General features: G+C 37.0%; 1 pseudogene; it reads left to right on the top strand.

Annotated features, from left to right (window-relative positions):
- Positions 1–283195: 283195 nt before the first annotated feature.
- LOC118581291 lies at positions 283196–284254 on the top strand (annotated as a pseudogene).
- The last annotated feature ends 4104 nt before the right edge of the window (positions 284255–288358 follow it).

Here is a 288358-nt window from a genome sequence, read left to right as displayed (position 1 = left end):
TGGTTGAATAAGAAATCCCAGTGCCATGACCAGGCCCTTTGTAGCACTCAATGTGGGTAGCGTTACCTGCTCTAGCCTTACGTTCATGCTTCTAAATGTCCCGCTTTATCTGTTTTAGACTCTGAGTTGTCCTCCAGTTTGCTGACTCACAGGCAATACTCAGTTCTGGCTGCTTCATGATCCTGAGCTCCCAGGGGCTAAGGCTGATTTTGAATGCAGGAAACACCCTGTGCATAGCTTAAGCTTTGTGTGTATACTGCATTTTCATTGCCTGGTGGTCCCGAAAATGTTTAAAATGTGTTTGTAGCCACATATCTTCTTCTTTTACATTCTATCACATTGTTATCTCTGCTCAGAAAACTTGGGTGTCTTACAAACCACACTTTTAATTCCTACTGAGTTGTCATTTCCTACTTTGTTACCTAGATGGATGGCAGAAGTCCAAAGTGAGATGATAACAGCTCAGATACCAGGGGTGAGAGTAGAGAACTCTATCAATTTGATCTGTTTTCAAGCAGCATGTTTGTGATTAAATGTGGGTAGGAAGATGCCTAAGAGGTAAAAATACCAGAATACATCCCTCTGCCTTCTAGTTTGAGGATGTTGATGCACTCGTTACTGTTGATTCAAACAGGATGAAAGAGAAGAGAAACGCATGTTGTCCTTCAGAGGTTAGCCTGAACATGTTCAGATGAAGAGTTAGTGTGACAAACAGACATCCAAAAGGTTGTTAAGTACACAAGACTCAGTAGAAAAACTTGCAACAAGGATGAAGTCAGGTATTATCAGCATAATATTTACAGCATAATAACAGTGTCACAATGCGTATTCTCATTTGGAGGATTTACTCTAAGCTCTAGTCACTCACCCAGCCAGTTATATCTACTTACTAGTCTTGACCCTGGTAACTCACCTCCCCGTCCTTGGTACACAAGTCTTACAATGCAGCCTCCTTTTGTATTTCACTTGTTCCAAAGCTTTTTGTTTGTTTTCCTTAGTCATCTAATTTTTAAACATCTTCATGGAAAGGAAACAAGAGTCACTCATAAGGCATCTCAGTGGGCACTAGTTGAGATATTACTAAAATAGTAGTGTGAGATAGAGCAGGGGCTTCCTCAAAGCCATGGGCTGGATCTGTCCATCTCACTGCTTGGGATTTTTATAAACAAACCACACATGCATTGCCCCACTTTTATATACAAATTCATAACTTATGCAAACTCTTCTTTCATAATTAAAAGCCTTTCTAGGGAGCAGACCTATGATAAATATGAGCAGCCATACCTCCAAGAATGTAATAATTGACTTGAATTGTGACAATGAATAAAATGAAACCTTAATATATAGATTATAAAACCGACCATGAAATGCACCCTGCTGCACTTCCTTACACTTACATCTTCACTACAGGAAACTAACATTTATTGAATCAATAGGTTGCTTTCCATAGCAATGTTTAATAAATATAGGATGTACTCAGGAGCTTAGAACTAGAGTGAAGAGGTAGTATTAATTTGAATCCCAAAATTATTAGTGCAACTTTATTCTTGGTGTGTGAGTGAAAATGGTATGGGATTCTAAAGCTGTATGTAAGTATAATGACACTTTCAGGAGCCCTTTCCAAAGAAATGGAAAAGACAGAATGTGTTTGTACAGAAATAGAAACACAAGTGTCAGTGGAGAAAAAATGCATCTGATCCCCTGAGGTTGAACACAATGTCTCTCTTCTAACCACTAAAATACCACATACAGCTAGCACATGGCTTCAAAGCTAGACTACATCTCTCTGTACTGTAAGTTAATGCAATCATTCAATAGGTAAGAATCAGAAAAATTGGAACTGAGGCTTTGTCTGTCTTCCTAACAGGAGACTGCTCTGAGGCTGGTTCCCTGCGATGCTTTCCATTTCCAATATGCAGAGGAGATGCTCAGCTGGCTAGTGCTGGCCTCCATCTCTCTTCTGCTGACTCTCTCCCTCCAAAATGAAAGTAGTCAAAGCAGTTTAATAAGTGCCATTAGAATGAGCATGAAGTCTCCAGGCCCCATGCTTTGAAAAGTCCAATAAGCTAATTTTGACTACACTGTTTTAATTCTCAAGTAATTAAAGCAAGCACCATTTGAGGAGGATGAGGAGAAGATGATGAATTAAACAATAAGTAAGTGTAGATCTGTGTTCATTCCTTTCTCCAGCACCAACTTTCATGAGGGACAGATAGGCCACAGTTATAATAAGAACAGGTATCATTTAATACATGTTTGATTATATTTAGGTATGTTCACTTATCCTGCAAGTTATTGTCAACCAGTTAATGGAACAGTAATTGAAAAGTGCATTCACTAATACATGGCATATTTTCAAATGTAAAGATTCCACCTGCTGTTGGTGGTGAGATGGAGGACCTCAGCTAATCAGCATCATTTCCCAGAGGCAAATGTTTTTGTCTTTCAAAAGGCAATGTTCATTTCATGGTAGCAGCAGAATGTATGAAGAAGCCACAGGGTAAAGCTACAAACCAAACTGGTTTTTTTTTTTACTGGAAATAAAGAAAGAAGGAGGTTAATGTAGGGTTAAAAGCCTTAAATGAAAGAGAAAATGCCCAACTCTTCTTGGTAAGGCCTTTAGAGACACTAAATGAAATTGGCATTTGTGTGGTAGAATAATTCGTCTTACTTTGCATTCTTTTTCTAAAAGATCCTGTTTTTCTCTGTCATTTCAGAAAGTCAACCAAATTCATATATATATATATATATATATATATATATATATATATATATGGGCAAAATGTTGAAATAATAATAAATTTGAGTTGTTTTTACATATTTTGGATGTCCTACAAGAGAAGGTCACTGTACTAGGGCCTAATGGCTTAAATTATAATTTTAATTTTGCCCATTAAATCATGGAGTTTGTTTATTGCAGAATTAGGATGAGGTCCTAGTAGGGTCTTAAAATTGATATTTCAGGAAAATATATACATTACACAGATGTACTAAATATGTAGCTTTTTTAAAACTAAAATTAGATTCTTCTCTCATACAATATATCCATCCCTACTACAGTTTCTTCTCCCTCCACTTCTCCCAACCCCTGCCACTACCACCTCTCTCCCCCAGATAAGCTGCCCCTCTGCTTCCTCTTCAGAAAAGAGCAGGCCTCTAAGAGAAGACAGCCAAACAGGACAAAACAAGATCAAATAAGACAAAGTGAAAACCCTCATATTGAGACTGAGCAATGCAACCCAATAGGAGGAAAAGAGTCTTAGGAGTAGACAAGAGTTGGAGCTAGACCTGCTCCCACTGTGAGGAGTCCTGCAAAACCACCAAGCTAACAGCTATTCACTTATAAAGGAAATTTAATTTTACTAGCACGTTCCTATTTGAAACATCATATATTTTAATGAGGGTTAGTAATAATGATAATAATAAATGCTAAAATTTAGCCATTCATAATATGCATCAGAAATTCTCCTATGATTCATATACACTGGGTCTTTTTCAATGCTATGCTATCATTGCCTCATTTGGTCTTCAAAATGTTCCCATTTTACCAATTTAACAATTGAAGACCAGAGAAAATGCTGGTCCAAGGCAACAAAGTGGTACATGTCACAGCCTTGATTCAAGTCTTTGTTCCCAGTCTTTTGTTCTCATCATGTGCTCTGACCCTCTATGTTGCACTGCTTTAAGAAAAAAGGAAAATTATAAGGTATATTTCATAACAACAATCCAATCAGTACCTGTTGTTTTCTTTATTCCAAAAAGGATGAAAGATATTTTATAAGACAGTTTGATAATTTGAGACGCAAGTGTTAAAAGAAGAAGAACATCAGATTCTGAAGTCTCTGTTGGGTTGTCAAGTTGGGATACAAGCTTTGAAATAGAGAAGAATGTGAGGAAAACAAACTCTAAAAACTCAGTCGATAGTACTTTGAATACAACCCAGTGACACAAACTTTTGCACATGTACACTAGAGTGTAGGACATAAGCTCATGACATTATTAGAAGTTCCTGAGCTCCATATATTCCTAGTTGGGCCGCTCTTCTTCCTGGCTTTCATCACCTTTCATTTACCTTGACAATATGAGGGCAGATAACATCCTGCCCTTCATTCTTTGCAGCACCAGAGACTGTGATGTCATTTCAGACCCCTACACTCAGGTTCCTCTGTTTCATCTCCATCATACTCCTTTATATAAGTTCAACATTGCTTGCAGAAACATTGTCTGGTGGCTTGTTTCTGAAACCCACTAGCAGGAATCTTATGAATCATTAAGCACCATTGTGACTACTTTCTGCTATAATGAGGATCTGATACTCAGCTAAAGATACCAATTTCTTTTCTTTTTTTAAAGATATGACTATTGGTCTGACATACTGTCTGGAGACTGTATATGTGTCCTTTGGGTCCTTGTTGGTATTTAAGATCTGTCACTCTTCTTCCTCCTCAATTCCTTTAACTCTAAATCTTAAAATTTTACATCCTAAATATTATCAGCTCACACCTTACTTACTACAGTCTTCTCTGGTCCTTTGGATTGTTCTTGTATATGCTTCAGAGATTCAGGACCTAAGCTTGCTGGTACTTCTTTAATAGGTTTCCAATATTACTTCAAGTGACTTCAATACCCTTGCGGCTGATCTTCCCATTGCCCTCCCTGCCTCACCAGTTAATTAACTTTCTTTCCTATCCAAAAACCGTATCATTTGTCATTGACCATACTTCCTCTGGAATTTCCATTCAAAACACATGTCAAGCCTCTGAGGCCATCTGCTTATCCATTCAACTCTTTCAAGGATCCTAACTCTCCCATGTCTTCAAATGAGCCAGAATTTGCAATCCATGATAGCTAGTGCTTTTCATTTTTCCTCCCCCTTGGAACCTTCATTTTGAATCCAGCTCACATCCCACACTCAGTCATTATCATCATCACACTGCTTCCCTCTCAGTGTTCATCATGAATACCTGGAAAACGTCGGCCCTAATGAAAACCCCACTCATTTGCACCTGTACTCACGCAGCTCATTTTTGCAGAGAGGACATGCTGACACATTTCATTATAGATGTACAATGCTGACAGGAAATTGTTTTTGAGTACTGGCTTGTGTTCTCCTGCCTCAAGCCTGTAAATCTTCACATACTTTCCGTGTTAAAGATGTGTTTTTCTTTTAAATTTCACTTAAAAGATCTGTGTCCACACCTGTTCCTTTCCCTTCTCCGGTGCTAAAATCCTTGTAGGCAGAGGCTTTGGGTTCTTGAATAGTCAAGTTTGTTTTTTGTTTGAAGTAGAAAGGTTCTAAACCTCTCTCTCTCTCTCTCTCTCTCTCTCTCTCAATCCCTAGACACAGCTACAATACTATAACTATACATTACTTACACACCATTCTGCTTTCAAACAAAGCACAATTGAACATAGTTATTGTGTCCAATTTTTATTTTTTTTATCTTTATTTTGTCATGAATCCACTCCTATCAAGTTTTTGCCACTCCCATTTCATCAAGACTGTTCATGTCAATACAGTCAGTGAGTTCACAGTTATGGGATACAGGGCTTGTTTACAACATCCACCACAGCAGGGCACGCCCTCCTTTGATGCACCTTCTCCATATAGGTGCAAATCTATTATAATTCCCTTTGCTATTCTTAACCACCAACTCTCTAGTCTCCATCATTAAACCCTTATCAAATTTGTTCTCTTGACATTGTCCTTTCTCATACAGTATTATGGTTTTTAAATATCATGTTTGCTTTCTGAAATAAGTATTTTTCAGCTTAAATTCTTATTAAACTGTAGATGTGAGCATTAATTAAGTTTCCTGCAATAGTTCCATTTAGCATTGAATTACTGCTCATATTTAATACTAGAAGATGGGAGCAATGAAAACAGAGCCAAGTAGAAAGTCCCAACAGTAGAGAAACATAAAAAGAAAAAGAAATTTCCTCTTTTAATGAATTTGCTTTGCACCCTCAGTATTTCCCATAGAAAACTGCATTTGAAAATGCTTCCAGGGACAGTTTCACGGCACAAGCCAAGGACTTCACAGTTTATAAGCTTGAGAGTTACTACAGTGTGGACATCTGAACAGGCCGCTCACGGAAGTACTTTTAAAGTCCTTCAAAAATTAAAATTTATGTTATTTTAAAATTTCAAAAAGCTTACATATTGTTTTCTAAGTTTGAATGAAAAGCATGATTTCCTAAGTCTCCTTATAGAATTCCATTAAATAATCCATGGTCCATTGTCTAGAGTCTTGCATCACTCTGTTCAGGAGCTAACTGGGGTACTGGGGTATAAAATGATGCCGGTAATATCACAAGTCAATATTTATGCATAACTAACAGATTTATTCATTTAATTAGCTGTGTTCATTTAACACCTACTCAAGGACTTATTTTCGATAATATAAACACAGAACAACAAATTCTCAGTTCTTATAAAGACTATGTGTTGGTTCCAAATAACAAAACAAAGGAAGTATAATAGATACAAAGCCTTGAATAATGTAAACTATTTGTCAAATATATGCAAATGTGTGTTTGTGCTTTACTTATTATAATACAGCAATAGTAATTTTACTATCATAGAATAATAATGAAAACTGTAATGACCTCTCAGATTTTTCATATGATGTAGTATTTCGTATTGTAACTTTTCAACTTATTTTCCCCATTACACAGAACACAGAACAACAAACTAAATGGTAGTAAATTTGAATTATAATTCTGAGACATGAATGCATTCAACTCAGTACTCCTAGGCAAGTCAATAAATATTTCTAAATTTTAGAGGTTTTTTTTCTCTCTCAATTTTTTCTTTTTTTCTTTTTTTTCCTTTAAAGAAAGGATCTTCCCATATACTTCAGGCTGGTCTTGATTAACTTTGTCTTGCCTCAGCCTCATAAAAGCACTGAGAGTTTAAGCATGTGTGACATACTCCTATGAATACTAGGCTTTTTAGTTTTATCTGAAGGAAAAAATACATTATCAAATATCTTCCCCATAAAAGAGTAATTCTATTTTTCATGCATAGAATGATCATATTAGTTTCTGTATTCATGCTAGTATCTAAGTAAACAGACACATTACTTGATATGTATACCATACAGATAGTTCTTTCTCTTAATACTGTTATAGGTCACAGAATGTGTCACTCTTTCTATTCTTGAAGCCTATATGTTAATACTTAAATCCACCCAGTAATGAACATGCTGACATACAGAACATATTCTATGAATGATTCTGAGTTAGGAAAAGGCAATCTTCCACAGAGAGCATGGGAGATCATTAACTCAATATATATTCTTTCCTCTTGTAAGCTCTTCCCTGTGAAATCTTTCCCTGTAAGAGAATGATACTTCCATGAGAGCATGATAGGAGTGAAAAATGATGTGTTTCACTTTCCAGAAGCTAGGCTAACATCTTACAGTTCCACACCTCTGTTTTCTTCCATGAGACCAATGTTTGCCAAAGAACACATTCTCTTTCAATGGTGCTATTAGGAAAAGAGCCAAAGCTCACCCACAACTGATCTGTAACAGTCACAAATGAACACAAAATAGTTCATGCTATATATCTTTGTTATAATTACATTTATGATCACAGGAGTAAGGCCTAAGTAGATACATGAGATTTATCCTTTTTTAAAAATATTTTACATTTTAGATTTACATTTTAGGGTAGATTTACATATTAGATGAAGTATAATGTGTAAGTCATTTACCAAATGGTGCTATAGTGAATAAAAACAGCTCAAATTCTAGGTAGAGAATTCAACTATACAATAATCTACAAAAGGAAACCAAAGGGATAATTTTGATGATTTGTGAACATTTTACTATATCAAAATTTTGTTTTATACACATATAGAATAAAGATGTTTTTGGAAAGGTTGTTTGGAATATATCATGGTCATTTTAGACAGGACAATGAGGTCTGCATTTCAAGCAGGGGTGGAGTGGCAAGCATGTCTTAAGACCCATTCTAGTTGCAGCTTTGAGTGATGGGTAGGGGCCCAGATGGAGAGAGACTATGTTAGAGATACTTAGATGCATTCAGCAGGCACACACTACGTTGAGGTTCTGAAACTGAGAGCAACAGGAAGAAGTGGACACACAGAAAGAGGCAGGGGTTGGTTGCGTGCTGAAGGGGTTGGGAAGTTTGTCTCTCTGTTCATAAGTCTGATGGCTCATATTACAAGATGAAATATGGAGTGGGTAGAGGAGAAATGGGAATCTAAGTTTTCCATAGATAAGATGACTTGAGCAGAGAGAGACCTGTAGTATAGTGGCAGAGTGCCAGGTTTTTCTACCTAGAGTTCTCTGATTCATTTTACCTGTTGTCAGCAACTACCTAGAACACCAATACATACATTAAACTGAGCCTAAGAGCACTCTCTGTCCAGGATTATGTGCACTCTTACCAATTGTTTGGTTCAACTCACCTTCATCATCCAGAAAATACATTTCTGCACACATCTGGAAACGATAACAGTTTATTCCATTCAGGCCTCTACAGCACAATAATATTAGCTTATGTGGATTTTTTTATTGTTATTTCTGTGTGTGAAAGAGACAGGGAGGGTGGTGGGGAGTGGGAATAGGAAAGAATAGTAAATTTGGTGCCTTTCTCTATAACTCCCTGCAGCATTCCTTTGAAACAGGTTCTCATGGAATCTGGAGCTAGAGTGATGAGTACAAAGCCTTGGTAATCTTTATGTCTCTGGCCCTGACAGCACTGAGGTTACAGGTAAACACCCCACATTTTATGTTGGCTCTGTGCTCTAGTACACAAAATGCTCTTATCCATCAAATCATCTTATTATGCATCACTCCAGATGCTTTTAAATAATAGGAATATGCTTTTCACACTTAGAGTCACAATAAGTCTCTAGATAAGGTCTGACATATTTGGCACCTCCAAAGGCTCATTTTCTGATTCTTTGGTGTTGACTTCTCCTCATAGGGTAGAGTAGACATATTCCTCTGAATTACTTTATAAGACAACTAGACTCATCAGGCCTCACGCCTTAATAATTTACTCACAGCCAAATTCTGCCTCTTACTACTACATTGGGAACTATATTTTAACCAATAAATACTGAGATACACAAAGGTTCAGACTATAGCAAATAAAGATAGGGAAAGTATAACATTGTTATAGTGGAATCCACACTAGTGAAATTGTTGGCTGCCTTCATGATTTAAATTGTTTCAAGCATATTTTCATAATACATTGGCCTTGAATTAAATGTATTTTTAATATTTGTGGAAAAAAACTTTAGGAGAAAAATGTCAATAAATAAATGGTATAGACTCATCCCAATCATTGTTTTTAAGACATTGCAATGAGGCTTTTTTTTTCTAGAGAATATACAATTGTTTTTCTCTGTATTTTCAAACATTAGGTGAGTCAATCATATCTCTGGATCTCATTCAACAACTGCCACAATTGTGAGCAATAGAAAAAAAAGTAAGTTCCTACAGGGAAAACCTAAAAGAGTAGTTGCACACTATATTATAGGAACATAATTGAATTAATGGTGTTCATGGTTGTTTGTTTAAATAAAATGACCGATACATATTTGAATGCCTGGTCCCCAGTTGGTGGAACTGTTTAGGAAGGATTAGGAGGTGTGGCCCTATTGGAGAAGTGCCACTGGTGGTGGGCTCTGAGGTTTCAAAAGCTCCTGCCATTCTAATCTATCTCTCTCTGCCTCAAGCTTATGGGTCAGGATGTAAGCTCTCAGCTAGCACTATATCTTGCCTACTGTCCTGCTCCTTGCCTCTAGGGTCATGGACTTTAATTCTCTGAAACTGTAAGCTCCAAATAACTCTTCTATAATCATCTTGGTCATGCTGTCTCATTCAAGTAGTAGAAAGGTAACTAAGACAATCATAAAAATGTTAAATGTTTTATATATGAGATGTATGTGTTGGAATTAACTTTCATGTTTATGGACAGAATGATTTGGAAGAATAAATCCACAGAAATGGAAGATTTCTGAGGAAAGATGTAATTTACTGTAAATTTGAACAGCATGAAAAGAAATTGTCAGGCAAAGAGGAGAAGTTCAGAACTTCTTGCCTTTTCCTCCTGAATAATTTTAAATTGGAGATCCTGGGAGACATTTAATGAGCTAACTGAAGGAGCTATCCTTGGCCTCTTTGATAAGTAAGGAGTGCTTTTATAGTTAACATGGTGTATGCAAAGGAGCTATCTAAATGGTCACAGTGAGCTGTGAGGGTAGTTCCTCATCTTTACTAGTTAGAGTAAAGAAAGGATAAGAGAGTTCTAAGACAATTTCATTTAGCGTTTAACCTTTAACAAGGATCTTACTAACCCAGGACTTGCAGGAGAGACACAGGTAAGAAGGTTGGGAGTATCTGGTGAATTTTGGAGAAAAGACTGTATTAATTGACAGCTTTACAAATGCAGGGGAAATGGAGGGACAATTGGGAAGAAAATAATGATGAGTCTGGGTATTAAAGTGAGGATTTCTTCCTTCTGTGCACCTAGAGAAAGATCCCTGGACAGGCAGTCAGATACCTTGGTCAGTGTCATGCAATTCTCACTTCATTCCTTCAGTAATCCTCTTTTCCTTTTGGGCTTTTGGGCTCTATGTTTAAGAGTGAGCATTTTTCATCCTAGCTAGCCCTTCCATCATCAGCCAATACTTTATTATTGCTTTTTCAGATGGAGTTTGTTCCTTTTTTAAATTTTTATCTCTGACCTAAATTTATCTGGTAAGTCTCCTTTCTGAGGCAGTTTCACAGAAATTTTCTATCCCCATAATTTATTCTTACAAAAGTACTCATATGAGTTTAGGAATTAATTCAGGGAAGGACATTCCCATAAGATAAGTGCCGTGTTTATACCCTTATTCTTCAGCTACCTCCTGTGAGAATTGTATCAGATTGGAGAGCTGTCTCTGTGCAGTAGATTCTAGAACTCTTTCTATACTTTTGTATCCCTCTGGGTGTAGGTCAGATTCTCCACTTAATTATCTGGATGTGGTTTCTGTGGTTTAAACTATCTGATGTGTTAGTTTAAGCAGCAGGGATAATCAATGGTTTAATCAGTCAGTCTGTCTCTAATTCTGTTCTTGTGACTTACATTATTCATTGCATGTTCAATAATGCTTTCTTATTTTTTCCTGGCTCTTGCTAAAGTCAAAATCAGGTCAAGTTCAGCAATATGAACAGACTAATAAAAGTCAAAATGTATGTCTTACACTTCTTAATTCAGACTGAGAGGCTACAGCACAAAGCCAGTGTAAAAAGTGCAGGGAAGTTCACTATAATGGAACTACCTGGCTTTGGTATGTGCAAACAGGACTCATTAACTTGTTCATAATGAAAAATAGAACAAAACAAGGTAAAGTTATTCTTGGAAACTATTCTGCATTTGAAATGTATGAGAATAAGACTATCAATATCATATTATTTTGGCTGTTAAATGATGGTTTCTGGAATAAAATGCTTTCTCATCAAGAGACCCTAAAACAAATTCAGTCTGAAAACTAATGTATTAATTAGCTGGCTACATGAATCTTGGTAAACAATATTATTTTTATTATAGATTATTTTTGACTTTGTTCTGGTTATAGATACTAATATTGTACAATTGCTCATTTACTTATCCTATTTTAACTAAAGGATGCTATTTCTTGTCTTCATTTTTATACACTACAGACTGTAGAAAAACCACAACTTCTTCTGCCTATTTGGTCCAAGGAATTAATGTTTAATCCTTCATACAAGAGTGATAGACACAGAAATCAAAGAAACTGTGTAAGCATAAGATTAGTTTTAGAAAGGACTTTTTGAAAACTGGAAATAAAAGAATGCTTTTAGCCCTGAGGTAGTGCCAAGAATTACCATGGCAAAAGAGAGTGTTTCTTTCCTGGGTTATTAGCTGTGGTGGCCAACTCAGCAGAACCCTAGGAGACAAACAGAGCAACTCAGTAAGCAGAGAGATGCCTGGTGGGCACAGCAGGTTTCCACTGGAGTTAGCAAAATGGCCCAGTACCCAGATGGTGCAGATTCTTCATGGCCACATCTGCAGCATCCCCTGGGGACTAAACACAGTGCTTTAGAGCAGAGAATCCTTTTGAAAGCAGGAATTTGGGGTGGAAAGATGAGGGTCAGAACAAAGCCAGGGTGATTCACAATGTCTTTTTAGCTAGAAAGTCACCTGTAGTGAGGAGGATTAATCTTTTCTTGTTTATTTTACCCAAAGGCCATCATTAAAAATAATCAGCAAGGAGTGCCACCTTAGACTTTCTCTACAAAGTCTAGTGAATAGTTAAAACCATGTTTACACAAATGTCTAAGATCATAGGGAGCTAAGATTTTCTCTTTCTCTTTGTTTTTCAAACTCCACATTTTGAGATGTAGAAGAAATAGAAAAAAACCCTTATATAATCCAGGACAGTTGATTTTCATGTGTCTTCATTCTGAACTGTTTGGTATAGAGGATTTTCTATTCAATATACATTTTGTGAGTGCATGTGTAAAAACAAGCATGAATACAATAGAGTGCTTTTCTTAGAAATTATTTTGCTTACTATATCCCTGTACACACATTGCATGATGCTTCTTTGAATGTATAACTAGGTAGGAGTGACATGATGATTAGAGGAGCAAAGATAAAAAGAAAGTGAAAATGGGAAACATGTTTGCAAGTGTAAGGTTTTTTTCCCAAATACATATTCATTCATTTATTTTCTTCTTTTTTAGTTCTTAACATTTTTAGTTATTTGTATCTTTCACATCATGCATCTTGATCCCATTCATTTTCTTTCCCTTCATTATATGCCCCCTGCCCTTGTAACATCCCCTGCAAAGTAAAATAAAATAAAATTCAAGATAAAAAAAGAAGAAAAAAATCTCATCTTGGAATAGTGTGACACAGTGACTCACACAGTAAACCCTTTTACCCATATATCTTTACTTGCAAGCGTTCATTGCCAAGAGTCATTGGTCTGGTTGAGGCCCCTGGGTTTAGCTGTACTATTCATGCTGGGCCTTCACTGGGACTCCTCTTGGATATTCTGTTGTTGCACTGTGTTGGGAAATCCTGTAACTTTGGGGCCAAAAGACCTATCCCTTCATGTGTTCCAGCAGATAATAGCTGGGGTGGATGTTGGGGTGGGCCAACTCATAGTCATGGGTAACGGCAGGATTGGTTAAGTTCCCTTCTTTCCCCTCATCTTCAACACCAAGGTGAGCTCTCCAACTTTTCCCAGGCTAGGTCAACCCTTGTAATGAAGAGTAAGGGGCAGAGAGAGTTCTGCTTTTACATCTTCAGAGTTGGCTCTCCCATATCCATACCTTCAGGATCAGCTCTATTGTGCTGCTCAGGCAAGAAGGAAGGCCCACTTTCCTAAGTGCTGCAGCTGGTAAGAGGAAGGGTCAGCTTCCTAGTCTGTCACAGGTGGTGAGGCCAGGCGTCATTGTGGGACATCCACTCTCCCCTGTCCACACCCCTGCATGACAGACAAGTAGTGAGGACAGCTCTCCCACACTCACAACTTCAGGATTGGCTCACCCACATGTCTGCCAACAGGGTTTGCTGCCTAGGTGAGATGCAGGACATGCTCTCCAGAGTGCTGAAGCTGATGAGGGGAAGGGGCTGTTCTCCCACTCTTCAGACCTCAGAGCCAGCTCTCCCACCCACATCAGGTATAGAACTGCTGCAGGGAGAGGAGAGCATCCCTCACTCGTTCATGCTGCCATATGGCAGATTAGGGGCATGACCAGTTTTTTCACACTCAACTTCTTGGCCACTGACCTAAGCCCCAGTTAACAGGGTCAGCTCTGCTATGCTGCCCAGAGAAGGTGTTGAGCCCACTTTTCTAGTTGTTACTGCTGGTAAAGGGGAGGGTCAGTGCCCTTTCCAGCTGGAGGTGGTAGGGAAAAGAGAAGAGGGCATCTTAACCTCATCCCCACCACCACACTACAGACTAGGGAGGTGGTACCAGCTGTGCTTCTCTCATGCCCTTAGAGCTAGCTCACCAGTTCCTCTGACTATGCTGCCCAGGCAAGGGACAGGCCCATTATTTTGAGTGCTGCAGTTGGTGAGGGGTTGTGTCAAGTCCCCCACCTTCTTCAAGTGTACAGGAGTGAGGAAAGGAGGGCATCTTTCCCTCACCCATGCCAGCGCATGGCAGATGAATAGGGAGTGACCTGTTCTCCCATATTCATGTCTTTGGGGCTAATTTACCCATGCCTCTGCAAAGAAGATCAGTTCTATTGTGCTGCCCAGGTGAGGTGAGGACCCTCCTTCCTGAATTCTTCAGCTCCTGATGGGCAGGACCAGTTCTCTCCAGTTTTTAGCCAGTGAGAGGCAGGGTCAACTCTGTATAGCCTTATCCTTTCAACCTTCAGTGATATCAGGGGCCATGGACATCAAAACAGACCATGGCTGCATCAGGGCCATGAACCTAGACATGGGCCCCAGCAGCAGCTCAGGGCCAGACATCACCATAGGCTCCCTGGGTGGCAATCAAGCCACCTACTTCAGCCAACTCCTCATTGCTTTTACCTCTTCAGATATGCATCTGTCCTAAGAAAATGAACTATTCTCTCCTCTCTCTCTCTCTCTCTCTCTCTCTCTCTCTCTCTCTCTCTCTCTCTCCTATCACACCACGCATTTGCTCACCATAATAGTGCCCCTTTTCCTTGGAGCCCAGGGCAGACTTCCCCTGTGTGTGGGTCTCTTTGTCTTTTTCAGTCTGTCCTGGCACTGGGCAGGATCATACTTCCTTTTCTGAGCCCCCTATTTTCTTCTTTTAAAAATCTTAACCTCCCAGCCATGCATTCTTGGCCAGTTTTAGAGTAGGAGCCATGAGTTGCCCAATGTTCAAGAAATAAAACCAAGGATCAATAAGTAGGACCTTATGAAATAAAAAAGCTACTGTGCTGCAAAGAAAACTCTTACATTGATTGAAGTAGCACACCATGGAAGGTAAGGAACCCTTGCTAGCTATACATCTGACAGAGAATTAGTGTCTAAAATATATAAGAAACTAAAAACAAAACAGAACAAAGCAAAAAAACAAAAAACATAAAACAACAACTAATCCAAACCTAAAAATCAAGTAAACAAACAACCCAATTAAAAATTGTCCAGAGAATTGAGCAGAAATTTCTTAAAATAAAGAATACAAAGAGCCAGAGAGATGCTTCCCCTGTCAAGAGCACTGGATATTCTTCCAGAGTACCGATGTTCAATTCCCTGCACCCACATGGTGGCCCATAACTGTCATTCCAGTTCCAAGATATCTGACACCATCTTCTGTAGGCAGACCTTTTTGTCCTGCTAGCCAATTCTCAAATAACCACACAGAGACTTAATATTAATTATAAATGCTCTGTTGATAGCTTAGGCTTGTCTCCAGCCAGCTCTTACAACTTAAATTAACTAATTTCCATTAATCTATGTGCTTTCCAGAGGCTTGCTTACATCATCTATGAACTTCTCATTTTACTTTTTCCAAGTTTGGCTCTACCCTTCTTATTCCCAGCATTCTTTCTACCTGGAAAACCCTGCCTAGCTATGGGCCAATCATCTTTTTATTAACAATGAGAGCAACACATTTTCACAGTGGTCAGAAGGATTATGCCATAGCACTCTTCTGGTGTCCAAAGGTGCTGCATACATTTGGTGTACATAGATATATGTAGGCTAAACTTCCATATACATGCAATAAAGTCTTTTTGAAAAGTCTTTTAAAAAAGTAAAAGAAGTAGAAACATGAACAACTAAGAAACATCTGGGAGAAACAACCATCAGTCATCTTTCCCAGCACTGGACCCTTAGTGCTATAACTCAACATTTCAGGGAAATGTGCCAATTGATGTAATAATAGCATGACTGTTATGAGTAACCAATTGCTTTATGTTGAAGGGAATTTATCCCTTATACTACAAACTTGAACAGAATCCAGAGTTAGGGAAGAACATATTGGTGTTGTTTTGCTTAATGGTAATGTAAAACTGTCTTCTAAGTATTTATGCTTAGATCATCAGACATTTGCTGTTATCACAATTGGTCAAGGGAAGTTTTTTCTTCAGTAGGCTATGTATTAATATACAGAGACTCATTACTGGTCAAATTATGAGAATAAGTGGCGACTGAGGGCTCATAATCATGTAGCATATTTAACAGGTATCTCACCCCAAGGTTCAGAAAGCAACACGGAAGAGAAGGTGGAAAGAATGCTGGACCTGGAGGATTGGGAAGAATGTCATAAAATGCTACCTTCTGAACAGGACATAGTTGCTGTGCTCAAGAATTCACAGCAGCTCTGCTTTCCTGCATAAAATAGGCACACGATTGTAGTTAGAGTTTTCCTGCCTGGCCCACAGTCAGGACAAATCTCTCTTACCCGCCAGGCCCATAGACGCTCAGAACCAACCAAGTAAACACACAGAAACTTACATTGTTTAGAAACTGTATGGCTGTGGCAGGCTTCTTGTTATCTACTTCTTCTATCTTAAATTAACCCATTTCTGTTAGTCTATAATTTGCCACATGGCTCGTGGCTTACCAGTGTCTTTACATGTTGCTTCTCATGGCGGCAGCTGGCGGTGTCTCCCCCCAACCTTCTACTTCCCAGAATTCTCTTCTCTCTTGTCCCGCCTATACTTCCTGCCTGGCCACTGGCCAATCAGAACTTTATTTGTACAGAGCTATATCCACAGCACATGATCAAGAGAGTACAATCCTAGCATTGATGAGATGAGCAAGGGGCTAATGAGGCTCCATCTCTATCTGATGCATGGAGAGGAGATTTGCTTTTTGGGGGATATATTGATACTTGTAGGTTATGTCTTAGTTAAGGTTTCTATTGCTCTGATAAAACACCATGCCAAAGTATGGGGGAGGAAAGAATTCATTTCAGTTTACAACATTCAGGTCACACTCCATCATCTAGGGAAGGTTAGGCTAGTAGCAGGAACTAATGCAGAGGCACCGCTTATTGGCTTGTTCCCCCATGGCTTTCTCAGCCTGCTTTTTTACAGCACCCAGAACCACCAGTCCAGAGGTGTCATTGTCCACAGTGAACTAGACCCTCCTACATCAATAATCAATACTAAAAGATGACCCACAGACTTTTCCATCGGCCAATCTTTTGCAAGCATTTTCTTAACTGAGGTTTTATCTTTCCAAATGATTCTAGCTTGTATCAAGTTACATAAAACTAGCCAGCACGTCCATGCTCTGGTGACTGATGCTGCACCCTTGAGCATATGGGCCCCACTAATTAGACTCAGTGTGATATTTTTAAAAAGAAGAGGAAATGAATTTGGAAAGAGGATGTGTTAGGTGGGGTTGTTTGTTGGGAAGGATTGCATTGGGTGAATTGCAAAGGATACAACCACAATACATTTATATATGTTTGAGTAAATGAGTACATAAATACAAAAGGGTACAATGTTCTTTGTTATCAGGAAAATGTAAATTAAAACTACTTTGATATTTCATCTTACTCAAACAAGGAATATTTTGAGTAAAAAGACACATTTACAAACATGAAAATAAATGAACAGTAAATTGGGGTTACACTATTAGAGACCTGAGGTCTGTCAGAACAACCTGTGTCCATGCTGAGAAGGATGCAGACAGTGAATGCTGGGCTCTGGGAGAAATGCCCCAGAAACTAAGAGGATCTCCCCTGGAAAATGTAGGAGGGTAGGGAAAGTAATGGTGTGTATGATTGTAACCTTGATTAATTGATTGCTCACTTCTCACTGCCTTGTGGTCCCTGGGTGACTTTGTGGGAGGAATCAGGCTTTTAATCCTTGGTTGAATCTGTCTCCCACATTTCACCACTAAAGGAATCGAGTATTGGAGTCTATGAATAACTTCAGAAATCCTACAGTAGAACATTCTTGGGTTTTTGCTCCATAGTCATCAACTCTAGGTTGATGTCTGAACACTGCTCAAGCTATCATTTTCTTTTCTAGTTCACTCCATATATTGCTGAACTGTTTTTGTTCCTGGATACACTTTCAGTTATTCATGACTTTATTAGTTTCTTAGAGATATCATAGTTTGTAGGTAAAAACACATCTAGGTTTTTTGCTTCATATATACATATATATATATATATATGTATGTGTATATACATACATACATATATACATACACACACACACACACACACACACACACACACATATATATATATATATATATATATATATATATATATATATATATATATGTAAATTCCTGGTCATTTCTGTATGGATTGTATCTTGCTTTTCCAGACTCATAAACTGTCTAAGTAGTTAATTTACTTTTTATGAAAATGAGATTGGATGTGTATGGCTAGCAAACCTTTGAATTTTGACAATTTTTGGAAGGAAGTCTATAATATTATTTCTAAGATGAGTAGGTGCAGCTTAATGTACATGTTGAATTCATTCTCATCTTGAAGATCACAGAGGCATACAATTTCTTCTTCACTGATAACTAACCCAGAAAACAAGAATGACCTTCCAATTTCTCTGGTCCTGCCAGTGAAACTAGACGCCCCTTGACTCAGGTGGGTATTGCTTGTAGAAGGATGTCATAGCCAGCAATGTTTGGGTGTTTGTTGGCGATTGTTTCCTTTCACTTTTTGAATTTTCTTGTTCCCACATTGGAAGATGAATGAAAGGAGCATTTCTTGTGGTTACTTGGGAAGGTAGTAGATGCCCCTTTACTCCCAAGAAACCTTAAAAGGCTTGTTAGAAGCAAAGGAGTCAATACTGGACAGTACTGGTGAGGAGTAAACAAAAGCTATTCTTAAGTTCATTGTAATTGTATTTGGAAAGAATGTAAACTCATAAGTCACTTATTGTGTGGGTAAATAATATAGGTGATTATTAAATCATCTTCAAATTCTATTCCTTTTGAATTGTTTTGGCTCACAACTAGCCCTGTTTTCCTTCCCTTTATTTTGCTGGCCCTGTTTTTTTAATCTAGAAACTTACTTAAGCTTACTTGTCAATGTAGCTTCTCTCTTGGCTAAGAAGGCATGCTTAGACAATTAAATGAATGTTATACCCATAGAAATATCATGTAAGAAGAATACTTATAATGTAAACATAGAGAATCAATGTCTAAAATGCTTTCACATCTCCATGGAATCATTTCTACAGAGGCACTTGGGGTCCCATGTAGGAGGAAGAAAGAGATTGTACTGCGGGACCTTATATGGTATGCCCCATTCTCTACTTCTAGAAGGTTAATTTCACAGCAGGGAATGAGACTGAAACACAGTTTCTTTTTGATGCCTCATTACATATTTTTTCCCATCAGGCTGAGTCTTCAATTTTATGTAGAGCCAGGTGTTGTGGAGTGGATTGAAGTAACAAATCAACCCATTTGAGCTTTTTGAAGACACTTATTTGCCTTCAGATATCTTTAATCTGACTGTATATATACCCTTGCAAAGCATTTCTGAACTGAAATCCTATCCAAAACAACATGGGCCAGTATCCCTAATTACTTATGATTAAGAAAAAAGCAAAGTCAGACCCTGAAGGCATCTACTCTGCCACTTTACTGGAGAAATGAATGCCACCAGCAAGGCAGCTTGGAAATTAATGCACAGCACGACATGAGACAGCGGTTGAAGATTATGTTTCCTTCTTTTGCTGCATTTCAAAATGTTTTACACAACAGGAAAGTGGAGGGGCGGGTGGAGCAGATGGTTTGAGCTATAAAAGCCTTTGAAAGCAATGTTGCAAATACGTTCCTGTGTGGCCAAAAAAAAAAAAAAAAAAAAAAGTATCTCCAAACTGACTGTCACCGTGTCTATAGGGAAGCTAAGAAGAGAGTACAAGGAAAGGCACAAGCGGTGAGTACAGAAGCTGAAGAAATGAGAAGAATGTGTCGTGATACAGTGTGACCTGTCTTCTCAACTTCATTTATCCCTATTTTGGAAGGATAGTATGATATTTCCCTTGTATTTTTAAAATTAGGTCGTAATTTATTCTTCTCTTTGATGAGAAATTTATTCAAAATAGGTCTGGAGAAAATTCTCCTATTTGGTGGTTAAAAGTTATTCTATTTCTCAGGAACTAAAGTAGTTGAGTTAATGCAAAATTTCACCTAACAGCTGACCCAAATGTAAAACAGAACAAGAGGCTTAAAGTGGATAATTAGTTTTACCACCTCTGCAATGAAGACTTCTGATTACAATGTTTGACTAGATTATTCCTCTCTGCTCAGCCAGGTTGTGCTTAAGCCCAACAATTGTCCAGACTGGGCAGCAATTTCACGAGGGTTTCCAGTCTGTCCCACTTCCAGTTCTTGCCCTGTGCTTCCTGTGCTCGCCACTGAGATGGGATTTCTCGGCTTCCTTCTCCTGTTGTCTTTCCTCCATGCCATGATATACTTTTCTCCTTCTAGAGCCAAAAGCCAAAATAAATGCTTTCTTCTATAAACTCTTTTGATCATGGTGTTTTATCACAGCAATAGAAAAGTAGGCGATACTCACCTTAGGTGACAGCATTTTAACATGAGTTTGGCGGTGGTACATCATCAGAGGGGAACTGTACACTTGGAAGCTCTTTTCCATTGCACCTTTCATGTGTCACTTAAAATATTCACATCATTATGAATGAATGGGCCAGAACCTTTTGCCATTCTGGCATTTCAGATGATCAAAGGAAATAAAAGGTAATACACACAGGGATAAGGAGGAACTCTTAAGAGAGGCAGTGAGAGAGCACATTTGGATGGATTACTCATGACTCACAATGGTTCTCACAACTCTGTTCAGTACATATGTCTTTTCTTTATTTTCTGAATATGGTGGTTAGTGTACAAAATGAGATAACTATAGGACATGAGTGGGTAGATCATTCAGCCCAGTATCAAAAACTGTTGACTGCAAAAGAGGGACCTGAGGCAATATGCAAATATTGGTGAAAATTAAGTCCATATGAAGTCAAAATTGTGATTATTGTGTAACAAAGTGGAAAGGTCAAGAAAAGGTCACGGAATTCTGAAAGAAACTAAATGTCATAGCATTTAAAGGGTACTTATGCCAATGCAATTGTGAAGGTTCAACTTTCTGTATGTGGAATAGTCCTCTGAAATGAAAGTGACTAAGCCCAGAATTAATATCATAGGACTCTAGAATAACATGGGAACGTTTTGTATGTGTAGATGGATAATAATCAAGATTGGGATTCTAGGGAGAATAGACACCTGGATAATGAGGATTCACAAGGAACTAGTTTTATTTTTTTTCCCTTCACCATCCTCATGTGCTGTTAGCTTTATTTATTTGAGATGAATAGTTTTTAAAAGCATCTTATAACTCCAAATATCCCTAAATTAAATAATTCATGAAAGTGTGATTATATCTGATTAAAAACAAATTGGCACCACAAATTTATATCATTCTTATATGGTTTCATTTCTTTTAAATTTTTAATGTGTGTGTGTGTGTGCGCGCGCGCGTGCGCGCGCGCCTGCACGCGTGCGCTGTATATAAGCACCTATGCATGCAATTCTATGCCTGTTGAGGTAAAAGAAACACTTTATGAAATCTTTTTCTCCTTTTTCCTTATCCTGGATTCCAGGAATTGATCTCGGGTTTCCAAGTTAACACAGCAAGTACCTTTACCTAATCAGCCTTCTTGTGGACACCAGAAGGCATCCCTTCAGATTCCAGAAAAATCGAAGCATGTTTAGTGGAAGGAATTCCTTCCGAATTGTATAGTTAGCAAGCAGCACAACATAATCTGAGCCCAGACAGTAGCTGCTAGGGTTTATGGTTTTCCTGTCTTTGCAGCAGTGTCTCTCAGGTGTGTAGAGTTCTGAAAACAGACACTCTCATACTCACTCCAATGTGCCTGCTGGATAAAACTGAATAAAGATTATTTCAAATCTATTTTCCACTGTAATGCCATTAAGGATATTTACCAATCCTTGTGTGTGTGTGTGTGTGTGTCTGTGTGTCTGTGTGTGTGTGTGTGTGTGTGTGTATGTTTGACAATTCAGATAAAAATACAATGTCACTGGGTGGTGGTGGCAGCAGCTCACACCTTTAATCCCAGCACTCAGGAAGCAGAGCCAGCCTGGGCTACCAAGTGAGTTCCAGGAAAAAGGCACAAAGCTACACAGAGGAACCCTGTCTCAAAAAAAAAAAAAAGTACAATATCAGTTTGGGGATGTGTACTGTCCTGGCCACAGCCTCAAAAACAAACAAACAAACAAGCAAACAAACAAACAAAGAAGTAAACATTTAAAAAATAAGCTGGAGAGTGTGGAAAAACCTTGAAGGTATCAACAGTCATCATTCTTACATAACAAAGGAGAGAAACAAAATGAAGCTACTGTGAGCAGAGGTGAACTAGATGTGGCAGCCTCCTGTCATGAACTCCAACAAGTTGGAGTTCACAGATGGACAGGGGAGAAAACAAGAAAAGTGCCTTTTTGTGCCTGCTTGCTGTGGCTGCCTCGGACCAAGCCTAACTGGGGATTAAAGGACAGGTATGTCTGTTGGTGAATTATAAAGAGCAAGGACCTGGGCAATGTGGATACAGAAAGGTAGACCAAGGATCTGCAAGAGTCCATGGAAGACAGATTGCAGCATTGGAGGCTTGGTAGCTAGCTCTCTTCTGCTTCGGTACCTAGTATGCCAGACGCTTGTTTCATTTGCAGGCAGGCATCCGGACTGATGAAATAATTCCAACAGTCCATTGGCATTTCTTTACGTATTTTCATTTAAAATCTAAATGGCCTTTAACTTCTAGCCAAAACGTTAGCTTCCTACATGCATCATTTCTGTAACAACTCTAACAAAGTGCCATTTTTGACCCTTCTTGACCTGTTACACATGTTTTTAACTTCTCTTAAATGACTGCTTCTCCTCCTCCTATAGCAAAGAGCCTGGCCCTTCCCCACTATTCTTCATATTCATGGTCTTTTATTTTTCCCACTGATTATTACTGCATTCATGTGTCTGTATATGCATATAGTCTTAAATATTGCCCATTCACTTTTTATAGTGCTACCAGTAAGTATGTTTTCAGAGCTGACAGTTTGGCATGGGATAACCAGTTGTTGTGCCGTTCCCTGGGGTAACTCTTACATTACGTTGAAGATGTGTTCAATAACTGCTGTAAGCCTTTTAGTTGTATCAAAATTTAATATTTAATACAATCTTGAAGGATGTGCTTCATGATAGTATCCACCCTGAAGATAAACAAAAGTGATACATGGATGATTATATGAATTGATCAAGGTCACAAGATGTGAAAGGGCCAAGTTTAGAATATAAATTCTAATCAAACTCTAGCTTTATATTGTTTTATTCTCTCTCTTTTGATTCACATATAAATTCATTTCCAGTATTGATTTCTTCTTATCATAATTCAAAAATTACTTTGTGTGTTTATATTTGACAACATATAAGAGGTATCGAGATTATATTGACAGTCCTCTCCATTATCATCTCTTATCCTTCTACTCCTGCTCACTCTTTTCAAAATATTCCTCCTCTTTCCCTGTGTATGAGTATGTGCATGCATGTCTGTGTGGATGTGTGTGTATGCATGTATGTGTGCACATGTGTGTATGTGCCCCTGTATAGGTCTTGTGTAGGTCGCCACAGGGATAGGATTGTTGTGGCTGTGTTATATGCAGAAGACAGCACTTCACAGTACCACTCTCATCTCTGACTTTCAATTCTCCTGCCCTGCCTTCTCTGACGATCTGAAGTTTGGAGGAGTATTTTAATAACCTTTAACCACCAGGGAATACAGTTATTGACTTGGTAAGTAAGGAATACTCAGGAACATCTAAGGAGGTGATTTAAGGGGATGACTTGAATTGCAGAGGGCATCCAGAGAGCCTGGGAGGGTCCTTCAGTGTAGAGATGGTTCTCATATGTGACTTTCTTCTGCCAGGATCACTGGGGAAGACATTTTCCAGATCTCCTAAGTCTTAACTTGAGTAATAAATCTCACCTTAAAAAAAAAAATATTTCTCAGGAGATAGGTGGCAGAACAGTCTTCTCTTTATTACATAGTCTGGCCATGCAACACATACTAATTTCAAACTGAACTTCTCCAGAATAACTGAGGTTGCAGGTGTGTCCTGATTTCCATAGCTTCTTTGAAACCTTTAACCTTTTCAACTACATACGCATTTTAGGGTGACTATTTCCCAAAAGCACACAAGATTTAAGACAGCTGTCACAGAAGTACTTAGAAGGGTTAAACAATTGTGCCATGAAATTAAGGAGGTAAGTATAAAATCATTTAATATTTTAGAAATAAAAAGAGTAGCAGCCAGGCTGTGGTGGCGCATGCCTTTAATCCCAGCACTCAGGCACTGGAGGCAGAGCCAGGCAGATTTCTGTGATTTCAAGGCCAGCCTGGGCTACCAAGTGAGTCCCGGGAAAGGCTCAAAGCTACACAGAGAAACCCTGTCTCAAAAAACAAACAAACAAAAACAAAACAAAACAAAACAAAAGAGTAGCAAAAACTATGATTTTAGTAAAGAAATAAAAAAAAAAAATCCCTGTAATGGGAGTGGAGAAAATAACCATACATTTTGGAAGATTCTACCCTTCTCTCTCTCAGTTTCTTTAACAGAAGACCAAGGTATGTTGTCAGCACAGAGGTTATGTCTGGAAACATGAGCCTCTCAAGTTTAATTCTCTGTCATGTTCAAGGTGGGTTACTAGAGGCCTCTGGGCATTGAATTTACTCCTAACCCAGGGTGCCTCACACATCTCATTTTAAAGGGGTCAGGGAATAAGGGGTTGGAATCATACATATCATTTGCCAACAGGTAACACAGCAGATAACATTGTTGAATAGCACTAATTACTGCCTCAGGGGATAATGATAGTATCTATTCCACAAAGTATCTATATCACTTAGCAAGTATTAGCTGTTAATGATAATAATAAGCAGCCCTATTTTCTCACAAGGTTTCATTTTTTTGCAAAGAGGAACAACATAATAGAACATTTTACACACAGCATGTCAAATTGCAGCCCGAGTAGATCAAATTTAATTTATAACTATAAGTATTATATCCAACTCTATTAACAGCATCACAAAATGAATCCTGGCAACCATTGAGGAAGTTAAAATAATATGAAGAATATCAAAATGTAACATTGTATTTCCCTGATATAATATTTCAAGCCTATATCATATAGCCAATTGTATATTATAGGATACACAGTTTCTCATTTAAAAATATTATATATTAAAAGGTGCTAATAAGTGACTGGCATGTTCTAAAACTTTCAGTGTTCTAATTATGAAAAAAAGTAAATGAGTAATAGAATGTGAAAAAGCTTTCATTGGAATGAATCTCATGAACAAAAAAGCTGCATAGGCTTATGACTTCAGATCTGTAGTTGTTGATACTCAGACCCTCTTCTTCTTGGTACTGTACCAATTTTCTTTGTCTGCTTCATACAAAATGCTAATAAAGTTATTTTTGCTACACTCAGAAATGTCTCCTGGTGGAATGTTTTTTAAAGGTAACTCTTTTGTTCTGAATCATTACCTGATTGCAATAAAACTCAGAGTGTAGCAGCGAGCAAACAGCTTCCCCTCGCTGTCTGTGCAAAGAGGAAACAGCAGGGACTTCCATATGCAGTGTCAGTCTAGGTAAATGACATCTGTTATGGAACTGTGTCTGTGCCCAAGACATCCATTAATGGATTCAGGCACACCTTAACCACAGAAGGCAGCTGCTGTACATAGCAGCAGGTTTTACCAGCAACAACAGAATCAATAGCAGTAGCAATTTATAAATCACATCCAATTAAGTCTACAGTCCAGGTGACTGATGTGGAAGCACGTTCATTCTTCCTTAGTCTAAGTCATATGAATGCTACGTGACTGAAAAAACAGTGGACTGTCATGCCCCAAGACAATCCAAATGCATAACAATGTATTGTGCTCTGACATCCTTCACTCTGCCTTGAAATGTCCCAAACAGCTGACCAATTAGTTATGTGACTCACACAGAACTCAGGGAACTATAGCCCTTGGCAGGTCATTGAGTTGGGAGACACTGAGCAGCATCCCTGCTCTGTGATTGCTACTGCCTCACTGGGAAACATTTTTCCAGACTTTTTAAAGCTTAACTAGGATAATGAATCTCTCTTCCTTTTCAAACAAAATTACCCTAGGGGATTTGCTCCATTTCCTAGGTCCTACCCGAGAGCATTTTAATTTATAGATACTAAAATTGAATCTCATAAAGATAGTAAGTGGACCTCCCTGCAATGAATATTGCCCATGCCTAATTTATTGCTTCTTAAAGGTGAAATCAACCATAGTGTGTACTGAAATTACACTGGTTTTACTCACTTTTGCATTCACAAGACTTGGTGTATGTATATGCATCTCTGTATAAAAAAAGTGAAAAGATTACTGTTGTACAGTTATATCCCCTGAATTGAAATATTTCTTCTGAGAAGTAGAGGGAGAGTTTATAAAACTCAGGAAACCAAGGAAGCTTAGGAGACCCAGGAATTTCACACAACTTAAACAACTCAGGGAGCTCAGAAAGTTGCAAAACATACATTGTTGCTCCCGAAGGTTTTACAAGTAGGAAAAAAAAAAAAAAGCTAGGGAAGAAAGGACTCTCCCTGTTGGTAAAGCAGTGGACCTCAGAGATAAAGTTTTCATGATGGATTATGCAGCTGTTTTGAGTCATCTATGCTCCTACAATCAACCCCAACCAATTAATTTGTTCAGTAATTTAGACGTGGGTAGAATTAAGTATACCATCAGTTTCCTATTTGTAATGTATTGAAGCTTATTCATGTTTCTCTGGAAAAAATGTATTAAACAATGACTGAGGCATACCTTATAAGAAATTGTTGCAAATTAAAAACACACACTGTATGTAGAATTGTATAATTATTTAGTGAAGAATTATGAAAACTGTACATTATAGGATATAGATGATGGTAGGAAAAATCAGGAGACTAATCAATGCTATTGAGAACTTACTCTTGCCTATCTGCTGGATGTCTTTGTAGTGCCATTATTAAGAGCTCCAGGTGGAGATTCAGAATGACTAGGGTTTAAATTCTGGCCCTGTTACTTTCTAGCTACATGACAACAGAGTAGGGGACCTCTCTCTGCTTTACTTCCCTCATGTGTCAGATTGGTAACAGACAGTCATCCTGAGTATTAAGAGCTTTAACCAGGAGAAGTAATTAAGCCATATCTGTCACAGAGCAGATGTTTCTTAATTGTAAGCTTTTAGTATAATTGTGAGTGAAGCACTTGAGAACCTCATTGAAGTCTCCCAATTCCTTGAGTTGGAAATTATTATCACCTGTAAACAGATGAGGACACTGAAACAAAATGATTTGAGGCTGCCATTCCAAATCCACAGTTCATAGCACTCTGGAGTTTATCCACTCAGCCATTGTACTCATGGCAAAGCTAAAGGAACTTGTTCCTAAACCTGTCCAAATTAAAAATCCCTATTTTTCCTTCATCCTTCTCAGTGTCCTCTGGTGAACTGGCAGCAGGATAGACAGTGGTAATGTTGTCCAGGGTTACCTGGGGGTCAGGAATAATACAAGTGCCCCCTTTCATCAAACTGTAGTATGCTTGACCTCTGTACAAGGCATTCATCCCTCTGAGACTTTGTATTTAAAAAAACAAAAATATTAATATGGCAATACTCCATAAGCATTTTCTTATAGATTAAGTGAAAGTATGCAGATTATCTAATAGTGTCTCAGTCAGTCTTCATGGACTCTTAATTCTGCTTAATTGGATTAGTAAAAAAAATAACAACTCATTATCTACATAGTTCAATATTTAGTGAACTAGATATTGTAGAGCAATATTGTGAGAGATTGTTTACAAAACATGGTATAAATGGAATTTCTGGTTGTAAATTCACCATTTTGCACAATCAAATTTTAGGTTTGATGCCTAGCCACATTTCTTCACATGAGGTTATATTCCTTGAGTAACCCATTGCAACAATACTAGGAATGTGGCCCCAACAAGAAGCAGTCAGATTGTCTTCCTTGGAATGTGGACTTAAAGCCTATTTGCAGATTTTTAAGGGAAATTAATTATAAAATTCAGGTCACCCACATATACTTAATAGTATATAGACCATATCTGTCTGTAGAAAAGTAAGCACAACAGGCTTGAGAAGCTATTTGGAAACACACACAGAGAAATTAACCATTTTTCATAGATGACCAACTGATGGCTTGCTGCTAACTTACCCTTGTCTGTTTCCTGATCTGATAAATAATGTTTCACTGAGGTTTTCTGTGTTTACAGAATGTCTTCCTAATAACTTTAAACTGTTTTTCTTAAGCTGCATGAAGTGAAGGTCTGTATTTTGAGAAAAATAACCATGATGAAGATACTGGCATGGGAAGAAGAGGAGGAAACTAATATTTCATTTAACTGCAAACAGCCTTGAAACAGCAGTGTTGCCTATATACCAGGAATAATGAAGTAGAGGTTGGGAACATGTCATAAGACTTTCGTAGGTGATAGAAAGTCTCCTTTGTAACACAAAACTCATCTCATTACCTCCGTATCTCACAGGATAGCATCATTTAAGACACGAATAGCCATGGTCACTTAGAATGAAGAGATCTCAATACGGGTAGTAACAATACAATAAACTTAGGCAATAAAACAGAATCTTATGATATGTTTCTGATGTTCAATCTACAAATAAAGTTATTAATCATGTATAGGAAGCAAGTGTGGAGATATATACACATGAGTATATGTAAAGATATATGTATATATGTGTATATACCTATAGTATATTTATGTATTGTTTTTCATATATAAGATATTTTAGACATATGAGAACTATTTATATATATATATATCAAAAATATATATATACACACAAATACATATATATATATCTCATACTGTAGCCTAGAATATCTTGAAATTCACTATGTAGCCAAGGCTGGCCTTAAAATCAAAGCTCATGCTATTCTTTCTTTTTGCCTTCTGAGTGTTGGGATTATAGGCATGATTTACCACATTCAGCTTACGTTTATTTATAAAACAAGCTGCTTCATGTACTGCACTTGTGGGTGGCGTCCATATTAATTAGCTGTAATTGTTATTAGCATTTTAGCAGGAGGACAAACAGCTCTTCCTGTGTGAGAGAGAATGCACAGTACTCATTGCTGGATATGGTGGATTGGGCATTCTGGACTCTTAGGAAGAGAGTTTAGGATCAGAAATGGACCTGGGTTGGCCGATATCTTCCTTCTCCTAAAGAAAAACCTGTAGGTTGCAAAGAAGTCTGTATCTTTTAGTTTTTATTTGTATGATACAGATATAACAGAATTAAGAATTATTCTTTTCTCACAAGAGGTAGATGATTCACTAGATAAAACAATGGTGAATCATACAGGGGTTCCGACCAGCATGAGGGGATACAAGCCTTATCTTCCCTTATTCATTAAAAATGTGATTTTTTTTCTATAATTCTGAATTATAGGTTTATTTTGAGGATTAAATGATAAAAAATACATTGCACAATAACTAGATTATCCTAAATACTCAATATGTAAAAGCCATTTTATTGAAGCAACATATTTGCAGTCTTCACTGTAAATACAGTTCAGTACATATCAAATGCCCATATTGGGGCCTAGAAATACAAGATTACTTCTTTGTGAAATAATAATCATAGGAACTATAGTTGGGTGGGGACACAGAAGTGGGAAAGCATGTATAAAGATAAAAAACATAGGTTTACCCAACTTGTGTGTGTGTGTGTGTGTGTGTGTGTGTGTGTGTGTGTGTAGGCTAACCCCTGTAAGCTATAGGCAAGAAATTAAAAGAATAGTTAGCATGATAAAACCTTTTGTTGATACTGAGCTTCTGTGAGGGTGAATACAGTTTGTAGAATTAGTGTTGCTTAGTTAATCACAGTGAACGACCTCTGTCTGATGCCCTGGTAACTTCTTAGAATATAAAGAAAAAAGAGTTGACAGGTCAAGCAAACTGTAAATACCACAATTTCTAATTATGTTAATGACATGAAGTGGAATGCATTTTGAAAAATTTGAATGTGAAATGTGGTAAATCATATAATATTATTTAACCCATTTCTCTTAAAATAGGTCACATTTCTGAAACAGTGAGAAAATGATTCCATTTTCTACAAGGTAAAGGGAAGTTAAAAATAGAGGGGCTTCTACTACATAAAACAAAATGCAAATTACTATGAAAAATTTATTTGTTCATTGTGAGGTGGAATAATCAGAAATCATAAACTGAATCCAGATAGCAGTAGGTGTAGTTTATGAGCAGTATTAGAACAATTAATTCAGTTTCTGATCTGTTGATGTGGTCTATAATACACATATACATACACACATACACACTGCATACATACATACATAGACATAAACAGACACATAACAAACATACATACAGCCACATGAATACACACTACACACATACACACACATATCCACACCCACCCTCCCATACATACACACACTACCATACACACGTAAACACATACACGCATAAACAAATACACATATACACATACACTGTCAAGCAAACATATTCACACAGATACACACGCATAGACATACATATACACACATGCATATATCTGTGTATATATATATATATACACACAAATGCACATATGTTAAGTGAATAACTATATTATTTCATACATTAACAATAAAAATAAAAAATGTCTAATGTCAGAAACATATAGGTCTCAATACTCTCATTCCTGTCAAGTGCTTTAGATATTGTTATTTCAACTCAAGGCAAAGACACAGCCATTCTACTTGGATGGGTAAAAAAACCATCTCTCTCTGGTCGTGCTGATGCCTTCCCCTTGACACCATGAAGCTGGTATGCACAACGCTTTAGTTTATGTTGGAGGAAGAGGTGGTGTCCTGTGTGCTATTTGGTTATGGTAATACTTCCAGAAACTTGGACAATCACTGTCTCTGTCAGCTCTGATCTTGAAGCCAGAAACCTTTCCTTTTGACTTGGGCTCATCTTAATCCATTTGTCATGGAAGAGCTCTCCTCCTTTTCACAGTTGGACTACAGGCTTATTTGCTTTTTGCTTGTTTGCTACTCACATTTCCACGACGTTGGAAAATCACAAACGACAGAAAGATTTTGATGTAGGACCAAATGTGTATGGTAATCTCAAATGACATTTGCATAGTAACATGACACTGCTGTTGATAAATAATGCATAATCTCCCATTTTATACATTGAGGCAAAGGAATTAGAAGTGGAGAAAGCAAAAGAAGACAACAATATTCAGTTATTTACATTCTAACTGTTATTTCCTATGAAGCATTGCTGAGGGATGGATATGCTTTAAAAATACACAAAGTACCAGAACTTTGTATGTCTATCAGATTTTTGAATAAATATATTCATAAAAATTCCAAGATAGATTGTAGGGTACAACTTGATGCACAGATGTAGGGCAACATAATGATGAAGACAGTTACTAGACAGTACATCTGCTTATCTTTGCATATGAATGACAGATACACAAAATATGTCATCACATTTTCAGTTCAACATCTGTAACAGCATCATTAATTGACCATTACATGTTTTTATACTGATTCCAGAGTCAGATGGAGTAGAAGAATGCCCTCTTAATGCTGGGCCAAGAGGTAGCTACCAAATGTTACAGGCGAAGTTAAACTTTTCTATGCTGAATCCAAAAGGTTGCATGATATGGAGAAGGGGTGCTTTAGGGCAGGCAGCAACATGTCTCTAGAGTGAAAATTCTTCAGGATGAAAATGTTATACAGAAATTTGAAATCTAGTAAATTAAACTTTATGTTTCTTCATTGTGGTCAATTAGTTGTCTGTCATCAATTAGTCAGTTTACTGCCATCAATTAGTTGCCTAAGAGCCCATTATATTTATTTAATCTAATTGAGTTCCTACTCAATTAGTATCACATACACCTAACATATACATCTGTAAAACAACTACCATACTAACCTTTCAGTATAAACATGCTAATTTAGTTTATTTCTTTATCTAATTATTCAGTGGACATACTTTTCTGTTTGGGACATCACATCAAATATGCCAAACTACTGGGATATGATGTATTGATATGTTTATCTACATTCATCTTCAAGTAATTTACTGTATATTAACTTCAAATTTCAAAACTGAGTTTTACATTGCATCATACTCTAGAATCCAAAGAGAAATAAACCTACATAGAAAGATGGAGTCCAAGGTATCAAGGACAGTAGCAACAAAGAGATAGTTCTTAACCACCTTGTAATAGACTTTTATAGTATATCACAGGCTGTGCTAAATAATACCACCTTCGGGATATATATATATATTAACCCAAGCCAACTATTTGGTTACAAAAAAGAAAGAGTGCCTGGTATCCAGGGGCTTTGTGTCTGGAATAGTGATTTGTTTTTTTAGCCCCATTGAAAGTTGATCCTGAAACACAGTGGCAAGAGAAATTCTTTCAATGGCACAGCTTAAGGATAGTACACTTGATCTATCTACTGTGTGAAAAGCACCTCAGTCTGGGATGAGAATGCAGGCTTATGTGGAATTGAAAAGAGATTGGCTGCCTGATAAGGGTAGTAATGAAAGACCGTGGACAATAGTGTTAGAAGACAAAAGAGAGAAGCATGTGAATGTGATCCATGGAAGTAGCAGAAGGAATTCCAGTCTTTGCAATTTCATGTACACTCAAGAGATCATATAGTCCTGACAAGGAGTTAAATTCACAAGTAATCAAGATAACCATGGTCATATAGTATCAGCAAACTTCTTTCACTGGTTTCTTAAGAGTTGCTACAACTAGTACTTGGAGGAAGTAGCCATGAGTCCATGAATGGTTGCTGTGCATAGGTCCTCTGTCATGGGATCCAAGTCTGAGACAGCTATGGGTCTAACAGAAGCACAGCTTCAAGAAACAGAAGCCTCTGCCGAGTTACAAGATGGCTGTTTAATTGCTCTGAATGAATGCCTTCTGGACTGGGGTTTCTTTCTTCTTTATAGTGCCTTATCCATTATCTTCTGAATATTTTCAGATGGTTTGTGTATCAGTTATTTTTGCATTACTTCTACCAAAATGCTCAGCAGGACCTACTTGAAGGAGGAAAGGGCTATTTGGGCTCAGGATTTCAGATCTATTATCATGGTGAAGAAGATGTTGTAGTGTGGCTCTGTCTGTGGCAGGAGCATGAGACTGAACTGTCCATATGGAAACACTTTAGGGAGTGAAGAGTAAGATTTGAAGAAGGACTGACCATCAGTTAGGCCCCAACCTGAAAACACCCCACAACCTCCCAAATAGCAAAGGAACTGGGAAACAAGTAATCAAAACATGAGCTGGGAGAACTATTTTAGGTTCAAATTATGAGAGTTCAGTTCACATGTGTTTTACAATTACAGTAAATGATACTAAGTGTGGAGGTTAATATCAACTGGTAACCTTATGGGTTTTACATACATCACATCTACAGGCACAACTATGGGAGCTTTTCTGATTTGGTTAGTTGAAGTGAGAAAACCCACCCTAAGCATAGCTTGTATCACTCCATGTGTTGTAAGGATGGGCTGAAGAAGAAGGAAGTGGGCTGAGCACTAACATGTATCTCTTTGTTCTCAGGTTGTAGAGGCAGTATAACTAGTGACCTCCACTTCCTGCAGTGTTTACTTCCTCATTGTTATGGACTGTACCCTCAACTGTGAGCCTAAATAAATCATTTCTTAAATTGTGTTTGTCATTTATTTTGTATCCGCGGGGGTAAAATAAATGATAGATATTACAACATTGTCTATTATAACATGCAAGAATGTCCCAAAATTCAAACACTCTAAACAGAAAACATTTATTGTCTTATATAGATCCTTTGAGTCAGGAAGGAGGAGAGGCTTATTTGAATAATTTTATCATATGAATTTATTCAACACGTTAGCCAGGGCCAAAGTCATTGAAAGAATTGATGGCTTTTGCCAAAGCAATTTCAACTGTCATAAAGCCATCTAATAGACTTAAAGCTACAGGAGGGAAGTCAAGCCTGGTAATAGAAACTTAGCCAAAAACCACAGGGCTAGTGAGGGTATACTCTCAGAGGAGACTATGTTACCACTACTTTATTAGAACATAGAACATTAGAATAAATATATATCCTAGTACTCACAAATAAGTGTAGCTTATTTTACCCTTAGTCAAAGAAGCTTCTCATTGCAAGAGAGATAATCACAGAAAAGCACATCTTGTTAAAACACAGACAGAAACCTATCACAGGCTGTGCAGCCTAATGAATATTCCTTACAGCTCAAGGAACAAGTGTTAAGTAGGAGTAGAAGGATTCTAAGAATCAGAGGACCAGGGGGGCTGCTATGAGATTGTGTTTCCTAGAGATGTATGGGAAGTGTCACCCATGATAATGAAGCAGTATGATTATCTAAACAAGACTTCCACAAAGACAATACCAGTAGACATACTAATGTGGAAGGGGAGAAGCTCACAGGGCCCCACCCATAGGCCAACAACTATAGGCAACTAAGGAATGCTGAGAGCTGGGGAATTAGTCACCAAGGTTGAACCTACTAATTGGTTATCCAATCCCAAACAGTAAGCTCTAAAATCATACATATATACACTAAATGGAGTCCTTGGGTTTTATTTACATATCTTTCCCTGCATAACAATTAAAGAAAATAGATTGTTTTGAGTGGGAGTTAGAATGGGTATGGAAGCTATTGGAGGCAGTAAATGGAATGAGGGAAATTATGTAATTATAGTTGAGTTTATTTTTTCAATGTCTTACAAAACTACAAATATATGTTTTTATTTCAAGGTCTTAATTAATAAATCAGAGTAACAGTGATATGGAGGTTTGGGCTTCATTATAATGTGATACCTGGCTTCTTTCATGGAAAATAATCAAGTAGGGAACAGGTAAAAAGTGATCTTTTTATTCAATAGCATCTCAAGTTACACAGTCATTTCCACCGTCTATTCTTAATTACACAGATTAGTACTACTTAATGTGAGGGGAGGTTGCATAGGGCAAACATAAAACAAGAATAGAAATCAGTTGGCATAGCCTTGCAGACTCCCCTATGTGAGAATTAAGATAGTGTGTCCAACTAGGGGCCCACTCTGTTCTGTCACCCAATACTCACAAAGTTTAGAACCAGTTGAATAAAATGAAGGAATTGTCTTTAGAAAGTAAAGCCAAAGCTCTAGCTTGGAGATCTTATGTTCAAAGAGTATTATTCTAACTAACCAGGACCCAGTGTGTACCCATCCAACTGTGGTGCTTTACAAATGCCTAGAATACATGTGTCACCAGGCAAAGATGAACAATAGCAGTTCCATCGTGAACTCTGGGGAGATGTGCACTTCACATTTCTACAAATCTATTGACTCAGTGTCTAGACATTTACTGTTGAAAAGACTCCTTTTCTCTTTGAACTGTGTTGGTCAAAGATCAGTTCATTCTTCCTGTGTTCTATTTCTAGGCTTTTAGTTCTGTTCAGTTGATCTCTGTGTCTATCTGCACCAATACCACCTTGTCTTGATTACTATGGCTGTTAGATTAATACTTGAAATAATCATACAGAGTAATTTCTCCAGGTTTTTCTTCCTTAAATGGGCTGCTTTAGAGCTTAAACATTTCATACAAAACTTTAGAGTTGATAAATCAGTCTTAATGAAAAGTAACTTTGCATTGTACTTGGATTGCTGTGAGTCATGAATTAACTGGGAGAAAATGAACAGCTATCTTAAGTCAATGTGACAGATAATCTTCATTGTTAACTTGACTGGATTTAGAATCACCATGGAAACATCTCTGGGTGTGTCTATGAAGGTGTTTTCAAAAAGGCTTAACTGAGCAGGGAAGATTGAATCTAAATATGGAAAACTCCATTTCTTAGGCTGTGGCCCCTGGTTAAATAAAAAGGAGATATGGTGCTATGCAGACAAATTTCTAAATAGTCTTATTAAATAAGAAACATGGACCCAAATACAGGGGTAATAGCTGAAGAGATCAGAGAAATAGTGAATAGCCATGACTAGCCTTAACTTACCACCATGCAGCAGCTTCCCCAGAGAGAGCTTCTTCCTGTCTAACCTGTGCTTTTATTTCCTTTCTGTTCTGCCTCCTCATTGGCTCTAAGCCCAGCCACATCACTTGCTTGTCACTGCCTGTCTATACAGACCTCCAGGTCTCTATGGTTGGTACTGGGACTAAAGGCATGTATCACCATGCTTGGCTGTGTCTTTGACCACACAGGAACTCTGCCTGCCATGTGATCGGATTAAGGGTGTGTGCTACCACCACCTGACTTCTGTTTATGGTTCGCTATAGCCTCTGATCTTCAGGAAAACTTTATTTATTAACATACAAATAAGATATCATATTTCAGCACAAATAAAATATCACCACAGCACTGTATAAGGGAATTTATCATTCTCTGCTTCCTCCATGCAGAGCAAACCAGGAACCTACACTCCTGTTACCCTGTCTTCCCTGTCATAGTTGGCTATATGCCCTATTCCTGGAAGCCAACACAAATTCCTCTTTTCTGAAGTTGCCTTTGTCAGTATTTGGTCACAGTTGTGAGAAAAGCATACAATGGAGTTGGTTTCTCTAATACAACATGATACTAAAATGTGCAGCGAAAAGATTTAATTGGGAGTGCTCTTAAGAATAAGATTTTAGTGTGAGATGAGAACAAGGGAGGGTAATGAGAGAGTGAATAAGATCAAAATATAGACATATAAGAAAAATCATAATGAAACCCATTCTTATGTATAATCAATGTATTTATGTTGAATATCTATATATCTATATATCTATATCTATATCTATCTATCTATCTATCTATCTATCTATCTATCTATCTATAATCAACATGTCCTGGGGAACATGGAAGGGTCAAATGGGAGTGGATATGGTAATTTTTTTGTGTGTTCAATTACAAAATCCTCATTTAAAAGAATGGAAAAGAGGAATAAAAGTTTTAGCTGTGGGTGTGGCTTGAACTTGTAATGCCAACATTTCGGTGACAGAGAGAAGAGGGTTTATAGCTTGGACCATATAGTAAGTTCTAGGTCGTCTTGAGTTACAGTGTGAAACCCTGTCACAAATTTCATAAATAAGAACAATAGTTCACCATGGTATAAATACAAGTACAGGTAAAGAATCAACTGACCAGTGGTGTATTTATCAGAAAGCAGGTTTCTAGACATGCAGAATTTGCCTTAAATAAGTACCTCAATATGCTAGGACCACATGGTTGTCTCAGATCATTGATTACTCTGTCATAGCCATAAATTGAAAACATAATGTGAATAAGAATTAATAAAAGTGAAAGTCATTTGCAATCATTTTAGCAACCTTTACTTTTAAATTGGTGTGAAAATAAATTGCCTTACTATCAAGTAATAAACATGCTTTACCCAAGTCCATGATCTGCATACTTTTAAAACAACTATTTTGGCCAGTGCTGGTGGTGCACACCGTTAATCCCAGCACTCAGGAGGCAGAGGCAGGCGAGGCCAGCCTGGTCTACAAACTAGATTCTAGGACAGCTACGGCTGTTACATGGAAAAATCCTGTCTCAAAAATGCAAAACAAAAACCCCAAGATAATAAAACAAAACAAAACAAAAAACCTCTTTTGTGCTGTTTTCAGTTTAAGCAAAGAACTGACTAGTGACACCCAAGTTTTGCTACTCTTGGATGAATAGGTGTCTTCATTTTTAAAAGTCTCTTCATTTTTTAAAAGGTAAATTTTCTTACTCTATTTCCCTGAAGAGGTGAGGAGAATAAAACATACTTTGGTGTGCCAAACTAGATAGAAATATGTTGAGTTCAAAAGGTTTAGGAGGGATTGATTGGGTAGATAATCACACTGTTTTATGATTTGCTGTAAATTTTGTGGTTATAGCATAGCAGGATCAAGTGCTAACTCAGCATGATTGAAGTTGAATGTTGTCACTTTGCTCTTTATTACAGAATATGGTCGAGAGAATGATATTACCCAGAGGGAACCCTAACCTAAAAACGGTCCTTGCTGCTTTATTTCAATATACAATGGTGTTCCATCTACTCAGGGCTACTCATCCTAATTGGACGAACTCTCCTTGCTGCTCCCTGAAGTAAGAACACAGCTTACTACCCATTGAGTGGCTCTTAACTATCTTAAGGCTGTGACCCTTTAATACAGTTCCTAATGTTTAAGTGCCCCTCAGACATAAATTATTTCACTGCTACTTTATAACTGTAATTTGCTACTGCTATGAATCATAAGGCAAATAACTGATATGTGACCCTCCCCCAGAGGTGTTGAGACCTAGAGGTTGAGAACCACTGCCTCAGAGCATTGAAAGCCTGGTTCTGTGGCAATATTTTGTTTGTGATCTAACAAATGAAGCTTGCCTGAAGATCAGAGTGTGGAGCTAAGCCATTAGTTAGCCATAGAGGCCAGGCAGTGATGGCTCATACCTTTAATCCCAGCACTTAGGAGGGGTAAGCAGAAAGATCAGGAATTCAAGGCCACCCTGGGTTACACAAGGTTGATCCTGATCCCGTCTAAAAGAGAAATAACGCCAGACAGTGGTGGCATACTTCATTGTTCCCAGTCCTTGGGATCTCACACCTTTAATCCCAGCACCAGGGAGTTGGGGACAGGGAGTGATATGGCTGGGAGGAGAGAGGAATATAAGGAAGGAGGAGACAGGAGCTCAGCCCCATTTCTGCCCGAGAATTGAGTAAAGGTAAGTCTTTCTCATGGCTGGCTGCTCTGCTTCTCTGGTATATCAGCATTTACCCTGATATCTGGCTCCAGGTTTTTATTATTAAGAACAACTAGGATTTGTGCCACATGCCTCTTTAACACTGAGCTCAAATCCCATACATTTTGTGACAGCATGAAATGACCTCTTTTCCTTCAGTTTTTCTGTCTTTTGGACTCTGAGATGTTTGATGAAACATGATTTTATTTCTCATAAACTAGTCAGATGTATTGAATGTTCTTTTATTGTTTATTTTTTAAATGCTACATGTAGTAGTAGTAGTAGGAGGAGTAGTAGTGGTGGTGGTGGTGGTGGTGGTGGTGGTGGTGATGGTTTTTCGAGACAGGATTTCTCTATGTAGTTTTGGTCCCTGTCCTGGATCTCACTCTGTTCAGGCTTGCCTCGAACTCACAGAATTCCAGCCTCCAGAAGCACTGGGATTAAAGATGTGCACCACCGCTGCCTGGCGAATTCTGTTCTTTTAATTAGCATCCTTAATGATGGCCAGAAATTTTTATATTTGTATGGAAATACATCTGAAAAAGGTACTGGATAATTCCATGGATTAATCTGACCCAAGGTAGTTCAATAGAAGCATATAAGAAGAAAAACAAATGTATAAAAGTAGTAGAATGTAGTTTATATTTCCTTTCTAAACAATGTATTAGTGTTTTAGGGTTAATATTATTAAATTAAATCAATTATTGTATTAAACTGGCTATAAGAATGTTTCTCAATTCTAGACAATTTTTTTATAACTGAACATTGTAAAAGGAAACATGAGTATGTTATTAAAGAATAACCTGGGTTATATTTTAACATAGACAACGTTAAACTAAATGTATATTTATCATAATATGTTTAAATAACCTCAAATTAAGATGAAGTTAATCAGACTAAGATATTTTTAGATATACATAAATATACAATTATAAGCTAACATTTAATTGTTTTATTCTTTGGTAATTTCATATATGAATATATTTAAATCACATGCCTCTCCTCTAATCACATACATTTTTGTGTCTAGATTTTAAATGGTTTTCTTTATTCTCAGATAGATTTTAAAGGATCTATTTTTGTAGATATATAATATTTTATTTGGTAAATAAAGTATAATTTGCCTAAGGACTCAAATACTTTAGTAGTGTAAGTAGCATTAGTATAGCCAGCTTTCTATATAAAGCTGTTTTTAGATTACCATCTTTCAGATAAATATCTAGTTTTTATTAAGTAAATGAGAACTGGGAAATATCAGATTACCAATGCTTTGCTGTTTAAAGGTTTGGATGTGTAGTATTAGGGATGTATTATCAGTGATTGATGCTCTAGATTGTGAGCTTCCTTTGCAGATTAAGGGACACTGGGCTCCAGGAATCCTTCTCACTTCTTGCCCCTTCAGGATATAGAAGCAGCCTCCTGAGTTTGCTACATTTGTCTGTCATGTTTTGCCAATCTTTTCTCATGTCCCATAACATCCCTTAAGTAAATGTCTTTTCAATTAATGCTTCATGCTTCTTCTGGAACCCTAAAGCAGAAATAATTTTCACTCACATTTCTAGACTATTTTTTTTAATGGTAAATGGCTACCTAATTTCTAGTAAGAGATTGTTATCTCTAACATTTTTCTTGAAGACATTAGCCTAGAAACTAATTTTTATCTTATTGTATTGCTTATACAGAAGAACATATAGGGTAGAATTTGGCTCAGCAACCAACAATATAAGAGTGTAAATGCAATATGTGACTAAAATGAAAGGTGTGCCAAAGATATTAAACTGCAATGAAATTAATATTACACACCCATGTGAAAAAACTAATGAATAAGTGAAATTCATGAAACCTCAGTGGAGGCTAGCCCATCATTAGATGCCTCTACATCTTTGCAAAGAATTCATGTCTTATGCAAACACCATTGACTGACTTAGTGTTTATTACTGTCAATACTGATTTTTGAAACACAAAATTATCCACTAACTATGTGATTAATGAGAATCAAAAGTATGATGAGTAAATATGATATCTAACTTTAGTGAAGCATTTTAGAACCTCAATATCTGCTTCCTCCTGATGCATCAAGATCTGCCTCTCACATAGCCCCATCTCCACTCATGACTTTTTCAAAGCCATTTAAAGCCTTTCTGCGGAGCTGTGGGTATTTCCTCATTGGCATGCGTTTGTTATTGTCATTCTTCTTTCTTGAATGTATGCCTCACTCTGTCTCCCATGAACTCCATTTCTATCCTATCCTTTCCACTGAAACCCTGTCCACTGCTTATTCTCTCATGCTGTTTTATTCTTTCTACTAGAAAGCTATGGATATTCTCCATTAGTCTCCTCTCTTGGCTTAAGCTGTAACCTCATGGAGATGGTTCTCAAATAAATATCCACTAATGCTAATTCTTCAGGCTCTGCTTCCTGTCCTGTATTGGCTACTTCCATAATTCCCTGTAATTATCTCAGCCTTATTCTTAAAGTATATTATCTTATTCCCTCACCTCAACATTGAAATTTTAGATTTTAATAGTTTTATTCAGGATTTTATATCTTATTTTATGTGCATAAATGTTTACCTGCACATATATATGTACACCATGTGCATGTCCATGGTGTGCTTGGGGTTGAGAAGAAAGCAGTGGATTTCCTGGACCTAGAGTTATAGATGGCTGTGAACTGCCATATGAGTGTTGGGTCCTGAACCCACGTCTTCTACAAGGGCATCCAGCACTCTTAGTAGCTGAGTTACTTCTTCAGCTTCACTGAACACTATCTTCTTGAAGTGGCCATGCTTGTGTGTTTACATGTCCTGTGGGGCCCTTTCATCCTGTAATAAAGTTGAATATTTGAAGCAAGGCCACAAGCTCAAAACATTAAATATGTGTCTCCTTAGAGTAAAGTCCAAGGTTTCAGAGAGAGAAAGCCAGCACTAAGGAATTCCCAACTTCTCATCTCTTAAAGAGCAACTCCAGCACCCAAGTCTGTAAAAAGTTACTTCATCTCAACTCATACATGAGTGTGCAGATTAGGAGTTACCTTTACACTTGTTTCTTTCAAATAGATTTAGTAAAATAACATAGGGCAAATTTATTACATTTTTATCAGCTATAAAATATTTCATAATACTCTTGCTCTTTAAGTCAGTTTCAGATTCAACTAAAAGCCACTCAGTTTGTGTTGTTTTACTAAATATTGTATTATACAACTGCATATTACTTCAGTGCTTGAAAATATAAATGCTTCCAAATATGATTTATAATGAATTCTGTTGGGACATAGTAAGTTATACAAATGTTATGGTGAAGTTACTCTTTGAAAGTCATATTAAAGAAATTGCAGTGCTAACTTATTCTAATTAGAAAGCAACTCTAATTTATCTAAAGTTCTAAACATGGAAGGTGCAGCACATGCAGTCATAGAACAAACATAGCAGTGTCTGTAACACCCATTCTCATTGGCTCATGAAACAATTCTAACTCTGCCATTTTACCCACAGCATCAGTATTTGTCAATGTAAGAGCACATTTGAAAGCTCTAACCATAAAATCCAGGGCACTGTAATTTGCTTCATAACAATTGCTTTAAATAAAGCATTAAAAATATTTTTCCTTAAGGCTTACATATCTACTTATCTAGCCTGATAAAAAACACTTTAATCCATACTGTAGTTTATTTTGTATTCTCTTATAACTCAGATATTTCCTGATTCATTTTGTTGCTTTTTCTTTCTCTTCCTTTTTCTCTTTTTCTCTTGTCCTCCCATCCCTATTTTTTTTTTTTTTTTGGTGTGTGTCAAATATTTTACTAGTGGCCTAAATCTGTAGCACCCCAACCAATTATTTCTGAAAATAATACAACAATGGGGTTTGTCTCTTGGAGTGACTTTTCTTCTCACATAGGATTTCTATTTAGCATGCAACATTGTCTTGCAGCATTTTACCAGAGAGGGTTGTGTCATCAAAATTGCAGCCAATTATCTCAGACTCTGTCACTGTCTTAATAACTAACTTTGTACTTTATTCTAAATATATCACTATTTCCAAAATATCACAACATCCTTACTAGGAATAAATTCCATCTAAAGAAACTAGAACTGTGTTTATTCTAGAAATCAATTTCTGGTCTGTTAACATTTCAGTACCAGATTATAGCAGCGCGGATGCCTCCGTGAAATCCGCCTTTGACTGTCATTTTCTTGCTACCTCCATCACTGCTCCATGGTTTTCTGCTCTCAAATCCTAAACTTCTCAAAGTGAAATGGAGTCCATGGCTACCATACCTATGAATGTTGATATTTTGAGCATCTCTCAGAAATGAGAAATGTTTTTATGGCATCTAGAATTGCAAGCCCTTTCCAGAAAGTTTCCCATGTACTCTGGTGATGTCAACCCCTGTGTCTGTAATAGCTTTATGAAATGTGTTTCTTAAACAAAATGAAAATGAGCACCACTCTTGATCCAGGGATGTTGTATGAGCACATGTGAAAGTAGCATCAATCTTTTTGTAAATCTTTTGAATCCTTGAGTCACAGGCAGGTTGCAATAAACATTAATATTTGAAAGAAATCTTTATTTCAGAATAGTACATATCAAGATTGGGCTTACATATTCAGCACACTTTGTTATAAATAGATGTACTGCCACGTAGGCATTGTGGTTCTCTGTACGAGCACAACCAGAGCTGATTTAGCTTTGCTCCTAAGAGTGATAAATGAGCATTGGCTTTGACTCACAATCACTGGCTGCAACAGCTCCTAGCAAAGGAGGCATGTTGTGGCAGGCTGTCTCGTAATATTCTGAAGCCAGACATTGACTTCTCTTTGGCTATTACATCCTCAATATTATCTTCTACTATAATGCTTAGAGCTTCATATTAGGAGCATGTTGTACAGCATAGTCAACTTCATCAATGAGATGAGTTATATCTTTGTCCACTGTAGTACTTTCTCTTTTATATTTTACATTATGATAATGCTTCTTTAAGCCTCATTAACCAGCTTTCTTAGTTTCTAGCTTGTCTTTCACTAATTCTTTATGTATCACAAGACTCATAGAATTGAAAACAATTAGAGAAATTACATGGATTAGACCTTGATTCAGATGTTCCAATCTGTGGCATCTGGATCGCTTGAAGCCATGGATAGCGATGAATGCAGACCAACAGTTAATCATAAACATAAAATAGTATGTGATTTTATTGAAACTCAATTACATTGTTCTTGAGAAAGAATTTTGCAGACGGGAACAGCACAGTGTCACAATGTCAAAAGGTTAGCACTGTCTTGGGGAATGGGCCACATCTGATTTTTCTACCCAACTCCAAAGCATTCTCCAGACATCACTCATGCCTTTATTGGTGCAGCACTTCAGATGCTTTTAGGAACTTGTCCTTTGCATCCATAACTTGCCTTCCTGACACAAGAAGAGCTTTTAGGCTATTGTGGGTTTTGACATGCCCTTCATGCTATGCATGATTATTTCCAGATGAGGATTTAAAGTGAGAGACATGTGACTTTCCTTTCCTGTTAAAACTTAGAGCCCATTGTAGGGCTATTAATCAACCTAAATTCAATAATATTGAATGAGAAGGAATAAGGAAGTCCAAGGAGAGTATAAGAGATGACATGACCGAGCAGCTGATCAGCATAGGCACCAGAACCCACATTTTCCAATCAAGATTGCTACCTTGTGGGCATGGTCTGTACAAACCCAGTAATCACAATCCCAATAGCAAAGATCACTAATCACAAATCATAATTAATATGACAATACATATAAGGAGCACTGTACTCTGGGTCTCAACAAAAAGACTATTTGCTTCATTTATTTTATAAACTTTCCATGGATTTTATAAAAATAAATATTGCTGCATGATAGCTGGTTTGCATGGAACTTAAGAGATCAGGTAGATAATTTTTATAGTTTTAGGTTGTGAGTTAATGTTCAATTAGTCATCATTTTATTAATGTAACAAAACCCAAAACATTTATGAGTGTACCCAAGCATGAGCATGTTTGTCAGCTTCTCTCTTTCCCTCTCTTCCTCCCCCTCTCTCCCTCCCTCACCTCTCTTTCTCTGTGTAGGTAGGGCATTTTTCATGGTGCAAATGTGCAAGTCAGGAGATAATATTTTAGACTAATTTCTCTCCTTCCACTCTGAAGCGAGTTGGAGAGTAAAACAAATTTTGACAGGTTATTGTGTAGTAAGTGTCTTCCCCCACTGATCCATCTTGCTGGCTCTATCAATTCAATTTCAGACAAAGTTGATGCTTCCTTGTTTATTACTGATGAAGAATGGAGCTTTGAAGTGGGGAATAATATAATGGGGCTGAAGGAAAATGTTATTAAATCTTCCTTCAAATTAGGCTCATTTTATATTCATATATTACTTAGGATTTTCATTAGTATACTTTAAAAATATATTCTTGTAAGACATAAATACCTCCCCCAAAAGGTTATTTTTCTTTCCTCTGGAGCATTATTGACTTATCTCAACCTTATATGATTTGCATGCATTTTGAAAATGTGTTTTATTCAACAATTTCAAAGGAGTGATTTAGAGATGTAGACTGCACTGAAATATGTGTGAAGGAGTATTTGTATGAAAAAGAATGATTTTTGTATTTTGAGCTCCTTTCATTATGCTAAAATTCAGGAGCCAGTATTAAAATCAAATAGAAAAAGAACATATTTTTCTCGGTGGTCATAATATATGGAACCTATGGACTTTTGGTGGCTAGATATGATCATGTATTGTTGCAATACAATACATCAGAAAAACTTGAAGAAATTCATGTGAAATAAAATGGGTAAGTATAATTAAAGATAAGATTCAACCATGATGTTTTTGGCTTTCTTGATACCTGCCATGTTTTAGATATGTTGTAAATAAAATGAAAAATGTGATCAGTTAAAGAATGATTCAGTGCTTCAGAGTACTAACCCTGATCCAGCCCACAGTATTCTGCTAACTTTATACACAAAAGTGCCATGATGATAAATGAGGAACTTCTCACAGTAAACTGCTGGGTATGAGTGAGCTACCCCTCCACTTTGCAGTTCTCCCTCACTTGTACTTAATAATTTTACATTCATCCTGTTAACTCCTTGTTGGAGTTTCCTTTTTTTTTTTTTTTGGTGGTGGTTGACTACCTTGTACCTAGTACCTCAGGGTAAATTCACTAAGAGCCAGAGAAGTTTCCATTGTATGATAAGGTCCTGTGTCTTCAGAATAATAACAAATTAGCTAGAAGCCAAAGTATGAAGAGCTGGTGTAGATGCTGGAATTGGCTCAGCAAACCTTTCCCATCCAAGACTCAGTGCTTTGCACTGGAAGTGGTTGCTGTATTACTGTTTACTGCTTAAGATTTTCGTGATGGAAAAAAGTTCATTTAAATCATATATGTAGCATGAGTCTTAAAAGTTCTTATTAATAAAAACAAACCTGGAGCAAGGTATTGGGGTTAAAGCTGGAAGATCAAAGAAGTAGAACCAGCCACAGCTACCTCACCTTACCAATTCCTCAGCTGATCCTGTTTTCTCAGACTGGAAGCCTCTGAGTCCTCATCCAAATGGATCTCAGCTGAACTGTTGCTCAAAAGCCTAAAAGCTTAACCAGCTCTAGTTCCTGGTCCTCATGCCTTATATACCTTTTTGCTTTCTACCATCACTTCCTGGGATTAAAGTTGTGAGTCACCATTCCTGGCTGTTTCCAGTGTGGCCTTGAACTCACAGAGATCCAAGTGATAGGATTAACGGCGTATGTGCCTGTGTATCTAGTGGTTGTTTTGTTCTCTGACCCCAGATAAGTTTATTCAGGTGCACAATATTTTGAAGAACACAATATCACCACATTTATACTTGACAGTTTCAAATTTTAGAAATAATTTGACATACATTTTAACTAATGCTAAATTAACAAATCTAAACATGATCAAAATGTAAAAAGTACAATGAGTAATAGACTTTGTGTTTGTCTTCTTCTATTTTAGTACAAAATAGGTATTTATATTCTAAAAGACAATAAATATGTGTTGTTTCAACACTATGTCTTTGGAGTATATGTATTTTGCTGTGTTTTCCTGTGTAAAATGAATTAGGGCATGGATTTGACTCTAATAGTAGAGTCTATTTTCACTTTTAAAGGGTTATTTTGTATGCACTTATCTCCAGTCTCTGTGGAAGTTGAGGCTAGTATTGTCTGTATTCTCATTCCCACGTTAAACTTTCTTGCGTATATGTATAAATAAATTAGACTCACCAGAGCCATCAGACCAAAACATTCCTTGCCTTTGATTACTTCCCCCTTCTCTCCTGGTACTTGGTCTGCATCCATCTCGTACAGATAACTACAGCTGCCATAAGTTCATGAACACAGCATTTCACAGGTCTGCTCCTCACCCCCGGTCTCTTTGGTAACTCTTTATGCTTTATTTTATTTCATGCCTCACTGTTTTGCCTGCCTTTATGTCTGTGCACCACATTCTGGCCAACTCTGCCTCTTGAAAATTTTTTTCCATCTCCTCCACAGGTGAATTTCCTGAGCCTTAACAAGGGGAGAGGAGGCATTGAAAAGAAGTCCCATCTTTTGGCTGAGTATTCACAGTTACTATATCAATGCCTAGGTGAACTGAATTAAGCAAAAGCAATTCCAGTGTTATGGCAGTGCATTATGATATTTGTAAATGTAATATTTGAAATACAGTCATGAGGGAGAATATAATGAGCTCTCTCTTTTTAAAGAGAGGTATGGGAGGTATGTATCTCTGTGGGATTTCTTGGTGTGTGTGTGTTTGTGTGTGTGTGTGTGTGTGTGTGTGTGTGTGTGTGCGAGAGAGAGAGAGAGAGAGAGAGAGAGAGAGAGAGAGAGAGAGACAGAGACAGAGACAGAGAGAGAGACAGAGAGAGAAAGAGAGAAACACACACACACACACAGAGAGAGAGAGAGAGAGAGAGAGAGAGAGAGAGAGAGAGCGAGCGAGCGAGCTATGAGGCAATGAGTCCTTTCCACCTTAAAGCAAAGGAGGAATGCTCCTAATACAAGCTTTGCAAGCAGATAGTAAGAGTGTCTTGCGTTGAACCTTTGGGGAGTTCTTTCTATAATGTACTTTCTATAATTGTCTGCAAGTAGCACAATGGGCTGTTTTTGAGTACTGTAAAGGATACAGGTGTCAAGTTTAGGCAACAAGTCACCTCCCTAGAGAGAGTCAATAGGAATGACTCCATTCCTGGGAGTTTCAGATTAAGTTATGATTGATATATAGGTAACATCTTTGTGGGTGTCTAAAGCAACTACATACTGTTGACAGTCACACATTCAGTATGTCTCATGTTGAATATTATTCTAGGTCAAGGCTTAGTACACTGAATTACCCTATTATGTTATTATAAATTATTATAAAGCAAATCAGACTTTTTAATAATTATTATTTAACCACATTATCCAAAAGATAAGCTCTGTAAAAGAGGACTGTACCTGTCTTCTAATTTATTCCTAACATTTCCATATTGTCAGATTCATGGAAGATGTATAATAAATATGAAAATGATGTAGATTTCATGATTTTGCTTAAATCTTTCAAAAGTCTTGAGAATCCAATTAATTAGGTAAGTTATCAGGGTAATTATTTATTAATGCAATAATAAAAATAGTTGAAATCATATCACTTTCTAAGAAAACTTCCTATACAATAGATGAGATTTGACCATTTGTTCCCATGTAAGAAACAAAAAATGTTATATGACATTCCAGGACAAGAGATTTTGCTTTCTTCAAAAACTAAGTCTTCTTTAAACAACAAAAACAAATAAAATCTTCACTGGAGAAATGAAGATGCCACAAAATCTTATTTTATTGCTAGTATACTATGGCTATGCTTTTCAATACCATCTAAATTATAAACTATATGATAAGCTGATGACTTATCAAGCCTCCCATTCCTATGAGATAGTGCACTATCTGTCTATCACAGAGAATACTGTTATTATTGAAATTTAACCACCTGCTATTTGGGTTTATATACCAGTCTTTTATGGACTTCACTTTACTGTCCTAAGGGACAGCACAAATCTTGGCTTGAAATGTACTGATGCACCTATGCTTGAGAACATAAGATAAACACTATAAGATTAATAAAAAAGATACTGAGACAGTAATGAATATAACAGTGAGGATAAGTATGAGAATTATGGTAGAGTTAAAATCATAATTTACTATTTGCTTATGTGAAGATACATGTTAATCTAATTTATTCTTTATAATTACACTGTATGGCACTATATAATCTCATATCTCATGAAAAGATCAAGGCTTACTGAATTGCAAGAAATCATGGACAATAAATATCAAAGCCACAATCCAGTTTTGTGGTGGTTACAGTCTAGAGCACAAGCTTTTTCTCCTATGGTATATCTTCTCATAGATCACTTTTTACAGTTTCCTTAGACATATTTCTACCTGATTGAACATGAAGCTTACTTCATTGTTTTTATTTAATTCAATACAGTTTTTAATGAAAAATATACAACATAAGTGATACCATGCTTGAATCATTTCAATCAATTGTCAAGTCAGGTAAATGCTTCTTTGAGCATCACAGTTTTGAAACAATTAGATACATTATTAATTAGTAAAATTATTAATTAGTAAAATAGTGCCAATGGATTGTGGTTGTATTTTTTTTTCTGCTACCAGGCTATGTAGCCTGGGTTTTTCTTGAGCTTATATCCTTCCTGCTCCAGAGTCCGAGGGACTTGGACTACATGTGTGCAACACTCAGCCCAGTTTCACTCTTCATTTCCATTAAATTCCTCTAGTAACTCATCTGGTTTAAATAGATAAAAGGAATTTCGTTTTTATAGTGCATCCATCTGTAAACCTTCACACAAGCATTGGGTTACTGCCCTGTGTCAAGCCATTATTCAGGCTCATATCCTTTATTTTTAACACCAAACATTCACATTTATCCAGCAGCACAACAGCAGGGATGGATTCCCAGACAGAGGAAGAGAATTCACTCTTGCAATCTATTTTTGAGTTAATAATATCCAGTCTGCATAGGCTGGGGTGTGACAGATATTTCATCAAGAATAAGTAAATTTTGGAGCAAGAAACAACCCACGGGACAGATTCATCCCTTACATTTTATGGGCAATGAGACACAAGCCCGCATGGGAGAAGTGGGGATTCATTCCTTGACGTTTTGTTTTGATCTTTCTCCTTTTATGTGCACTAGCATACAGTGTTGTTATTCTTGGATAACCTTCCTGACCTTAATCCTCTATGTGAGATAGTCTGCATCTAGGGACTTGACATGTCCTTTAGTGCTTTATTTAGACAACTATTAAGAATACTTTTACACTGTTGTGAGCTTTTTATTTTTAATTGTACCTTTCTATCACTGTTTAGATAAGAAGCACTTGCTAGGAGGAGGTGAAATGACCAATTTAGAGACACAATTAACTCATTTAAAGTCTTTAAAAATTTTTTAATATGCCTCTACAAAAATTAATTAGGTTGAAAATGATTTAAACAAAATCTGATTATGCTATAAGATATCATTTCCTTAGTGATTGTTTCTCATCCAGATATTAAAAAAAAATAATGTTCCTTAAGGACAGATGTGAGGCAATATAAAGAGGTAGGAGGGCAAAAGCCAAGATGGGTGGGACCAAGAAGCTCCCCTGAAAACTCCCAGAATACCACAAGCCAATTCTTCCTGTATAGGACCAATAAAAAATGACAACAGAATTTTCAGGAAATTATTTCTACAGGGACTAGAATTTTCATCATAGCCATGCAATCCATGAGCCCTCATTAAATGTCTCCAAAATTTGCAAGTTGTAAACCCTGTATCTAGAAGCAGAATCCCTATAAACTGGGGTTGGAGGTGTCATGTTTCTTTAGCCTTTTCATTGACTTTGCAATTATGCTTCCAAAACACTTGGTCAGATAAAATATTGAGTCATACATCATTTTATTAGATGGTTTTACTGTAGTTACAAAGCAAATACGAAACATAATACACAATTCAGTACACAAATAGATAAATTACAGAATAAATCAATTTTTAAAGAAATAGATAAATGGCATTGGGAAGACAAGATTTGCAAAGCATTTCCAGAATACATGATTAATTGTGTATAGAGATTTTTTTTTTTTTTTTTTTTTAGTGAGAGCAGTGTTATGTGCAGAGATCTCAAGTACCCATGAGATTCCTTATAGGAGATAAATTAGAGAAAGTTTAGGTTTGAAACAGAAATAGAAAATAGTAAATCAATAAGAAGTATAGTTAGAAAAATGCTGAATTCTTTTAATTTAATATTCAAATGAATACATTGTAGTGTGTAAATGTTGGATAGTTTTAGTGGAAAGATTTGTTTTTGTTGAATTTAGCTTTGTTTTAATTTTTATGTGGTCATCAAAAGGTCACAGTATTTAATTTATTTCCTTGGCTTCAGTTAGGAAATCTACTGCCAATCTTAGTTTATACTTTTAACTAGTATTGGTTTAGAACACCTAGGTTCTTGCTCAGTTATAGTGGTGGTGGTGGACACCTGTAATCCCAGCACTCGGGATGCAGAGGCAGGTGGATCTCTGTGAGTTCGAGGCCAGCCTGGTCTACTGAGTGAGTTCCAGGAAAAAGCGCAAAGCTACACAGGGAAACCCTGTCTCGAAAAAAACCAAAAAAAATAAGTAAATAAATAAATAAAATAATAAAAAATAATGTTGCTTAATATATCAGGAGAATGTTATTTCTCAATTCATTTTCCCCCTTCTTTTGAATAAGTAAGTTTTAGAGCAAGAAATTACTCCATGGGATAAAGTCATCCCTCACAGTTTATAGTCATGAGATCAACCCACATTGGAGAAATGGGAATAATTTTTAAAACTTGTATTTACAGGACATTCCTTTAAGTTCTTGGATAAATAATGATGGAATAGGTACAAAAAACTAATTCACTATGGCTATGATCTAATTTAAAATATATGAATAGTATTTTTTATATTTGTTCATTTGGTTTTTTTGATTCATAACATATCCCACAGAAATTAGTGAAGTCTGAGTTATATTTATATATGGCTGTTCATATTTCTTTTAAAAATACACACATACATATATGCATGTATGATTTCTCTCTATCTGATAAGTTTAATGGAGACACTTATGACTTCTGTAGATAAATACATGGGTCATTGAGGAGTGTGCCCAAAGCTTAAGTGATGTACAGTCTGCATTATGAGACCTGCTCGGTGTTTTGAGCCCAGTTTTACAGTAGTTCTCATCTCTCATGCATGCATCATCAGACTTACACTTGTTTCCTAACCACATGGTCTAAACTAGTACTTTTATAATGTTTACCTTCTTGCCTCACCCACCTCTAAGAAATGACATCCATTATCCTCAATGTTGGACATATGTCTCACTGATAACTAAAAGCAAATTTTTTATGTTGGATGCAGATAATTCATTATTTGCTGTATTTGTCCTGGCAAAAGACTACTAAGCTTGGAGGGAGGAAGAAAGCAGCCTATGTGGGCCCACATGCCAAAATGTTCACTGTTCCATACTGATGCTGAGTACTCCTCCTCTTCATCCTCCTCCTTCTTTTACTTCTTCTCCTCTTCTTACTTCTTCTTATCAATGCTGCCGCTGCCACCACCACCACCACCACCACCACCACCACCACCACCACCACCACCACCAGCAGCAGCAACAACAACAACAACATCTTTTTGTGCGTGTTTGATGTGTATGTGTTCTTCTGTATAGGTGAGGATATGCATGTGTGACTGCCTACCTGTGGTTTTCATAGGGTAATCTAAAAATACTGACCCTGACCTTCTAGTTTGTTTGAGATAGTACATTTTATACTCCATTTTGTACTGCGGATCAGTTGGACCAGGAATTTTCAGGAATTTTCCTGTCTCCACCTCACATTTCCACACAGGAGCACTGGGGATACACGTGCACACTGTCGTGCTATCTTTATATGGATTCTGGGAATTCAAACAAGGGCTCTAAATTTATCCATTGAGACATCTTCTCAGGCCCAAGAAGTTTTTAAAGCACAAATATTTTTTTAGAGTGTTGTTTGGCTTTATTTGACTTTTATATTACCAAACATACTTTCTTATTTTGTTTTGGTGTTTGTCTATTGGTTTGGCTTTGAAATATATAGCAGACAGAGATGTGCCTATATTTTTTTGTATATCAATTTTCTTAATTTTTGATGTGATTTATAGAAAACAAAACAAATCCTTATTTTGAACAATGAATGAACTGATTTAGGTTTTTCCTTTGGATATCACAAGGTTTCTCAGAGCTTGATTTCTTATTTTTTTTTTCTTTTACATCAAAAGTATCAAATATCCAGGGAGCTTTCTTTTTAAATGTTCTTCTGAGTGGAAGAGGTATCTAGTAGGCCAATTTTCATCGTATGGCTGACTTCTCTCAAAAATCTTTGTACAAGTGGATTGTAAAACATATTAAATAAAAACTGTAAGCCTCTCACTGCACACGGAAGAATCACAGATTCTCAGGAAATTTGCTATCAGGATATTTTGTTTTCAAAGCACACTAGGTTAAGAAGTCACTTAATATGCTTTGTGCTTTATTTTCTTCCTTTTTGCAGGAAAAGTGCTTCATGCCAGTGCAAATTGCACCCTCAGCTTCTCAAAATGTGTTCTGTTATCCTGCCTTCCTATCAGGGGTTATCATTAACTAAAGCAATTCAATTATCATACTCCTTACTCAAACCCTGCAAGAACTTAGATGTGAGTTAAATTGGGACAATATCCTAGAGATAATCATTTCATTTCAACAAAATGCGTTTTTATTTTAATGGGGTAGGATAAAACTAACATGCATTTAAATGTCCTCACCTGCTGCACTAATTGCATCTTAAGTTGCTTAAACAGAACCATTGAAACAACTCTGGTTGGCAAAAATATTCCACTAAATTTCCCTCTACAACTAGAGTATTATAATTATGAAGTAGTCACAACTACCAAGAAAAAAAACATTACTGTCTGAATGTTTAAATTTTAATAGAAACATGAGAGTAAGTAATTATATCTTTAAAATATTTGCAGTCACAGCTTTAATTGTATTTAGTCATAAAGGAACACTTTTTTGTGGGTTCCCATCACAGACAGTGGTATTATATATATATATATATATATAACTCAATTGCCATTCTTCTCTCTTTCCTTTTAATATTATAAAGAATCATTTTGGTCTCACCAAAGTTTGTACCTACCCAGACAGTGGGGGCATTGCTCTATCAATGTGAATATCCTACTGTCCATCACTGTAAGCCCTGGAGATGTTAACTCACTTTCACTCTGTAACTTCTCATGGAACTAGAGTATTCAACCTCTTCTGAAATAATTGGTGTTAAAGTTATATTTTCAAAAATCTTTTGACATTAGCTTACACTTGAAACTATGACTTTTTTTAGATATCAATGTCATTATTCATTGATTCTACTTTCCATTGTTTTTTTCCTACATACATATGAACACAATAAAAACTGAATTCAATAAATTGCATATTTTCATACACCTTTGAAATATATCCATTTCCAGATAATTTGATCATAGCCTATAATTAGAAAAAGAATACTTGCTGTTCAAAAGGTCATAGAATTTTCATAAATGTTAATACAACATCTCATAAAATGGACAATGGCTCAAATTCAATGCTACAGACTAGACTCAATATTAGACATACATAAGGCCAGCAGCATAGTTCTTCAGTTTTATCCAGAACTAAGAAAATGTGAATGTGTTAATAGCCTTCTGATTAACATCCAGAGAAGTGTTGATTTTAGGTTACAATTGGCTTATTAGAAATCCAGTATTTAGGATCAGTAAGTAAGGCAGAATTTTTTTCTTTCAAAGTAATTTGACATTTTGTTACTTATTGTGAGCCCAGGTTTATTAAGTTATCCTATAGTCTCTGCATTTATTAGAATGAAGGAAACTTCTGACCAGTTGACCAGTTTTTGCCTCAGTTAGCTCAAATCTCACCTAAATTATAAAATGGAAATAGCTTCATATTTCCTTAATTTTAAGTTTCACATTTTAATGTTTTAAAATCTTAAATTGAGACATATATGACATTAAGTAGCAGAATGTTTCTTTCTTATTTTTATTTAAAACTATGGTACATTCTTAAGGTGGAAGTATATCTTTGATGTTGCAATCTCAAGATTTGTAGAGGAAAAATTTGAAATGAACTAAAAGTAGGACAGAATTTGAAGACAGCATCAGAGATACAGAAGTAAAACTAGATTAGCCTACTAAGATACTCAACCAATCTGTGAAATTCATGATTCCAAACACATATGTGGAATCTCTTAGAAATACAGATTGACATATTGATTTCCAGAAACTAAGGAGAATTGAGACAGGGAAAGGTAGGGAAAAGTGTTACTTGGTGCTATGTTACAGTCAGATGCAAAGAACAGGTTATAGGATACTATTGCCCAACTGGTCACTAGAGATAACAAATTGTGTTGTATTACACAAAGCTAGAATGAAAGATTTTATAAACTTTCAGAGTAAATGATAAATATTTGATTATTATGTAGAATGTGGTTAGCTTGATTTAAACATTATGAAATGTATATACATTAGAAACTCACATTAGAAACCCAGTCATACAAAGTTTTTATGTTTTATGTTGTATTTAAAGGGTAAGTTTAGGGGATAGAGAAACAGATTAATCATTATGAACACTTATTTCTCTTTCATAGGACTGGACTTTGGTTGCCAACATTCTTCCCCTTGTAAATCCTGTTTAGGGATTCTGACTTTCTCTTTTGTCTTCTGTGAGCACCTCAACATATTTGTTTGCATACCTACACTTACTTTCCACACACAAAGACACACATACATGCACACCCAGGTCACACACAAAGACATCATTCATACACACACTCACACATACACACATTCACACACTCACAGAGTCTCACACATGCATGCATACACTAAAAGTACTAAAAATAACATGCACTTAAACAACAATAAAAGTGCCAGGGCATTCACTTCACAGAGGAAGAACTACATTTTTGAAACAAAAGCTTGAATCTTATTTGCAAATGGACCAATATTTCATTATTGAATGGTGTGTAAATAAAATGTAAGATCAATGAATTCTCAATTGGAGATGCTGATATTCAAGAACCAAAGAATAAATTCCATATCTAAGAAGAAAAAGCAAATCAACCAAAGAGAAATATTAAATTTTCTTCCAGGATGATATTCAGAAACTGTGGGTCAAAATTTATCTTTTGAATAAAATAAAATACTATGAATAATTTACATCCAGTCACATTGCTTAGTTTTGTAGTATAGTAAATAAAAGTAAATCTTCATAATGAAAACTAACTTGCATAAGAACAAGTGGAAAATAAAGGAGAACTGAATATATGTGAAAAGGACTGTCAATGATTATGTAGTCAAATTTAAACAAATTGTATGTAATGATTACAGAAGATAATGTAAAAACAAGGCAATTTAAAACTTCAAAATGTGAAGGAAGATAATAATTCTCCTCACTTTTAATACTAAGATAAATTGATATGGTCATAATGTGCTTAAACCTGACCTGTTCACATAATATGAAGTTAAAAACCAATTATTTCTAAATCAATATCATTATTTTTGACCCCAATTTGTTGAAATATTTTCATAATAATTTTGTTGTTAAACATTTTATAACTTTTGCAACCACTTTAATTTAATCAGAACTCTATTATATATGCTAATTGTAATGGAAATTAATCTCAATAACACATGGGGACTACAATGAGCTTGTGTTTATACGGCCATGATGGCTTGAAACTGTAGCTCAGTGGTTGGGTTCTGATTAACATGTGAGAGAGTCAGGGTTTCATTGAAGTGCTGCAATGAAAAATATGACCTACCAACTATTAATATATTTATAAATAGTGACTTTAAACATCAATCTTTAAATGTGTGTATTTAGGATGGTGATACGTTTGTGTGTGTGTGTGTGTGTGTGTGTGTGTGTGTGTGTGTACACATGTGGGTATGTTTGCTGTTTGTTAACTTTCATTGTCTTGGTTTCAGATGATTTGCTAGCTTCTTTATGCTTTAGTTAATTTTAAAACTGTAAATTTAAATATAGTTAGAGACATATGATGGAAAAATATCAATACAATGATTCTTAATGATATTCTGCTATACTCATAAACAGTGCCTAGCCCAATAGTCATCACAGAGGCTTCTTCGGGTGGCTGATGGGAGCAGATGCAGAGATCCACAACCAGATATTAAGAGCAGAGAGAGCCCAAATTGGAGTTCTTTGTCGGATCCCTCCTCTGCATGCTCAGAGAACCCCAATGGAAGAGGGAGAGGAAGAATTGCAGAAGCCAAAGTGGTCTAGGACAGCAGTGGAACACAGCCCATAGAATCAACTAAACAGGGCTCATAGGGGCTCATAGATACTGAAACTCCAGTCACAGAGCCTGCATGGGTCTGTGCCTGGTCCTATGCACATATGTTATGGTTATGTAACTTGGCCTTTTTACGGAATTCCTAGTAGTGAGATTGGGGGTGTCTCTGGCTCTTTCACCTGATATTGGGTGTTGTATGATATTTTGTTTATATTCTGACAGATAGAGCTTGTCTGGAGGGCAGAGGGCAGACCTACTACTAGCTAGCCATAGAGGCCAAGCAGTGGTAGCATACACCTTTAATCCCAGCACATGGGAGGAGGAAGGAGGAAGATCAGGAGTTCAAGACCACTCTGGGCTACAGGAGATTGAACAGTCTAAAAGGGAAACAGGTGGTTGGTGGTAGTTTACACCTTTAATCTTAGCACTAGAAAGGTGGTGGGTGGAGACAGGATCTTGTGCCATTCAGTCTGATAAAGACAGGAGGACCATTCAGTCTGAAGATTTCTAGAGACAGGAGGCCCATTTGGACTGAGATTTCTTAGAGACCAATTAGCATCGATCTTCACTTGGGACCTTTCTCTCCTACTGGGTTGCATCATCCAGCCCTGATGTGAAGGTTTGTGCCTAGTCTTGTTGCATCCTATAACGCTGTGTTGGGTTGCTATCCCTGGGAGGCCTGCTCTGAAGAGAAATGGAGAAGGAATGGATCTGGGGGAGAGTGGAGGGACTGAGAGGAGTGAAGGATTGTATGAGTGAAGAATTAAAAATCTAGACATTTCTATAAAATTAAAGTTTATATGTTTTAACATCTGACTAGACAATAAATTGTAGTTGTGTATATATTTTACTATAGGTTGTCTTCAAAAATAGAAAATGAAATGTATCTATTGCACAGGTGCTATCAAATTGCTGTCATAGAGTAAAAGGTCAAGACCGTTTCTGTAAATATAGATATTTCATGTAATTTACTGTAAGCTTTTGGAATGTCTCCAACATCGCATCTACTATGTAATTCTCATTTTTCCACCTCACACCTCTAAAAAAGAGTGATAACTGAAGTCATTTACAGATCTAAACTTTGTAGGATGATTTTTGTAATCTGCTGGTCTTTCTGTTTCCTGTTAGTCAGGCACTTTTTTAAAAAATATTTTCAAAACAGCTAACTTAGTTTTCATAGAATTATTGATCATTTTTCTAATATTTTATCAGTCTAAATCTATGTATTTAGCATTTGGTTATAGCAAGAAAAACTGCAGTTATCTACTTTATATTTTGTTTTAGACAACTTACAATAAAGAAATCCATATAATTTTAATGTGAAGTTTGTATATATTTATGTATTGTGTTTATTTGTTAGTTTTTTTGTGTGTGTGCATGCTTGTGGTTTAATTAAAATACAATTTAGTTTATTTTTATTGTTCTGGGATACAGAACAATTGTTTGGAGAGTGTAACCATTAAGAACCAGGAAAATCATCTGAAAATTGATGGATCCATAATGTAATAGCTATGGAATAGTAAATTCCTTCCTCTTCAGTTATCTATTTTAAGTTGGCCTGCATCAATCTTGAACTTTTTCTTTAATGTGGCAGAATGTCAATTGCTGTACTTCAAGTTCCAAAAAGAATTCACTGGCAACTCTGTCTGGAGACTGTAAGAATGGGTTTACCTCAAGGAGACCTAATTGTCTGTGATCACACATTGTTACTGGGACAGCTTCTGCCTTTCAATTTGACTTTTTCCTATGATGACTTTCTTTTTTTTTAACCAGCCCTTCAAAAGATATATTTTAAATTTGTACTATATAAATAGGTAATTTAAGTTTATGTAGCTAAAAATTCAGTGTGGGAAATGAAAAGCATTTACAAAAAGAAAAAGCAATGAGAAAAAAGAAATCAATGACATTTTGAATTTCTTAAGCAACAAAAATTTTCTACTAGAACTTTTAATTGGAAAGAGAACTCTTTATGCCACTTGGAAAAATGAATACAAAATACTACCATTATTCAACTGAGAGCACCTAACATATTAACACCATTACGCCACTTCTATGACATTCACAGATGAAGTTAGGGAGGTAAAGTGCTTGCCTAGGTTCCTGTAAGGCCCTGGGTTCCACCTCCACAAAAAAAAAAAAAAAATGTTGAGCTACTAAGCAGGCTGTTTTAGTAATATCTTCACTTATCATTGTTAAACCTTAATCCTCTATCACGTTCCAATTCTTGATGTCGGTATTCAAAGAAACTTAAGTTATTTTCCAGAATTGGTTCTCTTCTAAATGTTAAAATCATCCGCGCTAAATCTGGTGGAGCTCCACCAACTGTGCTTTGGTTTCCTTTGTTTGTTTGTTTGTTTTTGTTTTTTGATGATTTGTGGGGGATTTTTGGGCGTGATCCCAGCATCGCGCTATGCTCAGATAGGTTAACCCTTCCTTCCCTCTAGATTGATGAGATCAGGCATCACTCAAAAATGGCACCAAAAGCAATGAGGCTCCTCACTCCGACTTTTTTTTATTCAGGCTAGTGTCATCATCCCACATCTGTTTAGTTAGTCCTCCATAGCTGTAGTTTCTACCTCTGGGGACTCAGTCAACAGCAACAAAATTACATCCATACTGATCACATACAGGTATTTTTTGTCATTATTATTTAATCACACAGTATAGCAAGTATTTATAGAAAATTCATGTGTGAACATATATTGTGTGTGCATATTTATAATCTTGAACAATTTGAAGTACACAGAGGATTTGCACGAGACAATGCAAAGCTATACCATTTTAGAAAAGGGACTTGAACATCTAGGACTTTGGTAATCTATAGCAACTATTCAGTGTAAATCTATTCAGGTAGTTTTTATACTCCACTGTTGTAAGGAATAACAAATTTTTCAGAGAATCTGAATGTATTTGAATAGTCTTGATTTTCTGCTCAGACCCAACCAATTAAACACACAGAGGCTTATATTACTTATAAATTCTATGGCCATGGCAGGCTTGTTATCTAGTTCTTCTATCTTAAATTAATCCATTTCTATAAATCTATACCTTGCCACATGGCTTGTGGCTTACCAGTATCTAAACATCTGCTTCTCATCATGGCGGCTGGCAGTGTCTCTCTGACTGCACCTTCCACTTCCCAGAATTCTCCTCTCTCCTTGTCCCGCCTATAATTCCTGCCTGGTTACTGGCCAATCAATGTTTTATTTATTAACCAATCAGAACAACACATTTAACATACAGAACATCCCACAGCACTTCCCCTTTACTGCTTTTCAAAAAGGAAGGTTTTAAATTTCACATAGTAAAATTACATATAACAAAACAATTATCAAGCAAGAATTACAGTTACAATACCTAGTCTATTTATAATAACTAGTTTATTTGTATTTGGCAAAATTAAAGAAGATATTCTATCTATCTTATATTTATGAGTCTAAGGTTTCATATCTAACTTATCTTTTACCATAACTAAGGAAAATTATAACTATCTAGTCTTCAACTACATCAAAGACCTCAGAAGGATGTAATATTACCTGAGAAACAGAAGATGGACACAAGCAACTTCCAGGAGTCTTGTAAGACAGAGAGAGCTGGCAGCCTAGACAGTCATTCAAAGTTCCTTTGTAAAGTTGGGGAATCTGTCTTCAGCCCACAGTCCTAGAGTTTTTCAGTCACTTTTGTCAGTGTCCTGTAGAATGTCTGGCCATTTCCTCTGCAAAGCAGAAACCTGAAGGACCACTTCCCCAAGCAAAGTTCAGTGGTCACCTTCCCATAGGTCCTGCATGTCCAGTCAAACAAGCAGTCCAGGCAAGAACAGTTTCTTGTTCAAACTGCTATTTTTGTCAAGAAGATAAACTCATATGGAGTGTCTTCAATGCCCATCCTCCTCTCTAAAGTAAATTGTTGCTGCTAGGAGCAGACATATCTCACTGTCCAGAAAGTGTAAAATTTTAAAAATATTTTAAATGCCATGTTCTGTAGGTCTTTGAAGTATTTGAAGATTACCTACCTAATTGAATTATATCTATGCATACCTAGAAAACAACATGACTATAAATTTTACTATCATAGAAAACTAATTATTAATCTGTATTTCTTAATTATCAATTACAATTTAAATGAGTTACATAAACATAATACCTCAAATGAGAATAGAAAAAAATATATATATAATAACAAAATTAAGTTTAAATTTGTATCAATAAACTAAAATCCATAGCAATGTAAAACATTTTAAACAAGTTTCTCTTTAAAAGTAGATTCAATAATCTACCTTTTCATCCTATCATATCTATATCATATCTCCTTTTCTTCTTTAGAAGAGATTATGGAGTAGTCCATTAGGGTATATCGTCTGAGCCAGCTGCCTTGAAACTGTTCTGGATGTTGGATCATCTGTGCCATGGTATCATCAGAGACCTTTCAGGAGGTCTTGGCTGGTCAACCCTGATGTATCTTAATCTGGAACAAATCCATAGCCTCTGGCTTTCTGTGGAAGCAAAAGCAGAGCCTCCTTTCCAAAGCAACATAACCTTAGATCCAAATTTTGAAGTCAAGATACCTTTAAAATATACATATTGGCTTAATTCAACAGCTTTTACAATCAAATGTCTTTCTGCAGTTAAGAATATCAAAGACAACATCATCCAGATTCTCTGTGTGATATCTATCTTTAAGTTGCTTATTTTTGTATTACCTTTACTGTCTCTTTAAAGACTTTATTTTTTAAAAATTATGTATTTTTTATATTACTGCATATATTCCTTTTTCTCTGTCTTTCAAGCCTATGTACATTTTTACACATATTATAAACTATTCCATCTGAATCTGTCTTATTTTGAACCTATTGCTTTAAACTGTAGCATTCTAAGGCTGAAATAGTGCTGTGGCTGCTGGCTCTGCCCATGTCAGCTTCCGAACATGGAGGTGGTACATTTACCACTAGCTCTGGGAGCCACCATCAACTCTTAGAAACAGTGGGTTTATGCTTTTATCAGAGCGTGTGTAGCCCAGAAACCTCTTTTTTTTTTTTTTTTAAACTAGCAAAAACTGTATCTAATACACAGCATAGTACACAGCTTTGAGACACCTCTGTGTAACATAGTGTACGTTAAGCCTGCACGCAGGCCACAAACATGCCATAGAGTAGCTCAAACCTGCAGGCTGCCAGTAACTTGAGGGAGACAACTAGGAAGCTGTTTTTAGCTCCATTTTAGAATCTTCTTTTTCAGGTTTTAGGTGGAAACTATTGCTAACCTGTTGGGTACCATTTGTAGCTGGAGAGTTTGTCTCCAGCTCCCACCAAACCCCGCCAGTCCCAGAGCCCACTTATAAGATAAACGCACAGACTCTTATATTATTTAAACTGTTTGGCCTAATGGCTCATGCTTCTTGTTATCTAGTTCTTTGATCTTAAATTAACCCATTTCTATAAATCTATACCTTGCCACATGGCTTGTGGCTTACAAGTATCTTAATATCTGCATCTCATCATGGCAACTGGCAGTGTCTCTTTGACTCAGCCTTCCACTTCCCTTAATTCTCCTCTCTCCTTGTCCCACCTATACTTCCAGCCTGGCTACTGGCCAGTCAATGTTTTATTTATTAACCAATGAGAACAACACATTTAACATACAGAACAGCCCACAGCATAGCAATTTGTGTTACAGCGTCTATTTGTGTTGCTTGTGCTTTTTCTTTTTCCATTTTCCTTCAGTTTGTTTGTTCATATTCTAATCTGATAGGTTTTATTGTATTACTATCCTTTAGAAGCATGTTTGTTTTCTAACCAGAGACAGAATGGGGATGGCTCCACATGGTAGGGGAGATGGGGAGAAACTGGGAAGTGTCATGTGAGGGGAAACAGTAATTAAAATATATTGCATTAAAATCAACTTTCAATAAAATAAAATAATAAATTAAAATCAAATTTTTATCTAAAATAGAAAAGACTTTTACTAAACTTGTGTCTGTCTATTTCCATCCATCTTTTCTTGCCTCAAGTGTGTTGGAGGCACCACTTCAAGATGATATTTTCTCATTCCAATTTTGTCTCCTTTCATGTTCTTTGTCCTTCAAACTGGAAAATAATTTAAGGCTTTATTTCATTGTTCTATATTAGGGCCTGATAAAGTATTTGGACAAATTTTTACCCCCAAAATACTGAACAGTTGTGTTTCATTTTCACACATTATCAAATGATTATTGACACATACATAAGACACAATTTGACAAGCTTATGCATATCCACTCATCCATGTCACTATCACCAAAATCAAGATAGTAAATACATCAACAGTTCCGAAAGATTCTCAGTAGCCTTTTTTATTACTTCCTCTTGCCTCTCTCTTCAAACTCTGATCTTACTCCTTCATTGTAGATCACTTTGTACTCTCTAGGGTATATAAATGAGATTATCCAATATATTTCCAATTCTTCTACTTTCCAACTCAGACATTATATGTTGTGTTGGAGCTATTTCAATATGGTTTTTGCATTAATAGATTGTTTAGTTTTTGTTGCTGGGATATTCAAATATAAAAGCACACTGGTATAGCATATAATTTAGTTGTTTTTATTTTGCTTGTAAGTGGTCATCACCACTAACAAGTTCAGAATAATTCCACATCTCTCCAAAGAAATGCCAAGCACACTAACAGTCATTCTCATTTTCTTTTCAAAGTCACCATGAAATATTATCTTTTTTTTTCTATATATGTTGATTTCTTTAATCTGCACTTTTGATATAGTTGCATGTAATATATGGCTCCTTATGTGTGGTTTTTATTGACTGTTTTCAAGGTTCATCAATGCTATATTCCATGTCTTTGTTTATGGATGAATAATATTGTTTTACATCATTTTATGTAGTTATCAGTCCATGGGAACTAGGGTTGTTTATACCTGCAGGCTATTATGACTAATGCTTTTGTGAACATCTCTGTACAAGTTTTTGTGTATATATTGAAGAATGAAATTGCCAGGACTTACAATAATTCCATTTTTGTGTTTTTGATAAACTGCCAAACTGGTCATGATGCAGGTGGTTGCTTTACTTCATATTCCTACCAGCAAGACAGAAAATTCCATTTTTTCCACATTTTTTCCAGAACTTGTCATTGTATGCTTTATTTCTAATTATTCTTGCTTTAATCATGTGACATGGCATTTACACATGAACTTTTTCTTTTGGTTTTCGAGACAGGGTTTTTCTGTGAAGCTTTGCACCTTTCCTGGAACTCACTCTGTAGTCTAGGCCAGCCTCAAACTCACAGAGATCCACCTGCCTCTGCCTCCTGAGTGCTGAAATTAAAGGCCTGTGCCACCACCCCCTGGCCCACATGTACATTTTTATTAGCATCTTTCTAACTACTATTGATTTTGAGTATTTTTTATGTGCACACACACAGGTATAGTTATTTCACTTTTATTTTAAGAGTGTAAAATGGTTTTCTTTTGTATTTTAGACACTAATTTTTTATCAGATAACCATTTTAGAGTATTTTCTCCCATTTTGTAGGTCATCATTTCTCTCTCCTTTGTACTGTACTGTCATATAATCTGCGGAAATTTTGAAGACTATATTTTTCATAATTTTTTTTAGATAGCCATTGTGTCCTTGTAAGAGCTTTCAAAGTATGACTGTTCCAGTGCTGGGGATCAGTTCTAGAGCATCACTAAGGTTGAGTCAAGTGATGTCTTTCACATTCAGGACTTACATGCATTTGGAGTTTGGAAAGTGGAGATTGCTCTTAATCTATTTCCTGTTTTATTTCCACTTGTCTTAGTACTGTTTGTTCCAATGACAATCCTTTCTCCATTAAATTGTTTTGCCACATTTGTCAAATCGAGGCACAAAGAGTAGATCATTGTTAGTTAAACTGTGCCCCTTTTGGTATGTTGAACCCTAATCGCTGTTGTCTAAGGAAGAAAAGGTATTTAGAGATAGAACCTTTAAGCATATGACTACGGAAAAAAAATGAGTCTGTTTGGGTGGATCTTAGTCTATTCTGGTGCCCTTGTCAGAAAAGAGAATTCTGGCATACAGAGATAAACCAGGAACTCACCCAGAGATGAGGAACAAAGGTAATGTTCTGACACAGGGAGACTGACTTTTGATGAGTTACAAAGAAATTACGGCTAACCTGCATGCAAATAAAGAATCTTAGGTTTTAATTTCTAGCTAAAAATCCAATGGGTCCAACCATTATACTTTATTAAGGTTCTTTAAGTATTTTTAGACCTGAAAAAAATATGGACATAGTAATACACAACAGAAATTTCACCAGCCATTTGAAGGTGGAGAGACGGGATCAGTAGTTGAGAACCTTTAGTTACACAGCAAGTGTGAGGCCAACCTGGCCTACATAATACCCTGTCTGAAATATACATAATAGTCTAAGTAAAATTAATACAGTTGTGCAGTTAAAGACAAGACTTTATACAAGAAAAGAGTTATAGTCAGAGGATTAAAAAATAGTGGCCAAAATAGCTTAAAAATGGATTGTTGGTGCTGTGAGTGAACTAAATATAGCAATGTGCCAAGAACAATGATATCATATTTAGCTTGGATTGCATGGCATCCCCATCATACTTCAACTTCATTTCAGTTGAATAATATGGTTTGTATTAAATGAGGTTTTCCTCTGGGTTGTTGAGAAGCTATAAAGTTTCACCAATCTGACCATCCATAATGAGCTGAACACTGAGGACACCAGTGAGCATGCCAATCTACACAGGGCAAAGCCTGTGAGGCCTCAACCCTACACAAAGAACTAAAGGGTAAAGATGGGAGAGGAGGAAGAGCATAAAAATCGGTTTCCAATGCCAAAAAGTCAGCTCTGAAAACCTACATGTAAGAAATATTATATGAAGTCAACATATTTAAAAATATGTAAGTAATTACAAATACATGAGTGCATGCAATATAAATTGATAAAATGTGGACTATGAATTTTAAGCAGATGGGGAAAATGTATATGGGAGCATTTGAAATTAACGAAGTAAAGGGAGAAATGTTGTAGGTAAATTATAATCTTAAAAATAAATGAGAACTGTGGATGTCTGCATCTGCTTCCATCAGGTACTAGATGAAGGTTCTATGATGACAATTAGGGTAGTCATTGATCTGATTATAGGGGAAGGCAGTAAAGAGTCTCTCTCTACCTTTGCTTGGAATCTTAGCTGGGATAATCTTTATGGGTTCCTGGGAATTTCCCTAGTAACAGGTTTCTCCCTAACTCCATAATGCTTCCTTCTACCAAGATATCTCTTTCTTTGCTCTCCCTCCCTGCCCCTCTCCCAACTTGAAAATTCTGTTCCCTTATGTTATCTTGCAACCTCCCCCTAATCCTTCTCCTCCACACTCCATGCTCCCAATTTACTCAGAAGATATTTATTTCCCATTCCTAGGGGAATCTATGCATGTCTCTCTCAGAGTCCTTGTTACCTAGCTTCTCTGGGACTGAGGATTGCATCTAATATCCACTTATGAATAAGTACATACTGTGTTTTTCTTTCTGGGGTCTGGGTTACTTTACACAGGATGTTTTTTTTCTAGTTCCATCCATTTGCCTGCAAATTTTATGATGTCATTTTTTTGACAGCTTAGTAATACTCCATTGTGTAAATGTACCACATTTTCTTTATCCATTCTTTGGTTGAGGGGCATCTAAGTCATTTCTAGGTTCTGGCTATTATGAATAATGCTGCTATGTGTCCTTGTGGTATGATTGAGCATCCTTTGGATATATGCCCAAAAGTGGTATTACTGGGTATTGAGGTAGGTTGATTGCCAGTTTTCTGAGTATCTTCCATACTGATTTCCAATACAGCTGTACAAGTTTGCACTGCACTCTCAGAGTGGAGGAATGTTCCCCTTACTCCACATCCTCTTTAGTATAGGCTGCCATCAGTGTTTTTAATTTTAGCCCTTCTGACAGGTGTAAGATGGTATCTCAGAGTTGTTTTGATTTGCATTTCCCTTATGGCTACAGATATTGAACAATTCTTTAACTGTCTCTCAGTCATTTGAGATTCTTCTGTTGAGAATTCTGTTTATATCTGTACCCCATTTTTTAATTGGATTATTTGCACTAGGTGGAGCTCCTGGAGTCCAGTCAAAGAGAGGGAGGAGGGATTGTATGAACAAAGGGGTCAAGATCACGATGGGAAAACCCAAAGAAAAAGCTGACTCAAACTAGTTGGAGCTCACTGACTCTGGACTGACAGATGGGGAACCTGCATGGGACCAAACTAGGCCCTCTGAATGTGGGTGACAGTTGTGTGGCTTGGGCAGTTTATGGGGCCAGAGGCAGAGTGACCAAGATTTGTCTCTAGTGCATGAACTGGCTTTTTGAAGCCCATTTTCCTGTGGAGGGATACCTTGGTCAGCCTCAATACAGAGGGAAAGGGCTTTGTCCTGCCTCAATTGGATATGCCAGACTTTGTGACTCCCCATGAGAGGCCTTACTCTCTCTGAGGAATGGATGAGGGGGAAAGGTGAGGAGTGAGCTGGAGGAGAGGAGGGTGTGGGAACTTTGGTTGATATGTAAAATGGAAAAATAACTTCTAAATAAAAAAATAAATGAGAACATAAAAACCTATAAAGCAGTTCTAAAAAGATATATAACACTTTCAAACAATTCTTTGGGTTTAAAAAGTTCAAATTCATCTATGACCTTTCATATAGAGTTATCAAATGTCAAACACAGTTTCTAAATATTCACATAGATATAGGTAATATATAAGTATAGTTTAACATACTAAGATAGAATTTTATGTAATTTTCTAGAAAAAAGTGTCAAGCATGACGAGGACGATGATATTTTATCCCTAAGTATCATAAAACTTTATACACTGATGATCTTAAAATTTTGCATCAATGTAATAAGTTATTCTATATAAAACATCTTCCCAAATACCTCAACAATATATTATTTTTTGTCTTGGACCAATCATTAAATAAAAATTGAATTGTCTATCTAACTAAAAGAAAAGAAAAAAAAAGTGCCAATCTTCCCATTATGTTCTTTTTCAAAGTCACTTTGGCCATTGTGAGAATTCATTCACATTTGTCAATAGGTAGCTTTTTGCTTATGGATAACCTGAAGTTTACATTTGAATTAGTTCAAATACAGATCACCTTAGAGCTGAGTGTAAGGTTAGGATAGAAATACATTTTATTTCTTTGGCAAATATCGAAGAGTTACATTTATTTTCAAATTTGAAGATTACTTAAACATTATATATCTATTTCTAGGACTCTAGCACATAGATACATATAGTAAATCTGTGTCAAAGTGGTTGGTAGAATGAATAGGGGTTACAGAAAAAAAATGGATTGCAATTGAAACATATTTTACTTTAAGGGAATAAAACATCTTTGGTTGACACTGAGTAAAGGGTATGTTGTAAGAATATGTTTCCAGTCTCATTATAGTTACAATTTTCTTTTTATTATAATGTTTGCCTTTTGATGTCTAAGTATAATATATTGAAAAATGGTAGTTTTCAAGCTCATTTGTGGTTCCTTAGCTTGTCCAAGGATTATAGCTCAAGCTTTGCAGTCTTTATCTGATGGGCAGAGATGTTTTGGGAACTAGAATTAATCATTGTATCAAATATAATGAGTTGTATTGCATTTCCTCATCCCATAGATCAGAACACAGTTAAGATTTAGAAACACCAACTTTTATTCTGGCCATGTTTTGTTAGGGAGAATGTTATAGGTGCTAGGTGCAAGGAGGATCATCTGAGGTTTTATGCATCTTCTCCTCAACTCTTTTGCTTTGGAATTTTGAAATAAAGCATGATAATTAAGTTCATGAGAGCTCGTGAAGATTGGGCAGAAAATTCACAGGTGTGGCAAACATCTGAGTCAACCTTTTCCAAGGTTGAGATGCCAGCACAAACACCTGGCTGTGCATAAAAGCTGCTTTGTCTGCCAAAGTCAATGTTATGAGATGAGTGGAAGAAGGGGTAGAAATCCAAACCCTAGTGCTACTGAACACTGTGAAAAGAGGAACCCAAGAATGAGATAACCAATTCTGCAGTTATAGGTTGAGCAAATGTGATTAGAAGGTGCAAGAAAATAACTTTTTAAACTTTTTTTTTTTTTATTAGAGACCCCTATTCTTGTTCTCCTCTTGGTAACATGATATTTTGTGATTTTTGAATATTTGGGTGAAAAATAATGTTAAAGATAGTTTGTCTTATATCTGGACATTGCTGCAACTAGGAATTAGACCACATATCTGTATGCATGGCAGTAAACATGTCTTCACAGATTGAAGTTCTGATAAAACATTGATTCTTATGGATTTTCTAGTAAACTACAAGGATAAATGTATTACAATCAAGCATATGTTCTGCTATAAGAGGCTAATATTATGTAGAATACAATGTTGACCTTAGGAGACAAGGAATAGCTAAGCAAACTTAACAAAGGATAATACGGCATAGGGCAGAATTTCATGAGCTGCATAGGGAGACAGCACAATCATGCTCAATAAAGTGACTATTCAGAATAGTTCACGTACGGGCTAATCTTCGTTGTTTTTAAAATCTTTATTATTTTCTACTAGTGTATCTGTATGGCCTGGAAAGAGTCAAATTTCTAGAGGTTTCATTATGTAACTGTATTTTAGCCCCTCCAAAATATTATGGTACATAACGCATAAACTTATATTAGGCAACACTGGTTAATTACATTATATTGTATTGTGTTATTATTATTATTATTATTATTATCATCATCATCATCATCATCATCATCATTATATTTGTGTTTTAATTTTACACATCAGTCATGGTTTCCCCTGTCCTCCCCACTCCCGCCCCCCCCCCCACTTTCCCTGATCCCCTCCCCTCAATTCCCAGCTCTTCCAGGGCCAAGACTCCCTGGGGATTCCTTTAAACCTGGTGGATTCAGTACACGCAGGTCCATTCCCCTGCTTCCAGGCTGAGCAAAGTGTCCCTGTGTAAGCCCAAGGTTCCAAACAGCCAGCTCATGCACTAAGGATAGGTCCTGGTCCCACAACCTGAATGCCTCCCAAACAGTTCAAGCTATTCAGTTGTCTCACTTATCCAGAGGGCCTGATCCAGCTGGGGGCTCCACAGCCATTGGTTCATAATTCATGTCCTATCATTCCTCTGGCTATTTGTCCCTGTGCCTCTCCAATCTTAGAATCAACAATTCACACTCTTACAGTCCCTCCTCTTTCTCAACAATTGGATACCTGGAGCTCCACCTAGGGCCTGGCTGAGGATCTCTGTATCCACTTCCATCAGTTATTGGATGAGAGTTCCAGCACGACAGTTAGGGTGTTTGGCCATCTGATTACCAGACTAGGTCAGATCAGGCTTAATCTCAACCATTGCCAGCAGTCTACAGAGGATATGTCATTCTGGATTTTGGTGGACCTCTCCAGCACTCTGCCTATTACTGTTGTCATGTGGTCTTCATTTATCATGGTCTGTTATTCCTTGTTCTCCCTTTCTGTTCTTATTCTAGCTGGGATCTCCTGCTCCCCTAAGCTGTATTTTCCCTCAAATCTTGCTCTTCATTACTCCCACTGTCGACCAGGATGTTCATGTAGATCTCATCCATTTCTCTGTCTTTGGGTAATTCCTGTGTCTTTCCTAGGGTCCCATTTTCTAGGTAGCCTCCCTGGAGTTGTATAGCAGTCTAGTCATCTTTGTTTTACATCTAGTATACTCCTACGAGTGAACACATACCATATTTGTCCTTCTGAGTCTGGGTTACCTCACTCAGGATGAATTTTTATAGATCCATCCACTTGCCTGTAAACCTCATGATGTCCTTGTTTTTCTCTGTGGAGTAGTACTCCATTGTTTATATGTACCATATTTTCTTTATCCATTCTTCAGTTGAAGGGCATCTAGGTTGTTTCCAGGTTCTGGCTATTATAAACAATGCTGATATGAACATAGCTGAGCAAATGCCCTTGTGGTATGATTGAGCATTCCTTGGGTATATGCCCAAGAGTTCCACAGCTGGGTCTTGGGGGAGATAGATTCCCAATTTTCTAAGGAAGCACCATATTGACTTCCAAAGTGGCTATACAAGGTTGCATTCCCACCAGCAGTGGAGGAGAGTTCCCCTTGCTCCACATCCTCTCCAGCATAAGCTGTCTTCTGTGTTTTGGATCTTATCCATTCTGACAGATGTAAGATGGTATCTCAGAGTCATTTTGATTTGCATTTCCCAGATAATTAGAGATGTTGAGCAATTCCTTAAATGTCTTTCAGCCATATGAAATTCCTCTGTTGAGAATTCTCTGATTAGTTCTATAGCCCATTTCTCAATTGCAATGTTGGGCATTTTGATGTCTAATTTCTTGAGTTTTTTATATATTCTGGATATCAGCCCTCTGTCAGATGTGGGGTTGGTGAAGACCTTTTCCCATGCTATAGGCTGTTGCTTTGTCTTGTTGACCGTGTCCTTTGCTTTACAAAAGCTTCTTAGTTTCAACAGGTCCCATTGATTGATTGTTTCTCTCAGTGTCTGTGCTACTGGTCATATATTTGGAAATTGATCTCCAGTGCCAATGCGTTCAAGAGTACTTCCTACTTTCTCTTCTGTCAGGTTCACTGTAACTGGACTAATGTTGAGTTCTTTGATCAATTTGGACTTAAATTTTGTGCACAGTGACAGCTATGGTTCTATTTGCAGCCTTTTACACATTGACATCCAGTTATGCCAGCACCATTTGTTGAAGATGCTTTCTTTTTTCCATTGTACATTTTTTGCCTTCTTTGTCAAAAATTATATGTTCATAGGTGTGTGGGTTAATGTCAGGGTCTTCAATTCGATTCTGTTGGTCCACATGTTGGCTTGTATACCAGTACCAAGCTGTTTTTATTATGGTAGCTGTATAGTAGAGCTTAAGGTCAGGGATCTTGATATCTCCAGAGGTTGTTTTATTGTACAGGATTCTTTTTTTTTTTTTTGAGTATTATTCTTTCCAGATCTGTGAAGAATTGTGTTGGTAATTTGATGGGAATTGCATTGAATCTGTAGATTGTTTTTGGTAAGATTGCCATTTTTACTATGTTAATCCTGCCTATTCATGAGCATGGGAGATCTTTCCATTTTCTGACATCTCTTTCAATTTCTTTTTTCAGGGACTTAAAGTTCTTGTCATATAGGTCCTTCCCATGCTTAGTTAGAGTAACCCCAAGGTATTTTATATCATTTGTGGCTATTGTAAAGGGTGATGTATCTCTGATTTCCTTCTCAGCCTGTTAGTCTATTGTATATAGGAGGGCTACTGATTTTTTTGAGTTGATCTTGTATCCTGCTATGTTGCTGAAGGTTTTTATTAACTGTATCATTTCCTTCCTTGAATTTTTGGGGTCACTCATGTATACTATCATGTCATCTGCAAATAGGGAAAGCTTGACTTCTTCCTTTCCAATTTGTATCCCCTTATATTGTCTTATAGCTCTGGCTAGAACTTCAAGTACTATATTGAATAAGTATGGGGAGAGGGGGCAGCCTTGCCTTGTTCCTGATTTTAGTGGTGTTGCTTTGAGTTTCTCTCCATTTAATTTGATGTTGGCTATTGGCTTGCTATAGATTGTCTTTATTATGTTTAGGTATGTTCCCTGTATTCCTGATCGCTTCATGACCTTTATCATGAAGGGGTGTTGGATTTTGTCAAATGCCTTTTCTGCTTCTAATGAGATGATCGTGTGTGTTTTTTTTTTCCTTTGAGTTTGTTTATATGGTGTATTACATTGACTATCTTTTGTATGTTGAACCACCCTTGCATCCCTGGGACGAAGCCTACTTGATCATGGTAGATAATTGTTTTGATGTGTTCTTGGAGTCTGTTTGCCAGTATTTTATTGAGTACTTTTGCATCAATGTTCATGAGGAAGATTGGTCTTAGTTCTCTTTCTTTGTTGCATCTTTGTTTGGTTTAGGAATAAGGGTATTTGTAGCCTCATAGAAGGAGTTTGGTAATATACCTTCTGCTTCTATTGTGTGGAACAAGTTAAAAAGTATTGGTATTAATTCTTCTTTGAATATCTGGTATAATTCTGCAGTGAATCCATCTGGTTCTGGGCTTTTTTTGGTTGGGAGACTTTTAATGACTTATGCTATTTCCTTAGGGGTTATTGGACTATTTAAATGGTTTATCTGGTCTTGATTTAACTTAGGTATGTGGTACCTATCCAGAAAATTATCCATTTCTTTTAGATTTTCCAGTTTTGTGGTGTAGAGGTTTTTGAAGTATGACCTGATGATTCCCTGGATTTCCTCATTGTCTGTTCTTATGTCCCCCTTCTCATTTCTGATTTTGTTAATTTGGATGCTCTCTCTCTGTCTTTTGGTTAGTTTGGATAAGGGCTTGTGTATCTTGTATATCTTATCAAAGAACCAACTCTTTATTTTATTAATCCTTTATATTGTTCTCTTTATTTCTATTTTATTGATTTCAGCTCTCAATTTGATAATTTCCTGGCATCTGTTCCTCCTGGGAGACTTTGCTTCTTCCTGTTCAAGGGCTGCCAGGTGTGCTGTCAAGTCACTAGCATGAGATTTTTCCAGCTTCTTTATGTGGGCATTTAGTGCTATGAATTTCCCTCTTAGCACTGCTTTCATAGTGTCCTATAAGTTTGGGTATGTGATGTATTCAATTTCATTGATCTGTAGGAAGTCTTTAATTTCTTACTTTATTTCTTCCTTAACCCATTTGTGATTCAGTTGAGCATTATTCAGTTTCCATGAGATTGTAGGATTTCTGTAGGTTTTTTTTTTTTGTTGTTGTTGTTGTTGTTGTTGTTGAAATCTAACTTCAAACCTTGGTGGTCAGATAGAGCACAGGAGGTTATTCCAATTGTTTTGTATTTGTTGAGATTTGCTTTGTGGCCAAGTATGTGGTAAATTTTAGAGAAGGTTCCATGGGGTGCTGAAAAGAAGATATATTCTTTTTTGTTTGGGTGGAATGTTCTGTAGATATCGATTAAGTCCATTTTAGCTATAACATCAGTAAAGACAATTATGTCTCTGTTAATTTTCAATTTGGCCGATCTGTCCAGAGGTGAAAGTGGGGTTTTGAAGTCTCCCACTATTAATGTTTGGGGTTTTATATGTGATTTAAACTTTAGTAATGTTTCTTTTACATATGTGGGTGCCCTTGTGTTTGGGGCATAAATATTCAGAATTGAGACTTCATCTTGCTTGATCTTTCCTGTGATGAGTATGTAATGTCCTTCATCATCTCTTTTGATTGATTTTAGTTTTAAGTCTATTTTGCTGGATATTAGGATGGCTATACCAGCTAGCTTCTAAAGACCATTTGATTGGAAAGTCTTTTCCCAGCCTTTTATTCTTAGGAGGTGTCTGTCATTGAATTTGAGGTGTGTTTCTTGTATGCAGCAGAAAGATGGGTCCTGTTTTCATATCCATTCTGTTAGTGTCTTTTTATAGGTGAATTAACTCCATTGATATTAAGGGATATTAATGACCAGTGATTGTTCATTCCTGTTATTATTTTTATTTTTTGGTGGTAGTGTGTGTGTACTTCTCTTCTTTGGGGTTTACTGCTGTGGTGTTATCTATTGCCTGTGTTTTCATGGGTGTATCTGCCTTCCTTAGGTTGGAATTTTCCTTCTAGTGCTTTCTATAGGGCTGGATTTGTGGATAAGTATTGTTTAAATCTGGTTTTGTCTTGGAAGGTCTTGTTCACTCCATCTATGAGGATTGAAAGTTTTGCTGGGTATATTAGTCTAGGCTGGCATCCATGGTCTCTTAGTGTCTACATTATATCTGTCCAGGTCCTTCTGGCTTTCAAAGTCTCCATTGAGAAATCGGCTGTTATTCTGATGGGTTTGCCTTTATAAGTCACTTGGCCTTTTCCCTTTGTTCCCCTTAATATTCTTTCTTTATTCTGTACATTTAGTTTTTTAATTATTATGTGGCAAGGGGACTTTTTTGGGGGTCTAGTCTGTTTGGTGTTCTATATGCTTCTTGTATCTTCATAGGCATTTCGTTCTTTAAGGTGGGAAATTTTCTTCTATGATCTTGTTAAATATATTTTCTGTGCCTTTGAATTGGTATTCTTCTCCTTCCTCTATCCCTATTATTTGTAGGTTTGGTCTTTTCATGGCATCCCAAATTTCTTGGACATTTTTGGTCATGACTTTGTTGGTTTTATTGTTTTCTTTGACTGATGAATCTATTTCTTCTAGTGTATCTTCAACACCAGATATCCTCTCTTCCATCTCTTGCATTCTGTTGGTTATACTTGCATCTGAAGTTCTTGTTTGTTTACTCAGATTTTCTATTTCCAGCATTCCTTCTGCTAGTGTCTTCTTAATTTTTTCTATTTCCCTCTTCAGGTCTTGGACTGTTTCACTTGCTTTTTCATGATTTTCTTTCAGGGACATATTGTTTTTTTCTGCTTTAATTGTTCTTTCCTCTAATTTTTTATAGCATTCTTCCCATTTTTTGTTTGTCTGTTCCTCCACTTTATTTTTTCTTTCTTCTATATAAGACTTTAGCCTCTTCATGATGTTACTTATAAGGTTGTTTTCTTCTTCTTCTTCTTCCATTCAGTGATGTTCAGGTCTAGCTGTTGGAGAAGGGCTAGGTTCTGGTGATGTTGTATTGCTCTTTATTTTGTTGTATGTACTTCTGCCTTGAAGTCTGCCCATCTCCTTTTGGGTTCGTTCTTGGTCTTATCAGTGTACTTGGTCCAGACAGAGCTGACAGATTTAGGGAGCCTCTCTCTGGTCCAGATGGAAGCTCTGGGCCAGATGGGATCTCTGGTCCAGATGAGAGTACTGGCCGGATAGGTGCTGGGTGGCTGGACTCTGAGTCTCAGAGAGTCCCTGTGTTCTCCTTATCTTGTCCAGATGGGAGTTCCTCTTGTCCAGATGGGATTTCCGGGACAGGATGGAAGCTCTGGTCCAGATGGGAGTTCTGGGGCAGATGGTAGCTGGTGGCTCTCTGGTCCAGATGGGAGTTTTGGGGCAGGATGGGAGCTGGGAAGTAGTTTCTGAGTCTCAGGAAGTGGCTGGCGTTGGGCAAATGGGTGTGTGTGCAGGGTGTAGACTGCAGGTTCTGCCTGCAGTCTTGGAAAAGGGGAGCCTTCCCGCAGTGGCTGAGGAATTGCCGGAAACTGGGGCCAAGTTGGGCAGGTTCTCCCGGGATGGCTGCTGCCCAGGGGTGGGACCCAGAGGTGACTGCCTTTCTGACTATATCCCCAGCCACTCACCTCTGGTCCAGATGGGAGTTCCGGGGCAGGATGGAAGCTGGGGGCTGGTTTCTAAGTCTCTGGAAGTGGCTGGGGTCTCTGGCAGATGGGTGTGGAGGTTGTAGGGTTCACTAGAGGGTCTTTGAGAGGGGGAACCTTCCCGTTGGTGATGGGGTTACTGCCCTATGGCCAGTACCTGAGCCCCAGTTGGGCAGGTCTTCCCCAAGTGGCTGGTGCCCTGGGCTGTGACCCAGATGTGGGCCTCTCTGGGTATGACCCCAGGCACTCACCTCTGTTCCAGGTGGGAATTCCAGGGCAGGATGGAAGCTGGGGGCTAGTCTCTGATTTTCAGGAAGTGGCTGGGGTCTAGGCCAAATGTGTGTTGGGGCAGGGTGTGGAGACTGCAGGGTCTTCCTGCAGTCTTGGAAAAGGGTAGCCTTCCTGCAGGCCCGCCCATTAGCCTGAAACTGGGACCAAGTTGGGCAGGTCCTCCCTCCCTGGATGGCTGGTGTCCAGAGGTGGGTGTATTGTATTATAATTTATTGAGGCAATGATTCAATCTCTATTTTGCTAAGCTTGCTATTGTTGATTCCACTGACCAATGAATTTTTGCAAGAAATGAAACATTCTCAGTTCTTGGTCCTGACTCTTACGTTCCATCAAGAACTGAAAAATCTGTTAACCTGTGAGTGTGCAATACCAGTTTGTTGTTGTAAGGCTCTTAGATTTGGTGCTTTACAAGTAAAGGAATTTTACAGCAGTAAAGTGTACTGTGCCAGAAGTTAATGTAATAATCATGAATGTTTTGGGGATATATTGTAAACTATTACCATGACTTAAAACGAAGAGTCTGAATTTAAGTGTTTGGAGCTACCTAAAATAGATGCATACCTGTGTGTGTGTGTGTGTGTGTGTGTGTGTGTGTGTGTGTGTGTGTGTGTACTTTGGGGCTAGAAAGGTGTTTCATTGGTACAAGCCCATTCCTCTTCCAGAGAATGTGAATTCAGATTCCAGCACACACATCTGGCAACTCAAAATTATTTGTAACTCCAGCTCCAAGTGTTCCAGTGTTCCCTTGTCTCTGCTCGTATTCCACTTACATGTACAAACATACACAGAGACTCACATACAGACACACAATCAAATATCAAAAAGAAATTAAAGCAAATTAAAAGAGAAAATAGAAAAACAAAGTGGAATGAATTCTTATGTTTTAAGTGTCAGAATAGAATTTTCAATGGAAATATAATGGGGATGTGTGACATTTAAATTAGAAAGGAATCATGCAACAAAAATGATGGTGAAATCACCTTACATGGAATTTGCCAATAAAAGACTATATTGGGTTGTAAGTCAGAAGCCTAATTCAAAATAATTTTGCTAGCTATGTTCTTAAACTCATAGTCTCCTTATTCCCAACACCATCAATATTTCTGCCCCATTTAGTTTCCTTAACACATAGCAGTACTCAACCAATTTTAAATAATTCTTTATGTAGCTTGCTTATGATCTGTCTCTTCATAAGAATATGATTCACAGGAAATAGGTTGATCAGTTTGTTGGTAGCACTTTTATCACCTGAAAGGACAACTTGACAACTTGTTCACATTTTCATGCTGCCTGAGAAAATAAAGTCTTAGAAAACAAATGAACCAATATCTTAATGCCTCCACCCCCAACCAAAAAGTAGAAAGTAGTTCACTAGAGAATGTACTGGGTGCTTTTTAACTAAATAGAAATAATTATTCCAGAAATAATGACAAAGAAATCAATTTTGCTGCAGCAGGAACTGAATAATTCCTAATGCCTACAGAATACCTTCTCTTTGTTTTTCCTTCTTGCCTATTCATGATAATTGTTCTGTATGCTTGTCTGTGTGTGTGCACATTCATACCACTGACATGGTTTACTATGCTGGGTATGCTTTTCCTTTTGTAAGAAAGATGGCTACTAACAGCTTCAGAAAATAGATCATTTCTTAGCAACTTTGGGTGGGGGGTGTTTCTTCCTGCATAGTATTCAAATCATTCCTTAGAAAGTACTGTACTTTTCTCACTTGCTTACCCATTATAAAAGTCACTACAGTGGGTGGACAGGCAAAGTGGTAGGAAAAACTGGGACATATTCACACATGGACTAGAGGGAAAAATGTATAAGAGTTATGTTTAGTAGCATGAACATTTATCCTGGGCTGGGAAGATGGCTGAGTGAGTAATAACATGTCTTGTAAGCATGGGACCTGAGTTTAAATTCCCACCACTTATGTAAAGTTCCTGGCAAGGCTATGCATACCTTTAACTCCAGCTTTAGTCGAAGAGTGAACAGAGACATTCAGTTTCTCACTACTCATGGCCCAGCCTAAATGAGAATCTTCTGATTCAAGCAGAGTCTCTGTTTCAAAGCAACAGTGAAGAAGATAAAAGAGAAACACACCTGATAAGCTACTCTGGCCTTCACATGCATTTACATGCGAGGTATACACCAACAAATGAATGCACATGAAACACACACACACACACACACACACACACACACACACACACACACACACACACACACTAAATGAATGCCCTGGCAGCAAATTAAAAGGAAAGGGAAGATCCTCCAAGTGTAAAATAGTGGAACAAAAAATATGTTCCACATGTACTAGTTGTTCAAAACTACAGGTTATGAAATATTCTGCATCTGTTTTCATGGTTAACTGTATTACTTCATGAATATTTTGAACCACATTGTAATTTGTTGTGGTGTTAAATGTGTCTCATCAAGTTTTTGTAGGGCCTGAAAAATCTATTGACTGACTGACTAAATTTGAATCTTATGACGCTTGTTAGCCTTAGATACAAAAAAAGTTTTCTATGATGAGGAAAGGTTTACAACAGAAAGTAGTGTGCCATCTCAGTGCAGTGTCCCCTTTTTTCAGGTTAAACACCACATAGTAGGTGCTAATGATTGGGTAAAATTGAGCTGCATCAGTTATTCAGCAACTATAATTAATTTCTTCAAAGTAAAATATTTTCATTGTTACATTCTACTGAGAAATGAGACTTTTCTCTGTTTCTCAAATTTGGGTTCACAGTAATTATCTCATTGTTGTTCGAAAATCAAAGGTTCTTTACTCTGCAAGCAAGAGAAGTTGAATTAAACTTGGTTGTCTGACACTAAGGTCATGTGAAACTTGAATTACTCGGCCCAAATCCTTTCCCTAATGTAACTAACATGGATTCTGTGGCCATTTGAAAGTTCTACTTGGCTAGTTCTACAATAAGGCTGTGTCTCGTAAACAGCGTTGTTAACAATTGTTAACATCAACTAAAGGTGTAAAAGTAGTAGGTTGAGTGTGCCAGTACTCTGAGCTCAAGCATTCCCCAGACTTACGTTAATGATGTAGCTGGATAACATTCAGTAATTGCTGGAAATGTAAATACTTTAGAAATATTTGGCAGTATAATTGCAACAACTCTTCACAATTCACTCTCCTAATCTAGGATCTAGGCTGAGAAGATCCTACAAGTTCTGAGTTTCTCCTGCTCTTTCTTTAGACTTATAGAAAGAGAACTCTGTAAATAACAAGTGGCTCAAACTTGTTTTGGAAGTTAGGATTGGAAACTCATCCTGCTTCTACAGCATGGTGCTAGCTGACAAGAGTATGTTATAAGGAAGTGACTCTAATGAGGTAAAGTAGTTATTTATGACCTGACTTACTGGATCAGAGAACAGGGAGGGACTTGTCTTTTTCTCTTTAAGTCTCAGTTATGGATGAATGCAAAACTTTGTTGATTGACTCATTGAATTGGAGGACAGATTCTGAAAAACCTGTGTTGTTCAGGCTCTATTCATGGAGACTGTGCACAGCATTCCTGAAAAGTGGGTGCAAAAGAACTGAGCTGGCTGAGAGCCAAGCATGGCAGGGAGGACCAGAGACAGCATGCTGTACTAAGCATCAAGGGCAGCTACAGCTACAGCCTGTCCTCAGGGAAGATGCAGCTGTTTGATTTAGTTGTTCCTGTACGAGTAGAAAAATTAGGAAATTGTTAAAAATAAAAACAACTACATTTTTCAACAAAGAACTATCATGCCACAATTAGACATTTCCTAAATTCTCAGAAAACTGCCATACTGTGATAAGTCAGTTGACTGACATATAAGTATGGTCTAGTGTAAGAGTCAGTAACCACCTGTGGTGCCACAAATCTTTAATCCCAGCACTGGGGAGGAAGAGGAAGGCAGATCTCTGAGATTCAAGGCCAGCGTGGTCCACATAGAGTTCCAGTCCAGCCAGAACTACAAAGTGAGACCCTGCATCAAACAACAAGAAGCAACACACAAAAGACTCAGTACAAATAAAATGTGTGACTGAAAATGAAGATTGGTTATGTCTGCCTAAAAGTAAAATCTGTAATATTGGTTATAGATATTTTTAGTATCCACTGGTTTTAATCCATTTAAACTAATATCCTTGCCTTATTGATGTTATTAATCAGTACAACATACATGTACATGAAAAACCTCTTTACAATCCTTAACCTGAATTAGAAGTCCTTTCTCTTTACTGTAAATCAGAGAAAACACATTTTAGATTTAATGTCTTTTTCCTATTTATGCCATTATTAAATTCAGCTGAAAAGTAAGAGCTAAAACTATTTCTCTTAGTGTAGCGCTTTTCAACCACCCCATTTCTTCACTGAAAAACACATTTTTGGGCTGAGAAACAGCTCAAGAAACAAATATAGCAGGAATTTACTTTGATATAAAGTGAGATTGCATATCCAAAGGATCTGGTGACCATTCTGGACTCTTTCCCAAGGTAAATATGCATTACAGTCATGTAGAGAATTTAGAATTGATTACACTGGGTTTGTTTATAATCCAAGGGCTCAGTCATATTTACAAATTTGGACTCAACAATTAGAGATGGATCAGCACTATGTGAGTTATGTGAATGGTTATAGCATCAAAGCATAATTAAGCATTTTATTAAGTTTTTGCTTGCCTTTGCTTTCTTCTACATGATATATTTCAGGAAACAGAAAGAATTATGTCCCAGAATAATTGTGGCTGGGGGTGGAAAGAGAGAGAGAGAGAGAGAGAGAGAGAGGTATAAAAGATAGATGCCTGAATCTACATATTTAAAATCTTTCTATATACTTCTCCAAACATAAAACAATAATGCTGACTTTTATTCCCAGACATGGGAATTCTTTTACATTCTTCTCTACAGCAATGAGGAAGAACTTCATCGGCATTTCTCTCAACAGTATCACAAAACTTTACATGCATGTACATAGAATGACAGAATGGCACGTGGTGCACCAGGTATTCTATTTCCTCCGCTTTTCCACAGCTTAGCTCACACACTTTCTATTTACATCTTTTCTAAAAGGTCTCAAAATTCATTTAGAGGTATGACTGTTATCAGACCATAAGATGTGTGTGTCCTCTGTCCTGTTATAGCCCTTTCACATAGAGGTAAGCTTTGCATCAGGCTGAGAGAGAAGTGACCTCAAGAAGCTGGAAAGCTATCCTTGACAAAGATATCCTTGACATCCTTTCCTCTCTTTCCTCTTCCCCGTCTCTCTCCCTTTCTTCTTTTTCATTCTTACTTTCTTCCATGATTTAGCTGGCTAGTTAATTTTGAGGCAGGATCTCACCATTTAGTCCATGGACTCCTGATCTTTTTGCTTCAACCTTCTGAGTGCTTGGATTACAGACATAGGCTTACTTTATTTTTATCTTACATGTTGGTTTATGGGGAATAAAATCATCTCTTGCTGTTTTTCCCTCAAGTATATTTACTAATGATTTTTTTTTTAAATTATTTTCTTAGCTGAACTGATTCAAATCAAAACTTTGCGTTTTTTGTTTTGAGTAATAGCCTTAATGGATCTAACTGTCTATATTTTGAACTTTGCTTTGACACACAGATGCTCAGAGATGAGCCAACACTATATTATCTCCCCATTATATGTTAAATTCTGGTTTTAATATAATCCTGAACATTTGTAGATGAGGAGTAAAAATTAATTTTAACCTTCAGTACATTTGTACTTTAATTATGCCTATGTTAGGCACTATAGAAGGTGTTTCAGATATGACTTTTCTTAATCTTTAACATATCCCTACAGATTGTACAGGTGCAGTAGTTTAGAGATCAGAAAACTGAAGTCTAGAAGGGTAACGCATATTTTCAAGGTTATACTTTAGACCCTTCCTGCCTCAAAATCAATGCCCAGAGGACTCAGTCAAGGCCATATGGCTGTTAGTTTGATGCAACCTTGGCTCTGGTTTTGTAGTTGGGGTATTCTTGAAGGCAAAATAAAACAAAATATCTCATGTGGTGACATGAGTACTAGACCTCTAATCAGCAATGCACAAGGTGTTTTATAAACCTTATCTTTCCCCGAGAATTTCTTTTTCTTAGGCACTTAGTCAGAAATGTACAATTTGTCCACTTTTCTTATTGCTTTAGATCTTTTAAAGATTGCTCGTGCCAGAACACCAGAGTATCTCTTGTTTCATCTTCTCTGTTTCAATAAGGTTAGCATAGTGCATATTGTTACTCATAGGATTTTGTAGTACCATCATATTCCCAAAAGTCTAACTATGCCAACATGTACCAATGATTAGGTATTTCTTGTCAAAGAAAATCAGGTGGAGTCCATATGAGGTATTGGAACATCAGAAAAACAAATAAGCAAAAACAAAGTCCTTTGCATTCCCTCCACTACTGAGATGATAAATTTTAAGTGTTTACAGTTCTACCTATATTTTTGCCTTTGTTTCTTTATTGCTTTTAGCTTTTTAAAATATTATTATCTAAATCACAAATAGCTTGATGGTTCTATACAAAGCAAATATAACATTTCTTTGGGGGCCTATGCCCGTGCAATGGCTCACTGGATAAAAGTGTTTGATGCCACATCTGAGTACCAGAGTTCAGTCTCTGGGATCTACATGGCGGAAGGAGAGTAACTCTGCAATGTGTCGTCTAACTTTCACAGATGTGGTAAGTTATCTAGGTATGTGTGACATACATACACACACACACACACACACACACACACACACACAAACACACACACAAAATATACATCAGAATTGCTTTTGAAAAAAATCTTGATATATCTCTGTGTGCTTTGCTGTATATTACTAGAAACAATTACTAAAAGCAACGTGTTTTTTTTTTTTTTTTAGTTTTCTTTGTTTCCTTGGGAACTGTAAAATATCACATCTTCTTTGGTGACTTAGATTTTATTTAAATTTTAGGACTTTACTCACTAATAACAGAGAGATTTATTGTAACAAATTTAATGAATGTGATGCATTTAACAGACTTTAAGCACTCAGTAATTGTGGCTTTTATTGGTGAACAAGTAGAGGATATGTGTGAGACAAGCCACATGTGTAGAGTTGCCTATAAGATAAAAGGAGACTTGAATAGATGTATACAATGAAGTATTGCTTATACAAACTATTTTAGGTATTTACATGTTAGGTTATTTTGTGAATGAAGCCAGTGAGACCAAATCCTACTTCATCATGTAAGTCATTTTCTAAAGGTTTTTAACCAAGCTTTTTATGTAGCAGTTCCATATTGATTCCTTCCTTCCACACTGTCTCTGGAGAGTTCTCTGCTAGGCACACAGAACACACCAACTGAATTCACCATAATAAATTTTTAAGGAAATCCTTATTGCCTGCAAATGTCTAAGAAGGGAGCTAAGTTTGGAGTTGCTACTGTCAATAGCACAGAGTTAGAAAGTGACTTCAGATTGATTTATTTGAGCTCAAATCTTGGATTCCTGATCCTAGACACTATTATGTTAGAGCTTGTCTGGTGAGGCAACCCTGCCTAAGCTGATTAATAAAATTGATACACATAAAATTACTGTGGAACAAACCACGCCAGAGCATAGCGATTTTGTTAAAAGTTCAAAATACTGATTCTGCTATAACATTCTCATTGACAACAATTAATGTCTTTATTATTGGTATAAGTCTATCAGAACCTGTTGCAAGAATTCAGCTGTTTGATTTGAGGTCCATAAGTAAGTAAAGGGATTGAGCACCAAATAATTAAACTTTTTGCTTTAATAACACCTCACATAAATAAAAAAAGAAAGCTAACTTAAAATACCCACACTAAACAATCACATAGTAGTATGAAGAAACAAAATATAATAAACATAAACAGGAAATAATTTTGGAAAAATCATAACTTGTAATTTGTGGTAAAATGGTCTCTCCATCTCACAAATAGGAGTTAATATACTATATATTGCAAATCAATGAATTTTAGTTAATCCAAATGTACATGTATAAGAATAGATCTCATTATTTAAATTTAAATGTATCCTGCTCTGTTTGTAGGTATGTAGATGTAGGTCTATGCATACATTTCCATACTAGCTTTCTGCCTTAAAACCTACCCCTCCCCCTAGTTTTACAGTGAGGCAATTGCATTGATTAATTTATTTATTTGGGTACATTTCATTCATTCTGGGGAGAATTCATCTACGATGAAGAACAACAATCATAATTATGCAAGCAGCTTTGAAGAACCAATGCTTTGGGATTAGAAACTGAAAAAGTTAAGAGAGCCTTAATAATTGTAACTGGAAGGAATGGAGCTATCAGCAGATGTTTCATTGTAGGATTCACACCAGTCTCATTATTGGCAGCATGTCACACCTGCGAGGAAGCCGCCCAGCTCATTGCAAGAGAGTTGGAAAGCTCGCAGTCTATCTGTTAAGTACTTGGCTTTTGTGGGATGAATGTTAGGTTGGAAAAGCTGATGCTCCACATATGGAAGACACCATTTTTCCCAGTTATAGGTAATCTATCCCAATGGGCATATACTTAATAACTTATCTAAGACAAGTTTGGATTATATAGCTAGTTATTATCAGGGGAAACTGTCATGACAAGTTCTAGTTTATCAAGTGGTTAAACACAGGTCTCCTCACATATTTTAACACCACCATTTCTTTTTGTTTGTTTGTTTGTTTGTTTGTTTGTTTGAGACAGGGTTTCTCTGTATAGCTTTGTGCCTTTTCTGGAACTCACTTGGTAGCCCAGGCTGGCCTCGAACTCATAGAGATCTGCCTGCCTCTGCCTCCCAAGTGCTGGGATTACAGGTGTGTGCCACCACCGCCTGGCTGCACCACCATTTCTTTAAATGAACTGAGTAATTGGCAGTGATAATTTATAGTCTCACTCACTGTCTTCTCTGCAGTGCTGACTTACCTCTAGAGACATTGTTGCTGAATGTAAGCCCAATGTGTGTGCAAATACAAATAATAGTTAAAATTATTTGCTTTCATATACTTCATGTGCAATATCTCATTTGATATTTACCACTCCAAGCAGTGACTATTTTATTAAACTACATTCAGATAAAGACATTGAAGCTTATGGATCTGGAAAGATGGCTCAGAGTGCTGGCTGATCCTTCAGAGGACAAATGTTTAATTCCTGGCACCCACAAGGAAACTCACAACTGCCTGCAACTACAGTCCCAGGGGATCCAACATTATCTTCTAGCCTCTGCAGGCACCAGGTAAACATGTGGTGCACAGGCTGACATACAGGTGAAATACTTGGCCCAGCCATCTCCGAGGGGAATGGTGAAAGTCATGAGGCCAGCATAGCTGCTTGACAAAGTTCCAGCAATGCTGAGCCACATGCTACAATCCTTGACCTGATGTCCTTTACTTTCAATTTGAATCTCTGCATGTTACACTCTTGGAGGGCTATCACCTTAATGATTCACCCATGTCTTTTCCAAGAAAAATTATTTCTGCATCCCCCTGAAGAAGTCCTGAACATACTACTCCTTGATTTCAGGGAAGTAACCTTAGTTGACCATACTTGGGAGTCTTCACTGTGCCTAGGAGATTGCTATCTACCCCACGCAAACTCAAGAACAAAATAGTTAGAACCATATGAATTCTGAAGAGGCTGACAAGGTTCAGAAGAATAGGAGAATTGGCAGCAGATCAGAACACAGAACTCCTTTTACAGTTTACTCAGAATTTCTTAGAAAAATAACCTACAAGATAGAGGAATATATATATATAAAGCCTCTGAAAAGAATTCAGCAGTAAGAGGTAGAATGACATATTAAATTTCCTGATGAGACTAAGGGCACTAACAAGCATATATATGCTAGAGTTGTTTAACTCAACTGGCATTCATTGGGTCTCTGGGGTACGTGAGGCACAAGGACAACACAGGATGAGATGGTTTAGAGCTATTCTTGTCCTTCAAAGAAATAGAGTATTGTAGGATACATAAGATGCATGAAAATGTAATCAGAGCCTACAATGCCAAGTGTGAGACACATAAAACAGTAAGATCTGCGGAGAAGTAATGCTGTTAAGTATAGCCTGTAATACTGCTTTATGTGCATATGTGTGTGTGTGCATATACATGTCACAATTAAATGCAGATAGTCAGTCATATTAAGCAATTACTTAGATTTTGGCTTCTGTTCTTCAGAAACATGTCTGACCCATTGTTGATATTTGACATGTTGTTTTGAGACAGGACATTTGTTTTCCCTCCTAGACATTGGCAGGGCTAGCTGCTCTCATTACCAAATATATTGATTAACTTGCTTAAAGGATACCTGTCTATGAATGTCTTTCAGTTAGCACATGAAGGCTGAAAACTTTGGTAATTTTTCATGAGAGAGAGGAAAATACATTACTTTCAATTTTTTCTTTCTCTCTCTCTTTCTCTCTCTCTCTCTCTTTTTTTTTTTCTCGAGACAGGGTTTCTCTGTAGCTTTGCGCCTTTCCTGGATCTCTCTCTGTAGACCAGGCTGGCCTCGAACTCACAGAGATCCGCCTGACTCTGCCTCCTGAGTGCTGGGATTAAAGGCATGTGCCACCACTACTCGACAGCATTTTTTCTTTAAAATGTAGTTTCAGCAGAATTGTTTGTTGTATGGATGTACAAAATCTTGGGAATAGACTAAATATTCTGATGCTTTCACAGATCATGCTTTTGTACACTAGGTTGATTTTCCTGCTGTTACCTTCATTTGATTTTCACTTATTAGAACAGCAGTTCTCAACCGGTCACGACCCCCTGGGTGTCAATGATCTTTTCACAGGAGTCATCTAAGATCACCAGAAAGCATGGATATTTGCATTAATGTTTATAACAGTAGAAAAATTACAGTTATAAAATAGCAATGAAAATAGTTTTCTGAGCGGGGCAAACACAACACGAGGAACTGTGTTAAAAAGTCACAGCATTAGGAAGGTTGAGAACCACTGGACTAGAAGCTATTGGAAAAAATATACACTTTTAGCTAATATTTTGACCTTCTTGTGTACGTAAGAGGTCTTTAGATCCTTTGAAGCTGAGTTAATGGAATTTTCAGTATAATTAATGTCTCACAATTTTATCATTTTGCTATAAATTTCATATGATGTAATTCCATGCTTGAAGTCTCACACAATCAGAATTTATCTTTGAAACATATTTTTCCTCTGCAATAATTCAATGATAGATGACTGTAGGAAGTGCTAATTAGAGGGTCATTATTGATTTGACATTTGCCTTAAAATATTGTATTTTGAAAATTCTTTCCTCACTTGAGATTTTAGAGTTAGGAAACAAGTTAATGAAGCATCTTGGAAAGTGCTGCCCTGCTTTCCCATGTACATATATATTTTTTAATTTTCTTGTCTAGAAATGTTGTTGCTTCATTTCAAAATGTTATTTATTATGTCCCTGTTATGTCTTTGAACTTATCATAGATGACAATTATGGTAGTTGCTTTCCATGGTCTATTTTGAGCAGCATTTCTTTCTTTTTTTTCTTCATTCTTTTGTATTCTTTTTTTTAAAATTATATTTGTGTTTTAATTTTACACATCAGCCATGGGTTCCCCTGTCCTCCCCCCTCCCGCTCCCACCCCACCTTCCTCCCAGGCCCTCCCCTCCATTCCCATCTCCTCCAGGGCCAAGACTCCCCTGGGGATTCATTTAAACCTGGTGGATTCAGGACAGGCAGGTCCAGTCCCCTCCATCCAGGCTGAGCAAAGTGTCCCTGTGTAAGCCCAAAGTTCCAAACAGCCAGCTCATGCACTAAGGATAGGTCCTGGTCCCACAACCTGAGTGGCTCCCAAACAGTTCAAGCTATTCAGTTGTCTCACTTATCCAGAGGGACTGATCCAGCTGGGGGCTCCACAACCTTTGGTTCATAATTCATGTGCTTCCATTCGTTTGGCTATTTGGCCCTGTGCCTCTCCAATCTTAGTCTCAACAATTCAAGCTCTTACAGTCCATCCTCTTTCTCCACAATTGGACTTCTGGAGCTCCACCTGGGGCCTGGCTGAGGATCTCTGCATCCACTTCCATCAGTTACTGGATGAGAGTTCCAGCACGACAGTTAGGGTGTTTGGCCATCTGATCACCAGACTAGGTCAGATCAGGCTTTCTCTGGACCATTGCTAGCAGTCTACAGAGGATGTATCATTGTGGGTTTCTGGGGACCTCTCCAGCACTCTGCCTATTCCTGTTCTCATGTGGTCTTCATTTATCATGGTCTGTTATTCCTTGTTCTCCCTTTCTGTTCTTGATCCAGCTGGGATCTCCTGCTCCCCTAAGCTGTATTTCCCTCAAATATTGCCCTTCATTACTCCCACTGTCATCCAGGTTGTTCATGTAGATCTCATCCATTTCTCTGTCATTGGGCGATCCCCTTGTCTTTCCTAGGGTCCCGTTTTCTGGGTAGCCTCCTTGGAGTTGTGTAGCAGTCTAGTCAACTTTGTTTTATATCAGGTATCCTCCTATGAGTGAGTACATACCATGTTTTTCCTTCTGAGTCTGGGTTACCTCACTCAGGATTTCTTAGTGAATCTCCAGTCCTTGTTCAGTGCTTATTCTCAAAGTGCATTAAGTATATTGGCTTTATTGTTATGGTCCTAGTCGGTGGCCAGGTGGCTCAAAATATTATAAATCTTCATGTCTAAGTCAAACACTTGGATGAAAATAGTTTAGTAGTGCTCACAAGTCCATAAGTGACACAGGGCTGGCTTTTCTGATCATTTCTACTGATCTTCATCTTGTACTCTCTTATATGCTCTAAGATTTTTCTTTAATACTGAGTGATGTGTAATACTCTTCCAAGTTTAGATTCCTCAGTCAAGGGCTTTAAACCTCAAGTTGTTAGATGTGAGTGTAATCTTTGTGCTCAAAGACTGAAGAAAATTGTGTAAACACTACTTTTAAACTTTTGCCAATATCACTCTGAGCCCACTGTATAAAGAAAATCACTCATTAAAATGTTAGGTAGGATTACAGACCAAATATAAGCTAAATAAATGTGGGGAAGCTGACCACTGATAGCATGTGACCATTTTATGTATGGGTAATAGAGAACACAAATCAATAAACAATGCATATCTGAGGTTCTTCTGGTCTGAGCTATTAAGTATGTATCTATATTGAAGAGATGAGAACATAACAAAGAAGTTGAAACAGATGATCAATGTGATACATTTAATTTTCAGAAGCTATCTAAAGCATCATGTAACAGATTATAAATGGCTTAAAAGTAGGGACACAAGTTATAAGAATATTGTTTTTTTTTTCCAGATTATAGATCGTGTCTGATAAGTTAATAGCAAAATATATAGAGAAAACACTACCATGTATCTGGAAGAAGGAGAGAATAATTCAGATTTGGAACAGTTCTTTTCATTTTCAACTTAAGATGACTGAAAAGGAAGTATAAGAATATGCCTCATTCAAAGCAAAAGCTAAGGCTGATATTTTCAAAACCTAAGAACACTCCTATCTCTGTTCTTCATGAACTTGTGATTCATATTTCAAAAGTGTGAGGTTTCTTCCAAACTTACAGCAATAGCCTTAGGTAATTTAGTATAATGAATATGGTCTTACCAGTAGATTTCATCATTTTTAATTATGCATTTGAGTGTTCTGTCTGCATTGTGTATATGTGCACCACATTCATACTATTACCATGGTGGCCAGAACAGGACAAACACAACTTTTGGAATTTGGAGATAAAAGTGTTAGGACTGGTTTGAGCTGTCCTGTGGGCTCTGGAGAAGGAATCCAGATCCTTTGCAAGAGGAGCAAGTGCTCTTAACTGCTTAACCATCTCTTCAGCGTTTTTTCTCACTTAAGTAAATGGCATTGTTCCCATTTAGGTTGTTAATTCAGGTGTTTTCTGTTTGGCTTTGATTGTTAATTTTCATTTCTCCCCATTATATAATTTTTTAAGATTGGGAAGAATGGCTAGCATACAGGAACTCCTTGATAACAACCTGAATTGCTTCTTCTGTTGTTACATGTGCTCTCTATAGCTGACACAAAATGAGAAGCATTTTACAGATACTAGTGAAATGGTGATTGCTCTCATTGAAGTTGATAGGACTAGTCTGATGTTATTTTCTTCTCCATGGTCAGTTACTTAATGGACACTTTGCCAAACTGTAAAAACATAATACTTAAGAGAAGGAATATCACAGGGCATTTGCTTTTGTTTATGAAATAATTCATGAAAGAGAACACACATGTATGTGCACACAGTTCATCTTTTTATTAGAATTCCTATCAACACGTTTATAGCTATACTAGAAACCAGTGTGAAGGCTAGAGGAAGAAAAACTAGACTCCTTTGACATAACTGTTGTAGCAAAGTATTTGTTGAAAAGCAAAGCCTGTGTCATGTCAATATAAGGAGAAGAATCATTTTTAAATTATGTGTATGAAAAACTTTTTTACAAAAGCAAAGACAGTTCCTTTTGAATTATTAAAGAAAAACTTACTGTAGATAGCTCAAGAGCACATCAAAAGTCACCAACTGTAAGATGCTTTATAGTCTATTTGGGGAAATCTTGCCAGAATTAGTAAAAATTGGCCTATTGTTACAAATTTAGACCTCCATACAAGAAACTGTGTGTCCGTGTCTATGTCTGAGTCTGTGTGTGTGTATGTGTGTGTGTGTGTGTGTGTGTGTGTGTGTGTGTATGTGTGTGTGTGTGTATGTCTGTATGTGTGTGTGTGTGTATGCAGGAGCATATGCCTGTATTAGTGCTTGTGCAGTCCAGAAGACAGCATTAGGATGTCATCCTCAAATGGTTTTTACCTTATTTTTTTAATGAAAAGAAAAACATAACTTTTATTCAAGTGTTTATTTCATCAAGTTGAATGTGATCATTAAATAACAAATCCAGACTTGATGAAGACAATTCTTAAAGGTGACTCTTTCTGTCTAGTTTAAATACGTAACTATATTCATAGATTTTCATTTTTTGAGCAAATATCATCTTCGTGACTGGTGCAAATATTACTTTCTTTTCAGACTAAAGCTTTTCTAGCATTACATCAAATGGAGCTGCTGTATGCCAATTTCATGGAAGTTGTAATAATTCCTTTAGTAGATTCTATTTATATATCAAATGTCTGAATAAATACATTTTTAAAAAGAATACAACTGCTTGAATACTAGGAGAGCTAAAGAAAATATAATTTATCAATTACCACACAGAAACTGTGATAATTAAGCAGCTTTAAATCTGAAGAGAAAACTGTCTTCAACAAGGACATTATGATGAAATAAAAGCTGAGGTGTGTATTTTTTTTTATTTTCTCAAAACAAATACAGACAATCATTCGTTTAAAAAACAGCCGTGTTTTCAAAGGAAACAACTGTGAATGCCCATTCCTTGCAAGCTCTCCTTTCTTTGTTTTAAATTCCATCTCAATTACTCTGAGTGTACTGCTTTTATCAGATTTAACCAAACTAATTATATTTAGTCCACTTTACTTTTTAAGACTGAGGCTCTGAATATGCTGAACCTGGCGCTCACCGTTTCGATGAGGATGGCTGGTTAGTGAGCTCAAGGGATCCACTTGTGTATGCCTCACTGCACTAGAATATAGATGCTAGAGGCCACAACATGTTCTTAAGTAATCTGCTGGGGATCCAGATGCAGGTCCTCACAAGCGTAAGGTAAGCACTTTACCCAACTAAGCCATCTCACTACACCATCCAAAAACACATGTTTAAGTGGCTTGGGAGATGGCTCAGCAGTAAAATATTTTAGGACAAGAGTTTGGATCCTCACAATTCACATAGAAGTCAAGTGGCCCTACTTGCCTACCTATAATCCCAGCGCACTGGAGGCAGAAACTAGATACCCAGAGTGAGTTGAGTAGGCAGAGTAGACAAAACAGCATATTCTAGGTCGAAGAAGCATCATTGTCTGAATAAAGAAGGTGGAGAACTGTCAAGGAAGACATCTAATATCTACTGTGGGCTCTAACGTGTGCATGTGTTCCTGAATACACATACATACCAACACACATGTGAACATGCATATAGACACATGCACATCATGTACACATGCATATTCAGACAAAGACAAAAGCCTCTCCACCAGAATGGAGAGGCATCCTTAATCTTCATGTCTAGTAATTGGATTGGTATTTGAATATTTATTTATTAATTGATTGACTCAGTCAAATCAACAGCATTGACATTTAAATTAAGCAGTATTTATCATAATTATCAAATTATTTACATAAATTCTTTTTGCATTCCTTTCTTTTTATGTTTGTTTTTTATTTTACATTTTCTTTGTTTCTAGCTACTGTCATTGGGAATAAAACCCAGTAGGAATTCTCCTAATCTCCAAGGAGAAGCTTGAGCAGGTGGACTGTGGTCTTTGCTACCTGCAATATAAAACTGGCCAGCTAGGCAAAAAGAGTCAGTCTCTGTTAAACTCTTTTTGGAAGGAGAAGCCAAAAATAACAGAAAGGGATTCTTTATCTTCTCACACCTCACTACCATTTTTAGTATTAGTTGTATTTATTGGAAAATATAGAACCTCACCTCTAGAAAAGTACAACTTCTTGATTCTTGTCTCTGTAGAGTATGACATAGAGACATACCCCCTGTGACTATTCCAAACTCAACTTTGTGAATTAAGAGGCCCCAGACAGGGTCTTGTTAGACCCACTGAAGAAGAATCTAAGAAAAAGAGATGACCTTTCAAGCTTTCATTTGTCCTACTACCTTTAAAATAAATATTGAAAAAAATAAAATAGAGCACTAGTAATTGAGAGGTGGAAACCAGAGTCTGTCCAGTTTTAGGCAACTGTTCAATACTTACCTTGAACTAGGTGTCTTAAACCCAAAACACTTGTTTCTAGCTATTTTGAAAATCAGATCTAAGATCAGGATGCCCACATTGCCAGTTCCTGTGAGGCTTTTTTTTTTTTTTTTTAACCAGGTTCTCCCTAACCCTTTACTCCAGGGTGTCTGTCTGTTTGGATGACAGAAAGACGCTGAGCTGTCTCTCTGCTCTCACCTTCTAAGGGCACTATAACACATGTTGGAGAACCAATTTTAACTGGTTACCTCTCTAAAGCCCCATCACTAAATGCCTTAACACTGAGGACTAGATTTTGAAACATGAATCTGGATACACCACCATGTTCTGTCTACAACACCATCATTAATCAATGGTCAGGTGTATTCAGAATGGCCACAGATACTTTGCATTGTCTGGCTTCTAAAGTCCAGTTTTTCAAAATTCTCATAGATTGGGAACCAGAGGTAAGAATATCACTCACTGATAAATGCCAGCATGTTACATAGTGAGTTTCAGACAAGTTGAAGGTGTATTAAACCCAATTTCATAAAACAAAAAAATAAAACCAAACAAAAAAGACTCCCCTAGCATCTAAACTGGTATTATACTTTGCTTTAACCAATAAATGAAGCAGAAAGATGACGTCTAATGGATTTTTTTTTGTACAAAGTAGTCCTATATAGCCCAGGCTATCCTCTAACCTCCCATCATTCTGCTTTAGCTAAATTCTAGGATTGCAGGTTGTGCCATTCCTAGTAGGTTCCAAAGTGAGATTTTAGGAACACCTTTGTTTTCTTTTTATTGGAATTCTGCTTCAGTACAAGTAAATCCAGGCAGAACTGTTAGAGTCCAGTGGTTCCCCTCACAACCTGCACTAGCCTGAAATCCATCACGTTAGACACTCTTACCCATTCCATCCCAAGTGAGCCACCAGAGAAGAGTGGCATGGCCCACTCAAGAACAGCCTACAACTAAGTCAAAAGTTTGTCTCAAAGAAGAGTGAGCTTTATTTTAAGTAGTAAACTCAGAGCTACTTGGTAGTGTATCAGTGAGCCTTGAATACAAGTAGGCTTTAGCCAATTGATTTTAGTGTAAAGAGCAGAAGAGGAGAAAAGCAATGTAACATCTTCAGGCAAGTAGCATGTATGATCATATCTGCTACATGAACACCTCACAACACTTGTTCTCTGGACTGATGATGGAAAAAGATAAAGCAAATTCAAAGACAGTAAGAGCCTCCAGCCACGGTCATCAGATTTTATACCCTGCTCTAGACTATCTCCTTAAGATCAAGGCATTTTCTTTTTCTGTTAATGTTTTAATTTAATTTAATGCAGACTCCTGGGGGTTTTACAAAATAGATCCTAAAATCTATTCCAGGACTAATTTTATTTATTATCCTATAGCTTGAAAGTTCAAAGAATAATTTTCTTTTTTGCTTTCATTCACATTTAAATTGTCAATGGACTTGACTGGGAACACATGACTAGTGACTGGCAGAGGCAAACTTGTAACACCCTGTAGATTACTTGGTTAGTGCAGTGGGTTAACCTGATATATGCCTTGAATCTAAATATCTGAGTCAGAAATCATGCACATTGCCATCACTTGGTGACTAAGCTAATACATTTCATATGAGAATTTGCCAACCACTTGTCAGTGTTCCTGGCTGATAATGCTAATGTAGTAAAGAGAAGCAGATCTCCACTCACTGATATTCTTATAAAAACCCAGCTTTGCATATTATATATGTGTTATTTTAGAGTAATAATTTCTGTCTGGGACTCACTTTTCCCACTTACATATATCGGTGAAAATAACAATAACAGAGCCATAAAATAATAAGGAATAAGTGAGATAGAATGTGAAATATTTCACACACTAACAAAAATAACAAATACATATTTAATGATTCCTGGGTGCCACACTGATCCAACATTTTACCTGAATTTGTAAACAAAGAAAGAGGACTTTTCTTTTCTTTCTTTCTTTCTTTCTTTTTTTTTTTCCAGATAGGATCTGATGTTATAGCCCAAGGTCATCCTCATCTGGAACTTATGATGTAGTTACATTGTCATTGGACTCACAGCAATCTTCCTGCCTTAGCTTCTTCTGTACTAGGTTCCTAAGTAGTAATTTAAACCACATGAGGTATGCTCTTACCACATGTACAATCATGAGCAAGAATAAACATGAATGTAAACACACACATTTATGTAAATACACAGACAAATATGCATATATATATATATATACATATACATATATGTGTATTTGTATCCCATGATTAAATGAAAAAAAAATAGTACCTTGTGCACTATCTATCTATTGGAAATAAAATCTACAAATGTATTTTGCAAACCTTGTGAAAGGAAGCTTGGCATTGTGAGTATAACAGTCCCCATGAATTTTAAAGCTGGGCTGAAACTCCCAGCCATTACAATAAGAGAGAAAAGAGATATGCCTAAGTGGTTGACAAAAACTGTAGATGTGACTAGATGTTCAAGTTTGATAACAAGGGTCTTTGCCTGACCTGCGCTCTCTTGCAGAGATTTTGAGCACCATTCTTTGGACTGTGCCTTTTGACTCAGTACTACATCCAGTTGATTGCTGCCACGTGTTGAGCCTGCATGGAATTAAAAAAAAGAAAAGAAAGATAAAAGAAACCCACGGATGAGGTGGGAGCTGAGCTCAGGTTTCCAGACACAGAGACATCTAACTATGCTTGTATGGGCATGACAAGGTAGACTCCTGCTGGGCACACATTCTTCAGCAGCCTCTCAGACGCACAGTTGACAGCCTCCAGATTTTCCAGTTTAACACTTACAGTGGCCTCAAACAGGCAATAGGTGGGAGGTGGATCAGAGCATCTATCTTCAAGCTAGTTTTTACTTAGTTTAAATTTTATTATGTTTCCTAGGAAATGTATTTTTTATTTCTTCCTCCATGCCCCTTTCAGGCATTTCTTTTTGGCTTGATATTCTGTGGTCTGTGAATCTTCCATTTGTTATTCACCTTTTACTCTGTGGTCCCTTGTGTGGGTTAAATACATTAGAGACAGCCTCAGAGGTAACCAAATTCATAGGTGTTGCATTGAAATTGAAAATTCAGTGCTTCCCCTCAGATTGATTCGACCAAAAGTAAGCCCAAGTTCGAATTCTCAACTTCTCTCCTTGTGTCTTCTGCTTGTCTGTACTTTGTCATTTGGGGTTTAAATGATGTGTTTTATCTGTCTCTATTTTGCACATGTGCATGTCTGTACATGTGTGTATGCATGTGTGTGTGTCTCCTGAAATAAAGGGCTATGGTGATATATTGTATACCCCAATATATTGTGTACCCTAATAAACTTATCTGGGGATCAAAGGACAGAGCCAGCCCCTAGATTAGACATAGAGACAAGACAGTGGTGGCGTACACCCTTAAGCCTATCACACAGAAGACAGTGATCCTTTTGGATCTCTGTGAGTTCAAGGCCACATTGGAAACAGAGCCAGGCATGATAACACACACCTTTAATCCCAGCATTTGAGATCTCATGCCTTTGCTACCAAGTATTTGGGAAGCACACATGCCTTTAATCCCAGCACTAGGAAATTAAGTAAGATGGCAGGGCACAGAAAGGTGTGAGTAAACAGGAAGTCTTACTTTGAAGGCTGAGGAGTTGGTAAGGTGAGATTGGCTGTAGCTTATTCTGTTTCTCTGATCTTTCAGCTTTCACCCCAATATATGGCACCAGGTTTGTTATTAATGAGATATTCTAAGATTCGTGTTACAAAGGGCTTCTGCTCTGTGTTTACTGAAAAGCACATAGAGAATTACTTAGGCAAGGAATGAGGGCTACCTTAATTTTTTTCACTAGAAGAAAATTAACGATTTTTTCAAGGGATTATATTATGTACTCTAATTGACCCCCAAACACCCAGGACTGCAAAAATGAATACCTTACTGAACAATACCTCCATGTTGTTTTCAACATATATGGCTTGTATTTGTCACAGAGGCCAATTTAATATGATTTCTGTTTTCAATCAATGGTTATCATAACACACATACAGGTACACACACTGCTTTCTGAGTCAGGGGAATGAAAGAGTACATTATTAACATTTACAACTATTCATTAGCTTGAGTTTTAAAAGCTGGTTACATGGGAAGCCCAAGGCAAGTAAGATTGGTTGTTCTATTATTCTCTAAAATACTGGTAAAACAAATAGACTGAGTGCACAGCAGGATATCTGGTTATGTCTTAAATGACCTCAAGGTATATTATTAACTCAACTGTGAGGTCCAGCAAAAGTTCCAGTCTCTTAGAAAGGAAGACACTTTCATAAAATTGCATCACAACAGTTCCTTCGTTTCTTATTTTCAAAACATACACTTAATACAAAAGGAAAAACATAGACTGCATTTCCATGTTGTTTACTTCAGGGGGGTCTCAACAAGTGGAATTCAGGAAAGAAATCTTTCCAACTTAGGGTAAAATTAATATCACATCAAAACTGGTTTATCAATGCCTACGAGAAGATTCTACCTCCATACTCTAACATATTATACTATACTGCCTTTTACCAAGATGGTTCAACCTTTTTAGAAAGATTAGTTTCCCTATCTGGAAAGCCTTTGAAAATGCCATGCAGAAACAAGTGATCCAAAGTAGAATTTGCTACCTTATAGCCACTTTGCCTATGAGAATAAACTAGCAAAATAATCCCCTTTTTAATTCTATAGCACTACAATCTTGTTTAGACTCAAACTCATAAATTTTGAGGGTTCCTACAATATGTAGATCTGGACCTCTCAATCAGTGATATTTCTTAATATGTTACAAACTGATTCTTCTCCACGTTATTTCAATCATAAAATAATTGACATCCCACCATGATATCTGGTAGTATATGGTTAAGGTTGAATGGAAGGCAGTTTTAAAAACAACTAAAATATATCACAAATGTCAATTAATAGACTCTAAATTGTGACCTGTAGATTCTTATTGAGCTTTATGACTTTTGTTTGTTCATTCACCACAGGGAGTCCATTCAAAATGAAATTAACAATGTTCCACCTTATTAAATGACACTGAGACACTATGGATATTAAATGTTACATTAACTCTACTTGCAACTAAAATTCACAATTTCCTTTGTAGTTTTCTTATAATCCCAGCCTGAATTAATTTAGACAGTTATTTGAGGTGGTCATTTTAATGTTTTTATTTTCCTCCTACCATGAATTGAAAGACATTCTGTCATAGGTTTTCAAACTACAATTTGGATCCCCAGGTAGTTTAGGTTAATGAATTAGTTTTATGTTTTCATAAGATGCAGGTCAAAAGAGAAAAATGAAAAGCAAATTTGCTGTTGTTGTATTCTAGTCCTAAGTGTGTATAGTTGTATCAGGATTTATCAGGGAAGATTGTGTTTACTGAATCTCTCGTTCCAAAATCACAGAATAATGACAAAAAGTCTTTTGAGGATGAATTTGGAATTCAACATGATAGTCTACCTTTTGAGTACATATAAAGGTAAAGTTGTAATACAACAGTGAACACTCACTAAGTGTTTTCTATTTACCTCAGCCACTGACATTCTCTCTCTCTCTCTCTCTCTCTCTCTCTCTCTCTCTCTCTCTCTCTCTTTTTCTCTCTTTCTGAGACAGGGTTTCTCTGTGTAGCTTTTGAGCAGACCAGGCTAGCCTGTAACTCACAGAGATCCGCCTGGCTCTGCCTCCCGAGTTCTGGGATTAAAGGCATGCACCACCTGCATTCTTCAGTGCCTTTGACATATGTTATATAAACTAGTTTTTCAGAGAAGGAAAGAGTGTATGGAAGCTTGTTAAAATCTACAGGAGAACTTTACCTTGGTATTTCCTGTCTACTCACTATTCTGAATAAGGAAAAGGACAAGGAATAGGAGAGGGAAAGGAGACAAAGGTGGTATATAGATGACTCTGCTCCTAGTATCTAATGCAGGTGAAGGAAAATGTCGTTTTAGGAGCTGGCGACATGGTTCAAATGGTTAGGAGAACAGTGTTTTTGAAGAGGATCTGAGTTTTATTTCCAGCACTCACATCAGGCATCTCACAATCTCCTGTAGTTACAACTACAAGGGGTCTGAAGAACTCTTCTTGCCACTGTGGGCACCTGGACTCATGTGCTCATAACACACACACACACACACACACACACACACACACACACACACACACTTAACCCAAAAATAAAACACAAGATTGAAATTTCAAGAACATAATTAGATCAACAAATATATGCCAAAAAATATTGTGATCCAATCTTCAGTACACCAGATTGTCTTGAGCAGAGATATTTATATTTAAATATTGTGTGTTCACATCAATATTTTTGAATTCATTGAGAACCTTTCTAAGATGTCATAGTTGTTAAAGAAAACATACACCCGTGGTAATAGTGAGATGATGAAGAAAATTTTATATATATTAAGATATTTAAGTGGTTGGACAGACAGTTCAGTGGAAAAGAGCACTTGCTGCTCTTGGGGACAATCTGTGTTCTGTTCCCAGCACCAATGTGGTAGCTCAGAATCATCTGTGACTCCTGCTCCAGAGGATTCCACTCACTCTTCTGAATTCCACAGACTGTGAGTGCACTTAGTAAAGTTACATATGTACAGACGAAATACACCAAAACTACAGATAATTAAATTAAAAAAAAAAAACTGTTTAAAAATTTTGAAATGCTATTTATGTGTAAAGATGGTTTGCAGGACTGTAAAAGCTTGTACATAACACAGAGAAGGATTGAAGAACATCAGAATGCTTGTGAAGTGTTAGAACACTGAGATAGTTAATCTCACCAAGGATCTATTTGAAAAACAATTTTTTTCTTAATTATAAAGTACAGTTAGTCTGATTGTTCTTTGCTTTATATCTAGAATCCACTTATGAGAGAGTACATACCATGTTTGTCCTTCTGGATTTGGGTTACCTCAGTCAGGATGATCTTTTCTAGTTCAATCCATTTGCCTGCAAATTTCATGCTGTCATTGTTTTTCTCTGCTGAGTGGTACTCCATTGTGTATACAAACCACATTTTCTTAAGCCATTCTTCAGTTGACGGGCATCTAGGTTGTTTCCAGGTTTGGGATACTACAAATAGTACTGCTATGAACATAGTTGAGCATGTATCTTTGTGGTATGATTGAGCATTCCTTGGGTATATACCCAAGAGCAAAGAACAATCAGACTGCAACCCACAGAACCAGGGAGGCTATATGGGTGGGGGGGGGCACCTAGAATGACTGTGGCTCATAATAAGTTTTGGTTTTACTCAATTGCTGGACAAGCCTCAATGAAACATTTCACTACTAGGATAAGAATTTATACTGTATTAAGCTGATAATAGTAAAATTAATTAATTAATTTTAAAAAGTACAGTTAAGTTTTAAAGGTAATATTTTAGAAGTTACTGTATTTCCATGTCTGCTCAGCAAGCAAAAGACAAATGGCAAATTTCACTAAACTGTACACAACAGTTCTAAACACTTCTAATGTGTTATCTATCATAACCTATCTTGTCAAGCACCTTAGGAGGTTGGGATTTGTGGGTCTACAGCAAATGTTTCAGAACGTGTTCTGATTTAAGGAAAGCCTTCATCATCTGAGGCACAACATAAGTAGAGATCCTTTATTCCCCAAGAAAGCCTCTGGTCTGAATTACCCCGGGGTATAGATACAGTAGATCTGAATTCCTAGTCAATCCCAAACTGTCCAGCTTACATTTACAGCAGTCTCAGGTGGAACTTATAATTGTATGATTATAGGTCCAAGGAAGTCAGCCACCACAGATCAATATGCTGGCACAAGTATGAGTTAAAACCTTTTTAATAATTCTTAATTTATTGGATTTCATTAAAAACTTTCATACATTCTGTTTACATAATATTTCTACCATTCCTCAACCTCTAGAGTCTCCCCATCATCCTATTCACACAACTCATGTACTTCTCTCTCTTTCTCTCAAAATGTAAAAACAACAACAAAGTAATTGAAACAAAAGACAACAAAACAAAAACATTAAAAATTCAGGAATTCTCTTGGTGCTGACAACCTGAGTACTCTGAACTTGGGAGTCAGCTCTAGAGTTTGTTTTATATACACTGTGTCATTCCATTGGAGAATACAATTTTCCCTTTCCCAGTAGATAACAATTACCAGCAGCTTCTTGATTGGATGTGGAATTTTGCACCAATTTCTTATTCTTCATGTTGGGATGTTGTCTGACTTGAACATGTATAGCTTTTGTGAATGTTGTCACAGTGAGTTCAATATCAACATTGTCTAGAAGATGCCATAATTCATCATTTCTGGCTGTTACACTTTCTCTGCCTCCTGGTCTGCATATATCTCTGAGCCTTGAGGAAAAGGTTTTGAGAAAGACATCCCATTCAGGGCTAAATGCTCCAAAGACTCTCTCTTGTTGCATGTTGTCCATTGTGGGTCTCTGTGCTAATTATCATCTACTGCAATAAACTTCTGTGGTAAGGATTGGCTGATCTATGCATATAGCAATATGCCATTAATAGCTATTTTATATCAATGTTTATTTAGCAGAATAATAGTAGCAATTTTCCACCTAGAGCTCATGACCTATCTAGTCTCTGGTTCTTGGTCACTTTAACAGTGTCAGGTATGGGTTCCATCTCATGGGGTAAGCTTTAAATCCAATCAAAAAGTGGTTTGATACTCTCATAAATGTTAAAAAAATAAGTAAGACAAAGAAAATATTACCTCCAGCTCAGCTGTTCAAAAATCACCTTAAGGAGTGGCTCAATTTCTAAGTTAAATATATATAAAATTTTAGCAGAAATTTTCATAGTACTCTTTTGTTGTTTCATCACTTCCTTTTAAGCAGATCATAATGTAAATTTTATAAATAAAGTGAAAAAGAATTCCCTGAAGTAAGAGGGATGCAAAAAGAGCAATATCACTTTAGTTTTGTTCTATTCCCAAACAATGATTTATTCAAACATAAATTTGACAAAAAGGTGATTCTTTTGCTTATTGAATAATTAACACAATTAACTAAATAATTCATTAGTACACAAATATTCATTTCTTATACGTCAGTGTTCCATTTCTTGATTATAGCAAAAAAAAAATACTAAAAAAGAAGGAAAAATAACTGATATGTAGCCATTCACAATATCCTTATTCTCTTTAGGGCTATGGAAAAGACTTGTCCAGAAGAAGATGAAACACACAAAATGCATACCAATCAGATGATAATTGGGTGATGCTAAACTCCCTGTAGAAAACATAAGACTTAAGGCTGGGCTTGGTAATATATTTCAGTTAAATATTTTCGAGTCTGAAGACTATCTTGACAGAGAAGGGATGTACTGGGTATTGTTCAGGAGAGATAGGATGAATGACTTCCAGAGAACAAAACCTACTGCATTGTCAGGCTTTTCACAGTATCTAAAAAAATGGCTTTTATAGAAAATTTTTGTTATGGGACTCACATATTACTTTGAGGACTCTGATTAAGAACCCCAAGCTAAGGCCTGGCGGCAGCGGTGCACACCTTTAATCCCAGCCCTTGGGAGGCAGAGCCAGGTGGATTTCTGTGAGTTTGAGACCAGTCTGGTCTATAGAACAAGAGCTAGGACAGACACCAAGACTACACAGAGAAACCCTATTTCAAAAAACCAAAAAAAAAAAAAAAAAAGAAAGAAAGAAAGAAAGGAAGAAAGAAAGATGTGGTGTAATGAACAATTGATTCCACCTGTACTCTATTATTCAATGTTACCCTTTTTCTTAATTTTTCATTAAGCTCCAAAAATAGTCTCATGAAGTTGATTTTGCTGAAACTATGCAATGTCTCAGATTTATGGTTAGAATATGGTAAAGGCAGAAACTCATGTGGGGTTTCCTATACACTCATGGCAACAATCAAGGTATCTATAGAGTAGAGAGAGCATGCTGAAACATCATTGTGACTTGTGATTTGGGGGCCAATAATAATATCTTCCACACTGCTGTTTCTTGGCTATCTTCCAGAGAGTATTATATTCTACTGTTTCATTAATGAGAGTCATTTAGATAATGGCACTGATGGATATTCACATACTTAATAGAATAGAAAAGGAAAAAGGGATAAACTTTAGATGTAGAGCATTTTCTTAGCTTATGTGAGGATATAAGTATGTCTTAATCCCAAGGATCTGATACTGAAAGCAAGAGAGGGGAGGAAGGCTGCAGGAAACTGTGTCTGTGCAGGCAGACCTGACTCAACTAACTTGAATATTTATTATGTTTTAATACCGCTATGATTTCCATACATATCCTCTAAAGAGCTGTATGTTAAAAGTTTTGTCACTAGTGTAGTGTTACTGGGAGCTTATGGAACCCTCGGTTATTCCTTATGCCTTTGGAGACAAGACATTTTTTTGTTCCTTTTTTTTTTTTTTTTATGCAGTTTCTCTGTGTAGCCCTGGCTGTTCGGGAACTCACCCTGTAGACCAGGCAGGCCTAAAACTCAGAGATCTGCCTGCTTCTGCTGGGATTAAAGTTGTGCTGGGGTTAAAGGTGTGCACCACCACTGCCTGCCTGAGACATGATTTCTATTTTTTATTATTTAAAAAAAATTAATTCATTTTACATACCCACCATAGATCCAAGTCTCATCCCTCCTCCTGATCCTCCCAACCACACCTAACCCCCCACCCACCACCCTTCATCCCCTCCTCCAAAAGGGTACATTCTCCCAAGATGGGAACAGCAAAGCCTGGTACATTCAAATGAGGCAGGACTAAGACCCTCCCCCCTGCGTCAAGGGTGAGCAAGGTGTTTGGCCATAGATAATGGGATCCAGAAAGCCAGCTCATGCATCAGGGATAGATCCTGATCCCACTGCCAGGGTCCCCTCAAACAGACCCAGCTACACAACTGTCTCCCATATGCAGTCTAGTCCAGTCCCATGCAGGTTCCACTGCTGTTGGGCCAAAGTTCATGAGTTCCAATGAGCTTGGTTCCGTTTTCTCTGTAGATTTCCCCATCAGGATCTTGACCCCCGCTTGCTCATTGAATCCCTCTTCCCTCTCTTCAACTGGACTCCCAGAGCTTGGCCTGGTGATTGGTTGTGGATCTCTGCATCTGCTTCCATCAGTTACTGAATGCAGGCTCTATGATGACAGTTATGGTAGTCACCAGTCTGAATACCAGTGAAGCCCAGGACAAGCACTCTCACCATTGTTGTGAGTAGTCTAATCTAGGGTTGTCCTTGTGGATTCCTGGGAATTTCCCTAGCACCAAGTTTCTCCCTTACCCATAATGCATCCTTCTTTCAAGATATGTTTTTCATTGCTCTTGCACTCCATCCCTGTTCCAGCTGGACCATCCCATTACCTCATGTTCTCATTCCCCATCCTCTCCCCTTTATTCCCTCCCCACTCCCAGTTTACTCATGGAGATCTCCTCTGTTTCTCCTTCCCAATGTGACCCATGTGTCCCTCTTAGGGTCCTCCTTGTTTCCTAGCTTCTCTGGAGTTGTGGGTTGTATCCAAGAGTGATATCATTAGGTCTTGAGGTAGATTGATTCCTTATTTTCTGTGAAGTCACCATACTGTTTTCCAAAGAGGCTGTACAAGTTTTCACCCCCAGCAACCAACATAATAAAAATGGCAATCTTTCCAAAAGCAATTTACAGATTCAATGCAATTTCCATCAAAATACCAGCACAATTCTTCACAGAGCATGAAAGAACAATACTCAACTTTACATGGAAAAACAAAAAACCTAGGATATCTAAAACAATACTTTACAATAAAGCAACTTCTGGAGACATCACTACCCCTGACTTCAAACTCTACTATAGAGCTATAGTAATGAAAACAGCTTGGTATTGGCATAAAAACTGACATACAGACCAATGGAATCAAACTAAAGATCCTGACATTAATCCACACACCTATGAACACCTGATATTTGACAAAGAAGCCAAAACTGTACAATGGAAAAAAGAAAACATCTTCAACAAATGATGCTTGTATAACTGGATGTCAACATGTAGAAGATGGCAAATAGATCCATATCTATCATTATGCAATAAACTCAAATCCAATTGGATCAAAGACCTCAGCATAAATCCAGCTAAAATGAACCTGATAGAGGAGAAAGTAGGAGGTAGCCTAGAATGCATTGCACAGAAGACCGCTTCCTAAATATAACACCAGTAGTACAGACACTGAGAGCAATGGGAAAAGATCTTCACCAACCCCACATCTGACAGATGTCTGATATCCAAAATATATAAATAACTTAAGAAACTAGACAGCAAAATACTGAACAATCCAATTAAAAAATGGGTTACAGATCTAAACAGAGAATTCTCAACAGAAGAATCCCAAATAGCTGAACATTTAAGGAATTGCTCAACATCCTTAATCATCAGGGAAATACAAATCAAATCAACCCTGAGATACCTTCTTACACCTGTCAGAATGCTTAAGATCAAAAACACTGATGACAGCTTATCTTGGTGAGGATGCAGAACAAGGGGAACACTCCTCCAGTGCTGGTGAAAGACATGATTTCTAAAAGCACTGTGGGTCTGTGTTTTCTTCCTGTTCCTTTTTATTTCTCTTTTCTTTCCGAACAAGAGGTAAGTGGACTTTCTTCATACTCCACTGTGATATGTCACTTTTGCTAGGAATCCAAAGCAACAGCATTGCATGGCCATGGAATGGAACTTCTAAACGGTAAGCAAAAATACACCTTTCCTTTTAATAAATTATTTTTCCCAGACTTTTAATCATAGGAGAGCTAATCCAAATATCTCTTCTATGAACTATATCCCTAGATAGTGAAAGAACTTGTTTCTAAAGTGGATAATATACTTACCTAGTGACTTATGTACAGTAGATGCCATAAAACCTAAGTTCTTTGTTTGTCTTCAAAGGACAAAATGTCCTATCTGACTAATAGGAACCATGGGGGCATTTAGAAGGGGCACATTTGGAATAGATCTTTAGAAACAAAACAAAACAATAAAACTTATTTTTCTCTGAGTGCTTCATACTTAAAGAATGATACAGGAACACACTGAATTTCTGCTTCAGTCTCATATTAGTGTCTGTGGTTTCCCTGGGGTACAGGTTGTATTATACAGATTTTGAAATTTTTTAAGCTGTTGACAAGAATGCATTTGAGTGTTATTCAAATAATTAGCTTTTACTAAGATTGGCATTGGTTAAGACCTTCCTGTGGTCATATATTTTCATACACTTATCAACACTGTTTGTGCAATTATTATATGTATCATAATGGCCAATATGAACATTACTAAATGAAATGTGGGTCTATAAGTCAAAACCAATCTCCCCCCTCACCCTTTCTCTTTTCTTGTAAGTCCAAATCCTCTGTGCTAAGCACATGCTATACCAATGAATTCTACTACTACCTATAATATATAATTTTAATTTTTTTTCTGAGTTCCTAGGAAGCATTTGCCAGGGGTCATGATTGACAAATCTATCAATCCTGGCCATGCAAACTACTCTGTATTTAAAAGCCTTTTTTCAAGGTCAATAATTGCAGGCATTTTTGTCAGTAATTGTGTCAATCAATCACAGAAATATGAAAACCAGTGTATATTAACCCTTGAAGCCTCCTTAGAATATACAGAGATAGAAAATAATTTCAGATCTAGGAAAACATACAAGTTAGAGTGGGAGTATTTTCAAACCACCTTTAGATTAAAATACAGAAAGCAGTTATCATCAAAGACACAGAGAAAACCAGACCTTGAAATGTTACTGAAATGCAACCAAATCCAACCAGTGATGTGAAGCCCCTGCCCCCCAAATATTGCAAATCATAGGATTCTGATCTTTGAACACTATGTGTTTCCTCCAATGCCTTCTCATGGGGTTGTTGTTGAACTTGAGTTCATCAAGCCACTTCTGTTCAAAGACCGAATTTGGAAATAGAACTGAAGATCTGAATATCTGCTGAGAAAGCTGGACTAGAAATGTAGGTGAGGGAATCACCCACATAGAGAAGACAATGGGTTACTGGGAACCGTTTCTGTAGAGCAGAATTTACATTAAGGGGGGTGTTGACTATCCAGCAAGTACTTTAAAACTATGAATCACAGAATGTCCTATGACAGAATCTTAGTGAAAACTACAGAATCTGTTGGGGGCACAAAAGTCCTTGTGCCCAGAGATTTCTATGGAAAGCAGGGATGTTAAAAAACACTGTGGCTTCTTTTTATTTGTTTGTTTTTCTGGAGCTGAGGACCGAACCATGGCCTTGCACTTGCTAGGCAAGCTATTTACCACTGAGCTAAATCCCCAACCCACAGTGGCTTCTTTTTGATGGAGGAGATAAATACCTGTTTTCCTCCCCAGAAGTTTGGGAATGGATTATGTTAGTATTCTGTGACCATTTTGCTAGCTTGGAGGCAGACCTCACATAACTTTTGCTATAGAGGCAGCCCTCCTCCAAATTCCCCAGGATGATTATCCCATACTCTTCCCTCCCTAGATCATGACCATCCTTATATTTTTGGTTGTGAGCCTAGCCTTTAACGGCTGAGCTATCCCTCCAGCCCAACTGTGACCATCCTTAGGGGAGATGCCACAGGTATTTTATAGCCTGCTAAGTAAGCTCTATGCTATAGGTCAGATATCACACTAGATTCTAGGGCTTTTAGCTATAGAATCCACCTTCATGGTCACATGTACTTTGTAAAAGAGTTTCTATGTAGCCATATCTCAAGCTTTATTGTGTACCTGGAATTGGAATGACTATTGCCTGGAAACCTTTTCCCAAATTGTACTATACTTTAAATACACTGACAATGAACCGCCTGACATTAGATTCCTTATTGTCTGGTAAAGGTTGATGAGGTCAGTCTGAATCGGGTTTTCATTTTTATCTCTTTGCTGTTCATTACCTGATTTGACACCTTCAAGGACCCCCTCAAGAATCAACTTAGCTTAAAATATACTCATGTAAAATTTTGAAAAGCTGCATAAATATTCCTGAATATGTACACAGCTTGGAAAACAGAAGCCATTCTCATTTTCTATGTGAAGTAACAAATCCAAAGTCACAGCTGTGTTTTGTCTTTACATTTTTAGAATCACAGGGAAGTTGATTTAGGAGATTCTTTTACACCTGTGCTATCAATAAATAAATTATTAGCTTGTACTATAAGGAAGTAATGACTTAATTGTACCAGGACTTTCATCATTTTGATTCACTCAGTTTAAATTAACAGTGCTCCTTTATGATTCAAGGGACACACCAAGAATTTCCCAAATAATTTGTGAAGAAATTACTGAACACAGAATGTGGCTTACTGACACCTAGTTCCCACAGAGAACATGCTATAACAGAATGCAGAAGGACATTATTAAGAAATAGAAATCCTTCTAAGACGTCAAAAATGCTTTTTCTGGTTATTTTGTATTCCAATTGCCTCCAGTGCAGCTGTTTTCTTTTATGTGTAGATGACTATTTGATTAAGGGTTTCCATTTTCTCAACCTGTGTGACATGTTTTTGTTATTAAATCTTTTAAGAAATGGCTCAAGCTGAGTACTGGTGGTGCACACCTTTAATCCCAGCACCAGGAAGGCAGAGGCAGTTGGGAATCTATGGGTTTCAGGCCAGCCTGGTCTACAGAACTAGTTCCAGGTCAGCCAAGACCATACAAAATGAGTACAAAAATGAACCTGAGACATCCCCTGACATATTCTCTTTTAATGCACACTGAGAGGAAATGAGGACTAACAACACCTGTGAGACACAGAAGGGGGATTGGCATCTGCACCATTCTGATCCCCTCTTCTGCTCTGAGGACGGCCCTGCTGTTCTGCACACAGAAGCCTAAGTAGGACTCCCTCCACAGCACCACTTTTACTCTGCTTTCAAGTTCTCCATAACAATTATTTCATTGGTGCAGGTCTTTGTACCTAGTTTTAACTTTGGAAGGGGATCACATGGGTCCAGAAAGTTCCCAGTGTCTCATCCTCCATGTATTCTTCATTCTGAGTGTGTGGTGTTGTTTTTACAATTAACAGCAAGTAGAAAGCAAGCCATACAAGGTAGAAAGGGATGATTTTTTATGTAGATATTGATTAGTTCCACTACTAAAATATGTTAGTGGCATTTGTATAGTAGATGGAAGGTAAGGATCTGATTTTCATTCTTAGTTGAGATGGGAGCTCTTTGCCATAGTATATCTGTCTAAAGAAAATGAAATATAAATCACAAAGTCCTGCTTAGCAACCCTCTCACATGAGAGAGAGAGAGAGAGAGAGAGAGAGAGAGAGAGAGAGAGAGAGAGAGAGAGAGAATACCAATACGCAGGTCAGCTATGTTGAAGTTAACCCTTTACTGCCGGGCATGACATGGCCATCAACTTCATGAAGCAGAGATGTTATGGTGACTAACAGAAGACCAAAAGTAATGATAATACAACAAACAGAATTATACACCAATAGATCTATTTAACGGTAAGGAGGCTGTTCACATTCCCCCAAGGAAGAAGCAGGGCTGCCAGACTCTCCTAATACCCCAGGCATCACCTCTTACTGCATCACTTGCAAATACTGCCCTAGTTGTATGAGGTATTGAGAGAGAGGTGCTAGAGAATAAGGAGGTTAAGAATTGACTGACATTAGCTGGACTCTATGGTAGCTGCAGCTTTTGTGAGTCCTCGTCCTACACTGGACACTTTTGGTGATGGTATTTCCTTTGAGATGCCTATCCTGTAAGAAGCCCTGATAAAGTTATTTGCTCACCAAGCTGAGCTTCGGTGGACTCCTTTCTCTGGTTTGTCAGTGCCCTTTCTATCGGCATTGATTCTCTGTATGTCTCCTTAAGAAAGTCACATGACAGCTGTTTGAGAACTCATAATATCTCATTAATAAGTTGAAACGAATATATATGTATATTATATTATATGTATATTATATAATATGTGAATGTATTCTTGTAAAATCATTCAATTAATAATTAGTGACTATCCACTTATATCTAAAATAAACTACCACCAGTTTTGGCAAACTGGGCAATCTGTTGTGTGACACAAGTGAGTACAATGAAAACTAATGGAGTACTGCATTGTATCTGTGGCTTATTCTTCTAATAATGCAGCTGCTATACTTCAAAAGAGAGTGATCTACTAACTCAGAAAAGTTTAGAGAAGACACATTTTTCAAACCCAGATTTACTGAAAATCATTACTGGTTTCCCAGAGATAGTAAAATAATTTAATCAATATGGAGTAGTGATAATAATAATCATAAAGTTATGTCTGATGAAAATATTGATAACATTGAATTCTTGTATTTTCATGTACTTAAAAATTCACTTAAATGTCAAATAGTTCCATCATAGAGAATCATCATCTGTTTGCTAATGAGAATGAAAACCAGAAACACAAATGAAGTTATATAAAATTGTTAAATTCACATAGCTAATATATTATCAAGCTTGGGCACTGAATAAAAGGGTCCAGCTTTCAGAGTTCAGAGATTCTGTGAGATATTTATCTCAGATTATCATATTGATAACATACTTCTCAATTCAAATGTAATTAAAATATACAGGGTACATTTCGATAGAAATATTTATCCGCTAACTTCTAATTTCTCCATAGTTCAAGTACTAAAATTTATAGCTCATGCTTGATTTTTCTAGAAAGCAGTGGTTATGAGGTGAGTGGTGGAAGATAGAGAATTGAGTGGTTGACCTAACTCATTTCTGGGTCCAATTACCATGAATTTTTGAGTGCTTGGGGAAAGAATTCTTGTTTGTACTGACTTTGATGGAATCACTCTCTGGGAACTCATCTTAAAGACAGTCTTCATCATTTCTGGAAACTGAAAGGCTGAGGGACTGATGCAGTTTGACATATTGCTGTCGTGTTCTGAATACCTCTGCCTGTCAGGATTTGAAAGACATAAAGGAAGTTTTCAAATATTCAAACCTGGGCTCAGAGGAGACTCTGAGTCTGACACTTTAAAAGGAAATAAATTGTGTCAAGTATTTACTATTCAAATCCTTCCTGAAAATTGGAGTGTCACATTTGCTGCAGAAGGTGGAGCCTTTATTTTGCTTTTCAGCAATAGCAAGAGAAGAGAGTTTCATAGGACAAAATGGCACCAAAGGCAGCAGAGAGAGGTTCAGACTGGAGATCTGAACCAACAGGCAGCTATAAAGGGGCAAGAAAGTAACTTTAAAGAAGAGAGTAAAGGAGGGAAGGAAGAAGGAGGGAGGAAAGAAGAGAGAGAGAGAGAGAGTTATAGTTTTCTTAGCTATTACCAATAAAAATTCATTTTAAAATTTACGTTTTCCAAACAAATGATCTTAAAGATACCACAGAGGCAATTTCCTCTCTAGGTTTTTCTATGTGCATTTGTGTGTGTATGTGTGTGTGTGTGTGTGCATTTTTTCAGAAATGTATTAATTTATCCTAAACTCATTTCCATACTATTCTTTTTTATTTTTAATTATGTGTCTATGTCTGTGTGAGTAAATCCAACTGAGTGTAGATGACAACAGAACTCAAGTGTACTAGGTCCCTCTAGACCTGGAGCTTACATGTGGTTGTGAGATACCTGAGGACATTGTGCTGGAAATTGAACTCAGGACCTCTGAAGGAAGAGCATGCACTCCTGACCTCTGAGAAAACTTCCCAATTCAAGTTGTTATTCTTTCCTAAGGCAGGATAGAAAAACCATAAATGTGCATAGTAACTTACTTAGTTAACTACACAAGACTGATGATTTCATTCCCACCCTCATATTACTGTTGGTGCTTTCCTTTTAAAGCACAGTACTATAGATACTTTACTTTAGGTGTTTCTAGATGTTATTTCAAATTATAAGCAACTATACACATGAAAAAAGTGTAGGGGGCAACTCAGATGGAAGATCATGTAGCAAGGAGGTTCTTGAGAAAAATCTTCCAACATGTGTCTGGGTTTCATGCTTGAGGATTTTTTGAGAATATGTGAATTGGGGTCAGTCCTTAAAGAGTAAAAAGGAATGGCTAGGTAAAAAAAAGTAGGTGAAAAAAAATGGAGGAAAGGGGTACTATTATTAATTTCTAGATTGGGGTCTAGAAATACATCTAATATCCCCAAGGGTCAGTTGCCAGATGTTGGGTTTACAGACACAGGACGGGACTCCAGAATTAGTGATGTTAGGCTGTTAAGCATGTGAGTAAGCCGTGATAACTGTGATGGAGAACTACTAGAAGGCTTCAGAGACCTTCCTAACATCTATGGATCGTATCAAAAGATTGGTAAATGTGTTCAGGACTTGCAGAATCAGATACAAATAAATAAATAAATAAATGAATTAGTAGGTCTTAGCAATAAATAGAAATGATGAAAATATTTATTGGCATTTAATAGACCACCCATAACAGTTTTCTAGTCTTAGCTATTTTCCTGGATTCTGTGTTGCCTATTCTCACTCCTGTTAGCTCTTTTATTTATGTGGTTTGCCATTTTATTTTCAGCGTATAGCTGGTGAGGGTGTTATCCTTTATCTCATGAGATTTCTGCCATGTAAGAATTTTTATAGGAGCGGGTTCTTATTTTAATTAGAGCGATAGAAATCTTAACAGTTTGGTGCCAGTTTTTGTTAACTTTTCAGCAATGCACTTGTGTTTATACATCTTGTCCACATGAAGCATCCAAATTTGTGTTTTTTCTTTCCCTGCAGTCTGGAGAACGTTAATGATAGTGGAAGGGGGTTATATGTCACATTATGGAACCGGAAGCATACTAGCGATTGGAGGATTCTGGGACAAGGGTGTGTTGCAGGCAGAAATAGATCCATGCAATCATGTTCAGTTCAGGATCTGGTTCATCCTTGTAGTCATGATTCTGAGCAGCCTTGCAAGTGCCTTTCAGCTGCATTGCTATCAGAGTGCCTTTAGCAGGATGAGGAGCGCCAAGGTAGGTAAGAACGAGTTTTCCATTGGCTCCATAGTCAGGTTCTACCTCCTGTTGTCAAATTTGACTCCTGATTCTTGACTTTCTCTGTACTTTGAAGACTGCATATGCATAGTTGCCTGAAGAGATTCTGTAGCAGAGATTCCTCGTGATTACATGGTACGTGGTATGATGACATACCGGAGCAGCAGGAAGTACGTGGAAGGAGAAGTCTTGTGTATTTAAGATCTGTAGCTCAGTGTGTCTTGTTTAATAGTCTGTGGCTGGAAAGAAGCAATATTTCTTGGTCATTGTGCCTCTACCTAGAATCTCAGCTGTTACTGGGACTGGCTTAGTCCAAAGGCAGGTGTATGAGTTCGTGATTGTATAAAGCAATCCTTGTCCATTCTAGTCTTATTTTCCTGTAGAGATTATTTTCTTTATGTTTGATAACCTTCCTCATAGTATACATTTTCCAGTGCCTATATTATATAAATGGGAGTAGTATATATTCATTTGCTTGTTGTACTTAACATGGATTGATCACACATATTAATGGAGTTGAGTATACTTGTTCCTTATTGGCATACAGTGTGCATTGATTATATTAGGCAACATTTTTTCCACCTGACCCTGGTCACATATCCTTCCTAAACTATAATAATCATTATTGTACTTTTAGTCAAGCTTTTTTTGGTTTTGTCATATGCAGTAGGAAGGTTTCTCCAGTCCTGCCCAGGCCCTGAGCTTGGGATAAATCTCTCCCACTTGTGTCCCTCAAATAAGCACACAGGGGCTTATATTAATTATAACTGCTTGGCCAATAGCTCAGGCTTATTACGCTTATTACTAGCTCTGACATTTTAATTTAACCCACAATTCTTAGGTAAGTTTAGCCATATGGCTTGATACCTTTTCTCAGTTCTGCCTTGACATCTTCCTTCCTCTGTGTCTGGCTGGTGACTCCTGACTCAGCCCTCCCTCTTTCCAGAATTCTCCTCATCTGCTTACCCCACCTATACTTTGTGTCTGGCTACTGGCCAAACAGCATTTTATTTATCTACCAATCAGAGCAACACATATTCACAACATACAGAAAGACATCTCACAGCACTTCTCTTTTTTGTCTAATCAAAAAGGAAGGTTTTAACTTTAACATAGTAAAATTATATATAACAAAACAGTTATCAAGCAAGAATTACAGTTATAATACTTTGTCTATTTGTATTTGGCAAAATTAAAGAAAATATTCTATCTCTCCTATATTTGTGAGTCTAAAGTTTCATATCTAATTTATCTTTTATAATGACCAAGGAAAATTATAACAATCTAGTCTTCAACTACATCAAAGACACCAAAAGGATATAATGTTACCTGTGTAAACAGGAAGAGCATTGTAAGCAACTCCCAAAAATTTAGAATGGCAGAGACAGCTGGCTACCTGGACAGTTACCCAAAGTTCGTCTGCAACATTGGGGCGTCCTTCTTCAGCCTATAAGCCTAGCATCTCTCAGTTGCTTTTCTCTGTGTCATGTAGAATGTCTGGCAGTCTAGTCTGTGAAGCAAGAACCTGTAGAACCATTTTGTCTTGCAAAGTTCAGTGTTTACCTTCCTAGGGGTGCTGCTTGTCCAGTTTATACAACATACTTTCAATAAGTTAATGCAGGGCATTTTTTTCCCAGTGGCTAATTTTTGCCACAAAGAAAGCAAATTCCATTCTGAGTTTCTTTAATGCCCAGTATCTTCTCCAAAGTAGATTGGTGCTGCCAGGAGCAGACATGTTTCAATATCCAGAAAGTATAAGTTCTTAAACCACTTTAAATGACATATTCTATTTGTCTTTGAAGTGTTTGTGATTACCTATCTAATAAATATATCTATGTATACCTAGAAAACTTAACTAACATGACTATAAGTTTGATTATCATAGAGACTAATTATTAATCTATATTTCTTAATTATACATTATAATTTCAAATGAGTTGCACAAACATACCTTAAACAAGAATAGAAATATACATATAGTATAACAAAATTAACTCTAAATTTGTATCAATAAACTAAAATCCATAGCAATTTAAAACAAGTTGTTCTTTAAAAGTAGAATCAATAATCTACCCTTCCATCCTATCATATCTATATCATATTCACCTTATTTCTTTTAGAAAGATATTGACTATGACCAATAACATTTTGTAACCAATTTCTAACAAAGACAAATATCCATAATCCATAATTCCCAATTTTGGAAATGTGGGCATAGTTTTCTAGGCTACTTCCTGCTGATTGTGGGTACTGATAGTCTTATGGGGATCCTGAGAAAATTTGAGACAATGGTCAAGACTTGGGAACCTTGTTGATAGGTGCCATCTGTTAAGGTTCAGAAGGTCTGGCTTGATCAAATCTGATACATCTTAACCTGGAACAAAACCTCATTCTTCTTGTGGAAACAAAAGCAGAGCCTCCTTTCCAAAGAAGGATATCCTTAGATCCAAAATTTGAAATCAAGATAACTTTAAAATACATATATTGGTTTAACTAAGCATCCTTTATAATCAAATGTCTTTCTGCAGTTAAAAATCCCAAAGACAATATAATCCAGACTCTTTGTGTGATTTCCATCTTTACATGTCTTATTTTTTATATTACTTTACTCTTTAAAGACTTTATTTTTTTAAACTTTCTATTTCACTATATAACTGCCTATACTACTTTTCCTCTTTCTTCCAAGCATGGGTATATTTTTATACATATTGTAAACCATTTAGAGGTTTATTTCATCTTAATCTGTTTTATTGTGAATCTATTGCTTTAAACTGCAGCATGACTAGAACTGAAATGGCAGCTTTGGCTGCAGTTTCTGCCCACCTCAGCTTTCCAACATGGTGGAACTATGTTTACTACCAGCTCTGGGGGAACCATGCTCATTGCTAACTCTGTAAAGTAGTGTGTCTATTCTTCTATCCAGCAGCATGTACCCTGAAAAATCTTTTCTTTCTTTACTTTTTTTTGTCTGTGCTAGCAAAAGCTATATCCACCATGCACCGTGTTGCACAACTTGCAGACTTCACTGTGTACAGTGGTAGGAATCTGCCATGCTGCACAAGTCCATACACTATGAACCTATTATACTGTAGTTCAAGTCCACACATCACTGCATCTCTGTACCTTGGCATCTCTATATCTCAACCTGTCTGAGACATGATGTAGAAAGCTGTTTTGGGCTCTGTATTGTGTGTTTTATAGCACTTTTTAAACTCTTTTAGGCCTTATGGAAATTTGAGAGTCCTACATTGGTACACCAAATGTAGCTGGAAGTGTTCCTTTACCCTTCCCAGTCCTGCAGCTGCTCAGACCCAAGTAAACACTCAGAAGCTTATATAAATTATAACTGCTTGGCCATTAGATCAGGCTTATTACCAACTAGCTCTTACAATTAATTTAACCCACAATTCTTATATATGTTTAGCCATGTAACTTCTCAGTTCTGCCTTGACATCTTGCTTCCTCTGTGTCTGGCAGGTGACTCCTCATTCAGCCCTTCCTCTTCCCAGAATTCTCCTCATCTGCTTATCCCATCTATACTTTGTGTCTGGCTACTAGCCAATCAGCATTGTATTATCAACCAATCAGAGCAACACATATTCACAGGATACAGAAAGACATCCCACAACAATCATATGAGCGAGAATATGAGGTATCTCTTATTTCTATGACTAGTTTATTGGTTCATTTTACTTAACACAGGTCTCATGGTTCTATCATTTTGCTAAATATAATAGGTTTTAATTCATCTTTATCATTAATGTACTATTTTTTATCTTAATTTTTCTATCTATGCCCTCTTTCTAAAAATGTATGTGTATAGATCTTCCTCATGACAGTACCTTAGTATGATGTTAGATCTTAGCTATTTTGAATAGTGCTGTGTCAAACATAGATATGTAATTATGCCTTGGTTTGTTAATTTCCTTTTCTTTGGCTATAAATCCAGGACTGGGATGGTTGGATCATGTAGGACATTTGGAATCCTCACACTCTTCACCATGATAAGGATACTAATTTATATTGCCACTAACAGTGCTAATAGGTTTTCCTTATACATCTATACCCATTCTTATTTTTATTTTTTGATACTAGACATTTTAATTGTGGTGAGATTGTACCTCACTGTGGTTTTGCTCATGTTTTTGCATTTCAATGGTGGCTGATGCTATTGTGCAATTTTTCATGTACTTCTTAGCTATCTCTATTTCTTCATTAGAGAAAAGAAGTATCTATTCACTGTATTTGCCTATTGTAAAGTGTATTGCTTGTTTCTAATGTTATCTATTATTTTTAAAATTCTAATATAGTTACATCATCTCTCTCTTTCCTTCTTTGCTCTATACCTTCCTATACATCCCTCCTTGCTCACTTTTAAATTCACAGTCTCTCTTTTTTTCAGTGATTGTTGTTATGTGCAAAGATATATATGGATACAAGTATATATAATTTAAATATAATTTGCTCAGTTTCTATGTCATTTGTATGTTTCTTTACAGGGCTGATCATTTGATATTGGAAAAACAGTTTGTGTACTGTTCCCTGAGAAGACCCTTTCATTCACTTTCAGCATTCTTCATTTGCCTGTTGTTCCTTGTGTAAGGTTGTGGGCAGCTTCTGTGGGCTTTCCTTCATTTACTGTCTATTGTTGTCCTTGTTCAACTCATGTTTAGAAAGTCATGTTGCTGACAACTTTTCGGTATGTTGATGTTATGAAGAGATAAAAATCTCTAAGAGACAAAATCTCACAGCAAATTCTCTGATTCTCTGGTTTTTAATGATCTGTTCACTCATTATTATTTTTTGCAGTGTTCCCTGAGCCTTATTTTTAAAAGTTGATTCTGTGTTCTACTTATTGAATTCCTGTTAAGCATATAGCTCACACTCTGTAATTTTCCTTTTCATTTTGCTGACTGTTCCCATTTGATGTGCAGCCTTTTACTGTGATTTAAGCCCATTTGTTAAATCTTGCCTTTGTTTCCTGTGATTTTGGAGTCCCATGAGGAAAAGCCTTGAGCATGACAGCATCTGGAGTGCTTCCCTCCATTTACTGTACTTCCAGTTTCACACTGTACATTTAGGTCTTTGATCCAATTTTGAGTTTTTTTTTTTATATATATATATAGAATGCGATGTAGGGGTTCAATTTCCTACTACCATTTGTTGAAAGGCTGCTGTTTCTCTGCTGTACACTTTTGATGCCCTTGTTGAGGATCATTTGTCTTAAGTTGTGTGGATTTATTTCTGGCATCTCTGTTCTGTTTTATTTGTTCACATGCCTGTTTTAATCTCAATACCATGCTGTTCAGTTGCTATGATGCTGAGTTATATCCAGAATTTAGCCATTACAGAACTACCAGCTCTGTTCTTTTTGCTCCAGATTGTTTTTCCTATGGATAGTCTTTTTTACATCCATATACATTCAATGAAATTTATCTACCTTAAAAAATGCAAATTCTAATTGTATTTTAATAACGTGGTAAACTTTGAATTTATTTTTATTATTTTAATTTTGTGCGTGGTTATGTGTCAATGTTTGGGTAAGTATAGACCAATGCCTCAGAAGCTGGAGGCAAGGGGCACACCTACATCTGTCCCTTGTGCTGGAGTCACAGACAGTTGTGTGAGTTGTCTGACATGGATACTGGGAACCAAACTTGGGTCCTCTGTAAGAGCAGTAAGCACTCTTAAATTCTGAGCCATCTCTCCAGTATCAGAAGTGGTAGTTCTTTACTGCCTCAAGTTCAATGCTCTATAATCAAGATCTTGTGCCTCATTTCATGCAGGCATACAAAGAAAGCTGTTGTGATCCAGATGTGAGATAATTAGCTATCATTTTGTCTATTTATCATCTATCATCATCTTAATGACTCCCAGAGAATGAAAAAGTCAGAAACACAGACATGTTTGAACTTATTAAACTATATACAAAAAGTCATAATATTTTGATGGTTTTTATTAATACATTAGATTTTAAAGAGAGACTTGCAATCATATTTTACCTCTCCACACTTCCATTGGTATATCTTAGTTCATAATTTTAGACATTATCTCACCAACCTTCTTACAGAAAAAAGTATTCTGGCTCAAATTTAAAGTCACTTTTTTAAAGGAGGCATTGTGTATTCACATTATTTGTAGATATGTGTTTTGTGTTTGGTAATAGGTACATTCACATGAATGCTAGTGACTGCTGAGGTCAGTGTTACTAGTTATCCAAGGAGCTGGAGTTACAGACAGCTGTGAGCCATCCTACCTGGGTACTGGTAAGCAAATTGGGTTCTCTGCTAACCACTCATGTTACAGTAGAGAATAAAACTAGGGGAATAACTAGAAAAGATGTAGCAGTGTTAGTTTACCAGATATCAAACATCAAAACACAATGCAGGGTTCTTAATTGATTCAGAAATAAGAATCATTAAATGACATTTTATTTAACTGCTTGGATCTGGCCCATTTCTTGTTGGTTCTCTTTGATATGCACTGTAGTTTTCATTGGAGTTTTTCATATTATCTTCTTTTTTGTTGTTGTTGTTGTTTTTGTTTTTTGAGACAGGGTTTCTCTGTGTAGCTTTGGCCTTTCCTGGAACTCACTTGGTAGACCAGGCTGGCCTCAAACTCACAGAGATCTCCATGGCTCTGCCTTCCGAGTACTGGGATTAAAGGCATATGCCACCACCACCTGGCCATATTGTCTTCTTATTCAAGCACATAGATGTCATTGTGATGCACCTCCATGGGGGTCTTCTATTTGTTGTCTGGAACAGAGGGATTATGATTGGTTAAACAATATTAGTGTGCATATTATTATTACCCATATTTCTGAAAAGCTAGCAATGAATACTTTGAAGTAGGAGAAAAACTTGGACATGTGTGGACAGTAATTAAATAGTAAGAAAGCATTTCCTACCTAAGGTATTTTAATGAGAACACTTCACAAAAAGTAAATCTGCATTAATAACCTTAGAAGAACAATTTAAAATAAACTTGATTTGATTTGGCTTGGTGAATGTGGCCATAATTTTCTTAAGTTCTGAGGAATTTTCCACATTGAGAGGATAGCGTTCCACTTTACACCTCCTATTTCTAAAATCCCATAATTTTTTAAATCAATTTCTTCGAGTATATCATCCCATGAGAACAACTGAATATATTTTTTATGATTTAGTTTATGAGATTTGATAACTTCCTTCAGTAATTTTTAACTTAAGAAATCATAGTAAATCTATCAAGGAGATGGCTCGGAGGTTAAGAGCACTGACTGCTTGTTCAGGGGTCCTGAGTTCAATTCTCAGCAACTTCATGGTGGCTCACAACCATCTATAATGAGATACAGCACCCTCTTCTGGTCTGCAGGCATGCATGCAGACAGAACACGGTATACATAATAAATAAAATCTTACAAAAGAAAAGTAGAGTTTAAATGCAGGGTGGTGGCGGTGCACCATCCATTCAAGGATACAGTCAAGCATGGTGAATCATGCCTTTAATCCCAGGGAGTGATGGCAGAAAGAGAAAGATATATAAGGTGTGAAGACCAGAAACTAGAAGCATTTGGCTGGTTAAGCTTTTAGGCTTTTGAGCAGCAGTTCAGCAGAGACCCATTCGGATGAGGACACAGAGGCTTCCAGTCTGGAGAAACAGGATCAGCTGAGGAACTAGCCAGGTGAGGTAGCTGTGGATTGTTCTGCTTCTCTGATCTTCCAGCATTCACACCAATAACTGGCCTCAGGTTTGATTTTATTAATAAGATCCTCTAAGATTCATGCTACATCGAAAAGGATGAACAATACATTTTGCGCAAATTGTGTTGTAGGTGCATAGACCTCAGATGGTGAAATTTCAAAGTTATGTATAATTACATATGTAATTGTGTAATATTTTTGGACACAACATTTCTATATGATGCCTGCAATACTGAGACACTTACCCACCCTACATTCTGTGTTCTAACTTCAGTAATATTATCTTATGTTTATTTGTTTGAGACAGGGACTCTCAAGTCTGAGGCTTGTTCAAGAACTCTCTGTGTAGCACAAGAGGAGCTTAACTCCTGATCTACCTGCCTGTATTTCTCAAGTTCTGGGATTAAATGTGTGCATTGCCATATCCAGTTTGGTACTGGGATTTAATGAATTTAATTTTTTAAATATGATATTTCTGCTTAGTGGTATGTACATTTTTAATCCTAAGATATATTTGATATGAAATATTATTTGCAGCTTTGGTGTTTCATCTTGCATATTTGGTTATCAGTGTCAGGGACTGATTTATCTGTAGTTCAAATGTACATGTTAATTTTTTTCCAAAACAGTATCTAATTCATTCAGCATAATCTGCTGAAGTGACTATAATTTCTCTGATGCCTTGCAGAGATATTTATTGTAAACCAGTTGGCCACTTCATACTTGAGTGTGACCAGTTTCACTGCTTGCATTTACAGAACTTCTGAACAGATGACAGACTTTTTTTAAAATTTGGAATAGTTCAACTAATTATCCTTCAAATACCTCTTCTCCACATCTTTTTTTTTTTTTTCATCTAGACTGGCATTTATGAGTATGTTTTGATTTTTATCTTGTCTGAGGTTATTAGAAAGCCTTCAGGAAATCAAAACCTGATGGGCAGCACACTTACACAGTTCAACAGCTTGAGAGGAGACCTACCTTTGCCTAATAGTGGCTTATCCATGGTAATCAACTGAGAAAGAAAGAAGAAAGAGATGGTGAACAAACTTGTCCAAGGGTAATACAATTACATTTTACTCCCCCACCCTGTTCTTACCTAAGAGATTTACTTTTCCATTGATATAATGTTAAGAACTGGAGCAGGGAGTGAGTTGCTCAGTTACCTGTACCCTGTTACCAGGATACTAACTCTTCCTCTTGACCATGGTGTATTATCCATTGTGAAATTTTATAGATGACAGTGTTCATAGCAGATTAGAAAACAGGAGATTTGTTTGTGCATGCAGAAGGAAGATGTGTATATTTTATAATGTAATCAAACTCTATGTGTAAACTTCCCTTGTTGTATTGGCTTTACTCTGTATCTTCCATTAAAAGTGGCACAAAGGGGTGTTTGGTGTCAGTGAATGCTGGTTAAGTAGCTCTAGTACACAAACAATCTTGATACAAAGATGAGTTTATTTTATTATATTAACAATATTGTATTAAATTTTTACTAGGTGTGAAGACACATTTATTATTTATATTCTGTATGTTGTAATACTGATGTACAATTAACATTATAAGACCCTGAGAGCATTCAAAACACTTGATAATTGAACAGTTTTATTAACCCCCTCACTGTCTTGGGAGTAGAGATATGCTTGGCTTGCTAGCCATATAAATGAAACAGTAGGACAATACAGTGATAACTAGGTCTAGGGATAAGAGAACTGACAATGTTACATACTAAAAGGAAGAGGACAAGTCACAGGGCTCTCACCTGAGATTTCAGACCTTACTTGCTGCCACTTCAGTTGTAAGTGATCTTGAGAAATGCTGTATTCAGGAAGTACATAGTTAATTGAAAGGAGGATGCCATCACAAGCAAGCGTGAATCAAAGCTTCCCAATACAACAGGGCTTGTGTACTGTAAACTCACAGAAGACCATGGCAGCATGCAGAGAAGGCTTGCAAAGGTCTATACCAGATGTAATCCTGGAAAAGAGAGGGGAAGTGGATACACATTCCCATCCCTAACTCAGAAGCTATCTCCAACTGATAGCCACTTTCAAATGAAAAATTGGTTTTTTCAAAATAAGTCTCACTGGAGAAACAAATCCAGAGCATAGATGGATGGCCAACACAAAAGGAACTAAATTGCATTTTTGGAAGTTCTTTGTCTCATTATGCTAGCTAAGGTTCCCCCCCCCCCAAAAAAAAAGGAACAGAAATGTACATGCTCTTTGCATATATATCAGGGCTTCCTGTTTGGGGCTTTTATGGGATTCTTGTGTATGAACATGTGTGTCTTTTTGTGAAAATGTGTCTCATACATTTTTTTGGCTCTTTTTCTTGTTTGCTTGTTTTGTCCTATTCTGATAGGGTGTGGGGCTTGGGAGGAGTAGGAGGAAGGGACGCTGTAATCAGAGCACATGGTATGAATAAAAACTCTTTTCAATGAAAGAAGAAGTAAGCAAACCAAGGTTGGGGGAAAAGGGAGAGGAAGGGAGTGGGAGGACACCATGTGTCAGGGTCCATAGGGTCAATATCATGATGGAGCGGGACTTTGTTGTGATCCAGATCTTGAGGTCATCGATGCTGCTGTGAAAACTCCCTCTTCTGTACTCCCATATATAATCACCCCTATAATCTTAATAAACTCACTGGTTAGTCATGTTGGTTTTAGATGGAGTTCTTATGCTGATCTCTAGTTTCTTATCTGAGGTAAATAGACATTTACTTTATTATCGCCCTATGTAAAGTTGACACAAAAATTATGCATAAAGAGCTATATAAAAATAAATAAGATAGCATTACTGTGTCACTTGAATATTAACCCATAATGCCTGTATCAGTAGTGTCTACTTACCTGTTTATCATGTGCAGGCACTGTGAGAAGTTTACAAACATATCAGTTTGTCTTGAAATTTGGCTGTGATAACATCCCAAGTAAGTCTTAAATGTTGTAATATGCAAAAGTATAGATATTTGTCTTTCTAACATATGGAATCTGTGTAAGTGAATTAGATTTGCAAATGTTTTTATTCCCTATGGCTTCTCAGTCACTTGTCTTTCTCCTCTAGTCCACATGTCATGTTCCTCATTCTCAGGAAATAAGTACACACAGATATTGGCTTATAACCAATCTTTAGTCAGCACCCATATTCCCTCGCTACATCATCAACATTCTTCCTTCTCTCTTACTTTCTTTAAGTAGAAGTTAGAGATCTCAAATTGAAAAACAGATATACCTATGGCTGATCATCTGTCTGCTTGGTATTTGCTTCTAGTGAGAATATAAATTTATATACTTTTTGAGTTTTTTACTGGAGTCTACAGATATTCCTAACTGACATTAAATTTATATTATAGTCCCTATTTTAATAACAAGCTCATGTGCAGAATATTAAATCAGTTCAATATACAATACAAAACCAACACAACTTTGCTCCAAATTCAAACAGTCTTTGCCACTGTCCATTGTGAAGGCACAAATAGAAGCAAATCAGACTCTTTTTAGCAAAAATGGAAATATACACACTTTTCTTAATGGTAAAACTTAATGAAGTTCTTTAATCCAAAATACTATGTGCTTAAACAATTTTTTCATGTCACCTTGTTACTACACTGCCAGCTATTTTATCCTTTGCAAGTGTCATCCAAGTAGTTCCTTGCAAAACCCCAGAGTTCTCAGCCTCAAAGGAAGAGATAAAGAAAAAAGTTAGATTTGTTGAGCTAAATGAAATACAAGATAAAAGCAAACAGGAAAATGCCACCAGTCCAGAGAATAAACAGTGTATTTATTCTAGTGTGTGCCTTTACTACCTGAGAATGGAAGTCAACAAATTGAATCTCTTCTTCCTCAATTTTCCTTTGTTGACAACAGATGCTGTGAACATTAAATCAGCCAGAGTTCGGTGCTGAGATAGGTTAGCTGATCTTTCCCAGTGATTGACATCCGTGAGTTGCTGAGAATTGACTGATGTAGAGATGATCTAGTCTTTTGACCTTCAGGCTGTCATAGAGACACTCGAGGAACTTTCTCTGATTGCAAGCTGCTGACTGAGCAGAGCTTTGTCAGTTAAGAACTGGGATTATTTTACAAAGAGGGTGGGGATGAAGGTGGAGCCGAAGTGAAAGCTTTCCTTCTAATAACAAAAGTAACATACTTAATGCTTTCTCAAATGTACATTAAGCCTGTAGTTATCAAGTAAGTCGTTGTGTTGTGTTAATGAAAATCTCTTATATGAAATAAAAGGATAATGTGGCAGAAACTCACTTCAACAAAGTGAGAAGGACACTGGAAGACGCAGATGAAGCTCTGCACACAGTTGCACTAAGAAGGCACCTTGGGGAAGGGAATCACTTGTGTTTTCTGAGTCTCTTTTCTGTCATCTATAAAACAGGGTCCCTTATCTTGAAAATTAAATGGGAGAAAATATGAGACTTTGGGATGAGGTGCTAAAATATATTCCTTGGCCAATATCTAGATGTGTGAGTAATTCCTCATATGACTGTTCTGATCAGTATTTTAACATATGGGGTCATTTTTATTTGACATAGAAATGTAGAAATGATTCTGCATTGATTTTTTTTCTCCTTTTTTTCTTTTTGGTTTTTTGAGACAGGGTTTCTCTGTGTAGCTTTTTGCCTTTCCTGGAACTTGCTCTGTAGCCCAGGCTGGCCTTGAACTCACAGAGATCTGTCTGGCTCTGCATTGATTTTTAAATATCTGTAAACAAACTGTATTGATAATGATTGAACTAGATCTCTATGATGATTTTTAATAGTTTTATGTTCTTTTGAGCAATTGAAAATAATCATTTACTTGAATCATGTTAATTAAAATAATTTTACATCAGTATGCATCCTAAGAACACATTTATAAACTTTATTGAAAATGCATTGTTTTCAATAAAGGATTGCTGTTTTCTAATTCACAATAATAAAGGAATGAAAGGAAAAAATGACCATATTTAGGACTGGAACAGGTTCTAATAAGAGTTTTGTTTCATGATTGGTCCTCTTTCCAAGCCTGTTTAAAAGATTTCCATTTTATTCCTTTTAGTCCCTTTACTATAAATTATTTATGTAGGCTGGGCAGTGGTGGCACACTCGGGAGGCAGAGCCATGCACATCTCTGTGAGTTCGAGGCCAGCCTGGCCTACCAAGTGAGTTCCAGTAAAGGCATAAAGCCACACAGAGAAACCCTGTCTCAAAAAACCAAAAATAAAGAAAGAAAGAAAGAAAGAAAGAAAGAAAGAAAGAACGAAATAAAAATAAATTTATGTATATAACTTGTTTCCATTTACCTCTATTGATTTCAGTTTCCTCATTTTCCAAATGATAGCACCTTCCTGAAACTGTTATGAATTACGTAAATAATCATTCTCCACCCCCACCCCCCCACACACATACACACATACACCAGCTTTAACTTTTTTCTCATTGGAATTACCTTTTGTGGTTCATTATTCTGATTGTTGTCTCAGTAGTAGAGGCTGGGATTCTGATAAGTGTCTGCACTCCACAGTAAACCCTCAAAATAAATCCTTAGTAGGACTGAGATTAAGATATACTCTTTGCCGGGCGGTGGTGGCACACGCCTGTAATCCCAGCACTTGGGAGGCAGAGGCAGGCGGATCTCTGTGAGTTCCAGGCCAGCCTGGTCTACCGAGCGAGATCCAGGAAAGTCGCGAAGCTACACAGAGAAACCCTGTCTCGGAAAAAAAAAAAAAAAAAAGATATACTCATAACCATATTATTGTCGTTTTATTTAATTAATTTGATAAAGTTTTATTCCCATGTTGATATAGCAAGTGCCTCATACTGTCTTGTTTTTATGAAGCTCCTCTAACTTCAGAGAACTGTTTGGGAGGCATCCAGGCTGTGGGACTAGGACTTGTCCTTGGTGCATGAGCTGGCTGTTTGGAACCTTGGGCTTACACGGGGACACTTTGCTCAGCCTGGAAGGAGGGGACTGGACCTGCTTGTACTGAATCCACCAGGTTTAAATGAATCCCCAGGGGAGTCTTGGTCCTGGAGGAGATGGGAATGGAGGGGAGGGTCTGAGGGGGAGGTGGGGGGGGGAAGCGGGATGGGGGAGGACAGGGGAACCCATGGCTGATGTGTACAATTAAAACACAAATATGATAATAATAATAAAAAGAGGAAAAATAACAAAACAAAACAAAAAAAAAAAGAAAGAAAGAAAGAATATGAAGGAATTCTTGAGATGCCCTGTCCATGTGAATCATGGAGAACATTCTGATGTTAAGCTTCCCATGTGTGATGACCAAATTTGATTGTCAAATTGACAAGACTTGGAATCACCTAGGAGACAAATCTCTGTTCCTATTAGAGAGAAAGTTTCTGATGGGTCTTAAATGCAGATATCACATAATGAAGCAGGAAATGAGCTGAGAGACCAATCACCTTTCTCTGACTCCTGACTATGGATACAATATGACCAGTTCCTCTTCCTCGTCCTGCAATGCTTTACCCTTGATGGCGAGCTGTCTCCTCAAATTATGAGCTAAACTAAACCTTCCCTTTATTAAGTTGCTTTGTCAGTTACCATACTAATAAAAGTAACATATGGTTTCATTTGTTTTCACTTTCTTGCTTCCATGTATTTTAAAAATATTCCTGGGAATATGTGGCCAATTTATTTATTTGTTTGTTTATTTATTTAGTGACATGCTTTCATGTCTGCATTTGTGTGGCAGTCAGAAAACTTGTGGGGAGTTGATCCTCCCCTACAGTGTGGCTTCTGAGGGTAGAACTCAAAGAGCCAAGCTTGGCAGCATGTGTCTATACTTGTTAAACCATCTTGTTAGGCCATCCACTCTCTTCCTTTAATAAGAAAACTTGGAGTTTAAGATTTAGCTTTTTGTAAGTATCTATTTTAACATAACTTTCAAAGGTGCCAGTCATTTAACAACCAGCATATGTGCCTCTTTACTATTTTGTTTTTCCTAATTTGGGTCAATATCTACATTCATAAGAAAAAAAAAGTATATCTCACTCAGTGGATGCTTCATGGCTAACTTCTCAAACCAAGTTAATTTCTTTTTATAATTCATCAAGGTATAATTTGCATTCTCTATAATATAGCCATTTGATGAATACAATCAGCAAATTTTAGTAAATTTCCTTATTTTTCAAGAGAATAGATGTATTTATTTTCTTTCTTATGTTGTTTTGGAAGAAATATAAGTGAGAGGGAGAGTCATAAAACTGAACATATTAGTTTTATGAGCAACTGCTACATTTCCCCATATTTTCCTCATTCATCTCAGACAAGTGAAATCACCTTGGGACCTCAGACCGAAAATCAATGTTTAGAGACTGCTGCCTTCAATGCTGCCTTTCAGGGGGAATAAAACTTTTATTGCGTTGGATAATAACATCACAGCAGATGAGTTTATAAATCCAAAAAACCACTCAAACATCATTAAAAAGTGGCATTATTCCTGACCTCTTAAATATCAAATGCACCAAACTTTGAATGCAGTCTGACTGTGAAATTACCACTTTAAATCCTGCTTTGTTTAGTCAATTGAAGTGTGAAAATATTCAGAGTATTAAAACACAGACTCTGCATCAGTTGTAAATAATGAAAAGAGAAAACCATCCTGGATTCTATTTGAATTTGCTTATATTGGGCTCTTTCTCTGACTTGCCCAGTAAATTATCTGCATATGAAAAAAAAACAAAACAAAACAAACAAACAAACAAAAAACAAAAAGAAACACTATAGATAACTGCTTTAAACTCTTTTCTATTTTCTACAATAGCAACCAGGACACCTTTGTTTCTGTTGTCACTGGCAAAAATAATTAAGAGCGGAATATCTATAACCCAAAATATGTTTCTCAATCCTAACTGGCAAAGTGGTAACTATATCAGCAGATAGCAAAAGGGGTATTGTGGATCTAACTAGTGCCACTGAGCTTGAGGTCTCCTCCTGGCTTGTGCAGGTAGGCTCAGCATCAGCACAATGATCCTTATAAAACAATGCAGAAGTCAGAAGAGGGAATGTGATGGTGGAAGCAGTGACCGGAGTGAGGCAATTTAAAGATACTGGAAGGTCAGAGACAGAGGACAGATGGCCCCTAGAAGCTGAAATAGACAAGAAAACATATTACCACAAGAAGTCTGTAGAAGGAATGAGCCTTGCCAATACCACCAATCTTGGACACTGCAAATTACTATAGAGTTGTGACATTTAGAACTAATCGGGGGGGAAAAGAGGTTTTTTTTTTTTTTTTTGTTGTTGTTGTTATTAAGTCAGTAGGCTGGTAGAATAGTACTAATGCACTAGCAGACTAGCAGTACACAAGCTTTTTCAAAATTGAAGCCTCAGATGCAAGTGTCAATGGTAGATGGCAATTGAATTACTTGCATAGTAGCATAGTATTTTACACACCAAGCATCACAGAATTTTTAAAAACAGCAGTTGCTGTATCTCCAGTATTGACAAGGTCTCTCTTTTCCTCCTCACCTTTCAGTTCAGTATCACTTTCAATGCCATGACTGATAGTGTATCCTATGAAATACTTGTATCATAAGTGTGATAATAGTTAGGGCCTTTGGTAGGGAGTGGGTCTGGGGACAATGCCCCTAGGTATGGGATAGTTATCTTTTAAAAAAGAATAAGGCAGACACCTTGTTCTTTCTTCTCTGGAGATCACAGTGAGAAGATGGTTATCTGTGGTCAGCATGGGAAACCTCACCAGATTTTCAAATTAATGATACCTTTAATCTTAGTATTCTAACCTCCATAATTTTGAAATAAATGTCTGTAATGTGAGAAATCAACGGTGTCTATTTAATGAACAAGGGAATTTATTAGGAGGTAACTCACTATAGCACAGGTATTTATTGTTGGGTCCAGGAAAGCAGAGCTATGTCCCATGCTGCTTTTCTTCCAAGATCTGCCTGGTTAGTCTCAGCATCCAAAACCATGAGGGAGTGAAGAAAGCCACACATGTGCATTCCAGGTCTTAAGGGTCCCAGTTGTCCACACCTCAGGAGCAGGTACTTCAAGGTCATAGGCAGGAGTACCAGTTACTTGCTACCTCACTGGGGGCGGTGCTTCAGAGTCATAGCTAGAACAGCTACCCACTACATGTCTGTTGTTTGTCAGACCCAACAATGGATGGTATTTAACTTTGCTACTATGAAAGAACTAGGAAAATGTATGGCCTGGATATAAGTGGGAAAATATTGAAGCAGGGACTTTCTTCTCTCTTAGTCCTGGGACGCTCATTTTCTGACATTTTCTAATTCAGCTTACATTTCAAGGAGACTGGTCCCTATACCATGACAGCCCATGCCTAACTCGAACTCTGCTGGAGGCATGAGACTCTGTGAACTATCTCGTCACCTTTCCCAATTCTCCAGAGTGCAGATAGCAGGTGAAGGGATTTCTCAGACTTTTTTTTTTTTTTTTTTTTTTTAGCAAAATCCTAGGAACCAGTATTCCCAAGAAATTGCCTGTGTGTGTATGTGTGAGCATTGTATGAATATGTAGTTGGAAAAGAGTGGCAGAGACATATTAAAAGATAAAGTTAAGAAAGTGACATACAAGCCAAAGTTAAGAGATGTACTAAGAAGGTTTGGAATGTACTGTGCAGAATATTTTTTTAATACAGTTATTTATTGTATATCCTTGTCACAGTTTCTCATCCCTTTTCCCAAACACCTCTGTCCCCACCCCATGCCCACAATCTACTCCTCCCCCATTTCTGTTTAGGAAAAGGCAGGTCTCCCATGAGTATCAACAAAATAAAGCATATCAAGTTGCAGTAAGACTAAGCACCTTCCCATGTATTAAGGCTCTGAAAGGCTACCCAGTATGAGGAGTAGAGTCCTGAAATCCAGTAAAAGAGTCAGAGTCAGCCATTATTCTCACTGTTAGGAATCCCACAAGAGGAACAAGCTACATAACTGTAACATATATGCAGAGGCCTAGGTCAGTTCCCAGCAAGGTTCCTTGGTTGTCAGTTGAATCTCTGTGTGTTCCTATGAGCTCAGGCTAGCTGATTCTGTGAGTTTTCTTATTGGCTGTCTCCTATAATTCTTCCTCTCCTTCTTATGCACGATTTCCATAACTCTGTCTAATGTTTGACTGGGGGTCTGCATCTGTTTCAGTCAGTTAGCAGATGAAGCTTCTCTGATGAAAATTGGGCTAGGGACCAATCCATTCACAGGATACGGTCAGTTCAGGTGACTCTGAGGTCACCCTTATAGAGTCCCTTATGCAAAATTATTACCTGACCCCCAAATGCTGTCTTTCCAGTAGTCTCTTTCAGTACTCTTCCTGTCCATGCCTGCCAACCACATGCTGACCACTCATGTTCCCATTCCCACCCATCCTCAGTTCTCTCATGAAATCTCTTCTATATCCCCTTCCCAGGGAGATCCGAGTGTCCTCCCATGTACCCTCCTTGTTACCTAGTCTCTCTGGGTCTGTGGATTGTAGCATAGTTATCCTTTAATTTACAGCTAATATTCACTTATTCTAACCAAGCAAGTGACCTATATGACAAGAACTTCAAGTCTTTGAAGAAAGAAATTGAAGAAAATATCAGAAGATCAAAAGATCTTCCATGCTCATGAATTCATAGGATTAAAAAAAAAATGGCCGTCTTCATAATCAACACAATCTCCATTAAAATCCCAATTCAATTCTTTGTAGACCTTGAAAGAACAATACTCAACTTCATATGGAAAAAAAATAGGCCAGGATATCTAAAATAATCCTATACAATAAAAGATCTTCTGGAGGTATCACCATCCTTGATTTCAAGCTCTACTATAGAACTATAGTAGTAAAAACTAAATGGTATTAGCATAAAAGCAGACAGATGGATCAATGACGGTCAATTGAAGGCTCTGCAAGGCCAACCAGTATGAGGAGCAAAGTCCCAAAAGCCATTTAAGGAGTCAGAGTCAGGCCTTCTTCTCACTGTTAGGAATCCCACAAGAGGTCAATCTAATCCAAGGCCCAGATATAATTCTGCACACCTATGAACACCTGAGTTTTGACAAAGAAGTGCAGAGTATTTTAATGCATTGGCTCTCAATTTTCCTAATCCTGTCACCCTTTAATGCAGTTTTTCATGTTGTGATGACACCCAATCATAAAATTATTTTTGGTGCTACTTGACAACTGTAATTTTGCTATTGTCATGAATCAATGTAGTATCTGTGTTTTCTGATGTTTTAAGGATACCACTGTGCAAGGGCAATTTGATCCCCCAAAGGATTTACAACCACAAGTTGAGAACTACTGTTTTAAGGAATACTTTTGATCTTGGTTGGATATTGTATTGTTAAATATTTCAATTGTATATATTTATGTGTTGCAGTTTAAGAATCTTAAGTACCTATATAGTGAATTAGAACAAATCTGGTCAGTTAAAATTTCCACTTGCTTTAACTTTTAAACATTTTTATTAATGCAGAATCATTGCATAGATTGATGGAGTTATACTGTAATATTAAAATACACAAACCAACATATGATGATTAAATTAGTGTAATTAATTGTTTTTATTTTGTTATTGTTATTTTGTGAGAGGAGGCTTTGAGCACCTTCATTTTAGTTATGAATAAAATATATAGTAAATTATTGCAAGCTATGATCATCTTTTTAATGCAAAGGCTTCAAGGGTTATAAATTTCAATTTCTAATTGTCTACTATTATGTTATCTGTGCTTCTGGAGTCACATAGTAAAACCATCACTTGTTCTAATTGTGTATCCTTTGCTTTCTTACAGAACATTTAATTTCAGGTTCTACACCTAGGTCATTGATTGTTTTGATTATATATGTGGAGAGAAAAGATTAAATTCAGAACATCTGCTCTTCAATAGTTCATGTTCCCAGTATCACTTATTGAAGAGATTGTTCTTTCTCCAATGGTTGTTCTTGAAGCCTTTCAAAAATTAGTTGTCTCTAAAGGCCCCAGATAGTTCTAACACTCAGACAATTTTAAGAACAACTGACTTAAGTGCTTTGTCTTTTGAAGAAAGAAACAGTAAAAGTGTCAATACGAAAATGAAGTCCATTGGAAAAGTATCTTGTGGCTCACAGATTTGAGCAAAATTGGAGAAGTGTTACTTTTGGAAAGCCTACATCACCCAGATGTAAGAGATTAATAACTAAGCTTTCAGGAGATATTAGTTCCAGATATTTAAAGGAAAGATATTTCCCACTGAACTGTAAGAGTTTTGGTTTTGGCAAAATATGCAGAAGATAGTCAAAGTATTTATACTTTGCCTATGCTAGGAAGAAGTAGGAAAGTTTGATGTATAGGCCAAAGAAATGAAGTAATGGAAAGGAAAATTTTCAATCAGACTATATTTTATTAACATAAATTGAAAATAGAAGCTTAGTAGCCAAAGTAGGTAAATGAATAAGTGAATGGTTACACATGTGCCTAACACAACTACCAACTGCATAACAACAGCCATAATTACCAATTTCTAATTGTATAATATCCATTAGAAATACACAACAGTTCTTAGCAATGGGCTAAACAAAGTCCAAAAATTCATTGCTTTGTAAATAGGTGCTAATTACTGAGCAGTGAACAAGACAGAGGCTAAAACCTCTGAAACTGAACAAATTCTTCCTTATAGTTGTTATTCCATACGGAATATGTACTAAATAATCTGGGCTACAATTCCCATGGAAGTTAAATTTGAACATCCACAATTCACTTCTGGTTGGTTTCTGTCCCGAAGGTATAACATGCTCCGGATGCTCTAGGAATCCTGGAAGAACAGCATTTCCTACATGTCTGGCACATAAAAAGCAGTGGGGCAAATCCAGGAAATGATGTCTTAAATGATATCTTAGAGAGCTACTCACTGAAAATAACAAATACAGTGACAGCATCCCAAATTATCTGCATGCACAAAAGGGCAAATTTGAAATATCATTGTAAATCCTTGAAAGACAAAACCCAGTAGTATTTAATGTCTTTAAGAATTAGATGATGTATCCTGTCCTTAGTGCATGAGCTGGCTGTTTGGAACTTTGGGCTTACACAGGGACACTTTGCTTAGCCTGGAAGGAGGGGGCTGGACCGGCCTATACTGAATCCACCAGGTTTAAATGAATCCCCAGGGGAGTCTTGGCCCTAGAGGAGATGGGAATGGAGGGGAGAGTCTAGGGGGAAGGTAGGGGTGGGCGCGGGAGGGGGGAGGACAGGGTAACCCATGGGTGATGTGTAAAAGTAAATATAATATAATAACAATAATAATAAAATATAATAATATAATATATAATAATATAATAATGTAATGATATTAATATAATAATAATAATAATAATAATAATAATAATAATAATAATAATAATAAAAGAATTAGATGAATAGTGAAGTCACAATACACTTAGGGAAAAATTGCAACTAAAAGAACTCTCAATTTCTACCTAAAGTTTTCTGACCTTGGCACTACCTACTGTTAAAGTAGAGTTGATAAACCCCAAATTTACCTTGAATCTTTGACTTTAACTGTTCAAGCAATATAAACACAAACACACACACACACACACACACACACACACACACACACACGGCAGGGGGGGAGAGGGAGAGAAAGAGAGAGAGAGAGAGAGAGAGAGAGAGAGAGAGAGAGAGAGAACATTGAACTACATCAGAAAAGATATGAAGCCCAGTGAAGGAGTTAATATAAAAATCATGGCCCCAGAACTCCCAACTGGACCAGAGACTGCAGGCAGACCCTGCAGTCTCCACACCCTGCTGCCACATCCATTTGCCCTAGACTGCAGCCACTTCCTGAGACTCAGAGACCACACCCAGCTCCCATCTTCCCCGGAACTCCTATGTGGACCAGAGAGCCCCCAGCTACCATCCACCCTAGAACTCCCATCTGGACCAGAGCTTCCATCCTGTCCCAGAACTCCCATCTGGACGAGATGAGCTCCCATCTGGACAAGATATGGAGAACACAGGGACTTCCTGAGACTCAGAGTCCAGCCCCCCAGCGCCTATCCAGCCAGCACTCTCATCTAGACCAGAGCTCCCATCTGACCCAGAGCTTCCATCTGGACCAGAGAGAAGATCCCTAAATCTGTCAGCTCTGTCTGGACCAAGTACACTGATAAGACCAAGAACGAACCCACAATGAGATAGCCAGATGTCAAGGCAGAAGTACATACAACAAAATAAAGAGCAATACAGCATCACCAGAACCTAGCCCTTCTCCAACAGCTAGACCTGAACATCACGGAATGGAGAATAATAAGAAGAAAACAACCTTATAAGTAACACCATGAAGTGGCTAGAGCCTTATATAGAAGAAATAAAAAATAAAGTGGAGGAACAGAAAAACAAAAAATTGGGAAGAAGGCTATAAAAAAACTAGAGGAAAGGACAATTAAAGCAGAAGAAAACAATAAGTCTCTGAAAGAAAATCATGAAAAAGCAAGGGAAACAGTGCAAGACCTGAAGAGGGAAATAGAAAAGACAAAGAAGACACTAGCAGAAGGAATGCTGGAAGTAGAAAATCTGAGTAAACAAACAAGAACTTCAGATGCAAGTATAACCAACAGAATGCAAGAGATGGAAGAGAGGATCTCTGATGTTGAAGATATGGTAGAAGAAATAGATTCATCAGTCAAAGAAAACACTAAAACCGGCAAAGTCATGACCCAAAATGTCTAAGAAATTTGGGACACCATGAAAAGACAAATCTACTAATAATAGGGATAGAGGAAGGAGAAGAATGCTAACTCAGAGGCACAGAAAATATATTTAACAAGATCATAGAAGAAAACTTTCCCAACTTAACAAAGGAAATGCCTATGAAGATACAAGAAGCCTATAGAACACCAAACAGACTAGAAACCCAAAAAAAGTCCCCTTGCCACATAATAATTAAACAACTAAACATACAGAATAAAAAAAGAATATTAATAGCAGCAAAGGAAAAAGGCCAAGTGACTTATAAAGGCAAACCCAACAGAATAACAACCAATTTCTCAATGGAGACTTTGAAAGCCAGAAGGACCTTGACAGATATAATGCAGACACTAAGAGACCATGGATGCCAGCCTAAACTAATATATCCAGCAAAACTTTCAATCCTCGTAGATGGAGTGAACAAGACCTTCCAAGACAAAACCAGATTTATACAATACTTATCCACAAACCTAGCCTACAGAAAGCACTAGAAGGAAAATTCCAACCTAAGGAAGGCAGATACATCCATGAAAACACAGGCAATAGATAACACCACAGCAGTAAAACCCAAAGAAGAGAAGTACACACACACTACCACCAAAAAATAAAAATAATACCAGGAATGAACAATCACTGATCATTAATATCCCTTAATATCAATGGACTTAATTCACCTATAAAAAGACACAGACTAACAGAATGGAAACAAAAACAGGACCCATCTTTCTGCAGCACACAAGACACACACCTCAAATTCAAAGGCAGATACCTCCAAAAATAAAAGGCTGGGGAAAGACTTTCCAATCAAATGGTCTTAAGAAGCAAGCTGGTGTAGCCATCCTAATATCCAGCAAAATAGACTCCAAACTAAAATCAATCAAAAGAGATGATGAAGGACATTACATACTCATCGCAGGAAAGATCAACCAAGATGAAGTCTCAATTCTGAACATTTATGCCCCAAACACAAGGGCACCCACATATATAAAAGAAACATTACTAAAGCTTAAATCACATATAAATGCCCACACATTAATAGTGGGAGATTTCAAAACCCCACTTTTACCTCTGGACAGATCGGCCAAATTGAAACTTAACAGAGACATAATGGACTTAACTGATGTTATGGCTCAAACGGACGTTATTGATATCTACAGAACATTCCACCTGAACAAAAAAGAATATACCTTCTTCTCATCACCCTATGGAACCTTCTCTAAAATTGACCACATACTTGGCCACAAAGCAAATCTCAACAGATACAAAACAATTGGAATAACCTCCTGTGTTCTATTGGACCACCATGGTTAACAGTCAGATTTCAACAACAGAAAAAACCACAGAAATCCTACAATCTTATGGAAACTGAATATTGCTCAACTGAATCACCAATGGGTTAAGGAAGAAATAAAGAAAGAAATTAAAGTCTTCCTAGAGATCAATGAAAAAGGAATACACCACATACCCAAACTTATAGGACACTATGAAATCCGTGCTAAGAGAAAAATTCATAGCACTAAATACCCACATAAAGAAGCTGGAAAAATCTCACGCTATTGACTTGACAGCACACCTGAAAGCCCTTGAACAGGAAGAAGCAAAGTCTCCCAGGAGGAACAGACGCCAGGAAATTATCAAATTGACAGCTGAAATCAATAAAATAGAAATAAAGAGAACAATACAAAGGATTAATGAAACAAAGAGTTGGTTCTTTGAGAAGATCAACAAGACAGACAACGCCTTATCCAAACTAACCAAAAGACAGAGAGAGAGAATCCAAATGAACAAAATCAAAAATGAAAGGGGGACATAACAACAGACAATGAGGAAATCCAGAGAATTATCAGGTCATACTTCAAAAATATAAAAGAAATGGATAATTTTCTGGATAGGTACAACATACTTAAGTTAAATCAAGACCAGATAAACCATTTAAATAGTCCAATACCCTCTAAGGAAATAGAATCAGTCATTAAAAGTTTTCCAACCAAAAAAAAAAAAAAAAGCCCAGGACCAGATGGTTTCACTGCAGAATTCTACCAGATCTTCAAAGACTTAATACCAATACTCTTTAAATTGTTCCACACAATAGAAGCAGAAAGAATATTACCAAACTCCTTCTATGAGGCTACAATTACCCTTATTCCTAAACCAAACAAAGATGCAACAAAGAAAGAGAACTAAGACCAATCTCCCTCATGAACATTGATGCAAAAATATTCAATAAAGTACTGGCAAACAGACTCCAAGAACACATCAAAACAATAATCCACCATAATCAAGTAGGCTTCATCCAAGGGATGCAAGGGTGGTTCAACATATGAAAGTCCGTCTATGTCATACATCATATAAACAAACTCAAAGAAAAAAACCACATTATCATCTTCTAGATGCAGAAAAGACATTTGACAAAATCCAACACCCCTTCATGATAAAGGTTTTGGAGCGATCAGGAATACAGGGAACATATCTAAACATAATAAAGGCAATCTACAGAAAGCCAACAGCCAACATCAAATTAAATGGAGAGAAACTCAAAGCAATACCACTAAAGTCAGGAACAAGGCAAGGCTGTCCCCTCTCCCCCTAATTATTCAATATAGTACTTGAAGTTCTAGCCAGAGCTATAAGACAACATAAGGAGATTTAGAGGATACAAATTGGAAAGGAAGAAGTCAAGCTTTCCCTATTTGCAGATGAGATGATAGTATACATGAGTGACCCCAAAAATTCAACCAAGGAACTGATACAGTTAATAAAAACCTTCAGCAACATAGCAGTATACAAGATCAACTCAAAAAAAAAAAATCAGTAGCCCTCCTATATACAATAGACAAATAGGCTGAGAAGGAAATCAGAGATACATCACCCATTACAATAGCCACAAATGATATAAAGCACCTTGGGGTTACTCTAACTAAGCATGGGAAGGACATATATGACAAGAACTTTAAGTCCCTAAAAAAAGAAATTGAAGAAGATGTCAGAAAATGGAAAGATCTCCCATGCTCATGGCTAGGGAGGATTAACATAGTAAAAATGGCAATCTTACCAAAAACAATCTACAGATTCAATGAAATTCCCATCAAATTACCAACACAATTCTTCACAGATCTGGAAAGAATAATACTCAACTTCATATGGAAAAACAAAAAACCCAGGATAGCCAAAGGAATCCTATACAATAAAACAACTTCTGGAGGCATCACAATCCCCGACCTCAAGCTCTACTATAGAGCTACAGTAATAAAAACAGCTTGGTACTGTCATAAAAACCGACATGTGGACCAATGGAATCGAATTGAAGACCCTGAAATTAACCTACACACCTATGAACATATAATTTTTGACAAAGAAGCCAAAAATGTACAATGGAAAAAAGAAAGCATCTTCAACAAATGGTGCTGGCATAACTGGATGTCAATGTGTAGAAGGCTGCAAATAGATCCATTTCTGTCACCGTGCACAAAACTTAATCCATGTGGATCAAAGACCTCAACATAAATCCAATTACTCTGAACCTGATAGAAGAGAATGTAGGAAGTAGTCTTGAATGTATTGGCACTGGTGATCACTTTCTAAATCTAACACCAGTAGCACAGACACTGAGAGAAACCATCAATCAATGGGACCTGTTGAAACTGAGAAGCTTTTGTAGAGCAAAGGACATGGTCAACAAGACAAAGTGACAGCCTACAGAATGGGAAAATGTCTTCACCAACCCCACATGTGACTGATATCCAGAATATATAAAGAACTCAAGAAATTAGACATCAAAATGCCCAACAGTCCAATTAATAAATGGGCCATAGAACTAAACAGAGAATTCTCAACAGATGGAGCTCAAATGGCTGAAAGACATTTAAGGAATTGCTCAACATCCCTATTCACCAGGGAAATGCAAATCAAAACGACTCTGAGATACCACCTTGCACCTGTCAGAATGGCTAAGATCAAAAGCACAGAAGACAGCTTATGCTGGAGAGGATGTGGAGCAAGGGGAACTCTCCTCCACTGCTGGTGGGAATGCAAGCTTGTACAGCCACTTTGGAAATCAATATGGTGCTTCCTTAGAAAATTGGGAATCCATCTCCCCCAAGACCCAGGTATAGCACTCTTGGACATATACCCAAGGAATGCTCAATCATACCACAGGGGCATTTGCTCAACTATGTTCAAATCAGCATTGTTTTTAATAGCCAGAACCTGGAAACAACCTAGATGTCCTTCAACTGAAGAATGGATAAAGAAAATATGGTACATAATACACAATGGAGTACTACTCAGCTGAGAAAAACAATGACATCATGAGGTTTGCAGGCAAATGGATGGATCTACAAAAAATCATCCTGTGTGAGGTAACCCAGACTCAGTAGGACAAACATTGTATGTACTCCCTCATAGGGGGATACTAGATGTAAAACAAAGATGATTAGTCTGCTACACAACTCCAGGGAAGCCACCTAGAAAATGGGACCCTAGGAAAGACACAGGGATCACCATGACAGAGAAATGGATGAGATCTACATGAATAATCTGGACAACATTGGGAGTAATGAAGGGTAAGGTTTGAGGGAAAGAAAGCTTAGGGGATCAGGAGATCCCAGCTGGATCAAGAACAGAAAGTGAGAACATGTAATAACAGACCATGGTAAATGAAGATCACATGAGAACAGGAATAGGCAGAGTGCTTGAGAGGTCCCCATAAATCCACAATGATACATCCTCTGTAGACTGCTGGCAGTGGTCGAGAGAAAGCCTGATCTGACCTAGTCTGGTGATCAGATGGCCAAACACCCTAACTGTAGTGCTGGAACTCTCATCCAGTGACTGATGGCAGTAGATGCAGAGATCTTCAGCCAGGCCCCAGGTGGAGCTCCAGGTGTCCAATTGTGGAGGAAGAGGAGGGACTGTAAGAGCATGAATTGTTGAGACCAAGATTGGACAGGCACAGGGCCAAATTGCCAAAGGAATGGAAGCACATGAATTATGAACCAAAGGCTGTGGAGCGCCTAGCTGAATCAGTCCCTCTGGATAAGTGAGACAATTGAATAGCTTGAACTATTTGGGAGGCATCCAGGTTGTGGGAACGGGACCTGTCCTTAGTGCATGAGCTGGCTGTTTGGAACCTTGGGCTTACACAGGGACACTTTGCTCATCCTGGAAGGAGGGGACTGGACCTGCCTGTGCTGAATCCACCAGGTTTAAATGAATCCCCAGGGGAGTCTTGGCCCTGGAGGAGATGAGAATGGAGGGGAGGGTATGGGGGGAAGGTAGGGGTGGGGGCGGAAGGGGGAGTATAGGGGAACCCATGGCTGATGTGTAAAATTAAAACACAAATATAATAATAAAAAAAAAGTCACAGAAAAAAAAATTGGTCTCTTCATCCCATGAACAAGGACCATCTTCGTTTATGTATGTATGTATGTATGTATGTATGTATGTATGTATGTATGTATTTATTTGATTTTTCAAAACAGGGTTTTCTTTGTATCTTTGTGCCTGTCCTGGAACTCACTTTGTAGCCAGGCAGGCCTCGCACTCACAAAGATCCACCTGCCTCTGCCTCCCAAGTGCTTATTTTTTATGTAAGAATTTTTTTTATTCATTTTACATGCCAGCCACAGATCCTTTCTCATTCCTCCTCCCACTCCTCCCACCCCCACCTAATCCCTCACCTACCCACTTCTCATCCCCTTCTCCAAAAGAGTAAGTTCTCCCATGGGAGGATAGCAAAGCTTGGTACATTCAGTTTAGGCAGGACCAAGCCTCTACCCCTTGCAACAAGGGTGAGCAAGGTGCCTGACCATAGGTAATGGGATCCAGAAAGCCAGCTTATGAACCAGAGATATATCCTGATCACACTGCCAGGGGCCACTCAGACAGACTCAGCTACACAACTGTCTCCCATGTACACAGGATCTAGTTCGGTCTGGTGCAGGTTCCATGGCTGTTGGTCCAAAGTTTGTGAGTTCCTATGAGCTTGGTTCAATTGTCTCTGTAGATTTCCCTATTGTAATCTTGACCTCCCTTGTTCATATAATCCCTCTTCCCTCCTTTGACTGGACTCCTGGAGTTCAGGGCAACTCCAAATTAGAATACTATCAATAGTGCAAAAGGGTATTTGAACTGGCCTACCCAGGTAAAAAGATTGGTGAATACCCTAACTGTCATCTGTAGTTGGAGTTTTCCTGCCTGGCCCACAGTCAGGACAAATCTCTCTTACCCACCAGTCCCACAGTCACTCAGACCCAACCAAAAAAGCACACAGAAACTTACATTGTTTACAAACTGTATGGCTGTGGCAGGCTTCTTGTTATCTACTTTTTTTTTTTATCTTAAATTAACCCATTTCTGCTTATCTATACTTTGCCACATGGCTTGTGGCTTACCAGTGTCTTTACATGTTGCTTCTCATGGTGGCGGCTGGCGGTGTCTCTCTCCAGTCTTCTACTTCCCAGAATTCTCTATTCTCTTGTCCCGCCTATACTTCCTGCCTGGCCACTGGCCAATCAGAACTTTATTTACACAGAGCAATATCCACAGCACTTCCCCCTTTTTTTTTTTAAGGAAGGTTTTAACTTTTACATAGTACAATTACATAAAACAAAACAATCATCAAACAAGAATTACAGTTACAATATTAAAGAAGATATACTATCTTATATTTGTGAGTCTAAGGTTTTTATATCTAACTTATCTTTTATCATAACTGAGGAAATTATAAGTATCTAGTCTTCAACCACATCAAGGACCTCAGAAGGATATAATATTACCTGAGAACCGGGAGAAGGATGTAAACATTTTTAGGAGTCTTGCAAGAGTAGACAGAGACAGCTGGCAGCCTTGACTGTCACCTAATGTTCCTTTGTAAAGTTGGGGCATTTGTCTTCAGCCCACAGGGCTAGAGTCTCTTGGTCACTTCTCTCAGTGTCCTGTAGAATGTCTGGCAGTCCTGTAGAATGTCTGGCAGTTTTCTCTGCGAAGCAGGAACCTGAAGGACCATTTTGTCAAGCAAAGTTCAGTGGTCACCTTTCTATGGGTCCTGCATGTCCAGTCAATCAAGCAGTCCAGGCAAGAACAGCTTCTTGCCCAAATGGCTATTTTTGCCAAGGTGAAGATAAACTCCATATGAAGATAAACTCCCATCCTCCTCTCTGTAGTAAATCAGTGCTGCCAGGAGCAGACATGTCTCACTGTCCAGAAAGTCTAAATTTTAAAAATATTTTAAATGCCATATTCTGTAGACCTTTGAAGTGTTTGAGGATTACCTGTCTATCTGAAATATCTCTCTGTATATCTAGAAGACTTAACTAACATGGCTATGAGTATGATTATCATAGATGACTAATTATTAATCTATTTTTAATTATCCATTTCAATTTAAAATGAGCTGTACAAACATAATACCTTAAACAAGAGTAGAAATATATACACAGACACAGTATAACAAAATTAACTTTAAGTTTGTATCAATAGACTAAAATCTATACCAATGTAAAACATTTTAAATGAGTTGTTGCTCTTTAGAAGTAAGTTCATTAATCTACCCTTTCATCCTATCATATCAATGTCATATGCCCTTTTTATCTTTAGAAAGAGATTGCATTTATAATCAACCTGTTTTAAATAAAATAGTGGTTTTTCTCTGTCCCACACCAAAGGGCTCTTCTGATTTGGGACACAAGAATCTCTTAACCTTTTCTTTTAGAAATATGTCTGGGTTTAGAGAAGGAGTGAGCCAATTCCATCTCCAAAGCCAGCTGGGAATTTGGGTGTAGTTTTTTTTACTACTTCCTGCTGGAGGGGGGCGCTGTATCTTATGGGGACACAAAGAAAAGTTTAGGATTATGGAGTAGTCCATTAGGGTGAACCTCTGAGCCAGTTGCCTTGAAACCATTCTGGATGTTAGATCATCTGGGCCATTGTGTCATTGGAGACCTTTCAGGTGGTCTTGGCTGATCAAACCTGATGTATCTTAATCTGGAACAAATCCACAGCCTCTGGTTTTCTGTGGAAACAAAAGCAGAGTCTCCTTTCCAAAGCAACATATCCTTATATCCAAATTTTGAAGTCAAGGTACCTTTAAAATTTACATACTTGTTTAACTCAACAGCTTTTACAATCAAATCTTTTTCTGCAGTTAAAAATCCCAAAGACAACATAAACCAGATTCTCTGTGTAATATCCATCTTTGTAAGATTGAAACACCTCTGTGGCTGCTGGCTCTGTCTACCTCCAGCGTCCAGAGTCCGGGAACCAAGAGAGTGACCTCTTCCCGATCCTTGGTCTTCCACTTCCTCCTCTGCCCTGCCTTGTGGGCGTGACCATTACCGAAGCCTCAATGGGGGTTGGAACTTCCAGGCCAATGCTGGGATGGCTATCTACTACAGTCATCATGGAGCCTTCATTCAGTAACTAACGGAAGCAGATGCAGAGATCCACAGCCAAGAGCCAGGCTGAGTCTCTCAGTTTTGAACAATAGGTTTTTTAAGATGGTGCCCAGCCACTGACCCCTGAGTCAAAGTCAGAATGAGATTCATCTTTACTTCTGGCTCATTGGTGGCAGCAATCACTGTCTTACCCAAAACTGGATCTGAGGCTTGTGAGGGTGGCAGACTTGTCCTGAGTGGAGAGATGCCAGTTTTTTTGTTTTGTTTTGTTTTTGTTTTTTTTAACCAGGGCTGCCTGGCTTACCTTATGGATCAGGCTTCTGCTTTCCTTCCCCACACCAGGGAGCCATACAACAGGCTCTGTTAACAGCTAATTCTTAAGCCAGCCTTGTAAAGGGATCCTTAGAAAAGTCTATCTAGAAGTGCAGGATCCTGATTCAGTCCAGCTGGACCCTAACACCCATCTTTCTTTTGGGTTTTGTGATATGAGTGCTATTTATGATTACTGATGATATTTTTCTATTTTTTAAAAAGTTTTTTTTTTCATTTTATGTCACAATCACAGTTCCCCTTCCTTCACCTTCTCCAGCTTCCCTGCTCCCCACCTCCCCCTATTCCATCCCCCATCCACTACTCAGAGAGGTAAGGCCTCACTTGGGGCAGTCAACAGTCTGGCATACTAAGTTCAGGCAAGACCCAGCCTATCCTCTCTGTTTCAATGCTGAGCAAGTTTTCCCACCCCAGGAATCTTGTTCCAAAAAGCCGTTTCATGCACCCAGATTAAGTGCTGGTCCTACTGCTAGGGGCTTCCCAAATAGATCTAGCCCTAAAGAGTCACCCACATGCAGAGGGCCTAGTTAAGTTCCATGCATGTTCCCCACTGACAAGCCAGAGTCTACGAGCTCCCATCAGCTTTGGTCAGCTGTCTCTGTGGTTTTTCCCATCATGACCTTGACCTCACTTGCTCCTGTGATCCCTCCTCCCTCTCTTCAACTGAAGTCTAGGAGCTCAACCCAGTGCTTGGTTGTGGATCATTGCATCTGCTTCCATCAGTTATTGGATGTAGGTTATATGATGATAATTAGGGTAGTCACCAATCAGATTGTAGGGGAAGGTAAGTTCAGGCACCCTCTCCATTATTGTTACAAGTCTTAGCTGGTTTCATCCTTGTGGATTCCTGGGGATTTCCCTAGCACCAGGCTTCTACCTAACTCCCTAATGGTTCCTTCTACCAAGATATCTCTTTCATTGTTCTCCCTCTCTGTCCTTCCCTTCACTTGGCCATCTCAGGCCCTCCTGTTCCCATCCTCCATCCTCCCCCACAATTTTACCCAGGAGATCTTAACTATTTCCCTTCCTTGGGCCTTCCTTGTGTGTCCCTCTTAGGGGAGGACCAGCTTCTTGTTTCAAACAATTAATGAATGTATATTCCTTAAAGTATAAAAGCTTATTTGTATTCTAACTAGAACAATTCTAATCTGTATGTTAATTTTGGTACATTTTTATATTCAATAGCATTTTTTAAGATCCAAACAAAAATTTTGAGTCTCATATTTATATAGGTCAAAGGGTGAAATAGATAATTTGAATTATAATCTCTACTTTTCAGTGCTGATGCTTGCACACAGCTCATACATACAAGCTCATAGCATACAGCAGAACTATTCAATCAAGACTTTTAGTGATCAGAGCAGCATAATGAAGGTGTGGTATTATCTAGAAATAGAGTTAGTAAGATTTCATGAAATGTCAGATGGTAAGATAATAGTGAAGTGAAACAATTCTGAGAAGTCTATAGATGGATGTGGTACATGGTTTGTTTATACAATGCTTTATTTAACAAACTTGAAAGGGGATAGATAGTGGACTTTACTCATTGGATATATATTTTTACTGACTGACCTTGACATAGATATGAAAGATGAGGCAGAATTAAACAACTGGAAAGATAAAAAAAAAAATACAGTCTGCAAAAGAAATAGAACAGCCAAAACAGAAGAAATGTGGTGTTTGGGAAAGAGCAAACTACCTTTGAGTGTTTACTTCATATTAAATAGCTGAACACTAAGCCAATACAGTCAACCAACACAGCAACTCATTCTTAGTAATTAAAGAAAATTCCATAATAATGTGGTAAAACAGGATTCATTGACTCAAGTAGAGGTTCGACTTAATCCTGCTGTTTGCACTATGTTTTGCTTCTTTAGTACCAGAAAATGCACTTGTTAAATACTATGCACTTGGTAATTATAGGTTTCACTTTATATATGGGAATTACATTCTCTGGATCCAAATGTCGTTAGGATGTATGGTAAATTCTACTTGCATAGAATATTGAAGAATAACACTCACTGAGAGACTTATAATTGCATAATTGGTGCCAGGTAAATTAATCTTCCTTGAAATGAAAGTTAATTATGAATTAAAGGTTGCCAAACATTTAATTTGAAATAGATTCACTTTTTAATTTTCTCATGCTCAATGTTGTAGGGCAGATTTTTTTCCCTAATTTGTTCACTATTGGCTATAAATGGAAGAAAGTTTATTTTATTTAGCACATTCCAATTGTGAGTAACACATAAGCACATGCTCTTCTTGGAATCTCAGTTAATTATGAGAAAAATGTGAAGAACCTTATGTACTTCTAGAAACATATGATGCTATCAACCAAATTTTGCCCATTGCCTTGGGAAAGTAAGGAATAACTACATATAACTTAAGGTTATATATGTAGGCAAAAAGATTGTTCAGTTTTAGGAAACTGAGATTCAAAAATCACCATTAGGGCCTTTTAAATTGTAGATATTGCAAATATTAAAAAATATGATGAAGAAATGATTTCTAAACATTTGTCATTCATATGCTTAAACATTTCATAAAATCAATTATCCACATGAAAAGGAAATCTGGAGTCTGGTTACACTTCATTAGGTCCATTAACTGTGACACCAGCATCTTAATATAAATCATCCTCATATGAGTACCCAAAAAGATAATTAAACATTTTTCAAAAAGATGAAAAAGAAAAGTAGATAATAGACAGCATGGTTTCCAATCTTGGGATCATTAATGAACTACACACCTTTTGTACTATTGAATCACCTCTAATTAGTCTTGATTTTACAAGGAATATGCTCCTTTCCATTGATCTTTCCATCATGTAAAAGCCTTTTCTCCACACAGATTGACAGAGCTAAAAACGTCCTACAAAGTTAGCTGATTCCACTCCCTCATTTTGCACAGTGGGAAATTGAAGGCTTTGAAGATGATAGAGCATAGTTCATAGCAGACCCCAGATTACTGAGATCTAGTCTTCTGTGCTTTCCACTTTAACTCTTTCTTTGCATGTGTTCTTTGATAGGCATTCAGTGTCCATCACTTAGAAGTCTGATATTATTTCCTCTATTAATAAGTTAATTATATATTTTAAAAATATTAAATTAATTTAGCTTTATGTATTTGTGTAGCTAGGGCCTCTGCACATTAGTTCAGATCATTGACTCTGAACTATATACCCAGGTCCTTTAATTTATTTTGAAGAAACAACATTTCTTCCTTTTTTTCCTCAGGCTGTGCCTTATCAGATCTGGAAATCATATAATGTACCTTGGATTGCTAAATCACTACCTACATGGCCCAATTCTATATAAAATGGATATTATTTTATCAATATTCTAAATATAATTACAAAGTCAGTACTTCATTGAAAATTGAACCAATTATCTTAATTGAATATATTCAATGATCCTTCCTGGTCAGTTATTTACATATGTAAAATATTGAAATACTCTGGCCTTTCTTTAGAGTTCTCTTTCCTCTCACTCTCCCTCACCAAGAGCTGTTCATTCTTTGTCCACTGGCATCTTCTCTACTTAATGTCTCCATTTTGACTGTCCTTGTAAAATTCTCTATGTCTTTATTTATAAATAATTTTCTCATTATCTTCCCCAATTTCTCCTTCATCTTCAACACCAAAAATTATATTTTAATCCATAACTTAACTCAGTATAATATTGGTCCTAAGGTTCTCTTTTTTATAACAGAAGTATATGATAATGCTTTGAATTACATAGGTAAAGCTACCTGACATGCAAGGGACATTATGAAAATGCCCATTCCTTTACCATGGTGAGTAAGCATTGTAGTTGATGTATTGTGCACTGTAATAAACTTACCTGAGGGTCAAAGAACACAACAGCCACTTTATTAATAGGCTTAGGCAGTGGTAGCACACGCCTTTAATCCTAGCATTCAGGAGGCAGAGATCTGTGTGGATGTTGAGTTCAAAGCCACACTGGAAACAGCCAGGCATGGGTGACACACACCTTTAATCCCAGAAAGTGACAGCAGGAAGCAGAAAGGTAGAAAAGCATGAGGACCAGGACCAAGAATCATGTTAAACTTTCAGGCTTTTAACAGCAGTTCAGCTGAGAACCATTTGGATGAGGACTCAGAGGCTTCCAGTTTGAGAAAACAAGATCAGCTGAGGAACTGTATAGGTGAGATTAGCTGTGGCTGGTTCTGTTTCTCTGATCTATCAGTGTTCACCCCAATACCTGGCTCTGAGTTTGTTTTTATTAATAAGACCTTAAGAGATTCATGCTACAAAGCATTGTTAATGTTTGGCCAGTAGTTACAAGGATTTTTTTCTATAAAGTGTTCAGAATTTCCAGTAATTACAATACAATGCCTGCATTATTTGTCCGTTATTGTAACATTATATCCAGTCTTTTTTGTGTTTCATTCCTCTCTACCCACACTGAAAAACGTAAGTACAGCAAATGACAAGGGGATGGTCTGACATTTTTCCTGTCAAGATTATAACAAACCATACACTCTTAGCACCTTGAGTAGAGCCCCCCTTGTTTCTCGGAGGCTTGTTCTCTAGCTGCTTCACTAGGATTTGTAGATCAGATTGGCTTCTTTGATTGACATCTTTTCTTTAGGTGTGGTTCTTCCACATTCTTAGTGATGTATCACTTATCTCACAATTTGCATTAAGAAACATAGCCTCAGAGTTATTATTGATGTTGACTGGCAAAAATAATAATTCTGGGTTCCAGGCTATTCTAGCCATTATACTTAGTAAAATCATCCCTTTAATATGTAAGCAATTACGTATTTATATAAAGCTTAGAGTTCCAAGTCATTGGCATTTGAGGAGGGAGTTGCATCTTTGCAAAAGACATTATCAAATTAATTGAAATGCTTAAGAGCTGATATAAGATGTCAATATATTATGTAAAATAATTGTTGTTTTCTAGAAGTTTGGGCTATCCACTTAGCTTTAAACAAATTAACCTTACAATACCCACATAATCAAATTATAATTAAAACATTCATCTTTTTTGATTTCCTTAAAACATAGTCACATTGGCTTCATCATTATTATCTCAACAATCTAGGAGTAAGGCTGGAGATTAATTGTTCATAAAATTTATTTGAAGCAAATACATTGAATTAAAAAATGTGGATTTTTCCCTATGTTCTCCATGATGTAGAGGATTAATATGCATCTCTGCCCTACCCACTAGGTCAGGAGTAAGGCAGCAAAACAATTCCTTGACAAAACGTAGCATTGTAGAAAAGACATACACCCTTACTGTTGTGATGAAACACTTCTGAAATAAAGAAGCTGAAAACTTTGGGGGTTACTATAGTAAGGTTTAACTTGATTGTGAGCAATGTGTTTGTCAGAGCTTGACTCTAATATGGGAAATCTGACAAGAGGAAGCTTTATTGATCTTTTTGATTGTATGTAGTAAACAGAATAGAACACAGAACCATGAGTCCCTTGTACTAATTGGCAGAGAGAATGTGCATAATTTGCATAAACCACATGGCTGTCTGGAAAGATTACACACACGATGGCCTCTGGTTATAGTTGGTGTGGGTTACATAGTGAAGCAGTAGCTAGGGGAGAATTCAGAAGTCAGCTGGTCTTTCTATTGCCTCTACCAAGGAGTGGTGCCAAGAAGGGTATCTGATTGTTTTAAGAGATTCACTTTGCACACAAGAGATTATTCAACACCTTAGGAACTCCTGTAATTAGCATTGGCAAACTGAGGTAATTTTACTCATTAAATAACAGTTACTTTTATTCACCTCTTTCTGGTTTGCAAAATAGAACGTCTAGTGGAACAAAGTGAAGTTGGATTAAGAAAACTGGATTGATCCTCCTAGTTTCTCCTTTGGTCAGAAGTGAGCTGGTAAGACAGGACAATGTTTAAGTTGGCTGAGAAAGTGAATGTCTTATCTGAATAGTTGAAGATGAAAGGGATAGTACTGTAAGCTACAGGACTGTTTTTACTAGAAAGTTAATAACCATGGCCAGTTGATTTCCCAGGAATGGTGAAAGGTAACTATCTAACAAATTTTATTCGAAGGTGAAAGCAAAAATAAACAAACGAAAAATAAATAACATAATATAACATAAACCAAACGAAACCAGATCAAATCATATCAAAACAAACAGCAAACATAAAATGACTTGTAATTATACTTTGGTTGGTAGACCACTAGTGTATAAAACCAGTAGCAGAGTTTTTCTTTTTATCAAATACCATACTGCACATTTTCTGAACTGACATGGATACCTACCATTATGTTGCAAATGTCTAAGAAATTCAGTACAGCAGGTATCTTGCACTGGTTTGTAGCTTAAGAATCTCAGGGTACAGTAGGTTGTACTCTCCAGTTCTACATCAATGCACCGTGTGATTTTTCTATAACAATATCACCTAAGTACATGTTTGTTGCACCTTCAGCCTGTTGCTTACTGAGTCATGACTGTTATAAGGTTGTTTTCCATTGGAATTTGCTTATGCTTAGCTTTTCAGTAAGCAATTTCTGACCCCTGTTACCAATGCTCTTTACCTGAGTACTCATTATGAAAACAGAACAATGAGTGAGATTCCAATTTTCCTTTCAAAGACCATGTTGCCCCAGAAGGAGACAAAATAAGAATGAAATTCTCAGGAAAAGGGACATTTTAAAGTTTCTAATAGAATATAAAAGATGAGGAGACCTGAAAGCATCCTGTTTCTTCAACTGGGCATTTACATACCTTCGAGCTCTTTCTAACTGCTGATTGTGGTGTTTTGAAGAAAGAGGTATGACTAAAGTGGCAGTAGTTTGGTTGCTAGTGATAACCCTTGCACTACTTAAAAAACACATCTCTTCCATAGAGTAAGTCTTCAACAACCCTGTTTTGAGTTACACAGTAATTTCTGTGTTTGAAATTTGGAAACAAATCTTAAACATGCCTTAATCACTCAATGGTATAAGCGCTGCCATGGAAATGCACATGTTTTAGCTGAATAATAACCCATGTATACCTATCTGTATATGTTCTGACAAAATAAGTATGAAGGCTTTCAAATTTAGATGTTCACAGACAGAGCACTGATAGTCCTCAGTGGCATAGACTTGATGTTGTGGAATGAATACTTGTACCTTCAATAGTACCAACTCTTGCAACACTGCTTTGTTAATGATATTTTGGATCTGTCAGAAATAACTATGGTAAACACACAATAATAACCACTAAAGTAATTTTAAATATGTAACTCTAATTGTGTAAAATAAAAATCCACATCTATTTTGGATTCAGGTCAATAGTTTCTTCCCATTTCTTTCTATAGTATTTAGTCCCCAGCTTTCTACAGTTTTCAACCACCCAGTCATTGTGCAAGTTCTTCTCATTTCCACACATTGTTGTTAAATGCCTTACTCCTGTATGAATTTACTTTCTCAAAATGCACCACACTGCAGGACATTTATTAGAAGAAATAATCCACTGTAGCCATGACCCACGGTGGTACTCCTCCTTAGTTCACTACAGACACTGCTCTCCCACTGTGAATATGTTGCCATACATCTCAATAATACATTTTTATTAATTATATATTTACTTTGTGTGAATGTGTACATATATGGTGGGTGCATGTGTGCCATGGTGAGCACATGGAAGTCCACAAAGGGGGAATGGAGAATAGAGCTCATGTCCACAAATTTCGTGGCAAGCATCTTAACTACTCAGCCATCTTTGCACTCAATATTTTTTAAGTCCATTCAGAGGGAGGATCCTAAATTACATCTCATTAATCTCTGTGGTTTTAGTGATTATGGTGTGCATATTTTCCTATTCTTCTTATCATATTCTCAATAGTACTTTCCTACTATTTTTTTTCTAAAATCAAATGAGTTTCTTCCTAATTTAAATTGAAAACAACATCAAAGCCTTTTCAGCCCCTCCATATTTTTGATCCCTTTAAAGAACTACTGTTTAGCCTCTGAAGATGCTCTTTAATGGAAGGATGCTTCCTGGGAAGTTAGAGCGGTAGCTTTAGTGAGTCTGTTTGTTTGGTGATCTTCCTTTAAATGAACAAGTATCTGCCATAAAATTTCCAGAACTTGGTTGAAAAAAATGATCCCTCTTCATAATACATCAATGTTTTTGTAAGAAAGAAAGAAAGAAAGAAAGAAAGAAAGAAAGAAAGAAAGAAAGGAAGGAAGAAAGAAAGGAAGGAAGGAAGGAAGGAAGAAAGAAAGAAAGAAAGAAAGAAAGAAGAAAGAAAGAAGAAAAGCAGAAAAAGAAAGAGTGAGAAGAAAAATCTTTTTGAACCTAGAATTGCCCAGCTAGAGGACTGTTCTTTTCAGTTTTCACTAGCCAACCTTTACAATTATAGTTTATTTCTATATATTATGTGCCTGAGATTGTCACAAGACAGTTTAGTTAGTGTTATGCTATGGTAGGTACAGACTGTGACGGAATCATCTTCACTTTTGATACCAAGTCATTGCATTCCAGAGAACAGTTAAAACAAGTGGGCAGATACTACATTATACACTGAAATGAGCTGGCTGGGTCATTCTTTTTGGTAAAGTTTAGTTTCAGACAAACTTTCAGTAGAAATTTCTCCTGAAAAGTCACCATTTATCTCTACCTCATTTTAATTCTTTGCATTACATTTTTTTTTTCCAATGAGGAAATCTTTTATTTGTTGTTCTTCCTTTACTAGTTATATGTCACTCTGGAGACAAGTCACATGAGCATAGGGATATGGAAGACATAACATACCTCATTCTCATTACAATCAGAAGATATGTAGCAGTCCCCACATTGACTATACTTGTTGAATTTGATTCAAATATACAAGCAATTGATTTTCTACTTCATTGTCAATGCATTAACAAACTCACACTACAGAGAATTCCTATGAGTACTAGGACTGCATAAATAAAACATGGGTATAAAAACCTCTTTACAATTAGACAAAATTGAAAACTTAATTAATACAGATATAAAGAGTCAACTGTGTAATGATTATGGTAAAGTTTTGACATGTGTTGGCAGGCATGAAAAAAGAACTTTAAATCCCTGAAAAAAGAAATTGAAGAAGATGTCAGAAAATGGAAAGATCTCTCATGCTCATGGATAGGCAGGATTAACACAGTAAAAATGGAGATCTTACCAAAAGCAATCTACAGATTCAATGCAATTCCCATCAAATTACCAACACAATTCTTCACAGATCTGGAAAGAATAATACTCAACTTCATATGGAAAAAAAAAAAAAAACAAACCAGGATAGCCAAAAGAATCCTGTACAATAAAACAACTTCTGGAGGCATCACAATCCCCAACCTCAAGCTCTACTATAGAGCTACCATAATAAAAACAGCTTGGTACTGTCATAAAAACCGACATGTGGACCAATGGAATCGAATTGAAGACCCTGAAATTAACCCGCACACCTATGAACATATAATTTTTGACAAAGAAGCCAAAAATGTACAATGGAAAAAAGAAAGCATCTTCAACAAATGGTGCCAGCATAACTGGATGTCAATGTGTAGAAGGCTGCAAATAGATCCATATCTGTCACCGTGCACAGAACTTAAATCCAAGTGGATCAAAGACCTCAACATAAATCCAGCTACTCTGAACCTGATAGAAGAGAAAGTAGGAAGTACTCTTGAATGCATTGGCACCAGAGATCACTTTCTAAATATAACACCAGTAGCACAGACACTGAGAGAAACAATCAATCAATGGGACCTGTTGAAACTGAGAATCTTTTGTAGAGCAAAGGACATGGTCAATAAGACAAAGCGACAGCCTACAGAATGGGAAAAGGTCTTCACCAACCCCACATCTGACAGAGGGCTGATATCCAGAATATATAAAGAACTCAAGAAATTAGACATCAAAATGCCCAACAGTCCAATTAATAAATGGGCCATAGAACTAAACAGAGAATTCTCAACAGAGGAAGTTCAAATTGCTGAAAGACATTTAAGGAATTGCTCAACATCCCTAATTATCTGGGAAATGCAAATCAAAATGACTCTGAGATACCACCTTGCACCTGTCAGAATGGCTAAGATCAAAAGCACAGAAGACAGCTTATGCTGGAGAGGATGTGGAGCAAGGGAAACTCTCCTCCATTGCTGGTGGGAATGCAAGCTTGTACAGCCACTTTGGAAATCAATATGGCGCTTCCTTAGAAAATTGGGAACCCATCTCCCCCAAGACCCAGCTATAGCACTCTTGGGCATATACCCAAGGTATGCTCAATCATACCACAAGGGCATTTGCTCAGCTATGTTCGTATCAGCTTTGTTTGTAAGAGCCAGAACCTGGAAACAACCTAGATGCCCTTCAATTAAAGAATGCATAACATTTTTTTACTCAACTATCTATTTCCATTTAAGAATAAATAATTTTCTACTCTGTACCTATATTACATGTTCTTTTTCCATTTATTCATTGGTGGACATTTAAATTTTATACATACTCCTTATGAATATGGGCCTTAGTTATCACAGCAGGAAATCAGCCATTGCATTGAAGTGAATGAACCTGAATGACATCAAGCTAAGTGAAATGAGCCAGACATAAAAAGACCAGTTCTGCATCCTGTCAGTTATACAATGAATCTAACGTAGTAGATAGAAAATGGAAGGTACCTGCCGTAAGTGGAGAAGGGGTGATATTAATAAGAAAAGGACAATATTTCAGTTATACAGCATGTAAGTCCTAAAGACAGTTTCAGCATAATCCACTGATTCTCACTATTGCATTTTTAGACTTAGCATCTTCTAAAGGAGAAGGTTTCATGTCAACTGTTTTCATTATGGAGTAGAAAACCATTATTCAGACAGGTGGGGGTATGTTTGAAGTTGACAGATGTCAGATCTTCCTTCCTCATCTTCTTGCTCACAAGGAACATCTACATGTATCAACTCATATGCTTAATATTTTAACATTTGGGGCAGACATTTTACTCTTATTTATAGAAAATAACTGTGTTTGCTGGCATTATTACTTACAGGATGGATGTCTAAGTCTGTGTCTCACAGCATAGGTAATGTTTTTTTTTTCATGTTTCTTTCATTGCTTCCTTTGAAGAAACGTAAGCTAAGCAATAACTCAATATATAATGCAGGATGCTAGATATATACTTTTAAAAACTTCACTTCTCATGACATGTAAACTGATGACTGATGCTTTTATTGGTTTTCCAAGATGTCATTATAACTCATGCTACATTTCTTTTAATATTCAGCCTTTTCAATGTAGGAAGAATTATAAAGTCACAAATTTTCACAGCTTTGAATTTTTTTTTTGTTAGTTATCAATCAATCATTGTAAAACATTATTTGATCCTTTTGGATATAATTTTGTTCTGAATTATAAGGTTTTAGAAATATGTTACATAGCTTGAGGAAAAGGAGGGGTAATTTATAACTCAAATGTCAGATAGACATTTTAACCTTCCCTTGCAAAATGAACTTATGCCTCCTTATATTTATTAGTGACAGCCATACTTTACTATGGAATTGAGTCACATAATAGACATCAATCATTCCTGTTTTACTGATGGGAAAAGAGCATTTCATATGCAGTACAGCCAAATTCTTCACAAAACATTTTACAAGAGGCAATAAAAGCAGTGGTTGTCTTGTTCTAATACCTACTGTTAAGTTTCCTATGACCTCTGACCTTGGAGTAGGTCTTTCTACTCCTGAAGCATGAATAATCAACTGACTTAGATTTCTAAAGAAGATAAATGCATAAAGGCTGTAGCCTAAAATCTAAATTGATAATACAGTGTGTGATAGACTTAGATCCTTAACTATGCACTTTAGAAAAATCTGGTGTGAGATACAAGAATGCACTGAGGAACCACTTTTTTAGCTATCAGTTTTAGATGGCTTTAGATGAGAGACTAGTGTACTATGTCCACTGATACAAAAATGATATTCAATTAGGCATGTGTAGTAAAGAAAGATCATTTAGTGTGTATTGAATGTCAGGTGGGAAAGAGAGCTTTCTTTCATGTGAGAATGAACATAGTATTTAAAAAGTAGTCCTTTTTACTCACTAGTGTGTGTGTGTGTGTGTGTGTGTGTGTGTGTGTGTGTGTGTGTTCACAGGTGTGTTGGATTGCCCAGATTGCCATGGAAGAGAGAAGAGAGAATCGGATTCTCTATAGCTGGAGTTACAGGAGGTTGTAAGTTGCCCAACATAAATGGATGCTGGGAATGCTCTGTAGACCTCTGCAAAAGTAGAAATAACTTTAAAATACTGAGCTATCTGGCCATACCTTGCACTTAGCTTTTTAACACACAAAGGAAAAAGAAGGGTGCGTAAATTGTACAAAAAGGCAGATGAAGATATTAGAAAGAAATGAAAGAAGGATGAAGACAAACCCTGTGAAAAGTTGTATTTGCTTCTTGCACACATGCAGGTAAGACATATAACATTCTTATGTTCTAGACTTGAAGTGCAGTTGGCTCTATCCCAAGCAAACATGGTCCAAATTGTGTTTTGATGAAAATGACATAGGTTTAAGTTGTCCTACTTGTAATGATGGTTTCTAGGGAGCGAAAGGCAGCTATAGTAATTGCTTCCATATATGTACATGGCCAATATAAAAGTAATTTACCTGGAACTTTACAGATATATGAAACATAGTGTACATTTTCATCTGAATTTCTAATTTCGTAATTGAAGAAAAAGGTCACTGACTGTCAAAAAATAGTAGATGAATCTGCTAACCTGTGTTTGAATATGTATATAGATATTTTAGGGTATCTATGTAGTTTTTAATAAAAAAATTCATCACCTGTTTAATGTCTTTGGGTTTGTGCATGTTAGAAGTACCCGTGGAGGCTAGAAGAGGGCATTGGATAAATGAAGGGAATGGGAACAGGCACTTGTATACTGTCAAAGAGGCTAGGGGTGTGGTTTAGTTGTAAAGTCAGGGCACACTTAAGGCTGAATGCTCAATCACCAAGTCTACCAAACCTAAAGCAATGACAACAAAGTGTCTTTAAAGCTGCAGATGGAGCTGGGCAGTGATGGTGCAAATCTTTATTCCCAGCACTCAGGAGGCAGGCAGATAGATCTCTGTGAGTCAGAGGCCAACAAGGTCTACAGAGCAAGTTCCAGGGCAGGCTCCAAAGCTACACAGAGAAATAATCTTGTTTCAAAAAAAAAGTAAAAGAAAAAAAAAGCTGTAGAGGGCCTTCAACTGACAAGGAAGAAAAAGAAATTGGGAAACACAAGAAAATACCAAAAAATGTGAGGAAGGAACAGGGCCTTCAATTAGTAACTGAGGTTGATACATCTAGATCCTATGTCTTTTATACCAGTAGTATTTCAATCTGGAGAACTGTAAGAGAGAGAGTTACATTGTTTCAAAACAGTGTTTTGAGTATGTTTTGTGTCAACAACAGAACCCCAATCAAGATACTAATTAGATTCACTTCAAATCTAGCAAGGTGGAAGTCTTACAAAGTTTAATATGATACTGCCATATGATAATATCAGCAGAACAAACTACTCATTGGTTAATTGTTGTATTTAATTGGATAACAATTTAACTTAAAACTGCTGAAGCTAGAGGTAAAACTATACTTATATTCTGAGGGAAAGTTTGATCTCTCTCTCTCAACATATATATAATATATAGATGAAGTTTTTTTAAAGATAATGGTTTATGTATCTTTTAAATAACTTGTTTTTTAAATATTTTTTAATTTTAATTTTTATTTCATGTGCATTGTTGTTTGGCCTGCATTTATGTCTGTGTGAGGATGTTGGATCCTCATGAACTGGAGTTATAGACTGTTTTACTGTCCATGTAAGTGCTGGGAATTGAACCCTGCTCCTCTGGAAGAGCAGCCAATGCTCTTAACCACTGATCTGTCTCTCCAGGCCCAAATATATGTGTCCTTCTATGAAAAGACTGAGTCACTTGCCACAAAGGTCCACTACTACTGCTTTGATGGACTTTCCAGTGTGTCATCAACACTGCATATGGCATCTGCATGTGGCAGCCACGCTAAAGAGTTGTACAAAAACGTCCTTTAATTCTTTGTTGAATCCCCTCATTGTAATTTAAAGAGACCAATTACATTTTCATGTGCCTAAATCATTATCTTAATCAAATCTACAAAAAGGCTGGATATATTAGCCTTTAAAATTAGAATTACTGTAATTATATAAATACAAAAATTCTATTAGTGATAATTCTTGCATGAATATTAGATGCAAAATTACTTAAGAAATTTAATACAAAATTGTATTATTCTTTCTCCAACTATGTGAATTGAGCAATATCGCTCACTCCCAAAACTCTATGTTGGCAATCATGGCAAATGTTTTCACTTTCATTGGTTACTTCATTTGTATTGTTATGATAAGGTACATTGTTTACAGAAAAAATAATATGAGAATTGAGCATTTCCTGAGTAATACTTAAATTTTTTAATATTTGGAATTCCAAGTTGGTCTCTCGGACATGGGCTCCTGAGTAGAGTGTTTACATTTTTTTCTCCCATATTATGTTATTAGAGACACAAAATTAATGATCAGCTCATAGAGATTAAAGTGTAACAGTGAAGTCAGTTTTATAAATTTTCATACATGTCATTATTTTTCTTCAATAGGACAAGTATTTCCTATATCATTCAAGTCTTCTCTCCTTGACCTCTAACCCCAAATATGTGAAGTTCTCATGTGTTAGGATGTTTTATTTCAGGGATTCAAGACATGGCTCAGAAGTTATGAGAGCTTACTGTACATTCATGAGACCTGGATTTCAAATCCTAGGACCTACCTAACAAATTAGTCACTCCATAAACTCCTGCAGCATAGCTTCTCTCGAACCTTTACCATCTCCTTTCTTCACCTCTCCCCCTCCCCTTCTCCCTGCCCCACTACACACACAAAAAAATAAATATTTAATGGAATTCCAAAACAGATCTTTGTTGCACTCTGAAAGTTTTCATATGGGACTCAGGGGTGAAATATTTTATGCCTATTACTTCGGTATGATTGTTGCTAGGATTCTTTGAAATGGGTTTTCAGTTTGAGCTTGAAGCTAGTGCTCATGTACTTATTAGTGTAAGCTTATTCCTAAAGGATATGTGGCTTGTTGAATTAACTTTCCTAAAGGATATGTGGGTGGTGAATTAACTTAATTTGTCACATAGACATGAATTATCCATTTGCAACAGCTAAAAATGCTACTTATCATGTTTTGATGTTAATTCCTGTGGGAGTTTTCACAACTTGGGAAACATTGTTATCTTAGTAAAATTAGTCAATGATTGAACATATACCCAGCATGAAAGAAAAAAAAAAAACAAGATCCAACCTTCACATTTCAGGAAAGAAAATAATAAAAATAGCTATATAGCTTTGTATAAAAATATGCATAAATATAAATTTTACAATAGTGAAATATGTAAAGAATATCCAATGTAGGAAGAAGAATGGATAAGCAGGGTGGTTTATCAAGTCATTGGAATAGAACAGAATGATTTCAGTGTAAACATAATGTCTTTGAATAAACATGGATATGTATAAAAAAGTATACTTTAAATGAACGATAATTGACAATGATAATTATATAAGAAGTATTTATGCTTATATGTGTTGAATAAAATTCAATCCTGACATAAAAATTAGTCAATGATTTTTATTTATTAACAATTTGAAAGGCAATATAAAAAATCACGATCTAAATACAGATGTTTAAAACCTTTTATCAAAGAGATGTAGGGCTATGGTTAGTAGTTCTAATATTTTTGAGAGTGGATAATTGGAAAAAAGATTATTAAACTATGATATAAAATGTGTGTGGGGATATTGTAAGCATATTAGAAAGTGATATGAAGGTATTGGCTTATCTTTTTGCTATTATATTTTTTGTTTTATTTTGGAGACTTTGCTGGTTTTTTAGTTAGTGCTTATCTCTCACTCAGGGAGTTATTTTCTGGTGTTCATATAGCTTTTAAGACAAACAGAATTTGAACCTATTTCTTTCTCATTTCAAACTTTTCATTTAATGCATATTATTAACATGATAATAATGAGATCAGGTAATATTGTTAATATATATATATATATATATATATATATATATATATATATATTATGCATAATTCAAAGTAAGACCTCAAACACATAAAGCTACATAACCAGAGTGTTGAAAATTGTGAAAGTAGAAATCTTATTTTCCTCATTCACAGATGATAGCAGCAATGGCTTTCTTAAGATGTAATAGGGAATAAATGAACTAAAAACTGCCTATCATACATACTAATTAAATGCTAATAGCATATGCTAGACAATTTCCATCAGAGTTATAGCAGATAATCAAAAAAGGAATGGTTACGTCTCTGATCCTAAATGCTTACTTTTGTACTGGGGGGTCAGGAACACACACCTTGAGTTTCACTGCATAGTTCTGCCAAATACATTCAGTACAATTAATATTAATACGGTGACTTCATGTGAAAGCCACTATTAGAAACCTTTTGGATATGTTGCCTGCTGGCATCTGCAGCAAAAGTGACAGCAGCAGATGGCATGGAGATGTTTTGACACCTTATGTCTTCATTTATCTATAAAGCTGTTGAGTAAATACTTGGACAATTTCTCTTTATGCTTGATAGAAATAAAAATACAATATGGACTTTCATCACCTCCATGTTAGATCTAAAACTATAAACAGGGTATTGAAGTAATTATCAGCAGATGAACCATAGAGCAACTACTTTTATCCTGGCAGCCTGGCATAAGAAAATGCCATCCCTGTTGGATAATTGTTGCAGAGACTGAAGATGGCATAAGTAATGGCTCAGAGTTGCCTCTCTCCTTGCCCTCCGAGCTGAAAGCATCCAGATTAAATTGCAGAACAGCACTGTGCTTTCATTACAATGGAGACTGCTTTTGCCAAGAGGGAATTTTCCTTAATTAATGAGAAAGTACTCTCTTGAAGTGCTACACAATGAGGTCATTGCAATGCAACTTTCTCAGGTAGAGTGATTCAGCCTTGGAACACTGATCTTCGCATCTGAGGTGGAGAGGTAATTCAGTATAATTATGAACATAATAGAATTCAGAGTCAGAAAAAGCTTACTGTAAAATACTGGCTCTCAGCTATTTTTCAACAATCTTGGGCATGTTACTGCCCTTTCTTGTTATTGTTTCCTTTTCTACAAAAAAGAAATGGGTCTAAAATTCCCAATATCATGGAATGATTGTGAGGACTGTATGTGGTGAGGACAGCAGAGGCATTGGCTCCACACTGTGATATAGTCGGTACTTTGCCAGTGATTTCTATCTTCTGACATTTTCAATTTTGCCATTTTTTATTTGCTAGTAAAAATATTGACATTCTTATGAGATAACTCATTTTTCAAGAGTATAACAGGCAAAGTATCTTTCATTGCACATCATATTTTCATGTAAGATGCTTGCTACTTCTTGTTCAGATCTTGACACTGTAGTTTCATATAAGAACAGCCTAAGCAGCAGTATCAAATTTAATTATTTTGTTTTCCTTCCTCACAGAGCAAGAAAGGGATCCAAAGTGACACCTAGGCTCTTTAAAACTAAATGCTATGATTGGTAATGACATCTTTTATGGCAGAACAACTAGATCCCAAATAACTAACTAACTAACTAACTAACTAACTAACTAACTAACTAAATAAATAAATAAATAAATGCTGCCCAGCTCTATCCTTGACCAAGGAAAATAGCTTCCCATCATATTAAAATGGAAGGAACAGAAACTGGAATTTGTTTATATTGGTTTTACATAGTTTATCTCTCAGATGATCTGTATGTTAACAGTATTAAATCCTGAAATCTTATTTATGGAAAATTACTTTGAATAATTGGTATGAATTGTATGAGCCCAGCTTGTGAGTTTCACATTGAAAGTCAACAACAATACTAGTTCAGCTATTGGAATAGCCTACCACTTTTTCATTGGACTTGAGGCCTACTCTATGATATGGAACCCATACATGGCACTACTGAAGTGGTCAAGAATCTGAGACTGGATAGATCTTTTGTCTAGAGTAAAATTACTACTGCTCTACTAGAGAAACACAGCAATCAAATGACTCCTTAAGACAGTGCTATTTTACCCATACATTAGTGTTTTGCTCAGCCCTTACCAGAGAAGCTTCCTCTTGTAGTATATGGAATTAACACAGACACATAACTGGACAATATGCAAGATGAAATGGGATATCATTATCAATGCATCCACTCAAGACTCAGGAATCTATGTAGACAAGGAGGTACAAGGATTATAAGAGCAAGAGGTGGCTCCAAAGAAACTGTCTTCCAGATACAACTGGATGGATGCATGTATGAACTCAGAGATTGTGGGAGAATACACAAAACCTACATAGGTTTGAGTTAGATGAGAACCCAGCACAGAGAGAGGTGGGAGGATTGATACAGGCTCCAATCTGTAAGAAAGAAGCTATGTGCAATGGATTTGCCTCCTGGCAAAGGGAAAATTCAGTTTTCTCCAATGAAATGCCACTGAGTTTGTCAAGCACCCTTTAGGGCAGGCTCCAGGCCTAGGAGTAGTTGGACAACCAAAAGCAGTTTCATGGACTTTTTTTGGGGGGGGTGGAGTGAGAGGTGATTAGTTTGAGCTTTTATTTTTTTGACTTATAGGTATTGCTAGTGTATTTTCATGTTCTTTTTTTGTGAAAGTGGACAGAAATTTGGGTGTAGAGGGGAGACAGAGAGGATCTGGGAGGAAATGTGGATTTGGAAAACATGAACAAAACATATTGTATGAGAAAGAATTAAATAGAAAAGAAAGGGGAAACATTGAGATAATATAACCTAATAATATTACTAACACTTTTTTTGATAATTGATATTTCAAAAAGCAGAGAAAAATAACAATCAATGACAATATGTACTATATTCTGTATAATCTCAACCCCAGCCCTACTTGGAAATATTTGTAAAGCTGGGAAAAACAGTGTTTTCACAACTGACTTTGTAATAAATTGTTTTCTCAGATCATCAGGGAAGAGGTTCATTGATGTTAGGGAAAACACACAGATCTTAGAAGTATAGAACTAATACAAACTTATCTATTTTTCCTAGTGAAGGTTCAGTTAATTTGAAAAAGATCAGTTCTACAGTTAAAAGGAAATGTGTACTGAAACTCCTTACACAAATGATCTGCAGTTCTCTTCCAAAGATGTTTCTTGTTGCTATGAGTATGAGTAACACAGAAAAGATAGAAAAATAAAAGTGGGGAAAGTGAAGGTTTATCCCCACTTTCTCATTTTCACCAATAGTACACATGTATTTATGAGAGAATTTCATACATGGATGATGTATTTAAGTAATTTCTAAACCATCCTTTACCCCTGTAATCACTCCATTCCCTCTAAAATTCTTTACTTCTTCTTCTTTAATTATCATTGCTACACACACACACACACACACACACACACACACACACACACACACACACACACACTTTAGCATTACTCATATGTGTGTGTGTTCAGGAATGACCACTTGGGACTGGATAACTTGTCAGGGAAGTAGTCCCTGTATAATAATGATTCTTCCTCTCTTAGTAGCCATTGATTATCTGTAGCTGTTCATTCAGGGTAGGCCCTCATGAGATTTTCCACATCCTCATGGGGATGTTAAGTGGGATTGTCATTGTGCAGGTTGTATTTAGAAAACCATATAGTTAAGATTTCATGAGTGCATCTCCCCTACTTTATGCATAAGCCTTTTTGCAGTCATCCTGGTCCTTGGGAGTGTAATGAAATGTTTTATTTGTTTTTTTGTAACTTATTTAACTTGTATTTGTGAATCTATACTTTTTCTTGATTATTAATTCTCTGTGCTTATTTTGCTTTATAAACTCAGTTCTTTTAAACAGATCATTACTTCTTCCTCCTCCTATTCATACTATACTTTTTCTTTTAAAAATCAAAACCAGAGTTAAACACACATTGGTTAAACACAGACCACACACACACACACACACACACACACACACACACACACACACACACACACACACACACACACACACCAATTGCACACATACACACAGACACAGAAGCATTCAGTTTTCAGGAGAAAAATAATGCCAGGACAATCAAAACATCAAATATGGTTTAAGAAAATTATAATAATGTATTTTAAAGAAAGGAATATGTACTCATGTGAGAGAGATTTGATTTTAAATAAGTTTCTTATTCTGCATGTTTTAAAAAATGAGGCTGCAGTGTTACTTAGATTATCGCTCCTGATTAGCAAGCTTGAAGAAAATAATAAACCTATGATTATGAAAAATTATGTAAAGTCTGTTTGAAGGTTATAACAACAACAACAAAAAACCTGTAGAAACAACAAGTCATGGATGATGCCATGAAGATGCCCTCATTGCAGAAGTCCTTGAAAAGCAAACCTGACCCCTGGTTCTGAATCCATTGACTGGTAGTAAAGTGACAGATAGCTTGTGACTTGATTGGCTGTATCTCCAGGAAACATGAAATTAAAGAAAGGATATGAGCCATGGCATAACAATAAGTCCCTGAAGCCTGAGGCTGAAGCTTCACCATGTAAATCTGTAAACTCTTTAATACGTCCAGATAATAAAACTGGGATAATATACAATGCAATCATTCAGAATGGCTATTTCCAGACAGGTGAAGGGCAGAGACATTTATTAGGATTTGAAGCATATGCTTTATGCTTTTGGATAGATTGGAATTCCCGGGGATTCACTGTGCAATAGATTTTTTTTAAGTTCTTGAGTATTTCAATCGTTGAAGATATTTTATATAACTTCTCAATGTTTATAATTATGACATGAAAGTAGACATAGATACTGTCATTCCTTATAAAATTCTAGACCTGAAGGGACAAGGCAGAATTGTTCATTATTAAAAAGACAAATGGTAATCGTCTATAAAGCATTTTTAAGGTGCTAGTCTCTGTGCCTTCCTTGCTCTAAAAAGAATGCCAAGCCATGGACAAAGCAAACATGGTGCAGACATAGAGACTATTGACCATTCCTGTCTGTGAATTAAAGAGTTACATCAAGAGACCATTGACCATTCCTGTCTGTGAATAAAAGTTACATCAAGAGACCATTGACCATTCCTGTAATCTATATGAATAAGACTTACATGAGGGATTGGTTGTGTACTTTTGCATACATTCTATATCCGATTGCTAGTTAAAAATTCATAATCAGGCCAGGTGGTGGTGGCACATGTCTTTGATCCCAGCACCCGGAAGGCAGAGGCAGGAAGATCTTTGTGAGTTCGAGGCCAGCCTGGTCTACAGAGCGAGATCCAGGACAAGTGCAAAGCTACACAGAGAAACCCTGTCTCCAAAACCAAAAACCAAAATTCAGAATTAGATACCGATGATTACAAATGTAGAGGTATGGATGTTATACATGGTTTGAAACAATTTGTTTTTACTATCTGCATTTAAAGTTCACATTGTCTTTTCTTGTACCTATCTTCCTTCCTTCCTTCCCTTCCTCATATCTTCCTCCCTCCTTATCTCTTTCTCTCTCTCTTTCTTTCTTTCTTTCTTTCTTTCTTTCTTCCCCCTTCCTCATACCATTCTCCCTCCTTATCTCTCTCCCTTCCTTCCTTCCTCTCTTCCTCCCTCCCTCTCTCCCTCTCTCTCTCCCTTTCTCTCTCTCCCTCTCACTCTTGCTCTCTCTTTCTTTCTTCCTTCCTTTTCTTCATTTGACTGCTAACCACTTGAAATGAAAAGGACTAGGAATACATTACCACTGATTTAAAGAAATGATATTCTAAAACTGAGTAAGTTTTGTTGGATGTAAATGAAAGTGAGGATGTGCTATGCAGTTATATTAAATGATGTTAGTTGTTAGTCCACCACAGGTTCTGGTCAACAAGAGCAGAATGTAGGCTACAATGCTTTACAAAATTTGGAAAGTTCTTGTCATGCATAGAATTGATTCCATAGTAACTACATTGCTAGAAATCATCAGAAATCTAGTGGAAGGATTTCAAATAAGGAAAGCACTAGTAGGGTGCTCAGAGAATTTAAGGAAATGGCTATTTACTGAGCACTATGGGAGCAATTTCCCATTTCAATAAAAATTAGGAATACATCAGTGAATTGAGTTTTTCTGTGTTAAAATTGTTATTATTTAACTTAGGACTCTTAGGTATGAGTGTGCATGTGTGTATGTTTTTAGATGTGCATGTAGATGGAAATGAGTTGCTAAAATGAATAGTAAAAATAAAAATACAGGACTTGGGAGGCAATTCAAGAGAGAAGAGCAGAGTACTTGCCGTGCAAGCATGAGAACCTGATTCTGAATTCCTAGCACCCATATAAAAAGCTGAGCACTGCCTTGCATGTCTGTAACCTCAGAATTGTCTGTCAGAGACAGGGGAAGCAAGCAGAAATCCTGGGATTGCCCTGAATAGTTAGGCTTCAATTCATTGAGAAATTTTTTTTCTCAAGACAAAAAGACAGAGAATGATAGACAATGACACCAGACTATTTTTCTGACTTGCGCATATGCACTCACAATGTGTGCACACACTTTGACTACATTATACACCTCTCATATATGCAAATAAATAAACACAATAGTATAGTACCCCTCAGTTGGCCTATTTCTTATACAGTGAGGATGAATACTTGAGATAGTAGGTTATTCTGGTTAGTAGAGTCCAATTATGGCATAGAATTGGACATTGATTTCTAGAGATCAAGGACTCATATATAATACTACTGTATTTATTTAATAACAATTTATGTTCCTGGAACAAAGCTGTTATAAATATGAAAGGTGAACTGATATCATTGAACATTTTAATATTGTCAAAATGTGTGTTGGGCACAACATGAAATCAAATACACTGAATATCAGGATTTCCTGGAACTCATTGTTCAGGATGTCACTGAATCAGCTGTAGTCCTCCTTCTACAGCCTCATGAGTGTTGAAATTACAGATGTAAACTACTACATTTAGCTACAGGTTGATTTTCAGGTGGTTTAGTACTTACTTACGTTAAGAATGAGAATAAGTTTTGCATGCTGGAATCCACCTTAATATTTTTTTTAATTATGAAATATTTTAATTATGAAGTAATGTTTTATGAACAAGTATCAACTACATATGAAACAACAAAATTTTGTCTAAATATCAGAAAATAAATATCAGTTAGATCATGTGGATATTAGCTTTTAAGCTTAAGATGTGTGTTTCTCAATCTGAATAGCCAGAGGGTGTGTAGCTAGTAAGAGGAAAGAAGGGAGGAAGGGCTCTTCCAAGGAAGGGGAAATGGAGTATGGGATTGTATTGTGATATAGTTCAAATTAAAGTAAGATGGTTAAATGGGAAGTTGTATGGGTGGAAGGATAAATGAAGGAATATATGTAGAACCAGCTAACACTCCAAGGCCTACTACAGTAGATACTTACTAAAATATATACATATATGAAAAGAATTTTAATGGAGTCACCATATAATGGTTAAGACAATACTTCAACTAGATCTCTTATGCTAACACATAAAACCTTCAGTACCAGATGGTGTCTTACTTAGGGTTTCTAATGCTGTGAAGAGATACCATGACCAGGGCGATTCTTACAAAGGAAAACTATTTTGTGTGTGTGTGTGTGTGTGTGTGTGTGTGTGTGTGTGTGTGTGTGTGTGTGTGTGTGTGTGTAGTTTTGGTGCCTGTCCTGGATCTCACTTTGTGGACCAGGCTCCGAATTCACAGAGATCTGCCTGGCTTTGCCTCTCAAGTGCTGGGATTAAGGGTGTGTGCCACCACTGCCCAGGTAGAGGAAAACATTTAATTGTGGTGGTTCACTTACAGTTCAGAGGTTTAGTCCATTATCATCATGCCAGAAAGCAAGGGAGCATGCAGACAGACATGGTGTTGGGTTAGTAGCTCAGAGTTCTTACATCTTTATTCACAGGCAACAGGGAGTTGTCTGGGACACTGGGCATTGCTGGAGCATCTATGAGACCTCAAAGCCCACTCCCACGGTGATACACTTATATCAACAAGGCCTGACCTATTCTAACAAGACCACACCTGCTTATAGTACCACTCACTTTGGGGGCCATTTTCTTTTAAAACACTACTAATGAGTTATATCTTATTGAGTCACTAGCAAAGGTGCCCCCGTGGTCCCTCCAAAGCATCACAGATTAAAGCAAAGGCTATGAGTTATTCTCCACAATCTGATGATAAGAACACCTATTTGATTTCTCCATGGTCAACACTTTAAATAAGTTGTGGCTTCAGCATGTGCCTGTCACTTTCAATTAAACTTAAATCCTTTGAAAGGAGGCACTGTTACCCCAAATTCCTAGATAAAAGTAATTGAGTTCTAGAGAGTTTAGAGAACATCTGTAGATATGGAAACATGCTATAAAGTTATGATTATATTTCTGGAATTTCTAAAAGTATGAAATAGTGACTCTTATAGTATATCATTGCTAGACACAATATCTGATAAAATATTTCCTGACAAACATCAATTTATTGCATTGGCAAAATACAAATCAAATTGAAGTTGTCTGGTAATAAAAAAATACAAGAGTGTGTTTCTGGAAATATAGTGATGACAATATATTTGATCATTCAAAATATTTTGGAGAAAAATGCCAGTAAAATAAGGGAATTCAAACTGTAATCTCAGAGAAGAACAACTTTTCAGAAAAAAAAAAGTATGTGACAATGAGTTTGATCTCTAATAGTTGTTTGTGAAAATGTTACTAAATATTTAAAAATGAGAAAAGTGGAGTTTATTACCCCTGAATAAATAAACAAGCAAGTATATGGACATATGTTGTGCTAGAGGATAATATATATATTTATTTATTTATACTGGCTGCAAGATGCTTCAGAAAGTGAATATGCTTGTTACCAGGCTAACATCCTGAGTTCAGTCTCTAGGACCAACACTGTGGAAAGAAGAAGCCTGTTCCAGCAAGCTGTCTTCTGACCTCAGCACTTGCACCATGACACACCTCACACCCACCACACACAAAATAAAGAAATAACAGAATTTTTAAAAGTATTGCCATTACTATAGATTTGAAAGAAATAAAGTGTCTGTCAAGAATACCTGGGACTTTCTGGTCACCAGGAATGTGAGAAGCAAGTTTTATCTTTTCATAAGTTATCTAGTATCATATACAGCTGAACAAATGAACTCAAACATCATCTAAGCATTTTTGCAACTTGTCCCTACTTAAAGCTTTCTACATGGGTTTTGTGAAAATGTAAGAAATTATATACTATCAAATGACAGCTTCAAGTCAGTTGCACACGTTTAATTCCAATTCTCAAATGTTTGCCTAATACCTCTATAAGGGAACAGAAAAGCAATAGTTACTAATAAAGACAATAATGCTTAAATGACTTCAGTGTTCTGATGTGTGTGATATGGACATGTGTTTTCAGGTTCATTGGGAGGCCAAAACAGCAGTTGGAAGCAGTGACTAGTATGAGAGAAAAAATTTCCTTAAATTGCCAAAGAATTGATTTGACTTGTTTTCTGTGCTTTGTCACCTTGAAGAATTTGGCAAAATATTGGTGTCATAGCAAATACTAGATTTAGGAAACTTTCACAATATTTTCCTAAAGTTCAATTTTAAATCTCAAGCACATATTATCATGAATTATCAGCCAAAATTAGCATATAATAACTAAAATGTCTTGTTACTGAATAAGAGAAAACAGAAGATAAAGAAAATTTTAGGATCTTATGCCATAAAATTACTAAAGATATCATGGAAAACACATCATCAAATGAAGATTTAGTTGATGTAGAGTTTTCTTAATGATGTCAGTAACCTCTTATAAGGCTATGGACTTTATAGAAAGGCTGCATATGTTGGTCCCACATGAACAAATGAATAAAATCATGTTATGTAAACATGACACAGGTGTACACAATAAAACTCTAACATTTTTGTATATATACTTTGGAATTTGAGAGCCTATTTACTCCATGTTTCCTCCCCCACTCCAATAGTTCCTCTATTACTTTGCATGTAAGCATATATTTAAGAAAAACAATCATGTTTATTTTCTTGAATTTTTTATTCACCTAGCAGTGCCTACAAGTGCAAACTCCACATATGTGGTTAATAGTTTAGACTCTGTTATGCATTCATTAGCAGTTGCATTTTCAAGACACAGTGTGAAGCATAGAGAAGCAATAGATGACTACGGGTTTTTGTTTTTGTTTTTTTTCCATTTTTCTTTATTAAGAAATTTTCTACTCACTCCACATACCACCCACAGATCCCACCTCCTCCCTCATCTCCCAGCCCTCCCTCCCAACCACCCCACATCCCCACATCCCCCAAATCAAGGTCTCCCATGGGGAGTCAGCAAAGCCTGGCACACTGAGCCTAGGCAGGTCCAAGCCCCTTCCCACTGTACCAAGGCTGGGTAAGGCATCACACCACAGGCACCGGATTCCCAAAAGCCTGCCCATGAACCAGGGGATCCTGGTCCCCCTTCCTGGGTACTCTCCAAATAATTCGAGCCAAACAACTGTCTTCTGCATCCCAAGGGCATAGTTCAGTCAGATGGGGGCTTCACAGACACTAGTCTACAGTTCATAGGCCTCCAATAGTGTGGCCGGCCATCTCTGTACTTCTTCCCATCATGATCTCGACGTTCCCTGGCTGCAGAATCCTTCTATCTCTCATCGATAGGATTTCTGGAGTTCAGCCTGGCACCTGGCAGGACCACGGATTTTTATTACTCATTGTCTTCCACTGACAGTGTGAACATGGAAAGATAACTTATTTGCTGAGCTTCCAGTGTGATAAATATTTACCCATTCTAGACTGCTTTAAAGATCATAAATGCTGATACCTATAAATTCCTGCCTTTGAATTGAATGTGAATAACTGTTCTCATTATTTGTACCACATGGTTGCTTTGTGTTCTAATTTACAAACTTTTACATGTAAGTATAATGCAAACATCATCCACAAAATCCTTTCCCATGGTGACATCCCCTTTCTGCAAAATTCATTACACTCTAGCTATGATAGATGGCTGTCAATAGGTGAAAGCTTCTTCTTTGGTTCAGAATTCACTTCTCCAAGTTGGACATAACTCACTTCCTTTAAAATATTGTTAAAATGTCACCCCCAAAGCTCAATTTATAATTACAATATATAATTACAAACTATCCTTTTGTCTTTGTAGCATATATAAAATAATCTCTTATCTCTGAATAAGGAAATAAATGGCTACACCAGATTTTTATTGCCAATTACTTCTAATCAGTGAAATTGACTTTCCCGTGAAAAGAAAGGAATAAATACGTAAGATGTGAAGCTTAATCTATTAGTTCAATAAGAAAATTAATTACCTTAAGGGACTAAAAATCATGACCTAAACTACTAATTTTGTTTAGGGTGACCTCAGGACATAAATAAATGTCTGCATGACCAAGCATAGATTTACTCAGTCACAATATACAATTTCATTTATTGATCCAGAACTTTGATCTATGAGATGAATTGTCTTAGGACCAACCTCACATTCTATTATGTGGTTTCGTGTTCACAGTAGGGTTTATGACTCCAGTGTTAAATCATGATGTCCTAACTATGTAGCACACATTAAAGTTTGAGGGCTACAAAAGTTCCATGAGGCATGAGGCCAAGTTCACACTGGAGCAGGTTGCTCTAATCTATATTGTGTTTCTTTAAATACAGGGAGAAAAAGAAAAGAAAAGATGTCCAGTTTACATGCACTGAACAGATAGAATCTTTTAATTTTAATTTGCCAGAGATTAAATTTTAATCTAGCAATGAAAACCATAACCCTTCCCCTCACACTTTTGCTAACTACTATGATGTTCATATTTATCATAAATCTGCTAACCATGATTAGAGGGAAATTTGTAGGCCTGAGAACCGATACAGTAACCTTCCAGGCAAATCCTATGCAGTCACCTTTTTATTGTTGTTGTTATTTTGTTTTGTTTTTTTGAGCTGAGATTTTTTTTTCTCAACTATAAAAAACCTGGATATAAAAGAATCATATAGACTGGTATAACCAATTGTAGGCTCATGAAACATAAGTATTCACAAACCACTTTGTCTCTAACTTCATCAGAACTATGTGTTATCATCACACCTATCTTACTTCAGAGAAATATTTTAATCTCTGATCACAGCACTTTAGCACCTTAGCCATAAAATCATGACTAGGAATCTTTCTATTTGTATTGGCCCTAGCTCATATTTTCTTTGAGATCCTATTTCTAGTGACATAAGGTGACATGGGTGCATTGCCTTTCATGCTTGTATCCATCCAAAATTAAAATTAAATTTATGGTCATACAGTGATATTAGGGACAAAGGATTCTTGGAAAGTGATCAGAGGCCGTTCCTGAGCTTATGAACAGGAAAGATAACCTTATAGAGGAGACCTCGTACCATTCCCACTCTTTTGCCCTCTGAGGATGCTGTGTTCATGTGGTCACAGCAACAAGAGGGAGAGACATAGCTTCCACAGACTGCACTTCTAGAAGGGGGAAATGGCTTTAAGTGTGAGAAAAAGAATTTCTAGTATTTATGAATTATTCACTTTAAGGTCCTTTCTTATAATACCAATAACAATATAAAAGAAAGCCCACAGTCATTTCACCATCTACTACATTTGTTAAAGGCTGAAGTCATATTTTATGGGTCAGGAGACCTTACCTAGATATGACTTATTTGTGCTCTATTTTAAATGTATTTATTTAAACCAGGATTTTGGCTTTTTATCAACAATGCATGCAATTCAGGAATATTGCATAATTTAACTCTTGATATATTTAATGGGTGTATCATTTATTTTACCAGCAGCTAAAATATACCTATTATGAGCTTGTAGCTGATTATTTGGCTTTAAAATATTTTGGTTACTGAAATTTTTCTAGTGTTTAGGATAATGTTGACACATGTGAGGAATTTTGTATTATTCAATCATTATCACTTTTTAAATTAACATTAATAATTAACATTTATTCGATTTCTAATAAGGGGTATTGAAGTTCTCCTTTGTTCTCTGAACATGCTAACCATGCTATATTATAACTATTTATTCATATGTTGACATTCCCAGTATCATGTTGTTTGCAAATATAGGAGATCTAATTTTTTCCTCATAAATATTTTTGAGAGAAAATGATGAACTAAAACTTAATTGACATCTATACCTACTATCATTAGTAAAATACTATACCTATGGTTTGATATTTAATAGCAAAAACTGTTCAGAAAAAAAAATTCTTCCAAATTCATACCTGTACTGATTGTTACAAAATTCTAGTTTGGCTTCTGTTCATTCTCAGCCAAAGTTTTAATTTTATTTAATATTTTTTTAGAATCTGCTCAGAGTAAGGCCATCTCAAGGATGAAAGTGCTAGGTGTCCATATTCTCTTGCCATATTAAAGTTAGTACTTATTATATGTGGAAAAGTGTCATTGATTAATACATTTCCAGGAACCACCTTAAATCTTGGGAAACTGGATTGTATTTAAAAATATACCTGCAAATTTTAGCTTGATAAATTAACATTGGCATTTTCTCTTCTAAAATGTCAGGTATATCACCTAAAGCAGAGCTAGTGTTCTACAGGAAGTACTCCCCTCCTCCTCTCCTTGGCAGCTGTCATTTCAGAGCAGGTAGTAAGAGTTTCCTTGTGTTATTTTTTATAATTGGAACTATTTATGGTTCATTGTTCTCTTTATAGGAATAGGAGAAGAACAATTTAGGAAGCTACCATTTTCCAGGAAATAGAAAATGCATTTATTGCATTTGGGAGTAAAAAAATCATAAGTACTATTTTGACAGGCCTCTCATTGTACCAGTGTCCTTTGTTTTGATTATTATCATAATTAATTCTGCAAAACACAAAAACCTAAGGTGTGATGGAGACAAGTAATGATTAGTTAATAGACTATGTTATAAACCAAAGGATCATGAAACATTCCAAAGGAACAGTGTCTGGGCAGAACAGACAGAAAGAAACTTTCCCTGAATTCATATGTAGGGTGCTGCATGGTGCAGTTTCTACTTCAACCTCAGACACCAGAACAGTGTATGGAGTTGTCATAGACAATTTAGACTATGATATCAAAATGTCATGGACCAGGTGGCTTAACTAACAGATACTTATTTCCCACAGCCCTGCAGCCTGCAAATCTGAGATCAAGGTGTCAGTAAATGGGATTCCTGTTCAGGGCACATTTTCTGGCTGATGGATAGTCTTGTTTGTACTCTTTACTCATGCAGCTTTGCCTTTCCTCAGAGTGTGTGCACAGAAAGATTGAGAGATTTGTCTGTCTCCTTCTCATGCAGCAACTAATCCCATCATAAGGGATTTAGCCTCACAAACTCATCTAAGCCTAATTACAGCCCAAAGCCCAGCATCCACATCTAACTATTATCACACTGAAGGTTAGAGCTCTGACATGTGAGTTTTGAGGGAAATCACAGTGTGAGTCTGTCAGCTTTCTAGTTCTTGAATTACCGCAAAAAACATAATAAAGTTCAGAATTAGCAAATATAGCTGCTTTCTGTTTTGTAAATAAAAATTTATTCATTGGAACATGTTTGTCTGTATTGTTAATGTATTATCTATAGCTGCTTTTATATTTCAGTAGGAGCCAATAGTATTTGTGAGGAAGACCTCATGATGTATAAAACCTCAGTAGGACTATCAGACCCCTGAGCAACAACTGCTCTAGATTGCACATTTGCTTCAGGTAATCCTAAGTCTATAATAATTATCCTTCTACTTCAACCAATGCTTCTCAAAATTTAACACTTGACACAGCATCTTGAGTTACCAGCAAAACAGATATGGGAAGCCCACATGAAACAATCTCACAGGATGTCTAGTATAGAGCAGAGAGATGCACTTCTCCAAGCATCTAGATGACACTGATGCTTCTAAGCAAAGAGGGGGCACATTTGGAATTGCATAGCTGAAATTCAATCTGAGTGCTTGGAGGTGGCTCAGTGACCAGAGGGACTTGCCACCAAACCTTAGGACCTACTGGAACACAGATGGTAAAGGGAAAAAGGAGAACTGACTGCTGAACATTTTCTTTTGATCTCCATATGTGTGTTCATGTACACATGCAAATGTGCACATACACACAGACATGAACACATACATATATAGACACACCTATGCACATGCACTCACATTCATGTGCATAAACATACACATGCACACATATATATACATGCACATACACAAACACACTCATGTATGCACATGCAAGCACACTCACACACACACACAAACAAGCACACATGTGCACACACAAATAAATGTGAAAGAAATTTTAAAGTAAATCCATCATTCAATGAACTTACTTGCTCAAATAAAATATTATTGGTTTTAAAAATGATAAAAATACCTTGAAAGATTGTAATACTTAAATAGTTAAGTGGAGTACTTATTTTTTAATATTGTAATTTTTAATTATGTATTTATATGTGTGTCTGTGCAGGGTTGTTTTGAACATGAGTGAAGAGGCCCTTGAGAACAGAAGTAGGTTTCAGATACCATAGAACTAGAGTTGCAGGTGGTTACCAATCACCTCTTGCGCATTCTGGGATCCAAACTTATTACCTCTAGAGTAGTATGCTTTTTTAACTGTTGAGTCATCATCTGTTTAATATATTATTTTGAGGTGTGTTACTTATGTTTATGTTGCATTTGTTTAACTCTGTGAAGCTGTGTTACTTTGCCTGTTTAAAACACCTGATGGTCTCATAAAGAATTGGCCAATGGCAAGGCAGGAGAAAGGATATGCAGGGCTGGCAGGCAGAGAAAATATATAAAAGGAGAAATCTGGGAGGAGGGAGAAGAAAAGAGATGAAAGAGTTAAGAACAGAGTAACCAGAGAAGGAGGAGGACGCAGCCACCCAGCTATATAGCAAGGAATGGAGGAAGAATAAGATTCACAGAAGTAAGAGGATGGGAAAAGCCCAGAGGCAAAAGGCAGATGAGTTAAAGCAAAGTTAAGAAAATATGGCTAGAAACTAAGCCAAGCTAATGCTGAGCATTCATAATTAAGAATAAGCCACCATTCTCTGGGATGTCATTCTCTATGCTGTGAATGTGTGCTGCTCTAATTGGTTGGTAAGTAAAGTTGTTTGGCCAATGGTGAGGCAGAATAAGGTTAGGTGGGACATTCCAACTAGAGAGAGAGAGGAAGGAGAAAGGCAGAGCTGAGAGATGCTGCTAGCTGCCACCAGGAGAAGCAAGATGTAAAGTACCAGTAAGCCACAAGCCACATGGTAAAGTATAGTGTAGTTGGATTTTTTTTTGCCTGGCCCAGTCAGGACAAATCTCTCTTACCCACCAGTCCCACAGTCGCTCAGACCTAAACAAGAAAGCACATGGAAACTTACATTGTTTACAAACTGTATGGCTGTGGCAGGCTTCTTGTTATCTACTTTTTCTATCTTAAATTAACCCATTTCTGCTTATCTATACTTTGCCACATGGCTTGTGGCTTACCAGTGTCTTTACATGTTGCTTTTCATGGAGGCAGCTGGCAGTGTCTCCCCAGCCTTCTACTTCCCAGAATTTTCTTTTCTCTTGTCCCGCCTATACTTCCTGCCTGGCCACTGGCCAATCAGAACTTTATTTACACAGAGCGATATCCACAGCAGTATAGCTTTATAGAAATGGGTTAATTTAAGAGGTAAGAGCTGGCTATTTATTTGGGAGCTGGGTGGTGAGCCCCCCAGAAAAAAGTAAAAACCCCCAACAGCAATCAACTCTTCATCTCAATGATGTAATCATTTTAACAGTGTTTAATGTAATAAAGACACATGTATTTACATTGACTTTACCACATTTAATGTAACTATCACAATAATTAAAATTATTGATTTATTTGTATTATTTTATGTGTGTGATGTTTCAGTGCATGTACATATGTAAACTATATGTGTGCATTGTGCCTGCAGAGGTCCAAAGACAGTATCAGATTGCCAGAACTGGAGTTATGGGGGGTGGAGGGTTACAGGTGACACAAGCATGGATCTAGTTTCAGTTGTTTGCAATGTGTTTTCAGTTTTTCAAGTGCATTTTAAAGAGACTGTTCTCCAGTAAATATCCTTGGTATTTTGGTCAGATATAGATGGCTTCTAGATTTCTTCCTGATTCCTTTGTTCAACTCCATTCCCATGTGCTTATTTTAATGCCAGTACTGAAGATGAGTCTCTTCTGCCCTGTGCCTGGAGAACAGACACTCTGTTTTCTTCTCTTCGATAATTTTGTTCAGCTTGTTTGGCTGCTTGGGGTCTTTATCGCTTATTTCAAATTTTAGAATTGCCTATATTTTCTTTTCTAATTTGCTGGAGAATATCAGCGGTGTTTATTTATTTACTTTAAAGGTGGGTGACAATGTTGCCTTGCATGTATGTATATGTACCTTGTGCATGCCTTTAATTAGTGGAGAACAGAGTGGGGTGTTAGGTCACCTGAGACCATAATTATAGATGGTTGTATGCCACAGTGTGTGCAAGAAGTTAAATCTAAATTTTCTCGAAAAGCAACTGGTGGTCTTAAACATGGAGCCATCTCTCCAATCTCAAGTACTGGTATTTTATTTTGAAAGGGTTCTTCTCAAATCTAAACATCACTTTGAGTAGTATGTTTATTCTGTACTATTGAACATTCTAAAGTATTTTTCAGTAATTACTATTAAATAATTATCACTCCTACTGATTAATGTACATGGCACTGAAAGGTAATGTACATACTTCCAGAGAAGAAAAGGAAACACCAATCCAGCTATCTACAGTGGTATCCCACCTGTAAGATATGCTGCTGCAATAGTGATATAAAAGTTGTGGGAGTAACCAACCAATATCTGATTGGAGTTATAGTCCACTCCATGAGATGGAACCCATGCCTTACAGTGCTAAGTGACCAAGAACCTGAGACTAGATAGGCAACCAAATAGTACTGTTCTGCTTATGGAACATAGCAATAAATGTCTCCTAATATATATCTGCTATATTCATAGATCAGTGTCTTTCTCAGCCATCAGAGAAGCTTCTTAATGTAGTAGCTAGGAGCAAATTCAGAGACCGACAACTGAGCAAAGTGTAGAGAGTGAGATCTCAGACCAGTCATTCCTAAATGGGATGCCCATCTGTGCCTTGTGACCCCAGTTATAAATAGAGACACTAACTAGTTCCTACATAAGTGGATGTTTTGAGAAGTGAAGCAGTTAGTAGTGTCAAAATGATTAAAACAAAGTTTGGGAACAAAGAATCATAACAGATTTTAAAAAGCTAAATATGTTCCTGTAGCCTAGAAATAATTATTCTTTCATCTAAAATCACCAAAGCACTTCTTACTAAATATATTTATTATTCAATTTATCGTCTTTAAATTCAATTGTTTATGACTGTATCATCAGCAGGGAATGATTTTTTTCTTCTGTATCAACCTGTTATAGCCTAACATTTTTCTTAAGCAAAAATCCTATGAAACCTATGCCTAACCAATTATTACATTGAAGATGAGGGTTTATACTTAAGTGCCACCTATTCAGATGTTATCTTCCTCCACAAATATTTGACATATTATAAAAAACGGTCACTGATATTTTCAATGGAACATATCTTATTAATTACAAGTTTCTTACTGATCAAATTTCTGTCATTTCATTTGCATTGTCACAAAACTCACCAAGACATGACTTTCATATTGATTCACATATTATAATTAATAATAAAATTTGATTTATGACACTGTGACTTTGTGAAAGTTTTATTATATTTCATCAGGAATCTGCCATTCCACAATACACACATGCACACACACAGCGCTCACATTCAGACACATACACACCTGTGTAAAAAACTAAAAGGAATTGATTTTGCTTGTTAAATTTATAGGCATATTATAGTGAGAGTAATAGTCACAATTATCTCACGTAAGTGGTTAATTGCAGCCTATAAAGTATTTTCAAATACAAAGAACTTTATAAACTCTAAACAATAGTAATTAGTAAAATATAACAAAGGAATAAGAAAATCTATTCAGCTTTGATGATTTCTGTCATTTTCTGCTCATAAAATTTCTTTATCACAAATTCACTGTCATGCAATTATCATGTGGAAAATATTAATGTAGAGCATTAACTTGGAATTTGATAGGCTTCTCTTAGCCTAGCATTACAAAGAAATTTATTAAGAGGTCATGCAAACAATGGTCAACCACCAAAATTCACATATCATAAAATGTCATAAAATTCATATACTAAACATGGCTATGTCTTGATTTAGAAAAGAGAAATATTCTAATACATTCAATGATTAGTATTTTATCCTGCTCACTCCTCTTGCCCTCATCTGCCAATACCATAATACTATGTTCAAAACAATAGGCCTTTATGTTCAGACCTGGCAATACTGTCTTTACATCATAGTGTGAAGTAGTCCTAGACCAATGCCCACCTGGTCCCCATGATCTCCTTCAGGTTTAAAATTCACTCCTCTGTAATCCCTGTATTAAGCTTGTTTTCTAGCAGTATTTAGTTGTACACCAAATTAAATAAAGTTTAGTTGCCTCGTCATCTGCCTGTCAAATGGTTAAGTCAAAATGTTAAGTTCAGTGGACATGAATATTCAATTGTTTCCATTTATTGGTGGGCACACTAAAGATATGGTGATAAGAGGCAAACTTCTTCAATGTAGCATTAGAAATAGACTTATAGTTTGGCATTACTATAATGATATAGTATTATATCATTTAGATTAGTGGTGACCCTATTATTGATCTTTGGTTTTCTACATGTCCAGTTATCCATCACACACTTGACAAATGACAACATCAATATAATCCACAATAAATTTATATTGTCTAGTGTGGAAAAAATGAAATGAAATTTAGGGAAGGAATGGGAGGGGGACTTTATCCAGATAGGTCATATGAATTTATAAATACTAAATCAAATGCTTTAAAAATAAAATGAAACTTAAATTATCGCTGTGTCCAAAGAACTACTGAGCTAAAGCCAGTCCATAAAATGAAAATTTCCTCTTTGGGTCTTCCTTCTTAGCTAGCTTCTCTGGAGTTGTGGGTTGTCTGGTTATCCTTTGCTTTACATCTAGTATCCACTTATGAATGAGTATATACCATGTTTGTCCTTCTGAGTCTAGGTTACCTCACTCAGGATGATATTTTCTAGTTCCATCCATTTGCCTGCAAATTTCATGATGTCATTGTTTTTTTTTTTTCTCTGCTGAGTAGTACTCCATTGTGTATATGTACCACATTTTCTTAATCCATTCTTTAGTTGACGGGCATCTAGGCTGTTTCCACGTTTTGGCTATTATGAATAATGCTGCTTTGAACATAGTTAAGTATGTGTCCCTGTGGTATGATTGAGCATTCCTTGTGTACATGCCCAAGTGTGGTATAGCTGGGTCTTGAGGAAAATTGATTCCCAATTTTCTGAGAAACCCCCACGCTGATTTCCAAAGTGGCTGTATAAGCTTGAACTCCCACCAACAGTGCATGAATGTTCCACATTCATGGATTGCCATGGGAAGGGGAAATAGATGAGATCTGCATCCATGAGTAAGCTGGGGATGAGGAGTCGGCAACGGAGGGTAAGGGATAGGGGATAAGAACATAAGAGAATGGGATGGTCGAGCTGGAACAGGGATGAAGTGGGAAAACAATGAAAGAGATACCATGAGAGAGGGAGATATCACAGGGATAGATAGAAACTCGGTGCTAGGGCAGGAATCTCCAAGGATTACTTCAACTTGGACTACTAGGAATAGTGGAGAGGGTGCCTGAACTGAACTGGCTTACGCCAGTGATCAGACCAGTGAATACACTGTCATCATAGAGCTTTTCTCCAATGACTAATGGAAGCAGATAAAGAGATCCACAGCCAAACACCAGGCAGAGCTCCAGAAGTCCAGTCAAAGAGAGAGAAGAGAGATTCCATGAGCAAGTGCATCAGGATCATGATGGGGAAAGCTGAAGATATGAGGAAACCAAGCTAGTAAGAAGTCATGAAATTTGGATCAATGACTGTGGACCCTGCCTGAGACTGGACTAGGCACCCTGCATGAGGAGACAATTATGTAGCTTGATCTGCTTGGGGCGCTCCCTGGTGGTAGTTTCAGAATCCATACCTGGTGCATGAGAGGGCTTTTTGGAGCCCAAAACCTATGATGGGAGGACACCTAGAGCAGCCTTCAGACAGAGGGAAGGGCTTGGACTTGTCTCTACTGGATGTGCCTCCCCATGGGAGGCTTTGCCTTCTTGTGGGGAGGAGTGGGGGATGGGTTGTGAGGGGAAGGCTGGGAAGTGCAGGAGGAGGGAAGAGGGGGATTTTTGATTGGTAAGAAAAATGAATGAAAAAAATTTTCTTAAGTAAAAAAAAATAAATACAGGAGGAATTGAAACAGAAAAAAATAAAATTTTCTTAATTATAATAGTCATTCTTATTTTCTCATTTAATGATCAATGCTGCCCCAAATGTTCGATTTTTTAGCCAAAATTATCAGTCACAGCACCATAGCTACATATATTTAATAAAGAGTGGAGAATAGCAGTATGATGTTTGGACTGAGACTTTCTAAATATGATTTTTTGTACATCCTTATGTATATCTTTTATAAATCTCTTCAAATCTTGATTGGTTCACTTAAATTGTGAATCACAATAAAATATTAAAATATTGGCACTTAGGAGTGTAGCTTGTTGGTAGAGTGCTTGCTTTCCATGTATGTGACCATAATATTTGTCTGTAATCTCAGAAGTCAGGTGGTAAGGGCAAAATGATTAGAAAGCTAAGTACATCCTTGAGTGTATGGAATTCATATAACAACATGAGACCCATGTGATCTTCTCTTATAAAAATGAACAAAAAAGAGATTAAAGCAGCTCTTATACTTGTAGAGGAAAATGTGAATGAAACATTTGAGTACATTCATATAGAAATAGTACTTTGTATATGTTTCTCCAAACACAGAAAAGGCAAAATTAAAAAATAAATAGACAAATCAGATTAAAGTGAATTTTAAAGACTTCTACATAATAAGAGAAACTATCAGTAGAGTAGAAAGTCTAGAAACAGGAAAATATATTACAAACTGTTGATCTGATGTGAGATACTCCAGGTTCAAAATCTGAATAACATCTTCTTAGTGTCCATATCCGTACTGTCAGAATAATATAGTCCGTGTCAGGATAACATTTACAAAACTTTCCAAACAAAAGTTTCTGCCTTGTAAAACCAGTTGCCCATGATTATGAGTCTGTGTCTATGAGTCCAAAATGTCTCAAATGCTGCTGCTTACTGCTGCAGTGAGAAAGACAGACAGAACTCAAGGAGCCCTCTCTTTCTGTTAAACACACTGACATTTATTTCCAACTTTGAAAGTCCAAGGGAAGGGGGCTTCCTGTTTCCAGATGGGCAGAATATGAACATTATTGGAGAAAAATATAATTGCCAGTGTATTTCCCTATTAAATAACTAGAGTAAAGACAGTTATTGATCAATTATCAAGTCAAGTATCCATTGTGGTTTCTGTCATGACTTGTTAAAAGTAAAGAAGTTCATGTGTCATATACTTACTCTAGTAGCTACTAATACATCCCAGTGCTGTTAGCAGCAGTGAGTTAATTTTTCTACGGTTCTTTCCTTTTTGTGAAAAAAGTTTTCATACTTGCAAACATATACTAGGCTAGCCACTGTAAGAGACATTGTATATTGGTGAAATTATTAAGGCCACTCCACGTAGTTAAAAGGGAGGTTTATTTTGTAGGGTAACTTACAAATGAAGGGATAGGTTGCAGGGTCTGGTAAAGGTATGGCTCAGTCCTGCGGTGTTCTCTGGAGAACTCTGCTCCGTCTACCTCCATTGTCCAGGGTCCTGGAACCAAGAGAAGCCTCTCCTCTTGATCCTCGGTCTTCAGCTTCCTCCCTCAGCCCCGCCTTGTGGGCGTGACCATTACTGAAGCCTCAATGGGGGTTGGAACTTCCAGGCCAAGGCTGGAATGGATACCCACTACAATTGTAACTTATGGACAACTCTAAAACTGAACGGAAAAAGGAATGCATTCACTGGATAAAAAGAAATTGAATCTACTTAGGATTTCAGAGCACTTATTATCCTCAAAGGATGCATATTTATTAAATGGATAGAGAAACAGATATCTTGTGTGTAGCACATATACTCTATAGCAGTCGTGTGTAAAACACATGCAGAAACATGAAAGGAGAATCAAGTGCAGCCACCATGCAGTATTGTGAAGATCCAGGGAGACTATGCAAAGAAAACAAGCACTTCCTGATACATGAGAGCCTAAAGGAGTCATCAGTATTTGCTAGGAAAACCCTCTATTGACCCCTAATCCACTCATAGATGACAGAGTCAAATGTAGCTTTAAAATTTTGAAATGCACTCAATCCAGAGCAAGAAAACTATGTGTGATTCAAGGCTCCCTCTACTTGAAATCTCTTGCTTAGAAACCTTCAATAAAATTTCTCAGCTGTTCCCCCTAGAGACATGATTTCACTTTTTTTTTCCTTCACATTTACCACAACCTTGTTTTTATTTCCACCAAAGCTTCTTTCATATCTAACTCAAGCTGTGGTTATTTGTGGCCATGTCTCCTGAGGAAACTTCAGATGAGAGCACAGGGATATGCCTCATTTGTCTGGGATAGTGCCCACATTGGCTGGTACATTATGTGCTCTATCTAAATGTCTGTGAAGGGTGCAGCTGCCTGCCTGTACAACCCCTTCTGTACCAGGAAAATTCTAGTTCACTCCTACTGTATCACAAATACAAATTATGTTTATTTAGGACTAGGATCATAAGTACACACAGGTGATAGGAACATAGCAAAGAGTTTTATTGACAGAAATTTACCTTGAGCACCACACACTATCTATTCATAAATAAATTGAAGCACAGAAAGAGAGGCTTCTTCTGAAGTGTTAGCCTTTCCCAGTGAAGTGGACCCTATGGAGTTATAAAGCATAGTTAGGACTTGAAGGCAGAGAAGATGTCTGAAGTAGTTTATTTTTCCCAAGAAATATGGTGCTTAAATATATTTCTCAATCCTTAACTGAATGTTGAGTTACAGAGTTTCTACAGAGTACAAAATATCTGATGCTCTGGTTACTAATTTTGTTTGCTTTAAAAATATCTACCTATGCTTAATTGTAAGAATCATCTTCCTATTATTAACAATATTAGTCAGCCCCTCACATCCACGAGCCATCTTTAAATATTATATTAGGTTGATATTTATGTTTATTAGTTTTAATAGTTTAGAAAAACATATAATTTTAATACTATATGATTGTTCACTTTTCTAATCAAATTGTACAGGACAATAATTAGAAATGTCTTCTACTGTAGGAAATAAAATTGATGATAAAGAAATGAGAAACCACATTTTTCTATTATTTGTACTTGAAGAAGCTTTCTAACTTTAATTAGTCGTAGGATGCTTCATTAAAAGACATCTTGATGGATACAATTTAAATATAAAATTACATTGAATTTCCAATTTCTTCTTAGATTTTTGTTATACATTAGAATTTTTCTCTTATTGTGTAAGTATGTAAAATTTGGAGTTAAATGTTAATCTTTAAATTCTCTACATTTGTTTCCTTCACTGTTTTGTAAAGATACAAAGTATTAATTGTCTGCTCCCTGTTAAATAATCAATAATGTTGAGTGTAGTTGTTTTGTTGTCACAGAAGGCCGGATATTTCTCAAGGAATAAGATGTCCAGTCAAAATGATACCACTAGCCTGAAACTAAGAGTGCTAAATAAGTGAATCTCAGAAGGTCTTGAAAATTTCAGTACATAATGAAGTCCTCTTAAATAAATGTGAGCCAATGAACCCAAAATACAACAAAAGCAAAACCCTGAATGCACATACATGGTATAGTTTGGCTGGTTAATAAACCATTCAACAAAAGGCAATGTTGTCATGCATCATACTTGTCATGAATAGTTTATATTATAATGAATGCATTGGCAGAAGGAAAATTGTGATAATATCATGAAGCTTCAGTTCTATTTCACACATTGCTAGTTGCTTTAACTTTGTGTCCTCAATCTTAGAAATTGTTAGAAAGTTGTCTCTGTACTTTTTCCAACCATGGTCTCAATATCTCTTGCTTATATAATCTCTCCTCTCTCTCATTGATTGGACTTCTGGAGCTCAGCCTGGGATCCGGCCGTGGATCTCCACATCTGCTTCCATCAGTCACTAGATGAGGGTTCTATGATGTTAGTTGGGGTGATCAGCCATCTGATCACCAGAGTAGGTTAGCTCAGGTACCCTCTCGACCATTGCCAGTAGTCTATGATGGAGTTATCTTTAACTAGCTAAACTAGTGGAAACACATGAACTGTGGACCAATAGCTGAGGAGCCTCAATGGCACTGGACTAGGCACTCTGGATAAGTGAGACAGTTGTTTAGCTTGAACTGTTAGGGGGCCCCAGGTAGTGAGACTGGGATCTGACTCTAGTTCATTAGCCAGCTTTTTGGAACCTAGTGCCTATGATAAGACACTTTGTGCAGCCTTGGTGCAGGGAGGAAGGACTTGGACCTGCCTCAGCTGAATGTACCAGGCTCTGATGACTCCCCATGGGAGACCTTGCCTTGGAAGAAGTGGGAATGGGGGGTGGGTTGGGAGGCTGGGGGGTGAGAGGAGGGAGGAATCTGTGGTTGGTATGTAAAATGAATAGAAAATCTCTTACTTAAAAAAGAAATTGTTAGAAAGATATTAATTTAAAGACAATATTTTTCGAAAGAGATATAATAGATATTTGTCTTAGGGTTTTCTAGAGGAAAAGAAGTAGTAACTGACAGAAAGAAGATGCATGATAGATAGATAGATAGATGATGGATGGATAGATGGTAGATAGGTAAATAGATGGATAAATAGATAGACAGACAGACAGACAGATGGGTAGATGATATAGAGACAAATAGACTTGGGGAATTTATTAGGTTGGCTTACATAACATGGTGAGAGTAGTCCAACAGTGGCTGTCTCATATCATGGTGTGTGGGTTTTGGGATGAAGTATTCCCTTGTCCACAAGGATGGAAGCCTCAAAGGCCCAATTTAGCACTGTAGAACTGGGATATTCATGAATAACTGATGGTCTTAGTCAATGTTGGAAGCCCAAAGATTTTGGGTCTAATACCAGTTAAGGAATCTTCTATAGCAGCAACAGAATAGAATAACTTCCCATAAGGAATCAATCAAGGAGACAAAAGGAAAATTTTCCTGCTCTCAGATCCTTTATCTGGGCTACCATCAGAAGGTTCCACTTACATTTAATGTTATTTTTCTCATTTCAAGTAATCTCATCAAGAAAATATCTCAGAAGTGAACCCAGTGAATTACCTTCCAGTTTATTCCAGATCCAGTCAGGCTGATAACTGAGAGCTTTCACAGAAATCAAAGTCCTTAGCTAAGAAAGAATCTTTCAGCTACAAACTGGCAGGGGTAATACTCAAATTCTCACATGTCTGCTGACAAGAAATCACAAAAGTAGGTTTTGAAATATTTATCCAATTAAACATATCCAAATCAAGTATTATAATAGTGTCATATAATATTATTATAGAATGGTATATATTGTATACATTCTTTAGGAAGGATTGTAATCTTTAAACTCATTGTACAGTGAGTTCTTTAAACTAAAAGGATACTGCCTGCAATTAGATTACCAAGTTCAGCATATTTAAATCTTTTAACTAAAATTATTATTTTTATGAGTCAGTAAGATCCGTTTTTTTTTTTTCTTTCATTTTTCTTTTTTTTTGGGTGGGAGTGGGTGGTATTGAAACAGGGTTTCTCTACGTAACAGCCTTGGCTGTCTGGAACTCAATTTGTAGACAAGTCAGGTCTCTCACATGCCTCTGCCTCCTGAGTACTGAGATTAAAGGTATGCCAAAAAAGCACATGTTCTGAGGGAGTCCTGGTAAAGCAAATAGTGGTAATAACTTAAGGTTAGTACAAAAATATCAGTTCACATACTGTATACTATATGGTACTTATAAATGATGTGATGTTTTCATATAATATATAAAGTTGAATAGCATTCTTATATTGATTTTTTGTCTCTACTAGGTTTCACAAACTGAGATACAAATGTCAAGAGACTTCTGCTCATCTTTTCTCTTCTTGGGGTTTAAGTTGAGATAGAAAAAACTGATTTTCCACTAGACCATTGAAGGAAGAGCCATTATGAAGTCACCTTTAGCTTAAATCTACCTTCTTCATAAGTTCTCTTCTATCTCCAAGGAACAGGAGAAGGAATTTCATTGATTACAATACTAGAATTCACTTTTTTGTGCTGTAAATCTTCCTGGAATGACTTGATGTATGGATGAATCTGTGAGTCATTCTTTGAGAAAAAATTTATTTGCCCCTCTCAACAACTTAGGAGAAGCTAATATTTTAGGAGAAGGTAGTATTTTAGCAAAATGTGAGTGAGAGCTGATGCTTATCAATTCTAGATAATAAAATCTCCTGTTAAAATATATTTATTTCTGTCACATCATGCCACAGTTAAGAACACAGCCATTTTACGTGGTTATTGACCTGTGCAAAATAAGCAGTAAGCATTGCATTGCAGGATTCAACTCAGTCTGCCTTCTTGGTGATTATAGTTGAACACAGTTTGAGCTATTTGACTTTCCTTGTGACCTAGGTCACAGAGACAGACAATTGATTTTTTAAGGACACCATGTTCAGTGGTTGACATTATTTTCCTTATCTCATCCACATTCCAAATGTTTACAGTAAGAACCAACCAAGCCTATAAACTGAACTGAAAAATAGAAAATAGCTCTGAATAATTTCAATTAAGAATGGAATGACAGAAAGTGGATTGATACATATTTGGTTTTTATCTATACATGTCATTCTCAGAAGTAGAAACTGTATGTCGTTATCCACTACCGTGTGCTTTAATTATTTCATAGAAAAATCACACATACACATTTTACTTGCTAATGCCAAAAATTTTCATCCTACTGAAACTGTATGCAACAGATGAGTCAAAGTTAAAGGTAGATTGAGGTGACAGTAATTGCACTGTGTAATAAAAAAAAAAATCTTTTCATATTTCCATTTATTCATTCATCAACAAACAGTTGCTAGGCACCTAATTGTGAGCCAGATACTTTCATAAGCCTCATAGATACATCAGCACATTCATTAGACCTCCATCCCTCTTGGTACCTATCTGCCTGAACACATATTTCATTGAGCCTCTCCCTTTATTGGGCCAGCCAAATCCATGAGTTGGATTACATTGCTTCCAAAACCTGGCACAAATGTACAGTTCCAGCAAGCCGGATGTCAAATCTGGGCTCAAATGTTAATTAACTGTATGAACTTTGATAAATCCTTTTATTTTGCTGATATTTGCTGTCCATAATTATCACAAGAAAATAATATATCTGGTAGCATTGAAATAGTTGAAAAAGTAACACATGTAATATATTCCCTAAAAAATATTCATATTCTGCCTACGATTAAACAATCACTTGGATTTTAGGTTAAAAACAGTACAATAAAAAAAAAGTAAAATCGTTATTCTTAAAACTCCTTGGAATGTCAGTTTTAACAATTTGTATTTTAACATTCCAGTTCTCTCCTTTTCTTTACATTGTGATTATCTATTTATGTAAAAAAAAAAAAAGAAAGAAAAGAAATGAAATGCTCTCCATCACTCAAACATCTCAGAGGATATAAAAGGATCTGTGGTTTCAAAGAGGAAGAAAAGGAAGCATGAAAGCATGCCTTTCATCATACCAAGTGCATTGTGTTTTCTCACAAAACTAAAGTTACAGCTCATAATGGCCTGTTGTCTACATTAGTACAGAGACTCATGACTTTGTAAGCACCTCTAGGTAGCCTGGTAATAAATAGCAGGCTATATAGTCTGATTTTGTGCCAAATAAAATTGGATAATACAATACTGTTCCATCATAATGGCTTGCCTGGTTAGAAGTTTTCCATGAAAGCACATAGCTATGTAGAATACCCTGAGTCACCTTTCCCCAGGAGTACAGGGCTACTTGTTGAAGATCTTTCATCGTTATTCCTTCCTTCTCATTGTCAAAACTGTACTCTAAGAAGATACTCCAGTTGAAATGGAAAACCAGAGAGGGAAAGAAGACAATGTTGACTGTTGACAGTAGTTTTCTATGAAATTTACAAGAGTGCCAAATTATTCATAGACATCAGAGTCCTCTTTCAATAAATTATGGAATTTATTTGAATCTTATATAGAATAAATAAATTTAGAGTCTTTTGAAGGTCATCAGAAAGTATCTTCAAAGATCTCCCCGAAGCTGTCAGATCTCAGGTGCCCAATTCAGAAGTGCAAAGGAATTAGGCTATAATGAATTTGGTATATTCATTCTCAAGTGAGAATGTTACTTTTAAGAAATATAAGAATTAAAATGGAAATTTGCTTTGTGCCAGCTAGAGTCTGGGTCCTATTTTGGGAGGTTTCAGATAATTGTCCAAAAGTATTGAGAGTACTGCGGACTATTTAGAATTTAGGGGGCAATGTTTCTTATCTGATGAGTGTCACAAAGGAAAGAGAGAGTTCACAAATGATTTTCAGTCTAGCCTAAGTTCACTTCCTGTCTGTCAATGTATGAGGTCATCGATGTGAGGTTAAAAAGCAATAGTTTGACTCCACAAACACACTGATAAGAACTTGTCTGCTTGTGTTCTTAGAGTCTAGAAAAGTAATTTAGTGCAGCTTTAACAGCTGCCCTCGATGATCTCTCTAATTCCTTGCCTACCACAGAGGAGCAATGAAACAGCCCTTTGCAGAATCCTAATCTCCAGAAAAATTTCAGATGCCCCAAACCAAAGGTGAAACATTGGCTGTAATGAAATTTAATGATATTTTCTTTCCTAAGTGAGAAAGATATTCTCAAGAAATGTGAGAACTAAAACTGAATTTTAACTGCAATGGTTTGCTAATTAACTTGCATAGTTTCCAAAAATATTAATATAAGAAATTATGGATGACAATTTAACATAACAGTCTGTTGTCACGAATGAAATCTTAGATGAAAAAAAATTAATGATTTTTAATTTTTTTAATTAATATAATAGAATACAGATTATATAAAAACAATCTATATACTTTGAGATTTCTATTTTTTATCTGTCTTGTAAATGTATTTGCCTTAAACTCTGATTTCAGGAATTGTATTCCTGTTTGTATTGAAAAAGTACAACATAAAGAATGTCCAAGAACCTTGTCCATTGTCATCTTGGAAGTAAGAGGAAGACCCAGGATATGAGCATAACACGAAGGAGATGTGACCTATGGTTACTAATACTTCTCAGAAACTAGTAGAGTAGCTGACACTTTATTACTTAGGTTTCTAAGCTTTTAGTATTCATTTATATTATATAATCATGCCATTTATAAGACAATATAATAGAAAAGATGAAGGAGGCATTATATAGAAGTCAATTTTTTATATACAAAAAACATTGAACATATGAACTAACTTATTATAAGTTAAAAAGCTGATTAAAATTGTAGAGCATCTACTGGGAAAACCACAATAATTCTAAAAGAACTAAAATATAATTAAAATATTACTGCACACTATATACACAAAATTATTCAGTATTGATTGGATAAAGAAACAAAAACATTCACATACACAAATACATACAGATACTTGTACACTATCATTTATTCATCAATCTGTCTGTCATACATTTATATATTATATACTATATATTTGTCTATCTTCTGTAGATATTTGCCCCTGGCATAATGTCAGAACACAGTCCAAAATGGACTCTTGAGAATTTTGAGGGTGAGAAAACTCCAAGAAATCAAGGCAAGAATTTTATGACCTTGATTTCTTCAAAACAAAGAATTGTTTTAGAATGTGATTTTGTGTTCCTCCAAGTTGTCAGAAATTGAAGTGAGTTTACCTCAGCTGTTATTATTTTATGCCTCTATGGAAAAGCATATTTTTACCATGTGTGGTTTGACCTTGTGACTTAACACTTTAATCATGTGATTTTTTTTAACCCTCAGAGAATAAATTGTCTGATGCTCTGAATAAGTTGCCTATTGCAGGAGACTTTAGTCTACCTCATTTATTGGCTCCATTCACTAGGTTCCACTGACTATATAATAAATAATGGGGAACATGTTTAAAAATTAAGAACCATTATTTGTTACTGGTGTGTATTTGAAGCCATTTCATTAAACAGTGTAACTACTAAGCAAATATATGTATGTGTGTGTGTATGTGTGTGTTGTATTTGAGACTTATATATTGACAACAATCTTATTGGGATTATCCCCATTATTTAAGAAAACTGGAAATAACCCAATTATATATGAACCTATGAATTGATGAGACACTTTGCACAGCCTTGGCACAAGGAGGAGGGGCTTGGACCTGCCTCAACTGAACATGCCAGGCTCTGCTGACTTCCCATGGGAGACCTTGCCTTGGAGGAGGTGTGAATGAAGGGTGGGTTGGGGGGCTAAGGGGTGAGAGGATGGAGCGCAGGGGAATCTATGACTGATATGTAGGATGAATGGAAATTTTCTTAATTAAAAATATTTAAAAAATGTTTTTTAAAAAGAAAAAAAAGAAACACAACAGCTCACTAATGAACGGACTTCTATCACCAAATAATGATATGAGGTACTAGCATTTATTATAACATGACTGAACCCTAAAAGTGTTATGAGTAAAAGAATTCAGAGAAAATGCCCAAATAATACATAATTCTATCTCTATGAAATGTCTTTTTAAATTGGGCAATACTTTAAAAATAAAGTGATGTTTTTTAAGAATCTGGTATAGTTTTGGAGCTGTGTGATTAGTTAGTGTGTAAGGGATTATTTTATGAGTGACAAAAGTGATTTTTGCACAAAATTGAAGTATGTGAAATATCTTACTTTAAAACATTAAAATAATTGTTCTGTGTGTGTGAATGTGGTGGTGGGGGGGTTGAGATATGCATAACACAGCATTCCTGAAAATGGCAACAACTTAAAGATGTCAGATCCCTTCTTCCACTACATGTACCTGAGGATTGAACTCAGATTATCAGCCTTGCTAGCAGCAGCTTTTGGACCACATATTTGTAAATTAAGAAAATTCAAAATAACTATTAAAGATTTATCATTGACATTTACATGTGGTTCAACCAGTGCACAAGAATAGTTTTCATGGTGTTCATATCCTGCTTTTTCTTTTCGGGTTTAATATATATTGCTGAATTTCTCCCCTGCCAAAGATAGTATTTCCCACTCAGTTTATGTTTCACTATATTATAAAAAAGAGCATTCTGTTCACAAAGTACGTCTTCTAGGAACCCCTTTTACCACGACAGTACTGGTGATGCATACATAGCTTTATCCAGCATCGGTTACATCATCATTCTTGATGGAGCACCATCCTTCTTTCTTTCCATGAACTCAAGCTTCCAATTATTCCACCAAAGATACTGCTTTGCTCTTTTTATGATGACCCAAACCACAAGCTTTAACTGAGAGCATGCAGGGAAATGTGAGCAATTATTTTTTCTTTTCACGTTGGATTTAGTAACTGGAATTTTGAACAAATATTGGCTTTGGATGACTTAAATGAAAGAATAAAAAATTTTAATAAAAAGACAATAATAGTACAAAGAAAAAATAAATTAAAATGGTACATGTTCTACTTAGGTTTTGTAGAAATAGCATATTAGTCCCAAGAAATGTTTGACCTTCCAGGCCATTCTATTAAAAGTGGAGCATAGTTATGCACTGAAGATAACCTTACCAGTTGAAGCCTATTGCATTTACTAGACAACCTTAGTGTAAGTTTGGGGTCATTGGAGAGTTTGAGGAGTCTTCAAGGTAAGAAATTATTACTGTGATATCAGATGAGGAAGTTAGTCAATGGAGGATGCTCTGGAAATGCCAGGGTAAGAACAGAGTTCCTATGTTCTTCTGTTTACTTGGATCCAAGGGCAATATAAGTGTGAATATTTTAAATAATTTTAATATGGTTAGTTTACTCTTTTCTATTTCCTTAAAGTTTGTGAATAACATTAAATCACCAAAAATTACAAATATTTGAAGACAGTTTCTACAACATCTGCACTAGGATTTTAATGCCTGTGATTTTAGGGTACACCTGGATGCATCAGTTATCTGATGAATCTGTATAGTCAGAACTGAACTTTTTTCTCCTTCAGCATCTTCATTTTTCTTTGAGTCCTCTAATATCATGTCTTCCCTGTGTTTAAACTAGATGACTTTGCCTTCCTCATTTAATATAAAAATGCTCCTGATTTATATTTAATGTAATTGAGAGACAATGCTGTTAACTGATTATTCTTGTGTCTTTCCTTGTTGTTTTTATGACCTTTATTTCTATTCTACATATGGTTACCTAGTAACCAACCTAGGATTAAGTTGAAATACATAATTTGTCTTGTTTCTATGTCAACCACTCTGCCCAAACTCCCTGTTCCTAAAAAAATGTAGAACCTACACATAATAAACTGACATATTAATGAAAAAGGAACGTATTTTACATTGTTCAGCTTAAAACACTTTTATAAAGTCACTTAATCATAAAAGCATAAAGTAAACAATGTTTTAAAAAAATCAGAAGACATTTTCTTAGTGGGAATATTTTCAGAAAGTTAAAATATTTTTCTAAGGAGAGATTTCTGTTTTTCATTTAAGGCCTTGGAGCAAAAATCGCAGCTAATGAGAAGCAGAGGTCAAAGAAACAAAAAATAATACTGAATTGTTGGTAATAAGGAAGGCCACAGATTGAATGTGCTAAGATATACTTCAAGGTCTTAAGATAAATAATAATGAAGAAGATGAAGTAGAAAATCAATAGTAAATTTTACTCCTAAGTCTGTGAATCATCTCATCAATTTAGTGAATAATACTTATTCAATCCTAATGTACTATAGGCCCTGTGTTTGCAGTGGGGGAAATCATATAACCATGGCTATTATAGCCTAAAATAATACATAAGACATAATTAAAAGAAATGAATTAAAATTCAACTATGATGAGTAAAATACTGACAGGATTAACCAATTTGTATGTGAGAAACTAAACTAGATCATATATATATATATATATATGGAGAGAGAGAGAGACAGAGAGAGAGAGACAGAGAGAGAGAGAGAAAGTACCTACACCAGACACATAGACACATGCAAGCTCTGGGATTGGAGCTTCAGTCTCTGAGCCACTATGAGCCCTGATTAGTTCATTCTATGGACTGTGTTCTTATACCCTCAACCCCTCTGGCTCCTTACAATGTTTCCTCCCCATCTTCTGTGGAATTGCCTGAGCTTCATATGGAGAGATCCAATGGAGATCTCAATTTTGGCTCCCTCTACCTAGTATTTGACAAGGAATCTTTGCATCTGCTTCATCAAATGCTGGAAGAAGCTTTTCTGATGATGATTAGGCTAGGTTCAAATCTATAAGTATAGCAGAATATCATCAAGAATAATGTTATTGATCTTTTTTCTTATCCTAAGTCTCTGCACTATCCAGCCTCTGCTTTGTGGCCATCCTGGAAGTATCAGGCATGGACTCCCTCTAGTGGCTGTGGGCCTCAAATTAGACCAATCATCCGTTGGCTATTCCCACAAGTTCTGTGCCTCCATTTTTTTTTTTTTTTTTCCAGAATGCCTTGTAAGCAGGATAGGCTGTAGATCAAAGGTTTTGTGGTTGGGCTGTGGTCCCAGTTTCACTACTGGAAGTTGCATGGTTACAGGAGATGGCCAGTTCAGGCTTTGTGTCCCAAATTACAGGGAGTCCTCAGTTGGGTCACCTTGGTAAAATCCTGGGATTTTCTACTGCAGGAAGTGAAGGGCCACTAATCCACTCAAGCATGTGGCCCTGGCAAGCCTTTTCTTATCTTCCATTCCCCCTGCCTTGCTAAAAAAATGTTAGATTACATTCCTAAGGCTAGCCACCAAGGTTTATCCCTTTATAAACTATCCCACTACTTCCTCCTAAGATAGGTCCAGCTAACAAAGCATTGAAATCCAGTAATCAGAAGCCTCCTTTGGCTCACCTAATTGACATGCTCAATTAAAATTAAACACCTCATCCTATCACAGGGTTTCCCATTTTACCTTTATAAACCATTTGCCTATGATTAGCATCTGTTTCTTCTCTACCCAGAGGCAGTCCTTTATCTCTCCAGGACAAATACTCATGTCCTCTTTCCCTTCTCTCCTTGCCCCCATGCCTTATCTCCTTTACCAGCACATTGTAGCCCATTCTAACACAAACCTCCACTTCTTCTCCTCTTAAAAATAATACCTGCAAGGTCGTTTGTTGCTATGTTTCTGTCAGAGTCAGGAAGCAGCCATTTTAACTTTTCTTCCCTACTTAATGAAGTATCTCTCTGTGAAAACAGTTGTTTGAGTGTGTTTTGTGCCTAACATGGGGGCTGGGAGAGAGTCCCTTCTGTGCAGGGAGGAGGCCCCTTCACTAGGTTTCCACATTGTCTCCTAAATGCCCTCCACTTCCAGTCACTTCTCCCCAACCTCTTTCCCTCCATTCTCCCCCATCCACCAGAACCCACTTGTTCCCAGTCACACCCATCCCCAGTCTTCCTTCAAAGCCTATTCTATTTCTCTTCCTCGGGAAAATCCACCTGTCTTCTTAGAAACCTTCCCCTTGTTACTTAGCCTTCCTGGGTCTATGGATTTTAGTGTAACTATCATTTACTTAACACCACTTTAGACTGTGATTATTCACCACTATTCTAGACAGGTGACTAATTTGTGGAAAGGAACACAGCATTAGATGAATATGAGTCAATGCAATCTAGTAATTTCCTTTAAGACAAAAATCTTCCATCTTAGAGAGCTCAACAAGACTCGGGATGTTCTAAACAAAGTGAAACATTCCATCCTCCAGGGAAGCTCCTTAAACTCAGGAAGTGACACAGAGTGTCAAGAAGTCTCTGAACCTGACCTGATTCAGTCCACCACTTCTTCCAAAGCTTATATCTGCAGTAAGAACTGCAGATTGACATATGCAGACCAACTGAGCTTAAGAGATACAGACTACTTGAACTGCCCGGAAGGACATTCTCCTGATACAGTGAGATCTAACCTAAGCTTTCATGAGCTGTTAACCATGCTGGGATGGGCTTTGGGGGATGCAACAGGCTTTGAGCCACTTTTCTTCCTTGTAATTAATCCTTCACCACACTCCTGGAAGAAAGCCCAAGAAAACTCACCGATTCACCAAGTTCAACTTTTGTGGTATACTTACTTTTATTTGCTATAGTTTACCTAGATGTGCTGAATAAAAATATGTTCACAACCACCCAGGAGTAGTGTCAGACAATGACAATTTCATGATGTGGATGCAATCTTTGTATATACTGTGAGAGACCTACACTCATGTAAGGTCCACATTGGTATCATTATATTTATGAAGCTGTGTATTTCTGAAAACAATGCAGTTTTGATGGGATCACATTGCTAAAGCATACCAAAGACATTGAGTAGTGTTTGGTATTGCTGTGATGAATACTAATTTCTTTCCCTGAAGTGGAGAGGAAGACCAAAATCTGAAGACCTAGGTGAACCACAAAACAAAAACCATCCAAATCTTTATAAGGTGTCTAGAATAAGGCATGAATACTCTGGCAAACATTATATCCCTATTTAAAAGTTAATGGCTGTTTAATATCTGTCACAGATCTCATATGTTTCACTGAAACATGCTGTTGCTCAAACTTATTAATGTAATTACAGTTTTGCAAAATGTTTATCATTTCTACTAAAGCCTATATGTAATCATTACCATTTTTCAGCTTAAGATTAAACAGAATTTACCTGTTTTGCTATTGGAATGATCTAATGATATGTCAAATCTCAAGATTGGTAAAATACCTGAAGGTAGGAAATATCTTTCATCCACAAATCCCTGGTATTTACAACTATCAAAACATATCATTACAAGCAGAAGGCAGGGAGATAGAAGGGAATAAACGCATGCATTATTCAAAGCTTCTTTTTCTTCTGCAGCTTTCTCAGAACTGTCTTCTTTACAAGAAGCCCAGAGGCATGCATTTAGATTAGTTTATTAACAAGGTCATTAACCCAGAGTCTGCATTTAGAGATGCTTTGTTGATCAGCAATTTTAAAACAGTATGATGACTATAGGATGATATATAGTCTGAAACAGTTGAAATACATTAATAAACACTTCAGTCATTATTTGACACTTTAATAATTCAGTAAATGAAGAATGTATGGGTGATTAATTTTCTTTACAAATCAAAATGAAAAAATCAGAAATATCATAAAGTTATGTGTGTGTCTACTGGAAAATAACAGTTTAATTGTCATTATCAAGTGATTTTATGTTTTTGATTATTGTTTTTTATTAAATATTGAAAACTGAGTATAGAAATTATCTTCACACACAGTTTACAAGTATGAAAGCCAAGGTCACACATTCTTCTGTGTCAGTGGTTGTTAGAAACTGGAGGTTTCTTTCCATTCAGTCAGCACCTTCCTAAGTCTTGAAACCAGTAATTTGTGATAAGAAAAATCACACCATTTGTCAACTTTACTCTTGGTTACTTTGAAATTTATTATTAAGCTGATAATATTTTGGTGAAAGTCATTAGACCGAAAACATTTCAGGGAACATTTGCATTCTAAATAGTAGCATTACTAAATGTTCTATAAATGAATAACAATCTGTGCTATATTTTTTCCGTTCTATATCATGCAGGGATTCCATAAAACACATTCCTTAAATATGCATTAAGATATCATTTTACAAATCTGTTCTCATCATAAAATATGTTTGAATTCCAAGGTTCTGTTTCCAAGAAAACTATGTAAGGTCCACATTGGTATCATTATATTTATGAAGCTATGTGTTTCTGGAAACAATGCAGTTTTGCTGGGTTAGAGAAAGTTTTCAGTTATAATAATAATTCATATTTTTTTCACTTATTCAACAAGAAATATAAGATTTAAATATTTGTCTCATGCCATGGTTACTCATTAAATTTGCATAATATTTGTAAAGCATTTTGATAATACTTCACATGAATGTATATCTGTTTAAACATTTAAACATTTATCTTTAGACATTTCTGTGAAATCATATTTTCTTAGTCATTGAGTTATTAAACTCTTATGATAAATCACAGTATTTTTCTTTAAGAAAATCATCTGCATATTATGTTGCAATTATGAAGTTCAGAGAACAAAAGAAAAATTGTAAACTTTCTGAGGAACTGGGATAACTAGAATAATGAAAGTGAATACTGTGTCTTTATTGTTTTCTGTTTTCAAGCTGCTTGCACATTACTTTACTAAGAATCAATGATATGAACAGTTTCTTATCCAGACACCTGCAGAAACATTCATTCCAACAACAATTCTATATATCTTCCCCTTTTAGAATGAGGAAATACAATGATCAAAATACCTGACAGGCTCAGGGACTGTTCCATGCATCATCCAGTCCTCTTTGCCAGGTTTTGTAGTATGTGCCTTTAAAACAGTCACTCCAGAAAGAGACAGGGGGATCTCTGTGAGTTTGATGCCAGCCTGTTCGACATTGATAGCTCTAGGACTGCCATGGCTACTCAATGAGACTTTAAATAAAAAAGTAAATAAATAAATAAACAAATAAATAAATAAATATAAGTAAAAATAAAGCAAAGCAAAGCAAAAGAAAACTTGAGGTCCAATTTCCTGTAAAGTAATTAAACAACAATATCAAGACCTGCAAAATAGCGAAGATAAAGAGGCCAAGAAATGCAATGATTTAATATTCTGTTTAGAGGTTTCCTTTTTTTATCTAAAATAGATCACTTCATTTATCCCTTACACTATTATAAAATCTATTATATGGAAATAATTATAATTATCTTGTCTAGGAAGGGCATTTCAAAAGTTCTTTTCTTGCACCTCTAATCCTTAGCCAAAAATGGTTCTTGTAATCCCCTGCTCCATCTCAAGACTCTGCTCTAATCTGTGCATATGCAGTGTACCATTTAAACAATGGCAAATACATCTATGCAATAAGGATTTTACTGCTCCTTTCAGATTAAAAAAAAAAAAAAAACACTCGAAATCGGTTCTTTCTGTATGAAATGTAACGTTTATTAAGACATCTATACTCAATATTTTGCATAAAAGATCTACTTTTATCCAATGTTTACTTAGTACCTATTGATTAGCTCTCCTCAATCCTTCATTTTCCCCAGATTAAGAAAATACTATTAAACTCTCAACTTTTATGAAATCAATATTTGAAGATTCCAATTTTCAAGTAAAATCTTATCTTTCAGAGCCTGGCTATTTTCACTTAGATTAATTATCTCTAGCTTTGTTTATGTTGTTAATAATGGCAGGATTTCATTCTTTTGTGACAGATGTATCTTAGTTTCTTTACATATTCAACTGAAAGACATTTGGGCTTTCTGTATTTCTTGAGTATTATGGATAGTGAGTCAATAAACATGAAAGCACAGATATTTCCTCAGAAGACAGATTTAATTCCTATTGGGTATAAATACACAGTGGTGGGATTGGTCAACAAAATAGTATTCAGAATATTTTAAAACAATTTCATTTGAAACTTTCAAAGAATTGACCTTGAAATGAAGATTTCATGACCAGTATTTAGATTGTTCTATGAGCTTGTTTAATTTCAAGGGTTGAAGAGTAATTACCAAACTCATTTTAAACAATGGTTCTTTTCATTAAAAAATTTTAAGTTTTAATGTTAATGAAATTTTTGAGGTACATGCTCAGACATGTTCCATACCATTCTATTCACAATAGCTAGTAAGGGAAACAACCTAGAAGTCCTTCATCTAATGAATGGATAGTGGATGAATGGATAATTCAAGTGTGCATATACACAATGGACTCCTATTCAGCTGTAAAGAAAAAGAAAATCATGAAATTTGCAAGTAAATGACTAGAACTGGAAACTATGACATTGAATGATGTAAGCCTGATCCAATAGATAAATGTTCCCTCTAATATATCGATCCTGGTTATGAATCTTTAGATTTGAGTTATAACCAGACATAATTGCAGATGCCAAGAAATGGAGTAAGGAGAAGCTTTAGACAGGGTCATAATGGACACAGGTGCTATGAAGGGGGGAAAGAGGACACTCTGTCAAGGGATTAGTAAGAGAGAGTGATGCAGACAACAGGGAGGATTGAGGAATAAGTAATGTTTAAAAAAACTAAATCAGTTTGAAACACTCACACGTACACACACAATGGAGTTATGCCACAGGGTCTGATGATGCTCCCTCAAAAAATCATAGACTGTCTATCAGATTCCCCCAGTGTCAGGCATAAGAAGCAATTCTTCCAGCTGTTTGTTGATAGTGGGGATGGTAACAGGGTCCAGTCGACTCCAAAAACAATATAGACACTTTCCAAAGACAACACAAACTTTATAACCTATTGGAGAAATTGAGCTGGAACTGACTGGGAAATTTCCTCCCTGGGGAACCAGCTCCCGTAATATTATTAAATGGTGCAATGAAAGATACCAAGGAAGAAAGCTATCCAGCTGTAAGAACCAGCCCAGTGAGATGATCCCAGAGGTTTAATACTGGCACTTGGGGCTAACCAATTGCCTAGCCAGACTTCAGGATTGTCAGAGGAATACACGTCTGCTACTATAAATCTAACCAACTACCTGTGGCTGGAGACATGTTGGACCCTAGAGGAGGACTTACTACTACAATTTTTATAAACTGATATAATTTCTAATTGTACCAAATATGTAACTTATACGCACAGATAATTGTAGTTCTCATCCTTCACGAATGATTTCAGTTTTTGGAAAAAATGTAAACAAGTTACACTTTTGTCATACATACTGATTTCAAACCAGGATTTTGTTTTATCCTAATTCAATCAGAAGTCATGTGGGAAATACAGTATTTTGAAATTCCAACATTTGTTTTCCTGTAATGTATTGTAAACCCTGCTCCCATTCCTTAAGAGGTAGAATATGTACAATTTATTTTACCAGAAGTAGTAACAGTGAAATTCTGCATTTGAGCTTTATCTTGGTTTAACTGATAGTGTTATGAGTAAGAGAATGATGGGACTCTGTGCCTCATTTCTGTTAGGTTTTAAGACCCTTTATGCAGAAGTAGGGGGTTTCAAGATCAGCCCCCAAATCTTAGCTTGATAGATATCTCCTGCCTTCCCCACTCTGTAGTTAGAGGTTTCCTGCCTGGCCCACAGTCAGGACAAATCTCTCTCACCTGCCAGGCCCATAGACGCTCAGAACCAACCAAGTAAACACACAGAAACTTACATTGTTTACAAATTGCTTCTTGTTATCTACTTCTTCTATCTTAAATTAACCCATTTCTATTAATCTATACTTTGCCACGTAGCTCGTGGCTTACCAGTAGCTTACATCCTCCTAGTCATGGCAGCAGCTGACAGCGTCTCTCCGCCCCAGCCTTTACTTCCCAGAATTCTCTTCTCTCTTGTCCTGCCTGTACTTCCTGCCTGGCCACTGGCCAAACAGCATTTTATTTATACAGAGCAATATCCACAACACTTCCCCTTTTCTTTTCTTTTTTTTTTTTTTAAAGGAAGGTTTTAACTTTTACATAGGAAAATTACAGATAAAAAAAACAATTATCAAGCAAGAATTACCGTTGCAATATCTAGTCTATTTGTTTTGGCAAAGTTAAACAAAATATTCTATCTATCATGAGCCTAAGGTTTCACATCTAACTTATCTTTTATCATAACTAAGGAAAATTATACATATCCAGTCTTCAACTACATCAAAGACCTCAAAAGGATATAATATTACCTGAGAACCGGGAGAAGGATGCAAGCAACTTTCGTGAGTCTTGCAGGGTTGACAGAGACAGTTGGCGGCCTGGACAGTCACCTAATGTTCCTTTGTAAGGTTGGGGCATTTGTCTTCAGCTCATAGGGCTAGAGTCTCTCGGTCAATCTCTCAGTGTCCTGTAGAATGTCTGGCAGTTTCCTCTGTGAAGCAGGAACCTGATGGACCATTTTGTCAAGCAAAGTTTAGTGGTCACCTTTCTATGGGTCCTGCATATCCAGTCGATAAAGCAGTCCAGCCAAGAACAGTTTCTTGCCCAAATGGCTATTTTTGTCAAGGTGAAGAAAACTCTATATGACGTGTCTTCGATGTCCATCCTTGTCTCTGAACTAAATCGGTGTTGCCAGGAGCAGACATGTCTCACTGTCCAGAAAGTCTAAATTCTAAAAATATTTTAAAGGCCATATTCTGTAGGTCTTTGAAGTATTTGAAGATTACCTATCTATCTGAAATATCTCCATGTATATGTAGAAGACTTAACTAACGTGGCTACGAGTATGATTATCATATATGACTAATTATTAATCTATATTTAATTATCCATTACAATTTAAAATGAGCTATGCAAACATAATACCTTAAACAGGAGTAGAAATATGCACACAGTATAACAAAATTAACTTTAAGTTTGTATCAATAGACTAAAATCTATACTAATGTAAAACATTTTAAACAAATTGTTGCTCTTTAGAAGTAAGTTCCTTTATTTATACAGAGTGATATCCACAGCACCACTCTGCCACATTTTTGCAGTGAAAAGCCAAGGGACATTCAAATACTTGGAGGATTTGAGAGCAGAGAGGCTGGCAATAAGTTCAATATCCTCAGTATCTTGGAGAATATAACATGACAATGAGATTTTCATGTGTGGTAAGTGTGTCAAAGGTCATCCAATGCAATGGTGAGAGAATGAAGCAATCCATTTTCCAGAGCTAAACGTTTTATTGCAGAAAAATTCTCCTGGAGAGGAATGGCTGTCTCATTTGCGAATTTACAAAGAGGACTGGAATGCAAACAGATACCATCACCAGATTCTGATCTTTGAAAGCCCATATTTGACACTAATTTCCAGCCAGTAAGTTTTACAGGGGTGATCCTGTATAAATGTACATGTGTGGAAATGCCACCACTTCTAAGCTACCTTCACAGAAATAAATGAGATTTTTTGAGCTCCCTATGCTATGTAGTCTTGCCTCATTTTGTTATGAATCCACACTGAAAATACAATATTTCTAATACCTCACATTACAATTTGTGGTTACTGGATCAAATCATTACCATCATTATTCTTCTTATGGTTTCCACATTAATAAGTCAAGGTATATATGATTAGAATGTCCAAATTATATAATGAACAGTATGACTAAGATGTGAGGTATCAGTTTGTGGATATGCTACATAAACCTGAAAGTATTCTTTTTGCTAGGAGTCTTTAGGTTCTTATCCTGAGGAAGTGGTGCATTGTCCAGACATGAATGCTAAAACTGACACTGAAAATGAGAAAAGTAATGAGGATCTGTCCACTAAGCACCGCTCCTGTATGAAAAATGTCCACTCTAATTAGATATAACTTAAAAATGTTTTAAATTCTTTTAATTACTCAGATTGTTCTTGGACTCAGTGGATAAATAAGTATGGCCTTTAATTTGTAACTCTTTGGCTCTGCTTCCCTTGTGAGTAAGTGCAGGCATGAAAAACCAGGCCTGACACATGAAGAACCAGGAAGAAGGGTTCCCAGTTCAGGAGTTCTGAACTCCATAATCATACATCCCATTTATAGAAAAATCAGTTTGTTTCCCTATCTATACTATATATGCTTAAATGCTGAAATTTATATCTACTACATACATTGGGAATTAACAACTGCGTAATATTGAATCCTTTCATCTAATTAAATGAATGTATCAATAAGCTATGTATGCTATGGAAGCACACATGAAAATAGTTAAGTGCTTTGAAAAATATTAATGCGCTTTACTGTTTTAGCTGCATAATTATAGATTTTTCCCTTTAATACATTAGTAAAATATATCTATATCTATATCTATAGATAGATAGATAGATAGATAGATATGGTGGTTTGAATGAGGGATGTTCCCACAGATTAAAATTTTGCTCCCCAGTAGATGGAACTCTTCAGGAAAGATTAAGAGCTATGGCTTTGCTGGAGGAAGTATGTCATAGGGGCTAGGTTTTGAGGTTTCAAAAGCCACACCACTCCCAATTAGTTTTCTTTGTCTAATGGTTATTTATCAAGATGTGATCTCTCAGCTACTCCATGACCATACCTGCCTGCTGCTGTCCTCTGTTTTGTAACTTGACTGTGTGAAGCTGTATTACATTTATGTATGCTGCATTTGTTTAATGATATAAAGATGTGATACATTTGTTTATGCTGCATTTGTTCAACAATGTAAATATGTTCTACATTTGTTTATGCTACATTTATTTAATGGTGTAAAGATGTGTTGCTTGCCTACATAAGACAACTGATTGGTCTAATAAAAAGCAGAATGGCCAGTAGCGAGGCAGAGGTTGGATAGGCAGAAATGATGGTCAGAGAGAATAAGTAGGAGGAAATAAGGAGGGGAAAGGAGAGAGAATGAGGATGAAAAAGAGGGAGACACCTGGGGCCAGTCAGGCAGTCACCAGACAGACAGACAGACAGACAGATGACAGACAGACAGGGATTAGGACATTCAGCATGAAATAAAGGCAAAATGTAGATGAAGAGAAACAGGTTCAAGTATGTTATAAGAGCTAGTGTGACAAGCATAAGATAAAGCTGAACATTGGTAACTTATAATAAATCTCTACGCGATGATTTGGGGTCTGATGATCCAAGAAAGCCTGCTTCAACCCTCCCTGCAGTGAGGGTGCCCTCTAAAACCCTATGAAACCATAGCCCCTAAAGGAATTCATTCAGTTTCTTGGTTATGGTGTCTTATTATAGCAATAGAAGACTATCAAAGGAAAACTAACTATGACAGCATATATATATATATATATATATATATATATATATATATATATATATATAAAGAAAGAGTGGATTATATTACTTTCTTGGTTAAAAAGTATCAGAATATTGGAATAATTTTTTAGCATTAAGCAAAACTCATGTTGTGGCTCCTGGACTTACTTTACCAGCTTGTGCTACAGAGACATTTTGACAACATCTTTTCCGTGAGCCTCACTTACTTGCCCTTGTTATTAGATAGCTTCATTTTGTAAATAATGTGCTAATATATTATTTAAACACACATTCAGTTACGTTAATTTATCACACATTTTAAAAGCTAATTAATCTTTTTAGCGTCATCATTACACATATGTTAAGTGAAACAAACACATGGAGAGAGTCAAAATATCTCAGTACTTGTTTAGTTTTGTTATAATTATCTGGAATCTTTATTCCTTATATATTCCCACACTGTCTATTTTGAGAAAGTCTGCTGTTATGCTTTAGAACTAACAGAATGCTTTTATGCATTCTTTCATTCATGAGCATTAATTATCTACTACATACCAGTAGTCTTTCTCAACACAGAAGACACAGCCTTGAAGGAGTTTCCTTATCTCATGGAGTGCTCAGCCTAACACTGAGTTTGGTAACTAGTGAAAACAGACTTTGCTATTTTGTCTCTTATTGTTAAGTGTGGTGCTAGCTGAATTTTGGGAGGAACTAGACTTTTGCAGCCTCTTTCAAAACAATTCATATAATCAAATTATGAGTTTTCTAGTTTAGTTGGGTAGAGTTATATAAATATCTGTTATTCAAGTTGTCTGATAGACATGGTAAGTATATCTTCATGCTTACTAATTTCCTAGCTAATATTAATATTTATATTAAAAAATTAACATTAAAATTTCTAAAAATACTTAAGTTGTTTGGTATCTTTAATCATATATTTGTGTTTCTCCTTATGGATCTACAAGATATTGTTTGATGAAATTTAAACTACTGTTGCTATACAAAATAGTTTACATTTGTTAAGGTCTTCCTGGTAAATTATGTCATCATTATGAAAGCACAATGCTTTTTCCTTAAAATGTCCTTCTATCATATATTTACTCTAATATTAATATTGCTACTTTAGCTCCTAAGAATAAGAATAATTGATGCTCATACACTGTGTTTTGCTATTAGGATCTTGATATTTTTCAATGTTCTAAGCATGTTTCTTTGTAAAATTGTAATGCTATCTGGTCTCTTTGAAAATTCTAATCTGTGCCCTTTATTTGAGCTATTTAGACTAATTGCATTAAATTTGTTTGCTCAAACCATTAGATTTAAATATAGCATATTTCTATGAATTTGGTATTTTCCCATCTCTTCACAATTTCCTTTTCACACAATTCACCTTCTAGCACTATGTTTTGATTCTAATTCATGTCTTTTGCTGTCTTGATCATTCTTGTTACTTGCCAGCTCTTTCATAATAAACCAATAACCTAACCACAAAAAACAGGATTTAAGTAATTTATTAATTTTCCAGGTAATAATTTGGATGACTTAAGCAACAAAAAATTATTTTCTCAGAATTGTGCTGTATATCCCAAGGTCAAAGTACCACCAGGGTTGATTTTTTTCCAAAACATGTTCCGGTGGCTTTCAATAGGCAATCTTTGTGTTGTTTTTTTGTACTGTCTCTGAGCAAACTCCTTGAACCTCCTCATATTCTTTTAAGCTAATATGCTGCATATTAGAGTCTTATTCTCCTGATCTCATTTTAACAAATACATCTCTTTTAGATATCTGATATCTCCAATGGCTATAATACCTTTCTTTACAGGTACATAATAAAATATTGATAATTCAGACTAAAACTAGAATTTTAGTAGACACATGAGATTTGCTATAGTACGTCAGTGTGTAATTTTAACCCCACCACATCTTTTAAGATTTTATAATATATAAATTTAAATATGTAGCAGGGCATTATGTTATTACTTGTCAGAATGTGTGTTAACATAGTCACACTTTTGAATTCTAAGATTCATCATTATCCTCAAATATATTGTGAATATATTCTTTGAATTAGTGACAAGTTTACTTATGTGCTATAGTTATTTTGCTTCAGTTATTTGGGGCATTTATGTTTTTTTCTGTATATTTGTTTGTTTGGGTATTTAACAATTCTTTTTGTAGACCTACAGTGTTATTTGGTATACTTTTCCCTCTATTGGGTAATCTTCACTAAATAGTATTTTGCAGCAAAATCTGTAGATGAGTCATTTCTGGCTTTGCAATTAGAATGGCTTGTATTCCCTTTGTTTTGAATAATTCTTAAGTAATTCTAGGTTCACTGATTCTGCTAGACTGACTGATTAGCAAGCCACAGGACCCCTTTGTTTCCATCTCCCATGCACTAGAATTACACATAAGTGCTCCCATGCCTGGCTTATCTGTATGGAAGGGTACAGGAGATGAAAACACAGCTATCCAAACTTGTGTGGTAATCACCACTGACTCATCCATCTTCCTATCCCTTAATTATTTTTTAGTTTTAAACTCTTGAAACTTTTATTTTTTCCATATTTATTTTTATTTCTTATTTGTTTTCATTTTTTTCTGTTTTTGGTCTTGGTTTGTTTTTGAGACAGGGTTTCTCTGTGTAGTTTTGGTGCCTGTCCTGGATCTCGCTCTGTAAACCAGGCTGGTCTCGAACTCACAGAGATCTGCCTGGCTCTGCCTTCTGAATGCTAGGATTAAAGGCGTGCTGCACCACCGCCTGGCTCATTTATTTTTTATTAAGAAATTTTCTACTCACTCTACATTCCACCCACAGATCCCATCTCCTCCCTCCTTCCACCCCACAGCAGTCTCCCACGCCACCCTACATCGTTATATCTCCCAAATCAAGGTCTCCCATGGGGAGTCAGCAGTGTCCCAGCACACTGAACCTAGGCAGGTCTAAGCCCCTCCCCGCTGCACCAAGGCTGTGCAAAGGCTTCACACCACTAGCACTGGATTCCCAAAAGACTGCCCACGCACCAGGGATGGATCTTGATCCCCCTACCTGGATGCCCTCAAACAGTTTGAGTCAAAGCACCGTCTTCCATATCCAGAGGGCCTAAACCAGTCCCATGGGGACTCCACAGCCACTAGTCTACAGTTCATGCTTAGCACTTAATTTTACAGTTTATTAAGTATAAACATGTTTTTTTAGTTTAATAGATCTCTGTCTAGATAATTTTAAAAATGGTTTTTAAAGCAGAAGATTTTAAAACTAAATTTGTTCTTTGGCAATTTCATATTTATATGTATATATAGAGACATATTTATATGTTTATATTTATGTGCATATATATAGTTAATCTACCACCATTTAATGCTCTAATTGAACATTGCTAGATCATTTAAAGTCATTCTTAAATGAATTTTCTCTTTGCTAGTTTTTATTGCTTCTTTTCCTCTATTTGTAATTGTGCTTTTTTGCTGTACACACAAAAGTCTTTTTTAAATGTCTGTTCAGTTATTTCCCATTCCAGCAGAATGAATTGTTTCCTTTTTTATTAAATATCACAGAAGCCACTGTTACACACACACACACACACACACACACACACACACACACTATTCTGCTATGAGATTTCATGGAAATCCTGGCCTTATCACTCTTACTAAGCTATTCTTGACTATATTCGTCAAGAAAGGCATTGTGCAACAGAAATTCTCATTTTCCGATCTTGTGAATGAAAAGAGGCACAGCTATTCTAGACAGTTTGGCAGTAGTTGATCAGGCTACTTATGCTCTTGCCATATGAAGCAGAGAACTTTCACATTCTTTGGTGAATGAAAGTGTTGTGACCACACAAAAGTTGCATATTTTTTAAAAGAAACATTGTTTAATTTATTTTTATCTTATGTGTATGTATGTGTTGTCTGACTGTATATAAGTGTATCATGTGCATGCAGTGCCCACAGAGACAAGAAGAGCATACCATATCCCTGAGAACTGGATTTATAGCTGATTTGCTCTACCACTTGCATAGTGGGAGCCAAATCTGGATCCTCTGTAAGATAAGCAGGTGCTTTTAACCACTGAGCAAGCCCCAATATATAGCATCAAGGAAATAATTACTACAGCTTAGATATAGTATGTTTATTAGTATGTAAATAAACTCATATATCTAGTCAATGGAATATTATTTTGTGCTAAGAGGAAACAAGACATTAAGACATGAAATAACAAGGAGGAATTTCAAATCCATTATTAAGTTAAATAAGAGTTTTAAAATAATGCATAGTGTGATTCCAACTACACAATAGTCTGAAAAAGGCAGAATTATGAGAGGAGTTAAAAAAGACCAGTGATTGGCAGAGGATAGCAGAGAAGGAGTCATGAGTAGATAGATGTTCTGCTGAGTATTCTTGGGATCCAAAACCCTTTCTGAATGATAATTCAAAGATGGATGCATCCCATATATAGGCTTAGATACATAGAAAGCATCATACCCAGAATAATGTCTAATGTAACTTATATCATCTTCTTATAAATGTTGGTAAAGAGGAAACGATGAAGCTCAGGACCTTGAACTCTTGCTGTTTGAGTAGAATTTAAAAATCTCAAGTATTCTGTTGAGACCTCTGTCTCATTAACTTCAGTATGGATTTTGTCAGCATGAAGACCTCACGATAAGACATTAAAATTAATTTCCTGGCAAGCTTGGATGAAATTAGCTTCCATGGGGTAGTGAAATACTTTTCGTAAGACCTATGGGGCCATTTACAGGAGTTATATGGAATTTTAAGTGGATGTAACTGAAGTATAATGTAAAGTGTTTTTACCATGAAATACTTTGTGTGTACCCCTTCAGTTTCAAAAACCTATGTATATTACTCATTCTACAGAGTATGAGTTATTGTCAAGTCTTTGAAGCCATCCTCAAATCACTGTTTTTCTCCATGTGCTGCCTTTTAGTTCTTTCCTTTGTATTCCATACTGATAATAGGCCTAAAAACGTTAATAACTTTTTTTCCCATATTCCGTGTGTGTGTGTGTGTGTGTGTATGTGTGTGTGTATGTGTGTGTGTGTGTGTGTGTGTGTGTGTGTGTGTGTGTGATGTTGATGTTTAGAATGATCCACCTTCCAACCTTCCATCTTATTTATTGAAATAAGTTTTCTCAAGCAATCCAGGAGTTTGCAGATATAAGTAGTCTCCCTATCTCTGTGTTCTAAAGCTGGAATTAAGAGCGAGCTGCCATTCCCACTAGACATTTTACATGGGTTCTGGGGATCTTAACATTGATCTCACTTGAATAGGAAATAATTTACACACTGAACCATCACTCAGGCCATAAATATTTGAGTGAAACTATGACATTTTTGTTGATTCACATTAGGAAATGCTTTGATAAAAATAATTATTTTAATAAGTTCTTTAGATTATCTCCATAAAATGGAACATTGCAAATAAAATGCCATACCATACATTTGGTAGGAATAACAAAAATTAGTAAGTACAACAATTAAGCTATTTCCAAGTAGGTGAATAATTAATATACAATGCACTTCAGGTATCTATTAATTTTACTTTGAGTATGATTGGCTCATTGTGAATTTTAAATGGTTATGTCTTGCTTGTTATTATCCTGATATGTAATGGTAGAGGGTATGAAGTCATTTTGTTCACAGGTAAGCACCAGGGAAACCAAAAAAAAATTTTTTATAGACTCAGGGTTGTCTCTTCAAAGGAAGAAATAAACACCCTATTTTCAGCCTAGAAGGCTGGGAATGGATGTGGTTAATAGCCTGGTGATCTCTATGTTATCTGTGTGACCAAGGGCTTCTCCCATACTCTTACAAACAGGACTGGAGGTGGTTATTAGTCCAAGTGACCTCTGCAGTACCTGTATGACAACACCAGAGACAACACAAGATTCTCCTAAAGGCCCTTAATATAATACATGTAGTCTATGTGTGGAACTCAATTTTATGGAAGAAGTGACATGTACTTTGAAAATGCTTTCAATGTAATTATTCCTTCAGCTTTATTGTACACATGGGGTTAATTTACATCAGGAAACTTTTTACAAAAATTTACTGTACTTAAATATGCCTATATACTATACAAACAGCCTGTTGTCAGATTCTAGAAGTTTAAATCAACATCAGCTACTGAGTTGTGTTGTACCAGACTTCCTTCTTGCATTACAGGGATTGGTACTCTGCTGGTTTTGGTGTTTGCAGAGACCCCCATGTGTAACCAGATCTTTCAGAGGCTGGCATGGTAGCTGCAATTCACCACCAATTTAGATAGAAGTCACTTCATTATAAAGAAGGATTTTGTCATTGAGAAAGTAAGACACAAAAGCTCAGCTTTTGTATGTCCCAGAATAGGTGGGTCCTCCCCTGGAGAAACTCAAGTAGATCTGTGGGATCTACACACACACACACACACACACACACACACACACACACACACACACACACATACACAGAGAGAGAGAGAGAGACAGAGACAGAGACAGAGACAGACACAGACACAGACACAGACACAGAGACACATATACAGACACATACACACAAACACACACAAACACACACATACACCAACTTGTCTCTTTGCATGGTGGTCTGGACTCAGTAGGTTCTCACAAGGTATCTAAATGCCCTTCTCTATCAGGGAAATCTAAAGAAATCTAATTTTGTCTGTCATTCTCAGAAGCATTGCACTTCCTGATCTAACCTCTGAAGACCAATATTATCACTTTTTCTACCTTCTCTTGCTTAAAGCAGTCATAAGCTATTCAGGCTAAAAAGATCTTGTGTCCTCCTTAGTACCAATTACATTTTATTATTAGATAAATTCATACATGTTGCAACAAATTTTAATTACTCTTATTGTCTTACCAAGTTTTTAAAAAGTAAAGGTAATAATACATATTTACAAGGATATTTATAGAGAGAGCAAAAAATTTAAAGCACAAACTTTCAAAAATTCACAATTCTATATTGTAGAAATAAGCACTATTGTTTCATTATACATATTTATGATTTTACCATCTATATAATTTTATTGCTCTTTTACAAAATAGCCAATAAAGTTGGGTTCTTGGACTTTCTTTCTTGGTAGAAGAAATTATTGAAGAAGTTGAAGTCATGTTTTAAAATCACAACATTGTGAATATAATTTTGTATTTTGCTCTTTCCCATAATATTATATTGTAAACATAAAATGTCTTTCTGTAAACATCATTTAAATACCTATTCAGCATGATCCAAGTCTACTTGCCAAATTCTTCACTGTGGATGCAAATATCAAGTTATATTGCTTGGATGATTCAGGCAGGAAAAAGTTAGCATCTGTTTATACAAGAGATATCTTCATAATAAGGAATCATGAGAGAATAAAATGACTTCATGGACGTTTAGCTAGGTGAAATTATTCCGAAGCAGCATCTGCACACACAAATACATCTTCTGCATTCCATGAAAATTATAGGGCATATTTAATTTCATAAATGAATCATAGATGTTGTGGGTGCATTTTACCTAGTGCAATATAATTTCTCAAAACCTACTAAAGTACAAAATTTCTGCTGCATCAGCCAATCTATGCTTATATCTACAACTTTGTCCAAAGCCAATAAAGCAGAAAAGCTTCTTCATCTCACTAAGGGATTGTAAGCTCTCTTTATTTAAAGGAGAATTTGGAGATCGGATATTTCCATTTTGATATGACTAGTGTATCACTTTCATTTGGTGGCATCAGTAAAACTGCCTTATAGAAGAAAAAATATGTTTACTCGGTGTCAATTCCTATATGAAAGAGCATCCTGGGAAAAGAATTAGTTGCACAGATTTTGAAAATGTTTTTAAAGTTCTGGCAGTATGCCTAGTTTCCAGTTACTTAAAAATATTCTATTTAAGAACTTTAACTAGGATAATGTAGCATATCAATTAGAAAGCTCACTGAATTATGTGTAATAATTGGTGAACTATAAGGAAGCAAGAAACCAAACACAGGTGCTTAAATTGGATATACACTATGTGGTTCTACATCTCAATCCGTCACATTTCTGTATCCTGATTTGAGAATTCTGTTGCTGCTATATGTGTTGCCTTATTTAGGGTTAGTATTGTGATGAACATCATGATATCAAGCAAATATGGGAGGAGAGGGCTTATTTGGTGTACACTTCCACATCACAGTTCATTGTCAAAGGAAGCCAGGACAGGAACAAAAACAGTAGGAACCTAGAGGCAAGAGCTGATGCAGAGGCCATGAGGGGTGCTGATTACTGGTTTGCTCCCTATATGTTGCTCAGACTGAATTCTTATATACCCCAAGACCACTAGCCAGAGATGGCACCACCCTCAGTGGGCTGGGCCCTCTTCCATCAAATACTAATTAAGAGAACACCCTACAGTTTGGCCTGCAGCCTGATCTTATGGTAGCATTCTGTTAATTGAGGTTCCCTCCTCTCAAATGACTTCAGCTTGTGTCAAGTAAACATAAACTATGCATCAGAGGTATATAATTCATCCAGTTCTTCTTATGTAGTTATTCTTATGGTTATATTGCCTTTTCCTTTACACAATCTTTTGAAAATACTTCATTTTTTTTAAAGAATTTCATCTTCATTTACCCTACTCCCTATTCCAGTTCCTCCCACATTTCCACATCACAACTTCATGTCTTCTCTATTTCTTACTTTTTTTTTTAACTACCCACTGAGTCAAATTTGTGTTGCTCATTCATGTATGCATGGGTATCGGTCCATCTACTGGAGCATAATCAACCAAGAAGGGACCACATCCTTAGAATAATCAAATATCTTTTCCTAGCAGCCATTTGTAAATAATTATTCTTGTGGAAATGGAAGCTTGTGATGCATCCTAGATAGTTTAGCTGCTTGATTTTGCACAGGTCTTGACCAGCAACCATAGCTGCTGTGTTTGTGAGGGCAGTGGTTCTGCCATGTACAGATGACACTCTTGCTACAGTCCCCCACAATCATGGCTTTCTGCCCTTCTTGTGTAGGGGATACACACATGCCACTTATGGCTGAGTACTCCACCTAGAGTTCTCTGCACTGCTTTGCCCAGTTTCCTAAGCATATATAGTGTCAATGTGCATTCTAAATTTACATTTCGATACCCATAAATTAGTGTGGCTTTCTGTCATCATGGGCGAAGTGATGGTGGTTAGTACAGAAAAGTTAGGCACCTTTTGTACTCATTTTTCACTTTTCCTTTATATAGACTATCATTCTCATGTGTAACATTTTGGAAATGAGCATAAGTAATTGGTTTTTCAAGGCTGAAATTGTCATTTAGTAAAGTCCTAGTGTCCAAATCAACATATAAAATAGTGAATTTATCTAGAAAATGTCTTGCTCATACTCACTCACTCTACACTCTCAGCCACGAACTTATGCTCCAATATACCTTTTAGTGATTCAACAGCTGCATTTATCTTGGGTGTAGGGGTAAGATTTTGAATGTAATAAAGATTTATGCTAGACTAGCACTATGACAGTAGTAAATTCTTTCTAATGTCCATGACCTCGGTAGTCATAAGAAGCTGGCTAGGCTTGATTTCCTTCCTGTTGAGAGTGTCTTAAGTCCAATTAGACAACTCTTGATTATCACCAACATGTGAGTACCATTTATTGTACCTTTACAATAGGTATATTGCAAGGATGGTCATTTTTGTGATTCATATGTATTGCAGCTGGGTAAGACTGTTTCATTGTTTCCCTCCCTTAGCAGGCTGCAAAGTACCTTGGAAACTTTACTCCAAGGAGGAGGCTTTCAGGTCAGCTTCAGTTCAAATCATCTGAGTCCTGTATCTTAAGTATATCTTAGCAAAAAGGACCTGCCCTCATCCCTTGAGAGGCAACCAAGTACATCAATACATCAATAGCATCAATAGTCATTATTTCTTATGTTACTGGATTGTCTTGAAGTGGGGTTTCTCATGTCTGGTTCTGTTTGGTTTGTTTATGGTTCTGTGGGGAGCATTCATTTCCCTTTTAAAAAATTCTTCATAGCTTACAATTTTATTTTTATTATTTCTTTTATTTTTTGAAATTGTAATGAGTATATATTTTCCTGACCTTTGTTCCCTCAAAACCCTTCTGTATACCAATCATTGCTCTCTTTCAAATTCATAACATCTTTTTTCATTAATTGTTGTTATTATACACATCTATGCATATGTAAATATATGTATATATAGAAAGACATATGTATTGTGTATAATTTTAGGTAAATACAAAATAATGTGATTCCTTGAGGCTTTTCAAACAACCTTTGTGTAATTTGCTACCCCTTACCAGATAAACCTCTCTACAGCAAATAGAGATCTTCAAAAAAACCACAACTAAACACAAAGCAGAGACCAAGGGGTCATATGAAGCACTGCCCCAAAGGATATGCATTTACAACCCAGCTAATACTACAGAAAAAGAGGCGAAAAGATTTAAAAGTCAGAATACCAGGAAGTCTGCTGTGAAACAGTCTTTTTTGAGAAATGGCTGCATAAACCGAACTGGAACAATGAAATGGCAATATAATAGGTGTGTTCACATAAAAAAGTGGAGGGATTTCAAGGATTCTCACCCTAATAATTACAGGCAGCTAATGACTTCTTGGAGAAGAAGAATTAGCCTCCCATTTTCCCTATTGCTGAAAACATCTACACCTTAACAATAAAAACAGTCTCTGAATATTTTTATTTATATATTTGTGCATATATAAACATTCACATGTATATAAGTAAAAGTGATAATCAAAGAAAGAGAGGTTGTCAACACTGGGGGTTTGGGAGGAGCTATGGGAAGGTCCCAGTGAGAGGATGGAGGAAGGAAAGTAAAGGAAGTCAGTCATGTAATTCTGTTTCAACTAGAATTATGTATTTAAAAATCAAAGAATAAAAAATTGCCACAGGCCAATGAAGCCTATGGGAACATGACAACAGAATGTTGAATGTAGGACTTACACTTCAAAAGAAAGAGAAAAGAATAAGTAGTCATTGATGAAATAAATGATATGGTATGAATGAAATTTTCAGTTTAACTGGTAGTATTGTATTAACATTAGTTTCCTAATTTTAACAAACTAAACACTAGGATGTAAGATGATAAGAACAGAGAGTTTCTGTGGAAGTCATGCTAATATCTCTACAGCTTTCCCGTAAATCTGGAAATAGTTCAAAATAAAATCTTCATTTAGAAATCAAGAGCAAAAAGTTCAGTAAAATTAGATACCAACATTCTTATGCCATCTTACTTCATGTCTTTCTGTGACGTTTGATAGTCTTGTATTAAATGTTTTCATAATCTGATCCATTAAACTTCTACAGCATCTCCTGTGTCTACCTCATCATGGCACTTGCACTGACATAAGGTCTGTAAAACAGATGCCTAGTACCTACTTTAGCTCACAACATTACAATACGTCAATCAGCCTTCAGGTGAATAGGCTGAGATAAACTCATCTAAATTAGGACAGCTTTCTAAGTACAGACATGATGAAAGTCAGATTATGACTGTAAGTTGTGCCTTGTAGTATATATATGTGTGTGTGTGTGTGTGTGTGTGTGTGTGTGTGTGTGTGTGTGTGTATAGAGTGTAAGTTTCTAATGTATAGCCATAGTCATAGACACTGTAATTTAGTCATCATTCAAAGCCTTAGGAAGTATATCAATATCTTCCTCTTACAAATAGAGAAAATGAACATAGACAAAAGATTTAACAGAAATTTCCCACTCTACAAGAAATGAGTGATAGGGTTGTGATGCTAGTTTACAATATACTACCCAGGTAGCACCATTTACTTTGCTTTATAACTAATAAGTAAAAAATAGTCTATAAAATGATAATGTGGACAGATATTGAACTAACAAAAAACAACTTAAAGAAGAAAGCATTTATTTTGGTTCCATGTTTGAATAGTTACAGTCCATCATGAAAGTCACGTTAACAATAATAGTTATCTTCCTCTGTCATAGCAGAATTGTAGCAACTAGTCATATTGTATACAGTCAGGAGCTAGAGGAAAAAGCTCCTTCCTTTCTCCTTTTTTTTTTCAATCTCAGACCTCAGCCCTTCCAGCTCAGTTCAACTTCTTCAGAAATGTCCTCACAGACATACTTAAAAGTTGTCTCTGCTAAGTGAGCAGATATGGCCAAATTGACAATGAAGTTTAGCTATTACAACTCTATCAATTGTCAACTTGCCAACAAAACACAGTCCTTCAATTTATTTTTAAATTTATTTATTTTATTTCATGTTTCCTCTAGACATCATGTTCATAGTGTCCTAGAAGCGTCATTGTAACTTAATCTTACCTTTTCACTTTCACACAATGACCTTTAAGGACCTCCTTGAAAGTAATCTCATCCGACCTCACATTTCTCGACTTCACTAGCTTTCTGGAGCCTTATTTCAAGCCCTGATTAATCTACTCTTGTGTTTTGTGTGCTTTCAAAAATCATATGAAATGCACTGTCAAATTCTGCTCTCAGCTAAAGATAACCTCTTTTATCCATAATATACTGGCTTCTAGGCATATTGGCAGTCCACCTTGGGAAAACACCAAGTTGAATGTTTTCATCTATGGATCCATGAAGTAGCATTATCAACCAGATACTCTTCTTTCAGATGAATTTGTACTTTATTAATTTTTAAAATTTATTTTACATACTAACCACAGTTTCTCCTCCATTTCCCTCCCCCACCTCCTTTCCACCCTCTCCTCAACCACTCCTCAGAAAGAATAAGGCCTCTAATGGGAGTCAACAAAGCATAGCGTATCAAATTGAGACAGGACCAAGCTCCTCCTCTCTTCATCAAGGCTGAGAAAGTCATCCCACCATAGAGAATAGGTTCCATAAAGCCAGCTCATGTGCCAGAAATGGTCCTGGTCTCACTGCAAGGGGCCCCACAGACAAAGACACACAACTGTTATCCGTACGCAGAGGGCCTAGGTCGGTCCATTGCAGTCTCCTAGCTGTGCATCTAGAGTCCATAGCTCCAATGAGCTCCAGTCAGTTCTCTGTGGGTTTCCCCATCATAATGTTGACCCCCTCCATTGCTTATATAATCCCTAATCTCTCTTGTCAACTGGACTCCCTAAGCTCAGCCCAGTTCTTGGCTGTGGATCTCTGTGGATCTTTGCATCTGATTCCATCAGTTAGTGGATGAAGGTTCTATGATGACAATTAAGGTAGTTGCTAATCTGATTACAGGAGAAGGCCACTTTAGTCACCCTCTCCATTATTGTTAGGAGTCTTAGATGATGTCATTTTCTGGGTTCCTGGGAGTTTCTCTGGCACCAGGTTTCTCCCTAACCCTATAATGGCCCCCTCTATCAAGATATCTCTTTCATTGCTCTCCCTCTCCCAACTCAACAATTCTGATCCCTCATGTTCTCATCCTCCATCTCCTCTCCTCTAACCCTTCTCTGACCCCAGTTTATTCAGGAGATCTCATCTATTTCCCCTTCCCAGGGTAATCCATGCATCCCTCTCAGGGTCCTCCTTCTTACCTAGAGTTTCTAGGGCTATGGATTGTAGCCTGGTTATCCTTTGCTTTACATCTACTATCCACTTACAAGTGAGCACATATCATATTTGTCTTTCTGGGTCTGGGTTACCTCACTCAGGTTTTTTTTTTCTAGTTCTAACCATTTTCCTGAAAGTTTCATGATATCATTTTTTATTGCTGAGTAATATTTCATTGTGTAAATGCACCACATTTTCTTTATCCATTCTTCAGTTGAGGGGCATCTAGGTTGTTTCCAGGTTCTGGTTATTACAAATAATGCTGCTATGAACATAGTTGAGCATGTGTCATTGTGCTATGATTGAGCATCCTTTGGGTATATGCCCAAGAGTGGTAGTGCTGGGTCTTGATGTAGATTACCAATTTTCTGAGAAACTGCCATACTGATTTCCAGACTGGCTGTACAAGTTTGCAGTCCCATCATCAGTGGAGGAGTGTTCCCCTTACTCTACTTAGGCTCCAACATAGGCTATTGTCAGTGTTTATTATCTTAGACATTCTTACAGTTATAAGGTGGCATCTCAGGGTCATTTTGATTTGCATTTCCCTAATGACTCTGGATGTTGAGCAATTCCTTAAATGTCTTTCAGTCAATTGAGATTCTTCTGTTGAAAATTCTCTGTTTAGATCTGTACTCCATTTTTCAATTGGATTATGTGGTATTTTGATGTGTATTTTCTTGAGTTCTTTATATATTTTGGAGATCAGTACTCTGTCAGATGTGGGGTTAGGGAAGATCTTTTCCCATTCTGTAGGCTGCTATTTTGTGTTATTTACCATGTCCTTTGCCTTACACTAGCTTTTCAGTTGCAGGAGGTCCCATTTATTAATTGTTGATCTCAGTATCTGTGCTACTGGTGTTATATTAAGGAAGTAGTTTCCTGTGCCAATGTGTTCAAGGCTACTTCCCACTTTTGCATCTACGAGGTTCAGTGTAACTGAATTTATGTTGAGATCTTTATCCACTTGTACTTAGGGTTTGTGCACAGCAATAGATATGAATCTATTTGCGTTCTTCTACATCTCAACATCCAATTATGCCAGTACTATTTGTTGAAGATATTTTCTTTTTTCCATTGTACAATTTTGGCTTTTTTTTTTTTTTTGGTCAAAAATCAGGTATTCATGGGTGTGTGGATTTATGTCAGGGTCTTTGATTTATTCCAATTGATCCACCTATCTGCTTTTATGCCATTACCAAGCCATTTTTATTACTATAGCCTGCAATGTACCTAGTCAGGCTTATAATAGCAACAATCCTACTTTCAGTACCAATTTTCTGTATGTCTTTAGTTGCTGTGTTAAAATATCTCATAGAATCAACTTAAGGGAGGGAGGATTTATTTTGACTCATGGTTTAATGTGATAAATACAGTCACTGTGGGAATGCCATGGCAGCAGAACAGTTCTCTAAGCTACTTTCATGTCATCCATTCAGGAAGAAGAGAGAGAAGAATGTTGTTATTCATCTAATCTCCTTTTAACACACTCATTCTGTATAAAACCCTAGTCTTGGTCCATAACCATGCACTCTCAGTGTGAGATTTTCCTCCTTAGGAAAACATTTCTTGAAATACCCTCCTGTATAACCCAAGTGATTCCAAATTCAATTGCCACTGAAAATTAACCATCACAAATAGTTAATAGTAAAATGAGTTTCACTTAATTATTGGCATTTGTTTGAGTGTCTGTTGTATATGTACTGATGCTGAGGAATAGAACATATTTGACCTCCTGAAGTTTAATACACTGCCAGGGAACAGAACATGGTCAGGGAAACACATTGGTACCCTTTACACTAATAGTACATGTTTCAAAGTTCCAATCACATTTCTATGCAGGTGGCTGTACCTTGCTTAAGTGAACAAGGACATCAAGGACATTTTGTGAGTTTTTCTGTAACTTTTAAATACTTGAGTGATATTTGAGGTAGGTTTTTCCTACTTCAGTTTAAAAGACACTAACATACGGGAATTAATATCACACTGAATTTCCCGAGGAAAAATGGTACTAATCTCTTCTATCTCTTCTTCAAAACATCTTTCAATTTTTCTCATGTATTTCGTATTCTCTCTCTCTCTCTCTCTCTCTCTCTCTCTCTCTCTCTAAGTTAGACAATAATTACTTCATAAATATCAGCTCAATATTTTTGAAACTTTTAAATATTTTAAACTTTATTTATTTATTTCTGGTTGGCTTTTTAATTTTGTTAAATGTTTTTTTTTAATTGTTAGATATTTTTAAAGATGTGGGCTCAATTTTGCTATTTAAAAATAGTTTCAAAATAAAAAGCATAAACAAGAAAGTAGATCTTCTGCATCATCTTATTTATTTTCACTTCTTTCCCTCTCCATCCCTCCTTCTGTCTCTCTCTTTCTTTCTTCCTTCCTTTTTTATTTTTCATTTTTTTCTCCTTTTAAAAATTTTATTATATTTGTGTTTTAATTTTACACATCAGCCATGGGTTCCCCTGTCCTCCCCCCTCCTGCCCCCGCCCGCACCTTCCCCCAGCCCCTCCCCTCCATTCCCATCTCCTCCAGGGCCAAGACTTCCCTGGGGATTCATTTAAACCTGATGGATTCAGTACAGGCAGGTCCAGTCCCCTCCTTCCAGGCTGAGCAAAGTGTCCCTGTGTAAGCCCAAGGTTACAAACAGCAAGTTCATGCACTAAGGATAAGTCTGGGTCCTACTGCCTGGGTGACTCCCAAACAATTCAAGCTATTCAATTGTCTCAATTATCCAGAGGGCCTGATCCTGTTGGGGGCTCCACAGCATTTGGTTCATAATTCATGTGTTTCCATTAGTTTGGCTATTTGTCCCTGTGCTTTTCCAATCTTGGGCTCAAGAATTCACACTCTTACAGTCCCTCCTCTTTCTTGACAACTGGACTCTTGGAGCTCTACTTGGGGCCTGGCTGAGGATCTCTGCATCCACTTCCATCAGTTATTGGGTGAGATTTCCAGCACAACAGTTAGGGTGTTTGGCCATCTGATCACATGGCTAGGTCAGTTCAGGCTTTCTCTTGACCATTGCCAGTAGTATACAGTGGATGTATCATTGTGGATTTCTGGGGACCTCTCTAGCACTTTGCTTCTTCCTGTTCTCATGTGGTCTTCCTTTATCATGGTCTGTTATTCCTTGTTCCCACTTTCTGTTCTTGATCCAGCTGGGATCTCCTGTTCCCCTAAGCTCTCTTTCCCTCGAAACTTGCCCTTCATTACTCCCACTGTCATACAGGTTGTTCATGTAGATCTCATCCATTTCTCTGTCATTGGGCGATCCCTGTGTCTTTCCTAGGGTCCTGCTTTCTCGGTAGCCTCCCTGGAGTTGTGTAGCAATCTAGTCATCTTTGTTTTAAAAACAAACCATGTTTGTCTTTCTGATTCTGGGTTACCTCACTCAGTATATGGAGCAAGGGGAATTGTCCTCTACTTCTGGTGGGAATGCAAACTTGTACAGCCACTTTGGAAATCAATATGGTGCTTCCTTAGAAAATTGGGAATCCATCTCCTCAACGACACAGCTATACCACTCTTGGGCATATACCCAAGGAATGCTCAATCATACCATAAGGGCATTTGCTCAGCTATGTTCATATCAGCATTGTTTGTAATAGCCAGTACCTGGAAACAACCTAGATGCCCTTCAACTGAAGAATGGATAAAGAAAATATGGTACGTATACACAATGGAGCACTACTAAGCAGTGAAAAACAATGAAATCATGAGGTTTGCAGGCAAATGGCTGGATCTAGAAAAATAATCTTTCTGTCTTTCTCTCTTTCTTTCTTTCTTTCTTTCTTTCTTTCTTTCTTTCTTTCTTTCTTTCTTTCTTCATTTGAACCCTCTGAATCTAATTATTATGCACATGAAAGTGGATTTGTCCATTGCAACATGTGGAGACTCCAGAGATAACAATCCTAAAAGAAAGTTACTCTCTCCCCAAGCAGCCACAAATTTCCAGTAGCTACAAAGTAATAAATAGGGTCTCAGGAGCCCCTTTCAAATCCATGGTATTTTTACCTGTTTTATTAAAAGTTATTAAAAATCTTGGGCAAGTCCTGTGATGGTAACCATAGAAATTATGAATTCATTTGTGTAACAGCCATGTCCAGAGGACAGCATTTCATAGAATTCTTTCACTATTTTTCACTATTTTATTCTTTCAGTCTTCTCTTCCTCAAGATTACCTGAGCTTTAAGGGAAGATTTTGACATAGATGTCCCTTCATTGGCTGAACATTCAAAGTAATTTCTTAATACTTTGCATATTACTGCATATCTGCATTAAACATCACCCTTTGAAATAAGTTTTGGTGAACAAGGTTTGGAAAGCATGAAGCTGTTGATACAGCTGTAAATTAGAAGGGAATTTGACAAGCTGACCATTTAGCAAAACAATCATTGTTTCTTCCCTAGGACTTCCCTAGACATTGCTTTTGGCCATGGTACAGTAGTGGTCAAGGATCTCCTTCTATGCAACCAAGAAAGCAGTTCTGTCCTTCCTTCTCTTCTTTATGAATTTGAGTCTTCTTCTTCTCATCCTCCTCCTCCTTCTTCTCCTTCTTCTTCTTCCTCTTCCTCTTCTTCTCTCTCTCTCCCTTCCCCTCCTTCCCTCCTGTTCCTCTCTCCTTCTTTCCCCATTATTAAGCCCAATTTGTTTAGCATAGTTAGCCTCCAGAATTTGGCCTGCCCTGGCATAGTGGTTACAACATAGAAAGTTGACTCTCCATCTTCCAGAAAGTTCCAAATATCAATAGATTATCAGTCATTAGTAAGATTTTATGCCTTCCTTCTGCTTTTTGCTTTATTTGGTCTGACTTGAACTTGGCCTTGTACAGGTCAGATTTATGCTGTCACAATCACTGTGAGTATATATATGCAACTAATATTGTATCTGGAACAAACTGTTTCCTTGAAGGCATACACTACCTCTAGCTTTTAAAGTCTTTCTGCTCCTTTGTCCTTGAAGTTCGCTAAGCTTTTGGAGAGGGGTATGTTACCATTTATGCCTGGACACTGCATAGTTTATTTTATGTTTTTTATAAGTGCTGTACTTTTGAAAATTATTTTGAGATTATAACTTAGTTATATCAGTTCCTCTTTCTATTCCCTCCCTTCAAACTCTCCAATATAGTTAGTGTTGCTCTCTTTAAAAATCCATGACCTATTTTTTACTATTTGTTGTTACACGCATATGTTTGGAAAGGCATGTTGGATTTTGTCAAAGGTATTTTTCATATCTACAACAGAAATAATGTGATATTAATCCCTAGACTTGGGGTGGAAAGAAATCAACCATGAGCCAACCTGGTGGGCTCCATTATGGTGAGTGAATACAGTGTGGGGAAACAGGAAACAGAGGGAGGCAGAGTGATTCCTGTTCTGGGGAGATCTGAAAGGCAAGGGTGTTGAGGCTCCAGCTGGCATAGATGGCCTGCTTGTCACCAGAGCAGTGGTAATAGCTGGTCCTGAGCTGCTGTCAAGGGCTGTGATTTAGACTGGGCCCTGATGCAGCCACGGAGGTCTTATGTTAATGTCTGTGGGTCTTCTTACCAGCAAGGGCTCTGTGGACACCATAGTCTAGGCCACTGCCTATGACCATGTCAGTGTCTGAGGAATATGCTCCCAAAGAGGCCATATGAATTCAGGAGTCCTGCTCCAACACCCAGGGCCATTTCTTTGTCTGCTTCTCATTGCTTTCTGCTCAGATTTTTACTATTTCTTGCTGTCAGTTGTGCTTGGATTTGGTTTGTTTAATTTTTAATTGATTTTTAAAATTTTAAAAATCTTAATTTTTAAAAATTTATGTTACATCATTAAATAATTTATGATTTTTCTGATTTTTTTTTTTACTGTAAGTCCCTAGAGATATAAATTTCCCTTATAGGAAGCCTTTCAATGTGCCCCAGAATATTTGTTTGTTTGTTTGTTCTTGTTTTGCTTTGGTTTTTGTTTTGTGCATGTGTGTGCTTATGTGTGTGTCATGATTTATTTCATCTCATTCTACATATGCAGTGTTTTAAGCAATATATTTTGTAGGGATTTTCTTTTCTGGTCTTATGTATTTGGTGTTTTGTGGGTTTCTTCTGTCTGAGTGGTCTTTTCCTTACTTTGGGGAAGGTTCTTTCTATGATCTTGTTGATCTGGCCTATCACACTAAGTTGGGATTCCTCTTATTCACCAATGCCTATAGTTTGAGGGTTTTTTTTCCTGGTATCTCATATTTCATGTATCTTTCTTTCCAGTGTCTTTAATCTTTTTAAAATATTCCTTGCTTATTTGGTCTCGATCCACTATTTTCAAGCTCTGAAATTCTTTCTTCTGTTTGATTCATTCTGCCTCTAAGGCTTTCTGTTGACTTTTCTAGGTGTGTTACTTTTTTTTTTTTCCAATCCCATCTTCATTCAGCTTGAGAAGTCTTCTATTATTGTCACTCCAGATTAAATTCTGTTCTCAAGTCCTTAATTATCTTCATTTCCATCAGCCTTGTATTTATATTTTCTTGGTCTCCATTCAGGTGTTTATTCTTCTAAATACATAATTCTCTACCTGCGGGTCACAACACCTTTGGGGGTCACATTAGATATCCTGCATAGCAGTAATTTATACATTATTCATAACAGTAGTGAAATTACAGTAAAGAAGCAGCAACAAAATAATTTTATGACTAAGAGTCACTATAACATGACAAACTCTATTAAAATATCATAGCATTAGGAATGTTGAGAACCACTGTCCTAAATACTTTTTCCTTGACTTCATAGAGCTGTTTTTTTTTTTTAAATATCTTCTTTAAATTCCCTTAATTCTTTGATGTAGTTTATGATTGTTCTTTAAATTATCCATCTAGGTAATTGACTTTGACAAAATTTTCTGTAGGACTAATAAGTTTTAGAGAGAAGATGCTGGGCTGATCTATATGTTGTTTATGTTTTTGTGATGATATCTGGTGATGTGGCTTCTTTTTGTCAGTTCTAAGTCTGATGTGTCAGATCAGGCTGAGGAAGAAGAGATGCTACAAGGGCAGGTTGGACCCAGAGGTTGGAAATGGCAGAGTGAAGTCAAGTAGATAGAGGAGACTGGGCTGATGAATAAAATGTGCCTCTTAGAAGTAGTTTGGATTGTAGGGTAGATTGGGCTGGGTGAAAAGCTAGTATATTTCAAAAGGAGGTCCCTGTGGGTTTGGTAGTAGGTAGTAGATGTCCTAGTGGAAGCCTAGATATAGGTTTTATATCAGACCAGGTTTTATATCAGAAGCGCAAACAGACTGGGACACAGAATGTGGTATCCAAGCTGGGTCTGAAGGGTTGAGAACTGTGATTGTGTGTGGACAGTCAGAGAGACTCACCAAACTAGACCCTGTAGAAGGAAGTGGGACATTAGGCTGGGGTGGATACAGCAGGGCAGAGGGACCTGTAGGTGTTGCCACACCATAGTTTCTTATTTTTGTCACATTGACCAGTTAAGGATCTCTGTGCTAACTGCCACCTGCTTTAATGAAAAGGACTTCTAATGTCCATTAAGATATACTCTGGTCTATGGGTATATCAGTAAGTCATTACTATGTCATTGTAGCAGAATAATATTACTGACTTCTCTTAGGATCTATGATCATTCTGCTCTTTTATTAAACTAAAATATTTATCTGAGACTCTTTACATAATCAGAAAGAAGTTACTGAGGATTTGTACATAACATGAGGCATGAAATTGCCTTACATACACACAAATCAAAACATAATTTATAAAACATACAAATAAAAGCACAGAAAACTTAAGTTTTCTTTTTATAAGTAAGAAATTTTAAGATCACAAAGATGAAATACAAATTCTTCAGAAACAAGGGTTCTGCGTTTGTGGTCAGCTTTTCTCTTCGAGAAAATCTGAAGATACAGCCCTTTGTTACATGTCTGAACATCTGCTCAAATGACATTTGTTGAAGTTTTTAAAGAATTGATTTACTCTTTTTTTAACGTAAGGTCATTTTGAAAAGAAAATGGCTCTAACACAAGTCATTAATGACACTCGTTGATCCAAAGAAACATACTGGGGTTACCTGTGAGGAATGCATCTGAAAACATCTAAGTCCCTGAGAACAGCAAATCAGGAACTCGACAGGTGGAGCTAGTCCTAGAGGTTCTTCACTTGAACATCATAATTCTACTTTTATTCCCTAAAGTCTTAAGTGGGTTCTGCATGAAGTTCTTCAGGTAATTCATGCATATGTAAATTGCCATCTAACATCTACATTTAGTATTTGAAATACTGGTAGGGAGGGAATATAGGGAGAAAAAAACCTATGAAACATTGTAGTTCCTTCTGTGTATCTACTAAAAACTTTCTGTTGTGTTTACTATGTCAGGGATTGCTGTAAAGATTGTTCAAACTTCAGAATTTCTGAATTTTGCCAATCACCTGTGGTAAATTGTATTGGTTCCTCAGTTCCTCCAGAGGGAATGAAATGGAGATATGAAAGCAATTAACTAATGATAGATCTCACAACTTCTAAGGCATAAACCTGAGCTTTACATACAGGATCTAGATCCATAATGAATAGCACTGGCCACTGTGTCACTCTACTTTTAATGAATGACATCAGATACATTCTTGGTAGTAACTGATGACTCTATTATGAATAAGTTACACTATCTGACAAAGACATAGAGATCAGCGTCAGCCTTAGATAGCACATGTCAATTTAGGAGTTGCCATGAGTGACCAGTAAGTTCAGTATTTATAATATACTGTCACAACTATCCTATTCATTCCTTTCATATACTCTTTCATATATTCTTTTCCACAAATTTATTGTGGCTTCTAATCCTTAAACATTATAAATTGATTATTTGAATTAGTAACTCATTCATTGTCAGGTGCATAGTGAATCTTAGGTTAGGATTTAGACCTATGGTCTTTGGCTTCAGAATATGCTGGCAATCAGAATTCACCTAGCATGGACTATCAATAATGAAGTAGTTGATTATTCAAATTGTGTTACAATTTCTTGAAAGTTTAAGTTTAAATACCCTCTTTTAATGGTCTTTACAAATGCCCATGAAATATACTGATTAAATATTTGTATAAGCAAACATTTTCCCCAATCAACTTAAGGTACAATTTCATTATAAAGCCATCCTTGTTTAAAACAGGATGCTGCCATTTCTCCCACCATTTCTCCATACCCTGCTCCCACTAGAATTAATGTAATAGACACTAAAAGGAGATCTACCAATAATTGACCCATGTGATAGAAATATTTGTTTAATCTCATGATTATTTTGGTAGTAACATTTACAGTACACTGTCAAATTTATTTTAATTCATTATTATTTATTTTAATATAATAAATTGTTTTTTGAAAACATAAAATTTAAATTGAATCAGTCCCAAATCCTAAGACTGCTATGTCCACCTGCAGATTTGCCTAGCTCTTTGGCAGCAGCTCATAATTTCAGAATTCCAATGTAGTTACCTTTGAAATGAATAGCTCTTCAAAACTATCAGGGTGTATAAAACCAACTGTGTGTATGTGTGTATGTGTGTGTGTGTGTGTGTGTGTGTGTGTGTGTGTGTGAGAGAGAGAGAGAGAGAGAGAGAGAGAGAGAGAGAGAGAGAGAGAAAGAGAGAGAGACAGAGAGAGAGAGAACATAACATTGACTAACTCTTAACCTTATCTCTTTACAAATTGGTTTTACAAAAGTTCTGTTTTAGAAATCTCAAGACTTTTCTCAAAATTAATGGCATTTTACATATAATCTTGGGTTTTGTAAAGTGATAGCAATATTTATTTGTTGCATTTTGTATCTGTACAATAGAGTGAAATTTTCTTATAATTGTGTGTGTGTGTGTGTGTGTGTGTGTGTGTGTGTGTGTGTGTGTGTGTTTTGGTGGAAGCATCGACTCTTCTGTTGTATTGTGTGCCATGCATTATGTGATCATGAGCATGCCTCTGTGTGTATGTGTGTGCACATATTTACATTTGCCAATTTTTTGCCTTTACATGTCAGTTCCATGGGTAGAATTTGTAAAGTAGTCAAAAACAGTCCATGTGAGTCATCTTGAAACTGTCATTCAAATAAATCTAATTGACAGAGTGTAAGCTATCTGTCACCTCTTTGTTTCTACATAATTCTGAGTTGACTGAAATATACATTTAAAGACTATTGATAATCATAATTTCCTGTGGATATGCCATTTTCTCTCACAAATCAATTTTTTCCTTCAAATTTAATGATAATTTGATGTATATTTTAATTATCATTATATGATTCTTTCACCTTTATATTTGTAACTTTTATAAAAACTGTTTGCAGACATGACATTGATAGACAAGCTTTATATTTTGATTGCAAAAATGAAATGCATCAGTGGGCTATCCTGATAAATATATAAAACTATTTATTAGTGAATGAACAAATCAGGGCAGCCAGGTTCTTTAACCCTGATAAACAAATGTTCATAACTTATAAATTATAGGCAATATTATCAGAGACAAGAGGAAAGCAGAGGCAGCAACATAAAGGGCCTTGGTGACATTATGTGTAGCCTTTGCCAAAACTCTTCTCTGCCAGATACCAGTTGGTGTTCTATATAATCAAGTTCTGGCACTGTCTTTTTGGGGAGCATGTTACATTCCACTAGCTGGATCCCAGTCCATGAGATCTTCCCCACTCAGATATCAGAAGCAAGTAGTTTTTCAGCTGTATTTTTGGCTGCCAGGTTACAAATCAAGGTTTGTAATTCTTTTCCTAGGGTTATGTTACATACTATATTGCTCACAGAAGTCAGTGAAACTCTTGCATTTACTAGTATATTATAAAGGGTATATTATATTGAGTACAGAAAAAGAGCCAGAGTGAGAATTCCCTAGCTTTGAGGGAAATAGTGTGTGTGTGTGTGTGTGTGTGTGTGTGTGTGTGTGTGTGTGTGTGTGTGTGATGTATATATATGTGCCTGTGTCTTTCAGTGTAAAGGCCTATAAAAATATGAATGAATATATGCAAGGATCTCAAAAAGGGGATTCAAACACTTTGGAGCTAGATTTGCAGATAGCTGTGATGTGCCTGGAGTAGGTATTCAAAAACAAACAGGTCCTACATAAGACAAATACAAATTCTTAACATCAGAACCATCTTTCTAGCCCTAATGTGTGGCATTTCCAAGCCCTCTATTATAAATTCTACCATCCAGCTACCTCCATGTGTTTGATCTGGTCCTTGAAGAATTTGGTGAATGCATTATTATATAGTTTTTACTGAGTATGTCTTTGATTGTTGGACATGAACTGAGGCTCTTATATCCATGGTGATTGTGTCTAATTGTGGTTCAGTCTTTCTGGAGACCAGTCCCATCCTGAAAGGAGTTAGTTGCAATTATATTATTATCAACCATCACTAGGATTTACAAGGGATTTTGGTTATGTATAATAGTGAACACTCAACAACTGACAAACAGCAAAGACAAAATCTGTAATTTTTATTATATGGATTATGAAAATATTTTTAAAAGACTGTATAACCAAAACATACATATTTTAATAGATAAAATATCATTAGGAGCAGATAAAGCATGTGCATGTTAGAACTAAATCTTCTATTTTCAAGAAAATAGTCTCAAAATCCTTAATTCTTCATAAAATTTTTGACATAAACTATCTCATATTTTAGGATAGAGCCTCCTGCCATTGGATAAATATACTTATTGCAAACCATGACAATCATATGCATTTTTTTTCCTAGCAAAAACTTGCTTGCCTTCTTAAAATGTCCAGAGTGACATACTTTGTAGAAACTATGTGAGAAACCTTGAACATTTTACAGACAAGATGTGCCAGGCTGCATTTCTGCAGTGCTGGTGATTGTGAGACACTTTGGAATTCGCAGAACCTTACTGTTGTTAAAATGAAAAACAGATCTGCATGAGAAGTCAGAAGACCCTGAGGAAGTAATATTCAGAACAACTCTAGGAGTTATCCAGTAACCACCCAAAATAAACCCAGCTGGGAGCAGTGAGCCTTGCCAGATTTTCAAAAGTCATACAAAATCAGTTGCCTCCCTTCAACTGTTCTGTAAGAAAAAAATGTCACTCACAGAAACAAGAGTAGTTTCCACAAACAAGTATATTTTTACATTACATTTTTATATTCTTTGAGAATTTCATGAACGTAATCATGTATTTTGAGCATATCCACTCTTCTCTCCACTTCAACTACTGCCAGATTCAATACAACCCCTTCCCAACTTCATGCTTTCTTTTAATTTTTTAACCCACTGAATCTTAATTAGTGCTGCCTGTATAAAGTCTGAAGAAGATCAAGCCATTCAAAATTCTAGCACGGATGGAAGGAGGAGCTTGTGAATCTAAATATATTGCTAGTTCATTGCTTTTGGGGGAAGAGAATTCGTTTTCTTTTTTTCTAAAATTATTATTATTATTATTATTATTATTATTATATTTGTGTTTTAATTTTACATATCAGCTATGGGTTCCCCTGTACTCCCTGCTTGATACATGGTCTCAGTAGGAGGTTGTTCCAGGCTCCAGAAGAAAGGTGCAAATCCATGCATGTATGGGCAGCATTAATTAAAATCAATGAGCTACAATAAATTTAGGTTTTGTTTGTTTATGAAAAATTAAATCATAAATAAAGTGACTATTTAAGCTTACTATGTGAAAGATGAACACTCAAATAAATTTGAACATGGGTTCATCTTTCAATGACTGGTTAACACATTGAGATTGTATTGTGTTTATTTAGTCTCTCTCTCTGTCTCTCTCTCTCTCTCATGTGTGTGTGTGTGTGTGTGTGTGTGTGTGTGTGTGTGTGTGTGTGTGTGTTTGCTGATCATGGTGTGGGCATATCGTATAGGAGTCAGTTCTCCCCTTCTACCATGTGGGGGACCTGGAGATTGAACTCATAATATCAGGCTTAGCCACAAGTGCCTTGAATCATCTTCCCACCTCACACTGGGATTTTAGAGAGTATGAAACAATGGGGCTTAAGACGGCATTCTTGACTAAGGAGGTTTTAACCCAGAGTATATGAGCTTCAGCAGGCTCACAAACACCTAAAGCCTCATTCTTTTGTTGTTGTTTTGTTTTGTTTTCCTTTTATTGAAAGATTACTGGAATTGGGGACATTTGGGGGGCCATGTGGCAACCTAGTACGATAGAAACTCCCTGTAATCTTTGTAAACCTAGTGAAGACTTGTAGTTATGGGGGATATAGAACCTGAACTGACTATGATCATCTTCTATAGCAAAGCAAAGCTTCCAGAAGTGGAACTGGGACACCAACCCAGCCATAAAACCTTCAATCTGCAATCTGTTCTGCCTCCAAGATATGTTGGGGCAATGGTGGCAGAGATTGTGGGAGTCACCAACCAATCCAACTTGAGGTCCATACCAGTAGCTGTCACTGGCTGGATGGTCAGGAAACAGAGCCAGGACAGCCAGCTTAGTACTTTGATGTGTTAGTTTTTATTTTTGTTTTATTTCATTTTTACCTCATAGAAGTCTGCTTCTTTTCTAATGGGAGCCAGGAAAGGATTGCTTCCTGATGAGAGAGGAGGAACTCGGAGGAACAGATGAAGAAGAAACTTAATCAGGATATACTATGTGAGGAAAAAGATCCATTTTCTTTTATTCTTCTCTCATACATTACATCCCAACTGCAATTTCTTTTCCTTCCACATTATCCACTCTTTCCAGTCCTCTTCCTCACTTTTCGTCTTCCCTAGATCCACCCCTCCACTGTTTCTCTAGACACACACACACACACACACACACACACACACACACACACACGCACACATGGGGGGGGAGAGACAGAGAGAGAGACAGAGAGAGAGACAGAGAGAGACAGAGAGAGAGAGCGCAGGCCACCCAGGGATAGCAATTGAATAAAAGTCACAATAATACCAGACACAAACCCTCATACCAAGGCTGGATAAGGCAACCCAGTAGGAGGAAAAGGGTCCCAAGAGCAGGCAAAAAGAGTCAGAGACATCACCCACTCCCTTTGATAGGAGTCCCACAAAACACCCAGGTACACAGCCATAAGGTGACCTAGCTCAGACCCATACAGAGTCCGTGATTGTCACCTCAGTCTCTGTGAGCCCCTTTGAGCCCTGCTTAGTTGATTCTCTAGGCTGTGTTCTCATGGTGTTCTCTACCCCTCTGGCTCCTGCAGTCCTTTCTCTGATTCCACTTAGTGCTTGCCTGTGGATCTCTGCATCTGCTACCATCAGTAGCTGGATGGCTCCTCTCTGATTTGGATTGCTGTATTGGTGGAGAGGCTTATTGGAGTGCAAAGAAACATCATCTGGAGGTCTCACTGAGTTGGGGGGTTGATTTTCTTCCACTGGCCTGAGGCTGCATGATGGGAAAACACACCTCTCCCCTATACCTGCTCTCTGCCAGACTAAGACCAGCTTTCAGCTAGGTAAGTTGCCATTTCTAAGTCATTGTCTAAGATGTCTGGGGCTTCTTCAATTTTTAGGGTACTCTGCCAAAGACACAGCTGTGCCAGGCCCCCAATCAATTTTGAAGCAAAGAGCTACATTTGTTTGGAGGGACCCTTTCTCCAGAAGATGTTCTATTGAAGGGAATTTCCCACATACCCTTGTTTTCTCTTGACCCAAGGCCTACTACAGTGGATGCATTGACTGCACTAAGCTTTTATTTCCTTGGCATAGACTTGTGAAATGTGCACTTGCAATTCCAAGCCAGATTCCCAAACACCCCAATCTGTCTTTACAAAAATCCATTTAAATTGTGTCTATCTGATACCATTTGTCCTGAATGCTTGATTTCTCTGAGTACTAAGGCCTGGCCACAGCACACCCTTGATAACCAATCAAGATGGTCTCCAGAGGGAACCTTAGAATTTTCTATCCTCCAAGAAATTGAAATTTTTTGTCACCATGGAGATAAATTGACAGAACTGCCCTATGTCTGCTATGTCCACAGCTTTTGGATTCTGCATTCCCATCCTTCCTACAACAGCCAATGTCTCACAGCACTGGTCTTGTTGGCTAGGGTCATGACACTTCCTGATTCCTACTTATCTGGGTACTGGGAACCTGACAATTCCTCCCCTCTCCCGCTTCCTCACCTCTACTTACCCAACCTCCTCCTATGGGGCTACACATTCCAACATTCTTCCTCCTTACCTACTTTCTGACTACCCCTCCCCTCTTCTTCCCCCTCTGGAACAAAGGTCAAAGACCAAATTCCTCCTCCTTACCCACCTTCCGGCTGTCCCCTCTCTCCCTCCCACTATTCCTCCCTCACTCCTCAATACCTCAACCTACATACTGGTCCCCTTCTACACACTGGCCTAGCCCCCTCAAAATTTCTTCGGTTTCTTCTCATATTTGGTTTTGCCAGACTCCTACCCTCCCTCTGCCCTTTCTGAGAGGTAGGTGGAGCTGATAGAATTGAGTCCCCAAAGAAGAGACTTCATGTTTTGTTGACTCCTCCAAGGTATGGAAATTTTCTTGGACAAAGTTGTTAATTTTGATAAGCTCTCAGAGATTACACAGCTAGCTGACAAAAACCCAGCCATTTTTCTAAACCAGTTATAAGAGACCATGGTTCAATATATTCCCCTTGACCCAGCCTCCCCAGTGGGAATTAGAGTTGTGGCCACCCATTTAATTTCTCAGTCAGCACCAGAAACTAAAAAAAAAGGGTCTCCAAACTTCCCTACATGAATTAGTGAAATCTGCTTTAAAGTTTTTAATGACAGCTGACTTAACCTAACAGACAAGGCTACAACAGAAGGCTATGTTCCAAGCCTAAGCCTTAGCAGTTGCTCTGAGGCCACCAAGGCCCCCACAATGGGGACAAGGAAGTCAGCTATGAGGCTCCATCCAGCTGGAGCTCAACCAAGTCAACTCCTCCAGAAACCTGCTTCAAATATGGCAAGCAGGGCCACTGGTCAAGGTACTGCCCTGACCCTGGCCACCCAGGGCCATTCTCTGTCTGTTGACAGCCTGGGCCCTGGAAATTAGAATGTTCCTGTGTGGGCTCATCCTCTATGCCATGCCATGGAGGTCCATCCTCACCAACATGGATATCTGAGACTCTCCCGGCCTTTGAACTCCTAAGCCTGATGGAGGACTGATGCAGCCTAGACTTGGTGACTTCCATTGCCTGTAGCATGAATCTTTTTATTTTTTTAAGCATGAATCTTAAAAGGTCTTATTAATAAAAACAAACCCAGAGCCAGGTAGAGAAACAGAACCAGGCACAGCTAACCTCACTTTGCCAACTTCTCAGTCGATCCTGTTTCCTTAAACTGGAAGCCTCTGTGTCCTAATCTGAATTGATCTCAGCTGAACTGCTGCTCAAAAGCCTAAAAGCTTAACCAAGCCTATTTCTTGGTCCTCATGCCTAGTATAGTTTTCTGCTTCCTGCCATCACTTCCTGGGATTGAAGGTGTGTGCCACCATGCCTGGCTGTTTCCAGTGTGGTTTTGAACTCATAAAGATCTGGATGGATCTCTGCCGCCCAAGTGATAGGATTAAAGGTGTGTGTGTGTGCCATCATTTTTTTGGCCTCTATATCTGTCTAGTGGCTGTTCTGTTCTCTGACCTCAGGTAAGTTTATTAAGATATGCAATATACTGGTGGGCACAATATCATCACTATTGCCCTCTCTGAGCCTAGGTTGATGCTGCAAGTAGCAGGTAAGTCCATTGGCTTTCTTTTGGACACCAGAGCTACCTATTCCGTTTTGGCATCTCACTCAGGTCTCACAGTTCCCTCACCAATTTCTGTCACAAGTTGGATGGTATCCCTTTCTTCCCACTTAATACTCTGACACTTCCCTGAATCCTTGCAGGGAGATTTTTCTCATTCTTTTCTGGACATACCTGCTTGCCTTGCACCTCTGCTTGGTTGTGATATTCTCACCTGCTTTGTGGCCATACTTACCTTGGCCACCACACTCTCCTGAGTGTTTCACAGGCCCATTCACAGCAGGCTCTCCAATAAGACAGCCTCTGCACCAGCTTTGAGGACAGCAACACGGTGAAAATTGACAATGTCATGGAGCTCCCACTGGAAGCTCTCAATGTCTCCTGAAAGCTCCAAAATCTCTTTCACCCACAGTCTTTGGGAAAGGTTGAGAAGGCCAATGTACTCATCAAACAATAGCTCACCAAATCTCTATTGAACTTAAGTTATCCCGGCCCTCCCTTCTCTCCATTGCCCTTACCCAACTCCAGGCCACCCCACACTCTCCTACAGTCTTGAGCCCTTTTGAGCTCCTTTACTGAAGGCCCTTCCTCCTCACTCACCATCTCCCTGCCCAAACTCCCCCACTGACTGGGTACCTCCTGTACTTCTCCCTTCTGAGATCTCTTCTCTGTTTACATGCTGACAGCTATCTCCTTGCCCACACACCAATGGACTCAACTGCCCCTGAGCCTGCCCCACTCTCCCCGAGGGACAGAGTGCTCCTCAAACAGCTAGCTCTTAAGTCTCTTGAGCCCCGATGGACAGGACCTTATACTGTGATCCTCACCAACCCCTCAGTTGCCAAGCTCCTGAGATATCCATGCTGGTACCATCTTTGCTTTCTCGAGAAACAGAAGCCAGGAAGAAAATTAACTGGATGCTCCTCCATTCACACCTCCTGCTGAATGTGAACCCACCAAACCTCACAGGAAGTAGCCAGATTGGAACCGTTGCCCCTATACCCAAAGAATCTGGAATGTTTGGGTGGGAGCTCCACCTCAACCCCTGGCACACTGGCATCCCTATACCCACAGAGTCTGGAATGGTTCTGGTGGAATATCCACCTCAACTCCCTTCCACTTCACTTTCCCCAAACATGATCCCTCATAGTTCGACAAACACAGCTCCTCCCTCAGAGAGGTTCAAGGCCACTCCCACTGTGTGGATTTTTAAGCTACATCCCAGAAATACTTTACCAATTAAAATGGGGCTTTTTATAATTCAGTCTGATTTGGATTGCTGCATTGGCAGAAAGGCTTATCAGAGTGCAAAAAAACTGTCACTATCCATTATTCTATAGCTTATAATGATAAAGCCAATTTATATCAGATTAAGTACTGTGGGGGTCCAGATTCCACAGTTAACCTAGACAATTTTCCCATGTTATTTCTTATTGTGTCCTTCAAAAAGAGCCTTACTGAAACTGTGCCTTGGATCCACAGCATCACCTAAACTTGGAGGGGTGACAGAGCAGTGTTAGCAGAACTACATGAAGAGCTGAGACAGCTTAGACATTGAATCCAGAATCCATAGCAGCAGAGCATAGGAAAGTTCTTTACAGAGTGCTTAGAGAATTTTCTATTATTTCCATTTTGTCTCAGGAGAAAGTAAATGGAAGGTAGGCAGTCTAAAATATTTTTTGCCATCATGGAATACTTTTGGTCTAAAAGGAACTGAGTTGTATGCATATCTAGCCTATAATCAACTATGTGGTCCACAGAATGATGTATTCCATTTCATATTCTGGCAGATGAGAATCACCGATTACAACTCAAGAGAAGTAGTCACTAGTTGTTTACCAGAATTAGAAATGATATATGACTTGGACCAAAGGAGGGGATAGTAATATTTGTTTTCTTATTTATTTATTTGTTTGTTTGTCTATGTATCTATATATTTATTTATTTATTTTGGTTTCAGACAACATTTGACTATGAAATTCTTGCTGGCCTGAAACTCACTATGGAGAACAAGCTGGCCTCAAACTCACTATGATTTACCTACCTCTGCATCTGCAATGTTGGGATTAAAGAGAATGTGAAAAGCTATCGCCACAAAATATTATCAACATGACTGCCTAACTATGAGGTAAACAAGGACAACAACAGACGTGCCAACCTGAATGAGGGAAAATCATAAGACCTCAATCCTACACAGAACTATAGGCAACTGAGGAATGCTGAGTACAGGTGAAGTAGTTTTTTCCAAGAAATAGAACACCAATCAGTTATTCCTTACCAAATGGTAAGCTCTGAAAACACATAATGCAAATAACATACAGACTGAACAGACTTTGTTTGTATTTAGGAACATATATGTTTATAAAAATACGTGAATATATAACAACAGTTAGTAAAAAAGGAGGCCTTGAATTTGAAAAGTAAGGAGGGATATGTGAGAGACTTTGGAGAGAGAAAAGGAATGGTGAAATGATGTAATATAGTTTCAAAAATAAAACATTTTTAATGTATTGTTCTCTCATACAATACATCCCAACTGCAGCTTCCTTGCCCTCCACTCCTCCCAGTCACTTTTAACTCCCCTGTCCCTCAGATCCTCTCCTCCTCTGACTCCCTTCAGAAAGGAGCAGGACTTCCAGGGATATCAACCTAACATGGCATAACAAGATGAGACAACACCAAGCACAAACCTTCATGATGCAAGCCAGTAGGAGGAGAGAGGTCCCAAGAACAGGCAAAGAGTCAGAGACACACCCACTCCCACTGTCAGGAGTCCCACGACAACACCAAGCCAACAACCAGAACACATGCCAAGGACCTAGTGCAGGCCCATGAAGGCTCTGTTATTGCTGCTTCAGTCTCTGTGAGTTTCCAGGAGCCCTGCTTAGTTGATTCTGTGGGCCATCTACTCCAGGTATCCTTGACCCTTCTGACTCCCACAATCCCTCCTATGTTCAGCCAGAATTGGTTCTGAATTTAGTGTTTATGTCAGTTTATTAGGCATATTTAATTTTCATGAAATGAAAATCAAATACTTAGCATGTCCATAAGGAATAAAAATCACTATTCTGAATGATGCATCAGACAAATTTATGCTGAAATTATCAATTTTGCCTGCAGGTGTAGAAGCATTAATTGTGTGTGTGTGTGTGTGTGTGTGTGTGTGTGTGTGTGTGTGTGTGTGTCTTTGTTCAACAACACATTGTCTGTTCAGCAGAGGATATAATATGAACTATATAACTCCTTCATTCATATAAAAGCATATAGAGAAAAATGTATACATTAAATACTGTTTAAATCTGCCCATGATAAATTAATTAAGATATTGTTTAAAATTTGCCCATGAAAACAATCAATCAAGAAAGCAATAGCATCGAAATGCTTACTTAGAAAATTAAGAACCTATAGACCAAAGGTTCAGCTTTACACTTACATCTTACAGTCATCAGCTTATTCATCGCAAATACATCACAGCACTGTGTAATGTGTCTTATGCTGCCTGTGGCATGAGACTCTGACCCAGACACTTGAAATTCCAGTGTCATATTTTTCTCAGCAGTCATGGATGGATTGTTTATTTAGACTACCACTCAAATGTGCAATTATAGGCAAGATCATGAATGTGGAAGTCACAGTTTACCTTGTAGGAGCCCGTTCTGGGCTCCCATCAAGGAAAACAAAACCCACTGGTTATTATGCTCCTTTACACACTGAGCCATCTTGTCTATGCCTCTCTCTCTCTCAGCTTTTATGTACTTCACTTTTCCCTTTAGCAATTTTCATTACTACAATGTAGCTTTGCTTAATTGATTGGGTCTAATCATCTCCCCACTGGATTTTAAAATCTGTGTGGGCAAAATTCTTGTCTGCCTTACCAGTTTCTGCTTGCACAAAGAGCATGAAATAACCAATACACAATGCTCAATGCTGGCAGACTAGATGTGTAACTCTGCAAATGAAGGAATTCTTTTTCTTTCTCCTTTTTTATTTATTATATTTGTTTTTTAATTTTACACATCAGCCATGGGTTCCCCTGTCTTCTCCCCTGCTACCCCTGTCCCCACCTTTCCCCCAGACCCTCACCTCCATTCCCATCTCCTCCAGGGCCAAGACTTTCCTGGGGATTCAATTCAACCTGGTGGATTCAGTACAGGCAGGTCCAGCCCCCTCAATCCAGGCTGAGCAAAGTGTCCCTGTGTAAGCCCAAGGTTCCAAATAGCCAGCTCATGCACTAAGGATAAGTCTGGGTCCTACTGCCTGGGTGACTCCCAAACAGTTCAAGCTATTCAATTGTCTCACTTATCCAGAGGGCCTAATCCAGTTGGGGGCTCCACAGCTTTTGGTTCATAATTCATGTGTTTCCATTAGTTTGGCTATTTGTCCCTGTGCTTTTCCGATCTTGGTTTCAACAATTCACACTCTTACAATTCCCCCTCTTTCTCACCAATTGGAGTCCTGGAACTCCACCTGGGGCCTGGCTGAGGATCTCTGCATCCACTTGCATCAGTTATTGGATGAGAGTTCCAGCACAACAGTTAGGGTGTTTGATCAGGCTTTCTCTAGACCATTGCCGGTAGTCTACAGCAGATGTATCATTGTGGACTTCTGGTGACCTCTCTAGCACTTTGCTTCTTCCTGTTCTCATGTGTTCTTCCTTTATCATGGTCTGTTATACCTTGTTCCCCCTTTCTGTTCTTGAAACAGCTGGGATCTCCTGCTCCGCTAGGCTCTCTTTCCCTCGAAACTTGCCCTTCATTACTCCCACTGTCATCCAGGTTGTTCATGTAAATATCATCCATTTCTCTGTCATTGGGCGATCCCTGTGTCTTTCCTAGGGTCCCGTTTTCTAGGTAGCCTCCCTGGAGTTGTGTAGCAGTTTAGTCATCTTTGTTTTACATCTAGTATCCTACTATGAGTGAGTACATACCATGTTTGTCTTTCTGAGTCTGGATTACCTCACCCAGGATGATTTTTTCTAGATCCATCCATTTGCCTGCAAACTTCATGATGTCATTGTTTTTCTCTGCTGAGTAATACTCCATTGTGTAAATGTACCATATTTTCCTTATCCATTTTTCAGTTGAAGGGTATCTAGGTTGTTTCCAGGTTCTGGCTATTACAAACAATGCTGATATGAACATAGCTGAGCAAATGCCCTTGTGGTATGATTGAGCATTTAGACTTTCTAGAGATCAATGAAAATGAATACACCACATACCCAAACTTATGGGACACTATGAAAGCAGTGCTAAGAGGGAAATTCATAGCACTGAATGCCCACATAAAGAAGCTGGAGAAATCTCACACTAGTGGCTTAACAGCACACCTGAAAGCTCTAGAACAAGAAGCAAAGTCTCCCAGGAGGAACAGACACCAGAAAATAATCAAATTGAGAGCTGAAATCAATAAAATAGAAATAAAGAGAACAATACAAAAAATTAATGAAACAAAGAGTTGGTTCTTTGAGAAACTCAACAAGATGGATAAGCCCTTATCCAAACTAACCAAAAGACAGAGAGAGAGAACATCCAAATTAACAAAATCAGAAATAAAAAGGGGGCATAACAACAATGAAGAAATCCAGAGAATCATCAGGTCATACTTCAAAAACCTCTACTCCACAAAACTGGGAAATCTAAAAGAAATGGATAATTTTCTGGATAGGTACCATATACCTAAGTTAAATCAAGACAAGATAAACCATTTTAATAGTCCAATAGCCCCTAAGGAAATAGAATCAGTCATTAAAAGTCTCACAAGAACAAGAACAACAAAACAAAACAAAACAAAACAACAACAACAATAAAAAAACAAAAACAAAAAAAGCCCAGGACCAGATGGTTTCAGTGCAGAATTCTACCAGATCTTTAAAGATGACATAATCCCAATACTCTTTAAATTGTTCCACACAATAGAAGCAGAAGGAATATTACCAAACTCCTTCTATGAGGCTACAATTACCCTGATTCCTAAACCAAACATAGGAATTCTTATAAAAACTCAAAGCTAATTCATTTAGTCTCCCAACTATAATCCCAAAGCCTCACAGGGAAAACACCAAATTAACTGAACTAATGGGAATTTGCTTTTATTTTATTAAATATCAATGAATTTGCAGGAGATTTGCAGACAGAATTTACATATTGTTCAGATTTTCTGATTCTTTAGATAATCTGGAGGAGGTGGCTTTCCAGCCATAAGCTTACTTCTAACCATCTATAGAAGCCACTGGCCACCTGAAAGCTGCAGCTTCCATCAAATACAGATCTTTGTTTATTTATTAAGAATTTTTTTATTCATTTTACATACCAATCACAGATTCCCCCCTTCCCTCCTCCTGCCCCTCCAGCCTTCTCCTCTAATTCCCTCCTATAAGAAGGTAAGGCCTCCCATGGGGAGTCGGCAGAGTCTGGTATATTTAGTAGAGGCAGGTCCAGGCCTTTCCCCTGCCTCAAGGCTGTGCTGGATGTCCCAATAGGCATTGGGCTCCAAAAAGTCAGCTCATGCATAAGGGATGATCCTGATCCTACTGACAGGGGGACCCTTAAGCAGGTCAAGCTACACAACTGTCTCACTTACGCAGAGGGCCTAGTCCAGTCCTGTGGAGGCTCTACAGGTGTTGGTCTAAAGTTCATGAGTTCCCACTAGTTTTGTTTGTTTGTCTCTATATGTTTCCCCATCATGATCTTGGTGCTTTTGCTCATAGAATCCCTCTTCTCTCTCCTCAGCTGGACTCTTGGAGCTCAGCCTGGTGTTTGGCTGTAGATATCTGCATCTGTTTCTATCAGTTACTGGAGAAAGGATCTATGGGCAGTTAGGGTATTCACTGATTTTACTGGGGTAAGCCAGTTCAGGCACCCTCTCCACTATTACTAGGGATGTAGTGGGAGAGCAATGAAAGAAATAACATGATAGAGTATACTACCATGCCTACATTTTCTTTTCTTTTTAGCCTAGATTTCTGGAAATTCGAAAGACAGAGGTGACTCTTAACAACTTTTAATTCCAGTTCTAGGAAATCTAACACTGACTTCTGGCTTCCTTGGCTCATGTCCACATGTGACATACACTGAATGTGCATACACACATATGCACAAATACAAATGAAAACTCTGATATTACAAGGTTAAAACTCCACAGAGAATTTTCTTGGTACAGCACCCATCTATCAGCATTCTACCCTTGGCTGTGGTGGAATATGACATCTTGATTTCATCTCCATTTATTTTCTCAGTGGTGAAGAAGAATTTTCCAGAAGCAAAACTAGATACTCTTCAAAACATTCAAGTAGAATTTGGATGAAAACATAATGCCACCATCATGTCATAGCTCTTTAGATTTATAAATGGCTACTCCATAACAAAGCCCCAACAAAAAAGGAGAATGTAATTCTGCTATAACAAATGAGCTTTTGAATATTAATAATGATCATTATGATGTAATTATTAATGATTTTTATTTGCTTTATGATTCATAGTTTGTTATGTTCTGATTAATCATACCACATAGATCATTATTTCTTAAGTTAAAGGATTGTATGCTAGAGGAAGTTTTAAAATTCTCTTCATGTTTTTCTGACTCACATACAGTAAGAAATCATTAAATATAAGAGTGATTGCCTATATAAATTTTAATGTGAACCTAGGCATGCTAGAAATCCCAGAAGTCAGAATGCTAAGACATGAGATTGTGTCTTCAAGGTCAGCCCAGGATACAAAGAAAATTTAAAGCTAGACTATGCTATTTAACAGATTTATATCTTAAATTGTCATTTTTCTTGTTTTATATAAGAAACAAAAATTTAAAATGTTTTCTCAAGCCCATATATCTGACATGTAATAAAGATGCTTCTCTATGTCAGGACCACCAACTTCCACAATAGCAGTCATTACCTTTATACCACATATAATCTTCATAGTCATTATTCAGGAAATTCATATTTTTCTTCTGTACATTTCTTGGATTTTAATTCCAAAATAATTTGTTAGTTGAATCAGTAAGTGATATCTTCATAGAGTTTTTGATGTCTTGATTATTGGGTTCCCTTTTAAAATTAATTGACATGTTATTAATTACTAACACAAATTTCAAGTGGAAATTTCTCATTTTTTTACATTAAACACACTTCATTTAACCTATATAAATTAATGTTATATGTGTGCTGACAACTTGAATAAATGTTGATATTGTAGTAAGTAGAACTATCTTGTCTTGGAAAGTTGAAACATTTTCTCAAGGCCACCAATAAGCAAATAAACAAGTCCATAAATGTATTCTGAAAATGAAGATTATCTCAAGAAACTTTGAGAACACATAGAAATATTTATACTTTCGAAGCCTCCTGAAGTATGTTAACCATAACAATAAATTTTAATGATATTTGGATACTTGAGTATCAGAGAATCAGGGCATCCAGAAGGAATGAACATTGCAATTTGGAGCTCAGGTTTCAGTCTTCTGACATTCAAGTCAAAGTATCCATTCTAAGTATGTATTTTGGACTTGACATTCATATTCCTTGATTTAAAAGAAAAAAATAAAATAAAGGACTAACTACCAGGGTAGTGATAAAATCGTACCTGTTGATACTGGTATATATTGTGGGATACATTTGAAATGTTGATTACAAGCACTTCTCTAACAATAGAAAAAAGAAAAAAAATAGTAGCATGAATTCCATGGGGCCATCTAATTAATTCTATGCAGTTCTATGATGTTGGCTGTGCCTGCATAAAATCCCACTTAGTTTACTAGCAATGGTCAATCTACAAAAGGGTTTACATGAATTGTGAGCACCCCACTTCATTCAAGCTGGAGAGGAAACTAATGGACAGTTATATAGAAGAGTTGACATGGTCCAGTGTTTTGTAAAAAGATTATCTTGTTGCATCATAATCAAAGATAGTACTGAAAAGCCTAATGTAAAGATACAGATGAGAGATGTTAATGACTGAGTTTTGACTATATTCATTGGATACCTCAGAATTATTAAAGAGGAAGAAGTTGAAGCTGCTTTAGTTATTGATCATATAGGAAGGATGAGGGATCAATATGGAGTGTCATTTGAACAGACCAGTGAGTAGAAATGCTATTCACATGGAAGAAACAAGTTGCTAAAGAAAGATGTAATGAGCATTGGCTATGGCACACAGTGACAACTGACAAGAAAATGAGCTGAGGGAGGATTCCTTGTTGCTTTAGAGCTGTGGTGGAACTGCTTTATGAGAATCAGCAATTGATAATTAGGGTTTTTTGTGAACTAGCTTTTAAACAGCTGATAGCTCAACATTGACAACAGAGGGAGTATTTGAGACACACAAAGCAATAGGTACTGCAAATTGCTTTCTCATCTACAGTGACAAGTTGACTGTACAACCTACATATGTTGATGTCAGGTAAGTGTTTACCTGGAAATATGACAATAGTCGTCACCACCCTGTCATTAAGCCAAATGAGTAGATATAATAATTATGAATGTATGAGCCACATAATGAGAAAAACAGTGAAGAACAATGTCAAGGAGATCATCCCAAAAGAAAGGGAATCTGAGAAAGAACAAGAGCAACCATAAAGTGCGTAAGATACTACCAGGAACTTCAGGACTCAAAAAACAAAGGATAAAAGCATTTAAGACACAAAACTAGTAGACAAATGCAAGTTCGCCTCTTTTGGAGCAAAAATTTTCCAGAGATTAAGAAACCTCACAAAACTATAGACAGAATACACACACACACACACACACACACACACACACACACACACATACACCGGAAATAACTGTTTTGTGTTACTGGAAAAAAAGCACACACCGTTTCATCTTATCAGAACATGCAGAGATTGCTTGTGTTAACTAGATACATAACAGTTTCAGTACTTTGCCATGCCAGAATTGCTCTATTATTGCTGCACTGATGGCTACAAGTGGGGAATGCAAAGGACAAGCCGTTGGATGCTCTTGCAGGCATCACTCAGAAAGGAGGAACATGCTCATGCTGGTTCAGGTAAATGTCGCTTCTTGAACTTTATTAGCTATAAACTATCCTTTTCCCCCCACATATGCTACATGAAAAGACTAAAAGTGCAGCTCCTGATCTGCTGCAAATTCTGAGAGCTTACCATTAAATTAAAAACTTTCTTGTCCAGTCAAGAACTGTGCATTATTTAAGTACACCTTGACTGACAATAACAGATAAATGTTCACTTATATGTAAATGAATTTTTCTTCTTCTACAAAGAAAAATAAAGCATATGTTGGCTGATATTTGTTCTATGACTCTGTATTTCTTTTTCCTTTTCCTCAGAATTGCAAAAGGCTGCTACTGGGTGGCTATAGCTGAGATTTCTAGCAAGTAAAAGGAGCAAGAAGCAGGACACTGCATTACTTCTCTGTCTATGCTGATGGGTTATAACTGCATCATTTAGTCACTCGTGTCTACAAGAGAAATTTCTTAATATCCCTATAGTGTTTAGACAAACTGAGCAAGACTTGTACATTATATCAGCCAACCTGTAATATCTGTTTTAAAGTTACTCATTCAGAAGCAAAAATATAGCATGCTGGAAAACAAAGTTTTGAAGGGGGAGATGAATATGAAAGCTGTAAGTGATTTGTAAAGCCAATATTACCAGAGACTTTCAGAGAAGTTAGAGAGAAAGCCTCTGCAGATATCTGTTAGTCAAGAGTATGTTTTGTATCACTGGAACAAGGAAGAATTTGTGAGGGTATGAGGGCAGTTGTTGGAATGTAATGATCATTTTGAGGGAAGCCCATTAAAAATCCCGAGTGTTATGTATGTCTGTTTAAATGTAGTGTTCCTAAGCACTGCTTCAAATGGACAGCAGTAGTAACTTTCACAGAAAATCTGAGAATCACAAGAGATTTTGAGGAACAAAAAGCTGATCCTTGTGTGACATGAATCCTGTGGATTCTTTCACTTTAGCCACTCCTTCTCAGTGTCAACCACAAAAGAAGATGCCTAGAATGGTTCTGTATACTGTAACTGAAAACATCTGCTACCTACCAGAAGCACAGCCATTTGTTTGGCTAAATAAATGTGTGACCACAGGGAAATCACTCTGGGAAATTTACTGACATTGCCATGGTGTTTCAGTAATAAACTTGGGAATTGACTTATGATACAGATGGTTGCAGCAGGATTATGCCACAGTGGGCTCTTGGAAATGAATTATCCAACCAACAAGTTTGGATTCTAAAGTGATTCTGACTTGCTTGTGATAATTGACTATAACTTAATGATAGTATTATGCAACTTTCATTTAGCAAAGGAGGACCCCTAAATATTCCTCAAGGAGTTTAAATGTCAGAATTAATTGCAGCACTTGCTTTTCTACTGGGGAATATTGCAAGGCAACAGCTTCACTCTCAAATGGTATTCAAACATGGTCAAATCAGTCCCCTTGAATTTGTTTACAAAACCAGTATTTAGATTTTATGCTTATTCCTCTATCAAAAGGATTCACCACTCCCATAGTTTCTTCTATTTATAACTCCCTTGATCCTCCTATGAGATAATGTCACAAAAAATCAATATACTCAAGTGACATACTTAAATAAAATTAAGTCTTCTACTTGACTTGGGCAAATAGAGAAACCTTCAAACATGCCTTGACCTTCAGTTTATGAAGGTGCTCAAATTATTTACATAAAGTTTTATTGGTGAAATTATTAAGGCCACTCCACATAGTTAAAAGGGAGGTTTATTTTGTACGGTAACTTACAAATGAAGGGATAGGTTGTAGGGTCTGGCAAAGGTATGGCACAATCTGGTGGTGTTCTCTGGAGAACTCTGCTCTCTCTCCCTCCAGCATCCAGGGTCCCAGAACCAAGAGTGACCTCTTCTCTTGATCCTGGGTCTTCTGCTTCCTCCCTCAGCCCCACCTTGTGGGCATGAACATTACCTAAGCCTCAATGGGTGTTGGAACTTCCAGGCCAAAGCTGGGATGGCTACCAACTACATCTCCCCCTTTTGTCTAAATAAGAAGGTTCTAACCTAATGCAAGACTATATACAAAGAGATGGTTATCAAATATTGTCCAGGAGTAATGAGGGATAATGACCTAGATAAATTGGAATTACAATAAGTGCAAACAATATCAAGCAAAAACACATACTAAAATCCAGGGAAGTCTAGAGCATGGGTAGGTGGCATGTTACAAAGATCATTCCAAAAGGTGTCCTATCCTAAAGAACCTGAGTCTAATACTTAATATGTTCTATCTAAGATATTATATATGTATATATACTAAGTTATAACTATAACTGCTAGTCTTTAACCTCGTCAAAGACCTGAGAAGGAATATAATAATACCTGAGAAATGGGAGAAGGACGCAAGCAACTTTCGGGAGTCTTGCAAGAATAGACAGCAACAGCTGGCATCCTGGACAGTCACCTAATGTTTCTCAGCATCGTTGGTGCATTCAAATTGGCTACAGGCCTGGAGTATCTGACAGACCATTTTCAGAAGCAGGAATTCTGAAAGACCATCTTACCCTGTCTTGGCAAAGTATAGTGGTCGCTTTCCTTGTGTCCCGCTTGTCCAAAAAGGACAGCATTTGTACTGTTAGCAGTTGAGGCAAGGGCAGTTATTTGCCCAGTAGGCCATTTTGTGCCAAGAAGACAAACTTCCAAATGGAAATGTCTTAGAAGCTCAACATTCTCTCGGGATCAAATTGGTGCTGCCAGGAGCAATTGTGTCTCACGTCAACAGAATTCTAAGTTATTTAAATGCCATATTCTCTAGGTCCATGAAGTGTTTGAAGATTACCTGTCCATCTGACCTATGTATTTATAAATCTGGATAACCTACCTAACATAATTATAGAGATTACAAACATAGGTGACAATAAATCTATAAGTCTTATCTACCTAAACAACCTAAGGACTAAGGCTTCATGTAAACAAGGCAAACAGTTTGTAAGCAAATGTACAGTAAAAGAACAATGAGTTTAAATTGTGACAATATACAAAATATCTTTAACAGAGATAGGAATGTATAGTGCAATATGCAATATAATAATAGTCCTAAATATATATCAGTATACAGAATATCTTAAACAGAAGTAGAATATACATACAGCATGACAGATATAAATTTACATTTGTATCTATATACAAATATTTCAAATAAGAGTAAAAATATGTGTACAATATAACAAACATAGTTCTGTATTTGTATCAATATACAAATTATCTTAAATAGGGATATGAAAAGATTATATTTGTATCAACACATAAGAATTTATAACAGTGTAAATTACAGTACAAATTATCTAAGGCTGTTATATTACTAAATTTGTTTATTAATGTATATGATAGTCTAGCATAATATCTTATACCTATCCATTCCATTTCTTCTTTTCCCTTTTTTTTGAGACACATTTTCTTTCATTAAGGAGAGTACTGAGTTTAACAGTTTCTTCCACACCCAACCCTAGAACCATCATCCATAACCCTGAGAAATATGAAAGCTTAGGGAGAAGGGGCATTGTTTTCTTAGAATTGCTTCCTGCTGTTTAGGGGGCAATGGTATCTCTGTTGGGGTTGCTACCCACTATAAAGTTTCTATGTCTCTGTTATTGAGTGTATGAATAGCTCTTGATATATTGCTTCCTGGCATTTCTCACTAGTGAGAGATAATCTTTTGTTTTTCTTTGTTTAGTTTTGTTCTTCTGGAAAACATGTGTGCCTACTATAAACAATTGTTCTCACTCCATAGTTTGGAAATCTGGGTGGATAGGTAGATATAGAGATACAGAGATATGAAGAAGTCTTTCATATTTTCTATATGTATTACAATGAATAGAAAATGCCCTGACTTTTAAATGAATGAATTAATTAATAAATAAATAAGTATCACTTGTTGACAATTTACATTCCTAAGAGTTCATTAATTACAACTTCTCACAGTCACACAACGGTGTAGGAGTGTTCCTCTTGGTCCACATCATCTCCAACATAAGCTGTCAGTGTTTTTGATCCTAGTCATTCTGACAGGTGTAGGATGGTATCTTAGAGTAATTTTGAGTTGCATTTCCCTGATAACTAAGGATATTGAGCAATTCCTTAAATATTTTTCAGCCATTTGGGATTCTTCTGTTGAGAATTCTCTGTTTAGCTCTGTAGCCCATTTTTCAATTGGATTGTTTGGTATTTTGCAAACATGGTATGCACTCACTCATAGGTGGATAAGATATAAAGCAAAGGAGAATCAGACTACAACCCATAGCACCAGAGAAGCTAGGAAACAAGGAGGACCCTAAGAGGGATGTACGGATTACCTTGGGAAGGGTAAAGAATGGAGACCTCAATGAGTAAACTGGTGATGGGGGGAGCAATAGACAATAGGGGGGGGGGGATGAGACCATGGGGGAACAGGATGGTTGAGTTGGGAGAGTGATGGAGTGGGAAATCAATAAAAGAGATACCTTTATATAGAGAGAAATTGTGGGCTAAGGGAAAAACCTGGTGTAGGTGTAAGGGTTTTATTAAACAAGAAACACAGAGCCAAATGCAGTTAAAAGCCCAAGAGGTCAGAGCAGTAGCTGAGAGCTGAGACTTAAAAGTGCCTTTCTTACCTCATCACTGTCTGTATATACAGAACCCCAGGTCTTCTATGGTTGGTATTGAGGTTAAAGGTGTGTGTCTCCATGCTGGCTATATCCCTGAACACACAGAGATCCACCTAGCTCTGCCTTCCAAATGCTGGGATTAATGGCATGTGCCACCACCGCCCAACTTCTTCTATGGCTTGCTATTAGCTCTGACCCCCAGGCAACTTTATTTATTAACATACAAATAAAATCACATTTTGGTACAAATAAAATATAACCATATTTCCCCTTTTCTATTTTAATAAAAAGAAAAAAGGAAAAAAAGTTATAACTAATATAAAAACTATATAAAAAAGTACAATAACTATATACCATATATACAAGCAATAAATACCTAAACAATGTATAGTCCATTTGCATTTTACAAATTCAGAGAAAATAATCCCATTATCTATACTATTTTGGTAAGTCTAAAATGTACCTGATTCACTTTCTATCCTAATTTATATTACTAACATAACTGGCTTATAACTTCTTTCAAATTTATACACTTACCCCTCTTTAGTGAGTTTCTTTTCTAAAATTCTTAACAAGGAAAACTATAAATAACTAATCTTCAGCTTTCCCAGAGCCCCAAGAAGGAAATAATATTACCTGATAAAAATAAAAAGAGGAAGTACATTCAAGCAGCTTCCAAAAAAAAAAAAAAATGTGAGTTGACTGAAACAGCCAGCTGCCTGGACAGTCACCTGAGGTTTCTCTGAAGTGTTGGGGCATTATCTTCAGCCTATATGCTTAGCATATCTAACAGACTCATTTGGGAAGTAGGATGTATACAAGGTCAACAGTTCGACCTCACATTTGGTGAGAGCAGTCCATGTACCAGAAACACCTGAATTCCACTAGTGTCACGTCATGATTCAGGATTTTAAATTCTGGAAATTGTTGATTTTTTTTTTTTAATTCAGCTGTCCATTCTTCTTGGCTGTGTGTGTGTGTGTGTGTGTGTGTGTGTGTGTGTGTGTGTGTGTCTTCATCTTGGCATCCCATTCTTCTCCACATCCCTCTATTAAACACCAGTCTACCATAGACAGGTTAGACTCTGCCAGCTTAGTTACTCTTCAAGAACCACTGTTTCTGCTGCTGTTTCACTGCACATCAGAAGCCATTGGCCCACTGCCTGTTCAGTTGCCTTCGAAGAAAAGGTCACTGTACCTTTTCTGGATTGCAAAGGCCACTTCAGGGATGGTGCCATATTGTCCTGGCCTCAGAAGATGCCTTTTGTTAAAGCCACAACCACACTTGTTTTGGCAAGAATTGGTCATCTTTTGTTTCATGTCCTGTCTGTCCTGTTTGTCAGCAGTCTATTTAAGGATACTTTGTTGTTCAGTGTCTAACTTTTGCCACAATGAAAGTTAATTCCATATGCAGTTTCTTGAATGCCCATATTTTCTCTGAAGTAGATTGGTACTGCCAGGAGCCAACATGTCTCATAGTCATAACAAAAAAGAAAAAAATTATAAGTTATTAAAACATTTAAAATGCCATATTCTGTAGATCTCTGAAGGGTTTAAAGATGACCTGTCTATCTAAAATATATCTGCTCAATCTTGAAAACATACCTAATATGACTACAAGTTCAATTGTAAGGTCTAACTGCTAACTTTCATTTCTTTATATCCTAATAGTTGGTAATAATAACATTCAAGAATCAGCAAATTTCATTACATTGTTAAATGAATGGTATAAGTACAATATCTTGAACAAGATTAGAAATATATGTATGACATTTTCTAACAATATCAATCTCAAATATATAATTTATATACAATATAAAACAATCCAATCTAATGTATTTAAAACTAGTAATTATCTTTAAAAAAAAAACAAGAACATTAAATCTAATCTCCTTTGCTTAGCCCTTTTCCTAACCCTTAACAACAACTTGTAACCAACCCTCCTAAACAATGAAAATTACCCCAGACCCCAAACCCATTAAAAGACCAAAAAACCACCTGACCCACACCACCTCTTTGGGAATGTGAGCATTGTATTCTTAAAATTGGTGCCTGCTGAGTATGGGCGAAAGTGTCTTTATTCTGAAAAGAAAAATTTGGGGTTAATTTTTAAATTCTAGGAAAGGTATCTATATTCTTCATTATCCATAATGCCAAAGTTAAGGGTTTATCTCAAGTCCTTTTTCAAGTAGTCATTGAAACTGGATCATCTCAGCTAGCCCTCTCAAAATTGCTCTGAGCACTTTGTAGTCCAAAGCTAATCTGTAGATGATGTTTGTCAGCTTAGTGATATTATTCTTGTTCACATGGAATTGTTGTTGTTGTGGGGCCCCATCTTCTTCCTGGAGACTTCAGTTGATGTTACACTTGGCTGTGATTTCCTGTAGAAAACGGATCAGAGACTTGAACACAAAGACATGTACAGGCAGCTAATTGAAGCCTTTTTTCCTAGAATTAGTTAGTACTCTATATGACCATTAATATCTCAACAAAGTTTAAAATGGATATATATATATACACACACACACATATATCTTATAAAATTTGATATAAAATTTATACTTTAAGAAAAATTTAAAGAATCAGAATAGAATTAAAGAATTGATATTAGTAGTAATAGAATAGTCCCTTAATTAATTTGTTTTTTCTCCTGTTCCATATCAGAAGATGGCTCTTTCTTCTGGCATGATACAGGGAGTTTGCATTTTCCTTTTAACAACATGCTTGAGTTTAAAGAAGGAGAGAGCCATTCTCCAACTCCAAAGTCAGCTTTAAATTTTAATTTAACTGGGTCTACAAGAAGACCAATAGTGTTAAATTTCTTTAGAGAAGAGCAGAAACAATCATTTATAAAGACTTATAAAATGTTGTAGATGATATATCAATAGGCCATTTTGCTCTTTTTCCTGGAACAGATGATTTGTCCTTTTTCTTCAGTTGTCTCATTTGTCCAGTATTCTTCAGATTCCTTAGCCTTCATTCTCCTAAAAGACAAAAACAAAAACCTTTCCCCAAGACTAATTTTGGAGAAGTTCCCTTTCAGCAAGTTATTATCTGATTAAACGAAAAGGCACGTGTTAATGATATAAGTTAGTTTAAACTGAATGCTCATGCTGGTTGATGAACTATCACCTCTTCTAATTAAAAGGTCTTTCTTATTCAAATCGAACCTTTATCAATTTTGGTGGTATCCACAGCATATCTTTTACTGTAAAAACAAAAGCAAAACCTCCTCCCCAATGTACCACATTTCCTGGTTTCCATTCTTAGGTCAATACATCCTGAAAGTATATAGGCTGATCTAATTCTGTAGTTTTTTCTATTATCCAATGCCTCTCTACAGCTGTTGTTCCTTTCTTATTAGCACTGAGAAAATTTAAAGTTAATAGAGAATTATGCACTCTATTTCTGGGGGTTTTTGTTACCCCTTGCTGTTTATTTAGCATATCCTTTAGTGCTCAGTTTGATCTTCTATAACTGCTTGGCTGTAGGATTATGTGGTATACCTGCAATATGCTTTATATTATAATAAGCAAAAAATGTTCCATTTAACAGAGACGTATGCTGGGGCATTGTCACTTTTAATTTGTGCAAGTATACCCATGATGACCATAACTTCTAGCAAAATGAGTGATCACAGAACCAGCTTTTTCAGAACTCAAAGCAGTCACACATTGAAATCTTGAATAAGTATCAATTTTATGGTGTACATATTTCAATTTTCCAAATTCTGCAAAGTGAAACATATCCATCTGCCAGATTTCATTCCTCTGAGTACCGTTTGGGTTACATCCTGCTGGTAATGGCATATGATTGTAGAAGGAACAAGTAGGACATTTCCTTGGCTTGTTGCCAGGTTATGGAAAGATCCTTTTTTAAGCCTTTACTATTGAAATGATGTGTTTTTTTTATGAAATTCTGAGGCCCTCAGCACATTTCCTATCAATAATTTATCAATCTCATCATTACCTTGTGCTAGAGGGCCTGGCAGACCAGTATGGGATAAGATGTGTTATATATAAAGGATGGTTCCTTTTCCTGATTGTATCTTATAATTTAATAAATAGTGAAGTTTACTCTGAAGCATCAGCGATTAATTCTGCTGTCTCAATATATCATACCACTCTTTCAGCATACTGAGAGTCAGTACCTATGTTGAGAGGTTCTTAAAAATCCTTCAATGCCAACAGAAAAGCATACAATTCCAATTTTTGAACTGAATTATAAGGACTTTGAACCACTTTACTTAGATTTTATGATTTGTAACCTGCCTTTTCTTATTTGTTTGCATCTGTATAAAATGTATAAACTCCAGATATGGGTTTTTCCCATATAATACGAGGCAAAATCCAATCAGCTTTCTTTATAAGATCAATTCTACTGCCTTTTGATTTTTAATGGTTTATTTGGTTAATTTGGTAAAAATATCCATTCCAATATAATATTTTCCCACTGCATTAATATTCCTGTAGAAGAATGCCTAGACAGTAAAATAGCCAAAATGCAATCCAGCTTTGGATTGATACAATCCGTGTGCCCTTCTACCAAGGCCAATTCTTTTTCAGCTTCAGATGATAATTCTCTTGGACTATTTAAGTCCCTGTCATCTTCTTCTAAGGTTTTGAACAAATTATTCAGTTCATCATTTTTTACCCCAACAATAGTTCATAGATGAGAAATGTCTCCAAATAATCTTTGAAAGTCATTAAGAGTCTGTAATTGATCTCTCCTAATTTTCACCTTTTGGGGTCTAATTTTTTGTAGACATATTTTATATCCTAATCATTAATAGAATCTCCTCTTTGTATCTTTTCAGGAGCAATTTATAATCCCCAGCAAGGCAAAATTTTCTTTACTTCTTCAAACATTCTTTCTAAAGTATTTGCATTTGAGTCAGCTAGTAAAGTATCATCCATATAAGGATAAATTACAGATTTAGGAAATTTTTTGTTTATCACTTCCAATGGCTGTTATATAAAATATTGGCACAGGGTTGAGATAATGTTCCAATTCCTAACAGCTGAAACTTCACCTCCTGAAGAGGCCAAGTTGGATGTCAAAATTCTGGTGTAATTATGGTCACATCAGCACCTGTGTCTACCAGACCAGACAACAAAACACCATTTATTTTTATTGTAAATTTTTGTCTTTGTTCATTTATAGAAGCTTGTCAAAATTTTTTCTTTATGTTTTATCCTGCATTTTCTGTTCTTTCTGTCTCAGATGTTTCATCACCCTGAGTAGCCTGGTTTATTCCAATAGGCATTTGGTTATTTAATTGCTCTGAGTAGAGGTCTCCTCTATGATTGCAGGAAAGGTCTGGACTGGATTCACTGTAGGGGCCTGCCTGAGGCCCCTCTGGGTGTTTCCCAAAGACTGAGGCAAAGTATTACCTCTCATGTCCCTTGTTGATCTATATTCCTTGGTCCAGTGTTTTCATTTACCACACCTTCTGCATACTCCAGAAGGAAGGGGCATTCTGTTGCCATTGTTCCTTGAAGAAACATTGTTTCTAGGAATGCCCTGTTTACAGTTTCTTTACAAATGTCCTTGCTTTCCACATCCAAAACATCTGACATTCCTCAAATCTCTTGAAATTGCTTCTCTTTTCCACATATCATCATGGTCATGAGCCTCAACATTAAACATGTCTCTAATACAATATTCCAAAGGTGAAGATCTTGCCTTTATTGGCCTGATTTTTCTCTTGCATGCTGCATTCACATTCTCAAAAGCCAAAGATTCAATTATTATCTGCCTAGCTTCTAAATTTGGGACCATTCTATATACTGTTGAAGTCATTCTTTGTAAGAAATCTGTGAAATATTCTTTTGGGGCCCTGTATAACCTTTGTAAATGACTCAGTGTTTTTTCCTGGTTCCTTAACTCTGTCCCATGCATTCAAAGCTGCCATTTGACATAGAATTAGGGTTTGGATATCATATAAACATTGTGTTTGTATTGCAGCATATTGGCCTTCTCTAACAAGCTGATCCTGGAAGATTTGTATACTTTTAGCCCTCCATTGATTTTCTATGTTTTTAGCTTCCTCTTTGAACCACATTTGCCTTTGCATCTGTGCCCTGGGTTCCAGACCAGCATTTACCAGGTCGCACTAGTCCTGTGGTATAATTTTATTATAAGTTGATCAGGAGTTTAACATTTGCTTTACAAATGGGGAATGCATGCCATAAGATACTATTGCATTTGTAAATCTAACATTTCATTGGAGTCCAAATATTTTGTGCAATTTCTTGACCAGGTAGTTGTTGTAAGTTTACCAGATAAATTAAGGGTGATTGTGTAAAAGCACGCTTTCTTTCTGTAACCTTATAAGACAATCCTGAAACAATTTCACTGTTAATTTCTTCTGTATGAATCTGAATTTCTCTACAATTAATTTTAACAGGTTTAACAGTTTTTTCTAAAGCTTTTATCCTGGCACTTAAATTGACTATCTTTTTAAATAGTAAAATAAAGATAAGTAAAGTAATAATGTGCATAATCCCATCAACATTAATCTTCTTATATAGTTGCTCCATTTTCAGACTGTCTAAAATTTTATCAAAGCCCAATTTTCTTCCAATGTACACATAAAACCCAGTTTTTTTAATGTGGAAAAAATTTTCTCTTTTAAATAATTTTTTTCTTTAAAATATCTGATATCTTAATTGACTTACCAAGTCTGCATAGAACAGTAGAAATCTGAGAGAACTTCAAAACAGCTACCTAGCATCTGAGATGTGAAGAGAGAGAGAGAGAGAGAGAGAGAGAGAGAGAGAGAGAGAGAGAGAGAGAGAAAGCATACCCACAAATTCTGGCTAAAAGCTTAAATCCAGCCACATGTTCCTGCTTGAGCCGAGTTGAGCCTGGACTCAGGCTTACTTAAGCTCTGACCATGTGTGTTGGCATTTCAGCCCAAAGCAGCTCTATCTGCAGTTGCAGTCCAGTGCAGCTGACCTGTCATTCTGACAGGCCTGACTTTTTCTTAGCACCAGCTGCAGGTAACCACTTGTAACTAAGGTCGATCGGGCCTGGGGCCTAGGCAGAGCTAGGCACAAGCTAGGGAGTCAGGCCCACCAAGGTGGGAAACCAAGCCAAGCCAAGCGGTTTTTAATGAAATCTTGCCCTGTGGGTACCATTGTAGGTGTAAGGGTCTTATTAAATAAAAAACAAAAACAAAAACAAAACAAAACAAAAAAACACAGAGCCAAATGCTGAGTTAAAAGCCCAAGAGGTCAGAGCAGTAGCTGAGAGCTGTGACTTAAAACCACCTTTCTTACCCTTCACTGCCACTGTCAGAAAGAGGCCTACTTTCTGTGTGTCTGTCCTTTAATTGACTTTCTGTTCTGCCTTCTCATTGGTTGTAAACCCAACCACATGACCTCCTCGTCCCTGCCTGTCTATACAGACCTCCAGGTTTTCTATGGTTGGTATTAAGATTAAAGGCATGTGTCTCCATGCTGGCTGTATCCTTGAACACACAGAGATCTGCCTAGCTCTGACTCCCAAGTGCTGTAATTAAAGGCATGCGTCACCACCACCCAGCTTCTGCTATGGCTTGCTATTAGCTGTGACCCCCAGGCAACTTTATTTATTAACATACAAATAAAATCACATTCCAGTACAAATAAAATATCACCATAACCTTGTTCTAGGGAAATTCCCAGGAATCCTCAAGGACGACCCCAGATTAGACTACTAGCAATAGTGGTGAGAGTCCCTGAACAGACTTATCCCAGTAATCAGATCAGTGAATACCCTAACTGTCATCATATAGTCTTCATCCAGTAACTGATGGAAGCAGATGAAGAGAACTACAACCAAGCACTAGGCTGAGCTCTAGGAGTCCATTTGAAGAAAGGGAAGAGGGATTCAATGAGCAAGGGGGAAGAGGGGTGAAGATCATGTTGGGGAAAGCTACAGAGACAACTGAACCAAGCTCAAAGGAACTCACAAACTCCAGACTGACAGCTGTGGAAACTTCATGGGACCAGACTAGACCCTCTGCATATGGGAGACAGTTGTGTAGCTTTGTCTGTTTGAGGGGCCCCTAGTGGTGTGATCAGGATCTATCTTTGGTACATGAGCTGACTTTCTGGATCCCATTACCTGTGGTCGGACACCTTGATCACCCCTGATAAATTAGGGAGGGGCTTGGTCCTACCTCAACTGAATGTACCAGGCTTAGCTGTCCCCCCAATAGGAGAACTTAGCCTGTTGGAGGAGGGGCTGAAAGAGGAGGGAGGCAGTTGGGGGGAGCGTGAGGAGGGATGAGAGGGGGATCTGTGGTTGTTATGTAAAATGAATAACAAAATGGTTGACCAATGTAAAAAAAAAAAAAAAGAGCTGATGAATAAAATTGAATTTAAAAACAACAGGGAAGGCAATATTAGGTTACAACATAGATCTTCTCTTTCCACAAGCAGCATTCTCAGTCCAAATGGCTTGGTATCTCTGCAAAATGAAGGCTTGAAAATGCCTTCCCAGACCAAAGAGTCTCAGAGATTTCTGACTTGAGGGTTTAACAGGTGATAACCACCGTAGCCACACAGCAGAAGTTACAGGGCATCATATAATTTGAAATCTATTGAGGTTTAAGTAAACACTAACTGATTTTTTTCTATTTTACTACTTATTTATGTGTGTGTGTGTGTGTGTGTGTGTGTGTGTGTGTGTGTGTGCACATGTACAGGACAAATTGTGGTAATCAGATCTTTTTCTCTATCATGTAGCTTTCAGACATTGAACTTAAATATTCAGGGTTGATGGCAAGCTACATTAACCAATGAGTTATCTGGAGGACACTAAGCTAAGTAAATATTTTTAAATGCATTGCCTAGTTGGCACTCAACAGCATTTTCTTTAACAGTAAGGCTAAAATCATGTCGTCAAACAATGAATTTTGTGGGTATATTTAGCACCCATTTTTTATTATTTTAAAAATGAAAGAAAATGAATATAGACTTATGAACTAGGAGAAAATATTAGAATATCATGAAAGAATTACACAAATTAGGAATTCTACCAATAGTTAAGCTTTACTAATTTTCTCAAGGACAAAATAGTCCAGAGGCAAAGGCACAATCTGCGGTAGACCCACTGGACAAACTCTTTACTGGCATTGTTCAGATGCATCACAGCGGTGATGTTAAATTTATTAGTAAATGTGCAATGATTGATACTTTCAGGCAGTTGTAAATACTGAATTATATAGCTTCTAAGACTGCTTATTATAAGTAGAACTCTAATCAGTGATACCAGCTAAGATCCTTCACAGACAACCATGTTCCTCCTATTAAATATTAATTTTATAAGATATCTGTAATGCATAGTGCTCACAAGGATATTAGACAAGACTACGTATATCTTTAATCTTTCTCTAGAAAAGTGATTCTCAACATTCTTAATGCTGTCACCCTTATTTAATATAATCCTCCAACCATAAAAGTATTTTTGTTGCTACTTTATAACTGTAATTTTGATGTTAAAAATCATAATATCATGCCAGGTGGTAGTGGTGCACACCTTTAATCCCAGCACTGGGGAGGTAGAGCCAGGCGGATCATTGTGAGCTTGAGGCCAGCCTGGTCTCCAAAGCTACCCAGAGAAACCCTGTCTCGAAAAACCAAAAAAATAAAAAAAAAATCATAATATTAATATCTGACATGTAGGATTTCTGAGTGACCTCTGTGAAAGTGTTCTTTGACACCAAAAGTGGTCATGACCCACAGATTGAGAACCACAGAAAGTCCTTGGTAATTGATGAGAAGTTTTTAAAAGCCACTTTTACTTCTCTTCAAACCAAAAACTATGGACTCTGAGTCCTTTTGGCATGTAAATATTGCATACTTGATTAGTCTGACATACTTTTATCAAACAGAGAATAGTAAACTTAATGTTTATTTGTGATCAGTATGTTATTTAAATAGTGCTACGTGTAGGTTTTGATAATTCTAAAACTGATGTTAGTACCATAAGAAGAACAGTCTCATAAGCAAAACCACAGTTAATTATTTAAAATGAAGGTGCTTCGAATGGACAATGGGTTAAGAGTATATTGTTGTCTGTCCTTACCAAGTAATCAAATACAAAGTCATACTGTACATAACTTAGGTGTAATTAGGTGTACTTTACTCAATAGATTTCTAGTTGCCTTTGTGAATTAAACTGATTTCTCCATGCAGGCTGCGCATACAGTGAAGAAATTTCATTGTTTTAGAGTTTTGCTATTGATTCTGGTTACAGTCCAGTACTCATTTATTTGATTCAGTTTAGTGAAAGAAATGCTCCACAAATGGATATCAGCTTCCAGTGACACATCATTAAACTCTAACTATGGAAACCAGAAGAGCTGTGAAATCTGATTGATTTGGGTACAAATTCCAGGTCTGCTAATTATTAGTTTTCAGGCTCTAGGAAAGGTGCTTAGGAAAGGTGCTTTGGTTTTCTTTTTTGAGCAATAAACAATCCACCATCTGTTAAAAAAAAAAAAAAAAACTTAAACACTCATACATATTTACTCACCTATCAGTTAATGTAACAAATATTTATTAACCTTATACTTAATTTCAGACCTTTTACTAGTCACCATAGAAAGCATGGAGAATGAGTTTGCAGAAACCTGTTTCTGTCATCTATGCCTCCTGATCAGTCATGTGACAGTTAAACAACATAATAGATATGACCTCAATAGGTATCAGCTTACACTTCCTTTTTATTTTTAAAGCAGTACCTATGTCTTTGCCATGTTAGTGATTCTGATGTGCAGCCTGAATTTTACCTTTTACTTTCAAAGTCATAGGTTCACAATTACTGGAAGAAATTCTTTAATCCTGTGGGTCACAGACAAAAGATGGTTTATTTTTCAGAGCAACAGCACACTAGTCGGGGAGCATCATCTACCTTTGTTCTTCCAGTTCCAAATTTCTAAAGGAAAACATGATTAAAACAAAATATTTTGCTGCACATTTGTCAGGGGCTTATTGGAGTGGCCCTAATATTATAGATCTTCAATCTTACATAGGCTTTGACATCTAAATTGTATAGTAATACAGAACTTATATTTATTTATATGTGGAATATCAGTAAGCCTACAATAAAGAGGGATGTCTTCAGTAATGTTACATCTTAAATTAAAAAATATATTTTAACTTAATTTTTGTGTGTAAAAGTCCACTGTGTTTGTACTTGTGTGCATGTATGTGAGTGTGTGTGTGTGTGTGTGTGTGTGTGTGTGTGTGTGTGTGTGTATGCATTTATAGAGACACATGTGTGCCAAAAGTTTATGTATAAATCAGAGGACAACTAGAAGAAATCAGTTCTTCTTTTCCACCACATAAGTCCTAAGGATTGGATTGGGATCAAGCTTTATTGTGTCAAAAACTTTTACCTACTGAGTAATTTCTTCTGCCCCAGAGGAAGATATTTCTATCAATACGATCTTGCCATTACTATTCTTACCCTTCTCCAATTGTTTGCTTACATAACTATTTCTTTAAAAGATGGCCTGTAATTTCAGAAGCTACACTTATAAAGTCTCACCAGGATGACTGCACAAATTTGAGTTGGATGAGAACATCACCAGTTGTAGCTGGAGTTATTTCCTGGTCTTGACTGGCCCGTGGTCAGGACAAATCTCTCTCACGCACCAATCCTACAGCTGCTTGGACCCAAATAAACACATAGATGCTTATATTATTTAAAAACTGTGCTATCTGTTCTTATATCTTAAATTAACCAATTTCTATAACTATATACCTTGCCATATGGCTTGTGGCTTACCGGTACTTTACATCCTGCTCCTCATGGCAGTGGCTGGCAGTGTCTCCTGACTCAGCTTTCCTCTTCCCAGACTTCTCCTCTCTCTTTGTCCCACCTATATTTCCAGCTTGGCCATTGGCCAATCAGCACTGGATTTATTAACCAATCAGAGCAACACATTCAGACCATACAGAACATCCCACAGCAACCAATGGGCATGTCAAAGCACAATGGAAAAGTTCACAAAGACTCAGTCCTACACACTTTTAGGCAACTGATAAAATCTGAGAGCAGAAGAAGTAGTCCTCTCCAGGAAAGAGCAAACAATTGGTTGTTCAATGACAAATATCCACAATAGTTATTATATAGACTTATCAGGTTATATTTAGGAATACACACACACTATATACATATATATGCATGTATTATATGTATATGTGTATGCAAATTCATATATTCATTAAATAACAATTGATGAATAAAAGAGGCCTTGAATTTGGGGAGGAGTGATAGGGGTGTGTGGAAAAGTTTGGAGGGAGGAGTGGAAAGAGAAAAAAAATATAATTATATCATTATCACACACACAAAAGATGGTGGTCTGGAGATTAATTATTCATGACTCTGAAAGTTGGAAAATAAAAAAAATGTGAAAACTTATCACAAAAACTTGTTAAAAAATTTAACCTCCCAATTTTTATTTTTGGGATTTATTTGTAAACTTCACTTTGGCTAATAAATACAAAGTCCAGTCCCAAGAATAAATTACCTCTTTATGAAATGTTGGCTAATGATGCTCCATATATCACAAGCACTACAGTATACTTCCAGTGTTCTTGATTATCTTGCAGGCTTTATGGTAAAACCATACCGGTAATCTCCTGTTTGACTTTGTATGGATAAATGCATATGTCCCATGTTTTAGCTCCTAGAAATGAGTTACTGTGATAGGAGATGCTGTCATTCACCTTGCATCCAAGATAAAGTAACTGACATCATTGTTTGTTCAAGATTGCAAATAGGATCTTATTTTGTTAGAACATAGATTTGTAATTTACCTGGCAAACAAACAATGTATTGTCAGTTGATTTCTACAAAAACGTGTGGTTTAAACTAAGTGTTCAACTGTTTTACCATTAATACCTTGTCACTTTAAATGTTTTATACTTTTTTTCTTTGCTGGATTCATTGTGGGGAAGTTAGGAAACAGAGCCTTGAAATAATAAATAAATCAGAATAACTAACACTCTAATAATCCAATATCAGTTCCAATAAATCAGTAATAAGATAATGCTGAATTAAATCAACAATGAGCACTACTCACTCAGAAACATCCAAAGTTTGAAACTAAGCTAACTAGAGTTTAAGAAAGAAAATGAAAATACTCATCTCAAATTCATTGAGAAAATAATTTGTCTCCTATTTCTGTTGCTTTTGTATCAGGTGATGGCTTCATAAACTCATATATGGCTTAAAAATAAACATTTTGCTTCCACTCCAAGGCAAAGCCATTTATCAACCCCAAGGACACTGTCAAAAAAAAGTAAGGGATGTCAACTGCAATGAAGCTGTTGGTATCCTAGACAGCGATCCAAGAGGTAGAACATGGGATGGAAAAACAAAATAGACATTACCACAAAGACTCTTTCAATTTCTGATATTTTAAAAAGAGTCTGTGAGAAATGACAGTTATCTTGGAAAACTATCAGGCAACAGAAAAACTAGAGAGAAAAAGAACTACTCAGAAGAATGTCCTAAGCACAAAAAGGATTAGAAAGTACCCAGAACACTTACACAGCAGGGAAATTTTTGTTTATGCAATACACCTGAAAACTTGTGATTTGCATATCATTTTTGTCTGGCTTATTAATCTTAATGAGTGCTTATTAAGCACTTAACGATGAAAAACACTAGTTGTAATAATAGGGTGCAGTGTGTTATTATGCAAATGTGTTTGACAAGATGTCCAACTGTAAAAGCTCCTTCTTGCTAATCTTACAGTGATAGCATTCTTTCTCACTGCTCCGTTGTCAATACTGAAAACCATTATTCTTTTGACCCACATAATCAACTTAACTTCCAAAATATCCCCAAAGAAATTTTCACAGGTTTAACACAGTATGCAAGTCCATCTATATAGTAATCTCAATCTATTGTTTTCGCCTTACTCTACAGTAGGTGTCCGGTCTATCACAAGTTATCCACTATGTTGTTGTTCCTTTTCTCATTGTTTGCAGAAATCTCATTTTTAGATGCTCAAAACAGCTATCACCTTTCCTGTAGTTTCTGTATGGGTATCTTTTCAATATTTCTTACTTTCTTTGAGCCTTACAGAATGCTATTTTCCTTTTCTCTAGACTTATCATCTGCGTACATCTTTGCCACTATACAGCTGGTCTTTCTTTTAAGCTCCCATTAACAACTTCTAAGAATTTAGGAATACGTTCAGGGAAAACTCTGAGAACAATATTTTGCATTAAAATGTTTAATGTGGCAGTTTTTAATTATCTAGATCATAAAAGTTTCTTATATAAAGCAAATGAAGTAATTCCATTTACCAAGAGGATTTCTAGTCACTAAAAGATGATTTGTTATCACCTGGACATCCAAAGAAAATCTGAGGAAAAATATGGTGGGTTTAGTGTGTGTCTGTGTGTGTGTGTGTGTGTGTGTGTGTGTGTGTGTGTATAGGTAGGTACATGATGAGTCCAAAAGAATTCATTGTCTGTTAGTATCCACCTTGATTTTTTCAGAAATATTCCTTTGCCAAGCCTAAAGTTTGCCATTTCAAGTTACATAGGTAGCTGGCAAGCCCATAGGATCTGCATTTCTCCAGTAGTCAATACTGGGGATATAGGCATGTGTGTCCATGTCCAGTTTTATTTGGGTGCTGGGGATCTGATCTCAAGTTCTTTTGATTTTCCAGAATCCCATTCTTACCCAAGGTGCTACCTATCCGGCCTGCTTTAATTTGATTTATTTGTGGTTTTCTGTTGTCACTTTTAGTTTTTTCTAATATCATAATTAGTTGATCTTGAATTGCTTATTAGAAATAAATATTATAAGAAAATCTTTAAAGGAAATCTTTGGGATTATACAAAGTGTAATTAGGAATTATAGCTAATTCCAAGAAAAAAAAACCCAAAATTATAATTCACTTAGATTGCAATTCAATTAAATGAACATAATCTGCACAAATACAAAAATTATTGTGAGTGTCATATTGTGTGATATGGGCAAATGGTGTTGATACTGCATAACAAATACAGGGGTATATGCAGCAAATTTTCCATATTTTCTTGCATTTTACAGTGTTCATTTCAAAAGACAGCATTTGCCCTTTGATAATAAAAGAACCAAATCTATTGTCTCTAAGAATATGTTTATGAAGGGATAACTTTGACCCAAGAAATTTAATCTGGTTATTGTATTTAGAAAACCAAGAGCAAGAAACTGTTGATATTCAGTGGCAGTCACACAGTGTATTATATATAAAATTTCTAAGTAGTCTGAGTTACCTAATAACAAAATATCAAAAAGTAAACATGTACTGAAAAGGGTCTGGTGTAGATGTAGAACCATCATTTTACAACCCAGAAAGGTAAAATCATTCACGTAAGATCATAATGATAATTAACACAGGACATTAGTTCTCTTGACCCTTAGATATACAGCTTGATTGGTTTTAAACCTAGAGTATATTTTCTTGAAATTTTCCCCAAATTTTCCATATACTGGGTATACCACAATATTTTTGAGGTGCAGTTTCTTTTTCTTTATTTTTCATTTCTTTTTTTAAATTTAATTTAATTTTACATATCAGTCATGGATTCCCTTGTCCTCCCCCCTCCCGCTCCCAACCCCACCTTCCCCCCAGGCCTCCCCCATTCCCATCTCCCCAGGCCAAAGAATCCCCTGGGGATTCAACTCAACCTGGTAGATTCAGTATGCAGGGACACTTTGCTCAGCCTGAAAGGAGGGGACTGGACCTGCATACCACAATTTTCTTTTTTTGAGCTGAGGATCGAACCCAGGGCCTTGTGCTTGCTAGGCAAGCACTCTACCACTGAGCTAAATTCCCAACCCTGCATACCACAAGAAGATAATTGACATGAAGATTGAGATGATTCTTAAAATGAATAATTGAATAAATATAGAATGTTCATAAATAAAATAAAAATTAAATTTGCATACCACAATTTTATGCACATTTAATTTTTATTTTATTTATGAACATTCTATATTTATTCAATTATTTATTTTAAGAATCATCTCAATCTTCATGTCAATTATCTTCTTCCTGTGAATGAGATATATACATACATATCTATGTATTTACAAAAAATGAGAAATATATGTGATATATACCTATCTATATCATATATATATATGTATATATACATATATATATATGAAAGAGATGAGAGAGGGGGTCTTTAATTAACACAGGAAATGGAAAAATATTAGGGCTACCCACTGATAAACACATATGGAGATACATATCAGAGAATTGCAGCTGTCACTATGAGCTAAAGGGAAATTGGAATGGGCTATAATGGAAATAGATCGCTCTTGAATCTGGAAGATTGATAACCTGAAACACAAAGGAAAGGAAAACATGTGATAATGGATGGCCTTACAAGTCATAACTGGCACGCATAGTGTTGTTCTAAGACAGTATGTCAATTCAATGACAGGCTGTGATATCCTTCAACATCACTCAGGTCTCAAAGTGAAATTTAGGAAGTTCTAAAACTTTTCCCCATAGGAAAAGCCACCTGCCTGAGTTCATCATCATTTTCCATTTGTAAGAGTACAAATTATTTTATGAGACACCAGCAGATGTTCATGTGCCAAGGCAAAAATCTGTTCCACTAAGACAAAGATTTTTAGAATTCACAGAAAATAGTCTCCTGGCATGATCAAACCAGATTAATATTATACAGCCTCAAATCATTTATAGCAGTAAGAATCACAAAGAAACTACAGTATAGAACACAACACAAAATAATCAAATATTTAGGGTTGAACATTGTTCCTCATAAACATTGTATCTTGCAATTACGTTCTCACACTGAATATTTGTGAAATTAAATTTATTTATGAATTGGAACCATGCAGGTGAATTAAATTAATGGTCTTAAAAACAGACCATCCTGGATTGAGGCTTGAATTGAATTATTGGTGTATTTTTAGACATAAAAAGGGGACATATATGGGGACTGAGGCATTGATACAGGAAAATTACAAAGTCAGAGACTAGAAAAACTGTACTTATAAACCAAAGAATTCCAAGGCTTGTTGGTTCCAAGGCTTCATAGGAAGCTAGAATAACAACAAAGGATGGAAGCATGTTTAGAACCTCCAGAGGATTTAAATTTAGTCTGTATTCATTTTAAAATCCAGGCCTTCATATTTATGACAGAGAATATTTTGTTGCTTTTGGCACAGTGTTTGATAGCATGATAAATCAGTTTTAAGAAGACAAGATTTCATTTCTTTTTATTTTTTATTTTTTTTGTTTTTTGAGACAGGGTTTCTCTGTGTAGTTTTATACCTTTCCTGAAACTCACCTGGTAGACCAGGCTGGCCTCGAACTCACAGACATTTGCCTGAGTCTGCCTCCCGAGTACTGGGTTTAAAGGCTTGCACCACCACTGCCTGGCTGACTTCATTTCATCTCATATTTTGTAGCTTTGAAATAACATAAGTGAATAAACACACAGGGTAAGCTGGCCCTAACCACTAACAACTGAGTTAATGATGGAGGTAATCTTTTACTTTGGAATAGACTAAGAATCACAGATAAATATCACCTTCTTTCATAAGTATGATCTGAATGAATCATTTGAAAACAATGGTTAAAAAAAGACTCATGCCTGAAATATTCTGACCAACTCCCTCTCTCTATGCATAAAAATTTCAAGGTAGACAGTTTGAAGATCAACACAATGCAGGATGACATAATTATATAATGGTGGCCCATTTGAGTATTGTCTGTGGCTAAAAAGTACTTCATGAGTGTGAACTCTAGCAAAGATCTATTCTTTCTCAAGCACCTATCAAGAACTCACATGACAAACAAAGACACCTTAAAAAAAGAGGAATGATCAAGATTAAGCAAAGAAATAAGGGATTATGAGATTCCTGTGCAGCAGCTCTAGCAATTAACCATAGATACTTCTAAGACTGGAGGGAACACAGCACTGCTTGTTCAGTAGCAAATAGCCAATCCTGAAAATGTACATATAAGTAATATTTATGGGCCTAACAGATTATATTTAGGAATATACATGCATATATGCATTAATTCATACTTGGTAAAAAAGAGGTAATGAATTTAAAGGATAATTGTGATGGTTCCATGGGGGAGTTTGGGGAGAGGAAAGGGAAGGGAGAAATACTATAATTAAAACCCAATATCAAGAATTGTGTTGGTAATTTGATGGGGATTGTGTTGAATCTGTAGATTGCTTTTGGTAAGATTACCATTTTTTTATTATTATGTGTTTTAAATTTTATACATCAGCCATGGGTCCCCTGTCCTCCCCCATCCCGCACCCACCTCCACCTTCCCCGCAGACCCTCTCCTCCATTCCCATGTCCTCCAGGATCAAGGCACCCCTGGGGATTCATTTAAACCTGGTGGATTCAGTACAGGCAGGTCCTGTCACCTCCTTCCAGACTGAGCAAAGTGTCCCTGTGTAAGTCCAGGGTTTCAAACAGCCAGCTCATGCACTAAGGACAGATCCCGGTCCCACAGACTGGGTGCCTCCCAAGCAGATGAAGCTATTCAATTGTCTCACTTATCCAGAGGGCCTGCTCCAGCTGGGGGCTCCACAGCCTTTGGTTCATAATTCATGTGCTTCCATTCATTTGGCTATTTGTCCCTGTGCTTTTTGCAGTGTTGGATTTAACAATTCATGCACTTGCATACTCTCCTCTTTCTAGACAGTTGGACACCTGGAGCTCCACCAGGGGCCTGGGTGAGGATCTCTGCATCCACTTCCATCAGTTATTGGATGAGAGTTTCATCATGACAGTTAGGGTGTTTAGACATCTGATCACCAGATTAGGTCAGATCAGGCTTTCTCTCGACCATTGTCAGCAGTCTACAGAGGATGTATCATTGTGGATTTAAGGGGACCTCTCCAGCACTCTGCCTATTCCTATTCTCATGTGGTCTTCATTTATCATGGTCTGTTATTCCTTGTTCTCCCTTTCTGTTCTTGAAACAGCTGGGATCGCCTGCTCCCCTAAGCTTTCTTTCCCTCAAATCTTGCCCTTCATTACTTCCACTGTCGTCCAGGTTGTTCATGTAGATCCCATCCATTTCTCTGTCATTGGGTGATACTTGGGTCTTTCCTAGGGTCCCGTTTTCTAGGTAGCCTCCCTGGAGTTGTGTAGCAGTCTAGTCATCTTTGATTTACATCTAGTATCCTCCTATGAGTGAGTACATACCGTGTTCGTCCTTCTGAGTCTGGGTTACTTCACTCAGGATGATTTTTTTCTAGATCCATCCATTTGCCTGCAAACCTCATGATGTCATTGTTTTTCTCTGCTGAGTAGTACTCCATTGTGTATATGTACCATATTTTCTTTATCCATTTTTCAGATGAAGGGCATATAGGTTGTTTCCAGGTTATGGCTAATACAAACAAAGCTGATATCAACATAGCTGAGCAAATGCCCTTGTGGTATGACTGAGCATTCCTTGGGTATATATCTTGAGGGAGATGAATTCCCAGTTTTCTAAAGAAGCGCCATATTGGTTTCCAAAGTGGCTGTACAAGCTTGCATTCCTACCAGCAATGGAGGAGAGTTCCCCTGCTCCACATCCTCTCTAGCATAAGCTGTCTTCTGTGTTTTTGATCTTAGCCATTCTGACAGGTGTAAGGTGGTATCTCAGAGTCGTTTTGATTTGCATTTCCAAGATAATTAGGGATGTTGAGCTATTCCTTAAATGTCTTTCAGCCATTTGAGCTTCCTCAGTTGAGAATCCTCTGTTTAGATCTGTAGCCCATTTCTTAATTGGACTGTGGGGCATTTTGATGTCTAATTTCTTGAGCTCTTTATAAATTCTGGATATCAGTCCTCTGTCAGATGTGGGGTTGGTGAAGACCTTTTCCCATTCTGTAGGATGTCACTTTGTCTTGTTGACCATGTCTTTTGCTCTACAAAAGCTTCTTAGTTTCAACAGGTCCCATTGATTGATTGTTTTTCTCAGTGTCTGTGCTACTGGTGTTATATTTAGAAAGTGATCTCTGGTGCAAACGTTCAAGAGTATTTCCTACTTTCTCTACTATCAGGTTCAGTGTAGCTGGATTTATGTTGAGGTCTTTGATCTACTTGAATTTAAGTTTTGTGCATGGTGACAGATATGGAACTATTTGCAGCCTTCTACACATTGACATCCAGTTATGCCAGCACCATTTGTTGAAGATGCTTTCTTTTTTCCATTGTACATTTTTGGCTTCTTTGTAAAAAATTATATTGTCATAGGTGTGCAGGTTAATGTCAGGGTCTTCAATTCGATTCCATTGGTCCACATGTCGGTTTTTATGCCAGTACCAAGCTATTTTTATTACAGTAGCTCTATAGTAGAGCTTGAGTTCGGGGATTGTGATGCCTCCAGAGGTTGTTTTATTGTACAGGATTCTTTTGGCTATCCTAGGTTTTTTGTTTTTCCATATGAAGTTGAGTATTATTCTTTCCAGACCTGTGAAGAATTGTGTTGGTAATTTGATGGGAATTGCATTGAATCTGTGGATTGCTTTTGGTAAGATAGCCATTTTTACTATGTTAATCCTGCCTATCCATGAGCATAGGAGATCTTTCCATTTTCTGACATCTTCTTCAATTTCTTTTTTTCAGGTACGTAAAGTTCTTGTCATACAGATCCTTCACATGCTTAGTTAGCATAATTCCAAGGTATTTTATATCATTTGTGGCTATTGTAAAGGGTGATGTATTTTTGATTTTCTTCTCAGCCTGTTTGTCTACTGTATATAGGAGGGCTACTGATTGTTTTGAGATGATCTTGTATCCTGCAATGTTGCTGAAGGATTTTATTAGCTGTATCAGTTCCTTGGTTGAATTTTTGGGGTCACTCATGTATACTAACATGTCATCTGCAAATAGGGAAAGCTTGAGTTCTTCCTTTCCAATTTGTATCCCCTTAATCTCCTTATGTTTTCTTATAGCTCTGGCTAGAACTTCAAGTACTATATTGAATAAGTATGGAGAGAGGGGACAGCCTTGCCTTGTTCCTGATTTTAGTGGTATTGCTTTGAGTTTCTCTCCATTTAATTTTATGTTGGCTGTTGGCTTGCTGTAGACTGCCTTTACTATGTTTAGGTATGTTCCCTGTATTCCTGATCACTCCAAGACCTTTATCATGAAGGGGTGTTGGATTTTGTCAAATGCCTTTTCTGCATCTAGTGAGATGATCATGTGTTTTTTTTTTCTTTGAGTTCGTTTATATGGTGTATTATATTGACGGACTTTCGTGTGTTGAACCACCCTTGCATCCCTGGGGTGAAGCCTACTTGATCATGGTGGATAATTGTTTTGATGTCTTCTTGGAGTCTTTTTGCCAGAATTTTATTGAGTGTTTTTGTAACAATGTTCATGTGGGAGATTGGTCTGTAGTTCTCTTTCTTTGTTGCATCTTTGTTTGTTTTATGAGTCAGGGTAATTGTAGCGTCATAGAAGGATTTTGGTAATATACCTTCTGCTTCTATTGTGTGGAACAATTTCAAGAGTATTGGTATTAAGTCTTCTTTGAAGATCTGGTAGAATTCTGCAGTGAAACCATCAGGTCCAGGGCTTTTTTTGGTTGGGAGAATTTTAATGACTGATTCTATTTCCTTAGTGGTTATTGGACTATTTAAATGGTTTATCTGGTCTTGATTTAACTTAAGTATGTTGTACCTATCCAGAAAATTATCCATTTCTTTTCGATTTTCCAGTTTTGTGGAGTAGAGGTTTTTGAAGTATGACCTGATGATTCTCTGGATTTCCTCATTGTCTGTTGTTATGCCCCCCTTTTCATTTCTGACTTTGTTAATTTGGATGCTCTCTCTCTGTCTTTTGGTTAGTTTGGATAAGGGCTTGTCTATCTTGTTGATCTTCTCAAAGAACCAACTCTTTGTTTCATTAATCCTTTGTATTATTCTCTTTATTTCTATTTTATTGATTTCAGCTCTCAATTTTATAATTGCCTGGTGTCTGTTCCTCCTGGGGGACTTTGCTTCTTCCTGTTCAAGGTCTTTCAGATATGCTGTCAAGTCACTAGCATGAGATTTCTCCAGCTTCTTTATGTGGGCATTCAGTGCTCTTAGCACTGCTTTCATAGTATCCCATAAGTTTGGGTATGTGGTGTATTCATTTTCATTGATCTCTAGGAAGTCTTTAATTTCTTTCTTTATTTCTTAATTAACCCATTGGTGATTCAGTTGAGCATTATTCAGTTTCCATGAGATTGTATGATTTCTGTAGTTTTTTTCTGTTGTTGAAATCTAACTTTATACCATGGTGGTCTGATAGAAAACAGGAGGTTATTCCAATTGTTTTCTATCTGTTGAGATTTGCTTTGTGGCCAAGTATGTGGTCGATTCTATAGAAGGTACCATGGGGTGCTGAGAAGAAGGTATATTCTTTTTTGTTTGGGGGGAATGTTCTGTAGATATCGATTCAGTCTATTTTGGCCATAACATCAGTTAATTCCATTATGTCTCTGTTAAGTTTCAATTTGGTTGATCTGTCCAGAGGTGAAAGTGGGGTGTTGAAGTCTCCCACTATTAATGTGTGGGGTTTTATATGTGATTTAAGCTTTAGTAATGTTTCTTTTTTATATGTGGGTGCCCTTGTGTTTGGGGCATAAATGTTCAGAATTGAGACTTCATCTTCGTTGATCTTTCCTGTGATGAGTATGTAATGTCCTTCAACATCTCTTTTGATTGATTTTAGTTTGGAGTCTATTTTGCTGGATATTAGGATGGCTACACCAGCTTGCTTCTTAACACCATTTGATTGGAAAGTCTTTTCCCAGCCTTTTATTTTTGGAGGTATCTGTCTTTGAATTTGAGGTTTATTTCTTGTATGCAGCAGAAAGATGGGTCCTGTTTTCATATCCATTCTGTTAGTCTGTGTCTTTTTCTACGTGAATTAATTCCATTGATATTAAGGGATATTAATGATCAGTGATTGTTCATTCCTATTGTTATTATTATTATTTTTTGTTGGTAGTGTGTATTGCTTTGAGTTTCTTTCCATTTAATTTGATGTTGGCTGTTGGCTTGCTATAAATTGCCTTTACTATGTTTAGGTATGTTCCCTGTATTCCTGATCACTCCAAGACCTTTATCATGAAGGGGTGTTAGATTTTGTCAAATGCCTTTTCTGCATCTAGTGAGATGATCATGTGGTTTTTTTCTTTGAGTTTGTTTATATGGTGTATTACATTGACGGACTTTCATGTGTTGAACCACCCTTGCATCTGTGGGATGAAGCCTACTTGATCATGGTGGATAATTGTTTTGATTTCTTCTTGGAGTCTGTTTGCCAGTATTTTATTGAGCATTTTTGCATCAATGTACATGGGGGAGATTGATCTGTAGTTCTCTTTCTTTGTTGCATCTTTGTTTGGTTTAGGAATGAGGGTAATTGTAGCGTCATAGAAGGAGTTTGGTAATATAACTTCTGCTTCTATTGTGTGGAACAATTTCAGGATTATTGGTATTTGGCTGTCCTGGGTTTTTTGTTTTTCCAAATGAAGTTGAGTATTATTCTAAATATAACTCCAGTAACACAGACACTGAGAGAAACAATCAATCAATAGTACCTGTTGAAACTGAGAATTTTTTGTAGAGCAAAGGACATGGTCAACAAGACAAAGTGACAGGCTACAGAATGGGAAAAGGTCTTCACCAGCCCCACATCTGACAGAGGACTGATATCCAGAATATATAAAGAACTCAAAAAATTAGACATCAAAATGCCCAACAGTCTAATTAAGAAATGGGCTATAGTACTAAACAGAGAATTCTCAACAGAGGAAGTTCAAATGGTTGAAAGACATTTAAGGAATTGCTCAACATCCCTAATTATCTTGGAAATGCAAATCAAAATGACTCTGAGATCCTACCTTACACCTGTCAGAATGGCTAAGATCAAAAACACAGAAGACAGCTTATTTTGGAGAGGATGTGGAGCAAGGGGTTCTCTCTTCCACTGCTGGTAGGAAATCAAGCTCATACAGCCACTTTGGAAACCAATATGGCGCTTCCTTAGAAAACTGAGAATCCATCTCCCCCAAGATCCAGCTATAGCACTCTTGGGCATATACCCAAGGAATGCTCAATCATACCTCAAAGGCATTTGCTCAGCTATGTTCATATCAGCATTGTTTGTATTAGCCATAACCTGGAAACAACCTAGATGCCCTTCTACTGGAAAATGGATAAAGAAAATATAGTACATATATACAATGGAGTACTACTCAGCAGAGAAAAACAATGACACCATGAGGTTTGCAGGCAAATGGATGGATCTAGAAAAACCATCCTGAGTGAGATAACCCAGACTCAGAAGGACAAACAGGGTATGTACTCACTCATAGGAGGATACTAGATGTAAAACAAAGATGACTAGACTGCTACACAACTTCAGGGAGGCTACCTAGAAAACGGGACCCTAAGAAAGACACTAGGTTCACCCAATGACAGAAAAATGGATGAGATATACATGAACAACCTGGATGACAGTGGGAGTAATGAAGCGCAAAGATTGAGGGAAAGAAAGCTTAGGGGAGCAGGCGATCCCAGCTGTTTCAAGAACAGAAAGGGAGAACAAGGAATAACAGACCATGATAAATGAAGACCACATGAGAACAGGACTAGCCAGAGTGCTAGAGAGGTCCCCTTAAATCCACAATGATACATCCTCTGTAGACTGCTGGCAATGTTCGAGAGAAAGCCTGATCTGACCTAGTCTGGTGATCAGATGGCCAAACACCCTAACAGATGAGCTGGAACTCTAATCCAATAACTGATGAAAGTGGATGCAGAGATCCTCAGCCAGGGTCCAGGTAGAGCTCCAGGTGTCCAATTGTGGAGAAAGAGGAGGGACTGTAAGAGTGAGAATTGTTGAGCCCAAGATTGGAAAAAGCACAGGGACAAAAAGCAAATGAATGGAAGCACATGAATTATGAACCAAAGGCTGTGGAGCCCCCAGCTGGAGCAGGCCCTCTGGATAAGTGAGACAATTGAATAGCTTGAACTGTTTGGGAGTCATCCAATTCTGTGTGACTGGGACCTATCCTTAGTGCTTGAGCTGGCTGTTTGTAACCTTGGGCTTACAAGGGACACTTTGGTCAGCCTGGAAGGAGGGGACTGGAGCTGCCTGTACTGAATCCACCAGGTTGAGCTAAATTCCCAGGGGAGTCTTGGTCCTGGAGGAGATGAGAATAGAGGGGAGAGGATGGGGGGAAGTTGAGTGTGGGGGGGGGAATGGGGAGGCCAGGGGAACCCATGGCTGATGTGTAAAATTTAAAACACAAATATAATAATAAAAAATAAAAAAACCCAATATCAAAAATAAATAAACAGTAAGAAAGGAGGGTCCAAGGTAGATAATAGTTGCAAAAACTGTGGTGGGAGCTAGAACCCATGAGACAAGTGTCAATAGATGAAAAACAATGTTAGCCAGAGGAGGGTGAAAGTAGAGCAGAGTTATTCTCTTTCCTTCTCATCCTAGTCTGAACTTCTATCAAAATACTCAGCATCTGTATTCTTCAATGACAGCAAATAAGGAGGCATCCTTAAGTACCTGGGATAAAATTCCCAGAATGCAAAATAATACAGAGAAGGGCATGGATTTTGTTTGAGGGCTAGTAATGTAACGAATCCTGATTATAATTTTTTCTTTGCTCTATAGGGAATGAATTGATGTTTTCTTTGATGTATTATAATAGTGAAAGCATTTTGAGTTTCCAAAATGACATGTATGTGTAATAGTATTTTCTGTGCTCATAATCTTGGGCTATACAGCATGACCCGAAGGAGGGTGTGCTTCTTACCATTGTATGTGACCTCTTAAATAAAGAGGAGAGAGGGTTCATGAGGTAAATTCTCCCTTTTGTTCATTTATTTACTTTATTATCCTGGCATGACTGGACTCTGGATGGCCTGGGAATGAACCCAAGTCCTATGGAACATCAATCAGTGCTCTTAACCCCTAAGCCCCCTCTTTCTTCTCTTTTTAAGAGGTCACATACAACAGCAAGAATCACCAACTCCTTCGGGCCATATAACCCATTGTCGTAAGTAGAGCAAATACAACTATATATATGATTTGAAAAGTAATTTTTGCTCTTTATTAAATACTTTATTTTAGGCAACTCACATAATTAGAGACCTGGAATAAAACATTTAAAAATTGTGTTTAATGTCAATGTAAATAAAGTATCTTTTTCACAATGCTTCATGTTTGCTCCTCAACCCACCCATCCATCAATTCACTTATTACTCTTATTACAGTCTTTTTTTTTTTTACTAGATAATTGTTTACATTAGAAATTAGGTTTCTATTCATCTGAAGAGACACCATGACCATGGAAACTCACATAAAGGTAACATTTAATCCTGGGGTCTTGCTCATAGTTGAGAGGTTGAGGTGGGGAAAATGGTGGCATGCAGCCAGACATGGTGCTGGAGCTGAGAGTGCTTACATCTTGACTCAGAGGCAACAGGAAGTTGACTCACAGTCACACTGAGTGAAACCAGAGAAAACGACCTCAAAACCACCCCCACAGTGACATACTTCCAACAGAAGATCCGAAGTTGTGTCCAGTGAAAACTGTGTCCTCCAGCCTCAAGGTCTAGATTATAAGTGTGTGTCATCCATCCTCCTCCAACAAAACCAGACTTCCTCCAACAAGGCCATACCTACTAATAGTGCCACTCCCTAAGAGATTATGGGATTATGATGGCCAATTATAATCAAGCTACCACAATGATTTATTATTTTTTCAAAATAATATGTGTAGAATATGTGTGTCTCTAGTCTAGAGATGTATATGTGTGTGCAGGTAGCCATAAAGGCCAGAAGAGGGTATTGCATTTGCTGGAACTTGGATTACAGGAGGTTGTGAATTTAGAGGAGGTTGTGGGCCACCTAAAATGGTTGCTAGGAACTTAATTGAAGTCCTCTGGAAGAATATCAAGCATTCTTAATTGCTGAACCATCTATCCAACCCAATACTTTGCCCTCTTCCTGGGCTTCCATATTTAAAGTCCTGGTAATTTCATATAAACAAGAAGCCTGCCAACACTCATCACTTGAAGTTAGTTATCTATGCTCAAGCTCTCAAAAGGATGTTTATCCCTCAAAACATTCCTCACAGTTACATCATATCCTGCATTTGCTTCCTGGAAGTGTGAACACTTCTCAAACAAGATCAATGGGGACATTTTTCTCTGCATTTCCTTTAACAGAAAAATGTAAAGTACAACAACTGGTTGTGTGGATTTAAAGTAATGGTACAATTGAAGAAATATCAAATATAAGCCAGTTCATCATCACCTTCTACATGAACTTACAAATATGACTTAAGCTCATTTTCTGATCCCCAAATTATTTGGGTCAACAATTATAAATGGTGATTTCTGCTTCCAGATTGAATCATTTTAATTTCTCTCAAGAGAAATTTTTGCTCTTTGTTAATTTTATTATTTATTATTCAGCACAAGCTGAATTTAAACTCACTGTGTAACTCAGACTAGTCTCAAACTGGAGATCCCCCTGCCTCAACCTCTCAGAACTTAAAATGACAGATTATACCTCCACATCTATCTCTTTTGAGGAGTTTATAGAAACAAGTGTAGCAGAAAAAGAATATCCAACATTTGCTTACTAAGTGATATCTACTAAGAATTGTGGTAATATTTTATCTGTGTACCCCAATAAAGCTTATCTGAGGATCAGGGCAAGAAGTCAGTCACTTTAATAAACATAAAAGTCAGGCAATGGTAGCACACACCTTTAATCCTAGCATTTGGGAGACAGTGATCCATCTGGATCTTTGTGAGGTCAAGGCCACATTGGGAACAGAGACAGTCAAGGTGGCACATGCCTTTAATTCCAACATTAGCTAACCATAAAGACCTGGATATCTGTACAGGAAGTGCCAGAGCTGGGCAGAAGAGGAAGTGATGTAGCTGGGCAGAGAAAAGAATTGAGATGGCAGGGTCAGAAAGGCATATAGGTGTGGGTATACAGGAAATAGGTCTCTTTGGAAGCTGAGGACTCACTAAGATGAGGTTGGCTGTGGCTTCTCCTTTTCCTCTGATCTCTGTTTTCACCCCAATATCTGACTCCATTTTTTTTATTAATAAGATTGTTTAGCAATTTGTCTTATAAAGAATGCCTCTACCCAAGAAGATTTAATATTAAATTTCATCCTCCAGTATCATGAAAATGAAGGATGTGCCATTTGTGTCTGAATTACTGTCTAGTAATGGGATCACTGCATTTTTGATTGGCTTTATGCATAGTAGTAAACATTTCTGTACAAAAGACCATAGATCCTGTAATTAGGAGTTATTATATTGTAACACAGATATTTTAATAGTAAATTAGATATAGGCTACTGGCCCTCTAGTTTCTGCTCCTTTGTTGTAAGTATTGGGGTAGCAATTAAGCAGCTGAAAGTAGCTAAGGGACTCAATTACTGTCCACAGCTATTGGCTTTATTGATGATACTCTCTGTAGTAGATACTTTCTGTGCTTTACTTTATCACATCTGTTATATCTTACTGAGGATTTCCATAGATTCTGTGTTTGGAGGTCAGACTATATAATTACATTAATTTAGATAAATCTTATTTTTTACATTAAGTTAAACACTGATGTCAATTACATATCAAGTGTAAATCTTTGCTACTTAAAGTCACGGTTAAAAATTAGAAGATATTCAACCCAGGTAATTTTAATGAAACACCCCCTCTCTCCTTCCATCTATCCTCTTCCATTCCTCCTCCCTCATTTTCCTCTCTTTTATTTCCTTCCATCCTGATATTTGTAAATGATTCATTATGTTTTTTCTTTAAAAAATAGATTTTTTAGTTTTTCTTGAGATTATCATAAAATTATATCTTTTCCTCCTTCTCTTTCCTCCCTTCAATCCCTCCCCCATGTATCTCATTCTGTTCCTTTTAAACTAATGCCTTTCTCTTAAAAATTGTTAACCTGTTCAGTCTTTAAAATGTTACTTGTATGTTTAAGTTTTCAGGACCATTTTGTACTGAAGCCCAATTTCTCTTCTCTTCCCTACTTTTCTCCCAATTACTTGCTACTAGTGAACTATCTATGGTTAGTGAAATAATGGATCTTGGAAAAGAATCTACTAAATATTTACCTTTATACCCACAAATAGGTATATATCCAATGACACATCAAGGAAACTTCTCTTTGTAACAGAGAAGAGTCTATTACAGAAAATCACAACTCAAAAGGCAGAGTTGTAGAAACCCCTCCATTGTGTCTCCTAGAAATGTCAGCAGTTCTGCCTATAAAGTATCACCAACATGGATGCCTATATCTGACCTGTACAGGGTGGTAATAATTGACACCCTAGCCAGGGAGGGGGGAGCTCACACAGCCTCAACACTGGACAAAGAAGTAGAAGCAACAAAGGAATGCTGAGAGCAGAAAAATGTTGAAGTGATTTTTACAGGCTCTGGTAAGCCAATCAGGTTTCTGACTCATGGAAGTTTATGCACTCATGAGAAGAGAAACTGCACATATATGATGACAGATATTAGTTAACTATTACTATGATGATTGCTATGAAGATGTGTATAGGGTTACACAGTGCCTAAGAGAGACTTAAGGCAGCCTAAAATAGTAACAAAGCATTCATGGTTGTGAGTAACGTTAATATAAAACCTGGAATATAATGTAGTGAAGGGGTAAAGAGTGGCAAGGTTGTGGGGCAGATGAAGTGTTGCTATTCGTCCATTTTTGAATTTGTCTTAGCTGGAGAAAACATCAAGCAGCCAATGATCCTAACTGTCTCAGTGTACAGAAAGGCATTTTACTGTAAAGTCTGGGGGAAAGTTGTAGTGGATTGTAATAGTAGATACCTGATAATTCAAATTGCTGAGACCCTTTCATGAACTCTTGATTGAGAACATCTGAAAGTGAGATATGGTAACTTCCTTATTGGAAAAACATCTGGCAGAGGATTGTGGTCAACAAAGTAGATATTCACCAAATTAGACTACTTGAGTTTGCTAACTTTTGCCACAAAAACAAAACAAACAACAACAAAAAAAACCTTAAAATATCAGGTTAAAAACTCAGATTTCATTCTAGGCACAACCTTCCTGTTTTCTTTGGTATTGTTTTCAAAACATTAAGCAATGATGTTTTAGTTTAAAATTCCATCTTAATTTCTCCCTCTAAACCCCCAAATGACCATCTATCTAGAGATGTCATACTCATTCATGGTATATATCATATGTGGTGGCTCAGGTAAGCTAATTGCCTAGTTTACAAAGGTCCCCTGACTCCTATGTCCCATAGTCTTGTCCTGTGTGCCCTGCACCCTTTTATCCCTACTGGGGGTCATTAGTATTTGTTCTCTTCCTAAAATGGCACTTTTCACATAAACCAGTGCTCTACTCATGGAAAAAATGAAACAATAGGAAATGCTAAATGCTGAACTTTTCACAGGTGATGTTTTCAGAAATTGATGTCAAGAATAAAATAGCTGTTGGCAGTTACAACTGTTTGGATGTCACTTTACAAAACAAATGCCTATGAAGTCTTGGTGGAATCAAAGTTTCCCATAAATTGGGCAAAGCTGGCTGCCTGCTCTCTCTCTTCTAACCTCTGCTCACCAGGAGTTTTTATATAGCTGTATAGTACAGCTGGCCACAGATCTGTCTAGCTCCCATGTGCCTAAATAAATTATTCCTGAGTAAGAAAAGCAGCAAGTGGAATCATTATGAAAGTCATGATGGGAGATTTTCTCATTTATTAACAGATACTGAGATTATGACGTCCCTTAAACATGGATCATTTTAATCACTGGTGAACTGGGGCTAAGCTCAGCCTTATACATGAGTCAGATAAGATCAGCATTGATGTGTGGCTGATAAGGTGCTGTAAAGTCTTGTTGCTTGGAGTGGTACTACAGACTCTCTGAAGCAGCAACTGGAGAGTGTGGTGCAGCCATCCATGTGCTCAATTACTGAAGAATAGTTAGTAAGTCATTGCTAAGTTTGACAGAGAATCCTTCTGGGGAAGACTTGAATTTTTCTTCCCCCTGGAGTGTCCATCTTCTGGTATTTATTCCTCTGTGAACCTGATGCCACTGAACATGTTTTGAAACAGAATGCAACAAAGATTGGTAGATATAATTACACAACAAAGCTGTTATGTAGAGATGTTACAGCTGTCCTTCAAGGACATTTCCTTTCTCTTTCAATTCATAAGGAAGAAAGCTTCCATGTTACTTGCTGTGCTATGGAGATTACAGGGCTTGATGACTGTATTCTATTCAACACTATAAAAAAAAATGACCTCTGTCAATGACCACATGAATTATGAGGTACAAAGTCTCAGATGAGGTCACAGTCATAGCTGATAGTTTGACATCAATCTAAAGAGACTCTCAGTAAAAAAAAAAAAAAATTGCTGTGCTCACAAGTAAACTCTCCCTGGATTTCTATTGAATATGCTATGCATAGGGTAAATATAGGCTTTTAAAGCCCCTAAAGTTATGGTAAATTTCCTTGCAGTAATGTATAAATAATTTCTCTTAACAAATTACTAATATACAATATATAATGTAAGAACACATTATATATCACATTAATAAAATGTGTATCATATCAACATTGTATATATATATATATATATATATATAATTTTATATACAAAGTAGATTCATTGACACAGATCATTTTCAAGAGTCAGTTCCCTAAAATTAATCAATTATGAAGGTATACATTTACTCATAAGGAGAATATAACTAAATATTTTGGGTAGGCAATATTCTCTTCCCCGAATCCTTGAGCTTGTGCAGTCAGTGAAGCACGGGAGTTATCCAATTAAGAAAAATATTTTGTTTTGCCCTGTTAGATTGTGTCTTAATAAAAGTATGCATTATCTGGCTTCTGATTATCTCATAGTAATATTATTAAATATCTTTCTTTTTCTCCCAACCTAACCCAAATCCTTTAGCTTAACTAAATTATTTTTCCTGTGATTGTGTTCAGCTTGTCTATGAACTAGGTATATTTTCTTGCTACTCAAGTATGGTCTTATTCCTATGTTATTACTTTTTTCTGAATTATTTCTCTTCACTTTTTCTTATTCTTCCTCAGGTCTCAGTACAAGTACCATCTTTATTAAGGAGTCTTCCATAATGTCCTGAATCTAGCTGAAGAGTTCTTTTTGTACTTCAGAGTGTAACCTTATCATAGTCTGAGTACTGGAAGAATCATCAAGCAAACGCATCTTTTGTTTTGTCTGAAGGTATTTTCCGATAGGTTTAACAAAAGAACTAAGGCCCATCTTGAGACTAGGTGGCACCATACCATGGTCTGTGGCCCCAGGGTAAGTCAAAAAGAGAAGGAGCACTCATAACCAGCATTCCCTACCTGTTCCTGGACTGGAAATGCAATGTAAATGTAATTGCAGCAATGTCCTCCTTGATAAAATGAGTCTTCTCTGATAAAATGAGCTACACCTCAAACTGTGAGCTGAAATAAGCCTTTTTTCCTCAAGTTGCTTTGTCAAATATTTTGTCATAATAATGAAAAAGTAACTAGTAATAGTCGAGGTTTTGGCAAGTTGGGGTACTGAGTTGGAGATGCCACGTGCCGGGGCAAAGGGCTCGGAGTTCTCTGGAAAGATAGAGGGCTTCATGGAGACTCTGAAGCAAGGTAGCAGGCAGCACAAGCTCTGAGGACAAGTCTCAGGACACCTTGAGGCTGTTGCACTGGTTCATTCCAGACCACCAATGGAGCAAGGTGGGGGAGCTGATGGAGTTGATCCCAGAGAAGGCAGGAAGATGACTACCACTCAGCCCTCAGAGACCACTGTGGAAAACATGGTGAGGAGAGTCCTCAAGATTCTCCAGGAGGATGATGGCAGACTGTACTGGCACAGTGATGAGAACGATCAACAGGAGTCCCTGCACAAACTCTTGACATCCAGAAGCCCGAGGGAGGACTTCCGCTTCCATTATGCCCCACTAAACTCCAACATTATTGAGGTGATTAATGAGCTGCTGGTGGGAGCTGGAAGGCACAATGGAGAGGAGAACATTGCAGCCTAGGATGTAGAGCACATCCACTCCAATGAGGTGATCATGACCATTGGCTTTTCTAGAACAGTGGAGGCCTTCCTTAAAGAGGCAGCCCGAAAGAGGAAGTTCATTGTCATTGTTGTAGAGTATGCACTTTTCTTCCAGGGTCATGAAATGGCCATCAATTTGTCCAAAGCAAACATCGAGACAACTGTCATGACCGATGCTGCCATTTTTGCTGTCATGTCAAGAGTCACCAAGGTGACCATTGGTACAAAGACTATCCTAGCCAATATTTCCCTGAGGGGTGTGGCAGGAATTCACACTCTGGCATTGGCAGCAACCTACCACTCCACCCCACTCATTGTATGTGCACCCGTGTTCAAGCTTTATTCACAGTTCCCCAGTGAAGATTGATTTCACAAGTTTGTGGCTTCTGAAGAAGTCCTTCCTTTGATAGAAGGGGACGTTCTGGAGAAGGTCAGTTTTCACTGTTCTGTGTTCAACTACTTGTCCCCCACCCTCACTACCCTCTTTATCTCCAACGTTGGTGGGAATGTACCATCTTACATCTATTGCCTGATAAACGAACTCTACCATCCTGATGACCACATCCTCTGACACTGCCTGTCCTGTGGAACCAGCTTGGACCCAGAGAAATGTGAAGACATAGTGTTGCTATTACAATGGGGAGTAGAGAGTCAGCCTGAAAACCCCAGTGTTCCCTGCCTTCCTACTCATCCCCAGTGAGGCATGTGGTTCCAGGACTGTTCTTATCCTCTGAGTCCTACCTGAGCAGTGGGGCTTACCTGTTGATTTTGGGGCCACTTTGTAACCAGGCTGTGTTGTTTCAGGAATTTCAACCTTCTGGCTCTGTGGTGTGTTACACATATTGTGACTCTTTACTGGGTTGGTGTTTGCTCAGAAATGGCTTCTGACCTTTTCCTAGGCTGTGCCAATAAAAGCTACTGGAAACTTCTCCCCCCACAAAAACAATTCATATAATATAGGTTTTTTTTGTTGTTGTTGTTTTTATTGCAATGTCCAGATTCCCTATCTTAATACAGAGATACTTACTCATCTATGGTATTGCTGCTCTCCATATTATCTTGACTACTTCACATTAATGACTTCAAGGGAAAAATCAAGGTCTCAGTAACCTATTTATTTCCCACATGGGACCTGGATTGGTGTAGTAATAAGTACTCAACTGGTTTTCTGGTTTTACTTTTAATAATTAAAAGTATGTCAGTGTAGAAGGTGTAAAAGCTGTAAAAAAAAAAAAAAGCTAAAAGTGGAGGAATTTGTATTCACATTTTAGCTCACTGTGTGACTGTGGATAAATTACTGAATCTGTATTAACCTTGATTTTCCCAACTGGCAAAATGAAGATTAATAGCTCTCCTTCCTTCTGTGAGTCATTCAAATATTAATTTAATTTTTCAGCAGGTGAATTGCTGCTTTTACTGGGTGTCAGATATGGCTCTAGGGTTTGAGACATGGAATTGTGCAAACGTGTAGTAGAGTTTGCCTCTAGAAGCATAAAACATTTAGCAAACAAAATGGATAAAATATACAGTGTGCCAGGTAGTGATAAATTCTGAGAAGAAAACTGAATGTAGAAAAGGACTACGAGGAGTTGGAGGGGGATGAGTCACAGTTCAGATAAGGGAGTGAAGGAAGGGCTCACTAAAAATGTGCCAGCTACAAATAAATGACATAAACATGGGGCCAGGATTCTATAGGCAGGCTAGTCCAGGAGCCCTGGACAGGACGTTCCTGATACAGAGGGTGCAACACCCATGGAAATTAATTTATCAGAGTAATCCAAATCAGAGTAAAGACCCAGTGGGCTTCTCTAGAAGTCTTACAATTGCCTGGTCCATAGTTTCTAACATCCTAGTTTGCTACTGCCTGCTGTGGGATGTTCTATATGTTAAATGTGTTGCTCTGATTGGTTAATAAATAAAAAATTGATTAGCCAGTAGCCAGGCAGGAAGTATAGGTGGGACAAGGAGAGAGGAGAATTCTGGGAAGTGGAAGGTGAGGCAGAGAGACATTGCCAGCCACTGCCATAACAAGTATGATGTAAGGTACTGGTAAGCCATAAGCCACAAGCCATGTGGCAAAGTATAGATTAATAGAAATGTGTTAATTTAAGATAGAAGAAGTACATAACAAGAAGCTTGCCACAGCCATACAGTTTGTAAGCAATATAATTCTTTGTGTGTTTACTTGGTTGGGTCTGAGCGGCCATGGGATTGGCAGGTGAGAGAGATTTGTCCTGACCCTGGGCCAGGCAGGACCAGAAAAACTCTAGCTACAACTGCCATACTATGTCTTCATGATTTGCATTGTCACAATTTGTCCTTGAAAGACACTTAATCCCTCTAGCCTATTGTCAGACACTAGCACATGAGAGGTGACCATATTGTCAGATAGCAAGTGAGGCATCCCTGAAGGCATGAGAGCAAATTCTCTCTCTTATGTACCCTACAGTAATCAGCTAAGAGAGTCCTACACCTTGCCATGGCAGAACAGTAGAACTGGCCCTGGCAATATAATTGAGGAAGACCTGTATCTGAGAACCCCAGAGCAGGAGCATTGACTGACTCCTTGCTGTAGGCTGCCTTGGGTGAGTTAGCTGAGGCAATGCTGGAGAGCTTGTCCAGGTTGTGGTGAGGAGGGAAAGCTAGGGAGCTGACCAACCCAGCTACCTCCCAGGCCCAGAACCAAGGTTATGAGTTGGTCCACACCAGCCAACATCCACAGAATCTATTAACTGTTGTAGCATGTGAAGGGGACAAATCTACAGATCCCAAACAACAGGAACTCTATGACACAGGACAACAACAGGATCTCCATGAAAAGCCCTAATGAGAGCCCCTTATAGGTGGTGTAGCAGAAGCCAGAAGCCTAGAACCACACTCTTGGCAATGAATACTTGCAAGTAAATATGCATAAACTAAAATAAATAAAAATAAAAACAAAAATAAAACCAAACATGGCCGGGTGATGGTGGTGTAAGCCTGTAATCCCAGCACTTGGGAGGCAGAGGCATGTGGATCTCTGTGAGTTCCAGGCCAGCCTGGGCTACCAAGTGAGTTCCAGGAAAGGCACAAAGCTACACAGAGAAGCCCTGTCTCAGAAAAACAAACAAACAAACAAACAAACAAACAAAACCAAATAAACTAAAGGGTAAACTTTGTGTCTGTTTCTATGACAAGATTCTTTCACATTTTTTGTTTGTTTGTTTTGTTTGTTTGCTTGTTTGTTTGTTTGTTTTTCTTTTAAATTTGGGGCAAAGGGCAGATGTGAGGAGACCAGGAGATAAGTGGGATCAGAATGCATGATATGAAGTCCACAATCAATAAAAGCAAACAGAGAGAGAGAGAGAGAGAGAGAGAGAGAGAGAGAGAGAGAGAGATTTTAATTATAAATTTTAATTTTTTTCGCCTTTCTATGAGCTATCAGAGCTCTGTCTGGATGTACGCTTACATACCAGAAGAGGGAATCAGAGCCCTTACATACCAGAAGAGGCAATCAGAGCCCATTAAAGATAGTTATAAGCCACCATATGATTTGAGCATCCAGTGCTCTTAACCACTAAACCATCTCTTCAACCCCCACTTTCTATGAACTCTTAGTAACATACTCTATATCATAGAATAATATAAATTTGAGTACTTATGTTGTATTGCTATTTCATGGTCTCTTATGGTTGAGTTTTAATTTTCCGGCTAGAATCTTAAATTTCATGAGGAAACTGATACGTGTAATTTTAAAGGAAATATTCTTGTGAGTACCAGATAGTAGCACATATATTTTATTTCAAATATTTGAATATTTACCACATGTAGCTGCTGTAGGATAATGCTCTTGTACAATGTAAATATTTGTCACTCCAGTTGGTTTAATGAAGCACTGATTGACCAGTAGCCAGGCAGGAAGTGTAGGTGGGGTGACCAGACTAGGAGAATGCTGGGAAGAGGACAGTCAGAGATAGAGTCACAAGTCATATGCAGAGGAAGTGAGATGAGAATGCTAGATTGAGAAAAGGTACCAAGCCATTTGGTTAAACATAGACAAGAACTATGGGTTAATTTAAGTGTAAGAACTAGTTAGTTATAAGTCTGAGCAATAGGCCAAACACTTTATAATTAATATAAGTCTCTGTGTGTTTATTTGGGACTGAATGACTGTGTGAACAGAAACTTCTGGCTATGTGTAGCTGCTCTAGTGGTATCTCTTCTACACATTTCATTTAATGCTCACACTTAATAAATGTATGACAGTAATGCCCTTTACAAATATGTGAAATTAAGTTAATATATCCGAAATATTTTGCAAACATATTTGCAACACAGTGTGGTGATATATTGTGCACTCTAATGAAGCTTGATTGAGGATTAGAAGACAGAGCCAGGCACTAGATTAGACATAGAGGCCAGACAGTGGTGGCACACACTCTTAATCCTATCATTCAGGAGGCAGAGATCCATCTGGAACTCTGTGAGTTCAAGGCCACACTGGAAACAGAGACAGTTAGTGATGGTACACACCTTTAATCCCAGTACTGGGAACTCCATAGCCTTTATTCCCAGGAAGTGACAGCAGGGCAGAGAGAAGTATATAAAGCATGCAGAATCAGGAAGTAAAGCAATTCAGCTCACACCCTTCCAGGGGAAGACTCAGAGAATTTCAGTCAGAGGATTCATGGAAACA

The sequence above is a fragment of the Onychomys torridus genome, chromosome 4 (genome assembly GCF_903995425.1).
Source record: "Onychomys torridus chromosome 4, mOncTor1.1, whole genome shotgun sequence".
Taxonomy (NCBI): Eukaryota; Metazoa; Chordata; class Mammalia; order Rodentia; family Cricetidae; genus Onychomys; species Onychomys torridus.
The sequence above is the reverse complement of the archived record's forward strand: the minus strand, read 5'-3'. Positions and strand labels throughout refer to the sequence as shown.